Below are 288,358 nucleotides of genomic sequence, written 5' to 3' on the forward strand. Positions count from 1 at the left end.
AAAAGGTATAAATTGTGACATCAAAAATAAAAAACATGAGAGAGGTAAAAATGTAGAGCTTTATTATGCATTCTAACTTAAGTTATCAGCTTAAAATAGACTGTTACAGACATATTTTACATAAGTTTCATGGTAACCACAAAGCAAAACCCGATATAGGTACACAAAAGAGAAAGAGAAAGGAATCTAACCATACCGCTACAGAAAATCGTCAAACCACAAAGGAAGAGAGCAACAAAGGAAAGAAACAAAGGAATTACAAAACAGCCAGAAAATAATTAATAAAATGGCAATAGTAAGTCTATACCTATCAATAATTACTTTAAATGTAAATGGACTAAATGCTCCAATTAAAAGTCATGGAGCAGCTGAATGGATAAGAAAAGGACCCAACTATATGCTGCCTACAAGAGATTCACTTTGGCTTTAAAGACACACAGACTGAAAATGAAGGGATGGAAAAAGACATTCCATGCAAATGGAAACCGAAAGAAAGCAGGGGAACTTACACTCAAATCAGACTAAATAGACTATAAAACAAAGACTGTAAAAGACAAAGAAGGTAATTATATAATGATAAAGGGGTTAATCCAACAAGAGGATATAACATTTGTAAATACTTATGCACCCAACATAGGAGCACCAAAATATATAAAGCAAATATTAACAGACCTGAAGGGAGAAGCGGAGAGCAACATGATAACAGTAGGGGATTTTAATATCCCACTTACATCAATGGATAGATCATCCAGACAGAAAATCAGTGAGGAAATATTGGACTTAAATTACATGTTAGACCAGATGGACTTAACAGACATTTGCAGAACATTCCATCCCAAAACAACAGAATACACATTTTTTTCAAGTGCACATGGAACATTCTCCAGGATAGATCATAGGTTAGGCCACAAAACAAGTCTTAATAAATTTAAGAAGACTGAAATCGTATTAAGCATCTTTTCTGATCACAATGGTATGAAATTAAAAATCAATTACAAGAAAAAAACTAGAAAATTCACAAATATGTGGAGGCTAAACAAAACTCTACTAACAATCAATGGGTCAAAGAAGAAATGAAAAGAGAAATCAAAAATTATCTGGAGACAAATGAAAATGCAAACACAACACACCAAAACTTATAGCATACAACAAAAGCAGTTCAAAGAGGGAAGTTTATAGTGATAGATGCCTAAATTAAGAAATAAAAGAAAGATCTCAAATAAAAACCTAACTACACTTAAAGGAACTAAAAAAAGAAGAAATGAAGCCCAAAGTTAGTAGAATGAAGGAAATAACAAAGATCAGAGTGGAAATCAATGAAATAAAGACTAAAAAGACAATAGAAGAGATCAATGAAATTAAGAGCTGGTTTTTGAAAAAATAAACAAAATCGACAAAACTTTAGTTAGACTCACCAAGAAAAAAAGAGAAAGAACTCAAATAAAATCAGAAATGAAAGGGGAGATTTTACAACTGATACCACAGAAATACAAAGGCTCATAAGAGACTACTATGAACAACTATGCCAACAAATTGGACAATCTAGAAGAAATGGAAAAATTCAAGAAACATACAACCTATCAAGACTGAATCATGAAGAAATAGGAAATCTGAACAGACCAATTACTAGTAAGTAGATTGAATCAGTAATCAAAAACCTCCCAAAAAATAAAAGTCTAGGACCAGATGGTTTCACTGGTAAATTCTACCAAACATTTAAAGAATACCAATCCTTCTCAAACTTTTCCAAAAGGTATAAGAGGAGAGAACACTTCTAAACTCATTTTACCAGGCCAGCATACCCTGATTTCAAAACCAGACAAGGACAGTACAAGAAAAAAAAAATACAGGCCAGTATCCTTGATGAATATAGATGCAAAATCCTCAACAAAATATCAGCAAGCTGAATTCACCAATACATTAAAAGGATCATGCACCATGAACAAGTGGGATTTACCCTTGGGATGCAAGGGTTCAACATCCACAAATCAATATGACACATCACATTAACAAAATGAAGGACAAAAATCATATCATCATCTCACTAGATGCAGACAAACCATCTGACATACTCGACATTCACCCATGACGAAACTTCTCAACAAAGCAAGTGTAGAGGGAACCTACCTTAACATTAAAAAATCCATATATAACATGCCCACAGCTAATATCATACCCAACAGCAAAAAACTGAAAGTTTTTCTTCTAAAATCAGGAACAAGATAAGGATGCCCACTCACCACTTTTATTCAACATAGTACTAGAAGTCCTAGCCAGATCAATTAGGCAAGAAAAAGAAATAAGAGGCATCTACATTAGCAAGGAAGAAGTAAAACTGTCTTTATTTGCAGATGACATGATATTATATATAGAAAACCCTAAAGACTCCACCAAAAAACTGTTAGAATTAATAAACAAATACAGTAAAGTTGCAGGATACAAAAATCAATTTACAAAAATCTGTTGCATTTCTATACACTAATAGTGAACTATCAGAAATAAAAATTAAGAAAACAATCCCATTTACAGTTGCATCAAAAAGAGTAAAATACCTGGGAATAAATTTAACCAAAGAGGTAAAAGACCCGTACACTGAAAACCTGAAGACTTTGATGAAAGAAATTGAAGAAGACATAAATAAGTGCAAAAATATGCCGTCCTCATGGATTGGAAGAATTAATATTGTTAAAATGTCCATACTACCCCAAACAATCTACAGATTCAATGCAATCCCTATTAAAATTACAATAGCATTTTTCACAGAAATAGAATAAACAGTCCTAAACTTCATATGAAACCACAAAAACCTGAAATAGTCAAGTCAATCTCAAGAAAGAATAGAGATGAAGGCTTCACACTTCCTGATTTCAAACTATATTACAAAGCTATAGTAATCAAAACAGTATGATATTTGCAAGAAACAGACACATAGATTAATGGAACAGAATAGAGAGCCCCAAAACAAACCCACACATATATGGTCAATTTGCTACAAAAAAGGAGCCAAGAAGATACAATGGAGAAAGGATAGTCTATTCAATAAATAAATAAATAGTGTTGGGAAAATTGGATAGCCACATGCAAAAGAATGAAACTGGACCACTATCTTACACCATACACAAAAATCAACTCAAAATGGATTAAAGACTTGACCATAAAATCTGAAACTATAAAAATCCTAGAAGAAAACATGGGTGGTAAGCTTCTTGACTTCAGGCTTGGCGATGATTTCTTGAATTTGACATCAAAAGCAAAAGCAACAAAAGCAAAATTAAACAAGTGAGACAACATCAAACTAAAAAGCTTCCGCACAGCAAAGGAAACCATCATTAAAATGAAAAGGCAGGGCTGGCCCTGTGGCTTAGTGGTTAAGTGCGTGCGCTCCGCTATTAGCACACGGGTTCGGATTCGGATCGGATCCCGGGCGTGCACTGATGCACCACTTCTCCGGCCATGCTGAGGTCGCGTCCCACATACAGCAACTAGAAGGATGTGCAACTATGACATACAACTGTCTGCTGGGGCTTTGGGGGGGGAAAAAAGGAGGAGGATTGGCAATGGATGTTAGCTCAGAGCCGGTCTTCCTCAGCAAAAAGAGGAGAATTAGCATGGATGTTAGCTCAGGGCTGATCTTTCTCACAAAAATAAATAAATAAATAAAAATGAAAAGGCAATGTATGGAATGGGAGAAAATATTTGCAAATCATGTATCTGACAAGGGATTAACATCCAAAAATATACATAGATCTCAAAAAACTCAATAATGAAAAAACCCACAATCAGATTAAAATACAGGCAGAGGATACGAATAGACATTTTTTCAAAGAAGACATAGAGATGGCCAACAGAGACATGTAAATGTGATCAACATTAAGCATCAGGGAAATACAAATCAAAATCACAATGAGACATCACCTCACACCTGTTAGAATGGCTATTTTCAAAATTACAAGAGGTAACAAGTGCTGGCATGGATGTGAAGAAGAGGGAATGTTTGTTCACTGTTGATGGGAAGGTAAGTTGGTGCAGCCTCTATGGAAAACAGTAGGGAGGTTCCTCGAGAAATTAAAAATAGAACTATCATATGATCCAGCAATTCCACTTCTGGTTATTTATCCAAAGGAAACTAAATTGCTATCTCAAAAAGATATATGCACCCCCATGTTCATTGCAGCATTATTTACAATAGCCAAGATGTGGAAACAACCTAAGTTTCCATCAATAGATGAATCAATTAATGAAATGTGGTGATACACACACCAGAATATTATTCAGCCCTAAAAAAGAAAAAAATCCTGCCATCTGCAACAACACAGATGGACTGTGAGGGCATTATGCTAAGTGAAATAAGTCAGACAGAGAAAGACAAATGCTGTATGATCTCAGTTATATGCAGAATCTGAAAAAAACAAACAAACTGAACTCATAGATACAAAGAACAGACTCGCGGTTGCCAGGGGTGAGTGTTCGGGGGGCAGGCAAAACAGGTGAAAGTGGTCAAAAGGTAGAAACTTCCAGTTTTAAGATAAAGAAGCCCTGGGGATATAATGTACAGCATGGTGACTACAGTTAACAATACTATATTATATATTTGAAAGTTGCTAACAGAGTAGATCTCATCACAAGGAAAAAAAATTGTAACCATGTGAGGTGATGAATGTTAAGTAGAATTGTGGTAATCATCTCTCAATATACACATATATCAAATTATTATGTTGTAAACCTTGGACTAATACAATGTTATATATCGATTATATCTCAATAAAACTGGAAAAATAAAAAATATTGTTTAAAAAGAGTACTAATAAAAGTTCTAAGTGACTTTATATGACCTTGGGATGGAAAAAGTCTTTCTAAGCATTACATGAAGTAGGAAAATGATAGCGCCAAGACATAAAATTTTATAATTTCAGTATTTAGAAAACAATAAGTAAAATTAAAAAGAAAACAACAAACTAGAAAAAATACATATATGTGGCTTACCAAGATTTACATTACTACCTTACTCCAATGCGAAAATAGACTTAGGATATAATAGGACACTCACTAATGCAAAAACACCTCTGTAATCTTTAGCTTTCCTCCTAAAAAATGGGAATAATGATAACGCATGTAAGGAGCTGAATATTGGCCCTGCACTTGAAGTTCTAATAAAAATGGTTTTATTTATTACTGAGTGTGCATGTGTGTTTGTGTGTGAGCACACGCACACGAGTGCCTCTACACAAACCAAGTCTCCCACTTTGCCCAGAACTGATCACTTTTAAAACTGAAAGTTTCATATCCCAGCAAACTCCTCAGTCAGCAAATTTGGATGGTTGGTCACCCTAATACACGCATACACAGCAAAGGACCTGGAAGATGTACACCAAGGTTTTAATAGTACTTAATTCAGGGAAGGAAGTGTTATGGATGCCTTTTATTTTCTTTGTTATGCTAGTTGTGAATATTCTAATTTTTTTCCCATAAATGTTTGTGCTGGTCTTATGATAAGAAAAAAACCACACGTTCTAATTTGACATTTAAAAAAAATTGAATACAACTTCTAGAACTATTAATAGCTGTGGAATAATTTCCAAAATATAGAGTGGGTCAAATATTAGCAGTTCCTACAATATGAGAAAATCTAGCCCCAAGACACGACCTGGTAGCAATTTGTCAGCACTAAAGAAATGTCACCTGTGCGTGCTTTCTACACTTTTGTGTCTTGACAATTAGCATGGCTAATAAAGGCAATAAGTGGCTAATAAAAGGCAAGTTATACAGTTACACTAGCATGCAATGTTTTTAGTGCTGTCAGTAAAAATTGGAGATTCTCCATGTTTCTGTTCCATTTAATACAGTGACATGTGTGACATCATCATTTGAAAGGCTATGACTTATGCGTTAAAACTTGGTCCACTGGTTGCTAGGATTACGCGATTATGTGATGAACTTGATAACATAAACATAGATTTTGTGACTTATACTTAAATTGAGAGGTTTTATTCTTATTATTTAATTTCCTTAAAATTTGAAGTGTTTCTAACTTAAATACCTACCTTGAAGTATCTTTTTTTTTGCAGGGGCGGGGGAGTCCAAAAACTTTCATGAGAAAAAAAAAGATAGTTTCACTATTCTTTTAGTACCCAGGGAGCAGCAAGTTGCATGGAAGACAGATGTGGCACGGAAGGACAAAGCGTGGGGCAGCCTCTTCTTGTGACTAGGAAAATCTTCCCAGTCTACACAGCGGTTCATCAGCACCAGTGGGATTGTCTCACATTTCTTTATTTAGTGCCAGCTGTTAATGACTTGACTAAAGTCTTTCCAGTTACTGAATTTTTGAATACTTCCACATGAGATTTAGAATGTCCGAGTTGTTAAGAGAAAAAAAGTATTTTTGGAACACTGAAAACACACAAGATAGCCTCTGATTCCCTAAGTCTGCTTCTTAGAGCTAAAGGCAAAACACACACACACAGACACACACACACACACACACCCAGAGCTTCGGGCCAGGACCTCATGGAAAAAGATGTAACACTGTGACTCGGCCCTATTCAGAAACCCAGGCCCCCTAAACAGCTCATCTACCGTACAAGACACAATTTAGTCATAATTCCAGATGGTTCGAAATCCCATCATTCGAATTGAACACAATTTTCAGCCTTTTACACTTACTGCCTCAGCCCCCTCTATAGAGAACTGTCCGCCTTTATCACCGGTGGCCTTAATTATGGAGCCCAAATCAAGATCTGGGATTACATTACTGCTCTATCAACTCCCCTCTGGCTTTGCCCAAGACAAAGGGTCTCTTTTCAGCAACCGCAGCTAATCAAAAACAAATTGAGCTTGGGGCTTCACTGCTCTCAAAACAAAACAAAAACAAAAGCCAGGCTGCACTAGAAAATACTCTTCCTACATCGCCAAGAATGCATCTCCCATGTTGTTCCTCCTCTCTCACCCAAACCCCAGTCCTCCCCACATGCAAACCGAAAAAGAAGGGAGTAGGTAGATTCTTTGAAGAATTCATGGAAAACTTACTTTCTGTCCACTATGATAATTTTTAGAGAAGCTACATGAGGTGTGTATGGAATATCCCCCTAGAGAAGATGCAGCCTTGTTTTCATAGAACTGTAGCAGAAAGTCCTTGAAGAGACACACGGGCTGGCCGCAAGCAGAGATCTATGAACTGGTGGTAGAAAGTCTGGTGGGAAATAAGCAGGCATGGGGAACAATGGGCCTGCAAAATCTGTACCCGAAACGAAGTGCTGGGGCTCATGCCAACTCAAGGACCCAAGATTGAGTAACATGCGTGCCAATGGGTGTGGGCAGTTGACCTCCTGGTTGAAAAGGCTGTCATCAGGCAGCTCATTAATTCACACAGAGCCCACCTCCACATTCTCCCATTGCCCAAATGTTGGGAGCAGCATCAATACCCTTTTGGACCTTGTGGTACATAATCTTTCTTCCCTCACTCCCTCCACTCCATTAGCCAGTCCCAGATATTTGCTTTCTCCTCATTATGCAGCCGTAAACCTCAGTGCCTCCTGCAGTAAATTCCTCCCAATCCTCCTTCCTCTGAATCCTCCTATTTTACCTTACATCTAGAAACAAAAGTCATACTTCCTCAGTACGTTTTTGTTATGCTACCCTCGTCCACAGAAGCTATCAGGCTCTAAATTGATTAAATTGTATGTATTGCTGTGATTAAATAAAACTGATTATGGATTATAGGGGATCTTGACTATACACTCCCTTCCCCCATCATCCAACAACCTTCATCTCCAATTACAAACAGCAGCACCCACCCTCCGTCTCATCCCCTATTAACTACACCTCCCACAGGCCATTGAGCACAAAGTAAGTGGATGGTGACAATACCCCTGAGCTGTTTGATTCTCAGCCACAGGGAGCTCATGGTAGCACAGAAGAAAATCCATTTTCAACTCAGACTCCAAGCAGAAAGCGATTGCACCCACTGAACTGTTTAAAACAACTGCAGAGTAAGTTAATTGGACAAAGAGATCCTCGTTGCCGAAAGAGAATAAAGCCTGCCAAGAGTATCCAAATACAGTTTAATCTAGGTAAAGAGGTGCAACATCAATTTAAAGAGTCTAGCCAACATTTGCAGAATGCATTGGGAGAAGCAAAATCTTCCCTAAAAATCAATTCATAAAGATTCATCACTTAGACATTGTACTGGGAGCAGTGACATAAGCAAAGACTAGTTATTTTCTGAGCTTAGTTATAGAGACTTTGATGCAAAAAAAAAAAAGTCACAGCACAGCTGGTGTAGAACAAAGGCCAGGAAAAGAATATTCCAGACAAGAGTCTCTAGCCCATTCTGGTTAATGCTGTCACAGGTTCATGAATAACAAAGAACTGAAGATTGTTATCACAACCCACTGCATGTCCCTTAGAGCTTTGGGGGAGAGATCTGGAAAAATTTGTAGTTAATTGCATATAGCTGTCCTTTCTGACTGAACTCATACTCTTTCTCAATAAATGCTTTTGCTGGATTTGCAAGACACCTGCCTCCCTCCTAGAAGGACTGGGCAGATCCTTCCTATCTTTCACTGACTCTTTCTAGAGGCCTCTGATTATTCAACTAGTACATTTTATTTAAGATCACAGAAATCTCTCTGAGCTTATCCCATTTATTTCTATCTCTGTATAGAGAGATAGCACTAGTTATGTATATTCTCATATTTCTTAGTGCTTATATATGTATTCACATTTATTTGGCCCCCTATTCCAAGTAAAAGACAATACCAGACACTATGGGAACAGAGAGTAGATATAGCACATTATTCTTGTCCTCAAAGGGCTAAGAATCTAGTAAGATGAAAGAAACAAGACACGAAATCAAGAGTTAAATAATGAAGAAGCAATTAAGAGAGAGCTCAAGACTGGCAGTAACTGCTGGGGAATCAGAGGGAGAAATCCCACTGGAGGAGGTATTGTTCTGCAGTTTCTTCCTTACATGCAAGAGGTAGTATTGGTTTTTCTTAGTGAGTCTTGCTGGATGTTTTGGGTCTAGCCCCTTCAGCTACCTGAAAAGTGGGAGTTTGGGTGCTGGGTCTGAAGTTGTGACGTTCCATCCCAAAAACCTGGGAGGGGTGTTGAGAAAAAAGTCACTTGACCACTAGAGATCCAAGAACCAGCATCTTTGAGAGGAATTTAAATCAGAATCCTGCAGAACATTCTATCAGAAATTCAATCCAAAGAGGTTAGGACTGGAGAAAAAGAGTAGAGATGCAGAGAAAATACAGGTGCAAGGGTGGCTAGAAGCCAAGAAAGGCAGGGTAAGTGAAAAGATTTGAACCAGGGGATGGGCACAGAGTCTGGGAACATTCCGCAAGTCAAAGAAAATAGTTACAGTAGCTTTTCTTAAACTCAATTGCTTGAGTTGTAGTGGGATGAGTCATAAGAGGGGCTCACAAAGATAGACACCACCTCCCACCTGATCCGACTCTTTCTTACCAGGAAGGGAGGGATGGCACTTCCCCAGGTTTACCCAAGGCAGACCCTAATGTTCCCTAGAATATTTCTGAGGTGGGAGAGGGGTTCCTTCATCTACCTCTCTGACCCAGATACTTTTCAGGGGCTGATTTTAACGTCATTGGATCCAAGAACCTCTTCTAACACACTTAGGGGTCCAAGGTGGAGAAGAAAGTCTTGAATATTGGTGATCTAGTTGAGCACTAATGGAATGCATGGGATGTGAAGACCTTGAAGACAGCATCTCGTTACCTTGGAGAGCCAGAAGTTGTGGTTTTCCAGCAGCTGTCTTGGGCAGAACGTACGTTGTGTCTGGAGGCGAGCCCAGACTCACAAATCTCCCCCAACTCCCCCTCCCAGCTCCCCAGGGCCCAGCACTAGTTATAGAACTCCTTATATGTATATGGCGACAGCTTCCTTAATACTAACCAGCTGTTGGGGTCACAGTGGTGCCAGGGATGGCAGAGGACCAGCAGGAGCGGAACAATGATGAATACGAAAAGGATTGTCTGGCCACTGAGCTATGGTGAGTCATTACAACTGAATTCTGTTGTGAATATGTAGAGCATGTGTCTTGTTTAGTAAGAGGTGCTATTCTGGAGTTCACATTTAAGTATCAATTGACACAATCCATATGGCTGATAGTCTGTATACAGTGGGCAGATGGAACCAGACTTAGAAGGTCTTGAACAATCGGTTGTTTGGTCTGACAACAGAATCACCTGTGAAATTAAGACTACAGATCATTGGGCCTCCTCCTAGATCTACTGAATTGGAATATTCAGAAGTGGAACTTCAGCACACATACTTGTTAAAACTCCACACGTGATTCGGAGGCATAGTCAAGGTGGTGAACTACTGTTCTAGAACAATGCTTTACAAAAATGGGATACAAAATGAGGACTAAATTCTGATATTATGTGGTCAGTTAAACTGTGGAAATGTTATGGGGCAGGTAATCTGTGGAGATGTTATACGCTTAGATAATCTGTGAACATATTTAAAGTTAGATATTGATAATGTTTTAAATGTTTTAAAATATATAATCAATTAGAGATAACCTTGTTCTGGTCAGCTTGATCTAGTCAGATACAACTCTTATTCCTAAGAAGTTCATTCACTGAAGTAAATAAGGTTGCGCCAATAGGATTTGAGTCACATTCTGAGTAGACTTGAGTAAACAGGCCAATGGCTATGGGAACAAGAAGAGCAACGAGTGGGAACAAGGCTCTACTCTGATAGCAATGGGAGGGAACAGACAGGAGGAGGCGTGGTGGACACAGAAGAAAGCAGAGCCCTTTGAAAAGTGGGACCACTGCAGGAAACATGTCAGTTAAGAGAGTCAATTTCTTCTGGATGATTTCCCCAAAGGGAAAACAAGGGAAAAATGATATCTCGGTGAAATCAATCCAGGGTATAAGGAGATTATTAACATCATCTCCTTTGCAGCCACATACATCCCCACCCATGAAAATGGGAGCTTGGGTGGAAGAAGAGACGATGGGTAGTCTGTTGTTGCCACTACTTACTTCTTTGACCACAATTTCCAATCAGTAGGTCACATTTCACATGACAGTTCCTGGTTTTCAGTGCTCAATTTGATCAAGAGGAGAGTGGGTTCCAATAATCTGAATTCTTCTAACTAAATCAGTCAATCAATCCATGAACATGCCACTAGCTGGCAGCATAGTGTAATGTCATGGCAGATATAAGGACACTGAAAAGTCTTGTTGGATCACATTTAACATTTTGAATGGGCCAAGTGGTCAGCCGGGCTGAAGTCATGGCACAGGCAAAGGACACGGGCTCAGCTTCCCTTGGTTGCGATGTAGAGTCACCTCCACCTCCATATTCTCTCTCCTGTACCCTTCAACTTCCATGATTGCCTCCTCACTTCAGGGAGGGGTCATTATACATAAGCTATCACCCTGTTAGTCAGAGCTATAGCATCACAAAGTTTGGGGGCCAAAGGACTTCCTGTGAGTATACTTTGGTATCCCAGATATCTATTGACCAAGTTCTCCAGAAAACAGAACCAATAGGATGTATGTGTGTGTCTATATACCTATTACATATATATATTTGGATACGGATATACATGGAGAGAGAGAGGGAGATGTATTCTAAGGAATTGGTTCACACAATTGTGGAGGCTGGCAAGATCAAAATCTGCAGAGTAGGCTGACAGGCTGGAAGCCCAAGGAAGAGTCAATGTTGCAGTTCACGTCCAAAGGCTGTCTGCTGGCAGAAGTCCCTCTTGTTTGGGGGAAGTCGGTCTTTTGTTCTACTCAGACCTTCAGTTGCTTAGATGAGGCCTACCCACGTTATGGAGAACAATCTGCTTTACTCAAAGTCCACTGATTTAAATGTTAATCTCATTCAAAAACACCCTTACAGACAAACCCAGAAAAATGTTTGACTGAATATCTGGGCACTACAGCCCAGCCAAAGTTGACACAAAATTAACTAACCAAGTGCAGAGTGGGCACCCTAATCAGCCTAGAAGACCACCACTCCTCAAGCATCAGAGAGTATCAGGTACAAATAGTCAGTACCAGGGGTGTCTTCCTTCCTCCAGGCAATTGATGAGCAGCTAAAAGAACTAGGTTTAGATGGATTGCAAACCAATAAGAGCACTAATCTGGCAGGATGGTATTCGTTTCCTCTGGAAATCACAGTGTTGGAAAGAATGAGCAAGACTAATAGTGCCATTTGAAAAAAGTCCTTGTTCCCAGTGCGTGTTAGCATAGGGTCCTGAATGAGGCTAGAGGGACATGTGTCTTGTTCTCAGTGTATTGGAGCAAAGCGTAGGCTGTATAAGGATGAGGGGAGGGGTGGACTCTCACACAGTTCAAACCCCACTCTGCTGGGATATTTGCATTTAAATGCTTTGAAAGCTGTATCTTAGGCTTTTGCTTTCTGTTTGTTTTCCCAGAAATTAAAACATCTCTGGAAAAACTCTTAGTCATATTATGGACCACATCCATCTTTATGAGTTTCACAGGAGTACACACAAATGAGACAGTCTATCTCGTAGAAGAATTTGGCAAAAGAACACCATTGTGACTCAGTTCAGTGTAGGTAAGATTACCACTGTCTCTGCATTGAAAAGCAATCCACACAGAGCCAGTAAGATCAACAGTGAGCCACTGTAAGGGGCCTTGTCACACCCTGGACGCTTTGGAGTTAGAAGTTCCAAGTTTGGTCCCACTGAGTGAACCAAACCAGCTATTTACAGGACTTACATGACTTGAAAGAAATTAGACCAGGCCAAAGAGAAATGAGCAAGTGACAACGTAACAGATCCCCCATCTGCTGCCTCTCCAATAGATTGCAAACTCCTGAGGGCCCCATCTCTGTCTTGTTCCCTGCTGTGTCTCCAGAATCTGGCACATATCGACCTGTGCTCAGTAAATATTTGTTGACTGACTGAGTGATTAGCTAATTAAAGGCCCAAGCAATCTTCCTCAAGTATTGACACATCATCATAGTGGTCAAAAAGGAATGGGATTTTTTTTTTTTGGTAGGAAAATCGGAATGTTCTCAGCGGGATTAATTTTGAAGTGAATGTATTTATAAAATGGCCACCATCTCTGCTTGCACCTTTGTAAAATGAGACTGGGAATGGCATCTTTACTTAGCACCCATCCACTGCTTGGGGACACATTTGATAGGTAAATATGATGGGGTGGACAGCACCCAAACTATTCATTCACAACAGCCCTTTCTCTTCCTAGCAGAGGGACAGAAAGTCCTGGAAGATCTTACCAGGCTGCTCAACCTGCCTGGATTTTAACTCCTTGGCAACAGAGACTGCATATCTTATCCTCAGCATCTAGCATATTGCCTGACATCCACAGAGTGTGCTCAGACAATGGTTATCTAGTGCTTATGTTCTCGATTCTTTCTTGCCAAGCAAGGAGATTGGAGCATGGGGGAATTTCAGGAAGCCTGTGATAACAGAAGGCTGGTAAAGTGAGCAAAGATTATTACAATGTAATATCAGAAAGAATTAAGAGGCGTGGCGGAAGATACTGACAAGTAGAATAACATCTGAAGAGAATAACTAGAATATTGAGTAGGTGGAGGTAGTAAGAAGACAAAATGGAAGAAAGATAGCTACACCACCAGTGAGTACTTATCCTGCCAGATGTGGAACAGATGATGACATATAAAAAGATGCAAAGCAAGAGACTGGGTCTTTAGGGAAATTCAAAGAACGTGGAAGGTAGAGTTCCCTAAAGAGCTTACATACTATACTTTTTCATTAACGACAACCTGGACCAAGTGTCATAGCAAAAAATAATAATTTACTAATCAGGCATTATTATCAGCTTAGATAACTTATATGTATATTTACCTTTAAATAATACCTATAATATATACATTAGATATAAATGTTATATTTTACATATAAATATTATATATTTACAACTACATTTCTCTTTAATAAACTGCTGAGTCATAGATGAAAACCCTACAAGTATCTTTAAATTTTGCATTTGTCATCTTAAAACAGGAATTGAGGCATTAGTACTTTCAAATGAATAAGCCCTCAAGTCACCATTTGGAATGCTGCTGAAACATATCCAGCTCTTCTCAAAAACCATTCATCACATTACAACTGTAAGTGGACCCATAATTAATGCCTGTACTTTCATTCTTGTAGAGCAGTGAATCTTGATCATTTTGGGCACATGAATGCTTCGAGTAACTGATGAATGGTATGGACCATTCTCCCAAGGAAAAAGTCTATACAATTTATTTTATTTCATTGTAGATGGTTTTTGTTCACATAGACAAAATACATAAAAGATGTGTACTTATGTTTTTCATGGAAAAATTAATGTGTACTTCCTGAAATAAAAATCGAACTAAATTAAACTTTACAAGTAATAAAGAAAAATAAAATTTTAACTCTGCTAACATTTCAATGAGATGTCAAATTTTGTTTGCCTTGAATAGGAAGATAAAATTTTAATGAGGCCTTTGTCACGTGACATGGATGTCAGAGCAATGTTCATTTATTCAATTTTGACAGCCATTTAAGTGCTGAAAATTCCAATACACAAAACTCTGAGGTGTTCAATAAAATCAGACTTCTATAGCGCAGTGTCAGAAGAGCCTAGGCTTGTGGCAAGATTGACTAGAACCCCCCAATTCTTCTAATTGAGTTAATGCCCCATCATTTCCTTTGTCTATGAAGTGACCTTCGCTTGTATCCTTGATGTTGTCCTCAAAGATGTAGGAATTGTTTTTTTTTATTTTATTGAGGTCACATGGGTTTACAACATTGTGTAAATTTCAGGTGTACATTATATTTCAGTTTCTGTATAGACTGCATCGAGTTCACCACCAAAAGTCTAGTTTCCATCCGTCATCACACATATGCGCCCCTTTACCCTTTTCACCCTCCACCCACCTTCTTCCCCTCTGGTAACCACCAATCTGTTCTTCTTATCTATGTGTTTGTTTATCTTCCACATATGAGTGAAATCATAGAGTATTTGTCTTTCTCTGTCTGACTTACTTCACTAAGCATAATACCCTCGAGGTCCATCCATGTTGTCACAAAGGAGATGAGTCACATCTCCTAAGAGACCTTAGGACTTATGCTGTTAGGAGCTGGTGACTTTCTCATCCTTTGACTCGATAATGCCCTCATCCTCTTTCTCCCAGCCCTGAAGTCCCATTCCCTTCCCTACTTGAGTCCTTGCCTATTCCCACCCATCAACAACCTTCTCCACGCTACTTAACTATGACCCTTTGGAACGGCCAAGAATGACTCCAATCCCACTGCCGCCAAGGAGAAGGACAACAAACCAAGTGTGGTCTGAACCATTTCCCCCAGAAGCACCATTAACATCATGGTTGGGTTTTGTGGTATACTGTTTCATTATGAGCAAACGGGCAGCCTGGCCTTTTGACAACCACATTTGTTCCTATCAAAAAATATGTTCCAAGTTTTATACAACCCATAAACACTGGCTTTGGGGGCACAATCTGTTCAGAGCCCAGGCACTGCTTGCATATGCTATTACACTTGCGCTAGACATGCATTTCACCCTCATTAGTTTTAATAGAGCAAAGATCCAGATGTATTTTATTCCTATGGGAATAAATATATGACTTATGCCTAGCTATATCCCCATTGTCAGTTACAGTAGTTAATGCTAAAAGAAATAAAAATGGAAGGTAAAAGCTTCTAACCACTTCTGTTTTTACCACTGCCAGCCAGACCTCTATTTTCTTAATATTTTGTTCTAAGAGCAGAGTGGAAAGCTACCATTTTCACTGTTATTCCACAGAGCCATCTTGGGCCAACAAAGCTAACCGGGAAGCTGAGAACATAATGGGATGTCTCAGATTAGAGAGCTAGCTTCTCTCCAGACTGTATCTTCCCAATTTGGTAAAAATTGAGACTTACTGTGCTACATCTCAATGATTTCTTGATTAGCTTTGGCTCTGTGTCCTCAGAGGCTAAGATCTCCATGGAACATTAAATCAGACATGGAGAGAATGTCCTTGGATGGGTACACGCTCTTAGAATGCAACTTCCTGTGCATTTTAAAGAAATCGCATTACTATTATCTTCACTCCTAGTTACTAGTTATTGAGAATGAAGCTGTCCTTTTAAATCTACTGGGTAATGTGTGTTTAACTGAAGACATATAGGCTGCTGTCTTGCTTCTCACATTATAATAATCTAGTGGGCCCACCAAAAGCACAAACCTTCATCACAGCTAGCTCTCTGTATTTGTGGTGGCAAACCTCCAGAACAGTGTTGTTTGGCAAAAACAGGAGTGTTTTTAGCAACAAAATCCAAGACAATTGTACGCTATAATCTGAAACCAGCATATCCTGGGCCAATTAACTGAGCATCTGTCACATCTGGCCCCAAACCATTAACTCACAATCTTGATTATCTTCATGTATGAAACAAAGGAATCACCCAGGCTAGGTGAACTTTACTTTACTTTACTTTATCTTATTTTTTTCACATAAGTCACAGATCCAAATCTGTTTGCAAATGTTCTTTGGCTGTTGGAGGCCCTCTGGATACTTTAGAATTTTTTTTTAGTTTCTTGTGAAATTTGTTTTTGAAAAACCTACTTGAATATTTAAAGTTTATATACCTAATATAAGAAATTATATGTATCAGATGGCATGATTTTGAATGAAACTAAAAGAAACTCCAACTCAAAATGACTTTAAATCAATAAAGAGTATTTAGGACTCACATCACTGAAAAGTCGAGAAGAGAGGCAGACGTCAGATGTGGTTCAGTCAGAACTCTGGCTTCATTTATCTGCACTTCTGTCAGTTCCTCCTCCATGATGGCTGCCAGCAGCAATTAGAGTTATGTACCTCCTCTTTCCTGGTCGGAAGGAGACGCTTCTCATCTCTAGTTATATAAACCCGGACCAATCATCGTGGCTATTAGAATGCCAGGCACTGATTGGTTGATGCTTGGGGCACCAACATGATCCCTACCAATCATGTGGCCAGAAAGGTGGCACGGGCTGTTTGGCTTATGCCAATCAGAGCCAACCACCATAGAGTTGGTGGGGGTCCATCCCACCTGAACCACCTGGATGCTCTGCAATGGGGGGAAGGAGGAAAGACAAGGAGGGGATATTCACCATAGAAATGGTAAAGAGAGGTGATGGATGCTACATAAGCTACTATTGAGTGTCAACTGCACCATTGTCTTTAGAAAAGAACTTTTTCTTTTTAGAATTGCAATAATGAAACATTACAGATATTTTTTAAAGTGGCATATAACTCTTTTAGAGCAGAAAGAGAAAGATAGAAATAGGACAGTATTTATCTACCCAAAAGAACAATTTTATCAATATTATAATGGTTAGGAATCCAAGCATTCTGGAAACTGAGTCCTTGGCTTTAAATTATATCTCCATCACTTACTAGCTGCATGACTTTGGGTAAGTCAGTCCGCATCTGTGTCTCAGTCAATAAGGATAACAATAGTGCCTACATCATTAGGACCAAATGAAATCACACATCAAATAAATCTTGTAGCAATTATGAGCACTTCATAGTGTTACCCATCCATTAGAATGTGGCTTCTATGTGGCCAGGGACCTCTTCCACCTTATTTACTGCTGTAACCTCAGTGGCAGGCATATAATAGATGGTTGATAAACACTTGTGGGAGGAATGAGTGAATTTCCTTTCCTCCATCTCTAACTCTCAAGCTAGAGTAAGGAAGAGGAAAGAGTTAAGGAAACTAGAGGCCAGCACAGCTGGAGCAAGTTCTTGGTTGAAGGCCAGCTCTGAAATCCAGGAGGAATGGGGTTTGGAGTTGTGGATCTGCTTTGAAAGCTGTTGGAACAGAGCAGCTGACAGCGTCTGGAAGAGACGAGGTGGAAGTGTTTGTTAAATCCCACAGCATGGGCATTTTTTCTTTTTCTTTTTGAGCCTGAGAAACAAGGGATGAGGTTGGATCATCTGGGTTCAGTAACATAATCTTAAAATAAAATGAAAAATCTAGGAGTTTCTCTGTGGGACAAGAGAGAACAAGACGATTCAAAGGAAAAAGACAATAGAGGATTTAATCCAAAGCATCTAAAAGCAAATATTGTTTTCAGGGATTTTCAGAGATTCTCTACAAAGGGAGAAAGAAATTGATGACTACAGGAGAAAGGGATAAAATCGTGGAGATGTTTCAAATATAGAGACCGCACACACATCTCTGAAGTATACCTACAGGAATCCCTCACATGCTCAATTTTCAGCTGGTCCTCCCCACCCCCAAGCCTTCCTTATCTCCTGGGCTTCTGCCAGGATGTGGCAGAATATTGACTGCAAAAATGGGTTCTGCTCAGTGAGACGAAACAAACCAAACTAAACTCCCCTCCCAAGATAAAGCAAATGAATATTCACTTTAGAATATGCAGAGAAACAATATAAAAGAGAAATCATATGCAAGATATAACAAATAAGCAATTTTGCGTTTTTGTTCTAAATAGACTTTTTAACTTAGAATAGTTTTAGATTTACAGAAAACTTGCAAAAAAAAAAAAGTACAGGTAGTTTCTATATTTATGCTGTGCCCAGTGTTCCCTGTTGTTAAGATCTCACATTAGTACTAGACATTTGTCACAACTAATGAACCAATATTGGTACACTATTATTACCCAAAGCTCATACCTTATTCAGATGTTTTTAGTTTTTACCTAGTCCTTTGTTTGCTCCAGGATCCCATCCAGGATGCCACATTATATTTAGTCTTCATGTCTTCTTAGGCTCCTCTAAACTGTGACAATCTTTCAGACTTCACTTATTTTGGGTGACACTGACACTTTGGAGGAATACTGGTCAGATATTTTGTAGAATGTGCCTCAACTTGGGTTTGTCTGATGTTTTCTCTTGATTCAACTGGGATTATAGTTTTGCAGAGGAAGACCACAGAGGTAAAGGGCCATTCCCATCACGTCATATCAAGGGCACATTATCACCATGACTTACCACTGATAATGTTAATCTTCCACACATCTGCCTCCTCTCCATACTATACTCTTTGGAAGAAGGTCACTGTGTACAGTCCACATTTAAGGGATAGGGAGTTATGCTCTACCTTGTTAAGAGGTCAGTGTCCACAAAAATTTTAAAAAGTTCTTCTATGTGGGAATTTGTCCCTTCTTGCCACTTTATTTATTTATTCAATCATTTATTTATAACAGTATGGACTTGTGTTAGCTTGCTAGGGCTGCCGTAACAAAATACCAGACTGGGTGGCTTAAACAACACAAATTTATCATTTCACAGTTCTAGAGGCTGGAAGTCTAAGATCAAGGTAATAGTAAGGTTGGTTTCTGGGGAGGACTTTCTCCTTGGCTTGCAGATGGCTGCCTTCTCGCTGTGTCCTCACTTGGCTTTTCCTCTGTGTGCGTGTGGAGAGAGAGAGAGAGATCTCTGGTGTCTCTTCCTCTTCTTATAAGGACACTAGTCCTATTAGATTAGGGTCCCACTCTTATGACCTCATTTAGCCTTAATTCCTTCATTACCTGCTTAAAGGCCCTGTCTCCAAATGTATTAACATTGGGTGTTAGGGCTTTAATATATGAATTTTGAGGAGGACGCAATTCAGGCTGTAACAGGGCTCATGATTATTTATTTGATACTTTGGATTTTAATCCAATACTATATTATTTATTTTGTTGTTCAAGTAGCCTTTGGGAGCTCTTTCAGTTGATTCTCGCGTCCCCTTGACTTACTCTCATCAGCTCGTTTTTTGAGCACTCCCTCATCTTCTGCACTACAAGATGCTCCAGGCTAATCTTGTATATTACCTGTCCCAGCTCTAGAATTAGCCATTTCTCCAAGGGACCCTGGTTCATTTCCTTGGAGAATGGTATTAGAAACCAAGATCTGCTTCCTGGGTTTGCTTGTTGCTTCTGGGTAGTGTTGCCTCTAGGCTCTCTCAGCAATAGCACTTGTTTTAGTGCTCTTATTTTGACTTTTCAAAGAGTCTGATGATAGTGTCTTGTCCCAAACCTAGAAAATAAAAATGGAATAATAGAAAAAGTAAGTTCTTGGGAATCAGAGAGACATTCTGTGACTTATCCTCAGGTTTCACCACTTTCCAGACATGTAACCTCCTGCGAGTTACTTAACCCGGTAAAGTTTAGGTTTCCTCATTTTTAAAATGGGAATAATTAAAAATATATTAAAAGAGATTGTGTATATAAAGGGCAAAGTGAAGCATCAAGCTCATGACTGATAGATGTTAGTAACCCCTTAGTTTAAAGGGGTCACCCATTCTTTCTGAATTTTGGACATGCTGAGCAAGAGATAATTGCTTTGGTAAATATTTTTCTCCAAATGCAAAATCTAAGGCAAGGATCAGTTGCCTTATTTATTTATTCTGTCTTGTATTTCAAACCAACTTTTGGACAACTCTACATGGATGTATGGATATTACCTCAAACTCAAAATATCTGAAGCTAAATTCTTTTCCCTAAACCAAGGCCCACATTAGAATTTTATATTTCTAATAGGAGCACCATAATTCACTCGAATTATCCAGATTCAAATTCTGATAATGCCAATAGATAGTTCAGATATACCTTCCTGCTAAGTACAATTTTAAAATATTGACAAAGTATATTTTTCAATAGTCTTAAAGGTATTGCAGCATTTATAAGGAACTAAGAAATTGTAGGGCCAATGTTTAAGAGAAGAAGGAAATTCAGAGTTGGTAGCCAATATCTGGAACTATTTCTCCCTTGTAGAATCTTCTATTTTTCTAGTGAAATGGAAAACTGAGAGGTAGGGATGAGAAGGGCTTCTGGGGCTAAGGGAACAAAAATTGTAATCTGTGGTCTTACAAGGAAGTTGTTCAATTGTAAACACCCAGAACCTAGAGTTGAGATCCCCAAAGTCTACACTCTAAGACTAAGGATAAACTGGAAGTAGATTGGCCCTTCCAGGGACTGAAACCCAGCTTTGAGTCATCTCAATCCCTGAAAATTTATTAAAGTGAGTGAGTAGTATTATTGCTCATAGAAGTCTACCAGAAATAAGTGTAAACTCTGTCTGGATGAAGATAGTATTATTCTAGGCATCAAATTACTTTTATACTTTTTTGTATGTAATATCTAGCATTTAATTTTTAATAAATGTTCTTATGGGAGAGGCACACAAAGAGACAAGATAATGTGATCAAAAGACAAGAGAAACAATAGACAATATAAACAGACCCCTCCCCATAATTCGTGATAAAATTAACAGAAACAAATTTTAAAATAACTCTGAAAATGTTCAAAAAAATAAAAAACAAGATTGAAAACTTTGGCAGAGAACTGGAAACTATAAAAATAAAATAACTTATTGCAATTCTATAACTTAAGGATACGCTAACCAAAATTTAGAACTTGATAGACTGATTTAGCAGTACATTAGTCACAATTATAGAGATAATCAGTGAACTGGAGGATAAATCAGAAGAAAAATATGAAGATAAAACATGTAGAACTAAACAGATGGAAATGTTAAAATATAATAACAATGAGAAGATCAAACATACACGAATTGGAGTCTCAAAAGGAGATGAGAAAGACAATGGGAAAGAAACAGTATTTGAAGAGATAATAGCTGAGGATTTTTTTTAAAGATGAGAGATATTAACCCACAGATTCAAGAAGTTCTATACCTCAAGAAGTTTTAATAAAAGCCAAATCACAGCTACACACATCATATTAAAAGCAGTAAAAACAAAATTTTTAACTGCCCATCCCCACTGCATTGACCATCCTAATTCTGACTTTTCTTTTTTCACATGTAGACTAATATAATTGTGTACTATTCTCTATTTTTCCCTCATTTACATAACTGTCAAATTAATATTCATAAAACATCATTTATTACTCAAAAAATAGAATAATTGGTAACCTCTTTACAACCTGCTATTGCCTGAAGAAGTATTAATTGAGAAGACTCAACCAAGACGGCAGGGCACAGTGCTCAAGAGTATGACAATCTCCAAGCTAAGTTCTGGCAAATAGTGAATAATTGAGGTCCCTGGTGAAGGGCAGGCACATGTGGATAATTGAAAGGAAAAGATAACATCATTCCATTAGCAGTCCATAACCAGTTAGAAATGTAAGAAATAATCATGACTTATATTGCTTTTATTGCTTTATATTGCTTTTTTATATGCTTTATATTGTTTTTAACACTTATATTGCTTTTCATATGGGATCTCCTATAGATTTATATATTTTAACTCATTTAGTCCTCACAAGTACATGTGATATACTGTTAGTATCTGCATTTCACAGATGGGGAAACAGAGGCATACTGCTGGTAAGTAACTCACCCAGGGTCTTACAGGTAACAGGCAAAGCTGGGCTATGAACCCAGATGTCCACGTTCTTAATGCCTAGATGATACTGCCTCTCCATGTGTGAGCAGCACTAGTTTCCAAGCAGAATCATACTATGACTGAGATGACAGCAGGAATTTAGAGTTCAAGAGAGAAATGTTAACTATGCTTAGGGCTAATCTCCCACCTCCCAAAAGTGAGCTGCAAATGAGTGAGATCACACCGTGACTAAGGGCTAGACAGCAATTCTAACATTACTATAAAAAGAATTATAACTTAGTTCCCTTCTCTCCCTGGGATTACCATTACTTCCCTGACTTGGAATGAGAAGTAGTGGCAAAAGTTGTCCAGGGATTTTATAGGATGTTACTCTAACATTTACTTTGAACAAATCCTCCTCACAAACCAGTTGAAAAATGGGCTAAGCTGATCCATTTGCTTTAATTTTCCCCTTCCAGTCACGCTACTTGGCATCTTTCTTTTTCCTTTACGAGAGTATTTTAACTTTCATCTGCTGCTTTTAATTTAACTTGTCATATTTCTATTTTTTGTGCATGTGCCCAGAGGCCTTTGGGGAAAGGACACATTTTTTAATAAGTCAAAAAAATAAAAACCAGAAAGGTCAACTTAAGTCAATTAGTCACGTTTTAAGCAACCTAAGTAGAAGACAAATTCTCTTCTAACCTTCAAATTGTTCTCTTGAAGACGGCTAACCCTGGAAAGAGTCTAGTACATCCCTGCACAGAGAGAATTAGAGTGATCAAGGCCAAAGGCGTGGATAACTTACTGTCATGGTAAGTAAGAAGCCTTTTTCCGTAAGTGATACAGATGACAAAATACACTGATTCCCTAGGAGGCATATGGCATTTTATAGGAGCACTGAATGTCTTAACTTGATTCTGTGTGCACAGATGAATTCTGCTAAAATTGAACTTTTCGAAGTCAGTGGCCCCAGACAAGCCATAGGGTCCTTTGTTTTCCAGATCTGAGTGAGCAGGATTTCAACCACATCTGTTTTTTTAAAGTTGTATCATGAATAGTCCATTTATTCTTCGGCTTGTCATTTGGATATATTCTTCCTTGAGGAAAAATGTCTCCTAAAAGCTTCCCCATCTTACCCTCACTCCCATTAGTCTCTAACCACACCCTGTTAGTTATGCTCCTGGCACTTATCAGTTGATCCATTTATATTCTTATCAGGTTGCTAGCTTGACACCTATCTCCTCACTAGATCATAGGCTCCAAGAAAGGAGGAAGGATATCTCTTTAGCTCACAGTTGCATCTCCAGTGCTGGCACGGCACCTAAGACATAGCTGGTGCACATATTTGTTGAATGGTTAAAAAGAATGAATAAACAAATGACAAGATCAAGTAGGCAAGTGAGATTGAGCATGCCATAGTCCTTGCATGGATGACATGGAAATCTGATTTGGATTTTGCAGTTAGTTGGGAAAATATAAAATATTGTTTTTGTGGGCAAATTCCTTCCTTCCATCCTCTTTGTGTCTCTTCTTTTTTTGTTTTTTGCCTAATGATTTGCAAAGCTGTAACAAGGAAATAAAGATGGTGATAAATGTGGGAGAGATCAACTCACTATTTAGAAACTTTTTAATGAAAAAAAGTCATCTGAATTGTTATGAGGCTAAATCATTTTTTATGAGAAAATCCCACACACTTGAATAGGATCACAGACACTAGAGGGCAGTCCTAGACACCCTTGTGGTGTCTTCCAAAGGCCGAACAAACAGCAAAGTAGCCGGGGGTTTAAAACACCCATATCAACAAATCAGCTACTCCAGCCTTCACCTCCTCGTGCAATTGGAGGACTTCCTCCTTGACTTCCTCACCTATTTGTAGGAGACCTTTGGTGTCTCATCTGAGTCCTTCAGCCTCCCCCAAGAGCTGAATAAAGGAGTGTCTGGCTGTTTCAGAAGGTCATAGCTGCTGCCTCCCCCAGGAACCTACAGCCATTGCTGCTGCCCTTGTCCTGGGTCCACAGAGGGGCCTGCAGCACTGTATTCACAGAAGCCTCTACTTTTGAGCCTTGGTGCAATGGGTTGAATGTTTGTGTCCCCCTAAAATTCATATGTTGAAATCCTAACCCTCAATGTGATGGCAATAGGAGGTGGGACCTTTGGGAGGTAATTAGGTCATGAGGGGGGAGCCCCCATGAAGGGGATTAGTGACCTTATAACGTGGACCCCAGAGAACTCTCTTACCCACTTTCCACCATGTGGCCATGTGGCCATGTGAGGACCCATCAAGAAGGCAGCAGTCTGCGACTCAGGAGAGGGCTCTCACCAGAACCCAACCAAGCTGGCCCTCTGATCTCAGACCTTCAGTCTCCAGAACTGTGAGAAACAAATTTCTGTTTTTCGTAAGCCACCCACTCTACGGCATTTTGTTATGGCAGCCTGGATGGAGTAAGACACCTAGCATGTGCACAGGTGGGCGCAATGCCTTGATCCCCAGTTTAAGTGACCCTCTTTCCCAAAGACCAGAGTGGTGCTGCCCTGAACCCTAAATTCCTTATCAAAATTTAATAATAATTTTAAAAAGCCCCTTGAATCTATTCCCACAGCCTCCTTTGGCACTGGACTCACACATAAGCTCTTGAAGAATCAGACTCCCCAATTGCCAGAATCCAAATTTACAACTAAGACGTTGTAAGTTTTTTCCTCTGGAATTTTGCTTTAGTCCCTTTGGCCAATAGGTACCTTAAAGGCCCATCCTGCCAACCTATCAGATATGTGTAGGTTTTTCAGGATTCTGGAGTGAACTAATTGAAATCTTTACATCCTTCAAGATCCTGAGTATAAGTTCAGGTGTATCTAGGGCTTTGCTTCTCAGGAAGATTTACCCCCAAATGTCAAGGCTTTGGAAGAATGTTATTTTCCTTAGTTACCTTCCCTTTAGAGGAAGAATTGTTTTATTTATTTTTATTTTTGCTTAAAGCAGAGCTGTATTTAAAAGGCTCCTTCTAAAAAGAGATCAAGTTGGAGTCTGGTTTTGACTAGTGGGAATTTTCCCTTAGCTAAACTAACTGTTGGCTGTGCTTGAATGTCTGCCAACACACGGGCCACGGCTGCAGCACTTTTAACTTAAAAGTGGCTAATAAAATCATGAAGGGAAATCATAAAAGAGAATTACAAACAAAATCATCAAAAAGAAGAAAAAAAGATTTTGCCATGATGAGATTCACCCTCCAGGGACCAGAATAAAAATTTGCAGACATAAGCTGATGCTAGCAGAGACACGGATGGATTTAAAAGTTGTTTCCCTTTCAGTAAGTTTAATCAGTTTCTACTAATCAGTTGTTTCTAATAATGCAGAAAATCTGAGTACATTTGGGCCAGAGAAAAACCCAAATCACCTCAATTACCCAAAATACAAGAAGAGGTTGAAAAACTGCCTTCCATTTCTGGTGCATTCATTTTGAAAGCTGATGGAACCTTCAAAAACACATTGGTTCGACATTGGCTTATTTTGTAAATAGTTCAATTAACATATTGACAATGTGGTTGTATTAATGAAATAATCATGTCAGGACTCTCATATCCTTTGATTTGAAGGCAGAATCATATTTTATCATATAAAGAAACCGATTTAAACATAGTCAGGCATAATAATTGGTTATTACTTCACGAATGTATTTGGTCTTCTGTTAAAAAGTATGCACTAATGGGTCAATGTTACAGCATCTCTATTTTTAATATTTGTATTATGGCTTTGTATATGGCTACAACCCAGAGATGATTTTTTTCCTGTGGTACTCTTTACTTGTTTATTTTTGGAAAGTTTGGGCCAAATCTGTTCCATCTTCGACCTTTGGGTTCTTTTCTTTTTTTCCTAGGGAAACAAGTACGTATGCCTTTCCCAGTATTAAACATACGCACATACTCACGTACATGATAAACAATTCCCGGACTCGCTTTTCTGACAAATAAATCAGTGCCAGTAGATCTTTAAAACGTCAAACTTCTCATTCAGCAGGAGATCTGTCACTGTCCATGCATTGCTTTGACAGCACCCCAGATCTTGCTGATTGGCATGGTTTCCCATGTGTCAGAATAGTGAAATATGCAAGACACCTACGCAGACCGATCCCGTGCCACCAATTACTACAGCTTTTTTCTTTTTTTCTCGATGCTTGGGAGATTTACTATTCTCCCAGGCTTTGCTTCCCAGGGAGGTCAAAGAGCTTCAAGTTAATTTGCTTTCCCTCCACTCTTTGAACATCAAGGTGCCACCAAACCGTCTTCCAAGACCCCTTCGAAAAGTACACAACTGCTTGATGCCACCTCTCAAGCTCTACTCACCAGCATGCCCAAAGGGTCAGCCCAGAATAGCTTATTATTTCTAGATAGAAATAGCTTATTCTATTCTAATAGCTTATTATTTCTAGTGTGTTTTAGAAGAAAGGAACAAGTATATATAACCAATTATGTGCCAAGAAGTAGAATTTTCTTTCCCTAACTACCCTATCTTGAGTAAAAGGATAAGGAATATACTGGAAATATCACACAGCAAGGGAGTACAAAAAAAAAAATACCCTGGTGATGTTCTGCCCTACACAGATCAAAGCATTTTATAATATATAGCTACTTCTGCCCAGTAAGTCGGCCTGTGGGCCAAGTGCACATCTAGGATTATGCTATTTCTTTCTACCTATTTAGCTGTTCCATTTCAACCTAAGGCTTGCCCGCAGTTTGACAAATTTCTAAATTTCAGCATGCTAGTATCAGGATATAATCAAGTTGAGGTTATTCCCTAGCCTCCATGTCAGGACTGCTCTGACCACGCCCATGTGTATGTTGCATGTGAATTACTCATTGAAATTTACTATATGGAACATCCCTTTTTTGCCCAGAGCAGCAGACACCCTGTCCAACACAAATGGACTTTTGGACCAAGAAAAAAGTCTTCTACCATGTACTCTTAAGTCCTTGTCTGGGAGAGGACTATGCGGTTAGGAAATTATCCAGACGTGATGATTTGCCAGGTAATCCTCCCATAGTTTATTAATTGTTAGTATTTTCACAGGGATAAGATAAGCAAAGATAAAGACATAAAATTTAAACCAGTCTACCAAGTGGGTGCTGATGTAAGAGAGATGAGAAGTCCAGCTTTTCAGTGGGATCAGAGATTTTCTGTGGATACACTCCCAAATCCACCGCCAGACTAACCACTGCCCTGAAGTGCTGTTTGTGCTTCCAGCATCTCTGGGGCTCCCACGTTGGTAACGCACATTCAACAAGTCCAACATCTAAGTCACCATCGACCTCTGATCCTGCTCTTCTGGCCCCACTGCTATTCTTCTCTACTAAGTCAGTACCTTCATCTTGGACTCTTTCCTCCACTTTCACTCTGCCATCAATCTTTGGACCCTTTTCCTTCTCCTCGTGTTCATGGCCTTCCCTTCCGTCTATTAATCACGCCCAGGTCCTCATCACCCAAAGCATTTGGGCAACAGCTTCTTTGCTTTCTCTTCTTTCTGACACTGTCTCCCTTCCCACTTCCCAAACACGCACATCCTTGTCACTAAACTTGTGAATCCCGGTAGGCATGTCATGTCTCTGCTCTAGAACTGACTCCCTTTGCCACCATAAATGTTCTTGTTATTAAGATCCTGTCTCAAGAGATCCATTCCTATTTCCCACAGCTCCCTAACCCACTCTCTTATTCTAAGCCCTTGCGCAACCATTTCATCAGCTTTTGTGTCTTGAATACTTTCCCTCAGCTTCTCTGCCCATGCTGCACAAATCTAAGCCTCCTGTTCAAATTCCTGCATGTCTACATCTGCCACCAAATCTCCTTAAAATACTTTGGAAACTACTTCCCCTGTCTCTACACTTCACTTCTATTTAACTCCAGCCCCATCCAGTTTAATGCTTAATTGCTGTGTTTTCCCATTAGTCCTGTTTCCCTGGAAACCGCATGTTATGTAAAGGGATCTATACCACGCTTCTCTTCTCTTCTCTCCACCTACTCAGTCTTCACTCACTCCGCCAAGCAGAGGACACAGAAAGAGATCAATAATACCCATGAATTGGAACTGAAGTTTGAACTCCTGTAGATTCCAACCTACACCTCCTACCCCTGCTGATGGTAAAGTGTAAAGTCCAACATTCCTCACTTTGCCAGTCTTCATCACAATTACACAGGGTCACAAAGATTTAGGACCAAGTCATTTAACATGCCCCACGTGCCTTTGAGAAAGACCTAAATAAAATCTCGAGGATTTCTTTCTTTATTAGTTACTTCTGCAGGGAGGTGGGGCGAAGGAGAGGATTGTTGGATGTAAACTTTAACTCTCAGTCACAGATAAGCAAACGCATAGACCCTGAGGTGACTTCAGGCTGCAAAGATCACGGCTTTGTCTGGCCTCGTATTTGGGAGAAACTGGAGCAAACTCGCGCCACACGCGGGGGGGCATTGCTTCCAAAAGCAATGGCTTGAATTGGCATGTGCGAGTCTCAGACCGTCCTTGAGATGCGACTGCAATAGAAAGCAGGGCGGCCAAAACAGGCGCCTGGCGCCGGCCGCCAGCAGGGGCGAGGGCGGCCCGGGAGTCACCGGGTCCGGCCCGCAGCCCGCGGATCCGCCGCTAGGAGGCGCCGCGAGCGCGCCGGGTCCCCGCCCGCTGCCAGAGGAGGGCTCGGATCCCCTCGGCCAGCCCCTGAGCCGGCCGGGGGAGCAGGCGGGGAGCAGACCGCAGGGGACGCGCGGCGGAGCGCCCGGGGCTGTCACCGCGGACGCGTCGCGCGCACCGACCCGGGACCCGGGCATCTGGGGACCGCTGGCCGCCACCCCCGCAATTTCCCCCGCCGGGGTCCTCGGCTCCGGCTCCCCGGCGCACCCGCCGGGGCGCAGGGCGATGTCTGCCGGGGCCCGCCGCGGTCCCCGGGGCAGCCGGGCGCAGCCGCGCGCGCCCCTCTGGTGCTTCGCCGCCGCGCTGGGGATGCTGTGGTCCCCCGCCTCGCAGGCGTTCAACCTGGACGTGGACAAGCTCACGGTGTACAGCGGCCCCGAGGGCAGCTATTTCGGCTACGCGGTGGACTTCCACATACCTACCGCTCGCACGTAAGTCCCCGGGCACCCGGAGTTCGCGCGCGGGGGCGAACCCTGCCGCAGGTTGGGTCCCTGCCCCTCTGCCGGGGGACCCGCGCCTGTCCCCGCAGCCCGATGGAAGGCGATTCCTGAGATTCCATCCTGCTGCCGACTTCTGGGGTCCCGTCCGGCTTCCCGCCACCAGCCTCTTCTCTCCCCTTCCATGCTAGATGTACCTGGTGAACTTTGCGTTAGAGACGTGCCACTGGCATATAGTATACGCAAGTCCTGGGGACTTTCCGGTGCAAAGACTCGAGCATCATACAAAGGGGAAAACGGGACAGAACAGACTCAAGCCAGTGAAAACAACGACCACAACACGGTCTGTTTATACATAGCCTGTAACAATTTAAGTGTCTGGGCGCAAGTGCTGTCTGCTACAAGCAGCTGGTCTCTGTCCTTGCCTTTTTTTTTTTCCCCTCTACTCTCCGCTCACTGTATACATAGCTCCACCTAGAGAAGAATTAGGACTATTTGCACCCTCTTCCAAAGCAGGTTTCAGATGCCCCGTAGGTTTCCAAGAGGAAATCAAGTTTGACAGTCGGTCTCCATCATAAATGCGGTTCTGCTCCCACCTCCACCCTAGTCGCAGTGTGGGCATGCTGCTGCAGAGACTGCATCGCATGCGCACACGTTTATGATTCCTTGGGAGTGATTTTCTCCAACCCTTTCGCAGAGCGAGTGTCTTGGTGGGGGCGCCCAAGGCCAACACCAGCCAGCCAGACATCATGGAAGGGGGAGCCGTCTATTACTGTCCGTGGCCGGCCGAGGGGTCTGCGCAGTGCAAACAGATACCGTTTGACACCACGAGTAAGTGATATTTGTCATTCTCCGCTCTGGGTCCTGGTTTCAAAGAACCAGAGCCATCCTCGAGTGGACTCCTCACTCTCTTTGTACTCCTTTGGCCTGTCTGATGGGTCTGTGTTGTGGGCTGTGCAGGTCCCTAGAGAAATCATCTTTTCTAAGCCTGAGTGAAGGGGAAGAGGGAACAATATTGTGACATTGAGTATTTCAATGCATCCTAGTAAATTCTGTTTCCTTACTGTCCTGAGATGAGCATTTTTGGGGTGAATGGATGCTTTGGAGAAATACACATGTTACACCCTAACCTTCATTATGGAGAGAATTTGGTTGCTTTCCAAGGACAAATCTGGGAAAAGACAGATCTTTAGCATTTCCAGTGCCCAAACTCCGGAGGCAAGACTCAGCTACAGACCCAGACATCACTCCATGTTGCTGTTTAATTCTTTACAGAAAGAAAGAATTTTCTTTCAAAATATTGGACATTGGAGGCAAACTAGTACAGGCAGAGTGTGGTTGGATTACATTCATTTCCAAAATCCCTAGACAGATGTTTCTTATTTAATTAAAGGGAAAATACATTTTAAACAATTCAGGCTGGTTATGTTTCCTCTGGTGTTTTTTCTTTGGGTCCTGAGAAAATAATTTATACATAATGCTTCCAAAAACATTAACACTGAATGTTTTAATTTGTACCTTCAAAACTTTATGAATTTGAAAGGTATACATTATCAGAAAGCAAATACCTCTTTTCAGAATAATGTGAACATGTCAACTCAAATAATGTTCTTTGATGAACAATCATTTCAAATACCTTTTTTGCCACACAACTATTTTATGACACCATTCTTCATTATTTGTTACATTAGTGTGCATTTAGAATTTATATACAAATCCATTTTCACAGAATTTTGATTAAGTTGAATGGGTGGTATTCACCTGTTACTTGAACTGATTTGTATTTTTTTAATTTTAAAGAAGAACATAATTTCAATTCTATGAATATGGAAATCATTTCAAAGAAAAAAAATCCTATGCAAGCATGACCTTGAATTATGACCAAATTAGGAAAATATTTTATAAAAACATTTTAAAATTATGTTTTTCATATATATCTATATATGGTCACAATAGTTCATTTACCATTTTAGTAAATACTTCTGTTATTTCATACCAACTTTTATGAGCTTTTCCTTTTAAGTTTGACTGTTAGAAACTGGAAAAATTAAGCCGCTTGATATTAATTTGTAAAAGAAATCTTTCAATTAGTTGTTTAATCAGGACTTTATATGCTTCTAATTACTGACCTCTAGCTTGAGAATAAATTTCCTAAATCAGAAGAATTAAGCATAAAATTAAGGGCATTTTAATAATCCACATCAAAGTCATTTGTATTTTACAAAATATTTTAAACTTAAGCCTTGATAAATAAAAACATAAATCATTGGTATTATTTGAATTTAAGTTAAAGGAAATAAACATTTACATTTTAAGACATGTTTGATGTATTTTTATCAAGAAACAATGTATAGTCCTAGACATGAATTTAATAACCTTCTAGAACATTTCCATAACATATCAAATCAGGATCTGGTTAGTATATTTTTTCCTTTGAGAAAGAAAGAATCAACGTCTGCCCAGATAAATTACACCTGAATACCTCTGTCCGTGCTAATCCCAGTAGATGCCATGGTTCAATAGGTGAAAACCAGAAAATATAGACATCAGTATGAATTTCTAAAAACTGACCACTCCCAACCAAAAATTTCCATTTTGAATTATAATAGGTAACTTTTTCCAAACGTTCATTCTAAAGCAACTATTTAGAGCTTTGAATTCAGTTTCCCATAGAGAACTAAAGGTGAAAGATTGTGCTTGGTTTCCAGACTAGCCCACAGGAATGCACTTAACTCTTATTGTAGCTGAATTATATTTGCACTGAAACAGTAGGGGACAAACTGGTACAATTTTGGCAATTAAATAAATAGGAAAATAATAAGAATGTTGAGAAAAGATCAGAATTACTTGGAGAAAGAGCAGGGAGCAGATGGCGTCTTCTGTGCAGGTTCTGAGGAGGATCTCTGGATGTCTCGAAGCACTCTAGAGACTAAGTGCTACACTATGTCTTATTGGACGTCTAAATGTATGGGGGTTTTTTAATAGGCAGACGCACTCATCCTACTATTATACTTAGCAACCATAATTGCAGTAATTTGAGATTCAGAAATGGAAAAAAGTGAGAGAAAGAAACAGGGAGGGAAATAGATGTTTCTGAAACAATTGAGCAAGAAATGAAAAAAAAGCAAAGCAGAGGAGGCCACACAACGTTTGTGAGAAATGAATGATGGAATGAACAAAGCAGCGACCTGTGAAAGCCTAGGGGGAGTTTCACTGAGAGAGAAGATAAGAATCCTTGAGAAAAGAAAGTTCCCCATGTTAGCCATCAGGGGGTACTGTGGGCCCAGGAACCTTGGTTGCTTCTGGGAACGGCCTGAGAGTGGGTGGGAGAAAAGCAATCAGAGGACCATGGCTCAGGTTCTGGCTACTGAGTGGGTGCCAGCGCACTACACAGCGTTTCTACCAATCACTTTGTCCACGCGTCCTGAGACGATGGGACTGCCAGTGGCTGCCATTTGCTGCAAAGCTGTGAAAGAGAGGAAGGGACAGCAGGAGCTAGTATAGCTATTTCCAGTTTGAGCATCGGTTCTGTGGGCTGGGTGTGATCTTGGAACCAAAGATGAAAGGCAGAAACAAAGGCATTGCTGACTCTGGGTCTTGCAGTCAACTTTACCAGATGCATTACACTTATTGATCACCTACTATGTACCAGTCACATATGTACATTGTTTCTAATCCAGAAAACAAAACAACCATGTCAAACTGATTTTGTGAATCAGGAAACTGACATGAAAGGTGTTACAAAAGATACATCCAAGACCACACAATGGTAAGCAGTAGATGCTGGGTGGGAAGAGAGGTCAGCCTGCTCCAAAGCTTGTCTCGTCACCCTGCCTCCCGTCCAGGAATGGAGAGAGGGCTGGTCCTAATGGGGTGCTAATTCAAGCTCAGAGCCTATGGAGCTGAGGCACGGCTTGCCTCCCTCCCTGTCCCCCATTCCCCAACCCCAACATTACCTTCACAGTTAAAATGATCCTCCATAGCAGATCTGAAAGGGAAAAGCAGTTTTGGGTAGAGGGCTGAAGAGACCAGAGGTTATGGAAGGAGCCTTTGTCTTGGAGGCAATGATGGGTTGGAGATGCCCCTGATTTGCTATAGCTCCCCCACAGCATGTCCCCTCAGTGTAATCCCAGATCAGCTGCCTCCTGTCTTACTCTCTGCCTATTGGCAGCAACCTATGGTTTCCCTACCAAGAGGAAGAAAATTTCTCTGCTTGACAAAGTAGTGGCTCTGAGCGCTGGACACCCACAGACTGATGTTCACATAATAGAGTGTGATGCGTCAGGCATACATATATATTATGTTGCAAATATTCTTCTCAAGACACTCTTTCGCACTGTCTGCTTTTACTATTACATCTGAATTCAAGACATTCTAAGTCAATTTGACCTTTTAATGATGTTGATTCAACTTGTTCAGGCCCCCGGGGTGTCTACAATTTAGGACTGCTGGGGTAAGTAACCTACTAAACTTTTCTCTGCTAGACATTGAAGGAGACTGGCCTATAATTTAGTCTCTGAATCTGGTTGTGATCTTGAACCTCAGTTTATTTAAGGTCATCTGCCTTTTTTTTTTTCTAAACTGCCTTTTAGTTTGAAATTTTTTTCCTTAAATAATCATTTCTCTTATTTTTACCTTATCCTATAACTTGGGGTTTTTTATTACTTCTCATCATAAACGCAAAAACAGAGGAAGCTAGGAATAGCCTTGCACTTCAAATGCATGAATACTATTAAAATCTGTGGTCCTTTCAAGTACAGAGAAATGAAACTCTAGAAAGGCATATGGCGGTGGGGGAGGTGTAAAGTGCAAAGAGTAGATAATTTTCCTGCTCTGTACAAAATCAAGTGGTTCCAAGAAAGCACTTCTCTCATCTCCCTTCTGTCTTTCCCTCTTACTTCAGTGGAATAGAATTCCTCCATCACCAAATTGTTTTCTTTCACTTTTGCCTCAGAAACTTGTTAAACTATGCCCCATGTCTTAAACAACTTAAAACATCGCATCTGCCAAATTCATGCCTCTGGTTTCTAAATCTGCTCCAAGGTTCATTTCTTCTTTTTCCTACATTTTCCAAACCCACGTGTGGATTAAATAAGAACTGCCAGATCACAGCCCTCCTGCTAAAAGGGGATGAATGAAACTGACACCTTATCCTTGGATTGAGGAAAGGGCAAATTGCAATAATCATAACAAAAGCATAGTACGCAAATATTTGTTTTAAATGCTCAAATGAAACATTTTGAGGAGAAAGATAATGGTGTGCGCTAATTAATGATGATAACCATCATAGCACTAATAGTACTGCAGAGGCAATACAGCTGGGAACCACTTGCAATGAAGGACCCACGTAAAGAGTGAATAGGAAGATGTGGGGGGTGCCACTGAGATTTGGAAGTCATCTGAGAAAGGCTACCAGAATTTGCCTGGCCTTAATTTAGTATCTTTGTGTTTTTTTTAAAAAAAAAAAGAAAAAGAAAACACTTAAAATGGTTAAGATATTTCAAAGCTCTGGGATAGTCAGATTTTTGTTGGAATTGCATTTTAGCTTGGAGACGGGAAGCCTTTGTTTTGGGGGGTCTGTTTTATTTTGCGTTGAATGAGCCCACAATAGGAAGCAGCTTCAAGCATCTGGTGCTGTGACTGGTACAGGCTTGCTTTTTGATAGGATTGGGTGTGCCCTTTTTCTCATGTGAGGGTTGGGAAACATATTGGTCACATAAGTCTTGCTTTTCTAACTTCCTCAGAAAGAAATCAGTTTTCGTTCAGGAACAAAGGAAAAAATGTAAGTCAGAGCTACCCGAGTAAATGACAGAGGAAATAACACAAACGTGACAGAACTCAGGGACAGTGGAAATCTGGGCTCTGGGAAGTTCAATTGAAAGTGAAAAAAGGGAGAAGAAAGCCTGAAGACAGCCTGCTGCTTTTAAGAGTTAATAATGCCATAATTAGGGTGAGTCTTGCTACTCAGAAGAAAATATATACATATATTAGGGCAGAAAGCTTACTCTGCTAAGTGCTGAGCCCACTGAATCATCAAGGGTGGCTTAGCTGGCTGGTTTGCTTCTTCTAGGATGCCTGATATGCTGGCCTGACAGATGCAAGCAACATCCCTAAGCTTCTCCCAACTGGCTCAGACCTCCATGTGACAGAATGCAATGGAGTCCTGATATGAGAAGGGAGGAGGCAGCGGTCCCTACAGCTCATAGCAACCAAGGAAGCAATTAGAAAAAGGAAGTCCTTGAAACTGCAACTAGAAATGGGAAACAGATCTGCTCTACAGCTAGTTGAGTATATGAGCATTAGGTGCCTGTTGCTTAATCTGCAAAATTCTTTCAAGAAGCTAGAAGTCTGTGTGGTGGAACAGGCTTCCAGGCTCTTGGCAGGAACAGTCCATGCAGCACTGCAGTATTCTGGGAGAAATGTAGGAAACTATCTTGAAATTATTCTGAAAGCAGAAAAACGCGCTTCGACATTTCAGCTGGCCGGTTGAAATGTGTGCGTTCAGACTTTACCTGTGGTGTGGAAGGCATAGAACTCAACCTCAGCTATGCAGAAAGACCAGTTCCTGGATCTCTGATATTTAGTGTATCACCCCAACGGTCTGCCAAACAGAAACTTTTCACATCCGCAAACACTGGTGAAAGTGATCACTTACCCTTTAAATTGTTTTAGTAAAAAGGAGGCATAGATATAAAAAATAAGTCTTTTTAGAAATGGTTGCCAGGCATTGGGAGTGGGAAGGAGAGATGGACTCCAAAGGAGCAGAACAAGGGAGTTTTCGGGGGTGAGCAGAACAAGGGAGTTTTGGGGGGTGATGGAACTTTCTGTGTGTTGATTGCAGTAGTGGATACGTGACTGTGTGCAGTTGTCAAAACCCACTGAATTTACATCACTAAGAGTACATCTTGGTGTTCTGTACATCACATGAGTTTTATTGCATGTGGATAAAAAAAGTGAGAAAAAAATCATTATGGAGAATGCTAGAGAGTTACATATTCGATATGATGATTCAATTTGGTTTTGTGGCCATTGCTGTAGGCCTGTGGGCATTCAGCTCTTAGACTATGCGAAGGTCTGATGTAATGATAACTGGAAGTATAAGGACAAATATTCTCTCTGAAAAGCTTAGCCTACTGCCCCTAGGTCGGGTGAACAATTAGTCAGATCATCAATTAGGACCTTCTTTATCATGCTTTAAATAAAGGATAATATGTTCAGAACGTGTTTGGTAAGAGAACTGTGAATGAAAACATGTTGAGTGAGAATAAATCTTTGCAACAAAGCGTCGCACTTGTGTAATTCTCATAACCTTACTGAAATTCAGGCATGGGACCCCTCATTGATAGTCATTAAGCTAGGAGATCTCACTTCAAACACATGATTGTAGTTATCAAAATTAGTATAACTGCACTGCGGGGCGTGTACCTATTAACGTTAGGTCAGTTTTATTCTTTAGCTCTGATATTTGACACATGGACATCGATTTGTATATGATATTACAAAAGCCTCTGTATTAATCTGTCCTGACTTCCAGGCCATGTAGAGATTAAAGAGAAGGGCACACACCATTGCTACATGAATAAGTTTATGCAAGCACCCTAGATGGCCCACATTATGCACAGCATCCCACCCCAGGTGTCACAGATAGGAAGCCAACTCCCCCGGCCAGGTTATGGCTTCAGATTCGTCACACTTATGTCCTATGATTTGCCCAGATGTCTCCAGCTAAGCCACTGCCTCTTGCCACACTGCTTACACAATTTAACTCTTTAGCACAATATATCACAGCACAGCTTATCTCTCAGATGTGTCCCCGCTTGCCCTGGGCCCATGTCCTGGTGCCTCTTTCTTAACCACCCAGAACATCTTATCTTCTAGTAATGATTTTCTGGAACTTCTGGCTTCTCTCTTCCTACAATTCCCAATGGGAAATGTGTTTTAGAAATTAATTCTAAAGTCGTTGCAAATCCTTTTTTAGAAGAAAGGAGGCATAACACTAAAAAATAATGTCTTCAAATATCCTGAATATGGATAGTCAAGTGAATTATGGCGTATTCACACAATTAAGTATTATTAACCATAAAAAAATAGTCTACCAAGACTCAGTATTAATGTGGGAAAATGCTTTTGTTTTAATGTTAAGTGAAAAACATAAAATTCAAAATTATATCTACAACCTGCGGAAGAATACAAGAAGAGATGTGTAATGAGAGGCGGTCTTTGGGAAATGTGATTAAAACTGGATTTTTTCTTCTTTTTTTTAACGCATTTTTTTTTTTGATTTTCAAAACCATGAACAAGTATTTATTTATGATCAGGAAAAATGATAAAAATAAACATGCAAAAATTTCTAAATGAAATTATTGTGTTCACTGAAGTATTATGAAGATTAACAATAAAAGACCACAATTAAGGCTTTGTATTGGCCAATGGCAATCTTAGTTGCTCCCTCTTCTGTCTTGGGTGTAGATGGTAGTGTCATTTAGAAATATATTTATTTACATATAGGTGCTCATGCTTCAAAATACTGAAAACCAAAGGTATTTTCAGTAACAATTATATGTGTAAAAATGAGAAGATGCAGTGTATCACCTATCTTCATTCTAGGTTGTCTCTAAATCAGTAGAAATATAGACTTGATGGTCTAACATGGCAGTTTCTAGAAACTTGTAGAATAAGAGAGATGTTTGTGAGTAGAACTGCTTTTGGGTATTCCCGGGTAAGCTGAGCAGGCTGGAAGAAATTAATTCACAATCCATTGATAAGTTAGTTCACTAAACTTGTTATAAGAGGCCATTGGCAAAAATCTGAGTAACCATAGATCCAGATAATCCTCTGGACTTTCGAATGTGGACGGTGTTTGATAGAGTCAAAACATCCAGGTAAACTCACGCAGCAGTATGACATTTCACAAGGTGAATTGGTGCTTAGTTCTGGATCTATTATGTGCGATAATCAGATATTTTTCCTTGAAAACATTACATACGTGCCAGGGATGAGTCATAAAATCTATTTGGAATATTACCTCTGGGCTACACCGTTCTACCCATTCCCAAGCCAGGTTTGTAAATATTCTCTAGAGCTAAGATGTATCTGTTTACACGAGTTAAGAGTTTGTCAACATACTTGTCAATAATATTGGTTGAGGAGAAAAGCATGAGAAGTTGGTGGGGGGATACGAGGGGACTGCAAAGTGAAGGCTGCAGCAGCATTTCCCAAAATCTCTTTTGTGGTGCACATGGGAAAACAGTTTCCATGTCAAATAAGTTTGGAAATGGCTGCCTTCATTCTTCTTCTTCGTTACTCCAGTTTCTCTGGAGAAACAGAACCAATAGGATAGAGAGAGAGAGGAAGAGATTTATTCTAAGGAACTGGCTCATGCAATTAAGGAGGCTGAAAAGTCCCATGATCTGCCATTTGTAGGCTGGAGACACAGGAAAGCCAGTGGTATGACTGAGCCTGAGCCTGAAGACCCAAGAACCAAGAGCGCCAATGGCAGGAGAAGATAGATGTCCCAGCTCAACCAGTCAGGCAGGAAGGGCTGAATTCCTCCTTCCTCTCCCTTTTTTGTTCTATTCAGGCCCTCAACAGATTGCATGATGTCCACCCACTTGGGGAGGTAAACTGCTTTACTGAGACCACCAATTCAAATGCTCATGTCATCCAGAAACACCTCACAGACACACCTAGAAATGTTTAGTCAAATATCTGGGCACCCCGTGTTCCAGTCAAGTTGACACATAAAATTAACCATCACACCTGCTATGAGACTCACGATGCATATTCTCCTAGAAAAGGCACTGAGAATTTGCAAACTAAAGATCCATTGGATTCATAGGATAGAACGTTTATGGGCAGTTATTTCCCCTCACGTTTCTTAGGCCAAACCATGCCCAGGTATCGCTATAGTAACCAATGACCCCAAATCTCTGACTTAAAACAACCAAGGTTTATTGCTCCCTCACACTATATGTTTAAGATGAGTTGGTAGGGAGGCTCTGCTTATTCAGTCATCCGAGGACTCAGACTCAGGGAGATTCTTTATTAACACGTGCCTTCAAGATCAATCTAGCCAGAGGGGGCATGTGGCAAACTGCAGACTGTCTGTTGAAGCTTCCACCCTGAATTAACATTTATTACTTCTCCTCGCATCTGGTAGGCCAAAGCATGCCAAGGAGGTTCGCCGTGCCAACTTATTTAAATATCTAACACTTTTATTTATCCATATCTATCAAAATTGTATCTACAACCTTTAAAAGAATACTAGAAAGGAAATGCAGTCAAAGAGCTTGTCTTTGGAAATGTTACTAAAATAGGTTTTCCTTCTATTTCTAATGGACATATTTTGCAGGACGTATTTTTGGGACCCTGTAATACCATGGTTCTTTGGGGCCACAGTCCCAATCCCCACGCCGATGGTAGGGAGCAGACACATGACGAGGAAATGAAGGAGTTTCAACAGATGTGGAGATAAGTGAGACTTTAATACCAATAATTAGTCCTCAACCTCTTCCACCTGGTCTCCTTTCTCTACCACAAATATCGTCTGGGAGAATTGAATGCCCTTTGTCCTTTCGGTCGGGTTCCTTGGGTGACGTGTTATTAAATCATTTTCCCCCTCAAAGCACCCTTTGGTTAATGTTAACCCATATAACTCCACTGTTCCCTTTAGGTAAAATGTTATCTAAAGGCAACAGTGGAGTTGAAAATAAAGCTTGTTGTTAGCAAACAGTAAAATTAAATTTCAGTGCCACAAGAATGTTAGTGACTTACTACAAGCAAACCCTGTTCTGGACACTGGGCGTGTGGCCATGAACAAAGCCAGAGGCTTTACCCTTGTGGTGAATAGCCATTGACAAGTTGAGAAAAAGTAAGGTAAGGACAAGGGGACAGAGCATAGCATGTGTGCGTGTGTGCATGCTCAGGTAGGCGTTTATTTTAGATCGGCTGGGGTATTAGTATCCTGTTGCTGCTGTAACAAACTACCACACACTTAGTGGCTTTAAACAACACAAACTGATTATCTTACAATTCTGGAGGCCAAAGGCTGAAGCAGGTCTCACAGGGCTAAAATCAAGGTGTTGGCAGAAGGTGTGTTCCTTCTGGAGGTTCTCAGGGAGAATCTGTTTCCTGGCCTTTTCCAGCTTCTAGAGGCTGCCCACATTCCTCGGTTCATGGCCTCCCTCCATTTTCAAAGCCAGCAATGTCAGACTGAGTCCTTCTCACACTGCCAAGTCTCTGGTTCTCCTTTTATGCCTCCTTCTTCCACTTTAAAGTATCTTTGTTATTACCTTAGGCCCACCCACATAATCCTGGATAATCTCCCCTATTGGACAGAGTGATAGAAAGTGAGACAAGAGGGCCAGGTATAGGCAAGATTGTATAGTGCCTTAAAGGCCAGGGTCAGGGCTTTGGATTTTATTCTAAGAGTGATGAGCAGCCAGTGGTGGCTTTGAGTAGACCTGTAACATATTTGAATCATATTTGTAAAAGGATCAGTTTAATAGACTACTGGCAAGCAAGAACAGAAGCAAGGAGACTAGATAAGAGACGTTCACATTGCCCGGTGAAAGAGAAGCATGGTTTGGGTTGAGTGATAGCAGTCAGGGTTGAAAAGTGGTTGGATTTGGGATTTATTTGGAAGTGCAGTTGGTAGGATTTCATCATGGGTCAGATGAAGGGTACAGAAGAGAGAGAGAATTTTGACCTGAGTAACTGGAGGAATGGGACTGAGACGGGGAACAGTGGGGAAGGAGCACATATTGGAGAAAATATCAAGAGTTGAGTCCAGATATGTGAAATTTGAGATGCTTTATTAGACTTCCAAGTGATGTCAAAAAGCATCTGGATAAACAAACCCAGAGCTCAGGCAAGAGGGTGGGAGATTTACATTTGGCAGTCATAAGTTTGTAGATGATGTTTAAGGCCATGACTTAGGGAATGCGTGTGGATGAAGAGGAGAGGAGAGAAGAAGCGAAGTGAAGCAAAGAGAAAAGAGAAGGGAAGGGGAAAGATCAAGGTTGAGATTGAGTCCTGGAGCATCCTGACATTAAGAGACATACTGGAGAATGGAGAAGGATGTGTAAAAATCACTCAGAAGGAGTTGGCAGTTAGGTAAAAGAAGTCGTGAAGCCAATGAAGAAAGTCTTATGAGGTGGGGTGAAATGAGGAATGAAATTTGAACATTTGATTTGGCAACAGAAAGTTATTAATGACTGAAAAAAGCAGTTGCCGTGGAGTGTGTCAGGAGAGAAGGGAAGAAGACCAACAGGAGACAGCAAGTCTGTGTAGCCATTTTTTTCCCCAAGGAGTTCTGTTAGAAATGGAACCACAGAAATGTAACGGTCAAGAAGGTATTATAGCCTGTTTGTAGTCGAATAGGAATTATCCAGTTGAGAAGGAAACGTTGATGACTGAAAGAGAAAGGGTGGATGCAGGAACAAATTCCTGAGTAGATGCAAAGGGGTGGGTGGAATTCTTACACAGATGGAGGAATTGGCCTTAGAGGGAGGCAAAGGCAGTTCATCCTTAGTGACAAGAGAAGGCAGAGTAGGATATAACTGAGGGTAGGTTGATGGGTTTGGGGACAGGAGGAAGAAAAAGACCTTTTTTCATTCCTTGCATTTTCTCAGTGAAATGAGAAGCAAGGTTATCAAACTGAGAGTGAGGAGTTAGATGGAGAAGGTTGGGAGAAGGAGAAAAAGTGACTACTAGTAGCAAAGGGGCAGAGAGAATGGAGTACTGAAGTCACAGGATTACCAGGCAGTGCACAAGGACCACGTGAATTTATAAATCTGAATTTATTTGTGGAAGGAATACATTTTTGCCTCTGCTCACCCTATAGTATGGTCCTACCTGTTTGGGGTAGAATTTAAGATCTCCCAGAGAACAATTCCATCGTGGGTGTTAATCTTTCATAAGGATACATTGCAGACACAGAAGGTTTGAATTCTGACGTGTCTGTTTTGTGCAACATTGGGAATGGTGATTCTTTTTTTTTTTTTTTAACCACAAAATGAACCATTTTGTTAAAGGATGATTGGGACCCTTTTTATTGCAACATCCTCTGGCTATAGGGATGAGATCCTGAGGAAAATACAACCACACAACAGGAGCTATTGTAAATACATTTTCAAGTGCTATTGGGAGTTTATACAGCCTTCATCCTGAAACCCAATCATATCCTGTATTTAAAAGCATTTCTTTGAGGTCATATTGAAGAGATTTATGTCATTTAGTCTGCTTCCTGAGATTCCCATGCTGAGAGGTTTTCATTACTCCTTGAAGCAAATAAATTATTGGGCACTAAACAGAAGCATGCTGTGCTTCTGCCAATGAGAAGGTGACATATAAGCCATACTGAGAGTTCTCATTTCCCCAGCTGTATCTATGACCAAGATATTTGATCCCAGTTAATTATTCCAAGTGTGAGAAAACCTAGAGATGAGGGAAAGTATGAAAAATTCAAGCTGAAAGAGAATCATTATGGTTGGGAATGACAAGAGATGATGCTGGCAAGGTAAGGGTGGTGTCAGCCTGGTTTTAAGAATTTTTGCATTTTAGAAAGAACTCTGGCTTCAGGATAGAGAATGAATTTGAAGGTGACAAGCCTGGAGGAAGGGAAACCAGTTAGGAGGCCATTGCAGAAACTGAGGCTAAAGAAATGGTGGTTACAACCAGGGAAGTGGCAACAGGGGTGGAAAGAAGTCAACGGACTCGAGAGAGCTTTAGAAGGATGAAGTAACAGGAACTGATTACTGAATGGAATTTGGGAGTGCAGGATTGGTGATTGTCAAGGATGCATTCCAAGCTCCTGGCTTGGTTAATGGGACTGCCATTATACTAGGTATAAATAGTATAGACAGACATACTCTTGATCTCGCAATATTCAAGTCCGATGGATGAGAAGATTAGCAGCTGGCAATTCTAATCTAGGGATAAGTGCTGTAACAGCAGAAGGTGAAGAAGGTTCCAGGTGTGCAGAAAAAGGGCTCCTGCCCGCAACTGAAGGGGGCGCTTTTTGTGAATCAGGGAAAGCTTTTCAGAGGGGGCATCATTAAAGATCAGAGCTGAAGAGTGCTGTTTGTGTGTGTGTGTGTGCGCGTGCATGCGTGTATGTGTGTGCTAGTGTGTGTCTATCTCAGGGGTGGGTGACATGAGAGAGAAAACTGTTCTAGCCAGTGTAGATGAGGTGGAGTGATTGTAGCAGATGAGGTCACAGTTGATGTCTCAATCTATACATTCCAACTGGAATCAGCTCTGCCTTTCAGATTTTTGTGTCATATTAGGCGAAGTTTTGGGGTTTTTTTGTATTTAATCTGATCTGCCACAGATGGCTTATCATTTCCTTTTGGAGAGATGATTCTTTCATTTCTTGACATTTGCTTCTCTAGCTGCATCATATAACTTAGCAGAACACTCACCCAAAAACTCACTTGCATCATGCCAACAAAAGTCCATATGTATTTCCAGAACAAACCTTACATACAACCTGAGTCAACTTACATATGAAAAACATTTCAAATGATGTTGTATGATGTAGAAAACTCATTCATATTTACTACTAAACAAATGTCTGAAGAACACTGGCTAGGCACCGTTGGTTATTAAAAACAGGAAGTTGGAAACATGATCTCTGTTCTCAAGAAGACGATATAGATGTGGAAATAATTGTAGAAAATTTATATTCTCATCTAGATCAGGAAAACTATATAATAATAAGATTGTAATGCAAGATTTACTATTATATCCCACACATGTATTTATGAATTATTTTTAGAATTATGAATTATTATTAGAATTCCAAAGACATATGTTCGGCTCATTTAGCTTTATTAGTTATTTGGTTATATATGGAGCCAAACATTTAAATAGTGTTATGAAAAATTAATTTAAAATAAAAGTTTCATGATTTCCAGAAAAGAAATGTTTTAAACTAGAGGAATGAGCTAGAAGCCTCTTAAAGTTTGCATGGTTGGATGGGTTTACCAAACTTAACAGTGTCTGTGTCCAGGGAGTAGGATCCCAGTGGCCTTTCATTTACTACCTTATATAATTCTTTATACAAGATTTATTACTTTATATTGTTTGAATTTTTAAAGGCAATAATCTGAAAGAATTTCAGTTTAAAGAGTTTTTGGCCCTACATTTTAAAACAAGTTTTTAAGGAAGTGATTTGGATTACTTGGCAAACAAGGAGGAATGGAACTTCACAAGAGAAACATCATGTACGAAGTCTGGAGTGAGACTCAATAGGAGACAGAGAGGACGTTACCTGGATCAAAGGAAACACCATACCTGGAGATCAGGCGTGGGGTACAGGACCTACAGTGTGGAAGGCGGGGTATTTAAATGTGATCTACTAGGTAAAGACAGGAAAACTATTTAGCATGTGTGCACTTGTGCATGCATACACACACATATGTATATAATTTACATATATAACATAAATAATAAATCTCAGCTATATAGAATATTCATTTAATCAGAGTAGCACATTTCTATCCATCGACAGATGAATGAAGAAAGATGTGGTATGTATACACAATGGAATATTATTCTGCCATTAAAAAGGAGGAACCCCTGCTGTTTGCGACATGGACAGAACTTGAGGGCATTATGCTAAGTGAAATAAGTCAGACAGAGAAAGACAAATACTGCATGATCTCACTTGTATGTGAAATTTAAAAAAAAAAAAGCACATAGAAAAAGAGAACAGATTTGTGATTCCCAGAGGTGGTGGGTGGGGGAGGAGGAATTGGCTGAAGGTGGTCATAAGGTATAAACTTCCAGTTATAAGATAAATAAGTACTGAGGATGTAATGTGCAAAATGATGACTATAGTTAACACTGCTGTACGGTATATATAAAAGTTGTTAAGAGAGTAAATCCTAAGAGTTCTCATCATCAGGAAAAGTTTTTTTCCTTTTTTTTGTATCTATATGAGATAATGGATGTTAACTAAATTTATTGTGGTAAACATTTCACAATATATGTAAGTCAAATCATTATGCTGTGCACCTTAAACTTATACAGTGCTGTATGTCAATTATATCTCAATAAAACTGGGGAAAAAAAGAATAACACATTTCTTGAACATATGGAAAAATGAGTTGGTGTGATATTTCCATAAATACTTGAAAATTCACAGTAAGATGATCAAGAGTATGAAGGCTACAGAAGTGTTCTTTTATGGTTTTTAATAGTGGTTTTATGGTATTGGGAGTTATACATTTGGAAGTTTAATTTTCCAGGACATAAAAATCACCCAGCTTCTTTTCTTGGATTTGTTTCTTTGTAGACAAGGGGTTCTCCAGCCACAGCTGTTTTATTTTGAATTTTACATGCGCCTATTCCCTGTTCTCAGATACATAGTTTCAATTTAAGTGAAACTTTCACAGCATACATTGACTATGGGAAAGATTATAAACAAACGTTTAAAGATTTCTTTCCCCTCTTCCTGATTAAAAATGTCTGGACGGCTCCTGCAACAGCTTTAAGAAAATCCCTAAGGCGACACACTTAGAGTGATGACTGAAGGTTATAGGGGTACTTACTGTTTTCCAGTATGAGGTCAAGGACTTTGTAAATAGTTTTCAAAAATCACCCCGTCTGCCGAAACGTTTGGTCACACCTGTGTCAGCTTCAGCTCCTCTCTCCTATGCTGATCTCTCTTCACTTCTTGTAATTCCTGCTGTTTTACTAAGCGAAAAGATTAGAAAAATCTGCTTGCAGCCCATATGTGCACCATATCCTACATTCTCCCACTTCTGCTCTGAAATGAATATTCCCACAAAAAAGGAAGCAAAAGTTAGGAGGTTTGCCACCCACCAGGATTCGTACTGATTGCGCAGAGACCAGTTTAAGAGAGAGGGCTGCAAAGTCCAGAAATGTAGGACAAGGCAAATCAATTTTATTTCCCCCCCATCTAAATTTCCCAGAGTGGCCTACAGATCTTTTGATTTTATCTTCAGGTTTACTTTTTTCAGATCATAGATGTAGCGAGTTCACTGCAAAACTGCAAATACAGAAATATACGAAGATGAGATGTAAGAAGCCACCAAAATGTGTACACTCCCTGCCTTTAAGATAATCATCATTAACAGTTCAGTGTCTATACATACACACACCCCCATACACAGAACGTTGGATTTTTAAATGAAAGTAGGATTATACTGAACAATATCCTAGATAAACTTCTGAATGAGTAAGTGGGAGCTTGGTTGTTCATTCAGCAAACACTTATGGACAGTCTGCTATGTGCCAGTGGTCTAAAAGCAGAAAATAGATCCAACAGAGAACGCCTCTGTTCACAGGATTTATGTGTATTCTGGAGGGGATGGACAGTCAAGAAATATGCAAACTAACAAATAAGATCATCTCAGATAGTGGTAAATGCTATGAAGCAAATTATAGAGGGTAGTGGGAGAGTGAGGATGAAGAGTAGAATGAACTGGCTGCTTAAGGAAGGTGTCTCAGAGGAAGTGGCACTTGAGCTGAAACCTGAGTAGAGAGGAGGAGGCAGCCATGTGGAAAACTGTGGGAAGTGTATTTCAAACAGCAGGAAGGGTAAACATAGGAGAGAGACGGAGCTGGGCGTGTTCAAGGGACAGAAAGTCAGTGTGTCTGCAGCTTCATGCTCATGGGAAAGTGGGAGGAGTTGGGGTTGGAGAGGCAGGCAGCGGCCAGATCATGTTGGGCCCTTTCGGCCGTGTCAGGAGTTATTATTTCAGGGGTGGAATTACAAATTTCCGAGAAAACAGATGGATTGTTCAATAAGTGGTGTTGGGACAACCGGCTTTTCATATTGAAAATAAGTAAGACAGGGGCCGGCCCCGTGGCATAGTGGTTAAATTCGCGTGCTCTGCTTCCTGTGGCCTGGGGTTCACAGGTTCGAATCCTGGGAGCCGACCTACTCACTGTTCGTCAAGCCATGCTGTGGCGGCATCCCACATATAAAGTAGAGGAAGATGGGCACGGATGTTAGCCCAGGGCCAATGTTCCTCAGCAACAAGAGGAGGATGGAGATGTTAGCTCAAGGCTAATATTCCTCACCAAAAAAAAAAAAAAAAGTAAGATATCTAAGTCACATAAAGTGCAAGAATAAGTTCCAGATGGAGAACAATCCCCATAAACAAAGTCAAAAGACTAGCAAACATGGGGAGAAGATATTTGCAATATATATGTGGGAGAAAGAATCAACACCCAAAATATGTATCAAATTCTTACTAATCAATAAAACTAGTAACCAAACAAGAAAATGAACAAAGGATCTGAACTGGCAATTCACAGAAGAAAAAAGTCCATAAGCATAAAAAGATGATGAACCTTACTAATAATCAGGGAAATGCAAATGAAAACAAAACAAAGTGAAGTACCATTTCACTGTCATCAGACTGGCAAAATCTTACAAGTCCCACAATTATGAGAGCTGATGGTCCCTCTCTCACGTGTTGCTAGTGCACATGGAAATTGGAGCTACTTGGGAGATCATCGGCATAGCTGATAAAACAGACACGATAATTCTCTATGCCCAGCAATGTCATTTCCAGTCTGGTGCCAGAGAGAATCTTGTACGTATGCAGATGGAGATGGATATAAGGATGCGCAGGGCACGTGTTTGTTGCAGTGGAAAAACTGAAAGACCTAAATGTTCATATGTAAATGGAACGGGCAAATAAAATGTAGACAGCTATTCAATAAGATACAATACTATCCAGGAGTTAAAAAGAATGAGCTAGATCGATTATCGATCTATTTGTTCATCTATCTATCTACTATCTATCTATTGAAACATAAGTGTCTCTCGACAAACAAACTTGAATGTCAAACACAAGTACAGACTGCTATATACAGATAGTATAATATGATCTTTTTTCAGTTAAGAACACACAAAAGAATACTCAATGAGAAAATGTTGGAAAACTACAACTAAATCTGACCCACCACCTGTTTTTGTACGGCCACTAAGCTAAGAGTAGTTTTTACATTTTTAAATGGTTGGAAAATTTTTTTTAGAAGAAGAATATTTAATGACACATGAAAAAATCATATGAAATTTAAATTTCTGTGTCCGTAAATAAAGTTTTATTGGAACACAGCCAAGCCCATTCTTTTACATATTGTCTATGGCTGTTTTGGCTTCAAGGGCAAGGGTGAGTAGTTGCAACAAAGACTATAGAGAGTGCAGAGCCTAAAATGTTTATTATCGGTCCTTTACAGAAAAAATTTGCAGATGCCTGTTCTGTATGATTCATGGACATTATTTTTTAAATGGCCAAGAGTATACACGTCAGATTCATGATGGTGGCTACCTCTGGAGGAGGAGGAGAGGGGAATGCAAGTGGGGATCAATGTCAAAGGAGGCTGTAATGTTTGCAAATGGGAAAAAACTTAACAATTGTCGATTCTGCCTGGTGAGAATACAAGTGTTTGCTAATTATGTCCTTGTACCTTTCTGTACTTTTTTAAAGCCTCAGAAAAGCTAAAAAAGAAAAATGTATTTTGTAGACATTATTCTGTATCAGTGCATACAAATCTATCATATATGTTTTGATAGTTGGATAGTAGTCTATTTTATCGATAACAGAAATTTCTTTTTTTTTTTTCCTGGGAAAAATTCGCCCTGAGCCAACATCTGTTGCCAGATGGCAACATCTGTTGCTAATCTTTCTCTCTCTCTCTCTTTTTTTTTTCCTCCCCAAAACCCCAGTGCGTGGTTGTATATTCTAGTTGTAAGTCCTTCTGGTTCTTCTGTGTGAGCTGCTGCCACAGCATGGCTACCGACAGATGAGTGGTGTGGAACCAAACCTGGGCCGCCAAGGAGGAGCGTGCCTAACTTTAACCACTAGCCCATCAGGGCTGGCTCCAGAAATTTCTTTTTGAATTCTTTATTTATGGACATCTACGTTTTTTCAGTTGAGTTATTATCTTGAAAACAGAGTGAATATTATTATTTTTTGCCACAGTGGTAGGTGACAAGTATCAAGTTATTCTTGTTTTAATTTGAGGCTCAGCATCTCTCCATGAATTTACAGCATGTTTGATTTCTTCTTCCCTGCAATGCCTGTTCATGTCCTTTGAACTTATTTCTATTGAATTTTAGTCTTTTTCTTTTATTCATTTGGGAGCTCTTTTACATATTCAATATATTGATCCTTCCCTTGAAAAAAATTTCATCTGGATTTTCATGTATTTATTAACTTTGTTAATAGTCTTCTGCCACTTAGAAAGCTTTAAATCACATGCAGTCACTATAAAACTTTTTCCTAGCTTATGGCTTTGCTTTCTCCTGTTTGTCATATGCCAAGAAGAGAATTGCTTAGGCAGCTATTAATGGTCTTCGCCATCTCCCAGAACCATTGGCCCTTCCAAGAGTTCTCTTACAATGGGTACTTGGTACTTGGGGTAACCAGTGCCTTCCTTTTGCTCCGAAAGTGGTCCTATCCTAAATGCTTTGCCCCATGTCGTCAGTGCATTAGTGGGAGTTTGGTCAGGAAAACAGAAACCACTTTGAGTATTACAACTAGGAAGGAATTTCATAGACTGAGAGGCTTACGTGGCCACTGGAAAGATTGTGGGTATGAAGGTCACTGCCTGTAAATCTGGACGTTCAGGACTTGATCTCAGCTGCCTGCAGCACCAAAATAGGGTGATTGTCAAAGGATACTTGAGAGCTGCAGGAAGAACATCACATCTGTTGCCAGTGACGCCCACATATGTGCCTACAGCTGTCACCAGAAAATAATGGCTTCTCTGTCTTTTCCTCTTGCCATATCTCTCAGGAGCCTCTCAGTCAACCTGAATCCTGCTTGTAAGAGGGTCTGGAAAATGTATGTTCCAGGCTTTGAGCCCTTTTCCATACAGAGGAGAGCTTAGAAGGGCAGAAATCATGCTGAGTATTGGCAGATGTTACTTGGAGGTTGTTTTCAATAAAAATCAGATCAAATGAAATCAAAAACATCACAGGTTTATTGAGCGCCAGTGTGCAAGAGATAGTACTAAGCCCCGTGTTGGGTTGTTTTGGCATGAGAGAGTCGTGTTCAGGAAAGGAAGATAGGAAATTGAAAATCAATCCAAATATATTTTACTCATTTGAAATTTTATGAAATTACAATATTAGGTTTAAAGTCAGAGAATTTATAAAAATCATAAAACAGAATTTTAAAAAGATGATTTGTCCATCTAAAGATCAAGGAAAGGATAATACATGTAGATCAAAACAAATCTTGGTAAATCAAGACTTAAGACAGTGGATTCTTCTCTATTGTAATCCTTGGATTGAGTATGGAATTAGTGAATTCCATTCATTTGTATTCTTGGTCCAGAAGGAATTTGTTGCTGGAAAATAACCCACAGTTTACACTTTTCATGAAATTATTACACAGCTCAACCTTATAATAGCAGAAAAAAATGCCTCAGGAGACATAGGTATACTCACATCATTTTCTCTAGCAAAAGAAGGCCAATTTGGAACTGGCTTCTGTCTTTCCCCGTAATCCATTCCCCTCCTCACAGCAGCCTGCTTTTCTTAAGTCCTTTTGGGATCTCTTTTTAAGTATATTTGAATTTTTGAGGTGCTGGTCTTTTTTTCATGGCTTTTTAGTAGTTTAGAAATTTCAAAGCCACATAGTACTTTCTCCCTGTGCTTAATCAAAGCCACATTGACAGTCTTGTGAGGTGTCACTAATTTCATTGCTGACTACCACACATCACTAATAATAACATATCCTTGTGCATCTGTGAGGTCCTTTCCAATTCTTGGACTGAGGTTGAGTTTCTGGGTTTCTAACTAAGAGAGATTTTTAAAGGGTATGGACTTTCAGTTGTATTGCTAAAAGACTTCTTTTTACAACTTCTCAGCTTATAAAGCACTTTCACGTTCATCTCATGTGATCTTTATGACTTTGTCACCTGTGAAAGAGGAAAGGGAGAAGGGATTTTCAGCCTCATTTTGCAGAAGAAATCAAAACTCCAAAAGATTAAGTGAATTGCCCAAGATCACCTAGTTAATGGTGACAAGATCCTTCGTCTCTGAGTTCTACCATCTCCCAGAATGCCTAGATGCAAATAGAAATGTTTATATTTTCAATTTGTAATCTGTAAGATGCTCCAATTATTTGCCAGTTGTGTGCATTTTGGGTAAGGAATTCCAGAACTTGTTTTTTTAAAAAAGCCCAGAAACATCAAAGCCTAAGATTTTTAAGAAGGAAATTCATGATTGTCTACTAACATGTTAAAATGTAAATTTTAGGTTAAGATTGAGTATATATAACTTATTCTTTTTTTAAAAGTCCGTAATCATGTGTAAACTCAATTGAATGTTAATTACATGTATATTTTGGCCTCACTTAATAGGAGTTAAAAGTTCATTTTGTAATGCATTTATTATAGAGTCAAGGAAGAAAAATAAAATGCATACCAAAAGAAACATACACAAATAAGAAGCCCTAGTACAAATGTCTTTTCAAATTCATTTGCTATTACTGATAAAGCTTCAGTTAGGACCCTGTGGTTAGAACCACGCGGGAAATACATTGACTGCGGATCAAGAGTGAAAGAAAAGGTATCTGCTTTTTGTTAAGACCTGAAGTGTGTTATAATTGGGTTGAATTTCTACCCAGATGGCCCCCCTCACGCTGACATCTGCCAAGTGTATATAAAACTGTGTTGAGGTGTTATTTTCTGTGGCTGTGTGGACACACAAAAACCAAGGTCTTGGGATCCTTCATGCTGATTCCTGCTACCCCATGTCAAGACAGCCTGTGCTTCCCCAACCATGGAGGTTTCCACGTATTTCGCTATTGGGAAAGATTCGGAATTCTTTAGAGCACTTATAAATGTCTGCTGTTCAATCTGAAACAAATCAGTGACAAAAGTGTAGATTTGAGACATTGGAGTCCACATCAAGTTTATAGCACCGTTATCTCTGAAAATGTAGGTCTTAAAAAAAATGCTTGAGTTGTGACATGTCATGTTGAAATGTGTATTTTCATTTGATTGGTATTCTTCTAAGTGAAACGTTCAGCTTAGACTTAAACCAAAGAGAAATGCCCCTGTGTATGAAAATTGTTTCTCAAGTATTTTCAATGGATGAATTCATTATTACATATTTTAATTGGTTGCCATGTTTTACACGTTATTAACAATTCATGTCCTCCTTGTCAGACAACAGAAAGATCAGAGTTAATGGAACCAAGGAACCTATAGAGTTTAAATCGAATCAATGGTTTGGAGCAACCGTGAAAGCTCACAAAGGGAAGGTCGTGGTGAGTATGACTCATGTACTGGTAGGGTTGCTTTGGAATAATACGTACCCTAATGCTTTTGTGTGTGTGTGTGCTGAGGAAGATTCGCCCTGAGTTAACATCTGTTGCCAGTGTTCCTCTTTTCTTTTTTTGCTTGAGGAAGATTCACCCTGAGCTAACATCTGTGCCAATCTTCCTCTATTTGGCATGTGGGTCGCCACCACAGCGTGGCTGACGAGTGGTGTGGGTCCACGCCCAGGATCCAAACCCGCGAACCTGAACACTGAAGCAGAGTGTGCTGAACTTAACCACTATGCCACGGGGCTGCCCCCTGTACACTGAAATGCTTTAAAACTCGTGTTTACAAAAATCCTTTCATGTAAGAACATGTCAGATTTTCAAAATTAAGCTTATCAGCATTCTAAAAAAGAAATTTAGTGCTTAAAATTAAAGAATCTATTTTAGTATTTAAAGCTATAGGAAATAAAGTTTGTTTTCCAGAAGATCGGTTAGATATTTTCAAATATTTCAAAACAACTAAAAAGGATAGAAAAATAAAAGCTAAATCTTAAAGACGTAAATATTTTATTGCTTAAGATTGATTTAAAGGGCTGATTAAAAATTGACCAGAGAAAGGGGGCCAGCCTGGTGGCGTAGCGGTTAAGTTTGCGCACTCTGCTTCAGCGGCCTGGGGTTCGCAGGTTCCGATCCCGGGCGCGGACCAACGCACCCCTTGTCAAGCCATGCTGTGGTGGCATCCCATATAGAGTAGAGGAAGATGGGCATAGATGTTAGCCCAGGGCCAGTCTTCCTCAGCAAAAAGAGGAGCATTGGCAACAGATGTTAGCTCAGGGCTAATCTTCCTCACACACAAAAAAATTGACCAGAGAAATAGGACTACTACCGTTAGAATTCTTTAAAAGTTAATCTACTGTGGTGTCCTTGATGCTTTTTAGAACTAAGGGAAAGCTTTCTTTAAAAATATAACTACTAACTACATGGTTCTCTGAGTACATTAATACTTTCTAAAGTAAAAAATCTCACTCCCAAATAGAGATCTTTCAGCTTTAAAGGGCTAGGACTTTATGATGCTATTCTCTTATTGTTCTGAGCAATGATACATGTCTAAGTTATTGAGAAATAAATGACTGTATTAAGCTGATCTGGAAATTTCTTTAGTTTGGGGAATTTTTTTAACTGTTGGCTTTAATTTCCTTACAACAATAAAGAAATAACTTTGGCTTTTAGGATTTGCTTAAAGCTGTCTGAATTATGATTTAATAAGAACATGTATATGAAGGAAATGCCTTGCTTTATTTGGTCTGTTGTTAACCCCCTCCAAAGAGATTTTGACATAGAACAGGTAATGTATAAAATATAGATAGCCCTCTCTGGTTACAAATCCAGGATTTACAATACGCTCTCTGTAGAATTGTATTTGCCTTAATATAATTTTCACATTCCAGAATTGGTACAAACTCTTTATCCTTTTGTAGTGTGTGACTTACGTAAATTACTATTGAAAAGCTCATTCCATCTAATAACTATTTGGGGTTAAAAAAATCTTTTGGGTATTGTATTGATTTGTTTTTAAGTCTTGAAAATTTACCTATAACATAATTGTTGTGCATTTATTCAATATTTGTAGAAGCCTTCAGTATCATGGAAAATAAAATAATACACCATGTTCATAGTAAAAATAGTTCATTGAGGGGGCTGGCCCCGTGGTGTAGTGGTTAAGTTCACGGGCTCCGCTTTGGTGGCCCGGGGTTCACAGGTTCGGATCCCGGGTGCAGACCGACGCACCTCTTATCAAGCCATGCTGTGGTGGCGTCCCATATAAAGCAGAGGAAGATGCGCACAGATGTTAGCCCAGGGCCAGTCTTCCTCAGCAAAAAGAGGAGGATTGGCAACAGGTGTTAGCTCAGGGCTAATCTTCCTCAAAAAAAAACATAGTTCATTGAGGGGCATGAACTAACTACATGGTTCTCTGAGTACATTAATACTTTTTAAAATAAAAAATATTTGCATTTTGAAAATTATGTGATAGGAAATAGGATAGTATAAAGTATATTTATTGTTGCTTGAGTTAATTTTTGCTGGCAAAATATCTATTAGGCAAACTAATTTAGAGGCAGTTCCCTCTTTTCACCATAATATATTCCTAGAAACAGCATCGTGAGGCAGAATGTCATAAATTATGTCTTATTTTCTCCAGACGAACTTTCCTAAAATTAGAAGGTGAAGATGAGGCATCATATACGTTTCTGATGTGATGAATTATATTTCATAAAAGCAAAGTGATAACAACTAATTCATAATAATTTTGTATAGTAAAATTATGTTTCAACTTCTACCTAGTGGGCATGCATTTAATTTAAGTCATCATATATTTATTTGGCAAATTTTATATGCAAAGCTCCATGTTAAGTGTTGTAGGCAAACACATTCTAAAAGAGGCTCCAGTGTATGAGCAGATGTTTGTGAAGTATGCACCATTATGTAATTTACCACGCTATAGGTTGGCTGGAAATAAGCATGGAACATATCATTCCTAGCCCTTTGGGTTTTTGCCTTCATAGAATTGAGAAGGCATTTATGGAATGAATTGATAACTCACCTCTCTCAAAAAAGTTGTCTGAGTTCCTTGGAGTTTATCTCAGTAAATTTCTTCATAACATGCAGAGTCTTTCAAAGTCTTGAGTTACCTCACATCCAGCATTTAATGCCTTGGAAATGCTTGTAGCTCATACACATGTTCTCTTTTAATGACTGTCTGATCATCTCCTATAAAATTGCTAAAACAGGCATAAGATGCTGTCTTCTACCTTTGGTTTTACCCTGAGTAAAAGCCATTACGTGAAAAATAAAGCCACGAACACTGTGATAAGGGGGTAGCATGTCCAAATGAAAGTTATTGTTTAAAAGTTATGAGATACACCCTCACTGATAAACTAGGGGAGTCCATAAAACAGAGGTTTACAAACTTGTCTGCATCCTTTGATTTGAAAGTGGTTTCTTTTAAAGCAACAGTTAGACAAAGAAAGGAATTAGTTCTCATTCTCAGCCATCACACTGATTCATTCACTATTTAAATGATCATTTGCTTTTATGTAGACGCAATTTTTTTAAAAAAATATGAGTTTTTTGCTTTTAGAAAATATTACATTTGCCAGATTACACTTATTTAATTTAAAATCTTGTGGGAGGAAAACTCATTCCTTTGTATAAGTGTAATTTATTCTGGTCCTACAAGGCATTAGCGTTAAAAAATTGGCTTTGAAAGTTTAACTCTGACCGCTTATGTACTCATTAGCATGCTGGAGGCCAATTAATTTGCTTCATAATTTAACCTGGTTTGTCACAAATTCAGATACATTAATCAACAAGTCAAATCAAATCATAGTGAGAGGAACCTACATCAAAAAAAATATTTGTTGTCTTTGACGTTTCACAGGCCTGTGCTCCTTTATATCACTGGCGAACTCTTAAACCAACACCAGAAAAGGACCCGGTTGGCACTTGCTATGTAGCAATTCAGAATTTCAGTGCGTATGCTGAGTACTCTCCTTGTCGGAACAGTAAGTTACTTTTATTCCTTGAAACTGAAATATAGCTCAAGAGCCTTTCTGTTATGGAACACCATTGATAAAGAAAAAGAGATAGGAGGTAAAGACTATTGACAGCCTTACGGGATGTCTTGCTGTGACATGAGGGCCAAGAAATGGAATTCTGCTGATCTTCTCCCTGGTTTTAGAAAATTTCTGGTTTTAGATATTTCCAGTAGAATCAATTGATTCTATTAATCTGTTAATCGCAGAAACGAGACAGTTAGCAAGCTTGGAACTGGGGACACATTCGACGTCAGCTTTCTGTCCAGCCTATGTTCTCGATTGCTGTTGCTTTCTTTGGCAACTGTGTGCTCGGATTATCTGCATGACACACGTTTCTTCTTCAGGTGCTTAATCCCCAATTTTCAAAAAGACTGTACACTTAGAGTCCACATCTCATCTGCTGTTTCTAGGAATCTTCCAGCGAAGCATCCTTTAAAGCAAGCCTGAGAGTGCCATCTTTGGGGCACTGCTGTTTAATCACGTCTTCTTGGTGGAATACTCAAGAACTTTGGGACAATGGTAGTGACCGGTTGATCTACTCAGAGTCCTTTTGTGAACTCTTCCAATTATCTATGTGTCATGTAGATCTTTGGGATTTGTCAGGAAGCAACCAATGGAATTGCATTCTTTTTTTTTTTTTTTTAAAGATTTTATTTATTCATTTTTTTTCCCCCCAAAGCCCCAGCAGATAGTTGTATGTCATAGGTTCACATCCTTCTAGTTGCTGTACGTGGGACTCGGCCTCGCGCTGGACGGAGAAGTGGTGCCTTGGGGCGCGCCCGGGATCCGAACCCGGGCCGCCAGCATCAGAGTGCGCGCACTTAACCGCTAAGCCACAGGGCCGGCTCTGTGGCTTAGCGGTTAAGTGCATTCTTATTCTTGATAATTTGCAAGACCACACTGAGGAAAGAAATGTCATTAGAAAGAACATTCTGGTGACTGATTTCAGAATATTGAATTTTTTCAAACTCAGTCTCAAATTAGATTCCCAAAACTATAAGTAAATTTTCCCCATTTGGTGTGAATATTTTTAAAATTCAAGATTAATTTAGGCAAGGTAATGAGCAAATATCAGACATACAACAATGAAGATAAAGAATGGATTAGTGATATTAGCGGGTTGACAAAGAAGCCACTGAGATTTAGAGATCGAAAGGGCCGGAAGTGGAACAATTTAACGCTGATGGTTTTTTGTGGGGATTTGGGCAAGGAGAAGATTGTGACTTTCTATTTAAAAATACTAAAACAAATCAGCCACTTCTTCATGTGATGACATATGTCAGCTAAATGAATAGTCTTTGAAATAAGGATTTTATTTTAAATAGCTTTAAAGCAAGACTTCCTTATAGATAATGAGACTTACTTATATATTCATTCTACATGTGTTTCTTGAACACATTGAGCACTAATTATTCTATGTTTAGGGAATAAAGCACAAAACAAAGAAAAACAAATCCCTGCCTTCAAGGAACTTACATTCTAGTGGGGGAGACATACAATAAGCATGTAAATAAAGAAGTTCAGATCCAGCAATTCCACTTCTGGGAATATATCCAAAGGAAATGAAATCATTATCTTGAAGAGATATCTGCACCCCTATGTTCATAGCAGCATCATTCACAATAGCCAAGATATGGAAACAACCTAAGTGTTCATTGATGGATGAGTGGATAAAGAAAATGTGGTATATATACACAGTGGAATGTTATTCAGCCATAAAAAAGGAAGAAATCCTGCCATTTGCGACAACATGGGTGGACCTTGGGGGCATTATGTTAAGTGAAATAAGTCAGACAGAGAAAGACAAGTACTGTATGATCTCAATTATATGTAGAATCTAAAACAACAACTTCAACAAAACCAAACTCATAGATACAGAGAACACACTGGTACTTGGCAGAGGAGGGGGGTGAGGGGTGGGAGAGATGGGTGAAGGTGGTCAAGGGTACAAAGTTCCAGTTAGTATAAGATACATAAGTCCTGGGGATGTATGTACAGCATGGTGACTAGAGTTAACAACGTTGTGTTGTATATTTGTAAGTTGCTGAGAGAGTCCATCTTAAAAGCTTTCATCACAAGAAAAAAGAAAAATTTGGAACTATGTGTGGTGATGGAATGTTAACTAAACTTACTGCGGTGATCATTTCACAATATATACGTATATCAATTATTATGTTGTACACCTTGGACTAATACAATGTTATATGTCAATTACATCTCAATAATTTTTTTAAAAAAAGAATAAATAAGTTCCTAATATAATGTCAGATAGTGAAAAGTGCTACAAAGAAAAATATAGCAAGGCAAGAGAGTAGGGAGTGACATGGCCTGGATAGGGAGAGGGATTTTAGACAGGACAATGGGAAGGGCTTCTCTTAGCAAATATCTGTTGGATTTGGGAAGTGGGGAACTTCCCAAGCATGGGCAACAGTCAATAAGAGGCATGTTTTGTGTATGTTGCACTCAAGGTACTGTACTCCTGGGTTCAGTAAGAGGTCATTATTATGATGCTAAAGATAAAAATGAGGTAGAGAGATAACAAATAAAATTCTAATTCACTCAGAAAAATTAATGGTAGAGCTGAGATAACACGAACTTGTTTCATCAATCCTATGCATGTCATATTTCTCATGATTTGCTAAAGGTACTTCCGCATAACAGTAAACTATTGTAGCGAAAATGATGAGCTCATCCTTTACATGCCTCTTGCCTTGACGATATATCATATTCTTCCAACGAACATCGAGGATGATTGTTTATAAAACTTGTCACTGCTTCTTGTTTTGACTTTTTGCCTGACTGCCCGTGTGATGGACGAGCTCAGAGTAAAATTCAGCACGTGACATTTAGACTTGCGGGGTAAGAGTTGCAGCGTGAGTTCGAACCGTTATCTGCAAGTATAAATGATAGTAGGCTTGCGTCTCGAGTTACACGGGCACATTATAAAGCCAATTTATTTACTGTTTATTTTCATAAATAAAAGAATCGCTTGACAAAGGTGAAAGTGCAGTTTATGTTGAGTTGCAGAATAGCTAAATAAATTGACAGGAATTCTTTCAACTCTAGGACACATTCATAGTTTTCACCTCCTTGAGGTCTCTCTCTCTCTCTCACTACGAGTACTTCTTCCTCCTCAAATCCACCCAAGGAGCAGACTTCCTGTCTTCCCTCAGGAGGTCACAGTTCATTAACACAAAGCCAGCTTATTCACGAGCATATGGTCAATATCACAGAAGAGGAAGATCAGCAATATTATTTTTAAAAGAGAATTTAAGGAACCCTCTCCTATTCGTTCCACACCACAAACCCACTCCACGGATACTTTGAGCAATAAGGGAGCTAATCTGCTCAATCATATCAATGACATACCTGAAGCTCTCGTGATCATTCACAACTCAGGTGGGGATGGCTTACACACGCCTTTCCTTTCTACTTTGGAAGCCAGCAAATAGTAGTGAGGGATCAGCATGATTTCCTGGAATCATGAGTTCACTCTGGGACATAATTACAAAGTTTACAGATGCTCTGAAGTTCCGGGAAGAAAGATTCATTCAGCTCTCATTATAATTCTAAGAGGAAAAATTACTTTGCAGAGGAAAGAACCCCATATTCTCTTATAATCACCTCTTAACATAAACATTTGAACTTGGTTATTTTCTCAATGAATTTTATGAAAAATTGGTATTTTCTCTTAATTTTTTCAGTTTCCTGTTTTGATGCAATATAACTTCAAAGAATGGTCATATTTCTTCCTTTTTGAGTAGTTTACAGTATCAAAAATAAAAAGTTAGAGTCTATTTTAAAAGATTTGTACATTAAAAAATACATTTCTTAAATATACTCAAGATTGCACATATATGTTCACATAATCATATATCATGTATTCGTATATATTTCTGGATGCATACAAATATTTACACACATGAACTTCTAGAAAATGGTATTCAGACATTTGAGGTTATACAGATGAGCTTTTAGGGAACTTTATAGCATTCGTAATTATAAACCACAAAATATAAAATAAGGAATAAATTTCGTTAAAATACAATGTGTTGTGCACTTCAAAATTTAAGAGGGTAGATCTCATGTTAAGTGTTTTTACTACAAAAAAGCAAATTAAAAAAAAGCAAGAGGCCCAAGAAACTTTTGGAGGTGATAGAAATGCTTATTACCTTGACTGTGGTTGTGGTATCATGGGTATATGCATATGTCTAAACTCATCAAAAGGTATACATTAAAATGTGCAATTTTTTGGATATTATGTATACTCAACAAAGCTGAAAAAAAGAACTTAGCTTGAAAAAACACAAAGCATTAATTGACATTTGAATTTAAAACAGATTTTATTATCTACAAAAAAATACAGTACATGAGGTAGAAAAGTATTTCAAATATAAAAGGAGCATCTGGAAAGATGAATGATTACAATGTTGGAATTAGCTAAGTATTAACCAAAGGAAAGAAAAAACAGAAGACATTCTAGGAAAAGTGCGAAAGGCCAGATCCATTTCAGAAAGCTTCTGGAACAAGCATATGCCCAGCTTATAAATTTTTCCCATGATGACGTACATTTACTTTCCTGCCCTCTTAGTTTAGTTTCCATTCAGGAATATCCCTGATAAGAAAGGAGTAATTATTTGCATGTTCACATCTGGCTGTATAATGATCGAGATCTGAACTACTGAACTACATTTTGGTATTTATTTTTTTCCACTTTTATTGAGAAATAATTGACATACATCACTGTATAAATTTAAGGTGTACGGCGTGATGGTTTGATTTTGGTTTCAGTTTAACTACTTTAGAAGTTGTAGAAACTCTTCAAGTACAAGTTACAAGTAGTAAATTCCTGATCCTAGTGTTTTAGAAACTTTTTATAACAATATCCCGGGAATCCTCATGTTGGCCTGCCTGTAGTTTAAAAAACTGTATGATGAGGTCCTACTGGACATTCAGTTAGTGAATTTTAGTGGATAGAGTACAAAATCAGCCATTACTAGAGAGTTTTCTCTTTTGTGACCACTAGCATTGCAATCTCCCTGTGAAATTTGTTGTGACCGGAAATACAATTTCCAAATTTACCTACCTAATGATAAGAGAATAATTTAAAATTAATTTTCTGTTAGGGATCATAAAAATTGGAATCCTTGTTGGTGCCCTGAGCAGAAAGCATCCACCCAGGTGACCGTGTTTAGCTCTTCCTTTCTCTAGACGTTACCTTCAGGAATGACATATCTGCCTTCACTCAGAATGCACAGGCAATGCAGAAACACATTAATGCCACTTGGAGAACTTGGAATATAGTTGAGAGATGGAGATTTTATTTCTTCAAACAAACATGAGTAGTAAAACCCAGTATAATAACTCCAAGGGCTGTTATTCCTAATGATTTTACTATAGAATCACAGTGATATTTGGGACAAGAAAAATAGATTGAAATATGTTTAATAAATTACTTGGAACGAGTACAGTGGTAGTGGTTAAGTTCTTGTGCTCTGCTTCGGCTGCCCAGGGTTCGCACGTTCGGATTCCTCAGCAAACAGAGGAAGATGGCAATGGATGTTGGCTCATGGCCAATCTTCCTCATCAAAAACAAAACAAACAAAAAAACACTTGCATTCTTCTCCTTAGTAGACATGTATTACAGAAACAAACACATATTGATCATTTTAAATTTAGAAGCCTATAGAGGGGCCGGCCTCGTGGCACAAGCGGTTGGGTGTGTGCGCTCCGCTGCGGCGGCCCGGGGTTCCTGGGTTTGGATCCCGGGTGTGCACTGATGCACCGCTTGGCAAGCCACACTGTGGCGGCGTCCCATATAAAGTGGAGGAAGATGGGCATGGATGTTAGCCCAGGGCCAGTCTTCCTCAGCAAAAAAGAGGAGGATTGGCAGATGTTAGCACATGGCTGATCTTCCTCACAAAAATAAAAAAAGAAGCCTATAGAGACAACAATAGAATATTCTGAATTGGTTATTAAACTGTATCTTGGGAATGATGGCGTTATAACATTTGTATATTTTGATCATTCTAGGCAATGCTGATCCTGAAGGTCAGGGTTACTGCCAAGCAGGATTTAGTCTGGATTTTTATAAGGTGAATTCCTTTGGTCTTGCAGCTTCTAATATCTATTTTATCTACTTTTTTTCCCCCCTCTGCCTCTCATTCTCCCCCCACACTCCCCGTAACCAATGAAAGCAAAACAACTTTTGCATATGTATCTAGCCCGTTTTGGCAATTTCTTTAATTTTTTAATTTGCTCTTTGTTATTAATCTGTGTACATAACAACCTATTAAGTAGTACAAAAATACATATGATGAAAAGCAGCAGTCTTTCTTCCCACCTCTGTGGCAACCGTTTTTAAATGAAAAAAAATCTCAAAAACTTAGTAAAGAAGTGTGCTTCTGAAAAGATCACAAGAATCTATACATTGTTTTATCTCTTAGCTGTAATTGACCTGGTAGATTTCACACTAGCGTTAAAACTCACATATCCTTTCACAAAATTAGAAACAGAGATGTCTAGTACGAACGTAAGAGGCAAAAATTCCACAGTTTTGAAGATAGTATAGAAAAATGTCGTCAACGATAGTATAGAAAAATGTCGTCAACATATGAAGTTTAACTCTCTATCATTGTCTTTTTTATCATTGTCTTTTTTTGTTTCCACTGAAAGTTAAGGATGCAGGGTACAGAGGGTGGGGTTGTAAATAGAAAAGAAAATTTATATTTCTAGTCTGGAGTTTTTGCTCTCTCTCCTGGGAAGGAGTGGATGTGCAGATGTATGGAAAAAATAGGCATGACTGTGGCCTTGAGATAAATAGGAACTGAATTTTCTTTTTATCACCCAAAGCTCAAAAGACCATGTCTGCTAAATTGCATAGCCTTCAACATGGAGATATTTTGCTTATCTGAGGCAGTGCCCTAAAGCTGAATTTATGTATTCTCAGAAGAGAAAATTCAACTTACCTAATTGAGTCAAAATTATTTAATATAACGTACTAAATAATTGAAAGCAAAAAAGGAAAGAAAATGACCTACAGGACTCAGATATAAGGGCCTCTTTAAAAATTGCTTTTTTATGTATAACGAATTGTTAGGGCAGTACTTATTAACAATGATTTATCACCCCTTAAAAAAAACCTCAATTTTTGTTTTCTAATTGTTGTTACTGTTTCTGTTTTGTAGAACGGAGACCTTATAGTAGGAGGACCTGGGAGTTTTTATTGGCAAGGTATGTTCTGTTAGCAGAGAAGAAATGTTACAAACAAGGAGATGAAGCGGAAGTAACATCAAATGCTCACTTTTTACTATGTTAATTTTATATCCATATTCATAGTTTTTCAAATGAATGAAGCATCATTTCAAATTGTACTTTGTTATGTAAATGATATTTTAAAATACTGTTGCAGTTTAATTCATTTATTCACCAAATATTTATTGAGGCTATGGCAGGTTTTGTGCTAGATGCTGGGGATACAATGATGAGTGAAAACAGACGTTGTTCCTACCCTCACGGAGGTTAATAGCTGGGGGAAGATGCAGGTGTTAGTGGAACACTCATACAAGTACCTGAGAGACTCCTGGTGTGATATTCTCTATGAAGGAAAGGTGTGTCGTGGGGGGGCCGTGAGAGGACGGAAGGCTTCTCCAGAGTGGCTGTCTGCAGGTGTGTTTTGTCCTCTGCACACTGGCTGACAGAGAGCTGAATACAACCTGTGTTCTGTTTAGGGAGCCCTGAACCGAGGTGCAGTAGAGCACCTGCCAGAGGGGATGACATCTTCTAATTCTCATAAAGGTGTTCCACAGGCCAGCAGCAGCCCTAAGGTCAACTAATTTGGAAGCCAGCGACCCTGAACTGAGATCTGAACCTTGAGTAGGGTTACCTAGGCGAAGAGATGGGCGACTGTGTGAAAATGTCCTATGGCATAAAAAAGTGCAGTGAAGTGAGAATGGCCAGAGTTAAGTGAGGAGGGAAGAGCTGTGGGATGGTTTGAAGTGGCCCCACCCCCCATGTGGGCTTGCAGGCCAAGATAAGCAGTTTTATCTTTATTCTAAATCAATGAGAAACCCCTAGCGGATTGTAGAAGTTTACATGGATGGGCTTAGCTGGAGTAAGAATGTGTTGTTTGTCCTGAGAATAATGGGAAACCATTGGCGAGTTTTAAGCGTGGGATGCTCTGATCAAATTTGTGTTTTGAAAAGATCATTCTGGCTGCAGTATGGAAAATGGGTTGGAAGTTGGCCAAAGTGAAGTCTTGGCAAGCTGGTTATAATGTTATAACCTAGTTTTAAGTTTATAAGATAAACTAGCTGTAAGAGTCAGCTGAAGATGTTTGCTTCTTCGAGGGGTGATGGTACAGATTGGCAAAGAGGAGAAATTTGAGAGATGCTTTGGAAGCAAAGTAAACAGCCTAGTTGATGGATTGTATATATGGGGTTGAGGGAAGGGAGGATGACAACAAGGATGTGTTTCCGACTTTTGCAACTGAATGGTTATAAGTGGGTCCCACTCACTGAGATGGAGAACTCTGGAAGAGAACAGAGTTGGAGAGGGAAGATGATAAGTTTTTAGGTTATGTTGAGTGTGAAAATGTTTGAGATATCCAAGAGTTTTGACCTAAGTAGTTAGGTGTATGGGCTTAAGCTCAGAAAAGATAGCGAGGCTGAAATAAAACTTGCATCACTTGCGTATTGGTGATAACTGAAGCCATGGGTGTAGACAGGACACTGGAATCTTACTGAGAATACAGACTGAATTTGGGCTGTAAAGTTTAGGATAAAGATAGAATAGAATCTGAGAGAGATGAATAGTTGAGTGAGGATTTTTTTTAATGGAAGAGACCTGAACATATTTAAAAGCCAATGGGAAAGATACGGGAGAGATGGATTTGTAAGATTTTATATGAAATTACTGTTAAGCTTAATTCATACATATACAACTATGAACATCAAATAATTAACATTTCAGCATTTAAAAATTGTTTTGCGATCTGAAAAACAATGTATTTTATGCAGTGGTTGGATATAAAATAAAAATCACGTGTGTTTAAAAAGATTATCTTCTATGCACTTGATTAATTTCACATAATTCTTTCCTTTCCTTAAATTGAAAAATGTCTGATAGAGATGATTTGCTGACAATTAGCCATGTCAAGGGGATATAGAAGCATTTGTCTGAGCTAGATAATTTAAAATTTTGTTCAGTCTGAAGATTATAATGTTTATAGAAGCAGCTAAAGGAAACCAGCAAAGGCGGTATGTATGTGAGAGGGAGGAAGGGAAGATTTAGCTTTAACTCAGAGAAAATTGACAAATTCTACAGATATTGTTCATAAATTCATGTGTAAATAACCGGTGTCTTAACGTAAGACCAGTCATTTCAGGCACAGTCGCTTGGAAATATTTATGGCCTGGTTTGACAGTTTTTATTCTTTCTGGACTTCAGACAGAAAGACTGTGGGAATTATGTGTGAATTCCCAAAGAATAATTTAGCTTTAAAATTAATATTAAATATTAGTCTCTTGAAAGCATTCCTTCAGTTTTCCCCCATAGAGCATGAGATCACACTTTTTCCTTAGAGGTCCATAATAAATATGGGAATACATAAAAATTGTAGCGGGAAATTGCTGGCCATCTTTTGATTCTTGTCCATTCCAATACAATCATATTTCAAGACTTCTGATGATGACCTCATTTGAGAGAGATTAGCCAAAGTTCTTATCACATCCATGTTGGTGGCCGTAGATTTCTTTTTTGCTAAAATTCTGGATCTTACTGGACCTCACTACTTTCCATTGTCATAATTTTATGCTTTTTGTATACCTTTTTAGCATAACAAGTAAATGACTCAAAGATTATGTAATTCCTTCCTTTAACATAGTTTCACAATCTATTAATTAAGTGATTTAGACATAATACATCTGTATTTTGTGAGAACACAAGAAGTCGTATTAGAATGTCCAAGGAGATCTTGGTTGTAATGCCAAATATCCTAACAGCAAAACCACATGACTTTAGAGAATGCACTCAAGTGCTTTGAGCCTCAGTTTCCCCACCTGTAAGAAGTTATATTTTGGCTAGATGATCTCAAAGCTAGATGATGTTTCTCTTAGCTAGAATATTCTAGAATAGAATGGAAAGCTCTAGCCAGATGTAACCAATTTTACCTTGCAATTTAGTGGCAGGCAGGAAAATTTCTCATCGAAAATGCAAGTAATTCCATGATCGTTTTCAAGGAGTACGTGCTGTTCAGATGTTCTGTGTCTGCCGAGGGAGGGCCTGCCTCTTGCATTCATTTGGTTAATGTATTAATTTGTTTGAACACAGGTCAGGTGATCACTGCCAGTATTGCCGATATCATTGCAAATTACTCATTCAAGGATATTCTCAGGAAATTGGCTGGAGAAAAACAGACAGAAGTGGCTCCGGCTTCCTACGATGACAGTTACCTTGGTGAGATCTGTGCTCAAGACATTTGTGGTTTTTCGAGAGACAAACATATTAAATGTAGATGCAAATTTTATTCTTCACTTACTGATATTATTTGGTATCTTATGCAAATTTTCTTTTCTTGTTAGCTTAGAGTGGACTCTTAACCTTCTTTTCTTTTCCTTTAATTCAGCCATGAAGTATAGCTAACATGATTTGACAGCTATTTTATAGGCTCCATAACAGTCTCTTGCACATAAATTAATTTGCCATTAGTAGACCCTATGTTATAGTGGGGCTGCCCAATACTACAGGGGCAACATGCTAGAAGCTCTTTCCAGTTTCTAGAGCAACAGCAAGAGACTTGCCAGTTGCTAAAATGTTCTCAAAATTTATTGTGTGCAAACCACACAATGTCGTTTCACCGCTATCATTTCCCATCTTTGGTATCCTGTTGGCATTTTGATTATTTAATGAATTTTAAAAAATTGTAGTTATGTTTGTCACCTCACCGCACTTTAAAGCTAAGTGAAATTTGTGGAAAACCATCATTAAAGGAATTAGGAAGTGTCCTTGTTGGTGATCAGAAATAGCAAAACCTGAGCACAAAAGATACCTTTCAGAGTGTCATGTCTGATTATAGTGAATCATCTACTCTTAGAATGCAACAGCCGCCATTTACACTTTAAGGTGGGTTATGAAGCATTCCTGCTTTAAAAAGGGACCTCAGAATCTGATTGTGTTGCCATGCTCAGAAATAGATCTATTATGCTTCTAGGATTTAGTTTAAAAGTGTTCATTTTGGTTTGATTAATTTTTCCCTTTATAGAACCCTAAATTTTTTGATACAATGTGTTGAGATTTCTACACAAAGCAATAGTATGGTAGTTCTTTCATTTTTCTGGATACATAGCTCATCTGTAATGCCTTCAAACACGTGATTAGTTTGTTTCTTTTCTTTAAAACAGGATATTCAGTTGCTGCTGGGGAATTTACTGGAGACTCTCAGCAAGGTGAGAGACATTATTGAATTTAAGTCATTTATAAAGCATGGGAGAAAGGTAAAATGACCCAAAAAGTCCTTTTACAAATGTAATTTTCTTTGCTACACAAAATGTATATAAATGGAATCCCAGAATGTATATGATAATATTTTGTAGAAAAAGAATACACTTTGGCATGGATTTTTATTTTTAGGTCTCAAAGAATTTCATAAGAATGAACATCAATCTTTATGAAATATAGTTAAGCAATAATAAATTAGTCCAATAGTCCCATGAATGAATGAAAAAAATACAGATGATTAAATGACTTAGACAAAAGCCATACTGTTAGTGACAGATCAAATTTGAGAAATCAAGATCCCTCATCTTTAATTTCTGGGATCTCATATTGGACATGTCCAGACTAAACTCCCCACCTGACTCCAACCCAACATCTCCACGTTATTGCCTTTTTCCCTTTGGGCATGCCCAAACCCAAAATAACAGAACAAACTAATCTTATTCTCATATGTGCCCCTCACCTTCTGTCTTCTGTGGTTTCAATCTTCTTATTCTATATCTATTCTCATCATCCAGTGGCCAAATGCTACTTTTTTTTTTAAGGCCAATTTCAAATATCATCCTTCCGGCAATCCTTCTTTAGCTTCCTTCTGTAAACTTCTATATCATCTCATTTATCTCTCTCGTAAGGCATTTATCATTCACTTATTCATCAGTTACTTTTTTGAGCATCTACTACGCACCAGGCTATGTGTTAAATGTTGAGCACACAGAGGTGAATAAATGGTCCTTAATCTCAGAGTTTTCAGTCTAGTGGGGCCAACAGACATTAAACAATGAACACAAAATACCTGATTAAAAATTGTAGTAAGTGCTAGAATAAAGTTCTAAGCATAGAACTAATCCCGTTCATGAGAACTCGACCCTCATGACCTAATCACCTCCCAGAGGCCCCACCTTCTAATACCATCACACTGAGGGTTAGGTTTCAACATATGAATTTCAGGACACAAACATTCAGTCCATAGCAATACCTATCATATACAAGACAATAAATGGTTGCTTTTACTTTGCTAGTAATATTTATCGAATGACATCAATCAATATTTGCCATTTTCCATCTTGTTTCATGTGAACATTAACTACTTTTCACTAATGTGTTTTAACTAATTCACAGTGAATTAACAGTAAATGAAATAAGGCCATCTCTAGGAATCTTCACAGCTCTTTAAATGGTTTCACGTTGACAAGACATACAAAGCAGAAATTCATAAAGAATAAAACATTCTTTATGCAGTTGGGTAGAGGTTGAAAACAGGTTTTTTTTCCTTTAAAAAAACATTTTTCTTTTAAATACAAGCTAATTCTTAAAGGTCCTCTCTTTCCATCATTTTTTTCTTCAATATATTAAAAGACAGTCTGTTGTGGTGGTTAAAAGCATGGGCATTGGAGCTAGACCACTTGGATTTAAACCCCGATTTTGCCACTTACTAGCTCTGTGACCTGGTTACCTAACATCTCAGTACCTCCATTTCTTTATTCCTAAAAGAAGGATGATGATGATGGTGGTGGTGATGATAGCATCATCTACATCATAGGATTCTTGTGAGGATTAAACAAGTTATTCCTATATATTCATGAAACCGTACGATGCATGATACATAATAAGTACTATTTAAATATTAGCTGTAATAAGAAAGAAGCTTTGGATTAGGGGCCATAAGAGATAAAATTGAATAACTTGTACCTTAAAAAATTCAAATCTTACAATCACTCGGTGATTTAGCAAAGGAAACTATAAAATATGCCAAATGATTTTTAAACGTGACCTTAGGACTGTAGTTGGAAAGCTCTCTAGAAAAGCATTTACTTCTGACCCAAGGAAATTAACAATGATGCATGACAGCAGGTCATAGGGAAAGATGGTAGAAAATCATAGTGGTTTTCCATAGAATCTCAGAAATGTCTAGAAAATGGGTCCAAGTTTTAAATGATTTATGGATATCTAAAGTAACGGCTCTCTCAGAGATCATGATTCATTCATCAGACCACACCAAGTCTAAACTGCCCATGTTCACTATTTACTTAATTAGACTAGAAGGAGTGGGAATTCTATGGAAAAACAGGAAGCAACTACATGTCCTCGAGATGAGATCTCTGTAATATGGAATCCTTGGACTCTGGGTGCTACGTGGATGGATTTCATGGGATTTGAACCCCTAGAAATTATATGCAAGGTTTTATATGTTGTGAATTTTTCTGATGAGACGATCCATAACTTTCATCTACTTTTCAAATGTGTTCATGACTCAAAAAAGGTTAAGATCTTCCGTTCTCATTTTAAAGTCAGATATGGTGAGCTAAAATCCAAGAAAGGGATCTAGCCCTAACCAATTCTGGGAAGGTCATTTGATGTGGTGGAAAGAATGTTGGCTTTGCTGTCAGTTCTTGAGTTCTACTAGGCACCAACTATGTACTGTGACCAAACCTTTCTAAGCCTCAGTTTCTCCACATATCAAGAGGGGATATGAATGCCTACTTTTGAGAGGTTAAGTGAGGGAAATATTATAAAGAAGATGGCACATTGTCCAGTGGGTAGAAGACATTCAATAAACGCTAGCCTCCTTTCTGCTTCTTGCTAGCGGGGTTGACGTCCAAGTCATATATTTTGAGGCCAGGGATCTAAAATTTCCTGAACATATTATTGATATTAAGAGACCTCTGAAGGTTTTGCCATGAGTTATTGGAATGGATCTAAGAAAAGTCTCTCATTTTTCCTCCCAACTGAATATTTTTGTAGTTGAGTGACAGTTCTCCTAATTTGCCCTAAACTCCAAGCAATTTAACTGTCTTGATTGTTTTTAAATGATTATGAACATTTTTAATCAACATTACATCTAATAATTCCCTAGTGTTGTGGCCATATGAGGTTGCAGATTCCAAAGTTACTGAATGTGATCATTGATTTCTTTTTTTTTTAAACAAAATTCTGAATGTTTGTGGGATGCGAGAAGTAGTGGTTGCCAAGTATCTCAAATGGCATAATACCCCTTAATCTTTCCTGGTTGACAAGCCTGATGTTGAAATCAGTCAACTCCGTTATATGTGATTGTGGTCTGTTTTTAGGTGCCAGGAGAATTTAATTCATAATAAAGATTATTGAAAACTGAGTAGTGCGCTACCAGTTCAGATAGCTTTCCTGGAAATCTGTCCAGATAGCTTAGTTTTTCTGAGCCCTGTTTTATTCTTCAAGAACATGCTTCACCTTCCCTCCTGTTGCTATAGTTAAACTATTCATGCTCCTGTCTAAAGATAACCATCCCCTCTTGTAACTCAGGGACGGGACTTTAGGAATTCTTGATCCTGTGTCTCACATTATCAATTTTTCCTACCAACATACAAGCATACTCTTATTTCTCCCATCTTAAAAAAAAAATCTCTTATCCCACTTGCACGTCCATCTACCACCTGTATATCTCTTCTTCAAAAGAGCTGTCACTCTTTTCTGCCTGTATCTCTGTCTGTCAGTTCCTTGGCTCCCCTTCTCTTAAACTCATCACTATTAGGCTGGACCCCTACCACTCTACTGAAACTGCTCTTGCCAAGCAAACCAGTGGCCTCCGTGCAGCTCATCTTCCTAGACTGTCAGGAGCATTTGACAGAGTTGATCGCTCCCTCTTCATTTCTTCACTTGGCTTATCAAACACTGGCAACCCTGTCTCCATCTGTCTTATTGTTTTCCTTTTAATTTCCCTCTACTCATTGAAATGTCCCAGGGCTAAATACTTGGACTCTTTCTTGACTCTTTGAGTTCTTTCTTGGTCATTTCATCCAGTCTCATGTATTTCTCCAGCTTTTATACTGAATTCCAGGTTCATGTATTTCTCCAGCTTACACTGAATTCCAGGTTCATGGATACATGTATAGATACAGGTAGAGTTACATCCATACGTGTATCCATGAACCTGGAATTCAGTGTAAGATCTAGAACCTCTACTCAACACTCAACATATCTATTTAAATAGCGATCCCAAACTTAATATGCTCGTAACTGAACTCCTGACCTTCCCACTGAAACATGCTCTACCCTCCATCATCCCCATCTCAATAAGTGACAATGCCATCCTCCCGGTTGCTTAAGCCAAAAACCTTGGAAGTCAGCCTTGGACGGGGCTATGTCTCTCACATCCCATCCATATGCAATCCACGAGCAAATCCTGCTAACTAAACTCAAAATACAGCCAGAATAGGACCACCTCTCACCTCCTCCACAGCTTCTCCTCTGATCCGAGTCCCCACCTGCATTGTTGCAGTAGCTTCCTAACTGGTCCCTGCTTTCAGCCTTGCCCGCTTGTAGTCGACCCTAAATCCAGGAGCCAAAGTGGTCCTTTAGAAACAGAAGTCAGATCGTGTAACTTCTTTGCTCCCATTGACTTCCCAACTCCTTCAGTCTAAAATTCATCTTCACAATGATCTGAGAGACTCTATTCATGCGGCTGCTAAGTACTTTGACCTCATCTCCTACTCCTTTACTCCTCACTCCTTCTCCTCCAGCCACCCTGGCCTCCTTGCTGTTCTATGAATACTCCAGACACACCTCTACCTCAGGACCTTTGCACTTTCTGTTCCCTCTGACTAGAACATCCTTCTCCCAGATCTCCATAATGTTTACTTCCTCACTTTCTTCAGTCTTTGCTCAAGGGTCACCTTCTTGCTAAGTCCTTCACTGCTACCCTAATAAATCACAAGTCCTTCCCCATCCCAACTCCAGCACTCCCTCTACCATTTTACTGCTTAGTTTTTCTCCAGGATACGTATCCCCTTCTAATATACCATTTAATTGACTCTATTTCTTAAATTGATGGCCTCTTCCAACTAGAGTATAAATTCCGTGAGAGCAGGGAATTTAGTCTGTTTCGTTCACTGCTGTATCCTATGGTTGCCTATAAATAATTAATTGAATGAGTGAACTTGCGACTGAAAAGTCCAACATTTAACCCCAAATGAATCTTCTCTGATTATTAATGCCATCAGCGTGAGCACCCAGCTCTGCTAGAGCTCAGCACACCAGATAGAGTTCACGCTGGAATTTGTGCTATCCCTTTAGGGGCAGGATTGGGGGAAGGGAAATTTGAATGGAAGGGGACTCTCTTCCAAGCTCTTCTTTAAATTAAACTACATTTTTAACCCCAGTGAATCAAAGGAGAGTTTAGACTTTTAAAAATGCAAGCTGGAAAAATCTTTGGTAATCAGTGATTCCAACTCCCACCTATTGCAAATGACTGGGAAAAAAATTAGGTTCAATGACTCATCCCAGGTACGTGGCAGACCCAAGGACTAAAATCACTACTTTCTGAATCTAAAGCCCAATCATTGTGCATTGGAATATGCTGCCACCTTCCCCCAGAGTTGCTTTTTCTATCTGTGTTATTGAAGCTTCCTTCCTGGGGTGTACCCTTGGCCGCCAGGTTGCCACCTAATTCTGCTGCCAACAAACAGTTCCGGGGGTCAGACTTATATCATTTACGATATGTGGCTTTTCCTTAGGTAAACAAAATCACTTTAAAACGTTAGTGTGACAGGAGCTCTTACTTTTTACACCAGTACAAAAGATGTTACCACAGTGAAATCTGGAGAAATCGAAGGAAAAGTTGAACCAACAAATCGCACACAGACCTGAGAAGCCAGGCTTATATTCTAGAGGCAGAAACACCTGGAGACTGGTGATGGCGACTGGTGAATCTCAAAGGATGACTTTCTGTCTTCTGTTTCCTATTTTCTGTAGCAGAAGCAAGAGCTAAGGCAAAACCGTGACTTCAGACTGCCAGCTGTCCGCGTGATGGTCACTCATTCAAAAAGCACTCTCTCTAACTGATTTGTTGTACAGCTTTAAAGTATATTTGCAATTCCCCTTCTAAATGACTATTTTTATCAGCAGAATTGGTTGCTGGAGTTCCACGAGGAGCACAGAATTTTGGATACGTGAGTACTAAGAATGCAGCATAGGATATTTTCTTATATATGCCAAGAAATGTTTTGTTTCGTACAACTTTTACATCTTTTAAAATGCCCTTTAATAGTGAGCCCCTACTAATCCCTGCTTGTTTGCTTACTAAAAAGGCAGCTAGTTTTTTTCTGAGCTATGTGCAGGATCAGCTGCATGATTTGTGGAACCCAGTGCAAAATGAAAATGCAGGGCCCCTTATTCAAAATTGTTAAGAATTTCCAGACAGTGATAGCTGGGCATTAAACCAAGGGTAGGGCCCATGTGAGCGTGGGGCCTTGTGTCACTGCACAGGTCACACACCCGTGAAGCCAGCCCTGTCCTTGTACATAATCTAGGAATAACTGCAGAGGATCCCATTGTTGAGATGATCGGCATTTTAATATGTCTCATATGGTAGAAATAAGATTAATTGCTATTTCATTAGTGTGTTAGTTTCCTAGGGCTGCCATAGCATTACCACAAACTGGGTGGCTTAAAACAACATAAATTTATTCTCTCACAGTTCAAGAGGCCAGAAGTCTGAAATCAAGGTGTTGGCAGGGTCATGCTCCCTCTAGCTTGCCTAGGGGAGCATTCTTCTTACCTCTTCCAGCCTCAAGTGGCCCCTGCCTTTCCTTGGTGTGTGGCAGCACAGCTCCAGTCTCTGCCTCGGTCTTCGTATGGACTGCTTCCACCTGTTTCTATGTGTGTCCTCTCCTTTTCTTATAAGGACACCAGTCATTGTATATAGGGCCTACTCTAAATCCAGGATGATTTCATCTCAAGATCCTTAACTTATTTCATCTGCAAAGATCCTATTTCCAAATAAGGTCATCTTCTGAGTTCTGGGTAGACATGAACTTTGGAGGGATACTGTTCAAACCCATTATAACTAGTTAGCACCAAAATAGGAAAAGAAAATAGACTTTATGAAAAGAAAAACTTAGATTTTAAATAATGTTGTGTTTTTTTTTAAAGTCTAGTACACTTGTAATATTTATATACTTTGGGTTGGCTGAAGAGAATTAAAAGGAATATTTTTTGCTATATGGATAGCATTTTAAAATTTCTTTTTTTTTTTTCAGAAAGCCATAATCATATACACAGAAATGAATTTAGACAAAAAAATCCTGATTAGATCAATTAACTGATCATCAGATTAATTGCTCTCAACAGTCTTGAATTCAAATTTTATTTCTCTACTTCACATGAATAAGCATACATTTTTGTCTGAAAGGATCTCAGACTTAACCATAAATAAGAAGTTCAATTGGATTTTTTTTTAAGATCGTTCTTATGTGCTTACGTTTTTGTTTTACATATAGCTAACCATTTATCACTCTTCACGAAAATTTAAAAATGATTCAAATCGTAATTTAAAAAAATGTTCTCCACTTCCATGTCAGTGATGTAACCTGTCTAATTTCTATGATTTCAGGTTTCAATCATTAACTCTACAGATATGACCTTTATTCATAATTTCACTGGTGAACAGGTAAAGACATTTTAATATCAAATAATGAATGTCACTCTGTATTAATAGTATATTGTAACATTCATGTAATTTATTTGTTCATAAAATAAATATTTATTTATTAAATAATGTAACCATGCATCAGGCAGACAAGATCCTAGCTCTCATGCTCTCATGCAGCAGTGCAGGGGCAGGAGAGACAGTTGGGGAGTCAACAGTGAATTAACAAGCAAATAAATGCCCATGATAATTTCAGATAGTGATAAGTGATATGAAGGCAGAATATGCTCCTCAAAATGCCACTAACGGCTGGGATCTGAGAGCAATGGTGTTATATTGTGGCGCTGTATGTAATGTGCCTGGTGGTGTTTTCTGGGTACCCACCTTCCCTCTGGGAAGACACAGGCTTCTCGTAGGTCCCACTGTATTGGGCAGAGTCAGTGGGCCTGGGCTCTGCCTCCCTTCCTCACTGCCTGGAGCCCTCCCCTGACCCCAACATTATATGGAGGTTGACAAGCTGTCTGGTTCTGGTCCGTTTGTCCCAGGGGGCTAGATACTGCTCCTTACCCACTGTGGCTGGCTGAGGTCTTATTATGAATGGGTCAATTGCCTGAAAACAGGCTGCTGTCATCCTCCTGACCTAACATGGCCTGAGGTCACACTTCATCCACCACCCTGGGTTTTCCTGGGTATTGTGACCTGTTGGAATTTGCCACATTTCTTTAAATAATGAATGTGGTATTGCCATCTAAGGGAGCCGATCATGAGTTGAATTAGTTTCTCTGGGCAACCAATTTTCTCTCCTAACCTCCAACCCAGGTTACTGAGCTTCTAGCAAGCCTCACATTTGAATCTGGCCAAGTTACATCTTGGCCTTCAGAATCATGGTTTAAGATCCTGAAATGCTCAACTTTTAGGTAGAGATATAAATTTGGAACAATACATTTGTCAAGCAATTTTGATTACTTGAGTTTTTTAATGAACACAGAGCATTTTTGACATTTTCCTCCCAAAATTTGGGGCTTTAGTCTACCCATTACTCTGCAATCTTCAACAAAGGATTTAACAACATCTCTCATGATACTCATGTTAAATATGGAGAAATAAGGGTGGGATGATAGTGAAGTTGGATGGATTTATCAATTTTGAACAACTCTTTCCAAGCAGTGATAATTAATGCCCTAATGAAAATTTGGCAAGACTTCTCCTTTGCCCAGATCTGTTTTACATTTTTTTTTTAAAGATTTTGTTTTTTTCCCCCCAAAGCCCCAGTAGATAGTTGTATGTCATAGTTGCACATCCTTCTAGTTGCTGTATGTGGGACGCGGCCTCAGCATGGCCGGAGAAGCGGTGCGTTGGTGCGCACCCAGGATCCGAACCCGGGCCACCAACAGCGGAGTGCGCGCACTTAACTGCTAAGCCACAGAGCCGGCCCCTGTTTTACATTTTTATCATTAGAAGCTCTTTAAATATTGTTAAATTTGGCCTTTCTATAACGTCTCATCCTCAATACCACCTAGTTCTACAATCTTGAACCTCAGAACTTAATACACAAATGATGAAATTCCCCTGACTGAAAGCCACACAATGCCACGCCAGGAATAAGAATGTCACTGTATATATTTGGAATAGAGAAAAGAGGTTGGAGGACAGAGTTGTTGAGTTATTGCACAACATAGTTAACTCATGCATTCATTCCCTCTGCAAAAAGTATTTGGCACCTGGCACCTGTGTCTTGGTCTGTTTGGGCTACTATAACTAAAATACCATAGACTGGGTGGCTAAAACAACAAACATTTATATGTCATGGTTCTGAAGGCTGGGAAGTCCAAGATCAAGGCTTAGGCAGATTCGGTATCTGGTGGGAGCCCACTTTCTGGTTCATAGATGGCCATCTTCTCATTGTGTCCTCACATGGTGGAAGGGACAAGGGAGCTCTCTGGGGTCTCTTTCATAAAGGCACTAATCTCATTCATGAGGGCTCCACCCTCATGACCTAATCACCTCCCAAAGGCCCCACCTCCTAACACCATCACATTGAGGATCAGGTTTCAACATATGAATTTGTGGGGGGGGACACACAAACATTCAGTCTATAGCATCGTTATATGTTTGGAATAGAGAAAAGAAGTGGGAAAATTAATTTATTGTGTAACACTTGTTAATTCATGTATTCATTCCCTCTGCAAAGAGTATCTGGCACCTGGCACCTACTTTGAGCTAGACTGGTCAGGCAGTGCAGATAGAAGAATGAACAACACAAACCAGTCTCTGCCCTCGGTGGAGCACATCTTGTAGTGGATTGTAGGCTGATGAAATTAGTAGATGATGGGAATCTAAGTCAGCTAAAGCATTGGATGGCAGAATATGGAAACAAAAACTCTTGGCAAGCCGAAACTATGAGCCAAATCTAAAAAGATTATAAATCTTGAAAACATAGGTTGAAACACAAAAACTTAAGAGCTAGAATGTGGGGAGATTATACACACTAGTTACACTCAGAAAAGACTTAGGAAGCCTAGTTGACAATAAATTCAATGTGAATTGATACTGAAACATGGTCTACTCCCTAATTAAAACCCTTTTTATGCTTCAATAATATAAAGAACCCAAAGCAGAGAGTGTGCATCCTACTCACAACTCTTCTCCTGTCAGTGCACTCATGGGGTATTATTTTTTCTTTGATATTACATGGGATATCTCTGAGAAAGAGGGACCAAGATGGTGAACCAGCTGAAAATATTTCCACATGAGATTCACATGGAAATAGAATTAGATTTATTCTGTGAGTTTCAAAATTGCAGAACTAGGTAGGATTAAGGACTAGGAGTTACAGAGGGGCCAATTTTAGCGAAGAACATTCTAATAATTGTGTCCACAGATTGAATTGGCTGATTGTTGAACATCTCCAGAGGATGTCCAAGCTGATGTTAGGGGTGTTGAGGGGAAAATTATGCACTAGGTAAGAGGTTAGACTAAATGACTCCAAGACTCTGTCCATGTCCAAGAGTCTATGAATTTAAATGCAAAAATGTGCTGCAATGAGATAATCTTTCAGGGAAAATTGAGAGATGACTAAGAAAAAGATTTTTTGAAACAAAATATGTCATATTATGGTTTTCCTTTGCAGATGGCATCTTATTTTGGATATACAGTTGCAGTATCAGATGTTAACAACGATGGGTAAGTTTATAAGAACTTCCTCACTCACCATATGTTATATTCATCCATAAAGATGTTATATTTTTACCTTCGTGAAATACATCCTTCCATATTTCCTCAAATAGAGGCTCTCTTGTTTTAACTATTTTTTGTTCAGGGCAGGAGGATACATCTACTAAAGAATTATCTGTCATCCTATTTTACGTCTTTACTGAGACTTTCTACATCTGCCACTTCACGAAAAGGCCTATTTTTACTTAGTTTCATCTTTAATTTTATGAACTGAGTAGTCCTTGGCCATTCAAAATCCATAGCCATTGAAGAATTTGCTCTCCTGTCTCTCATCACTCCTTAGTATGTGATACATTCATAAAACGTTTGCACATAAGTAAATATTTTTTTCTCCTGACGTTGCTTTAACTAACATACTAGTAGCACCAATGGAGAAGATAAAATAATAATGTTATTTTTTTAGATTATGGCAAGTAAATTACAATTGAGGTGGATCAAACAACATGGTAAATTACGGTTAAGTCATTACTTCAAAAATAAGTTATTATTAAACATCTCTTTGATTCACTAAAAGCACCTGACAGATAAAACTAAGAAAACCAATAAATTGAGATAAACTGATTATCCATCCAATAAATGTTGTTGGAGCACCAACTATGTGCCAGGCATTGTTCTTCATGCCCAGAATATAGTGATGAATAAGGCAGAATAGGTCTCTGCTCTCAAAGAGCTCACAGTTTTGTAGAAAGCAAATATCTGAAGAATCATGACTATGATCTAGGGTCTGGGCTAAGCACTTTAGATACATCACTGATAGACATTCTCTATGACCTTCGTATAGCTAGAAACATATTTTATATATTATGTGGTGGCATATAATTGGAGATAAATTTAGTAACTTTTGTACCTTTTGTAAAATATCTTTTTATTATTCTTTCATTCAACATATACTTCTTGAGCATCTACTATACACTAGCACTGTTCTAGGTGCTGGGATATAGCAGAGAACAAAATAGCAACCTCCACCCTCATAAAGGTTATACCAGAGTTGGGAGTGGGAGCTACAGACAAAAAATAAATCAGTCGAGTAAAAAGTATGTTAGATGGTGATGAGCACTATGTAGGAAAAAAAATAGAAGGGCTGAAAGCAATCAAGATGTCCTTCAGTAGGTGAATGGATAAATAAACTGGGGACCACCAGACAATGGAGTGCTTTTCAGTGCTAAAAAGAAATGAGCTGTCAAGTCATGAAAAGACATGGAGGAACCTTAAATGCATATTACTAAGTTAAAAAAGCCAGTCTGAAAAGTCTACATACTGTACGATTCCAACTGTATGACGTTCTAGAAAAGGCAAAACTGTGGAGACAGTAAAGGATCGGTGGTTGCCCTGGGTGAGGGGAGAGGGAAAGATGAATAGGTAGAACACAGAAGATTTTTAGGGCAGTGAAACTACTCTGTCTGATACTACAGTGGTATATCTATGTCATTACATTTGTCCAAACCCACAGAATGCGTAGAATGTACAACACCAAGAATGAACCCTATTGTAAACTATGGACTTTGGGTAATTATGATACGTCAGTGTGGGTTCATCGATTGTAACAAATGAACCACTCTAGTTGGGGGTGTTGATAGTGGGGGAGGCTGTGCATGTAGATGTGGAGAGGGGTATATGGTAACTCTCTGTACTTTCTGCTCCATTTTTGCTTTAAACCTAAAACTGCTCTAAAAAATAAAGTCTAGCAACTATGACATACAACTATCTACTGGGGCTTTGGGGGAAAAAAAGGAGGAGGATTGGCAATAGATGTTAGCTCAGAGCCGGTCTTCCTCAGCAAAAAGAGGAGGATTAGCATGGATGTTAGCTCAGGGCTGATCTTCCTCACACACACACAAAAAAAAGTCTATTAATTAAACTTCTGAAAACAAAAATAGAAAGGGGATAGGGAATATTGGGAGGGATGCGATTTTAAATCAGGAAGATAGGAAAGGCCTTGGTGTTAAGGTTATAGTTGAGGAAAGACCTGAAGGAGGTGAGGGAGCAAACCATGATATATGAGGAAGAGTGTTCAAATTCCCAGAGGCAGGAGCTGCTGGTGTATTCAAGGAACATCCAGAAGGCTTGGAGAGGTAACAACAGGCACAGAATCATGAAGGTTTGTGAGCACCTGCATTTACTTCAAACTGCTTTGCACGGTGCCACACGGACTCTGCCATGGATAGAATGAGTCTGTTCCGAGAAGGACACATCACCTTATGAGCCACTGGAGGATTCTAAGCTAGGGAATGGCCTGCCCTGACTTTGGTTTTAGCAGGCGTGCTCTGTCTGTTGGGTCTCAATGGCCGTGAGGCCTTCTGGGAGCCGATTGCCACCAGCCAGGTGAGGCAGGACAGAGGCTTGGACCAGAGCAATAGCAGTGGCGGGAAGCAGAAGTGGCTGCACTCTGGATATATTCTGAAAGTATATTTGAATTTCAATCTTATCCTGGAAGCAGATAATTTAAAAATAAATTGCTTTCATCTTCTGCTGTCTGCGTTGTGCAAAGAAAGTAACAATTAGGACCACCATTCACACTTTCCAACCTGGGTGAACTGTATTTGTTATCACAGCCTTTTAGGAATTTAGAAAGAAAATGGCTAAAGAAGAACTTGGGTCCAAAACATGGTAAGTTGTCCAGATTTAGGAAGGCCATTCACAAAAAATCCCACGGTGGCCTTTGGGATATGCATAGACACATGTCTCTCAACAGATGGTGACACAGTTAGCACCAGGGCTTCTCCCCTGGGAGCCACACAGCATTTTATAGGGCACAGATCAACTCTATGCGTTCCTTTCTGTAGTTCACTCCGTTTTGAGTCTTTTCAGCTTTCCCCCAGTTTCATGATATGCCCTATAGGGCGCTGTCTCCTTCCTGGAAACACATTCACTCTAGTCTATAGCAAAGTTTTGTGACAACATGTATAGTACATTTTTTTGCCATGTTAAGAAAAAAAACTTATGAGGAGGACCTCATTGGTTTCCTGCTGATCAAAACAACATGATAGTAGCAAACACAGAAATTTTCCAGTGATAATTTGTTCTTTCTTGATGTTCTTAAAATTTGCAATGCACACTATTTCTTTTTTATTAGGCAATATGTTCTGAATTCTTTAGACTGCATTGAAAAATTCATCTGTTATCTTAATATTGCCATTCTTAAAGATAAAGTGCCGATAGATTCTTAGTCTGTATGTAATTTGCTGCTTTTGATTATTTAGGTGCTATGTAAATTCAAGGTCCTCTTATAAATGAGTACACTATGGAAGCCATCGAGAACTTTTCATCCCAACTGAAGATAGACAACTCACGTGAAGTCTGATTACAATAGTGAAGATATAATTTGCCATCGTCTTAGTAGCACCTGTGTTTCTAGAAAAATCACTTGGTATTGTTGGCTTGTTGGCTTTCAAATAGACACAAATAGGGAAAACATGGTGTTTTGTGTTTCTAGGTTTATCTTTGATCCCGATGGGGGCCTGAAAACCACTGATAACAGTGACAGCTGGTGTCCTCACCTCTCTGGATGGGTGTTCATCCCCAGGGAAGGCACAAAACAACTCATCAGGGCAGAGACACAAACCTTCAGTGCCTCAGAAATCTTAGCAGAACAAGAAAAGAAAGACAGTACATCATACATGTGTCAGTGATTTTTCCTAAGCTCCCATGATGCCTCCACATCAGGACCCATGTGGGCTAGTTTTGAGAAAGAATGCTTCTGTCATTCTCAATTTCTGACAAGATTTCCAGAAGAGAACCTAAAGCTGCATGGGATTTTGCAGCAAACACAAATCCCTATCTCAAATCAAGTTTCCCTGGATATTACGTATTTGGTCTCCCGAGTTTGTTAGCAGTTTCAAACGCAGAAATCTCTATTCTCCCCAAAACTATCATAGAATCTAATATTGCTATGAAGCAACAAAATTTTATCATGCATGGTTAGCAGACTATGTTTTTTTCCCTCTCAAAGTGTCTTCATGTGTAATTTGTCTACTAATATAGGACGATCCATACTACAATCCAGTGAAGCTATCTGAAATTCACCATGGGGAAACTGAGGCACAAAAGTCAAGTGAATTGCCGGATATCACATGTTAATTAGGGGAAGGTCTTGATTAGTTCTCAGACCTGCTGACTTACCCGACAATTTTTTTTTACTATATACAGATAACTTTTTACTAAGCTCTATAAAATACCTAGTAGGGAAAATATATATATATAATTTCAGTCTTCAAAGGTTTATAATCTGTAAGTATTAGGCATTTTCAATCTAATAAGTGAGTAAACACCTGGCATGCCTCTCACTTACTTTAAAAGCTGGGAAATGGGATTAGTATATTTGTCACTGAAGAAATCCAATAAGCTTTTTATTTTTATTTTTTAAAATAAAAATTAAGATGTACAACATGATGTTTTGATATATATATACATATACATAGTGTATATGATATACACATATATTACATATATGTAATGATCACTACATTCAAGCTAATTAATACATCCATATATGTGATTCATCTATATCCACGCAACTATGCAATCCATCCATCACAGAGTTAGTTACTGTGTGTGTGTGTGTGTGTGCTTGTGTGTGTGTTGAAAGCACCTGAGATCTACGCTCTTGGCAAATTTCCAGTATACAATACAGTATTATTAACTGTAGTCACCATGCTGTACACTAGATCTCTACGAATTATGCATCCTACACAACTACAACTTGGTACCCTTTGACCAACATCTCCCCATTTCCCCCACCTCCCCACCCCTGGTAACCACCATTCTACTGTCTACGAATTCAACCTTCTTAGATTCCACACATATGTATACACATAGAGATCTATCTGTCTGTCTGTATCTGTATATATACATGTAAAAACATATAGATATAGTCTGTATACTGTCTATATACATGTACATATAAAATACATATAGATTCCAATAACCTTAAATGAGGATTGTGATAGAAGAATAGCGTATATATATCTTTAAGTGTTTTACTCTATTTTGGCTATTGATAAGAATCTACATTCCTATTGACTAAGTGTGTGTTTTATTAATTTCCTTCATTTTTATAAGCAGCCTCTTCCACTTTACAAAAATATAAAATCACAATGTAAAAGTTATTTTCACCCAAAGAACTTTAAGATTGTCTTTAATGATGCTAAAAACAACTGACTGTGAGAAAAAATTCGGTTATAGTTTTCAGTGTCATGGTATATAAGAAAAATAAGTTTACTTCATTATATTAGAAATAGCCACGCTTGTCTGCTGTGTTTTACTGAGTCATTAGTTATGATTCATAAATAATTGTACAGAGTCTATAACTCCTACAATTTTTTTTAAATTCACAAAGCTCTTTCTAGCTTTCCCAGTATTTATCAGTGATTAAGGAATTATCAGTGAGCATTAATCACCCAGCAGAGTTCAGTACTAGAATTGAGATTTAATTCTCACTTTTTACCCAAATTCCTAATTTTCCAATAGCCTTTATTTTTTAAGGCCTGCAACTTTTAAACCCTGGATCTGTGTGGGTGTTGTGCAGTGATTCAGAATGGGAGGAAGAACATCACTTGGCTAGTCGATTGTTCATGATTTAGAATTTGGGACTCCCCACGTTTTGTGGGGTTGAACCAGACTTTTCTTTCTCCAGCCAAGAGATAATAAGTGCTGTTGTCCATGAGGCTTCCTAGTGAGCATTCTTTGACAACATATGTCATCTTCTCTATCCTCTATGCAACAAAAGCAAGGTCCCTACAAGTGCTCCAATATCTCACCATCAGGGAGAAAAAGACTGTCATTAATTTTTGTGGCCAAATAAGCAAATTGGTGGGGATTTTCCCCAATATTTTTTTGTTTTAAAAAATCTCCAGATATTACGAGCAGACTCCAAAAGTTTAGACCAAACAGTCGCGTGCATGCTGGTTGGTGGTTGATATTGTCAAGCTTGTGACTGTTTTGAAAATATAAACAAGCTGGTGAAATTAACTTCAGTTTAGTTATCTTAAGATAGCCAGAGCCACAGACTCTGTCCGTGTAAACTCTGTGAGGAATTTCTGGACAAACTTCACAACAAATGGAGATGGTATTTTTCATCTTGAGTCTAAGCAAGCAAATCTGTATTTTTCTTATGGCTTTTGAAACTTATAGTAGTTATGCTATTTCAGAAATTCACAGAATTATAATTAAGTCCATTGGGTTGTTCCTAGCCTCTGCAGGGCCAAAAGGAGCTAAATTTAAAGAGATTCTTAGCAGTTAACTTGAGAGCATTTTAAAGAAAATTTATTTGAAAGGAAGTAGCTTTGGGTAATTGTGTTTTTGTGTTAGATTTAGTCCAAGTATGTTCTCTCATACAGTTTATGTCATTATGATTAAGTAGAAAATCTTGAAAACTAAAACATAAAGTTGTAAATTAAATTGACTTCTATAATATAATTGATAAAGCTGTATTAGTTCTTGCCTATCATAAAACAATTAAATTGATTAGATATAAACTCTAGTATGTTGTCTCCTAATCGGCATGCTTTTAATAAATAACTGCATTCTGAAAATTAGTCATAGGCATTAGCATACAATATGTACTACTGGGAAAAAAAGAAACGTAGAAAAGTTTACGTGTTAAATCAACACAATTAACACTATTTGGTTACAGAAAGCTCGAATTCAGATTCTTCATATTCTCATCAGTGGGTTCTCTCACCCTCTCTCTCGTTATCACTATATTTATGCTTTGCTTTTCAGGAAAATATGATGCTTCTGTCTCAAACAACATGTGAAGGATAGGAAATTGAGCCTTGCATTGTATTATATTATTAGAGTGGATTTAGACATTAAAAAAGAGACACAAAGAGGGGGTCGGCCCCATGCCCTAGTGGTTAAGTTCAGCGTGTTCTGTCTGCTTCAGCGGCCTGGGTTTAGTTCCCGGGTATGGATCTACACCACTCATTGGTGGCCATGCTGTGGTGGTGACCCACATACAAAACATAGGATGATTGGCACAGATGTTAGCTCAGGGTGAATCTTCCTTAGCAAAAAAATTAATTTTTTTATAAATAAAAATATTTTAAAAAGAGAGACACAAATAAAAGCTGTGTGAATGCTACACAGAGATTCAAAGAAAACTGTACTTAAACATTAGATATTTCAGATAAAATGAAATTTAGTGTATGTATCCTTACTTTTATTAAATGCCTTTACATAGTAACTTAGATCTCATCCACACCACTAACATGACCCAAACAGAGAAGATGGATTTTAGTGAAACTGTTACATAACTACTTATCAGAAAGTCACTGAAAAATATCTTTACTAATAAATATTGTAAAACTTTAAACTGGAATTGGGTATATTTTAAAAAAGGATTTGACGAATAAATTTTGAAATAGCCTAATAGCACACATAGCCTACTGCAGTGACTTTTCAATGATTTTTTTGCCTTTTGGTCCTTAATAAAAAAAATACATTTGACATTGCAACCCAATACACACACACACAACTGAAACAAAAGTTTCATGGAACAAAATTTACCCTTATTATGTGTAGCACATTCACTCTGATATTTTCTATTGTATTCTATTGTGTTTTTAAAAATTGCTTGTCAAGACCCATTAAATTGATTTCACAATCCACTAATGGGTTGCAAATCAAGATTTAAAACACCATTCTAAACAATAAGACTCTTAAGTGGCTCTTATGTTGCTAATATAAAATCAGATTGACACTAAGTACAAAATATTCTACAAGGCACATTGTACCAATTGACTCTAAGACAGTTATTGTCTCTCAACTGTGTGAGAACACAATTATAAATTAAAAACAAATGCCTTTCTCTTTCTTTTGGTGTTTGGAACATTTTAGAAGACTTACACTTAAATATCTAGGGAAACATATTTCTAATAAAATAAATCAATGCTGTCATAATACTCCAAGAATCCAAAGAGTCCATGGATGTGCTATCTTTCACAATGATAAGTCAAATAATTTCCTATTTCTAGAACTCAGTGTTGGCAGTGAGAAATGTAGTGAGGCCAATTGTGTCAGTCCCATGTTGTGTTCATCCCTCAGGGACCAATTATACAGCTTCGTTCCTTCTTTATAGAATGAGAAAGTGGTCCCGCTCAATCTCTACAATAGAGAACCAGTGATTTTATATATCTAAACTACAAGGCGGCAACACACACAACTGAGTGCTTAACAAATGCCTCTTTGTACTGGCAATAATAATAACAGAAAGAGAGGCAACCAGGTTCCTGCAAAGGAAGGCCAGGGGTTCAAACAGCCCCAATCCTTGCTCCTCTCGGCCTGGAACACAGTGGGGTGGCAAGCAGTGGGATTTTTTTTTTTAAGTAAGTGTATTTGGAACATTTTTAAGAAAACATTTTACCTAAGTATAGCAATCCAACTTATGTTTTGGAATCTGAGACCAAAATAGCCATTCCTCAGATCTGTCTATCACAGCCTCCACTTCCTTCTTACAAGTTGGCCAAGTAACAGCTCAAGGGCTTTTCTGTGTGTCATGTCTCCTGCTGCAGGAGACAAGTAAGAGCTGATTCTAGAAGCGGCTCGAAGCCCCAGACTATCCCAAAGTTTCATCTTGTTTCTGGCTCCTACAAGATGGGAAAGGAAGAAGGGGAATGCATTTTGCTTTTTCAGCAAGAACTCTTTCTGTTTACATTGCTATAATGTAAAAATACTGCATATTCCCTTCAACAGCTAGCCCAATGCCTTCATAATACCTATCATTTATTAAATATTATTATATAACCTGTGTGTACGTGTGTGTGTGTACATTTGGAGAGAAAGAGACACACAAAGAGAAACAGAGAGAGATCTTAAGTGATGTATCCAATGAAGTAGCCTATTTCTATATTCACATTTTTGAGATAATATAACTTGTTCAGTATGACACAGCTAGTTACTAAAAGAGGCAGATTTTAAATCTAGATCAGAATGACATCGAAACTCATGCTTTTCCTGTATCATCTGGACTCAATTTACTTTTGCAATTATCTTTTTTTTTTTTTTTTTTGGTAGGCTTTATTTTTTTAGAGCAGTTTGGGTTTACAGAAAAGTTGAGCAGGAAGTATACAGAGTTTCCATACACTGCCTTTCCCCTCCACCTTCGGATTCCACTCTTATTAATGTCTTGCACTGGTGTGGTACGTGTTGCAATTGATGAACCCATGTTGATACATTATTAACTAAAGTGCATAGTTTACGTTAGGGTTCACTCTTTGTGTTGCACGGTTCTATGGGTTTTGCCAAATGCATAATGCCATGTATCCAACTACAGTATCATATAGAATAGTTTCATTGCCCTAAAAATGTCCTCTGCTCCACCTGTTCATCCCTTGCGCTTCCCTCACCCCTGTCAACTACTGATCTTTTTCCTGTCTCTATAGTTTTGCCTTTTCCAGAATGTTATAAACTTGGAATCATACAGTATGTAGCGTTTTGACACTGGCTTCTTTCACTTAGTAATGTGTTTCAAGTTCCTCCATGTCGTTTTTTGTCTTGATAGCTCATTTCTTTTTATTGCTGAATAATGTTTTGTTATATGATGTATCACAGTTTGTTTATCCCCATTCATCTACTGAAGGATATTTTGATTGCTTACAATTTTTGGCAATTGCAAGTTTTTGTGTGGACATAAGTTTTCAACTCATTTGGGAAACTACCTAGGAGTGTGATTATGGGATCATACTCAACCCATGTTTAGCTTTGTAAGAAATTGCCAGACTGTCTTCCAAAGTGGCTATACCATTTTGCATTCCAACCAGCAGTGAATGAGAGAGTTCCTGTTACTCCACATCCCTTCCAGCATTTAGCGCTATCAGTGTTCTGGATTTTAGCCATTTTAATAGGTGTGTAGTGATATCGCATTGTTGTTTTAATTTCCAATTGCATAATAATATATGACATTGAGCATCTTTTCATGTGCTTATTTGCCATCTGTATATCTTCTTTGATGAGGTATCTGTTCAGATCTTTTGCCCAATTTTTAATTGGGTTGTTTGTTTTCTTATTGTTCTTATCATATATTATATACACATAATATTGATTATATATAGTGTTGTATAATATATATTAATATTATATTTTATGTTATTGTTATATGTTATTATTATTGCTATTTCATGTTATTGAATTTTAAGAATTCTTTGTATATTTTACTTTTCCAATTAAAATCATTGGCATCCCTCTAGCATGGAGCCCACCTGGACCACTCACTCTTCCCTGACTCTACTCAGGGACACTCACCTTGGCTCACAGCACCGCCACCAGGAAGGCCTGCCTCTAGATCCACCTGTCAGAATCCCACCTAGGTCCAATGCCCTCTCTTCCATGAGTCTTCCTTAACTCTCTCGAAGTGCCAGCTCTCTCTCCTGTCTGGAATCCCCAGCATTTAGTTTGGATTACTCATATACTTTTTCCCACTCTGCCTTGTTTATAGTTATATGAGTAGCAATTTGACCTCATTTGTCAATTAATTAGGAACAGAGTTGACCCAATAGTCATTATATTCTTTAAATTACTTATCACAACATCTTAAATATAGTCAGTACATGGATGTCTCTTGAATCATACTGATAAATAGACAGAAGATGAACACATAGGGAAGGCAAGAAAGTTGGAGAGGTAACTTTGGCCTATTACCTAATCTACGTAGGCATACAAATCAAATACAGATTTGTATTTCTGCCTGAGGTCATTCTTCAGATTATTGTATCTCCCAGGACAGGTGCATCTTCAGACAAATTTTAGAAGCCGTCATTAGTATAGATCAAATTATGAATTTTGGTTGGTATGACTTTGCTTAAAATTCTTAAAAATAATACATGCATATGTTGTTGTTGTTTTGTGAGGAAGATCAGCCCTGAGCTAACATCCGTGCTAATCCTCCTTTTTTTGCTGAGGAAGACCAGCGCTGAGCTAACATCCATTGCCTAATCCTCCTCCTTTTTTTTTTCCACAAAGCCCCCCAGTAGATAGTTGTATGTCATAGTTGCACATCCTTCTAGTTGCTGTATGTGAGACTCGGCCTCAGCATGGCCGGAGAAGCAGTGCGTCAGTTAGCGCCGGGGGTTCCGAACCCGGGCCGCCAGCAGCGGAGCGCGAGCACTCAACCACCAAGCCACGGGGCTGGCCCCCATGCATATGTTTTTTAAAAAGTCAAATAGCTTAGAAGGCTTTGTTCTACTTTTTTTCGTGCCCATCTGGCTCTTTCTGTGAAGAAAATACCTTTAAACACTTTTATATTTTGTTCTCTTCGTCGCTATGTCTTTATCTCTAAATAATTTGCAGAGGTGTTGTTTTCTTGAATTTTTTTCAACCTTAAAAATTATCTATTAGTTTCCTGCTATAATATCTATGTTTATAAAGAATATCTATAAATTCTCATTTGGAATGAAAATTTTGTTTCCTTTTTTTCTAGCCAGTACTATAACCCTTCTGGCCTCTGTTTTACGTAAGTGGAGGTAACCAGAAGAGAGAGGAGGGCAAAATTTATTTTAAACTTATTATTGCAAGAAAACTTTGTAATTTAAATGTATAGTTATATAAATTGTAGACAGGCTCTAATCCACTTTTAGAAAAACCTGTTTAGGTCTTTTTGGTATGTTTTACTTGGGTAACTACAGTTTCTGGAAATGCAGCTGAAAAGGGTGAAATATCTGTGGTTTTCTTAAAGTAGTCATTTTTAACATAGTTAAAAAGCTCCATGTGATAATTTAACAACTCTTATTTCCTTCCAGCATTCTATTCCAGAGACATAATAAAGCAATGAAAGAAATATGATGCCTGTAAAATGTCCCTTCGAGAAGGAAAAATACCAATGGAAATGTACTAATCTAGTTGATTAAAAACGTACCAAAAAGAATCTCACGTCTGCCGGTGCGCTGACCCCGCTCTTTGTTTCCTACAGAATGGATGACATATTGATTGGGGCACCTCTCTTTATGGAACGCGAATTTGAGAGCAACCCTAAAGAAGTAGGACAAGTTTACCTGTATTTGCAAGTGAGCTCTCTTGTCTTCAGAGACCCACAGGTCCTCGCAGGCACTGAGGTTTTCGGGAGATTCGGTAGTGCTGTGGCACATTTAGGAGATCTGAACCAAGATGGATACAATGGTAATTCACAAATGCATGGAAGTCGTTTATGTGTCATGATTTCTTGTAACTGTTACATGAAGGAAACAATGGACATCCTAAAGTATTCACAGTGGCTTGTGTGGTACAGTTATTATTATTGGTTTTTAATAAACCATCAAAAATCTCAGAGCAATTTAAAGTTTATATGTTTTGGCTAATATAGCTGTTACATGGAAATTTTTTCACGTTGATTTAGGGTGTCATATAATAGCTGTAAATAAAGGCAGCAATTATTTTTAAAGTTGGTATTTGGATTTAGTGACTTGAAGAGAACTAGAGAATCTTCTATATGTACAGAATCAAGACAAATAAATACATGTTGATATATTAGCAAGTATATTGCCTTTTGATTAACCCATATGGGTTATATATAGGTTATGCTGAATTTTAATTAGTCTGTAAACTTCAGCTGAAACGCATTTCAATGTTTGCAATATAAAGTAGTGTTAAATTCTTACTTTAGAATTGTGGTTCTTTAAGTTAGGAATTTATGAATGCCTTCTAAGTACAGAAAAACAGGCAAGCTTACACAAAGTTTTGCATCCATTTTCATTGGATTTTGGATTCATTGGATTCATCCATTTTAAATTAAGAATCAAGGAATAGTGGGTTTCTTGAAGTTTGGGGAAGTAATTTGTTCCAACAAAATAGCCTAGGGAGTGTTTGCATCAGATCAGTATTCATTAGTACCTTTGGCAAGTGGTATTGTACTTTTACGATTTCTTTGAAAAAACACATCTCAGCAATGTATGGTTAGTAATTTTTAAAGTACCATAAAAAAAATGCATATTAAAAGCTCATGGTTCCAGGAAAATTGAAAAAAAATACAAGTTCATTTTTAACTGATTTGCTGCTTTCAAAAACTGCTCTCTTCCTGAGCACCCAAGTGAAATAAATCATGCTAAATTATCCATGGAGTCATCTTTTCATCATATGTTTTTCTATTTGTCTTTTCTCTCAAATCCTTAATGATATTTTTAAGAGAGAAAAGAAGCAGTTTTAACAACATAAAAGGGATTCTGCCTTTATGAGCCTTAGTGTCCTTGGGTATAAAGTGGGTAAAATAGTGCCAAACTGGGGTGAAACCAGGGGACAGATGTAAACTCATTGACTTAGAAGAAGTGAAGGAAGTGCCCCTTTTCACCTACCATATGACAATATCTTTATTTTCCACAACAATCTGAGTTTTTAGATTGTTTAGCTGTTAAATGAAAGTGGATTTATGATCCTCATTATCTGGTCAAAATCACATAGTGGTCATGTGATCAAAATTCACACTTTATTCAGTCCTATCTGACTTACCTAGGAACAAAGAGAAATGAATGAATGACAAAATGAGGACAGATACTGTTGTCCACTGGAGTGGACTATTACGTTATTGTGTTTTTGGCAATCTTTTTCATGTGAAACTGAGTATTTATGTGTATTGTTTAGAACAATCCTGATGAACACCATGTGTGGAAGGTGTTTTTCATTCAGTGCTGTATTTAAGTGAGAGTCAGGCCATAGAGCTCTCTCTAGATTTCCCAGTGTCCTCAACTATAAAATGGGTCTTGCCTACCACCTGAGATGATGTAATCATTAAATGATATAATCTCTGTGAAAAAGGTTATTTCTTTTAAGAAGAAATTCTCAGGTACCCTGCCAAGGTACCTCGCCCAGTCTACCCACTGGTGATCTGAGCCAGCTCTCACTGTCACTCACTGAGTTTCCATGTAGACCATCCTCTGGCTGCTCTTTAAATGGGCCAAGCTCCCTCCACCTTTGGGCCTCGGCTCTTCCCTCTGATTTCACATGGTCGGTTCTGTCTTGTCCCTAGATTTAAGTATCAATATCAGCCTTAGAGACACCTTGACTGACCTCCTAATCTAAAGTAACAATCCAGTCACTCTCCATCACGTCAGTACTTTTAAGATGTTCTATGTAGCATTTGTTGCTTTTCATCTTTTCTTGATTATTTGTTATCCAAATTGTGTATTTTCTGCACTAGAATGTCAACTTTCTAGAAGCAGTGTCTGGTTCACTGTTGTACCCACTGCATCTGACACCTGGTAGTCACTTGATAAATATTTGTTTGATGGATAAAAGAGAAAAAATCATTTACCATTACTGTAGGACCGCAAAATTTTTACACAAAACTTAATAACCCCTTTGGATTTCACGATAATGCTCTTTGATTGTATATAATTCTATTTCTAAAACACTTCTTTATTTTAAAAATATGTTTATGTGTCTCTGTTTGCAGACATTGCCATCGGTGCGCCCTTTGCAGGCAAGGATCAAAGAGGCAAAGTACTCATTTACAACGGGAACAAGGATGGCTTAAACACCAAGGCTTCCCAAATCCTGCAAGGGGTGTGGGCCTCACAGGCTGTTCCTTCCGGATTCGGCTTTACTTTAAGAGGAGATTCAGACATTGACAAGAATGATTACCCAGGTAAGGTTTTCTTTCTTTCCCCAAGAGACAGAGTCCACTTCCTAGAAAGAGCCCATCCTCTGGAAAATGCATCATGTGCAGGCAGTTCTTTCACAAAGCCAATGGCAAAGTTAATGATGGCACAGGTTTTTTGTGTATGATTCCAGAGTGACTTTCACGAGAATTTAAAGGCAGACAAAACAAACACTCCCTTTCCTGGCAAGAGACAATATTAGAAAGGCAAGATGGCTTTAAAAAAACTGCATTGAACATAAAACTTGTCAACTGTGCAGCAAAAGTTTTTATTGGAAAACCCTCAGTAATCTGGTCTCCACTGACAAAAGCTCGCATCAGATACCTTTCTAAGCAATTTATTTTAACCCCATAATGCCCTTCTGAGCTCATAGTACCTATTAATTAATTTATGAACCTCAACATTTCTGTTGGAAAGCTCACATTTTTAGAGCATAAATGTTTTCCAGTCATATTTTGTGGTTTTCCAAAGATAGATTGAATATTTTAAAGTGAAGCAGAAAGAACTGGTTTATGATAGAGATCATAAACTATTCGTGATTACCTAATTCATACTGAGGACTCATGGAGTTCCATACAGCACAGAGAGATAATTAATGTTTTGTGCGTGCTGTATGAAAATATGGATTTGTCTTAAAGGATTGTTTCAGTAAGGAAGATTTTAGCAGAGAACATTAGACTTCTTGGTTTTATGGTTCAATTTTCACTTTTACGTTGGTTATTTTAAGATGGTTTCAATAAATCCTTAGAAATCATTAATAGTCAACTGACAGCTTTAACTATTTATTAAAACCTTGTCTCTTTCTACCACCCCTCCCCTAAGTGGATGTTTTCCACATGTAGGACTTTTATTATTTCTGGTTTGGGGCAGCATTCCAATCAACTGGCTGCCTAAATATACATCACTAATTTCAGTCCGTTGGCTTTGTCTTCCCATCTGGGATTAGGGAAAAAGAATACTGCAACATACTCTTATAAATTTGCCAGAAATCTTTCATGGCGCTAATATAGACGTTGCAGTGGACTCAAAGTGGATTTAGCATCATATCGTATAAGAATACTTCCTACCCGTGGCAATTTCAAGACTATCTAAAATTTATTTTCTTAGGTTATATTATACTAGTGTAATCAATGATGGTTAGGGTTTTTTTGGGGGGGGAGGGTCTCATACATAATATATTCTATTTTAAATAATCCAGAAATTAGGTCCTTTATGTGATTCCTTCCCAAAATATGTCAGGGTGATTAATGAAATTCAACTCCTGGGTTGCAATTTCAGATAAACAGTTAATTTAGAAAGTTATTGCTATGCATTATGCTTGCCATAGTCTTCCCTTAGTACCAAGAAACCTTACAGACAGAATGGCTGTGCCTCCACAAGGTAGAGGAAATAAGGATGTATTGATCGCATAGCCAGTCCATCAACTTCTATTGAAGTCTCCTAAATAAGGTCCAAGAAGGAGAGAAACAGGAAGCACCTTTTCTCTCAACGAATATTCCCTCCAGGGAGGAGGGGAAAAAGGATTTGAACAGGGAAAAGAAAAGCTAAAGTAAGTACAATGTTAGTAATGGGTCATCTCTTAATTATGTCTTTGCATCTCTTCTTGAGAATCAGAAAAAGGTCATTTGAAGCCATTCCCTAGTCAATCACTTTATTTACTGAGGCTGATTCAGTTTCTAGTAACTAATGATGTTAATGCACTATACCTATCTGTCTGTAAAGTAAATATTCTTTACTAAGACAGGACTGTTAATGCCACTTCATTGAATTTTTATCCCTCAAGATAGTCTTGAGGCTTTCAGAGTTTATCTGTACATCTTAGCAGACCTGGGTTCTGGTCCCAGTTCTGCCTCTCAAATGAGAATATAGATGTTTTGTGATTCGTGATCCTGTAACATATTCCCTGATCCTCATCTTCTTGCAAAAAGAATGCCACTGAAAGAAGTCTTTTTATCTTGACACGAAGTTCCCAAGGACCTATCGAGGGAAAACTTCCTTACAGGCAGGCGATGAGGTTCTGTTAACTAGTATAGCAGATTTGAAATCTGCAGGCATAATTCAGGAATTAGACATGTAACTTTCCTCATTTTTCTATAAATGAATTCCATTTAGCTCTCAAGCCTCCATTTCCATCATGGTGGAAAACGTTAACCGGCAGTCACTTCTAGATTCACAGACTTAATCTCATTTGGGTACATGTTCTTTCAGATTTAAGACTCTCTCCTTCCTGCCTCTGTGGCCACTCTCCCGAGGAGTGGAGTAGCAGGGGGTGTGCCTTCTGTCTGGGGATTGAAAAAGAGGCATCTGGCCCAAGAACGTCATCTGTTGTTATTGGCCTCTGGCTGAAGGATAGCTCAGTCTCTCATGGTCTTTGCTCAAGCTTCTGTGGTTAATTCCATGGTCTGTGTAGTGACCACTGCTCAAAAGTTCCATGTGTCCTGGATCCTCATCCTATTTTGGCCTCTTCTGGTCCACTTTCAGCAAGCAGTGCCACCAATGGGACTCAGATACTCTCAGGTTGGGTCTTCAGGTTTCTGAGATTGCCCTTAGGTTTATACAGCTAGATTATTCGTTTAACCATTGCCAATTTCCACCTAGGCACCATGTTACTCCAGCGCCTAATGGGGTTGCCGTCTTCTTGGACTTTGGCTGAGAAGTAGCAAAAGCCCTCTCTTCCCCTAAAAGGTTATTGGGTGGCATGCTTTCCAAACCCCACAGTTCATTTTATAAACTCTATGTTCTAGTCCTCGATGGTCTGTCTTAGGATTTTCCAAACCAGTCCTTTCTGGAACTTAAAAAGAAATACAATTTTCTTTTTTTTCTCTGGGATCCTGCTTTTTCAAATCAAAAGAACCCCGCCTTCAGACTGTTGTGCCTTCTGTGAGTTTCAAAATCCATTCAACAAATTGACTTCTGTCTAGGATGTATCTATCTGGTCATCCTCTATAAGCAGTGGTTCTCAATCTTGGCTGCACGTTAGAATCACCTGGGGAACTTGAAAAAATGCATATGATCAGGTCACCCTCCAGACCAATTAAGTCAGAATCTCTGGGGGTGGAACTCAAATTATGATAATGTGTTTAAGTGACCTGGGTGATTCCAGTGTACGAGCGAGCTGGGAACCAATGATCTAGAGCAAGGTTTCCCCACTTTAATGAACATGTGGATCACCTGGGCACCCTGTTCAAATGCAGATCCTGATTCAGTAGGTCATGTGGGTGAGAAAGAGTCTTCATTTCCAGCAAGTTCCCAGGTAATACCATTGCTGCTCTTCTTCAAACCACATCTTGAGTGGTGAACTCTGAAACAGTGTGCACGCCAGCCACTTCTTCAGCCTCTTAATAAAGGCTGAATGCATGGCACCTCTCAGGTATTCTGATTTACTGAGTCTGGGATGGGGTTCAGGGACTTGTGTTTTTACCCAGGACCCTACTTTGAGAAACACTGCTCTAGAGTCTTTGTGCTAGGTTCCCAGGCCTACAGTAGGCAGACGTGCAGTTTTCTCTTCTGGCAAGAACCTGTTAGCTAAGCTGTGGCATTTCATTTACTCTTTACCAGGTTGTCAAACCAACCCGAGGCCCTTTTCCTTTTCTCCAGATTGCCTCTGTGTGGTGACCGCCATTGGAACGCTCGGGCATCCCACATGCTGTGGCCTCATAGGGGAATATTAAGGAAGGCCCATTGAAAATATTTAACTGTTCATGCACTCTTCTACATTTCCTGGAAGTTACCTGTGCATTTAAAATGATACCTCACTGACTTTCATTTAAAATATATTATCGCATTTGCTGGGAATTAACATACTTTAGCCTGGCTTAAGCCATAAAAGGAGATATTTATATTAAGGCTACAGGAATATCTCAAGGGTACCTAAAGACAGGGACTCTGCCAGGTCTCTGGAAGGGCTGACTGGGATCCAAAATTGTCAGGACTTTCTTTCTCTCTCTTACTCTGGTCTCTGCTTCTCTCTCTTAATCTCTCTCTCTCTCTCTGTCTCCCTCCCTCTCTCTCTCTCTCCCTCTCTCTCTCCCTCTCTCTCTCTCTCTCTCTCTCTCTCCAGACCATATTTCTCTGGGCACATAGTACTGTTTCTACTCCACAGCTCCAGAGTTTGCATGTAGCAGTTGTACTCACTCAAAGAGACTGTCTGCAATTTATCTCAGTCCCAAGTCCTGGGGAAGGGAATCCGATAGGCTCTGAGGTGACATTTTCCAAAAAAGTACCAGTTGACTTGTGGACTGTGCAAGTATTCCAATAGGTATCCACTATGGCTCCCCTGTAAAACAAAACAAAACAAACAAAAATGGCCCTAGGAAATAAGAATTCAATAAGAAATGAAGAAAATAAAAGAAAAAAATTATTTTAGAAATGAAATAATAAATTCGATGAATAAAATCAGTTTTCAGGGGGCCAGCCCAGTGGCATAGTGGTTAAGTTCACACACTTGCTTCGGTGGCCCGGGGTTCACAGGTTTGGATCCTGGGTACAGACTTATGCACCGCTCATCAGGCCATGCTGTGGTGGCATCCCATATATAAAATAGAGGAAGATGAGCATAGATGTTAGCTCAGGGCCCAATCTTCCTCACCAAAAAAAAAAAAAAAAAGATTTCCAAATTGCTCAACAATATTTTTGTTTGTTCCTTTAGTTTCAATGTCTAAAAGAAAAATAAGTAAGAAATTCATTCAATCAAAAAATATGTATTAGCCTTTATTATGTACTAGACATTGTGCTGGGGCTGGGGGACAGTGACGAACGAGGCAGACACAGTCACTGCCTTTCCAAAGCTAACATCTGAGAGGAGAAAGACGGACAGGTAAACAATTGCAGCAAAGTGTGAGCAGCACTGTAATGGGCGAAGTAGAGCTTGCAATGGGGGCCCATGAGGAGGATGCCCATCCCCATCTACAGAAATAGGGGAAGACTCCCATATGAAGGGACCTCTAAGTTGACTTCACTTGAAGGCTGAGTAACAGATAGCCACGGAGTGGAACAAGCAGAAGGAACAGCAGATGTGAAGGCCCAGAGCTAGTAAGAACGCATGGCTACTGGAACCACTAAAAGCCGTTCTGCATCACTGGTATATAAATAGGATGTGAGGCTGGAGAGGTAAGCTGGAGCCAGATGGAGAAGCCATTCTTGGGGTTTATGCTGAGGGGAATGGGAAGGCACTCTGGAAGTGGCACTCTGGCTCTGGGGTGGAGAATGGACTGGTAGGATTCCCTATTGATGCAGGTTAGTTAGAGATGACAGTGGCCTGAACCCATATAGAGGGGTGTAGGAAAGTGGAGGGAGGCAAGAGTTTTTCGGGAGATGGGATCAACAGGACTTAGTGACTGTTGTGTGGGGAGCAGGGGTGAAGGAGAGGAAGGATTTTGAATGACTTCCGGTGTTCCGGATTTGGCAGCTAGCTGGATGGTGGTGCATACACTGAAACAGGGAATGCTGAGGAGAAGCAGAACTGTGGGACAAATGATGATTTTTAAGCATCCTGAGTCTGAGATGCCTTGGCCTATGCAGGGGCGATGCAGGGTAGCATGGGGGGTGGGTGGGTAGGATGCTCCAGGAAATGAGAGGCACAAGGCTCAGCCAGGCGCTCCAGGCACTGAGAGGTCGGGCTCTGAGGTGGTGGCGTGCTGGACGCCAGCACAAGGAGTGATTCGGATTCAGGCAGGTTTCCTCATCAGTGATTCAGGATCTGGAGTCCTTGCCCAAAGCTTTGCGAACCCGCTTGTCACCCACTCAGGGTCTTTTTCTCAATCTACCTAATGATAAGCTCAAGGAATGAAGGACATGGCGGGTGCCTTTACACTGATGGACAGATAATTCTTTTTGTATGTTGGATGTTGTGTTGGCTTTCTCTAGGATATCCTACAATATAAGAATTTGCAAGTTTATGAAATATTTAAGTCTTTAAATACAAGTCTTTTTTGGAATAGAATAATATAATATTGGAAAGAGATTCAAGTGTGGTTGCTGATGATTATGCTTGTGAATTTTAAAAGTATATTATGAGAAAAATATTGTTGGCCTTTAGGAATCTGATAATTATTTGGTCTTAATCAAAGGAATTATCTGAAGAAAATATACAAGCTCTATGGCTCCACATATAGGCACCTGCAATTCCCCCTGACATACTTCCAGAACCCGAGCTAATTCCATGATCGGGGCTGCTGCAAATGATGTACAGGTTGTGCCCAGCCACAGGACAAGTGGGGGCAGATTTGTATACCAAGGGGTTCCCTCCACTCAGGAGGGAAAGGGGTATTTTTTTTTTTTTTGGTGAGGAAGATTCGCCCAGAACTAACATCCATTGCCAATCTTCCTCTTTTTGCTTGAGGAAGATTGTTCCTGAGCCAACATCTGTGCCAATCCTCTTCTGCTTTGTATGTGGGACACCACCACAGCATGGCTTGATAAGCAGTGTGTAGGTCCGCACCGGGGATCTGAACCTGCAAACCCCGGACTGCCAAAGCAGAGGGCGCGCACTTAACCACTATGCCACTGGGCTGGCCCCAGGGGTATCTTTTTAAATGCACACACAGGCATGATGTGGGCTCTCAATGGCCCTATTCTGGGAACTCCATTCTAAATAGATGAGGAACAAAATTCCAAACCCTGTCACTTCACCTACCCAGTCACCTGCAGAATTCATGAGAAAACAAATGCAAAGCAAACAGATTTGAAATTCTGAATCAAAACGAGTCAAACTATTTGGAATTGTTATGGAATGGAACACACTTGAAAAGCCATGCTTACCAAAAGAGGTGGTTTCTGATGGAGTGAAGATGGGTTGTTTTTCCCATTCCTGAAGTGAACACTTCTCCCTCATTTTAGGTGCCCAAATGCTTAGCAGCTACATCTGATAGCACTCTTGTTACCTGCCATCCACCCATTTCTGGGCCAGCTGCTATGAAACCTACTATGATAGTGGCGGGACATGCACGTGGCCCTGTTTGTTAGATAGCAGCAAGTACTCTTTACATGTTCTTGACACAACCCATCTGACACAACCCATCTGCCTTTTACAGGAAGAAAGAGTCAGGTTGATTTTGATGTTTGATATGTATATTTGTTCCATCCCCAGACTGGCTAGAAGTCAGTTCACACAGGACCTGAAATAATCAAAAGCGCAGACATACAAAAGGTAGTTTGACTTGTATTTACTCTTTGTCACATGACCTATTCTGCAAGTTACAGATGTTCTGTATTTGAGCAGGACCAGACAGTCTTCTTGCCTTAGGGGAAAAGAATGCTAGCAAGGAGCAGACAGGAAGCCAATTAATTGCCAACATTATTGCAATTATAGCAACTGTTAACAACTAAGAATTAAGAGTCCAAAGCATTCCAGCCATTGCATAGAAAATACAGTTCATATCCATTGGAATATTCTTTTTGAATCTTTCTCATACACACATACATACCCTCACACTTACATATATGTATATATAAAAATGTGTGTATATTTTTTGTATGTACATGTATGTGCACAGCAAGAGAGTGTATAGGGTAAGACTGGATGACACTCCATTCTTTCTTTTTGGGAAATATCAAACCAATATGAAATAACCATATTAAAGTTAGCGGAGTGGCTGTGTTAAGGGGAAGAGAAATCATACTGCCCGGGTTCAGATTCCCATCCATCTGATGAGCTGTGTGACACTGGACAAGTTATTTGATTTCTTTGAGCTTCCCTTTCCTTATGTGGTATTATGGGGCTAATAATACCTACTTCACTGGGTTGCATGTGCTTGCACTTGCTAGATTGGTAGAGGATTTTTACAGAATGTTGTGAAATGGCTTAGAATAGGAAGGGAAATCCATTTGGTTAACGTGAACGGAATCAAAGCTGCTTTACTTCACAGACTTATTGGGCCACATACGATGTTGAAAAACTGCATTCTAGGATTCTGGAGATGGACAGTGTAGGTTTAAAACTCGACTCCACTGCTTTCTAGCTGGATAAGAGTGAAACAATTTCTTAACCTCTCTGAACTCCAATTTCTTTATCTATAAAATTAGACAATAACATGTTGGTATAAAGATGAAATGAGGTTGTTTATATAATATGAAATGAGATGATGCATTTAAGCTAAAAGGAGATTATATGGAAGATTGTTTAATAAATGGCAGCTCTTTAATCAAGTTTTAAGACAAGACTCTATATTTTGGAGGTATTCTTTTTCTTATGCCCACTAGTTGATATTATTTTCTTTTGCTTATTCTGTTTCCATGGTTCCCAATCTTAATTTGCAGTACTACACTTGCTTCCCCTGCCCCAGACAAATAGGAAAATGAGAATATGAATGTAGCTATTGAGACTCTGCTGGGGTGAGAACCACTCATAAAATTCCTGTTGCTGGACCCTCACTAGAAGCTTCCCCTAATATCATGAGGTTGCTGCCCTGCTATGATGTAATTCTACCACTCACCCCATCCTACCTCCACCCCTCAGTGGGAGATGAGGCATAAGGGACTTCTTCCACATCTCACTACTGTGATTTACTGGGTGCCAGGAATGAAAAATGGTCTTCCCTTTGGGCCCCTTAGCCATTTAAGGATATTTAATTTCATATAAATTAGGCCCTAACTTGGGTGATGACAATGGCAATTAAAGGAAGGAACTGAGGAAATAATGTAAATGAAAAATAGACAAGACTTGGTAATGACTGGCTGTGATGGAAGGTAGAGGAGGTGGGGGTGAGTGAGGAAGAGGTGGTGTTAAAGATGACTCTGGAATTTTGACCTATTGTACCCAAGAAAAGTGTGGTATAATGGACAGACATTTCGTTATAGAAATATAGAGATTCTACTATAGAAATAATGTTTGGAATAATTTTCCTAACATCTAGTTTAACCACTCAGTAATGTTTTAGACTTCTTACAATAAATATTGTCATCAGCACACATATATAAATAGGAGTCATAAATATTTTCCTTTCTGGCACCAAAATTCTTTTTCCTACTCAAAATACAGATGTGTTCAGGTTTCTATATTGGTGCTCATTGGAAAACTAGGGTTGACTAGAGGAGTATCTTGTATACATTAATTGAGTGAAAGCATTTCAGAGAAGAAACAGCTGTGATAGTCAAGAATCCCTAAAATTCAGTGATCTCGTCTAATCCCATTAAACATGATTGTATAACAAGGACATCTGCTAAATGCATAGCCCAGACGTTGAAGGGTGGCGGAGGGGAAGTGCAGGTTTTGTTGAGGAGCAAAAATCTTACAGGCTATAAAAACTGGAGAAAAACATGGCTGAATGCCAAGACTATCATTGTCTCGTTCAGGCCCCTAATATACGATGATTATATCACGAAGCCATCTCAGACAATTATACCCAATGAAATAAAATGACCCATCATCTCTTTTAATGAGTATTCTGTGTGTGTGTGTGTGTATGTGTGTGTGAGCAAAAACGAGCAAAAGAAAACCTACACATGAGAAGAAATAAAAGGGTGGTTTTAACCAAAGGGAATAATGCATTTTAATCAAACCTTGGGCTCCTCGAAATAGATTTGAAGTTTAGTTGAACTAAGTTCAACTCTTATAGTCAAAGTTTATTTTTACTTCTCAAACTGCTACTCGAGTTTTTATGAAAAGCAAAACGCTATGTTCTTATTGAACAAGATTTTCATAATTTCATTGTAAACACATTAGAAATTAGAATATACATTTCTTGTAAAAATATCTTATGAATTTAGATTAAATTGAATTAATCACGTCAACTGAAAGAGTTCTCGGACTTGAATCCCACAGTGACATAAAGTAAATGAAAAAATAAGTGGAGAGAGGAAAGACTTCAATTCTAGAACCCATCCTCCCAAGACAATGTGACTTGAGTAATTCAACCTCTCTGGGCCTTACTTTCCTCATCTGAAAGTGGTGTGGATATATGGAATGTTTCTCCAAGGGTCTTTTAAATTCTGAACTTCTCTGATTCTGTAATCCAAGATCTAGACTTACCGCCTCCCAGATTTCTCTGTAATATTGACTAAATTATTAAGGCTCTATCTCTGAAAAAAAAAAAATAGTGAAAGTATACAAGACTTGTTTCTTAATTTTTTCTTGAAAATAATTTCAGACTGACAGAAAAGTTGCAAAAATAGTACAGAGAGTCCGATGAGCCTTCACCCTGCTTCCCCTAATATTAACATCTTATATAACCATCGTACAATTAGCTATTCACTAATCTATAGACCTAGTAGAAATTCTAATCGAATTTCGCCATTTGTCCCACTAGTGTTCTTTTTCTAGTCCAACACCCAATCCAGGATCCCACATTGCATTTGGTTGTCATGTCTCCTAGTCTCCTCCAATCTGTGACAGCCCCTGGATCTTGCTTTGCTGTCATGACTTTGACACTTTTGAAGAGTACTGGCTAGACATTTTGAAGAATGTCCCTGCACTTAGATCTGTCTGATGTTTGCTCATGATTAGATGGAGGTTATGTATTTTTGGCAAGAATACCACACAGGTGATGCTGGGCCCTTCTCAGTGCATCGTAGCAGGAGGTCCATGATGCCTATTGTCTTTCTGCATATTGATCACTTGCTTGTGGTGATATTGACCAGGTTTCCCACTGTAAAGCTACTATTTTTCCCCTTTTATAATAAGTGTCTTTGGAGAGTTACTATGAGACTATGCAAATATCCTGTTTCTCATCATACTTTTGCCCACTAATCTTAGCATCCACTGATGATTCTCATCTATAACAATTATTACTGCCTAATTGCTATTTTCTATTTTCATCTTTCTTTCTATATTTATTAATTGCAATTCTAATGTAAGAAAAACATGTCTCTTCTACCTATTTATTTATTTACTCAATTTTTTTATATCTGTATGGATTTGTGCATATCTATTTTATTTTATGGGCTATCATCCATTACATATTTATTTATTTTTGTTGGTTAAATTTTCCCATATTTGGCCCTTAGGAACACCTTCCAGTTGGTTCCTATGTTCTTTTAATATTCCCCATCCTTTTATGAGCATTTCGTTACTTTCTGTTACCACCACAAGATACTCCAGGCTCATCTTGTATTTTTCCCTGCCCCATCCCTGGAATCAACCGTTCTTCAAAGAGCTGAAGTTCCCTTTATTGAAGAATGGTATTTAGAAACTACCATCTGGATAATAGGCATTCTCATGGCTGCAAGTATCAAGATAAGACTTGTAATGCACAAAATTCTACAGATTGCTGTGTTCCCATATATTATAGCTACATTCCAAACCATCAAGATTACTTGAAATTAACAAATTAAATTTTTTTCAAACCATATTTTGTATGTCAATATTTTTGCATTTTAGTTGTCAACAACAGGTATTTGGGCAACGTTAATATTATTCAGCTAATGCTGAGAGCAGCTACCAATTTTCTTCACTTTTAAAGATGATGATAGAATATTCATTGGTTATGTGATATTCAAGAGATTGTGCTTTTGGAAATACAATTTATTCAACAAATACTTATTGAGTCCTTTCATGTACCTGACACTATTCTAGATTTTGAGGATACAACACTGAATTAAATAAAGATCCTGCTCTCATGGGCCTGAATTCAAATTCTAGCTGTAACACTGGCCGACTGTGTGAGCTTGACACATTACTCAACCTCTCAGGCCTCAGTCCTCATTGGTAAAATGGGTATAACAGCATCTAATAACAGTTCCCCCTTTAAAGGAGTGTTTTGGATGTTAAGTTAGATAATATGTATAAAGCAGTTAGCACTGTGAATAGCACCTAATAGCAGTCACCAAATATTAGTTATAAATGACATGTTGATACTATTTTGACATAATCCATATCCTTAAGAAACAGTGCAATCATAGAAATAAGGCATCCAACAATCAACTGTAGTACAAGGCAGCACATGAGAAGAGTTCTGAGAAGGTTATTAAAAAAATAATGAGTGAGCTAAAAAGAGAAAGTACTTCTGCTAAGGTGATCTAAAAAAGCTTCATGGGAGAAGTAATGGTTAAGTAGGATCTTAAGATAGAGGTATGATTATAAGTGGTTATATGGAGAAGGCATTCCAGAAGAGGAACACAGCATCGGCAAAGACTCAGACATAAGGAAAGGCAATTTTGGAAGTGATTTGGTCTGAATTGATGGGAGCATAAATGGAGTCAACAAGAGGTAGATTTGGGACAGATAATAAAGGGCTTTGAATAACATTAAATAATTGATACTTTATTAGGAAAATAATGGAAAAATGTTGTATATTTCAAAATGACACTTTAAGTACTTCAGTCTTGAGCAATGAGCAGAATGAGTCATAATAAAGAAGAAACTTGAAGTCAAAAGCCATTGAATTATCCCAGGTAAGGCCGGTGCATGGAACCAGGTGAGAGCAGCACTCAGGCCAGTGCAGCCTGGAGGTGTGTGGGGATAAACAGCCTCGGGGCCGCCTTCAGCTCCTGCTGAGGGATGAGACCTGGAGGATAAGTATCCAGCCTCCCATCCTTCAGGCAGACAGTTTGGGAGCCATTCTGCCCACTTCTCAAGAGATCCCACTGTCTATACCTTCAGCCTTGAAATGTACCTTTATATTCAGAGATGTGATAAATGTTTAACAACCAGATCTCCGGGGGAAAAAGCCCAATCTGTAGCATTTACCAGTTTCCATGGTGTAAATATTCCCACCTTGGTTGACTTCAAGCTACAGTTGACTTTTATGTGATAAGAGTTACACGATTGCTGTAGGTACAGTTGAGATGAACCTGACATATCTACCTGCTACTGCCCAGCCATTCATAAATACACTGACCTTCTGTTTTTGTGATAGCATTCCAATGGGAAATCTGCATATGTGATTTTCTATTTCGATTCAGAAATTCACAGATCCAGGTTGACAATGACTGTTGTCTATACTCACAACTGCATTTATGAAAGAACAAAACAAAGAATAGCAACAGTCATTTTCAAGTCCAATAACATAATATGTTGACCTTTTATTCCATCCTTAAATTAAGACATCAAAGTTTGGATTCTATCATGTCTCTAAAACAGATATTTCTATTTTGTTTATTCTGGTGTGAAGATCAGTGAGAACCTTCATCTGCTTCGTTTCTGGCTCATCTTTGAAGAGTCAGCCAATATTGAAAAATTGTGTCTTATATCCAAAGCTGGTTATCAGTGATTTTAAAAATTAGATTAGAACTCCATTACACACCTGAACTGCATCCCTCCACACACTTGAACTAGCTTCTAAGATAAAACTTTTCACAAATAAGATTAAATCTTTCATAAATAATTAACCCTAGAGTTTGTCCTAGACAGATTCAAATTATATCCTACTTGTAGGAAGTAAATATAAGTCACCAGATAAAAGAAATGTAACCATATGGCTATTACCTTTATATGTTACATATCACCTGCCAGTTTAAGTTTTTTGTAAAACAGACTTTATTTTTTAAAGCATTTTTAGGTTCAAAGCAAAATTGAGCAGAAAGTACAGAGAGATCCCGTATACTTCCCGCCCCCAACACATGCAAAGCCTCCCCCATTATCAGCATCCCTCATGAGAGTGGTACCTTTATTACAGTCGACAAACTTAGATTGACACATCATAATCACCCAAAGTCCATAGTTTACATTAGGGTTCACTCTTGGTGTTGTACATTCTGTGGGTTTGGACAAATGTATAATGACACATATTCATCATTATAGTATCAGAGTAGTTTCACTGCCCCAAAAATCCTCTGTGCTCCGCCTATTCATCCCTCCCTCTCCCATAACACCTGGCAGCCACTGATCTTTTTACTGTCTCCATAGTTTTGCCTTTTCCAGAACGTCATATAGTTGGAATCATACAGAATGTACCTTTTCAGACTGGCTTCTTTCACTTGGTAGTATGCAGTTGAGTTTCCTCCATGTTTTTTCATGGCTTGATAGCTCAGTTCTTTTTGGTGCTGAATAATATTCCATTGTCTGGATATACCACAGTTTATTTATCATTCACCTACTGAAGGGCATCTTGGTTGCTTTCAAGTTTGGGCAATTATGAATAAGACTGCTACAAACATTTGTGTGCAGGTTTTTGGTGTGGACATACATTTTCGACGCCTTTGGGTTAATACCAAGGAGTGAGATTCCTGGATTGTATGGCAAGAATATGTTTAGTTTTGTAAGAAACCACCAAACTGTCTTCCAAAGCGGCTGTACCATTTGCGTTCCCACAAGCAGTGAATGAGAGGTCCTGTTGCTTAACAACATCGGCAGCATTTGGTATTGTCAGCGTTTTGGATTTGGGCTACCCTATTAGGTGTGTGGTGTTAGCTCATTGTTGTTTTAATTTACATTTCCCTGTTGACATATAATTTGGAGCATCTTTTCATGTGCTTATTTGCCATCAACATATCTTCTTCAGTGAGGTGTCTGTTAAGGTCTTTGGTTCATCTTCTTAGTGGGGTTATTTGTTTTCTTATTATTGAGTTTTAAGAGTTTTTTGTGTATTTTGGATAATATCCTTTATCAGATGTGCCTTTTGCAAATATTTTTCCTAGTCTCTGGCTTGTCTTCCCATTTTCCTGACATTGTCCTTCACAGAGCAGAAGTTTTTAATTTTAAAGAAGTCAGCTTATCAATTATTTCTTTCATGGATCGTGCCTTTGGTGTTGTATCTAAAAAGTCATTGCCATACCCAAGATCATCCAGGTTTTCTCCTATGTTGTATTCTAAGAGAATTTATAGTTCTGTGTTTTATATTTATGTCTGTGATCCAGTTAATTTTTGTGAAGAGTATAAGGTCTATATCTAGGTTTATTTTTTTGCATGTGGATTTTCAGTTGTTCCAGCACTTTTGTTAAAAAGACTACCTTTGTTCCATTGTATTGCCTTTGCTCCTGTGTCAAAGATCAGTTGACTATATTGCTACATGTATTTTAACACTCTGTTGTTAGGCACATATGTGTTACGGATCATGTCTTCTTGGAGAATTTACCCCTTTATCATTATGTAATGCCCGTCTTGATCCCTGATAACTCTCCTTCCTCTGCAGTCTGCTCTGTCTGAAATTAACATAGCTACTCCTGCTTTCTTTTGATTAGTCTTAGCATGTATATCTTTCTCCATCCATTTGCTTTTAATCTCTATGTGGCATTATATTTAAAGTGGGTTTCTTGTAGATAACGTACAGTTGGGTATTTTTTTATCTAGTCTGACAATCTCTATCTTTTAATTGGTATAATTAGACCACTGACATTCAAAGTGATTATTGATATAATTAGATTAAGATCTACCATGTGTGTTACTATTTTCTCCTTGTTGCTCTTGTTCTTTGTTCCTATTTTTGTCTTCCACTCTTTTTCTGCCTTTTGAGGTTTTAATTGAGCATTTATATGATTCCGTTTTATCTCCTTTCTTAGCAAATCAGTTATACTTCTCTTTTTACTTTTTTTTAGTGATTGCCCTAGAGTTTGCAATATACATTTACATTTACAACTAATCCGAGTCCATTTCAAATCTCATTATACCACATCACAGGTAGTGAGAGTATCTTATAATAACAAAATAATTTTAATTCCTCCCTCCTGTCCCTTATATCATTGCTGTCATTCATTTTATTTATACATAGTATATATGTATATACATCATATATATGTATAATTATATATATAATTACATTAATATCTAACATTAATATATAAATTATATATAAATATACATAAGCATACATAGTTGAATATAGTGTTGCTATTATTATTTTGAACTGTTACGTGTTAGATTGGTAGATCTGAGTTTCTGACCTATATCGTTTTCCTCCTCTCTAAAGAACTTCTTTCTACATTTCTTGCAAGGCAGGCTTATTGTCAATAAATTCCTTCAATTTTTGTTTGTCTGAGAAAGTCTTTGTTTCTCCTTCAATTTTGAAGGATAATTTTGCAGAGTAAAGAATTCTAGGTTGGTGGTTTTTTCTCTCAACACTTTAAATATTTCACTCCACTCTCTTCTTGCTTGCATGGTTTCTGGGGAGAAGTCAGATGTAATTCTTATCCTTGCTCCTCTATGGGTAAGGTGTTTTTTGCCTCTTGCTTCTTTCAGGATTTCTTCTTTACCTTTGATTTTCTGTAGTTTGAAAGTGATATGTCTAGGTGTAGTTTTTTTGGCATATATCCTGCTTGCTGTTCTCTGAGCTTCCTGGAATTGTGGTTTGGTGTGTGACATAAATTTGGAGAAAGTCTTCATGATTATTTTTTAGATATTTCTTTTTCTTCTCTCTCTTTCTTCCTCTTCTGGTATTACTGTTACACCTTTTGTAGTTGTCTCACAATTCTTGGATGTTCTGTTCTGGTTTTTTTTTTTTTCAGTCTTTTTTCTCTTTGCTTGTCAGTTTTAGAGGTTTCTGTTGAGATATTCTCAAGCTCAGAGATTCTTTCCTCAGTCTTGTTCAGTCTATTCATAAGCCCATCAAAGGCATTCTTCATTTCTGTTACAATGTTTTTGATGTCTATCATTTCTTTTTGGTTCTTTCTTAGAATTTCCATCTCTCTGCTTACATTACCCTCTATTTCTTACATGCTGTCTACTTTATCCACTAGAGGCCTCAGCGTATTAATCATAGTTGTTTCAAATTCCTGGTCTGATAATTTCAACATCCCTGTCATGTCTGAGTCTGGTTCTGATGCTTGCTGTGTCCCTTTCAACTATGTTTTTTGCCTTTTAGTATGTTTTATAACATTTTTTTGATAGCTGGGCATGATGTACTGGGTAAAGGGAACTGTTGTAAATAGGCCTTTAGAAATTGGCAGCAGGTATTGAGGGAGAGGAAGTGTTTTATAGTCCTGTAATTAGGTCCCAGTCTTTAGTGAGCCTATGCCCCTGGACTGTGAACTTCCCATGTGCTTCTTACTTCCCCCCACCACCCCCCACCCACCTTCCACAGATAGGAGAGGATGGCTAGAGCTGGCTGGAGTTGGGTATTTCCTTCCCCAGGTCAGTTAGACTCTGACAACACCCCAAGAGTTTAGGCTCTGGTTAACTCATTTCTCCTGAAGGCAGACCTTGTTAAGAACAGAATACTCAGGCGTATTTCAAAATGGTTCCTTTTCCCCTCTCCCTGCCAGGAGCACAAGGGGAATTTTCTGTTATATTGTCTTGAGAACCTGCTAGAGATCCAGGAGTTAAAACTCACAAAAATGTCTCCCTCCCCACCCCCAAGGGACTGGATCCCCTGGAGTTTTTGCCTCAGCCTTGTCCACACTGAGCCTCCTACGATTCACAAATTATGGTTCAGGTTTCCCTGTCCTCGCACTGGTTGCCATGGAGGTTGCTGCTCTGATAAGTTGTGATTCTCTATATTTGCCTGTCAGTCTCTCCAATTTAGGGGCAGCATTTTGCCCCGTGACCTCACTTCTCATGGAGCTAAGAAGAATTGTTGATTTTTCAGTTTGTTAAGCTCTGTACCTGTTGTTAGGGTGGAGTGGCAACTTCCAAGATTTTTACATGCTAGACGAGAAACCAGAAGTCTATCAGTTTAAGTTTGAACTAACTCCCTTCCAAACATTCAACTGTAGAAGCTGGCTTCTTTCTGAAACCCAAAGCACCAGTAAATATGACAGGATATCATTTATACTTGATCTTCGTTGTAAATATATAGTTAATAAAAACTTGCTGGCTTGCCATGGTTCCTTTGGGGGGGGGTGAGAGGATGTGGAGGAGTGGGACAAGTTTTCCTGTACTTAGAACCTCTATATTATTTCTGACCTCTTACTGCGTGTTCTTTCTATAAGTCATTTTTAATTTGTTAATATACGATTTAAAAGCCATATTTTAGTGTAATTCACTTGAAGCATCCCTTCTGTCCTTGCACACCCTGGACATTTTCCCGGGAGTTCACTTCCTACATAGGAACTCAGTTCAAATGTCACTTCCTCAGGAAGCCTTCCCTGACTGTTGTCCTTTCTCTAAAAATACTTATCTCAGATTGAAATTGCACATTCGTGTGATTATTTGATAAATGCCTCTTTCGCCTCACTAGGCTGGACACTTTATTAGTTGACGGCAAGCACTGGATCTGGTTTTGCTCACTATGGAATCCCCAGTGCCCCAAGCAGTGGTTGGCACTTGGCATCTAGTAAATACTTGTTGGATGAATGGATGAATGGATGAATGGAAATAAACGAATGAATGAGTAAACAAACCAGTTTCCTCATAGCCACACGCCTTGGCACATAAACTATTGCTCTCCTCTCTCTTTACCTGGCCACTATCTTCCAACTCTACTTAAATCCAGTGAACTATTTTACTCCTGTGCAGAATAAGAATGGAAATGTAAGTAGAGATGATGATGCTCTTTTAAATACTTTGGCATCCTCTCCTGGGCTCACGGGAGGCTCCACTCATTCTTGACACGCGGCACCCTTGAGCCTAGTTCTGTATTCACTGGGCATTTAAATGCCAATTTCTCTTCAAATTGCTGGACCAGGAGAGCCCATAGCCAGGGTAATAGAACCCTAACAGCATCAAACTAGGAGTCACGGGGCCCATTTTCTCATTTCTTCACATTATTTATCAGCTTTTTAGTCTTGGACATACCACTTACATCTTTGAACCTTAGCTTCCCCAGCCATAAAAGGAAAGTCATCAGCCCAATTTCCCACCCCGCAGGATTGTTCTGAAGGTGATTTGCAAACTGTAAAGCAGTCTAAACAGTTGTTGTTATTTCTTAACACTACCAGCCAAATGGAGGTGGGAGGGACTGGAAACAAGCTCTAATACTGAAATCCAGGCTCTTTGCACCAGACCTGGGCCTGGGCCTTCAGGCAATGACTCGGGTAACTTACGCCTGAAGCCTATGAGACGAGGGAGGAAAGATTTTCACAATAACTAACACAGCAGCAAACTCCTCCTCCATGCTTCCTGTTTGCAAACATTGCTCATGTGATGCTTTTCTTTCTATATGGCCATCATCTTATATTTTCTCACTGACATTTTGCTCTGTTGACATTATTAATAGACGGTTTCCTAAAAACTACCAACCCTAACAGAAATTCATCAGAGCATGAGTGTACAACAGAAAGGTTGGGGGCTGGCCAGTCTTCAGACTTGATTGTGAAGTAGGTGAAGCTCATTTGGGGAATGCTCAGCCCCTCTCATCCCCAGCCTCCTTTTCTCTCTGTTCCTGGGGCCTTCTCTACACCAGCTGCAGAAACTTACACTATTTTCTCAAACATGCAGTGGGGAAGGATGTAATGTCGTTATTCTCATCAGGATATAAGTGATCCAGGGGAAGTAGGTGGCACCCAGAGACTCTGATTCAGTGGGTGCTGGCCTGCATTTTGCACAAGTGCCCTTGGAGAGTTGACTGATAGATTCTAAGTGCCTCAAGGGCAAGAACCACGTCCACTTGCTCTCTGCTGAATCCTTGGCAGCCAGGACAGGACTTGGCTCATGATGGGTTTGTGGGTGCTTGATAATGAGTTGTTGACCGAGGGTGCCCAGTATGAGGAACCACTGCATAAATATTCTTCCCTTCCTCTCCTGCCTCCCTTGCAACTCTATAAATGTGTATCGTAGAGTATCAGTTTGCCGGGCTGCCATAACAAAGTACCACACACTGGGTGGCTCAAACAGAAATTTATTGTCTCACAGTTCTGGAGGCTACAAATCCAAGATTAAGGTGTGTACGGAGTTGGTTTCTTCTGAGGTCTCTCTCCTTGGCTTGTAGGTGGCTGTTTTCCCTGTGTCTTCTCATGGTCTTCCCTCTGTGTGTATCTGTATCCTAATCTCCTCTTCTTATAGGACACAAATCACATTATATTAGGGTCCACCCTAATGTCCTCATTTTAGTGTAATTACCACTTTAAAGACCCTATCTCCAATAGAGTTGCCTTCTGAGGTACTGGGGGTTAGGACTTCAACATGTGAATTTGAGGGGACACAGTTCAGCCCATAACACTTAGCAAACTTATATAGTCCCCTAAGGTTTTAATCATAGGATGTTATCTGTCAGGCTGGATGTGGGGGAAGTGTCTTGCAAGATACGAGGCTCTTCTGGAGACTGTGAAATCCTTCCCAATAGGCAGCCACTTATAAATGGGACCACTCCTAAAGAAACAAACTTTTCTCCAGAACTTTTAGCAACTGACCAGACAGCACACATGTTGTAAGTGTGGCTACAACAATGATAACGTGACATGGAATGCAACACGTGAAGCATCAAGCAATAGTAGAGAGAAAGGGGTGATTCTTGCAGCCATAGGATGCTAATAGCATATAGAAAACTATTTTCATAAGGCAGACTCATCATTTGATATTTCACTCATTTTTTTGTGGGATTTTTTTTTAAAGGAAAATAAACCCTCTGTAAATCAGAATGTTGCAACCTAATACGATGGTTCAACTCATAAATGTTTTTCTTCAGAGTTCATTTGGAAGCATTTCAGACAGATTGTTAGGATTATTACTTTCTGGGATAAAATCATGGTTTTTTTTCAAACATTTCTTCCTCAACTCATAACCTTCTTCTCAGTAATATTTTGCATGTTGCAATAAAACATCAAGGAAGAAAGGGAGCCTCTGTCTATTTTTAGATTAACGCATTTGCCAAACTCAAGGAGACTTATCTAAGTGCCTGCTTCCCACAGACATGAGCTGTTTTTCCAGTGCCAAACGCTTAAGCCAATTTCATAACCCACTTACAAGTCAACATTGCCATATTTACACACCATCTTTAACCCATCATTTTACGCATTGTCTTTAATCCTGTCACTTCTCTTAAGATCCTCCTTATACAAAGGTGAGCAGACCCTGAGTGAGTCCAGGTGAACAACCATACTTGACAACCCTCATTTGTCTCTAAAACACTTGTATGCTGTGGGAAGGGGCTTAGCAGAGATGGAGCCAGGACAGTGATAAGTGACTGGAAGAGATACTGTGAGCTGTGAGTATCAGCAATGCCAAGACGGGATCCAGAGGTCTGTGGATGATGAGCTCAGGGAGCTGAATCACGGAGGTGAGCAGGTCTGATGTCCAGGTCTGGTTATGCCAGGGAGAAAGCCAGAAACTGGCTATCCCATAAGAGAGACAAAATGAAACCCAAACCCTGCAGGAGCATAGCTGACTCAAGAGACAAAGAAGAGTCCTGGATTGTTATCAGAGCAGAGAAAGCGCAGTCGTGCGACCCCAGTGAATTCTACTGAGCTCTTGGCTTTCTCATCTGGAAGAAGGCTTCACCTTCACCTGGAAGACTTCACCAGAGATTTGGCAATGAATAGCAACTTGTCCAGAGTCATTAGGAAGCCAGTGGAAAAGTGAACTGGAATTTAGAATTCTTAAATTTTTACACTCCATTCAGTAATTTCCACTTGAAATAAAACACTGCATTTAAAAGAGGGCTTCAGAGATGTTAGAGAGATTCAACGATAGACAATTTACAAATTGAAATTGGCCTATAGGTACACAAAAATCTGTACACCAATGTTCATAGTGACTTTCCAAAAACCAGAAACAACTTAAATGTCCCTCAGCCAGGGATGGATAAACAAACCGTGGGCCATGCACACCATGAAATACTACTCAGCAATAAAAAGGAGTGCACTGCTGACACATGCAACATCATGGATGACTCTCAAATGCACTAAACTGAGTGAAAGCAGCCAGATCCAAAAGGCTACATACTGAATGCCTCCATTTATGTGACATTCTGGAAACAGATTAGTAGATGCAGGGAGCTGGGGTGGGGGCTGGCTTGACTACAAAGTGGCATGGGGGACATTTTTGGGTGGTGGAATTGTTCTATATCTTGATTGTGGTGGTGGTTATACGACCACATGGATTTATCAAAGCTCTTGAAACAGGATACTAAAAAGGATGAAATTTACTCTGTGTAAAATATACCTTAATTTTTAAAAATTTTAAGAGGAGAAAAAATAGCCTGTAAATATGCTCCTGGGAGGCACTGCGGTAAAAATAGGTAACAGCTAGACTTTCTGGGTTTAAAACTTTACTGTGCCACTTACTGTATTTAGCTTCTTTGTACCTCATTTTAAAATGGGAATAATTAAAGTATCTACTTCATGATATTGTTGTAACAAAGGAATTAATATATTTAAACTGTTTAGTGTTAGCTTTTGTTCAATACTTTGCACCATATCCTCAGGATAAATTCTTAGAAATGCAAATGCTGGGTCAAAGGTTTGCATTGTCATGTTTTTTAATTCCAAAATAAAAAAGGAGGTGTCAGATGGTATTTTCAGCAACAGACTTCAACATTAGTGTTTCTCAAGAAGGTGAGAGAGTCAGAAGTGGAGAGTAAGAAGGTGACAGGTAAGAAGGTAGAAGAAGGCTCACAGCTTATGAAATGTGGGCACCTCGGGGGCCACAGAGACTTGCCCCATGAATGACTCTGGGTGACTGTTTAATCTAATACTGTCACCACTCTTCCTCTTGTCTTCCTTTCTCCTAGGAAGTTTCCATTTTCTCTCTCCTCTCTGCACCCTGCCCACCTAAGCCCTAACTTCAAATCCACACTCAAAACAAAGCTGATGTTTTCACATAGAACTTCTTCCAACTCTAAAATTTCCTTCATAGATTAATGAAATCAGACTCTATAGCCCAAGTACCACTCTAGAAGCTTGGCTCTTTGCTTCATCCTCATTCAAAAATAACAATTTGGGGGAAATAAAATACAAAACGGAGGTGTAATACATCTCCTATTTTTAAGGTTATTTTTTCTTGCCAACTGATCCTGCCTTCATGCTAATGCCCCTTTTTGAATCCTTAAAAGTACTCAGTTGTTCCATCAAAGGCCAAAAGGAAAATAAACTCTGTTTCTCAGGCAATGTGAGGTGATAACAAAGGACCCCAGCGTTTGGAGAACAGTTTTTGATTAAGGGGAAAGAACCAGTTTAGTCACCAGATATTTCTCCAAGAAAAAAAAACAAATGGCTAGTTGTCTTTGTATAAAGAAAGACAAAGGTTTTTGTGTGTTTGTTTTCAGAATCTCCTTTTAAGAAGTTTCTATAAGAAAAGAAATGTTAGATAATGATATAAGACTTATGTCAAAGTGAGGGAGCAAGTTTGCAGTCATGAATCCAAATATCAGCACCAAAATTTCTTTGTCTTCAGATCATCGTTTAAATTCCTAAGCATGATGTAATTATGCAAGATTTTTTAAAAATAGTGTGTCTATATACATATATGTATATGTACATATATGTGTCATTACATATATGTATCATTACAGTATATAACATTATATACATATATATATATATGGAAACCACATAGTGATCAAAGCAAATCACATATTTTGGAAGGACAGATTGGTTAGAAACACAAATCAGCGGATGAATTCTCCTCCCCTAGAGAAATCTGATAATTTAAGGTCCTGAGCATAAATACTTCTGGCGTTTTCCAGCAGGCACAATACCAAGGTGGTGTCTCAAAAGACAAACATACTTTGGTGGTAGATAACTGTTTTCTTGGCCTCTGAACAATTGTGGCCACATTCTTGTGAAGAAAATTGTGGCCTATTTTGCCGGTTGTTTTATTTTTCCAGAGTAGGAAAATTCCCACCCTAAGGCAGAGGAATCAAAGTTTTTAAAGGAAAAGTCCTCTTGCTCATGACCATCATGAGGATGTCTCTCAACTTCTCATCTATAAAGACAATCTAGTCATGATGCAGCCTCTAGATTACTTTCTAGAATTTTCTAGAATCTGGAGTCTCTGTGTGTTTGTGTGTGTGTTTCTTTCTCAACACTTTACAAGTACAGGTGCAAAAACCCAGCAGAATTTAAGTGCAGTTTGCATTAGCCTGTCTTAATAACTGTCTTATTTCCTTATCTGTCTCATCTCTTGTATAGTACCTTGTTGTTACTTTTCCCTGTTTTATAGGCATTTATAAAGTCCCGGCCCTGTATCTGGTACTGTGGATGAAAGGATTGTTTTTTTCTTCAGTTATTTCAACCCATACTATTCCATAAAATATTTGTGATTTAGGAACCTGAAGAAAGATTCCTGCCCTGGAAGGGCTTACAGTCCTATTTTCTTTACCATTTCCAGAGAATCAATTCTTAAAGTGCATCTGTTATTTATAAAATGTCTAATCTTAGTATATAAATATTTCACCTTATTTGGAGCCCAAAACAAAGCACATATTTCTCTTGAATCAGTTTTCCTAACAGAACTCTCCTGTCTGATGTCGTGTCAACAGATATGGATCAGGCCGAGGGCCACCTGTGCCACACTTGTCTAAATATTGGAGCCCGTGATTACACAGGAAGAACAGAGTTCATGTTTCTTCAAATCGGCAGCTCTTTTTCCTCTGCCATAGCAAAAATGCACTGATATGCTGGAAGAGATGAATGTAACAGAAAAAATAAATATGAAAATAGTTGAAAAAGTTGAAATTCTGATATAATTTTAAAAATTGGCAGACTTAGAAACTTTGGCTTCTAGCTTCAAAGATTTAAACCCTTGGAAAAAACTGTTTTATTCCATGAGCCATAGTTGGCCAAATTGTAGCCCTTTTCTTAATGTGTTCTTTCATCTCACAAATACAGAGTAAGCTCCTTAGATGACCTTCATTTGACTTATGTGAACACGAGCATACACGTCTTTTTAAATATGGAGCTTTGGAGCCCAATTCTGAGCCTATTTTCTGAGTCTGATTCTGAATCTATAAAACATGAGACATTTCAACTGTGGTTTTAACCCTGAAGATTTTTGAGTCCATTTTTAAAAAAAAAAAAAAAACATTTTTAACAAGAATTATTGTGTCTTAGGTTGGGTTCTTCCAGAGCAGACATTAAGACAAGGATTAGAAAACAAGCAGTTTATTGAGAAGTGGTCCAAAGAAACATTGCTAAGGGAATAGGGAAGAGAGACGTGGAAAGGAAAGATGCAATAAAAGATGATTATCAAGCAGGTTGACACTATGGGTAACTATAGCTGGGGAAATCTTGGAGACAGGGAAGAACATGCTTAAGCTGTGTTAGCTATCGTCCCTAGTTATCATCCAGTTCCCATCCCTCGTTGGCTGAGGGCTCTGGCCAGGGCACTTCCAGCCCTCCAAGGAGAATCATAGTAGCTTACAGTCTGACGCTGTTCCTGTGAACGGGAAAGGTGAGTACCGAGGGACTGTGGCTACAAATCATTTTCCTGTGCGAACTCCATTAAACCAGTTAAATTCCTTGATCGCTTTTCCATATGACGTGGCCAAATCAGTCCCCCCCCCTTTTATTTTTTCATTTTCACTTCTGTTCTACTAGAATTAACCGATTATAGTTTCAACTGTTGTAAGTTTTCTTCCGTGGCCGTTATTTCCACCAAGTTCAGTTTACTCACGTCTACATCTAAATTTCACTCTGCAGATTTAGCCATCGTCATTTTTATTTTTGTTTGATTGCATCCACCAAGAATAACCATTATACATTAGATTAAGAAAAACGGAGTTTTACCTATTTATTAGCCAGTCACTGAGATCATTGCGAGCATTGTCCCTCAAATAGTCTACGATTGCTCTACTGCCCAGCACTGCCTTATCCCAGCTCCACCTCTTCCTAGTTGCGTGAACTTTAGTGAATTTATAGGTTAGCAACCTTATGCCTCAATTTACTCATCTGCACAATTCTGCTAATAATAGAGACTTCCTAACTTCTTGTTAGGAATCAATTAAGGGTAAATCACTTAGAAGAATTCCTGGCCTAGAGTAAGCGTTCAGTATGTGCTATTTATTATTATCATTGTTGTTGTTATTTAAGATCATTATAGTGTTATGTCAATTATTTCATATACTACTGAATGCTTTTGCCAAAAGTATACTCACCATCAACAGTATTCATAAAGAGCAAATGGTCGTGTCAAAATGACAGTCAAAATGTCCCACCTCGTGGGTCATAATAGTTGCCTCATAGGGTTGTTGCTGGTAGAGAAATAATAAAACAGTATGTGTAATGAGTTTGGTACACAGTAGGCGCTAAGCACATGCTTTTTCCATTTTGCTTTCCATGAGATGTGTGCCTTGAGCCTGGAGGATAGGAGAAATGGTGTTACGATGAATTTCTTACGCATTCCAGAAAGTTGGCCTTCCTAAGTCCAAAAAGGTTTGAGATCTACTGATTTATGTGTCATGTTGAGTTAGTTGTAGTGAAGTTCCAATATCTTTCCAAAATGTCTTGAGAAAGGTGCGATTTGCTATTCTTGTTTTTGTGACTCACTCTGCCATCAGCATTTCAGGTTGCTCTAGGTGCTATTTATGATTATGAGTTTAGATTGTTTCTATGAAGTTATGCTTGTGCTTTGTCCTTTTTAGATCTAATCGTGGGTGCATTTGGAACAGGAAAAGTAGCTGTTTACAGGTATGTGGTTGGTGGTGTGCAAACGTTCTTCTGATTGTTTCTCATGCGTTTCCTTTTGTTTTTAGTTTTGCCTTAAAGAGTGTATCCCAACTATTTATTTTGGGGAACGTTTAGATGCTCTTTTTAAAGTCTGGATGAATTTCTGCTCTCGATTTTTTCCCCTTCTTTCATCCCTCTTTCCTTTTGTTCTCATACCTCATGACCACATTTCCAGCCCCCACTATCATAATGTTAAATAAGATGTGAATCTTAGCAGAACTTATACAATGATGCACTTTTTAGATGTTATTATATTTGAATTCTTTTCTTTGCTTTGAAAATGCATTAATATGTGCTTATAGAGAAGGGGTGTGGGGTGGGAGAATGTTAGTGTTTACCAGCACTAGGTTAGGGAATAGAACATGCCAGGAGTGGGTACCCTCCAAAAGCAAGTATTGAACAACAGTTCAAACATGACAGGTCTGGATTCTGAGCCTCAGATTTTCCATCTGTAAAATGGGGGTAATAATACTTACTTTATAAGGTTATTTTTTAAAAGGATTAAGTGAGAATCTCCATGTAAAGTACATGAAGCAGTAAATAACTGGTAGGCCATTGATGCTAAAAAATTTTAGGTTCTTCTTTCTTCGTACAAAAAGTTTTATAGGAATTCAAGACACTAGGTCAGGATATTGAAATAAAAGGCAGAGACCTAGGTCAACTCCCAGAGAGATTCTAAAGTTGGGTTTCCTCAAGAAAGTAAGATTTTCTTCTTCATCAGTCCTACCACATACCACAAACCATACTGGTTTGGACTAGCCACTCTCCACTTCAGGTTATAGAGAATCAGATGATTGAAACTCTCAAAGTATCTGAAGGGGGGGTGTGTTTGTGGTGGCCATGAAGATGCACCACTCAGAGCTGATGGTGTGAAACTGACTCACAGTCCAGCTGCTACGCTCTGAACCCACCACCATGTTGGCGCCATGGCCATGTTTTCCATGAGCTGCTCCCAGCCAATTACTAGAGACAAGGGAATACAAATAAAGGCCCATTTCTGTGAGACGTGGAGCTCCTATAATGGGCAACTTTGGCTCAGGGACTCCCCAGTCCCCTGGCTGGAGCTTCCGTACTGGATCCTTTTTCCTTCCCTTACTCCTTCACGGGAGGGATCAGACCTGCATCACAGTCTGACAGCAGACTCCCAGCCTCCTCCCTCCCTCCCTTTTTCCCTCATAGGTGTTTGCCCTAATAAATGTCTTGCATGTCTAATCTTGTCTTATGGTCTGCTTTTCCAAGGACTGGAGCTAATACAATCTTGAAAACAAAGCTGTGTAACAGACTACCGATAAATAGCGTAAAGGAGTTTAGGAAAATTCCAGGTGGGCCCCATTGTGGTAATCGTGAAGTTGTTTAAAGTAGTGCCCTAACAACATGCTGCCCCAAGGCGCAGCCCTCCCTCCTGTCAGAGGAAAACTTACACCTGGCAGCATCATTGCACCTGCCATCTGGAGACTTGGCTCCCTGCTATCAGAGCTTGGAACCAAGCTTTAAAAATTGCCCTGTTCCCTTTCCCTATGACTTACTTTCTGCTCTGGTTAACCTCACCTGGGTGGTTGGAATTGCGTTTACTCCACATTAGTCCCTCTCCTCAAACTTGGCTGCACATTAGCATCACCTGGAGGATTTGTTTAACGTTCCAGTGCCTGGCCCTCACCACAGAGCTCCTGACTCTCTTCATCTGTGGTGGGGCCTTGGCATATTACCTATTGTAAAGGTCCCTGGGTGCTTATATTGTGCAGTCAGGGTTGAGAACCGTTCTCCGTGTAAAGTACAGAATGATTCTGTCAACTTATTCTCATGTATTCAGTTAAATCTGCAAAGCTTGGCTAGAAAATTATCAATCAAAATAAAAAATCATCAGCCAATAAGGTGAGAAAATTTGCAAAACTCAAATACAGATGCAAGTGACTGTAGGATGGTGTATTTCCTCAAATATGAATATAGATATACTAGCAGATCCCAGAGCAGCATTTCATAGCAATATCGCCAAAATACGCTGAGCCTGCTCCATAAACAAAGCAGGTTTGTGAAGGTGGCTTTGCTTGACGGGCCCACAGCACCCTTTATTTGTATTCGTGAACTACCAGATGTGTCTTGAGGTAACTGGTCGAGTCTGGTGCCCACCTATTCATGCAGTGAGGAACATTCTTGGCACAAAGGCTGGGAATGTTGGCAGTGGTGTGTAGAAGTGGAGTGGGCTTCTGCCTGTTGCTCGTGTGGCTCATTAAAACCCTGTGTTTTCTCCCCGCAGAGCAAGGCCGGTTGTGACTGTAGATGCCCAGCTTCTGCTGCACCCGATGATTATCAATCTTGAAAATAAAACTTGCCAGATTCCAGAGTCTATGACTTCTGTGGCCTGGTGAGTTAACCTAGTGCTTCCCAAACTCTGCTGCGGATTCACATCACCTGGGGATCTTGTGAAAATGCAACTTCTGGGTCTGTAAGTCTGGGGTGGGGCCTGAGACTCTGCATTTCCAAATTAAGCTCCAAGAGGATGCTGCTGTTGCAGGTCTGTGTACCAAATTTGAGTAGGAAGGAGTTAGTCTTTCAAAAAAAAACAGAAAGTATTTATGAGGCAGTGCCAATCATTTGCTGTCAACTTATCACATGAAGACTGCTTCTCCAATCTACTGGCTCCAGGTAAAGTGAGAAGCATAAAAATCATTTGGGAAAATTCCCAATGAAACAAGTCTTGGAGATCTCTTAGATTCTTGGCATACTAAAATAAATATTAACCAAACTGAAAATCTAATAAAATACCTTGACTTTTGCATTTGCGTATGCTGATGGATACCACTTTTCAGACATATATAATGTCCTTTTCTTTCAATAGTCAAGTTTGGATTAAATTACTCGGTTTCCTGTGTTGAAAACAGATGTCAGTTTTGTAACTTAGTATGTACAATTAGGCAGAAGGTAAACATAAAAATAGAGATTTTTGTGTCTTAAACTATATTTTTGTGGCCATGATCTCATCATCAGGAATAGCGGTAGAATTATGGTTCCTTTGCCTGGGCCATAGGAGAATATGGCTTATACAGCTAGTGAAAGTGTTTCTTCCGAAATCTCGCCAGTCCATCCAAAGGGATGACGAAATAGGACTTGATTGTAACAAAATTCGAGAAGATGCCACTTTGTTTCTCAATATGAAGGTCCTTAAGGCTCAGAAGTCTGTTGTATTGCATAATGCCAGCAGGGTATATCCTCTGAAAAATCAACAAATGCTTGGAGTGTTTGGGATTTGCCCTCATTTTCCAGAAGACATGGTCTAACTCAGACAGTATGTTCGGTTCCTGAGAATGTCAGAATGCAGATCACACCAGTCCTCACCCAAAGAAGTTATTTCCAGCCAGTTTCAGAATGTTGTTGATGGCCTTTTGACAGGAGTTCATGCCAGAGTCAAAGCCTTTGAGGATGGAGCGGGGGGGATGAGGAGGACCCTGAAAAATTCTTTGAAAAACATTCTTTGCTGGGATCTCCCTGTTTGAGGAGCTGCCCTCTCTTTTAACTGGCTTTTGAAAGTAGCTGGGAAATGCCCTGAGCACATTTTTAAATGGTTTAAAACCATAAAATGTTATAATGAAAACCTGATCTGAGAAAATATGGGAAAGAGCCAGCATCTTTCCTTAGCCTGGCATGATTAAATGAACATGAAATGAGCTGTGAGAGCTACTGGAGGATGAGGATCAAAACTTCAGTATTTCCCCAAAGAGTCCTATATTGACACATTCATAACTGAGTGGATTTCTAGATTGAATTCTTTCAAGCATATGTGTGTGGCTTACTCTGGTATAAAATGTTGTTTTGAACTAGACCATTTTTTTGAAGAATTTTTAGTTTTTTTGAATATTTTTATAAAACAAGTATTTTTAACAGATTATGAGATCTGGTTTTATGGAAAGAATATTACTTTTTACAAGAAAATGTCTTTCTTTTTCATGACCCTTTTTCTTGTTGCATTACATCAGATTATTAAGATAAAGTGCAATTTGTTATATGGGCAAATGTATATATGTCTTCACAATTATTTATTTAATTCTGTTGCATACATTTTCTGAAAGATGTTTCATTTTCACATGCAAAAAGTTTGAATAGGTGGTTCAGAGTATTAGAAGATGAAAAGTTAACAGCTGGTTCAGTACAGAAGGTGTTTCTCTGATACTTTTTAAAATTATTCTATTTAGCTCAGTTTTTCCAAAATGATTGAAAGGCATTTGTTAGTTTTCTTTCTGTAATTTTTGTCTATGTTTGGTATAACCTTGTATTGTACATCTGAAAACCATTAAGTAAACTCTAGAAAATACTTCTTTACTTCCATTGATGTGAACTTCTGTATCTTTCAAATAGCTGTGTAGTTTTATAAAGTATCTGCTACTGGCATTTCTAAATTTGAAAAAGAAAAATAAAGCCAGCCCAATAAATATTAATATAATTGTTATTAACCAATTAGAAAAGTAAAAACTATTTAAACATTTTCATTTTATAAATGTAAAAGTCTGTAACTATCCACTTTTAAAATCTGGAAAAACCTTTTCGGATATGCCTAACTTTGCGTAAAATCTGCTGTTTGCTATCATTGAAATAGGATTGAATTGGTTAGATGGGAAAATGAGTTGCTTTGTACTTTTAAATCCCATTTCACATTTATCTCGTTCTTTCTCCATCACGCATGGCTATGAATACTGTTACATCCCAGAATCATTATTCCACCCATTATTGCATTGGGGTGGGACTAGCGTCAGAGGATTTGCAATGTATTGTCCTGCCTTCTGACATATCAGAAGCACTATAGGCAAACAGTTTCATTTAGAATTTATGTGATGAGGGGTCTGAGTTGATTTAATGTTTTTTTTTTCCCAATCAGACCAATTCATATTGATTACAACTATAAATTCTAGTTTGAAATTTTACTTCTAATTTATTAATAGTTCACAGCTTTCCCTCACAACTCAAGTGTACTCTATAATTAGGTGTAGACCTGTGAGTGACCTAATTCTCTGATATATAAAACACATCATGTATATGTGTGTGTGTGTATGTTATATTATATTATATATGTTTTTTTAAATTCAAAATGAATATTTCAGTCCACTACTATAAAATTTCATGGTTTTCTTTTTAGATGAGAACAAGACTCTTGCAAAGTTTTAACTTGGCAATTCTTTTCTGCTAAAGACGTCTATAAACTGGCAGGTTTAGGTTGAAGTGCTGTTATCAATAATTCAGTAAGTTGTAGTGGTTATGTTAAACTTGTATGAAAAAGATAAAGTCATCCAGTTAATGATAACAGAAAGGGGAAACTAAGAAAGAAAAATAGAATTACACTGACATATAATTCATAAATCCTGAGTAACCCTTCAGCTGATAGTATCATTTTCCAATCAAATGCCTTCTCACAAAGAGGAAATAATGTTCACATTTATAGCTTTCATTTGTTCCTTTTTCAGAAACTTTATTGCTTTTAAATTGTGTTTAAACAAAATACTGTATCTAAAATTATTTTAGTTTATATATGTTGATAATTTCATCACAAATAGGAATTTGTTTTATAAAAGCTAATGAGCTTTGTCTGTGATTTTAAGGCATGATCAAGTACCTCCAAAAAAGTTAGATACAGAAAAAAATTCCAATTTTGAAAGCCAGACCTGCTACAAAATTTAAAGATGTGATTAGCTATTCGTCTTTTTTGAATAATTCTAATTGGAGTAGAAGTGGGCTGGAATCTGTGATTTCTCTGGGGAAGTGGTACAAATACTTGCAATAGCAGAAACATCTCAGGAAACTTTTGGCTTAATGGCATGTGGCAAATTATTTACCCTGAAGGGAGACATTGACTGAGGTCACAGTAGATAGATGAATCCCAGATGTGACACATTTTCATTATGTTTGACACAGGAAGCTGACGCATAATTAAAGCATGATTAGGGATTACTCACTCCTTTTGAATTCTGTAGAAATGTTCGCATCATACTAGAGTACTTTACTAGTAAAAACATTCAGACTGTCATTAAATCATACTTAAGTATTTTCTTCTATTTTTACTTTCTTAGAAATGTGAAAAGCCCCAACCCTAATGCTGGCTGCTAGGGCCTGATATTTTTAGGAGGGAGGTGAACACGTTCAGCCAAGTCAGGCAGAGACAACTGGTCATTTTTCATTCCCTCCACGGCCACAGTATAGGCTGAAATGTAGCTCATCTTACAGCCATGGCACACATCTCCCTGGGCTAGTTTAGGGCACGTTCAAGGCAAAACTATTAAATGTCTCTTGTGCGCATCTACTCTCTTTTATTGTCTTTAAACGCCATATCATTGTGCCTACCTAGCCTGAGACAGCCACTCTAAGCTCCTGATGTTCCTTCTCTCTCCTTTCCCTCTTCTAGTGTCTCTGCCCTAAATTGTACCCCGCTCCTAGCAAGTTACCCCTGAGTTCCCGTCTCCTTCCAAGCAGAGTGGGGCTGCGGGTGAATTACACCATCATGCTCCATGCCTCTTTGGGTTAAATCCAAATTCTTTAACATGACTTGCAAAGCCTTGTTCTCTATTGATCGACCAGCCAGCCTGGCCTCCTACCGCTTCCCCATCTTCCTCTAACACACCAACCACAGTGAATTTCTTCAGTTTCCTTAAATGAGGTCACGTTCTTGCTTATCTCCAGGCTCTACCACTAGCTGTTCTCCTGCTGTACTGCCTAATTCTTCACTCTCTGGCGCATGGAAGATATTCAAGTGTATTTATTGAATAAAGCAGCATTGATTAAATTAGTTACCTCTAGTAATATTTACAAGTATTACCTTCCTATGTAATAATGTCACCTATCTTAATTGTATTGGTGTTGTGGCCAACTGGTGGCCAAAAAATATATATATATTTTTTGATATATATATTGATAAATACATATATATTTAGTTAGTTGTGTGTGTGTATAATAAGAGAAATATAAAGGAAAAAAGATGTATTCATTTTGTCTGGGGTGAGGTAGAAGATTTCTACTTCAGATTCAAAACTTCATTAACCAATAAATTATTGACTATTATTTCCATAGCTTTTCTTTAAGAGTATGTGCGTCTGCAGCAGGCCAGAGCATTTCAAACACAATAGGTGAGCGTGTTTTCATTTTTACACACCTATAATGTACTAAGAAAAGTTAGCAGTGAGCATTTCTCTGCACAGAAATTTCTCTGCACCGCTTATAAAACTTTTAAAGAGCCTTTTATTAATATCAAGATTTCTATTTTATATATGGAAACATCTACATACAGATTACTTGAATAATTGGTATTAATATTACCTGTAAAAACAGATATAATTATCGAAAAAAATGATGGTCTGTGTAAAACCATTACAAAACTTTTTTAGCTTGGGGAGTATTTTGTAAAGTTTTTTTCAGCTCATGTATTGTTTTTGATTCCAACTGAAAAATGTTTTCTGAATAAGCAAGTTGAAATAGAAATTCGTATCTCTGAGAAAGCACTGCATTCACTGAATACTTTTCCTTTCCTGATTGTATTTACTTTATTTTTGTTCTTTAGGCCTGACTGCGGAGGTGCAGTTAGATTCCCTGAAACAGAAAGGAGCCATTAAACGCACGCTCTTCCTTGCTAACCATCAGTCCCATCTTGTCTTCCCTCTTGTGATCAAGCAGCAGAATTCCCTCCAATGCCAGGATTTTGTTGTTTACCTTCGAGTAAGTGTTTCAGAATCATATTTCTGGCCTCTAACATTCAAATCCAAATTCCAACCATTTTTCTCCATTTAACCGCCATAGGCATCCACATAGATCCATATCAATTTTCATTTTATAGGAGGAAACGTGAAGGCCACACACTCCCCTCTTGGGCCTTACTTCAGCTAACCTAATGATGTATTGCTATTAATTCCTGAGGATTCTTTTTGTTTTCAATACAATCTTGCTAATAGTACTAACTCAGGTGGTTTTCATTTCTAACTGCCTCCCCATCCAAAAAACATAAAAGTTAAACAATTTATTTGAATTTTTATCCCACGTGAGTATGTTTGGCCAGATTTTATCAATGTGCATTTTAGAGCCAAGTCAAAAACATTTAGGCATTCAAAGCCTTTATTAAAAGTAATTTCTACTTATGTTTTTAAATGCATTTTTACAATAACTCCAAAATCTACCATGAAATAAGAAAGCCAAAATATTTATAACAATTATTCTGTCTTCTTACCAGTTGTGAGGTTAACACTCTTGCTCATTTTGTCTCCTCATTGAAGGGACTTAGTGAGGAGAAACCTGATGAAGGCAAAGTTCAGAAACAAAGTTCTCTAGAATGAAGAGCTGGGCTCGTGGCCCTTGCGTCTCATTATAACCACAACTGGTACACAGCTGAAGGGTGGCATGCCCACTACACAGTCTAAGGTGTTCCTGTGTGCTCAGGGCTTGCTGCTGGTGCACCCTCTTCACCCCCAGGGAGAATCTGTTTCTTTTTCTAAGGGAACTTCAAATGTGCTGAAGGTATTTTGAAGTTCATGTAAGTGAGGGCACGAGAGATGCACAATAGAATACTACTCAGCCATAAAAAAGATGAAATCATACCATTTGCGACAACATGGATAAACCTTGAAGGTATTACGCTAAGCAAAATAAGTCACACAGAGAAAGACAATACTGTATGATTTCACACATATGTGGAAGATAAAAAAACAAACACATAGATACAGAGAACAGATCGGTGGTTACCAGAGGGGAAAGGGGTGGGGGAGGGTAAAAGGGGTAAAGGGGCACATATGTGTGGTGACGGATGGAAACTAGACTTTTGGTAGTGAACACGATGCAGTCTATACAGAAGCTGCAATATAATGATGTACACCTGAAATTTACATAATATTATAAAGCAATCTGACCTCAATGGAATAAAAAGATAAAAAGAGATGATAAGAGAAGAAGAAAATCAAGATGTTTTCTTTCTCTGAGCCCAAGAGGACTCATAAATTCTGCCAACCTCATGAAAATAAAAATCCCAATTCATGAAACTCAATGACATTTATTGCATGTAAAAGTATAATTTTTTACCTTGCAATTTGACCACTCTGTGTGAGTTGTTGAAGATTTGGAGAACCTGAGGATTACCTCCAGAAGCATATATTTCAATGAAGCCACTGCTCTAAATGATTTCGTCTCTGAACATATGTTAATTAAGCTGGCTACTATATACTATATACTATATACATCCATCAGCAAGTGCCTCAGCCTGCTGTGGTGATAATTGCTTCATCACTCACTCTCAGTGGCCTGCCTTTCACAGACCAACATCTTACAGCTATTTAATGGAGCCTTTCTTGAGTTTGTGATTATTTTCCCTAGGATGAAACTGAATTCCGAGATAAATTGTCTCCCATCAACATTAGTTTGAATTACAGTTTGGATGAATCCACCTTTACAGAAGGCCTGGATGTGAAACCAATATTGAACCACTACAGGGAAAATGTCGTGACCGAACAGGTAGGTTCTTGATGGTCTTTGAAGGTATATTCTCAGTCAGGCCCTGGGCATTGCTCCTGTGACCTGAAGATGAAATCCAGCTCCTTTTGTTATCCTTTTAACATTTGGACGATTGTCCTAACAGGTTTCCTGAAACACTGCATCATTGTGTTTTCGGAAACCCTTCCCCTCGTGCAACGGTGATTTAATTTGTTCAAAATGTGGCTGTAATGGAAGCAATACAGCCTGTAATCCTCAAAACATTGCCAGAGTAGCATTCCTTACAGACATTTCAGAATGATTTGGAATGGGGCTATTAGGGAAACTAGCCTATATTGGGAAGTCGCTACCTAACATAGGGTTTCTAGCTGAGTAGAATCATGCATAGTGAAATGAAAGCTTTGGTTTAATTTGTGGAATCGTTCATAATCTTCGAGAAAAAAAATGTGATTCAGGTTTTCCAAGATTATTCCTGATACACGTTTGCACAACACAGGCTCACATCCTGGTGGACTGTGGAGAAGACAACATGTGCATTCCTGACCTGAAGCTGTCAGCTAGACCGTAAGTTTAAATAAATAAACTTGCACATTTTATCTAATGGAATACAGGTGTTTATTTAAGGCTTCTCTGGAGAAAGTACACACTTCCAACTACTACAGAAAAATACGCTGCGTGAAATTCTTGAGCTTGGCTACACTTTGGGTTAGCCTGTGGTTTGGGTCAGTTCTTTGTCATTGGTGTCAAGTGACACACCCTAAGAGTTTGCCTGGGCCATTTCATCTTTCAGCAAAAGTGGAAAAAAAGTGTTTTTGTTCAAAGTAAACTTATCTGTGGGGTGGTTCAGGTTGTATTTACTTGCCTCAGCCCTGTGAGCAAAGGATTCAGACAGGCTGGTTCCATCTACACCTTAGCTGAACTAGTTTTTGCAGCACCGCATGACTCAAAGTCACCCTTAAAATTGTCAAAACAAAATCAATTTTAATTTACTGAAAAAGAATTTTAATGGCACTCTATGGAGTAAGGCAGAAGGTAGGTGTCACAAAATCAAAGAAGAATCAAAGAGCTTCCCAGTTGCCAGTAATGTAGAGTCACCAGTTCAGCACTAGTAATTGCATTGCATTATGTTACGGAAAGAGATGGGACTAAGATGTAAAACATCCTGTGGTGGAAAAAGCAGGTTTGTGCTCCTCCACTCCCCAGCCCCCAGGAACTGTCTCACTGCCGTGTTTGGAATCTTCTTGATAACCTCTCAAGGGCACTTTTTCCAAACTTCGCAATTTAGCCAATATCAAAAGCAATAGTGTTGAGTAGAGGTCAAAAGCAGAATAGGCATTTCCAAATGTTGGTTTAATTTGAAGTTTGGAGTGAAATAAATTTCCTCAAAACACCTCAAAATCCTCCCTCCCCTATTTGAGATCTGCTTGTGTCTGCGTATCTCTTCCCTCTTTGTGTCCACTTTGCATTACATGTCGCCCCTCTTGGTTTCTAAACTGTCTCTCTCCCTTTTTTCCCCACTGCTCACTTCCTGTTGAATGTTTTCAGTGATATGATGGAGCTGCTTCATTCTGGTTTGTGAGCCAATTGTTAAATTTTCTGGAATTTTTGCTGGCGGATTAAGTATGTTGGTAGCTTGAAATTGACCACAGTGGGAGGATTTACACCATTGGAAGCAGCCAACGCTGCAAATCGGTCATTTTTTTTTTTTTTTTGGAGAACTGGTTGTTAACATTTCCCAGTACACCACTGGATGTTTGCCTGGCCTTCCCATCCAGAGATGGTTCTCTTGACTCTTCCCACTACCCGCTCATGATGATCCGTCTTCTTTTTGTCCCAGTCTCGCATGTCCACATCTTCCTTCTTTTCCTCCCGGATAGGTCCTTAAATAAAATCTCCACCAATCCAGAGAAGTACGGTACCTAATGATTCTTTTTAAACTGCATTTTTAGAGATAAGCATCAGGTAATCATTGGAGATGAAAATCACCTTATGCTCATCATCAATGCAAGAAATGAAGGAGAAGGAGCCTATGAAGCGGAACTCTTGGTGATAATACCGGAAGAGGCAGATTATGTTGGGATTGAACGCAGCAACAAGGTAATGCCTGCAAATTATTTGAAGTAGTAAAGAGCTAGGTATATTTTTGAAGGCAAATCAGTGTTAAGTAGAGTCATCTCAGCTGAGACTTTCTTTCTAAATAAAAGAGAACAAAATGGCACCTTACTTTGTTAATCATAATTGCCACGAGCCAGGAAGGTGGATGGTCTTAAGCAGAATTAATATCTTTCTCGGCCATAGTGCAAAGGTAAATTGGACAAAGGTCGAGAGCTGAAGCAAGCAAGAGAAGACAACTGACAGAGGAGAAGCTTCCCCATGTGCTCTATCAGCTCAGTTCCCACGCTAACTCTCACCTCCCCTGGCTGTTTTCAGGCCTTTGTTTTCAGTTCCTTTACGTTTCAAGCAGGTCCCAGGAGGTCTGGTTTTCATTATTGCTTATAGAGGAGGGTCCGACCAATCCCAGCTGAGCCCTGATAACAGCCTAGACAGGCACTGGAAAGGAAACATGTTCATTTTTCCTTCTTTTTGGTCCACCTTTTTGGGCCCAGGACCAAGAAAAGCCAAGTCTTCGTCATTTGCCAGTCCTGCAATGCCACTATTTATTAAACTGACACTGATGTTGTTTATAGTCTTTCCTTAGCAGAACATGGATCTTCCCACTCAGAGTATCCCCAGATTCTGCTGCGTTTTTAATCACTTGGTCTAGAAAAGCGTTATAAATGCATTGTAGAGTAACGGAGGGAGTCCCTCGGTTTCAGAAACACACAGACTCACAATTAAGGGCAGAGACCAAGTTCAACATCCTTTCCTGGTCATCAATGCACTTCACACAGAACTAGGCACAGTGGGTGCTCCTTAAATATTTGCTGATGGATTTGTTCCTTTAACTACGATTTATTAAATGTCTGCTACTTGTCTGCTACTACATACTCGAAGGAGCTGGCACATTCTAATGATTAAATAATTTAATGAAAAATAATTCCTCTAAAGAGATGTTTACAACTGTTGTGGTGTTGGTATTTTAAAGGCATTTAAACAATGTAGGGAATACAAAATTCTCTATTCATACCTCTAGTCTCCTGGTGTATGTTTTGGTTGAATTATCTTCTCAGTAAAAAAATAAATCCAGGTGACTAATAATCAAGTATCTTTAACATAAAATCATTACAAGTTTTTGTTGAAGAAATTTATGGGAAAATATCACCTATGAATACTGGCGTGCAAATAATACGTAAACAAACAAAAAAAATGAAGCTCAAGTATGTTATTTTTTAAAATGTTCCAGGGATCCACTCATATTTTTATTTCAATTCCCTTTGTGTCACCCCACCCTTGACTCCATTAAACAAAGCATCTATTCTAAAATGTTCTTGCTTTAGCAAAGCATCCAGTGTACTGTTCAGGTTGTTACATGGAAAACATGGGAGAGCATTTGTCGTTTCTATCTTTGGCTGTAAACACGACGACGGACATTATCCGTAATCTCAAATGAGTCTTTAACTATTTTCCCCCCACCGGTTTCCCTTGGGCAGAGGCCGAGCTGGGTCTTTGAATGTTACACGATTAAGCCACATTCTAATTTCTTCTTTGTTTTTAAGCAGTTTGAGGTTTGTGTCCCTTTTTCTTTAAACCTCATTCAAGTTTTTTTTAAACAATTTTCTCTCAAGGAGATTATCTGATGGTAAATTTTGTTATTCTTTTGTTGAAAACCTTCATCTTTTCAAAAATGTAGATGCTGATCATCTCTCTCTGAAACCTTAATTGAGCCAGACTTACACTTCTCTATGGTGACTTTTCTTCTAAATTTTTCTAGGAATAAAGGCCTATGTGCTTTATCTTTTTATTATTATTGTTGTTGTAGTCAAATATATGTGACATCAAATTTACCATTTTAACCATTTTTAAGGGTACAGTTCAGTGGCATTAATTACATTCACATTGTTCTGAAACCATCACCACCATCCAGCATGGACCTTTCTCATCATCCCAAACTGAAACTCTGTACTTATTAAACACTAACTCCCTATTCCCGCTCCCCCAGCCTCTGATAACCACCGTTCTACTTTCTGTCTCGATGAATTTGTCTATTCTAAGGATCTCATGTACACTCCACTCCTCTGTCTCACACCCACCTCACATTCAGTGTGTCCATAACGAGACTTCCGTCTTCCACAATGATGCTCCTCCTCCTCTGCATAGCCTGTCTCAGAAAATGGCCCTGGTATCCGCCTAGTTTCTAAAGCCTAAATTAGCCCTAAATCTCTCCAGGCCATATCCTCTCTCCATCTAACTGCAACTGTCACTGCCTTCCTCCAGGCTGACATGATCTTTTTTCAAGATTGCTGCAACAGCCTCCTAATTCATCATCCCATCTCCCTACTTCCGGTCGCTTGCAGGCAGGGGAAGCCATCTTTCTAAAATGCATCTCGGACCACGTCTTTCTCTTGGTTAAAACACTCGCTAGCTCCCCAGTGCTTTTAGGATACAGTTCTAATCCCTGAGATGACTAACGAGGCCCTTAATTATATCACCCCTGCTTACCTCTTCAGCCTCATCGCTGGTCATTGATTCTTTCCTTTACTCCACACCCTGAACTCCAGTGGGATGGAATTTCTTTTCAGTTTCTGTAATACCCGTGCGATGTCTCACCACAGAGAGCTTGCACCTGCTGTTCCTTCTTTCTGACACACTAACTCTGCTTCCTCATCCCTTTTATCTAGCTACTTCTTTCTACTCATCCTTCAGACCTTGGCTTCATGATGATTGAGACTGCTAACATTTATTTTGCAATTGCTATGGGCCGGGGCACTGCTCTGAGCTCTTGCATGTATTTAATTTACTTTATCCTCATAACAGCCTTATAGAGAAATGTCAAGGCTCTCATGAGCCCCATTTTATCAATGAGGAGAAATTCAGTAACATGGCCAAAGTTACACAGCTATTACATAACAGAATCAAGATTCAAACCTATTAGGTTCGTGTTCTTAACCACTGATCTGCACTGCCCCCCATCAGCTTAGATGTCACTTCCTTCAGGAAGTCTTCTCTGATTGCTTAAATCTATGTGCACGTCCTCCTCTATCGCTGTGAATTTCTCCTATCGTAAAACGTCATCTGTACTAATTGTGTTTCCATTGCTTGTTACAGTTGCTTGTGATTACTTCTTACAATTGTTATAATAATTGGAAATTCAATGAGGGCAAGGGGTCTTTTTATCAATGCTGGTAAATAGCAGGTACACAGTAAATGTTTTCATTGAATGAATAATACTCTGAGAGCTATAAATGGATTATAACAAGGTTGGCCCTGGAACAGCTGAGGGAAATAACCTAGAAATATCTAGAAAAACAATCATTGTTTCACTCAGAGAGGAAATAAAGGTTAAAAAAAGAAACAGTGTGGGGGCATCTGGGAGAGAAAAAAGATCTTTGATTGATGTGGAAAAGCTATTTCTAGATAGCTGGAAAAAATGTACATATAACCTTTAACCTTTAGATAAGATAAAAATATTTACTATAGAAACTAAATCCTTGAATCGTATTCAGGGGACACATGGGCTTTTTTTTAAAGCTTTTGTTGGTTTCTTTTTTTTTCTGTTTTCAGGATTGAGTTAATAATTCCAATACAAAACATCTCTGTACAGTCAGAGTTGGTTAGGAATCCTTAAGAACCTGAATACATGCTAAAGCTATCTTTGAGAAGAGAGAATATTACCAGCTTTTTGAAAATATGTTTCTTAGCTCTATCAAGAAAACTAACACATCATTCAGTTTATGTGGAAAGAGCATGTATTAAATGGTGCCTCTGAATACCAGTGATTCACTCCTTTCTCCTTAGTTGGAACACCCTTTCAATGGGTGATTACAGGAGGGGACTTGATATTTAGTTGTGTCCTTGTCTGTTTCATTCCAGGCTCCTCTTAGGAAAGAGTGTGAGCTATTTCTGCTCTGTATCTCTCAACGCCATCAATCACTTTGTACCCGACACTGTTCTAGGCACTGGGAATAGAACAAAAACTCCTGCTCCCCTAAAGCGTATTTTCTCAAAGCATATGATTTACCTACAGCATTCTGTACCTAAATGTCCTTACCTGGAAAGAAAGGAACAGCAGATGATTTATGAGACTTTTACTTAAAAACTCACATTACTTCCTTAAGTGAAATTTCAAGAGAGCCGACAGTTGGATAAATGGTCCTTGTATTTGGAACCCTCTTCCATGGACCTCTCCTGAAGCAGAAATTCCCAAAAGATTGCTCCTTTGTGAAAGTCCTCATATTGCAAGCTTATCTTTGGGGATGAGGGTGGCAGGTAATAGATTAGTAGCACTTAAGTTGGCATGAAAGAATGGGTGAATGTAGGAGGCTATCACCAAAGCAGAGCAGGGCCACAGGACTTTAGGCTTTGAAGTATGGAAAGGGGCTCATGATGAAGAGGAGGGTGTGGATTTCTAGGCCACTGGGAGTAGCATGAAGACAAGAGGCCGAGCTGGAGCAAGGGGAAGAAGTTCCAAGATAAGCCTCCTTTACTTCTCCCTCTCGTCTGCTGTAACCTTGAGACCTCCTCCAGAACATCATTCTAGGCACCTCTTCAAGCTTGAGTTTTTATACACTCTAATCAGAATAGAATATAGGGGGAGGAAGGGACACAGGAAGCACTGGGTAAACATAAAAGTGTTCTCTTCCATTTAAATATTTAGAGGATTGAACTAAGATTGTGTAATCTCAAAATGGGACCATGGTGTGTAGCAATGTATCTTCAAAGCAATTCTCTTGCAAATGGTCATTGAGTCATATGATCGTCTGTACATGTTACTGTCATTTCATTTTTGCAAGAGTAAATTTGTTTAGCTTTGTTTGATTATCTGTGATCTTCATGGCCTGAAATTAACATTAACAATAGTGAACATAATTTCTAAAATGCTCGTATAAATACTATATGAAGCATTTTCTTCCTAAATGAAACACAATATATGCATTTACTAATCCAACATGTTTCTTTCTAAAATTAAACTCTAATCTTTACTCTCAAGTTTCTCTTCTGAGTTGATGGTCACAAATTAATTCTTGGGCACAGTTACCCACACAGGTGTTTGAAATCAAGAGAAGCTTCTCGGCCCACAGCATTGCTTTTGTGACAGCATGTAATTTATTCTGTCCCCTGAACTCCACGCTGTGTTCTTTCCCGTTGCAGGCACTGCGACCACTGAGCTGTGAGTATAAGATGGAAAATGTAACCAGAATGGTGGTGTGTGACCTTGGGAACCCTATGGTGGCTGGAACAAATGTAAGAGAAAACCAGAAGCACTTACTGATTTCCGTCTAATTTAATTTTAAAGAGAACTAGTCGAAAGCCCCCCAAATTAGCACTCAGCAACTGAGCACACAGCAACTAAAACAAATTAAGCAGGAAATTACCAGAGTCGTGGGATTTAGCATTTTAACATATACAGAGTGGATGATCTGAGGTTAAAAACAGAAAAAGTACTTTTATATGCTTTCTCTTTTGACATTACTCTCACACGTCTTTTAGTCTCAACAAATCTATGAAACTATTTCTTTACTACAGATTTTTTCCTTGAAATTTTTTCTATATTTTATTTATTTATACTCTTATTTATTTATTTTTTATTTATTTATATTATTATTTTTATAATATTTTATTCTTTTCTATATTTTCTGGAATTTCACTACAGATTTTTTCTTTGAATTCAGAAAGAATTATAATGTAAAAGATTTAAGAAATAACATAATTAAAGATTTTAGCAAAGATGTTTAAACTTTCATTTTCAGTATACCTCCCATATGAATATCATTCATAGTATTTTCATATTAAATATTACCATAATCCAGTTTTTTAGTCATCTTTACCAGGTCTATATTTTCTATACATCTTACTTGAAGAATTATACAGAAAATTGTTTGTAGCAAGAAAAAAAAAAGGTTAATAATGATCTGTAACATACTTATGAAAGAATAAGGAGTTCTTTTTCTTTCTTTGCTTCCAGATTTAAGAACTTTATATTCAGGATTATTTGTGGACAATAAATTTATTTTATTCAATTGCTGTTTAAGTATACACATAGTAACTTCTTGTAATAAATATCAGAGTGGAAATAATTATTTTATGAGGTCATAAATCAGAAAAACATATCCTGAAATCTGCAAATACTATATAATTAAATGTCACATAAACTAAACATACATATTCTTCTGTTTTAAATTAGATGTTTATGATTATCAATGAAATGGCCTGTTTGAAAAAAATTTCATAAACATTTATAATTGCATAGATTTGTATTAGAGCAGCTTCCCAAAGTGTATTCCAGAGTCCTAATCCCCTGAGATAAGCCTTTAGAAGAGAGTTCTGTAGTCACCGTTGAGTATCATATTCTCCTCTGGGATATAGGTGCACATTTGTATTTTAAAGGTGTTGAGAAGTCCTGCAGTAAATAAACCTTTTAACCCAGCATTTTACACATTTATTTGAGCATTTGAAGCTTTCTATCAAGTAATATCTATTCCCAGTTTGTACTTTAGGATGTTGTGCTAGAATAATATTTTTGCTTTTTTATACTTTAATAAACACTATTCCGTTGACCCTGAGTATTCAAAAAAATGTGCCAAGCTCTAGTCTGGTAAATTCACTTCTTGGGTTAAAAAAAAGCAAATATTTAAATGAAAGATAAACTTTAACATGTATTGATTGCCCTCTGTGTTTTAAAGCCATCACTGGGTGCGTTTTTATGTTATCTCATTTAATTTTCACAAAAACCCACAACCCAATGAGTCAGGTATTTCTCCCATGTTGTAGTTGAGGAAACAGACACAGAGAAGTCAAATGAATTGCCCAAAATCACACAGGTAATGGGGAACAGAACCAAGATTCCAACCAAGCCTGAACTCTGTTCTAGCCGGTCTGCAAAATTGTGACAAATACTTGGATAAAAACTCATGAATAACAGATGAGATTTTTAAACAAAGCCATGAAAGATAGAATGGGATGTCTATGCTGAGATATTAGAATATTTTTCATTAGAATCCTTTTGTCTAGAAGCTTTTAAATCCTTTTGCTAGTTTTCAAGAAAAATCCAACCACCTAATTTGATACGAAGAGGTCTACCTAAGGCCAAAGAGGAATGAATTGCCATGGCGGCAACGGTGTTAGTTTCTATAGGTGACCGGGAACTCATTCCTTTTTCAGTATTAAAAGTTAAATCTAGACCAGAAATGATCTAAGAGCATCAATAACTAAGGATAATCTTGGAACAAAAACTGGCCACCAGTGTCATTCAAAGTGGAGGGTAAAAATGGCAGTGTGGTCTTAACCACGAGTGTGTTTATGTGAAAAGATGTCAATCCATTTTACCGGCAAATAATCTTTAGAAGTCAGGGAAGTAAATTGTTTGTATTCGTTTATCTCTGAGGTCTATAGCAGAAGAAACTTAATAGCTTTCTTATCTCACCCTTTAATGCCCTTAAACACATCAAATTTTATTGCGTTCTGTTTTGTTATAAAACACTTTGATTTATTTACGTCTTCATTTTGTACTTTTAAAAGAATACTCTCAGTGGATTGTAGTAAAATTCCAAATATAAAAGCAGTCCTAAATATTAAAAAGCATCATAAATCACCAGGAATATTTATTCCAGTCCTAATATTTTTAAAAAATAGTTTTCAAGTGACTTTTTATTTTAATGTAAAACATTCGGGTAGTATTCGGAAGTGTTACTTCTGATTTGCAAGTAGTAATGTCATTTTCATATATTAGCTATAGTAATATAAAATATTTATGTGCCAATAAAATTCATAAAAACTTGCAATATCTCTCAAGCAGGAAAACAAGAAAATAATGGTTCAACACAGGCCCAGAGATCTGGTGTTTGGTTGTAGTTACAAACATATGTGTCTCTTACTAGTATGAAATTGTCACACCTTTGTTGTAACTTCATCCCATGCTGAGTTGTTCTATAATGAAGACCAACATTAGGCAGGATTCATCACGATATTGTAAGATCGCCATCCCTGGAAATGTGCAGACAACAGCACACTCTTTCTCATCATTCTTTCAACCATTTTTATTGCATCCTTCTATATGCCTAAGCTAGAGTAACTAAGCTAGAGTCTGACCATATCAAGATGAAATTATACAATCTCCATTCAATAAGAAACTCAAAATTAGTAATACCATAGGTTGAGTGATGGGAGAGTAGCAAAGAAGGAGACAGCAAATAGAGAGAAAATTTCTGCCTGACCCAACCTGAGTGATTGGAGAATGTGTTGCGGGGGATACCTCTTGTCCTGACCTTTGAAGCATGAGTTGGAGTTCTCCAGGTAGAAAATGCAGGAAAAGTCCTAAACGGTTTCCAAAGAAGAGAGAAGAGCACGTACAAAGTCCCAGAGGTCGGACAGAAAATTGCACATTTGGAATTATGAAGGAATTCCAAGGCGGGGTCATAAGGATGCATAGGCTTAATAATTAGGCATACCTGGGTTTCAATCCCAGCATGCCATTCTTCAGCTGTGATACCTTGGGCAAGTCACATTGAAATGGGAGAACACCTATTTGCAGGAATGTTTGGAGCGATGCAATGATGTGATGTATGCAGAGCCACTAGTGCAGTACCTAGTTGTAGCACATTCCAAAAGGGCTAGTGAAGTGATGTTGATGATTTATGATAAAAATGATAATTTATTATTAGTTCATATTATTGCTGGTTCCTATGAACATGAATTTTTAATTACTGGTTTGATTCTCATAGTATAGTGGCTGTGAGTACAGGTTCTGGAGTCAGCTCGCAGGGATTCCAGTTCCAACTCTGCAGTTTATTTGCTCTGCACCTGGAGCAAGGCACTTAATCTCTCGAACCCTCAGACCGCTGCTGGACTGTAAAATGTCCAGAAGCACAGTACCTACCTCACAGAGTACTTGTCGTGATTACGTGAGACCCTGCGTGTAAGGCTTGGTACAGTGCGTGGGAGAATACGTAATATAATTATATATCTTAGCTCTTCTTCGTACTTCCTTATTCATATTATCATTGGATTTATTATTCCCCAAGTTTGAAAAATTTGTTTTCAAATTAAAAATAATAAAAGCAGTTTTAAAGCTTTGGAAAATAGTGAAAGGTGGAAAAATAATCCATACACTCATAGCCTTAACGTTGGTTGTTGTTACCTGCTGTCAAGTCAGCTCCGACTCCTGGCGACCCTATGAATGAGTGATGTCCACAACGTCCTGACCTCCACAGCCCTACTCAGCTCCTGTAGACTCGTGCCTATGGCTTTCTGTATGAGTCAATCCATTTCATAACTATAGCATAGTATTCTGGTGTATTTTCTTACAGTATACCCTCATTCCCGTACAGTCATTTTTCCATTTATAAGCTTTTAAGACTATAGCTGAAACACATCGCACACACAACTTTGTAACCTTTTTTCTTTATTGATCATCATCACGTCAGAAGCATTTTCCTCCTTGTTGCATAGGCTTCACAGCCATAATTTCAATGACTACGTAAATGTCCATCAAACAGAAGCATCATAGTTTTCTAAATCAATCTCCTCTCGTACATTTAGGTTGTTTTTAATTTATCACACAAGAAAGGGAGCAGGAGAAGAGTCGGTATGCAGCTATATGAGGAGAAGGAACCAAAAAGTATGGGCATTGGAATCATCTGGGCCCTGCAGTCTCGGTTGCGTGACTTCGTCTCAGTTCTCAGCCACCCGGGGTGGAAACAGAGAAACGGGCAATGATCTGGGGTGGGGTTTTGCAGGAATGACTTAAAAAAAAAGTTATGCTGTATATAAGTTCCCTCCTATGTAATAACTTAGTGTCTTTTGTGATTCTTTTTTTTTTTAGTATTCTCTGGGCCTCCGATTCACAGTTCCACGTCTTGAGAAAACCAACATGAGCATTAACTTCGATCTCCAAATCAGAAGGTTAGACTTTTAAATGCCTAACACTCAGTGTTAAAGAGATCCATAGTGAAATGAATGCCACTCGTCAGGCTCCTTCACCTTAAAACTCTTCTGAAATTAGAACCCAAACTTTCCCAGCCCATATTTTTCTTTGCTTTTCTCAGTTATTTCAGTTTTTTCAATATTTTTGGTTTTGAAAAAGAGATTGCATTCTGTAGGCCAAGTTATGAGAATAAAATTTTGTCCTGGGCACCCTCCCACCCCCCTTCACATCCATTCTGCCTCATTCTAACACACAAGCCTTCTCCCATCTATACCCACACCCCCTCCACACCTCTGCCGTGCTCTCAGCTGGGGTCAGCTAATCCCTCAGGACAAAATTTCTACAAAAAAGCTTAGATTTTACATTTGCAATCTGGAAATCTCCTAACTTTTGAAGAATGAACGAGTCTCTAATGGTTTAAGTGTGAGCACGAATGAGAGCGTATATTCAGAAAGCAGGGCCTTCTCTGGCAGCTGTAAGTTGGGCCATATAGGTAGCTGCCCCTTTTTTCTAAGGCTGACCATGTTCAGGGATTCAAGTGTGACTTTACCTTCTCACCATCTATTCTGTTTGTTCCTTCGTGGCCAAAAATAATATTTCACGAGTGGGAAGACCCCTAGAGAGTAGTGTGCATGAGGACCAGGAATTTCCAATTTTGGACTTCAATGCATTAGCCAGTAATGGGATCGATTTAATGGCTCTAGACTCATATTAAAAGAAAAGGAAATTGAATGGAATATAATTTATCAGAGTCCTATTCATGAGGGGTTCCTTTCAGAAAAATGTAAATACGTGTAGGAAGACACCCTGGGAGGTGTATATATTATTTTGTCATCTGCAATTTAAAAAGTTTGAAAACCACCGATGTAAACAGCACATGCAGACCTTCCATAGTTATTTATAACTTGCCCAGCATGTTCTAATATGAAAATGACTCTTAAGTCAGTATCTACAATTTGGTTCTCAAATACTAGTGTGCAATGTGGCTAATCTCTGAACGTACCTTCTGTCCTGCAAATAGAAGGTGTCGTTAGAGTGTAATGACTTTTAGAATAATTATTTTGTGCAATGGATTATTTTTTAATAGTGACTTCAATTGGAAATTTAGGATTTTTAAAAAATATAAACTCTATAAGGGAGATTTTAAAAATCTGCAACCTGTGTCACAAACCACATCCCTGAACCTTTGTGCTAGATTTTTAGGGAGGAACATTTTCTAACTTACCCTAGGTGTCCTTTTCTGACCTTGATTAGGTCTTCTCTGAATTTAGCTTAAATAATTTCTGCTGAATCTTGGAGATTTTTTTTTATTTTACCCAATGAGTGATGGGTTGCAGATGGAATGAATTCTTCTGTAATATCTCTTCATTTACCAAAAGCTTATTAAATCACTTCTTTGTGTCTACATACATGGATATTTACCAAAAGGTTCTGGTAGTCCTAAATATTTTCATTTGTGAAATCTCCTGCTGATATTTGTAAGTTTTCAGAAAAAAACAAAAAACACTCTGTAGTGAAGGACCACCATCACTCTAGACAGTAACCTGAAGTTTCTATCTCTTGCCGTCATTGTCTGTGACATTGACCCTGCAGTGGCATGAAGCTTTGTGTCACTTGGGGAAAGATATAGTTCTCATAAAATATGCAGCCTTTATTTAGGAAGAAAGTCTGGTACAAAAGTGCAAAGCAAATTCCTTGGTGTTTCCTCCTTACTCTTGATTGCAGTTACGAATAATAGTATAGAGGCACCTTGTAGTTCATTCAAGGAGCAAAGGACACTAAACAATGTCCTAAATACCTTCCCCAAATCCCTCCTGTCGATCATCATTTAAATAATGAATTTGGCAATGAAATGCTGAATTTGATGGAAAATAGAAAAGGTCACATTTTAAACATCCTCCTTCATCTAAAAGAATGGGCCATGATTATATTTCCATCTCGTATGCTATAGAAACTCATGACTATTTTAACATTATCCCGAAAATTATAAAAATATAGAAATGCGGAAAGAACTGGAGAGGCTACAGGAACACACATAAAGCATCAAATTCCAAAAATATACGTTATGGGGACTGGCCCCATGGCCGAGTGGTTAAAGTTCCTCACGCTCGCTTCAGAGGCCCAGGTTCTCGGGTTCGGATACCGAGTGTGGACCTGCTCCACTCGTCAGCCATGCTGCGGAGGCGTCCCACGTGCAAAGTGGAGGCCGATTGGCACAGGTGTTGGCTCAGGGCTAATCTTCCTCAGGCAAAAAAAAAAAAAAAAAAAAGAGGAAGATTGCCAACAGATGTTAGTTCAGGGAGAGTCTTCCTCACCCCAAAATATGTGTATATATATATTTATAAAAAAATACATATATTTATAAAAATATATATATATACATTATGGAGATAAAAGTGTTTGAGAATACTTATAATACTGAAACACTAAAGTATTTGACAGGTGAGCATTTATCTGCATGCTTTGCTTGCAGACTCCAAAGACATAAAAAAGTATTTAATGGGTGGTTTGCATCCAGTTTAAATGTGTTTAAACCAAAAGTAAATTAAACCAAATGCTCTGAAGTCTAGAGCTTTTGACCACATTGACCACTGTTACCCACATTTAATGCCCTTTTCCACAAATAGAACCCAAAAGAAAAATGGGCTTTACAAATTAATAAACTTAAAATATTTTGTGTTACCCAATGTTTGCTTTAAATGGTCTCTCCATGCCCTGGCTCTGTGTGACATGTAAACATTTTCCTCCCCGTGTAGAGTGGGTCTCAGGTAGCGATTCCCACGTCCAAACAGGTCTTTGTGATCGTCATTGAAGTTGCTTCCTCTGTCGTGGTGAAATGAACATTGTATTGTCTTTGCTGACATTCCACAGACCACAGAAAGCATAGAGGGCGTGCTTTCTAGAAATAGAAAATAGGAAATAGGAAACAGTAAGGAAAAATAAAATTGCGCTGGAGGAGTAAGTTAAAAACGTGTTTATCCTTGGTGCACAACGTAGGGTATAGCCGTGGAGAGGAAATTCATCATTCGTTGCATAGAACTAGCACCAACGGTAAAAACACCTCAGCATCCAGGGCAGTGATGAATCGCTTGTTTGAATGTAGCAGAGGTATTAGGGAAGGAGGTTTCCTTCCAGAAAACAGGTCAAAGAAGCATCTAAGTTATATATTAAGCCCAGAGCCTTTCTCACCAGAAGATTTTGTCAACACCTCTGGTTGCACTACCAAGTGTCATGGCAAGCCTGGGTGACAGAGGATGATTTTGATCATCTGAGTCCACCATTGCTTTTGTTGCATTTCAAAACAGCCTCTGTAAGCGTCACATTAGACTCCTGTCCCAAGGCAATTTCAATGCTTGACATCTATTTACATTTTCAAGGTGTTGTGAGTAATAAAAATCATGTTATTTAAATCACTTGAAAACAAAATGCAATAGAATTATGGGATAACCTAAATGAAACTTTTTTTCCCTATCATTCTAATTTTCACCACTGCAAAACCGTAGTGCACCAGAAAATAGAACAAAGTCAGGGTAATTTGGGAAACAATTAGACTTAAATTTCCCGACTAAAGAGTTCTCCGTAATGCATTTGGAACCACAAAGTCTGCAACAAGTGGAATTACTTACTGACTTCTTAGTGGGAAGTAATTCAGAATCCCGCCTTTGGAAAAAAAAAAAAAAAAAACCCTTTAGTTGACTGATCCTCCCCAGATGTGATAGTAATAAAGTGGCCTGGAAACTGGGGTTCAAACTTTGGTGAACAGGTCCCTCCAGGCTCATCACAAGCTTAGCAGCAATACCCCATTAAAGGAAATGAGCCTGACATTTGCCTGTTTATATCTTTTGTGTGTGTTTGCAGTTTAAGTTGCTTATCAGTATATACAATCGGACAGGACTTTTCAAAAGCATGGTGGGAACAATTCTGTCTCCTCCTCCTTTGAAAGCAGACTTTTCTCATATCTTTTCCAGCTCCCACATTTGGAAAGCTTCAAAAGCTAGTCAGAACATATACCCCACTAGCACCGTCGCAGTGTTAGAGCCTGTCCGTTGAATCTGCATGAGATTCGATAATGAAAAAAGAGGAGGCTTTCTCTTCTTCGTGAGACCTAAATATAAACATGACCCGTTAGTGGTGGTGTGGTCATGTCTTAGTTTGCTAATAGCTGTGTAACCTTTGGGATATTAGGGTGACTTTGATGACAGCACAGTAGGACAATAAATGCCATTGACATCTGTATCCAAAGGTCACACCTCTTTTGGGACATGGTTCATTTTCCTCACAGCACTGGCTGCTTAACACATAACATTTTTTAAGTTAAATTTCATGTCTAATTACATTTGCTTGAGAGAAAGAAACAGCAAACGCAAAAATAGTTTTGCCACTGTTCAAAGAAATATTATTAAATACACACCTTCTATCTTGAGATTCTTGAATTACTTGACAAGCATCTGTGTCATCTCCTAATTGCCCAGCTTCCTGGGGTCTTGATTCTACTTGCCATTGGCCATGCTTCTAACTTATTCCCCGCACCCCACCCTAGTCAGCCAGTGAGCATGCAGTGAATGTTCACTTATTCTAATATTACTTAAGAAGTAAACTGTAAGGAAGATAAATTTGCTGCCAAAACAATGTATGGTATGATGCATTCCAGAGCCAAACGCAAATGCTTTTTCCATTATGGGCTGCTGTTGGATTATTCATGCCAGTTCTCCTCTTTATTAGCATGGAAAATCAGGAGTTGACTGTGTTGTCCTTTCCCATTTGATGGGCAATCAACGTGATGCACAGAAAAGTTAAGGAATGTGTCCAAGGTAGACGCTGGAAAATGAATGCATCTCACTGCCTTTATGGTTTAGCCATTGAGACAAAAAAGCGTTAGCTTCTCTTGATATCTATTGTATTTTCAGATAACGTATCTCCTCATGCAAAGCTATTACATTACTCTTGATCATAGAGGATCTCAGTATTTCTATTTACAAATGTTGTAATTTTGTAGAATGGATATGCCATTGTTTTCTCAATGATCATATTGGTAATGTGTGTTGCCCTTGTGATATACAGAATATTCTTTATGATCATATATTGTAATAACGTCTGAGGAAATATGTTTAAATCATATGTCACTGTGTTTTAGTTCCAACAAGGACAACCCTGACAGCAATTTTGTCAGCCTGCAAATCAACATCACGGCTGTAGCTCAAGTAGAAATAAGAGGGTAAGTAATAAACAAGACATTGTCATAGTTACACTATAATATAGCTTTCTGTATGTAAGAGTTATGATAAAATATTGGTGAAAACTATATGGAATTTTCCTAATATGTTAGAGATCACAGTTCACTTTGGTTATAGATTTTCATTCTTTTTTACCAATCATTAGCCTTCCATGGGAAAGGAGAGTAAACCTTGTATGATAATTAACTCTAAGGATATCAAAACGAGATCGTGTTATTCCCCAAACTGACAGTTCAGTAATCAAACTATAAAAACTAGTGATAAGAAGCCAGATAAAATAGACAACCAGATGATTGTGTGAAAGTCTCATTTCTCCAATAATTATTTAGGCATCATGAAAATTCAGCCTCACCATGCCATATCTTGAGTGTAATAAGAGGCTAACTCGTACACGTGAGGGTTGGTGGGATCTACATTTTGCATCTTTTTTCTTCTGTCCTATTCTTTGATGAGGGTGCCAATAAGCAATCAATTGAGAGACAGGAGGAAATTGGTCAAGGAAAAGGCTTGGAATAACTACCATCTGGGAAATCCATATGTGGAGGAAAAAAAGAAATCAGAAATGGACTGCATGTAGTTCTTATTTTGTACAAGTGTGGACTTCATTTATTTTTATAATAATTCTTGTTTCTTTACAACAATCAAGGACTTGGCTAAAAGTGTCAACTGGTGTTTGGGGCTGAATTGTCATTGGGGCTCAGCAATCCCAGTTCCCTTTCCTTTTCCATAGATCCTGAGTGGTTCGCACTCCTCCATGATGGCAACTATTGATTTCTGCACTCAGAGCCATTGTCACCATGATGCATTCTCTTACTGCTGCCCTCTTCTGCTCTCAATGCGGGGGTGTGGGGGGGTGTGTGTGGGGGGTCCGCCTGCTAAAGCTCCACCTAGTGGCTTAGAGAATAGTACTAATGCCTAACATTTATTGATATTTGCATGTGCTACCCCAACACGGTAGCACATCTTAATATGTACCAGTATCCTTGCAGTACAAGTGAGGGAACTTTGGCACAAGTTGTTGAGGGCTGCACAGCTAGGAAGTGGGGAGCTAACCCGTAAATACAAGTAGCCTGTCTCCAGGTGCATGTTTATAAATGATCATGCTATACAGCCTATGAGATAGAGTTCTTTGAACCTTATCAAATAAAATCTTACTTTATGTATGCTTCTATGATTTTTTTTCATTCAAATGAGTGTTCTTGACATTCATCCATTGACGTGCATGTGCCTATAGTTCGTTCATTTTAATTGCAGAAGAATATAACATGGTAAAGCTATACCATAACTTATTTATCCGTTCTACTCTTGAGGAACATTTACGGGTTTTCTTTTTCCTTTTTTACAAACTTTCTTGTATATATATATCTCCTGGCACACACGTGTAAGACTATCAGAAGGGTATATGCTTAGCAGTGGAATTTCAGGATCAGAGAGTATACAATTTAACTTTACTAAAGAATACCAAACTGTCTTTCAAAATAGTTATACCAAATTACAGTCCCACAAAAAGTAGATGAAAGTTTCTATGGCTCCACATTATTAACTGACTCTCAAAATGGTCCAGTGTTTAATTTGGGGCCAATCTGATAGATAAGAAATAGTATCGAACTGAAGGTTTAATTTGCTGTTCCCTGATTTCTAAATGAGACTGAGTAGCTTTTTGATGTGTTTCTTGACTCTATTTTTCCTATGCAGGGAAATTTCTGTTCATTTTTTTTGTACGTATTTCTACTAACAGGCTTGACTTTTTCTTATTAGTTCAGAGGAATTCTTTTATATTTTGCAGTTTAGATACTAATCCTTTATCAGTTACACATATTGCAAATATCTCTTCAAAAGACTATGGGGTTTGAGAGTTTTTTTAAAGTTAGGTTTGTTGAGGTAAAAATTACATAAAGTAAAACTCATCCTTTTTTAGGTGTCCAGTTTGAAGAGTGATGACACCATGAGAACATTGAATATAAAATGGTTCCATCACCCCAAGTAACTCCTTCCTGTTCCTTTGTAGTCAACCCTTCCACCACCCCCAGGCCCTGGTGACCCTGATCTATTTTCGATTGCTGTAGTTTTGTCTTTTCCAGAAAATCGTCTAAATATACAGAATGTAGCCTTGTGAGTCTGGGTTCTTTCTCTTAGCATAATGCATTTGAAAAACGTCCATGTTCTTGCATGTATCAGTAGTCTGTTTGTTTTCATTGCTGAGAAATACTCCACTGATGGATGTCCCATGAATTGTTCATCCACTCACACGTTGGTGAACATTTAGGCTGTTTCCAGTTTGGGGATATTAATAATAAACCTGTGGGGCCAGCCCTGTGGCTTGGTGGTTAAGTGCGCGCACTGCAATGCTGGTGGCCCGGGTTCGGATCCCGGGTGCGCATAGAGGCACCACTTCTCCGTCCATCCTGAGGCCGAGTCCCACATACAGCAACTAGAAGGATGTGCAGCTATGACATACAACTATCTACTGGGGCTTTGGGGGGAAAAAATTAAATAAATAAAATCTTTAAAAAAAAAAAGAATAATAAGAATAATAAACCTGTGGTAGGCATTCACATAAGGTCTTTGTTGGGACATTTATTTTCAAAAACGGAGTTACTAAGTTGGATAGCAACTGTACGTCTAACTTTACCGAACTGCCGAACTGTTTTCCAAAATGGCTGTTCCACTTCCATTTTGCATTCCCACCAGCGATGCTTGACAGTTCCAGCTGTGCTGCCTCCCTGCCAGCCTGTGCTTTAGGTTTGTTTCTTTCTTTCGTAGTTTTTAGCCATTCTAGTAAGTGTATCTCACTGAGGTTTTAATTAGAATTTTCTAATGACCAGTGATGTTGAGTATCTTTTCACTGCCGATTTGCTATCAGTATCTATTTTCTTTTTAGTGAAATGTCTCTTAAAATTTTGTCCATTTGTTGTTGGGTTGTTTGTCTTATTATCAAGTTGTAAAAGTTCCTTATATATTCTGAATGCAAAATCATTTATCAGATAAATGTCCTGCAAAGATTTTCTCCCAGTTTATGGTTTGGTTGTTATTTTCTTAACAGTGATGTTCAAAGAGCAAGAGTTTTTAACTTTGCTAAAATCCAACTTTTAAATATTTTATAGTTTGTGCTTTTCCTGCCCTATCTAAAAAAAATCTTTGCCTTATCCAAGGTCACAAGATTTTCTTCTATGTTTTCTTCTATAAGTTTTATACTTTATGTTTTGGTCTATGATTAATGTTGTTAATTTTTGTATGCAGTGTGAGGTAAGGGACAAGGTTCATTTTTGCATATGAATATCCAGTTGTTGCTCTGCCATTTTTTGAAAGATCATCCTTTCCCCCATTGAATTCGTTGAAACTCAATAGTCCATCTCTGAAGATCTATTTCTGGACCTCCTATTCTGTCGCATTGAGCTACGTGGATAATAAGTCTTGAAATGCAGTCATGTATCCTGAGACTTTGGTAAACTCACTTACAAATTCTAGTAGCTTTTTGTTGGTTGATTTCCTAGGATTTTTTACAAAATTATCATGTTATCTATGAATAAAGACAGCTTTCTTTCTTTCTTCCTTCCTTCCTTCCTTCCTTCCTTCCTTCCTCCCTCCCTCCCCCCCCTTCCTTCCTTCCTTCCTTCATCTGTATGTGCAAAAATTTAGCCAACTACAAAGGTAGAGGGAACAGTCCTTACAAGAGATTGCCCTCATTTCTGACACCAACTGCAGATTTGAGTGGCTCCCAAATCCAACCTCAGATTCAATAATTCACGTAGAAGGACTCACAGAACTCATTGAAAGCTATTATACTCATGAGTACAATTTATTACAGGGAAAAGAAGCAGATTAAAATCAGCAAAGGGCAGAAGTGCATAAATCGGAGTCTGGGGAAGTACCAAACACAGGGTTTCCGTTGTTCTCTTCTGTAGAGTCAGGATGTGTTACTTTCCTGGTATTGATGTGTAATAGTATGTGCAGAATATCACCAACCAGAGAAGTGGACCCAAGCCTCAATGTTCAGTTATCTGGGGTACTCCATTACATAGGTATGATTGATTGATTGATTGATTCATTGACCACTTAATTGATCTCAGTCTCCAGGTAAACTGATATGATGGGACCAAATCTCCACATGAATCACATGGTTGGTCTTCCTGGTGTGGGCAACCCCCACCCTAAATCATATTGTTGGAATATTCAGTATGAGCCAAGCCCCCCAGGCAAACAAGGATACTCCTTCCTTTCAAGCATAACATTTTGAGAGCTTAGAGGTTACCCTCCAGAAGCTGAGGGCAAAGGCCAGACCTCTTTTGGGGCAAAGTTAAATTGTTTACTATGTAGTTATGACTTTTATTTCTTTTTCTTCTCTTATTGCATAGACTAGCACTGACAGTACAAGACTGAATAGAAGCTGTGAGAGGAGACATCTTTGTCTTGTTCTTAGATCCTGCCTTGATCTTAAGGGGAAAATATTCAGTCTTTTGCCATTAAGTCTGAGGTTAGCTGCAAAGTTTTTACAGATGCCTTTATCAAGTCGAGGATGTTCTCTTTGTTTCTAGTTTTCTTGAGAATTTCTAACATGAATGTCTATTCAGTTTTGTCAAAGCTGTTTTCTGTGTCTCTGAAAATGATTAAATGCTTTCCCCTTTTTGTCCATTAAAGTGGTGACTTGATTTATTTTCTTTTCTGAATTTTAAACAAACTTGCATTCTGAGGAAGAAGCCCACTTAGTCATGATGATATCATTTTCATATATTGCAGGATTCAACTTGCTAAAATTTTGTTACTGACTTTTGCATATACATTCATGAGAAATATTGATTTGTACTTTTCCTTCAATATGTTTTTCTGATTTTGGTATCAGGGGTTGCTGGCTCCATAAAATAAGTTGGCAGTATTTCTCCATCTGCTCTATTTTCTGGAAGAATTTGTGTAGAATTAGTATTATTTCTTGCCTAAATATTTGGTAAAATTCACCAGTAAAGCCATCTGAGCCTGGAGTTTTGGGGGGGTTTTTTGTGTTTGTAGGCAGGTTTTTAACAATTCAATTTCATTCTTAGACATAAGGCTATTCATATCATCTAGTTCTACTTGAGTGGGCTTTGGTAGTTTGTCTTTCAAGGAATTTGTTTCATCTAAGTTGTTACATATTTTGGCATAAAGTTGTTCTTTATATTGTCTCATTTTCCTTTTAGCATCTATAGGACCTCTAGTGATGTCCCCTCATTATTCCCAATATTGGCAGTTTGTGTCTTCTCCCCACTTTGTTTTCCCCCTGATCAGTCTGGCTAGAGTTTAGTGATCTTTTCAAAGAACTAGTTCTTTATTTCAATGATTTTTCTTTCTTTTTTTCTCTGTTTATTTATTTACTTATTTGGTTGATTGTGTTGCTTTTGTTATTGTTTCCTATTCCATTGGTTTCTGCTTTTGTCATGATTATTTCCTTCCTTCTGCTCACTTTGGTTGGATTTTCTTTTCTTTTTCTAGTTCCTCTATGTAAAAATTAGATCATTGATTGGAGACCTCTCTTCTTTTCTAACATAAGCATTTAGTGCTGTAAATTTCCCTTTAACAACTGCTTTAGCTGCATATCAAGATGTTGATATGTTGGGTTTTCATTATGACTCAGCTCAAAATATTTTCTAATTTCCTTGGTGATTTCTTCTTTAACTCATGAGTTGACTCAGGGGAGGTGACTTGTTTGGTTTACAGATATTTGGAGCTAATCTAGATGTTTCATTTTTGTGCATTTCTAATTTAATTCCCCCATCCCTCTCTTGATGAGAAAAACTCTATTTAAAAAAATCAGAGAAGAAAACACAAGCATTATTTTTTACTATCTTATTTTTATATTGTTTTAAAATTTACAACTAGTGTATATGAAATTTTGTCTCCTTCTTTAAGTTTAGCTTATCTTTTTTTTGCTAACCAAAAATAAATTGAAATCGTTTCTTAATTCCAAAATAAATTTTAAATTGGGAATGGTTTTTATTCCATAAGACATAACTCAGTCCAAGGCAGCTAAGGGCTTAATGTAACTGTATTTATTCTCACATTTCCATGTTATGAGATTAATATTTTTAGATGTATCCTGCTATCACTTGTGACACTAATGTTTCTAAGTAAAAAAGAAGGACATTTTCTATTTGTTTTGCCAATAATCAAAACAGATGAATAAAATTAGATTTATCATGTGAGTGCAATTAATTTAATTGCTAGATTAATGTCCAACAATTGACCACAGTTTATTCTCTAAGATAGTGTTCAAGTTGTTTTTAGCCACTTCACAAAGTAAAACTCTTTCCTCCAAATACTCAGCAAAGATATTGGTTCCAATGTTTAATTCTTCAAGGGACAAACAGCTACTGTGTTGAAAATCTTCCATGTTCAGTCTTCAGGAAAATCTAATTTTGTTTTTGGCCAATGTGTTTACTCCAATGTATATTATCATGCAACTAATTCTCACAGTTCTTTTTTTAGTTTACTGTTGTTTCTATAATTTTAAAAATAAACTCAAATGAATTTATTTCTTTGAATGTGGAAAAGAATACTGAGAACTGTCCCACTTGATTCAAAGCCACATAATGTCAACACTCTCTTTAAACAGATTTACAGGTCATTTTTGGTACAAAGGATTACTTTAGCATAGGTCTGTAAGAAGTAAATTTGGCCATAAGAAGCAACACCACATATATTGAGGTCACGAAGAGTAATAAAATTGGGTCCTTTGTAAAATAATCAGGATTGAGTGGGTTTGTGTTAAGAGAAACTACAATCATGAATAACCATGGTCTACATAGATACTATCTACAGGTATAGCCAACATTGTTCCATACAATAAATGGTAGTCTTTGCTATTTGGGACTAATAGGGTTTGAAAATAGAGTTATGAAAATAGGTTCACACCATTGTGAACTGAATCATCAGATTTGAACTTCCTGATAGCATATAGGCTTTGACTTATCAAAAACCTAATTCCTTACTTCCCTTTAAACCCCTTCCTAATGTCCACTGTTACTGCTGAGTACCCAAATCTTATTCCTCGAGGGTCTCAGTGGAATAACACTCTATCCTCCATCTTAGAATGTGAGGACTATTCGATTTGGGTTATTAGATTACAGCACTGACTGTTCATCCTAGGCTAATTAGTTGTTTATATTCTTTATTCCTTCCTTGCTCTCTTCTTTCTTTCTAAAGAAAAATAAATAACTTTGAAAACAGTGATTGATGTTTCACTTATTTAGTTGGGATCTTTAGAGAGCCATTCTTTGCCCTGATTTCCCCAGATTTGAAAAGGTCTTAGAGGTAGATAACTGATTTTTGTGACCTATACTTTTTCAGTTTTTGCCCTGCCCCGTGATATGTTTCTTTATAGATTTCTGTTTGATTTTGTTATGGAAATGAGCCAGGAGGTTTATTTAAGTTGTGTTTACTGAAACCACTGCAGCTTAGTGGTCCCTGTGGTGCACTGTGTATTGAAAATAGAGTGAATGGTACTTTAGTAAACCTGAGTTCTAGTCTTCATCTGCAACTAACCTCCTACTTTTCTGGACATGTTTTCCTTTCACGTATAAAATGAGGGGTTTTGAACATATTGCCTCTACAGTACATGCCAAGGTCTAAATTTATGATTCTATGGTCCTAGAAGATTTATGACCAGTCCTACAGGATTGATGACCATAAGAACAAAATTTTTCAGGCAAAATGTGCATAGCTTCTGTTCTTTATTTGTTCTCTATGCAAAAAAAAAAAAAAAATCTATAGAGCCTCACAATGGATGTGGAGCATGGAATCAACTCTCTTGCCAAGCTGAGAGCAAAGCAAAGCTCTGGGTCATGAGATCTTCCAGACTCCTTGGGAATGGAACCCCAAGCTCTCTGGGCTTCCCTCTGAGGAAAGCAGCCTGCCATGTTCTGTATTGTTCTCCTCACTGAGCCCCCTCTGTATGATCTGAACATAATTTAATCAAATCAAGTCAGAAAGGGAGCATGGCAGAACAAACCAATCTCAGGGTAGAAGTATAGCCCAGGAAGCTGTTCCCTGCACTTTTTATTGAATAGTTGCACCTTAAGGATGAATGCAAAGAGCTTTACAATTTAGCAACATTTCTGTAGGTTGTCAGTTTAAAAAGTGTGCTTCTCCCACCCACCCCTAGAAGACAATGCAGCCAAATTAACTTTGACCAAAAGCATTTGAGATGCTTTCCAATCATTTGTGGTATACAACTCGAAGAGTTTATCATAATTTTCCAGGTGAGGGAATAGAAAGGCACAGGAATTAAATTACTTGCCTGGGGGGTCAGAATTTAACCCAATAAATTTTGCTTTCTGCGTTAGAAAGACATTACCCAGAGGGGAAGAGAAAGATAACATTTGAAGTTGCTAGAGGCTGTTTTAATTACTAGATGCCCTCAAAAGGGCATTTAAGATATCTGATTGCCACATAAGATGTTTTCTGTTGAAGTTACTTTTAGCTGAAGGTCTAGGAGTTCTTTTAAAGATACTCTTTACCTAAAAACTGCTAGAAAACATTGTTTTTTTGAGAATTATCCTTTTTAAGATTATATAAAAATAACAATTTGGTTTGTAATATGCTTTTAATATGGAATAATACCATGTACTGTATTTGATTCATCCAATGCTCGCTCTCTAGGTGTAAGTTGCAGGCAAAGATACTTATGTATCAAGTTAATATCCTACTCACCTTGAGATACCTATAAGACAGCTCTAGACCTCAAACAGGGTTCATTTTTTTTTGGCTTTAGGCCTGGCCTTGTGAGAGGTATGGCTGCATTAATGGAAAGCCCAAGAAATCTAAGAAGGAGGAATATACAAGTGGTCATGTTTCTACTCTGAAGTATTTAACTAGAAACTATATTTCTTCACAACTGGACCTTTAACACACACACAGAATTTTAGATTTTCACCCACAAAAAGTCCCATTTCTTGATATGGCTTAAAGCAGGAATTATATATCCTGTATATGCACGCACACACATACTCTTACACTTACACAGCATCTATAGATAAATGTATATATTTATATATATATATGTTAAATTATCCATCTCAACTCGGGAGCGCTCTCCACTCTGCCCCCTAGTGCCCAAGAGATGAGATGCTATAAAATAGTCCATCTCTGAGCTAGAAACCAGTAATCAAGAGCCTAAGGTAGATGTTTCAGACCCTTCCCTATTCCTTTAGTCATTTTGCTGAACATCACTTTCAATATTTTGTTCTTATAGGCAATATCTATTCAAATAAACTGAGAGCCACTTTTTTCTTCTGCTGTTAGTGTGCTGTACACTAGTGAAACATTCTTTACATGTGCCATCACCAGCAATTAAACTAACGTTCCGTGTTTCAGAGTATCCCACCCTCCGCAGATTGTTCTGCCCATTCATAACTGGGAACCAGAAGAGGAGCCCCATGAAGAGAAAGGAGTTGGACCGTTGGTGGAACATATTTATGAGGTAGCTGTTCTCTCTGTTGAAGTTGGGTTGGGGGGTGATTCTTATGCTCTTTACTGATAAACTCTTCGTAGCATTTTTTAAAACATCAGTCCAAGATCTGAGCTTTATATGCTGCCTAGATTCATGCTGTTATGCTATATATTGCAATGGGTGGTGGTGGGGTATCCTGTTAAGTAACCACTATATGGTCACTTCCTTTTTAGTGGTGAGAGCCATGATAGAGCGAGAAACTTTTTATCTTGGTTCTGTTCTTCTTTTTCAAATGTTCTCTATTTCTTCCATTTTTAATGTTTGGACAGCCTAAGCATAAAAACAACTAGCTCCCTAAACTTTATTTCACTTCTTTCTACATTTTCAGATATCCTTAAAACCCACTCACCTCTTAAACTGAAGGTCACCAGCCAGAAGGTACCAGACAGAAAAAGTTTTATGGATTATTCACTATTGTACAAAAAATAGATATATAGTATATAATATGGGTGGATGGTAGATAGATAAGAATAATTTTACTGTTCATTCAACTAACCCAAATTAGACATGAATAACTTATTCCGAGATTTGAAATAGTCCATTCATTAGTAAAATATTTTCCAGAAACAAAACAGCAGCTCATCAACAGCTCTGAAGATATTTTCCCACTTATAGCGTAAAATTGTGAATAGGGAAGAGCTTTGTTGACACATCTTCTGAAACATTTAAATTTTTTTGTTGTTCTCTCTCTTTTTTTTTTTTTTGGTGAGGAACATTAGCCCTGAGCTAACATCTGTTACCAATCCTCTTCTTTTTGCTGAGGAAGATTGGCCCTGGGCTAACATCTGTGCCTATCTTCCTCTACTTTCTATGTGGGACATCTGCCACAGCATGGCTTGATAAATGGTGTGTAGGTCCGTGCCTGGGATCTGAACTGGTGAACCCTGGGCTGCAGAAGCGGAGCGTGCGAACTTAACCACTATGCCACAGGGCCAGCCCTGAAACATTTAAATTTTTTACAGTTAGAAACCAAGATATAGTAGGGGCCGGCTCCGTGGCTTAGTGGTTAAGTGTGCACGCTCCACTACTGGCGGCCCGGGTTCGGATCCCAGGCACACATCGACGCACCACTTCTCCAGCCATGCTGAGGCCATGTCCCACATACAGCAACTAGAAGGATGTGCAACTATGACACGCAACTATCTACTGGGGCTTTGGGGAAAAAGAAAAGGAGGAGGATTGGCAATAGATGTTAGCTCAGAGCTGGTCTTCCTCAGCAAAAAGAGGAGGATTAGCATGGATGTTAGCTTAGGGCTGATCTTCCTCACAAAAAAAAAAAAAGAAAGAAACCAAGATATAGTAAAGGGTTAGTTTAATAGTAGTTCTTTTTTTTAAAAATAAATTAAATGCTATCAGTAGAGAGTAGTTATTCCTATTCATTTTCAAGGGGTCAGGAATGGAATTTTGGTAAAAACAATGTTCCATGCCATTTTCTGTTTGAGGTTCCTTCTCAATTAATGCCCTCTGTCACTTTCCTGTGTAACCCATGCCACTGACCTAATAATTGCCTATGGCTTTTATCTTAAGCTACAAGGGACATGAATAGCATTCTCTAAGGTTAACAATAAAGCCATTTCAAAATTGATGAGCTGTTTATGCATATGGGAAAGAAGCAACAACTCCTGTGCGGTGTCAACATGGAAACCTCTGTCATCTGCCAACCTGTGGTTCCGAATCAGAAGCCCCGTGCAAAGTTGGATCAAAGCTTTGCCTTAAGCTCTCTTGATAGCAAAAGGATAACACAGTCCTCAAGTCTGCTCAGATTAAGAACCTCACTGGAAAAAATGCTATCAAATAATTTATTAAACCTTGTGTGCACCAGTTTCTGCTTAAGAATGGTGAAACTTTAAAGTTTGAAAACATATTTAAACTCAGTCATTCTCAGGGCAGCCTTGCTTCCAATCTTAGCATAAACGGATCATAAAATTTTAGGGTAATGACCAGTAGTGCCATCGAATGTTTCTTACATGCTAATCTCGTGTCTCGAAATATACCGTCATCAACAGATGCCATGTTGCTGTGATAATGTGAATTAAATGAGCCATCCAATAAGCAAAACCAATTATAAATTGTTTTATTTATTGTGAATATTGTGAATATCTGACAATATTTATATATTGTCAGAAGTGTGAAAAAAAAGACAAAAAGTCTCTGCTAACTTCGAAGTGAATTTTCAAAGCCACAATAAATTTAAATACACTTGGTGTTTTTTGAAAGCTCTTTTGTGTCCTGTGAGTACAAAATTCATGTATTTAAAATGTTTATCTCTTTATGAGATGTGGCCTTCCTTTCCTCAAGATTCACTGATTAAAACCGAAGGAGCTCAGCTTTGAAATGCGCACTTGAAATGAACTGCGGTGAGCCCGGGCTGTCTTTGGCATTTGATGGATAGCCATTTTTCCAGAGGGTGAAAGAAGGGTATCCCATATGGTTGCAATTGACAAGTCAGTAGTCAGGAAACAGGCAGATTCAGTACAAAGAAACAATAACCAGGTTTTGAAAGCATATAATTAAAAATTGCATTTCTAGCGCTGCAAATAAATTAATATCAATTTAAGGTAAACATTACAAGCATCAGACATGGTGAATGTGGTCTTTGCTGAGGAAATCTGCTCTTAGAGCTTCCCAGATTGAAGAGCGCTCTCTAAGCACATCACCAGCACATCTTGCTTTTAGAGCTTCTCTACTTTTATAGACTCTATTTTCCTATTTCCAAGGTCATAGTCCAGATAACTGAAAACCGAAAATGCGTGCTTTTTAGAAAGGGTACAAAAGAGTATAAAGAGTTTCCTGGCATCTTCCTGCCTCGTGCTGTGCGTTACATGATGTGTTCCTTGCTTGTAGCTGCACAATATTGGACCGAGCAGCATCAGTGACACGCTTCTGGAGGTGGGCTGGCCATTCTCTGCCCGGGACGAATTTCTTCTCTACATTTTTCATATTCAAACTCTGGGACCTCTGCGATGTCAAACAAATCCTGATATCAACCCACAGGATATAAAGGTAGGAGCCTAGTCTAATGGGCAGCTTTGTTTATTTTTTATGGTAAGGAAAAAAAAGCAAAATATTTACAAGAATAAGTTACTTCAATGATAATTAATCAGACCTTTTCTTTTAGTGTTGTAGTTAAAATTCCAGACCTAACTTAAAATATCACTCCTAGAAAACTTACATTTCTCTTAGTTTTATTGCTCATGGTAAACCTGTCATTTATTTAGCCTCTTTTAATGTGTACTTTTTACATGTGGTTTGACCAGCAGCACAACCAAACCAAAATCATAAATAGACGTGTCGTGTTTTGGAGAATTCGTACAAAATGCTATTTTTAAAATCTTTTTGGTATATTGCCAAAAGACATCAGGATCTTTGCCAAAATGGGCTTTTCCAGATGTTGCCAATAGCAAGTGGTGAAATGTGATAATTTGCCAAGAGCCATCTCAATGCCCTGAGAGCTCCCAGATTGGAATTTTCTGGAACACATTCTTTAGTGCAGCTTATAGAGTAGCCTAGAGCAGTGCTTCTCAAATTCTTAAGGGTATCCGTATCACCTGGGGGTCTGTTAAGTTGCAGGTTCTGCAGTGGGACCTGAGATGCTGTCTCTCTGCAAACCCCCACCCCATAGCCACACTGCTGGTCTGCTGATCACACTTCAACTAATGAGGAGCTCAAGTGTCCAGGCAACTGATACCATCCAGATTAAGATCCAAATTTGGCTTAGGTTCCTTTTGGAAAGGAAAGAAATTAATTAGCATAAGCCCTTGCGAATGTCATATTTGAATTAAAAAAAAAGCCTTTGTTAATCAGATGTTGTGCTCAAAAAAGAATTTCAGTTAAGAATGAACATTCTCTTAGTAGCTACAAGGACACAGTGTCTCCATTAGAAATGGTGCAAAGGGCAGGCTTCATGAAATACCAGCTCAACCATCCAGGACACAGGTCTGCCTCAACTCTCAACTGGTGGCCCTGGGACATTGCTTGTTATGAAAGGCTTTCTTTTTCAACCCAACATGCCTTCTATTCAAAGAGAGGAAGACTAAAAGGGGGCTCAGTATTAAAGGATTTATGGGTCAACAAGCCTTCTTCTTTATGGGGAGATAATAAGTAAGGCCACTTGTATTCCACAAAATTATTTAAAATACTTCCTCCTTGGAATTTCTTTTTTCTATTTCCTCTCTCTTTGCTTTTCATTGAGATGATTTTAACATCTTCAAGGACAGTAGCTTATTATAAAATAACGTCTTCAAATGTTAATGTATAACATCTAAGTAATTAAAACTTTCACACATCCTGTTCTGTAGTCAACAGATACTCCACTTCAGTCATAGGTTCTCGGAGCACATGAGGATGCAGAAGGTTCCTAGCTCTCTTTGAGTGTGATGTTTAGTTTATATCTGACACTATTTATATATGTTTGTATATATTATGTAACTTGTTTAATGTGCACCATGTTGGTTGTGAGTTATTTTTTCTTTGTTGCAATTTAACAATCATTTACAGTGACTGGAATGGTACCAATAGATAACTTGCCTTAAATGTTGACAAATTCGTGCAAACTGGGTGGTGGTATATATGAAACACCTGTATTTCCTGCTACCCAGTTATTCTTTTTTTCTTTTTTTTTTTTGTGAGGAAGATCAGCCCTGAGCTAACATCCATGCTAATCCTCCTCTTTTTTTTTTTTTTTTTTGCTGAGGAAGACCGGCTCTGAGCTAACATCTATTTCCAATCCTCCGGCTTTTTTTCCCCCCCAAAGGCCCAGTAGATAGTTGTATGTCATAGTTGCACATCCTTCTAGTTGCTGTATGTGGGACGTGGCCTCAGCATGGCCGGAGAAGCAGTAGTGTCAGTGCATGCCCTGGATCCGAACCTGGGCTGCCAGTAACGGAGCGCACGCACTTAACTGCTAAGCCACGGGGCCGGCCCAGTTATTCTTTTTTTTTTTTTTTTTTTGGTGAGGAAGATCGGCCCTGAGCTAACATCTGCCAATCCTCCTCTTTTTCCTGAGGAAGACTGGCCCTGGGCTAACATCCAAGCCCATCTTCTTCTACTTTATATGGGATGCCGCCACAGCATGGCTTGACAAGCGGTGCATCAGTGCGCGCCTGGGATCCAAACCAGCAAACCCCAGGCCGCCACAGCGGAGCATGTGCACTTAACCGCTTGCACCACCGGGCCGGCCCCTACCCAGTTATTCTTTAAAGTATAGACATTGATTAGAAATCTGTCAGAGGCTAGCAATTTTTAAAACACAACTTAATTATGATTTTTTTTTGGTGAGAAAGACTGGCCCTGAGCTAACATCTGTTGCCAATCTTCCTCGGTAAAAAGCTAACATCTGTGCCAATCTTCCTCTATTTTGTACGGGGGATGCCGCCACAGCATGGCTTGACGAGCTGTGTGTCAGTCCGTGACCAGGATTCGAACCTGCGAACCCTGGGCCGCCAAAGCAGAGTGCACAAACTTAACCACTACACCAACAGGCCAGCCCAATTATGATTTTTTTACAAAACTCTCAGTCTGTGGAGACTGAATACAAGAAGCTTTGATTACAATATGGAGTACTAATAGCTCCCTAAAATAGTTATAACGATTCATGAATTCTTGAAATTCTGAATTCAAGAAAAACTTGAAATGTTTTTCCTTTTAGGATCTCAAAGTACTTTTACCTATATTTCATAAGTATGACCCAGGAGTCTAAAAGAGTTTTTTTCAATAAATAGATTTTAAAAATTGATTATCAGTATAGTTTATATCAGTGGCTATAAACAATTGAGAGTACTTAAAAATTATTTTCCTTTTAAGATATTAAATAATTTCTTGATGAAGTCACTATTAATTTATTTGGCAATTTATTTCTTCGTGGATAATGCAAAGCTAACCAGTCTGTTTTCTCTCTTAAATATGAAATTAGTGAAGAACAAATTACTTATTGTATCTTGTTATCTTCAACAGAATAGGTCTGGGAAATTTTAGAATTTAGTATCAACTTCAGATTGTAGCATCAAAGCTAATTATTGTTGTTTTTTTTAATTGGAGTATAAATAGTTTTAAATATCTATAGTTTTTTTTAACTTGATTCTTTAACTAAGAAGCAGAGAATGGGTAAGCTTAGTAAAAGGAATGGAGGGGGCAGAAATATATTTGTATAGGCAAAAATTAAATTCCAGTATTAAATCTTACCCACGGAGTGCACTAAGGTAAAATTCCTTGCTACAGTCATGTGTCACTTAACGACGGGGTACGTTCTGAGAAATGCCTCGTTAGGTGATTTTGTCATTTAGCAAACATCACAGAGTGTGTTTACACAAACCTTAGATGGGACAGCCTGCTACACACCTAGGCTCTGTGGTACTCATCTTATGGGACCACCGCCATATATGCAGTCCATCATTGACCGAAATGTCGTTGTGTGGCACATGGCTGTATTTGGTTCTACAATTTCTTTACAAATAGAGTGATAGGTAGTGAGTTCCTCTTAAAACTTCTGCATCTGTGGGTAGTCCATTTTCTACAAGTCCTTTCTGATGCTTCAGTCCCCGCTGGACTAGCCACCAAAATATCCCAGGCCAACCGCGGACCTGTCAGAGGGAGAACTACCACCTCAACTTCCTGAAGTTTCCTCTGGAGGATTTTCAGAGTTCCCCACCATGTTTTCCTCTCCAGCCATTCAGTTGATTTCCTTTGAGCAAAATCCCCCTCTTTTGTGTTCACATACACTTTTTTAGTCAATTTCTCTCTCCTGTATATTTTCTCATTTTTGCCCGATTAACCACTGAAAGTAACTCCCTCCTTCACTGCCTCTTTCCAACACTCACAAATTTCTAAGGAAATTTGTTTATGAAAAAGAAGCCATCCAGATTTCCTTAGAAACATTTTCTAGGCCACCCACTCCAAGGAACCAGTGCCACCAACACTAAAACCTTTGAAATTCCCCAGATATCCGTGCAGAATCTCCACAACGTTTCCACATAATTTCTCATTTCAGTCTAATTAAACCTACCGGCATTTGATGTTACTTAACATGATGATTTTTTTTCTATTTTTTTAAATTACTTATATAGCAACCATCCTGGCTTTATTTTTTATTGCAAATACATAGTTTTATGCATCAAAGCCGTACTGTGGATAAAGTAGGTTTATTTGTGGGCTGGCCTGAGAACTGAACCACCATTTAAAAAATTGTTTCTAAAGAGAAATGCATTCTGAGTGCCAAACATCTAGCCTAAAACCTTCTGAAATACAACCCATCTCTAAATTGAACTTACGTTCCGAATATGACTCTCCTCACATAAGCCTCACAGTCTGATTAGGCCTGAACGGGGTTCAGTTTTCACAATAGTAACTGGTATAGTTTGGTTATCCCACCAACTTACCCTAATGTCCCCAAGGTTTGAAGAGCAGACACTGACTGCCTTTGAAAGCCACTACCATGATTGTTCTGTAACCTGTGGCTGTTTTAGGAGAGTTTTAGGAGACAATGGGCATAAGTTCTCATCCACATCCATCTCACTTGTTGCCCAAATAAAGAGCATCAGAGACTAAATTGGAGGGCAGTTGCGGGGGGGAGGGGGAGGGGGGTGGCGGGGACAAGGATACTCTCAGATGCCACTAGAAGTCGGTGAGTTTTTATTTAAGTACTTGGCTTATATCAGGCTTCACGGGGATTCACTTAGCTGGCTTTGTCAACACTGTTCAAACATCCGAGTATGAAGGTAAATAGAAGCATGGCGAGATGACGGGGTTCAGGAAAAGGTAATTGGGCTGCACAGCCCCTCGAGGTGCCCAGCTAAAGCAGGCATGAGGATGTGGCAGGGCCCAGGTATTCACTCCTACTTTTGCCTCCCAATGAAATGGTTGTTGTCTTTGGTTTTCTGTTCCTCCCATGGTGGTTTCACTTCATCAAGTTCATTTCTCTGTCTTCTATAAATTTTGAGGCATAAGCAGATGGCCATGAAAGTTCTGCCTCCAGGCCTCATGATCCAGGTCAAAGATAGAGGATTTAATGACAATTTCTCCACATTCTACCATCTAAAACATTTTGAAACATTCAACTGTCTGCAGCATTCAGACAAATCCATTAAATCTAATTCATTCCAGATCCTTCTTGGAATAAAATTTTAGAGTTGAGTAAAGTATTTGTCAACTATTCTACAGGCAGTAAAATAATGATTTCAAACTACCAATTTTCTTATTTTGGGAACTTTATCCTGGGGTTTGGAGAGTCCTTCAAACAGGCTGTGATCTCTCGATAAGATGTTGTTGAAAAAATAAACACTATTAAGGAACCAAAGTTGCATAGCAAGTAAAGGATTTTTTTAAACTGGCAAGATTTTGTAATGAACAGCCAAGTATGAGATACTGGGAGAAAGGGCTATGGAATCTAAGACTGTACCCAAGAGAGGAAGACAAGTGAGATGCTCAAATTCAACCTGTTAAGGTCAGAATGCAACATTCTGGCCTAAGTTCAAGGTAGAAGAATCCTAGGTAGAAATGACCTAACAGAGACTAGACTAGAACGACAGTAACAAGAGAGAAAACCACTGTTGTGGAAAGAACTGTCTCGGGAGCCATGGAAAACAGGAGGTTACAACTGAGAACTCGTCTCCTGCACAAGACCACTCCCACAGGAAGTCCAAATTACAACCAGATCTTGCAGACATGGAAAGCAGAAACTCAGGAACCCTTCGTCAAGGATTATAGCCCTGCAGATCGTTGTTGGTTTTTTTTTTTTTCCAATGAGCCCACAGGCAGTGGCTTGGCTTGGCAAATTTGCATAGTTTTGTCTTATCCTTATGAGAATTTTCTTCCTTCATACCTACCTCCGTTTACTTACTACTTCTTATTAACTCAGAATTCAGGGACACTTGTTATGTCCTAGAATAACAGCTCCCAACTCCTCGCTCTCCTCTCTCTCTCTTTCTCATGGGAATGCTCCCTCTGATAGAGGAATTTCACTCACCTTTTAACTTTTACTTTTTACCTTGCCTATCAGTCCAATTTTCAGCCACCAAAGGGAATAAACTCTGGGGTCAATTTCTCTGCCTTATCTTCTCTTTAAGATGGTCTTCAGGTCCTCATGTGTATTTTAAAATGTAAAAACACATGTCGAACAACTAAGAAAAGCTTTAAAATCACCAGTGGAGTGAATTGATTCTTTTAGTTATGCTTTGCATGAACTTTTCAGAATGTAAGACAAAAAAAAAGTAGGGTTTTTCTTTGGGCTGGCCTGGTGGGGTAGCGGTTGGGTTCATGTGCTTCGCTTCAGTGGCCCAGGGTTCACAGGTTCGGATCCCGAGTGCGGACCAGCACACCACTTGTCAAGCCATGCTGTGGCGGTGTCCCATGTAAAGTAGAGGAAGATGGGCATGGATGTTAGCCCAGGGCCGATCTTCCTCAGCAAAAAGAGGAGGATTGGCAACAGATGTTAGCTCAGGGCTAATCTTCCTCACACACATAAAAAAAGTTGGGTTTTTCTCTCCCAACAAATCCTTAACATTTATGTTTTAAAGAAAATTACATGGTAGACTGACCTCCTGGGCTTGTCTCTACTTGGATTTAATTATAGACGAAGAGTTACTTGACAGAAGTCCACCATCTTGTGTACTAGGAATACCTGAAATCCAAAGACAATTTATAAACAAGAAAAAGAGTATGCATTATGTTTGTTTGGGTTCACAGAGCTCTTTTATTTCACTCAACTCTTTTCTTCAAAAGCTGCATTTTCAACTGTATTGTGCATTCCAGCTACACAGTATCCCTTTAATCCATCAATTTAAGCCTATACCCGAGTGAAGAGTTATGAAAATAGAAAACTCCTGTTGGGGTCAAAATCTGAGTAGCAGCTAGGAAAGGGCCATATTTACTAACAATTGTTTCCTTATTGCAGAAACGAACAATTTTCATATTTGTTCTGAAGATACTTTAGTGCTTACCACCAGCTTCTCATTGCACTTAGCAAATTATACCCTGAACTGATTATCTGTCTAACACGGGTGCTAAGAAGCCGGCCCCCCTCACCAATAATTATTCCAGATTCAGGAAAAACATGACCTATGGGTTCATGATTACTGTGAAACAGGCTCCAGATTTCATCTGGAAGATAGACTTCAACTGTTGTTTACATTTCTTGAATAACTTCTTCCTTGATTTTTGTTTTGGGGGTTTTGTTTTTGTTTTTGTATTTTGAAATAATTTCTGGAATGCCTTTTGAGAAAACTGGTTTGCAGGCTTGTTGAAGACTTTCTGATGATTCTGTTTAAGAGTGGCATTCCTCTATTTGTAAAACAATGTTACTAAAAGAAAGAAATGTATTTTATCAACTGCTGCTGTGAGATACATTCATTCTCTAGCTCAGAGCAAGTCCTGTGTTTTACTGAGAGACAAAAATATTTATGAATAATGGTATACCCGGGGCACCACAATAGGATGTGTTCTTTATCTGTACCCAAGCTGCATCCCATATAACCACACAGGAAGTCGAAGAGTTTTCTTCTCTTGGGCTATTATTTTACTACAACTGTTACTACTACCACCACCACTCATAATAATAATAATAATAGTAATAGGCTGTAACTGGGCATAAGGAAATGTTCCCTAGTTCTCTCCAGTTTGGTTACATACAGAGTTAACTCTGTAACATATCTCCCAGTGACCTATAAAAAAAAAGACAAAGAAAAGAAATTGCACGTAATAAACCTCAAATCAAAAACTACACACACACACACACACACACACACACAGAGTGTATGATAGAAAACATAAGGGAATCTTAGTGAGAGATTTCCACAATTCTGAATTTTCTGTCTAAACTCAAAATCTTATGCTATAAAGGCTTTTCTGTCAGATTCTCCATCGTTGAGTATCCTTGAGCAACTCATGGCTTACACTTCTCACTGTGCCAGGCCCTAACATAGTCCTCGAATATTCCAGAGTCCATAGGGCTGATGCTCACCTCACTTCCATGGACTTCTTCATCCCAGTGCTTTGAACACTAGCTACCCCGCCTCTGAAATACTCAATTCAACATCCAAGCCTCCAATTCAGTCTCCTAGTTTCATATTTTTCTCACTTCCTTTCTCCACTAGACCTTTTCTTCCTTGAAATGAAGACTTTCTCTGAGTTAGTTAACCCAGCCCACTCTCAAGACTGCCTTTGGCCATACTTTGTTTCCTGCCAAGCCTGCAGTTCAAGTTGCTGGAAACATTCTTTTACAAGCTCCCTTACTTAACCTCCCTTCTCCTCAATCCTTTCCAGTCCCTGCCCTGACAATCTTGACCGTGCACAGTCCCATATTTTGGCTTCTTGATCCCTTAGCCTGAGGGCATCATTACAGATTGAAGGTGGGAAGTGCTCACTGGCAGCCAGCATCTGGAGAAGTCCTGTCTGCCATCTGATGATCTCTCCCGCCATCCTCCTCACTGGCTTCTCTAAACCTTTGCTACTCTCCTTCTACCTCCTATCCAGTCTCGCTAGCATTATTATTGGCAAGTGACCTTAAAGCAAGAGAATCTTTAAATGATCCATTTCTCCATCCCAAATCCTCCCCCCAATACACACACCTTCTAATTGTCCCTCCCTCCTCCTCCTCTCCTCTCCGCCACCTTCAGAGGAAGGCCAGTTCTTAGTTCCAGCTCCAAATTTACCTTGACTACATCAAGTATCCCCCGTTTCCTGAATCTTCAACCTCTTCCTCTCTACTAGTTCCTTCCTTGGATCCTATAAACTTACTTCAATTTCCTCCACCTTCAACACAAACAATAAGCAAATAACTTGGCTCTGCATCCTCTTCCAAGAATGGGCCCCCTTTTCACTTCCATTTTCAGCCACCCTGTGCTTGCTATTCCTACTTCCTTGTTTCTCTTTTACTTTTAGCATAATTATAAAATGGTTTTGGTGGGGGGGGAGTTCATATTAAAAACTACTAAATGTCCGTCATAAGACTATATCAGGCAATATGTAAAAACATAAGGAAGAAAATTTTAAATTTCTGATAATGTCGCCACCCATTTACTGTTACATTTCCTATTTATTTATGCACTCACTTATTTTTCCATTTCACTCATAAACATTTCACTGTATATTGCCAATAATTAAGGGTACTCTTTAAAAATCCGTAGTACCATTACCATACCTAAAAAGAAATTAGCAAAACTTCCTTAATATCATCAAAAATCCACCGCTGGTAACATTTAGATGACTATTCTTCCAGATTTTTTTTCTATTTCTAGCTATACAATGTAAGTATGCATCCATTTTTAAAAAAATACAGTCTTATTAAATATACTATTTTGTAATCGGCCTTTCCCACTTACTAAGATTGTGTATCTTTCTAAATTACTATGTAGCTCTTTATCATCATTTTTAAAAACTGTCCAGCAGTCTTTTGTATAAATGTCATAATTTATTTAAGCGGTAAGCTATACATGCTCATGAAATTTTATGTACTATCTTTTTTCTCTCTTATAAAAAGCTGCTAATAACATTCATGTTTTATTTTGCATTTGTTTGTTTTAGTGCTTTCTCATTCGGGAGACAAGGCTGCCTCTCATCTCTGAGCCGTTGGAAATTAGTTAATATGAGAACAAGATAAAGATTTAATTTTATACTTTTTCAGTTAATTATCCATTTGTCCAAACCCATTCACTTTAGCTTCTGCAGTTCAATTTCCCCCATACCAATCCCCTCCCCTCTTCAAGAAAGAGCATCCATGTTTTTTTTCTTTTTTTATTGAGAGATAATTGACATATAACATTATATTAGTTTCAGGTGTACAACATAATGATTTGATATTTGTATATATTGTGAAATGATCACAATAAGTCTAGTTAACATCCTTAACCTCACATAGTTACAAATTTTTTTTCTTGTGATGAGAAGTTTTAAGATCTACTCTCTTATCAACTTTCAGATATATAATAAAGTATTATTAACTCTAGTCACCAGGCTGGACATTACATCCCCAGAACTTCTTTGTTTTATAACTGGAAAGTTGTACCTTTTGACTACCTTCACCCGTATTGCCCACCCCCACCCCCACTTCTGGCAACCACCCCCACTTCTGGCAACCACCAGTCTGTTCTCTGTATCTGTAAGTTCATTTTGGTTTGCTTTTTTTTTAGATTCCACATATAAGTAAGATCATATAGTATTTGTCTTTCTCTGTCTAACTTATTTCACTTAGCATAATGTCCTCAAGGTCCATCCATGTTGTTGCAAATAGCAAGATTCCTTTTTATGGCTAAATAATATTCCATTGTATATATATGCCATGTCTTCCTTATCCATTCATCTGTCAGTGGACACTTATGTTATTTCCATGTCTTGGCTACTGTAAATAATGCTGCTATGAACATGGAGGTGCAGATATCTTTTTAAATTAGTTTTGTTTTCTTCTGATAGATAACCAGAAATGGAATTGCTGGATCATATGTCTATAATTTCTTAAGTGACAGATTCGGTGAACACTTTTAGTCCTCACCTTTCTTTATTCCTCTGCAGGATTTAACATTCTTAGTCACTTATTTTTACAACTTTCTTTTCCTTGGACTTCTCTAGAATCACACTTCCTGGGTTGTCTCCTACATCTGATTTCCGCCATCTTACTTTTTCTCGCTGGATCTTCTTCCTTGCCTTGTTTTCTGACATTTCCTGGGATGTTATATGTGACGCTATGCTTCTCATTTTACATTTTCTCATTGGGCAACTCAAACTAGTCAGTGGGCAGTGACTGCACAGCTTGGAAAGCGCTGATGGGGAACAGAGACATCATGTGGAACATCAAACAGGTCAGGGAATCAGTCTGGTGCAGGTCAGGAGTGGAGAGCGGTTATGCATGCCAGAGAGCAGGATGCGAGGGGCTCTTGGTGAGAAATGAGGCTGGAAAAGCAGGCAGAGGCCAGCACATAGAGAACACATGTCTATGCCTGTCGTACAAAGAAGCCTGGACTCTATCTTTCTGTTTATCCAGTAGATTTTTCTAGGTTATTAGGACATACTGAGCACTATCACTTCATCTTTGTGGTGCCTCCTACATCCACAATGTAAGAATATCTTTTATCATTCCACAGAGATGAGCATACTATTATTGCTTCTATGACTGCAAAGAGAAACTGTGTAAAAGATGTGCTTGCGGGGCAGAGGAGCAGAAAATTAGGTTCTATAGTCAGGCAGTCTAAAATAAAGAATTTTACTGGGATATTATGGGTGATCTATTGGAATTCTCAAAATATTTATTTAGTGATCAGATGTAACCAGCATGGAGCCTGAGATAAAATCATAAGTTCTAGAACACTTGCAAAACAAACTCAGAGCTGAAAACAAGCTCCATTACAACACAAAGTTCATGCGGCATGCATGGAAAAGTCGTTTTCCTTAGAACACAGCTCTTTCCTGAGGGAGCGCTTCTTAGAGCTACAGGAGTGTAGGGTCAGACATGCTGGAGTCGGGTCCTTGACCACATCAGGCTGTTTCCCATGGTCAGTGCCTCACTTTTCTGCCATCTCAGGATCAATCTCACCACACACCATGTTCCTTGGTTTAACCAGCCCCAATATATAATGAGAGGAAAGTACCCGAAAATAATGACTCACGCTTGAAAAGTCACTTCCACATTTTCCATCTTTATGGGGAAATCACTTCTGCTTAACATCTTATCCTTACAAGATAAACTTTCCAGGATTGTGTTTCCCAGGCTTCATGGATTCCTGTCATTGGAGAATGGAAAGGCTTGCTCCCTGTCAGGGTGGTTCATTTGCTGTTGAACATGGTTCTGGTACATCAGAACATGTCTGAATTCTCATGTGAAACATATTCACTTGAGAAAAAGAAAACGCCTAGAGTTCAAGGCTAATGAAAAGGTCACAAGTGTTAATGTCGTTGATGTGGTATCTCTTGCTTTCGGTTTGCAGCCCGCCGCCCCCCCAGAAGACACCCCAGAGCTGAGCGCGTTTTTGCGAAACTCTACCATCCCTCATCTTGTCAGGAAGAGGGACGTGCCTGTGCCAGAGCTCCACAGACAGAGCCCTGCAAAGATACTGGTGAGTTATCTCAGTGTGCACAGAACTGAGAGAAAAGATGGCATTGGACAGAATTCCCCAATACAGATGGTTTTAACGTCAAGTATTGTTTTTCTGTCTCCTCCAATGGTCAGATACGCCTAACAGTTTTTGGCAGTACATATTGTGAGAAATAAAAAAACGTGTTTCTGTGGGGGCTAAGGAGTATTTGCAATATAACATTTTCACTCTTCTAAACTTGCCATGCAGACCACAGTAGAGAAATAACGGTGGAAACATAAAATGTGACCTTTGATGCATTTCAAGAATGTGAAGACTTCATTGTTAGCTGGTCCCCAGACATTGGGCTGGTAAGAGTTTGAAGTGAGCCTGGAGAAGCTCTGCCCATACAGTGGGTCCCCGGGTGGGTGCACCTCTCCTTGCATCTCACAGTCCTCTGTTTGTCCAGAAGAGACGAGAATGGTGTTTTCACATTTCCTGGGCGAAAACCTCTGCAGAGTCTTCGCACTGGGGTGGTGGCTCTAGCCTGAACTTAGTCAGCCCTTTGCAAAACTATAGACAGCACTCAAGAGTCAGCATTTTCCATTCAGTTCTTCCACTCATTCCAATGTGAATGTTAATGCCACTGAGCTGTACACTTAAAAACGGTTTTTTAAAAATGTATGTCTTAAACGTGCTTTGACATTCATTGATTTCATCTTGAATGTAATGAAAAATTTCGAATGTGGAAATGGACAGAAAAGTACAACAAGCAAGTCTAACTTAATCATTTAAACGTAAATCAAGAGAGGAATGTTTACTCTTATAGAAGTACCTGAAATTACATGGCAAAAAGCTATGGTAGTTGGCAGATTATGATTCAAGTCCCTGTAAATGTTTATAACACTGTAATGTTTTTAAAAATGTAAAAGTAGGGAATCAATATGCTACTGAGTTTAGGATAAATTAATACAATTCTGCATATTATCATTTTTAAAAAGCTTCGAAGAGGAACAATAGGACAGAAAACAATGATTTAAGTCCTGGGGATGTAATTAGTGTACAGCATGGTGACTATAGTTAATAATACCGTATTGCATATGTGAAAGTTGCTAAGTGAGTAAATCTTAAAAGTTCTCATCACAAGAAAAAAAAATTGTAGCTATGTGTGGTGACAGATATTAACTGCACTTATTGTGGTGATCATTTCATCACAATGTATACAAATATCGAATCATGTCATACACCCGAAACTAATATAATGTTGTATGTCAATTATACCTCAATAAAAAAATTTTAATAAATTAATTAATTTTTTGGAAAAAGAAAACAATGGTTGACATCTATAGAATTCTAATATGCAGTATCAATGGGAAAGCCCTTTGGAAAACGAATGTCCAAACAATTTGGAAAATCCATATTTGAATATGTTTTTCAGTTCCACTTTGGCGTATGCCTCGTATACACTGAGGCAGTGGAGATCAATAACTAAAATTCTTTTGAAAATTATATGGTCTTCTGTTGTAGGGTCAGATTTTTTCCCTCCTATTCTCTCTCATTAAAAATTTTTAATGCATGATGATTTTTAACTTCTGAACATCCTAGAAACTTATTACTTGCAATGAGAGTAAGGCAATCATTGATTTCCGTATCTGATTTTGTTAACTCGTGTTTTATTCCCTTTCTCTCTTGTTGGTTCAAAAATTGCAAATCCTACACCTCCCTGTGTCCTCGAGTCAAAACAGTTCTGGATAGAAAGTGATTATGCAAAGTTTATTCTAAAATCAAAAGCTAAATAAGACCTCCTACAGTTTTTGTTTAGTTAAAAACAACTTACTGACTCCCATTTCTGATTAGGAATTTGAAAGTGCAAAATGCCAGCTTCCTGTGTTGGATCATAATTTCCAATTTGCGTAGGAAAAATCTGTATCTGGAACACTGAAATATCATTTCTCCTCCACCTAAGAAAATCCTTGCCCTTCTCATCTGAGGTCAGTGTGACCTTCGCAGTTATCACCTCAGCTCCTCCTCTCCCATCTTTCTTCTCATCCCTTTCACTGCTCATCTTACAGAAACCTTATCTTTCTAACCCTTTTCAGCAATTGATTCTATTGACCACTTCCTGAAACCATCACATCCCTTGGCTTCCCCTAGAATCTTCTCTCCTGGTTCTCTTCCTACCGTTTGTCCTGCCCACTTCTTAGAGTTTTTCAAGGACTTCTCCTCTGCCCATCCTTCAATGCTCCTGTACCTCAGGAGTCCATTCTCAACCCCCTTCTCTTCCCTTTCATTGATTTTGCTCTTTCAGAGAAATTGTTTCCATGATCATAACTCCAGTCATGTCTAGGTGCCTCCTGCCATCTTAGCCCTCCCTTACTGCACTGTAGACTTGAAGAACTCATGTGTACGTTCATCTGGATGTCTGGTAACACCCCAGTCCCAACATGCCCAAAACTCTCTGTCTCCATGACCCCCAAAATGTGCTTCTTCTCTAGAATCCCCTGTCTCAGTAATGTCAGTACCTATCCACCAAGTCTAAGCCAAAAGAGCTCCCTCCATCCTTCCCTCTCCTTCATCCCAATCTCCAATTAGTCACCAAGTATCTATTCTACTTTCTAAACTTCTCTAAAATTCATCCTCCTCTCTCCGTTCCCACTGCCTCAGTTCAGAACCTTATCATTTCTCACCTGGAATTTTGCAAAAAGCCCTTATCATCCTCCTTGCCTCACACTCTCCTCTCTCCATTCTTTCTTCACATATCACCTGTCCCCTAAAATACAAGCCTGATCATATCCCTGGCTTAAAAAGCTTCACGGGCTCCCCTTCTGAATAAAATCTAAACTCTTTGGCACAAATAGGAAGATTCTTTACCACCTAGACTTTCTCTCTGTCGTTTCTCATTTCCGTCTGTCCACCTCACCCCCAAATACCCTTTTCTCCTCTTTCTTGAACATGCACTGGTCTTGTACAAGAGAACCATGTTTCCATATTCCATCCTTCTAAGTAACTCTCTCTCAGCCTTCAAGATTCATCCTAAGCATCACCTTCTCCAAGATCCTCCAACAGAGCTAACTGGGATCACCATCTCCAGGGAGTCTACAAGAATCACCTCTTTCTGACTCTCCTCTTTTGCCTCCAGATGGTGGGATTGGCAATACCTAGCCTGTCGATAATGGAGCGTAGGTAAACATGAGATTCCTCAAAGGTGACACAAACTGCAGAACTTTGAGAATTCCTGATCCTGCTGGAGGCACAAAACACCAAACACCTCAGTGCCCAACTCTAGTAGAACGAGAGCAGCCCACCGTCTGTATTTGGAAACCTCATATAGAAATCTGGCCTTACTGGAATTTATCAGATACACGTTACTGATTGTGCTGATTTTGGAGAATTCCAAGGTTCTGAAAAGGGTTTTCATGGTAATATGTTCCTCAGGTTACTGTAGTTTATCAGCTTCATTAAAGAAAAATGCCTCAGTCAACCACTGCACATAATATCTAATAAACTGATTTTTATTGAACATCCATAGGCCAGTGCCCAGTGCTTGAGATATAAAAAATGAATAAAGCATAGCCCACAAGGTAAATTCAAATCAGTGAGGGAGTACAATTCGAAAAATATTATCCTAGACGTGGGCACACAGAAAATGGATGTGAGGTGTCCATTTGTTTCCTACTGGGATCCAATCAGAAAATACCATTTGATAGAGAGAATGTCGTCATAATGAATACTTTCCAGGAACATGCATTTCAAATATTAAAAATTACCCATTGTGGGGCCGGCCCGGTGGCGCAAGCAGTTGGGTGTGTGCGCTCTGCTGCGGCAGCCCGGGGTTTGCCGGTTCGGATCCCAGGCGCACACCAATGCACCGCTTGTCAGGCCATGCTGTGGCGGCGTCCCATATAAAATAGAGGAAGATGGGTATGGATGTTAGCCCAGGGCCAGTCTTCCTCAGCAAAAGGAGGAGGATAGGCAGATGTTAGCTCAGGACCAATCTTCCTCACAAAAAAAAAAAAGAATTACCCATTGTAAGTTGAGCAACGCCAGGAACTAGTTTAAAAACAGCTTCATGGATGGAACTTACAGAAAACCTTGCTTTATAACCAGGAGGTAATATAGACAGAGAGAAGAATGTTATGGAACAAATGCTTGTGAATGGGTTAATTACATTGGGTCTTTGAGATAACATAGACTCAGGGACCTTCCTCCGAAGCCGTTTCAGGACGTGCTTAGTCCAGGGTTAGGTTACAGGAAATATCTTCCCAAGTTCTGAGAAAATGAAACAGAATAATTGGATCGCTGCTGCCAGAAGATTAAGTCCTTACAAAAGAGCTGAAATTTTATGTTGTATTTTATGTTCCATTTTATCTCCACATTACTGCTAAAGTTGATGCATCATTACTTAACAAACTGTGTTTTTTCTTGGTTGTTTCAATGTATTTGTTCTTTATTTAAATTAATAATTTATGGATTAGGCAATGACTTCTGAGGAAATATAAATAAACTGACTTCAATGTTGATTCTCGACGACACTTTAAAGACATTGGTTTGCCACCGCTGCTGTTGTTTTTTGCAGAATTGTACAAATATCGAGTGCCTACAAATCTCCTGTGTGGTGGGACGACTGGAAGGAGGAGAAAGTGTAGTCCTGAAGGTCAGGTCACGGTTATGGGCCAAGACATTTCTCCAGGTAATAAAAACACGGACGCACATACACACCTCTCCTCACAAGTTCAGCAGCAAGATTTTTCGCTTTTTTTTTTTTGCAAATGATTTTTAAATTTTTAACAATTTTCTATTTTTTATTTTTAAATGTTTTATATTTAATTTTTTAATATTTAAAAATATTTTAAGGGGCTGGCCTGGTGGCGTAGTGGTTAATTTTGCACGTTCTGCTTCAGTGGCCCAAGGTTTGCAAGTTCGGATCCCAGGCGCAGACTTACACACTACTCATCAAGCCATGCTGTGGCAGTGTCCCACATACAAAAAATAGAGGAAAATTGGCACAGATGCTAGCTCAGGGACAATCTTCCTCGAGCAAAAGGAGGAAGATTGGCAACAGATATTAGCTCAAGGCCAAACTTCCTCACCAAAAAAACAAAAGAAAATTAAAATTAAAATTTTTTTAGTTTTTGAGTTTTTAAAAAATTTTTTAAAAGAAATTTCTGTGGAGTTAAGCCAAGATTAGCAGGTCATCTTTCCCATCAGGTGAAGACAGTTTTTCTTCCCAGCTTTTCTGAGATATTATTGACATATAACACATGTAAGTTTAAGGTATATAATGGGATGTTTTGATACACGTATATATTGCAAAATGATTACCACAATAAGGTTAGCTAACACCTCCATCCCCTCACGTATTACTTTTTTGTCTTGGTGTGGTGATAACTTTTAAGAGCTACTCTCTTAACAACTTTCAAGTATCTAACACAGTATTGTTAACTGTAATCACCATGCTGTACATTATATCCCCAGAATTCATTTATCCTATAGCTGAAAGTTTGCACCTTTTGACCAACATCTCCCTATTTCCCTCATCCTCGAGCCCCTGGCAACCATCATTCGATTCTCTATGAGTTCGGCTTTTTTGGATTCCACGTATAAGTGAGTTCATATAGTATTTGTCTTTCTCTGTCTGATTTCTTTCACTTAGCATAATGCCCTCAAGGTCCATCGATGTTGTCACAAGAGGCAGGATTTCTTTCTTTTTTGTGGTTGAATAATAGTCCATTGTATGTACTGGTATGGGTATATATAATATAGAGGTATATAATGTACCATATATAATATATATATGGTATATATTTATATATATACTGTATTTTAGGTGAAGACAATTTAAATATCCCAAGTCCCTAAGACTTGCAGACAGTAACTTAGATTCAAACAAATCTGTTTTGCTCACTGCTATAGAATAGTATTTCCTCAGTAAATATTAGTTAATGAAGTGATGGTGAGCACAAGAACGCAGTTCAAGCCATATGCCCAGAAAAGTAAAAATAGAAATCAATTTAGAAGGGAAAAGGGAGATTGTCCTAGAAAGTTCCTCTTGTCTGGTGATCCCACAGCCTGAGCTCCAGCCAGGATGGCATCTCAGTGAACTTCCAGGTACGTGTGATGTGTAGATTCCTCTCTGCTCTGGCTTGTCTGCACTTTGGCATCCTACAGTGCCGTAGACAATTCCTTCAATTGTGTGTATTTTAAAGGCTTTAAATCTCTTTTATATTAAGCAGATTAATTTTTGCATTTGGAAAGAGCTATTTACTACTTAAATGATACTACTGTGTTGTGACTTTGTTGTTTTAGAAGAATTTAGGGAAAAAAAAACTAAATTAAACTCCTACAAGTCTCTACATTTGTGCTCTTATTTTAACTGCTAAAAAAATTCATTTGGTTCCTTGTGCCGTAGAAAATCAAATGGTAAAATCCTTTTGAGTCTAGCTAATAACTATAGAATTTTGCATCTCTAGATGTCCATGTTTTCTGATTCAAAATACTTCTGTAGTCTCATAAATCTTATTTAATTTTGTTTCTAAAATAAATAGGAGGAAAATTAAATTTATTTTTAAAAAGGTTATTGTGAAGCCTTATTCTATTTTTTTTTTTTTTTGAACCTAAGGCAGAGTTTCTTCAACCTCAGTGCTATTGATATTTTGGATCAGATAATTCCGTTATGGGGGCTGTCCTGTGCATTATGGGATGTTTAGCATCATCCCTGTCCTCTGCACTGGATGCCAGTAGCAACCCCCCTCCAGTTGTGACAACCAAAAATGTCTTCAGACATTGCCAGTGTCCCCTGGGAGCAAAATCAATGTCCCCTCAACTTTCAACCAGTGACCTAAGGAGAAGTGCAGTGCACAATTTATTTGACTTTTTTTTTTTAAGTTAAACCATTATTTATTCATTCACTCAACAAATATTTATGGAGTGCCAACTATGAGGCAGGCACCACTTCAGGGACCACTTGCACTCCATCAATTTGCTCAAGGTCACTCTGCTTTTTGGCTGTTATTTCTTATCTAAGAGTTAGGGATAGGAGTCTTACTAAATTCCGAAGTCCACACGGTCTAAATGACAACCATACATTCCTCCTATTACTTTGGGTATCACATCCTACTGAAATGAGGGAGAACAACTTTTTGGTAAAGCAGGACTAAAATCATTACAACGCTACAGTCAAGGGAAAAATGATTAGTTCATATGGCGTGTGTCAGCTCTAGGCGTAACATTATATTCCAGTAGAAGGCCCCTAGAGTGAAAATTACATCTTTGTTTTCCTTATAAAGAAGACAGTGAGTCTGGAAGAAGTCAGTAGCAATTGAGGGTCTTTGCAAACAATAAATATTTAGCACAAGTAGCGTCAGACCAGAACAATCTGCACGGACATTCTGAAGTCCTACCAGAGCAACGTGTCACTTCCAAAGATACAGAATAGAATGGCTCAAGTCACTGCATGCTCGCCCATAGCCATAGCCCAGATTTCTGTACATCCACAGTTTCTGCTTATTCCAGTCTTGAAAGCTGACTGCCAAAGAGGAGTGCATTATTGCAAACTCTCTCAAAGCATATACTATATATTGGAGGTCTTGAACAGTTTTGTCACGCAACCCAGAAGGAGGCAAACATTGTCTGCCTTCCTAATCCAGGCTAGAAAGTTTACAATTCTTGGTTGACATGATTTGCTGCATTATGTTTGTTTCTGGCCACATGGTGAACGTGCAAACTGATCATAAAAAGATTTTATTTAGATTAATCCTAAATGACCCCCGGTTTGTGATTCTTGCTTGAAACAGCAACCTCCTTTACCACTTACAGTTTTACAGTCACTGATTAAGTCTTGTCATCTCACAATGCTTTGTTTCTGGTTAATGTTCAGTATTTAAACATGGGCTATATAAAGTGGATATATGGTTCACAGTAACTCTTGATAAAGAATCAAGCAGTGGGAAGTGAGAGTAAGAGAGCTCATGATGTCACCAGCCACAATGATTATTTAACCAACTCAAAAGTCTCGCTCTCCATGCCATCCGTTACCAGCTCTGTAACTTTTATTAGTACGATGACCATAAGCAAATCATTGTGCAAAAGTACCTAATGGAGGCAGCCGGTGGGCTGCATACCATGGTTTAAATGATGTGGCCATGACAGAGGAATTGGGCATTTTCTGAGGATTAATAGCTAATGGGGGCAGTTTGAAGGTCCAAGATGTTGTCGAGGGATATTAACTCCAGCTGCTTTTTCAATCCTAAATTGCCTACAGTATGGCAGTGATTGCTATTACATGAGTAGATTGCTATATGGAAGAGGAGATTTTTTTTTAATGTAAGAATAATATAGTCATGATGTAAAGAGCACTTCTGAAAGCCTTTAACTTTGAACCTGGAATCAATAATATGACTCTGCTCTTAATTGTTTTTCACGAGCAAAATACTTACCTGTGTCATGCATTTGACCTACAACAACAGGACTAGTGTGTCTTTGGTGCCCACCCAGCCGATCAGAGCATAATAGCTCATATTTCCCACTCCTTGGAGCTCCAGAGCATCTTAGAAAAAATGAAAAAGGGTGGAAGAAACCTTGGTTTTGGAGAATCATTTAAAATAAAGAACAGATCCATCTATGAGTTGTATTGTTGACAGGCTATTTGCCTACCACTGAATTTGTTCAAGCACCAGACTGGCAATTCCATCGCTGAATTAGATAGCGGAGGTGAGAGCATGTCGGTAGCCTGTTATCATGAACTGCAGCTCTCACTTAATATCACTACCTTCTCTTGCAACTTCCTGAACTTCCTAATCTAGTTAATGGGGGAGGGAGTCCAATTCAATAATCGAAAGAATTACACCTTTTATAAGGTGCTACCAAATGGGTGGATGTTGATGGGGCGGGTCGTGGAGTAACCGGAACATCTAATGTCTTCATTCACTGTCCATTCGTGTGGTTGGTCAACCAGGATTGATGAAGCCCTCCCGTGCTTGCTGTTCTAGGCGCTGGGGAAGACATAAACACTGAAAACAATTGGATAGCTGCCAGTATAACTTTCAAAAGCTTGACATGGAGTATATTTGAATAAATATTTTTAATTTCAGAGAAAAAATGATCCCTATTCTCTTGCATCCCTGGTGTCCTTTGAAGTTAGGAAGATGCCTTATAAAGATCAGCCAGCAAAACTCCCAGAAGGAAGCATAGTGGTGAGTATCCTAAAAATATATAGGCACAAATAATTTCATTGAAATAATTATATTTTAAATCACTGTTCAGTTTGTGCTAGGCTTACGTGCTTATTACATTGACTTGAGAAAAGTTTTCCTCTCTACATCACAATTTTCTTATTTCAGTCTGGAAATTTCTTAGTGTCATTTGATCAGATTCTTAAACTTTCAACATAAATTTCTACCAAAAAAATCACAAGGTAGGACTAATACCATTTTTTAATCAAGGCATTTTGTTGGAAAGAAGTCCAGATAGCGATGATCGTTATAACGAAATTGTACTGATGGTTTAATTTTAAACGCAGTTCAATGAGTGATGTAGGGAGGGCGGATTCTCTTCCTTAGCAACAGCTGCCATAGACCAGTTGCGTGAACACGTACAGTTGTCTTTCCTGTACACATGAGCTTCATTTGATTGAAATGTTATTTTAAAAAATTGAAGCTATTACACATTAGTGACACCCAAGTATCTGTCACAGCACAACTGCTGACATCCTCAGCAACCTGGCAAGGCCACGCAGAGCAGAGGGGAGAATGGATGAGAGGGGAAGAGCTGGCACAATCACCAAAACTCCATCTTTCCAGTGAAAGTGATCACAGCAGCCAGGAGTCTGGGAAACAGTATTAAGGTTTACCCCTTCATCTCTTGGTCATTCCATTGATATTTACAACCCACGCTTGAACTCTGGTCCCCAGATCCTTGTTACTCATAGTGGGGTTTGCAGACCAGCAGCATCAGCATCACCTAAGAAATTGCTAGAAATTCAAAAACAGGCCCCACTCCAGTCCTGCTGACTCAGAATCTGTGTTTAATCAAAATCATTGAGGCATGATGTGGACAGTCAAGTTTGAGAAGCACTGCTTTGGATGGTATATAAGTTGATATTATTGTCATTTCTTATCAGCCTAAGTCTTAAAATATAATTGTAATATTTAGTCTTTCTAATCTAATCTACTTTTAGTGATTTAAATTAAATTAATCTATTGATTTGTGATTTTCAACCTTGAGAATGCGAAAAATCATCACTCATGTGACTTTAAAGATGCATACATGCTAAGACCTCACACCGAATATCAGGATTGAGTGTGTCTGGCGTGGGGCCCTGGCTCTGTGTTGTAAGTGACAATTCTGCAGTGAAACTAGGATTGAGAACCTCACACAGGCAGGCAGCACAGAGGAAAACCCACAGCTTTCGAAACAGATTCTCCTGGGCTTCCTCCTGGCTCCACCCTGCTGTAATTAGGATACCTTCAGGAGCTCGCTCTACTTTGCTGAGGCTGTTAAGCATATTCACCTGAAAGGATTATTAAGAAGATTAATAAAATTATGTATATAAAGCCCTAGCATTGTACCTGGACCAAGGTAAATCTCAAGTCTCAGTAATAGTAACCCTCCCAAAATGTCTCACCTTCCCTGGCTAGGTCAAGTGAGCCCAAATCGAAAATGTGGATAGATTTGCACAGTCAAAATATTTCAGTGAACTTTGGTGGCCTTCTAAAGCAAGCACTGCCACATCTTTCTTCTTTCAGCTTTCTTCTCTCTCTCACAAGATGTCTGCTGTCGTTTGGATTTATGTTCCTCTTAGAAAACAGAGGCTTTGGGTTTTTAATATAGAATGTTCCTCCAAAGAGGTTCAAAGGGTTGTGGCTCTAAGGGAGATAAATCTGGGCCCTTTTGTTTTCTCTGAGCATATGTTCCATAACAGAAACATATGTTACAGTCGATCCCATCAACTGTATTGCGTCTTTCTGTGCTGGCCACAGGTGACAGCCTGCTGTTCTCCACTCAACTCAAAAGATCCACAAAATCATCAATGTATGTTTCCCCCATCCCCGCCACCCTTGTTATTGCATTTTTTTTTTAAAGTCTTGTTACCTGATGTAGATGATTTACCACACTATTTCTGGAAATGTTATTGGAAAAATGTTTAGGAATGCAGGTGTTTTCAGGTCTCCCAATATTACCTAACTGAAGAAGATCTTGCCAGTAGGAAGTTAGCTATGCACTACAGGGCAACAATTTTTCTGTGGCTTGCTTTTGAAGAACTGTACTTGGAGCTGGCAGACATTTTTTATAGCGAGTTCTTCTCAAAGGTCTTGTCATTCTTATCTTGAAAAGAGCCCAGCAGAAGGGAATTGCTTTAAGGTGGTAGAATCCGTTGGAATAGGTAGTTTGTGACTCATCAAAGTTCCAATTTATACTCCGCCACTGGGGAAAGTCTCTCCGTTCCTTCTTTTGTAATGAGGCTCAATAATATTTGCTTGTCTTCCTAGGTCCTTGTGTGGGATGTCTAGTTTATTTGTGCTCTCTTTTCAACATTGTCATAATTCAACCATTTCTTGAGCCCTACATAAGCGTTACATATTGAAGAAAATAGCAATTCCCAACTGCTACTTGCATAGGGTCTACGTCTGTAACAAATGAACTTCTCATGCGACATGACACTTGTCATGTTCAGAGATGAGGATAAGGTTGCACAATGCAAAGGGATACAGCTGAACACGGAATCGTTATAGTGCAGCAGAAAAAAAAATTATTCAGTGATTTGAACACTGTTTTTTGCTTACCAATGAACTTTGGCATTTGCGTGTCATGCAACTAAAACGGAATTCCTTTATTTACATCTGGAAGAGAATATTATTGTCTAGTATAACTCCAAAGGTAGTTATTATAAAATATTTAATGAAAATTCTTATTTAAAATGCATACATAAACTGTGAATCCATTTGATTTTCAAAATTGTTAGTAAAACTTCAGGACCTTAAAATGGAATTCTCATATTAAACAATTGTTTCGAGTTCAAACTCGTGATAGGGATTACTTATCTCATAGGAGCTATTTAAATGTTGTTAACATGTGTGTTCAGCTAGTCCACTTTATGTTATTGTTTAGTTTTAAACGGCACTGTAGGTAGACTGTCTTGGTACATTTATTTAAAACATTCTTGTGACCTCACTGAAGTATGTTTACACAAGATTTTTTGATACATAAATACGGATGTCAACATTAATTACAAATATATTAGTTGCAAATACAAGGGAGCTTTTTCATTCTACCTTGGTATTTTGTCAAAATATACAAAAACATATCATAAATGTCAATGATAAAACGTAGGCGTATTAAAGACTTATTTATGGTCTTTCAACCCTAATAAAGAACAACAAGATTTATGACATAATGAAGGTAAGATTAAATGTTTCCCACTTAGCATCACTTTAAGAAAATATAAACTGCTTACAATTTATGGATCCGACATCCCAAAATTGCAGTTAATTAAGTGAATTGTTTAAATTTTATACTATTTCTTTAAATAGCTACAGGATCTTGATACACAAAAATGAATTAAAATGGTTTGTTGATTAGTTGGCACGTGATTGAATTTTTCTCCCTAAATTTTAAGTACTTCTGTTAGTCAACATTACCCTTCTTTCTTAAAGCAGTTCAAATATGTAATCACAAGCCCGTGTTCTTAAATTAATCCTTTAGTCCAAAATATACCCCATCTTCCGTCTTGCCCACCTTGATGAAGGACTCTTATGAAGAGGGACTTGAATAATTTGGCTATCACAACATTGTATGAGGTTATACAAAATATTCTGGAGCTGTGCAGTCCAATATGGTGGCTCCTCGCCACATGTGGATCGCGAGTGCCTGACATGTGGCTAGTGCAGTCCAATATGGTGGCTACTCGCCACATGTGGATAGCGAGTGCCTGACAAAGAACTGGACTAGTCATTGTATTTCATCTTAACTCATCTAAATGTAAACTTAAGACTGTAGACGTATAAAATATTTTTTCCATTAAACATAGCTTTGATAAGACTACGTTTCACTTTAACCATTAAAAATCTAGCATTTGTCACGTGCTGCAAGGGTAAAATACACACTGGATTTTGGAGACTTAGTAAAAATAAAAAAAGAATGTGAAATATCTTATGAATACTTTTATCTCAATTGCATGTTGAAATGACAATAGTTGGATATTTAGGGTTAAATAAAATATACTATTAAAATGAATGGCCCATGTTTCTTTTTACTCCTTGTTAATGTGGCTACTATAAAATTTTAAATTACACGCGTGGCTTGCATTATATTTCTGTTGGACAGCACTGGCCTAGAGCAGGATTATAGAAGGGTTCCAGCTTGCAGCTGATGATATTATCTACAGAGCTTCAAGGAACATGAAGTCTTTAATAAATCTCATTTGAAATGAATGAGAAATTTTTACTATGAATCAATGTTTAGTCATTAGAAACTCTAAAATTGAAGACCTATTTTCTCATTATTTGTTATCCAGTGGATAATCTAAGCTTCTTGTGGGCTTGTCAAAATGAGCTGCAAGACAAATATAAACATTAGGAAGAGCAAAGTTTTGGGATTTTTCAACATTTTATTTCTTGGCCAACTTTTCCCAAAACGATTCTGCAATTTCCACAGCACTAATACAAATTTAAATAAACTTCAGTCCCATAAAAATGATCAATTAAATCTTTTCCTTTTAAGCTTGGCTATGCAGTTCAAGTTTCTAGTTTATTTATGTAGAGCATCAAGTGTCAGGAAAAGCTTTGCTTTACCTGTTTCCACCTGCAGAGGAAATGCCCCATTGCCATTTCCAGACGTGAATATGTCACGTGACTCCCTGGTCAATGTGTTCTCAGAAAGACCTTTTTTTCCAAGACATGTATCCCTCTTCCAATGATGTGTTACATTTGACTCTTTACCACTTCTTTCCAGCAATATCCATCTAGCTCCTCTGCACTGAAAATCTGAAGACATGCTTGGGTCGTTATTGTTGGTTTTCTATATTTCCTCTATCCTTAGTGTAGTGACTTCTTGACTACGCAGTGAAAAGCCTGGATAAGTTTAGGAAAACACCAAGAGCGAAGGAAAGTCTCTGCAGCAGCACCCATTTTAGATTGAGAAGATTAGGCAGCCTTAGTGCCACATGGATGTCTTAAAGGCAGCAGGCAAGGATTGCAGAATGCAGGCGTAGGGGAAAGTCACTCTTGAGTTTGCCTTCCTTTAAAACTATTTATCTCCCTTCCTCTTAGTTAATTACATATGATGACATATAGGAAATGTAGATGACATGCATAATCTAACACTTTACAGTACTTAGAGAAAGAGTATGAAGTGGTATTTTTTAAATGAACGTAATGTTACTGGAAGCAGACTGACCGCAGTTTCGAGCATGAGAATTTCAGAATTTGGGGGACTGAAAAGGACAGTCGTGATCATCTACTCCTAGATTGTTGTAAGACTGCTGTCCGAATCTTCAAAAGCACATGTAAGTGAAAAGCCAGTAGATTTTGCAGCCATATCTATAAAGCTGTTTCCTGCTTCACGGGAACCTAATAAGCATATCACAGTCAATTTAATGTTTTATTTGTACTTTTCCATCACTGCTGCAAAAAAAACCCTTCAGATATCATTATTAGGTGTTTGTTAGTGACCTCCCCTGCTTGTTTTTACAGATAGGCCAGTTTTAGAGATAATTCACAAAAACCTGCAATAGCCAAGTGACGAAGGGACCCAGCAAAGTGCTCAGTGGGTATTCTCCCATTCCATTCCTTTTTATTAAACTAAAAATTTGAACAGCCTATGGCCCTTATTTCAGCTCCTTTACCCTTTTTTTTTTAACTTATAAAACTAGGACTGCTTCCTATGTTTAACATGAAACAGCAGAGGTGACTTAAGAATTAATTAGGTAAATCAGAAGATTGAGAAGCATCCGTAAATTACCTATTAATAAATTGTGGTGATCTCTAATATATGCACAAAACATAGACTGAAACTATGCTATTTCCTCAGTAGACTTAGAACTTAGGGGGAAGAAACATTTATAAGAAACCTCTGAATTGTTCATGGCTCCAGATTTCTCTCTCCTGGGTCATTGTAACTAGCCCGTGAATGCATGATCACTGCTGTCCCTTGTAGTTCCAAAATTCTGAAATTCTCCTTACGAAAACTGTGTCAGTCTGCTTCCGATAACATCAGGGTCATTTTAAAATACCACTTCATGCCCTTTCTCTGAGCACCTTAAGATGTTAGGATTGAGCCTTGATTTCAGACATGTTATCAGATGTAACTCACTAAAGGAAAGGGACATACAGAGAAGTGATCGAGAAGTGATCTAGTCCCTGACTTGCTCATGTAGCCGTATACAAGCAAAGGATCGTTTTAGAATAAATTACTTAGCTGCAGAATCCCGGTGGCATTGTGACAGCTTTGAGTCCTTGCAATGCATTTCTTCAGTATATGTACCATGTGTCCTGTCCTTAAACTGTGGCAAGCAGGGTGAGTATAATCCCACCGTGGTTAGGAAATGTGGCACTTCCTACTGATGTGTCCCATGAGATAGGGACAAAGCTGGCAAAGAAAGTTAACAGGCAGAGGAAGAAAGTATAATGGCGAGTAGGTTATGGTCAGCCTTTTTCTCATCAAGAGCATGAATCAAGTCCCTGGCACTGTTACCCGTGTGGAATGACTAGCAGTCTCAATATTAGTCTGGATATAAATGATATTTGAGGCCAGAGAAGCAAGTGAATTAAGTCACAGTATGTCCACTGCATAGGAGAAGTGAAACAAGAGGAGAGAGCAATAAAAACCCTGACAAACTGAGAAGAGTATAGGCAGGATGCTTAAATCTGGTTAAGAAGGCAGAAGCAAAGAAGTGAACATGGTCGGGGCCCAATACTGTGGGGTTGCAGGCTATGAAAACACCTGTGTTTACGGCCGTGGAAAGTTCCAGAGCCACCAACCTTCATCATGAGTTCATCCTCTCCCGACTGGTGGATTATAGGATGGTGGCCTAGGGTCCTTGAACGTTGTCAGGATTGGATTCATGATCTTTCCAGCAAATGTACTTAAAACGAGGCAGCTTGGACCAGTTTAGCTGAGGGAATGCTTACTTCTCTCTAAACCCAGATAGGCCTGCCTTGGTGAATACCATTTTGGATCCAAGAATATTTTTGTGTCTCTTTCCTTGTTTCTGCTTGGTTTGGTTTGGGGGTCTGCAGCTTCTTTGCTCTCTGGGTCTCCAGAGGCACAGGCCCTCAGCACATGGGCAATAGGAATGCTTCTTCTGCCCACATGGGGGGCAGGGGTGGTTCATAGACACTGAGCATGCAGTCCTGCGGAGAAGGTCTCATGCTCCTTCAAGTTCCCTTGCAACAGTGGGGAGTGAAATGAGTTCCAGGAGCAACTGAAAATTGGATTTAGGATTGAAGGCAGCATCAGGACAATTAGCATTCACTTGGCTCCCTGCTGTTACTTCCCGTAAAATGCAAGATGGTTGGCCTCACTCTCTGGGCTGTCCTTCATTGATGGAGCACAGAACCTAGGGATAAAGAGGTGGTGACGCTAATTAGTTGTATGAATTGCTTAACCACTCTGGAACTCAGTTTTCTCATCTGTATGATTGATTAGGTGATTCTAACCTTCTTACACATCCAACACTCCAATGTTGTTCAGAAGCTCACCTCTCAGTGAGGTTAGTTCAGTTCTATAGAGAAACATGTGTGGACAGACTTGGCCTTTTCTAGGGTCTATTTTTAGGTATTGTTGCCATAAAATGTCCAGCCCAATTTAAGGTCATTCATTTCCAACTTGTTGGTTCCTGGTCCACCTCAATTCTAGTCTAGGGTTTCTGTGCTGTTACAAGTCTGTTTGACTTAGGCTTTCAACCTGAGAGACCTGGGAATATGCTACTTTTTAAGACTCCATGTTCAAGTGCTGTATGCCCTCCAGTCTCCCCTAGGATGACTTCAGTTATTATATGGATCCTTTCAGAAGTATCCCCAATATTATATTGGTAATTACTGCTTTATTTCACCAAATAGTTTTCAAAGTAGAGTTCATTTGCTTTCTTTTTCATTTCAGATTAAGACATCAGTTATTTGGGCAACCCCAAATGTTTCCTTCTCCATCCCATTATGGGTAATAATACTAGCAATACTTCTTGGATTGTTGGTTTTGGCCATTTTGACTTTAGCTTTATGGAAGGTAAGTTTATTTATTTTCTTTTTCTTTTGAGTGGAGAGGCTGCTGAGGGAATTTAGAAGGATATACCTACGGATTTAAAAAGACAATGCTAGAGGCGTGATTTCAGCATTTTTAACAGTCTAAAGGACATAAAGGGAAAATTATGTCCTGTTTGCTTTGGCAAACTTAATATGCTTGTGTAGCTGACATTTAAGAAGACTGAGGGTGTTTAATGTTGCTTTCATCTTGAGATTTCTTGTAAATAAATATAGAGAGACTTAGACTTTATTAACTAAGACCTGTGATCTTTCCAGTGTGCTTGGAGTGATAATGTTATTATGAAAGCTTCTTTTTCTCGTTTAATTAACCAAGATCTTAAGCTTTTTATTGACATGGTTCTATCATCAATCCTTTGAGAATTTTCTTTATAAACATTACACAGATGCAATTAATATAGGTCAATTCTGATTTTTTTTACTTGCACCATCAATTAGATCAAGCATGTTATAATATTCTTGGACTTGTTTTTCAGTCTTGCTAATTAGTTTGTCTTCATTAGGAAGCCTTAACTTACTCTTTCATGTATGTTACTGAAGTTTCTTCTAAAAGTCTACAATAGGGGTTAATTTCTGGCCCCAAAACCAACATGACTGCCAAATTTCACAGAGCTTTCTGTTCCAAAATAGAAACAGTGTCACAATTACATGACTATAAGAGTAATTAATCCAGTCACATCTTAGTTAACCGCTATTGTTATGGTTCTCCAAAATCATAGCATATTTTTATTTTAAAACAATGCACAGCATGCTTAATAAACTGAGAAAACCTTGCTTTGTGAGTTAAATAATGGTTTTCCTGATCATTATCAGCTGTGTTGTGCCATCCTAAGCCCACATAGTCTACTGCATAGTCTACGTTTAGAAATAGACTTTTATGTTATTCTGTTATTTACAGTAACTTTATTTCCATAAAGGATGGAATCATATGTGCCAATTGACAGAATATTGCACTAATCCTATGAAAGAAAGATAACTGGATAGCTGTAAGCCAGTTGTAACCCAGCGAATTCGCCTTCCAACGTAAGAATAAATAAGAATTGAGGCGCCATGTTTTTAGGAAAAGATATCTTCTCCTAGACCAAATATTAATTTGAAATTCAGGAGGATGAAGATTCTGGGATCACCTGTGCCCTGAGTTTCTAGTTGCTCTTTGGGAAGTCACTAAGATGTTCTGGGATTGAAATAAATGACCAATCTAATTTTCCTGTGTATGCTGTATGTTCCACCAAGTGCAGAGGGATATGCAAGTATCCTCTCCTCACTTCTTCCTATAAGCCACCCCAAGGAAGCCTACAGTACACTTCAGGAGAGAATCTCCCTTCCCTGGTCAGCAGTTAGCACTACTGCTGGGTCCAGGAAACATGCAGAAAGGCAGAGACTGAACACTTGGGCCATCTTGCTGTAATCCCAGGAAAATATACAAGGTCCATAAGTGGTTTATATAAAATAGAGACATTCTCCCACTACCACGACATGGCAGGAGGAATGACCCAGACAGTCTGCCCTATGCAGTGAATTCCTCTCTGCAGGTAAAGAACAGTCTATTTTCACCTCCTAATTTGGAAAATTGGGCAGATTATATTCAGAGAGCTCCTTAGCAAATATATAATATGAAAATTCTTAGAATGAGAGGTCTCACAAATTCCCAGAACGATTTGATTTTATAGCCGGTTTTTCTTTTTTGTAGTGCGGATTCTTTGACAGAGCAAGACCCCCCCAAGATGATATGAATGACAGAGAACAACTGACAAATGAGAAAACCCCTGATGCATGAAAAGGAAAATCAGAGACCCAAAAACTCAAACACTGGTCCTGTTCAAAGAAAAGGAGGAGCATAAGGATTAAATAAGGGTTTTCCTATACCTGTCAGTGTCCCAGGAAATGGAAGGCCCGTGAAAACATCACCTCATCTCCGCTATGCTTTGGAGAAGTTTCCATGAAGCTGAGTGACCCTTTTGGGAAAGGAAACATCCTCAACACTGTAGAAGCAATCAGCGATCATGGAAGATTTCTTTTGCTCGAGTCCTGAGTTTGGCAGACACTTCGAAATGGGTATGGGAACTGAGGTTGCTTGCCAGGTCAATCCAGCTTAAGTCACAAAGACAAAAAGTCTGAATTACGACAGAATTTAGAAGGTGAACTAGGACCGAACCTTCCAACACTACTGTATCCAATGGAATATTTGACACCTCCCTATGGAAAAGAAACATTTCTAATGACATTGTGGCTCAGGGAGACAAGCGTATGTTGTTGGTACTGTGAAAGTACTTTTGAAATGACAAAGATAATCGTGTAAGTGAGGATGACAATTTATTTATTTATTTTCCATTTCTCTAGGCTGATATTCTGGTCATCTAGAGGATTTGGAAATTAAGATTTGGTTAGCTGGTTTTCGAAATCACTCACTAACTTTCCTTCTGAGATAACCATTTTGTGCAGAATAGATCATTTAACAGAGCTTCTTCAGGATTTCAACAGTGTTAAGGAAAAGCGAATTGGTATTAGAAGAAAATTTCACTTAATACCTTGCTGCCTTCTACCTGAAATTACTTTTATTCACACTTTCCAGGGACTCACGTCTGCCTGATTTAGCTTTGCAAGAAGTTGCATTCATATTTCCTTTTATTAAAAAAACAAATCTTTCCATTGACTTAATTAGCAATACATAAATTTCAAGGTACTCTCGACCCTGTGTGGTGTTTAAAAGTAATGGTAAAATTTCTAGAGTTCATTAATAAAAAGACAATTTAACAATTTGGGTAAACATATTATTTTTAATATCTGTAAGAAGCAGCACCAATGTTTAGCTTGGCTTTAAATACCCGTTTTTTCTACTATACCTCAAACTTATATATACTGAGAAGATATGTTAAATAGGAAGGAAACAAAATTATGCAGATGTGAGATGAAACTAGAAAACAGAGTCCTAAAGATTTTATTTAGAATTCCCTATTCCAACTTTACTATTCATTTTTACTGCTAATCTTTATAGTACTTAACTTTGGAAAATAATCTTGATTTAAGCTGTCTTCCCATCATCTTGAATTTAACCATCCCAAACACTTGATGTTTAAAACTCTTGTAAATAATCCATAATCATGTGTAATACTATCATTTTTGAAGTAAAATTGACCAGCCGAATTCATATAGTCTGAAAAGTTTTGTATCCTTTTTATGACAATGAAAAATTACTATGAAGAAATGCTGAGCAGATTTTATATTTATGTGCAATATTTTATAGACCTATGTATCTAAAGCATGTTTACACTGGCATTAGTTATTTTTAATTAATATCCTGAATATTAAGTATGATAGAACAAGCAGACCAAAATCCTTAAGTTTACAAAGCAGTTGGAAAGTTTGTATCCCAATTTCAACAATCACACTTTATTTGAAAGATGAGCCAAACTCATAGACACTAAATTTTCTGTCATGCCTTAACCTGGAGACGAGCCATTTGGCAACAGCTGCAGAACTTCATTGGAAACCAAATGAAATGTGGAAGAATACACTGATGCAGTTCTAGTCTTCCTGCTTGTGAATTAAATCCTGTCACGGTAGCAGTTTCCAGTCTGTCAGAAACTGAAGTCTGGCTCCCAGGGTGTGTGGCTGACTGTGGGTGAGAATTGCGCATGCCTCGAAGAGTTTACGAGTCCCACACCAGCCTGTGGGGTCTTAGGTGTCAGTCGTCTAAGGTTATACTGGTTATACAGGGAGGTGGCCGTGTATATGATATGCCAGGCAGGTCTCTCTACCCCCAAATAATGCCCTAATTCTTGTCGTCGTGCCTGGTTGTTGGCCAGTAGAGATTACCTCCTCAGGATTTTTGGTCATAAAATGTCCCTGAGAAAGTGCACCCGATGCCTTTTAAGCTAACATTTATGAAGGAACTTGGAACTCTCAGTGCTAGATAAGTAAAGGACCCTGTGAGCCAGATCATACAGACACCTGGCTCTAGAGATGCCAGGAGCAAGACTGGCACCCAGAACAGAACAAGAGATGAGGGCTTCAAAGGCAAACTATGCCTTCCTCGCAATCTCAGCCAAGAGTGGTCCCCCTCTAGAGGGATGAGCACTGCTACCTACAGGCTTTCATAGATGGTCATCACGCACACAGTGGCCCTCTCTGCCACTTCGGATGTGGAAGCAAATAGAGGAAGGGGAACAGCTGAGGTCAGGTGACCCTCCCATATCAGTTCTTGAGTAACCCTCTGGATGGAGAATATTCTAACAACGCACTGAGTGGATCTGCTTCTCTTCATAGCATTACCAATCACTTTCATAATTCATAATATGCCAAGCTTCTCTTAGAGTCTGTCTATATTTTAGATATCCCTCCTGAAATTCTCACAGCTGGTTTTTAAGATGTGGAAAAAATGAGCAAATCAAGTTTTATAAACTTGGAGATTTTTATACAGTAAATAAACAACATGAACTAGTCGCCACTGAAATCCCACTCTTTGAACTCAACTCTTTTCTAGTTTTATTTAAATACATGTAGAGATCTGTGAAGATTTTCATGTACCTATTTACCTTGTCACTAATAAAATTAAAAATTAAAGACACGATGACGTGTTTGTAGTTTGTTTCACAAGCAGTGTAAACAATGGCAGACATCAAAGGCTTCTGTCTTTACACCTTGATTCTTTATTATAAAAATGTTTAATATTGGAAGAAGTTTGAAAGAGCAAAAATATGACACTCCTTTGGGAGGATGAAAATGTGCTCGACTTAGATTGTGATCATGTTTGCACAACTCCGTGAATATACTAAAAAACATTGAATTGTACCCTTTAATTGGGTGCATTTTATAGTATGTGAATTAAATCTCAATAAAGATGTTTAAAATTTTTTAAGTCTTTTCTAATACCTCCAGCCTTGTAAAACTGATTTTTTTCTCTACGTGGCCTTTCAAATTTTGTCCGAATGTAAATTTTAGGTCCTTTGTGAAGCCTTCCCTTGCGTCTTCGACCAACTCGAAGGCTCCTCCTGTCTTCCAATGGCATTTTGTGAAGTACTACACTTTTTTCTTTTGTTTACATCTTCCGACTGGACTGACTTTTAATGAGAACGGGAACCATATCTTTTGACCTTTGTGTCTCCTACACCTAGCACCAACGACTGGTATACAGCCGGTGCTCAAAAACATTTCTAGAATGAATGAATGAATATACATATGTGCACAGTAATAATCATGGGGAACATGTACTTTTGTAATCTGATTCCGTTTCGAAGCTTCAGGGTACATACATGTTTACATCCTCCTATTTATAGTGTTCATACAATGTTATTATAATAGTTACCCAATGTTCTATTCAATTAGTGGACCATCATTTGTTTAACCATCTCCTTCTTATTGGGAATAATTGTTCACAGATTCGTATTTTAGAATAACATTAAATTGAATACTTTCATACATAAAGCTTCTTTTTGGTTATTTCAATGAATGAACTTCACAAGAGTGAGCTTGCTTGGTCAAAACGTGTGAAGATTTTTGTCGTTCTTGATAACATTGTATCTTAAGAGCACTCAATCAATTGGCATCAACCTAAATATACCATTTCCTTCATAATTCTCAGTATTTTAAAACATTTTGGTAATTGTTTTCAAATATTACTTTATTCTGATTTGTATTTCACTAGAATTCAGAAGATTTAATGTACACATTTAATTTTGAGTTCTAATATTTATAAACTAGTCAATATAGGCCAATTTATTGGTCACACTCCATAAGATAATTAAATACTTGCCACTTCTCTGTCTGGCATTCATGAATCCCAGTGAGAAGAACTCAGTGGCTGGATGCTTTCCCTATGGCCTACAGCAGGCAGTAGGAGGAATCCTTCACTTTGTGTTGTATACTGCTCACACTTTAAAGTCTAGACATATCTAAAGGCTAAGGTTGGTCCAGAGGTGCCTATGTATCCCAGATGAAAACATGCAAAACCAAATGTAAGATTCAGTAATACTGGTGCTGAAGAAAAAGCACCATCCCAGTACAAACCAGTCTGAGTAGAGCAAGGCTTCCCCAAGGCACACACAGAAAGATCCATTCTGGGCCACCCCACTAATTAAAGCCTGCACGTGCTCCTAGTGAAGGAAAAAGAACTCTTACTATGTCTTTTATGGTAGTAAAATGCTTTGTAGTTAGATGTGTGCAGTGAGAGCTCAGTCTTCTCAAAAAATTCTATTGATATCTTTGTCACTTCCAGCCATTTTATATGTAGACACTTAAATATATCAATACTTTCTAAACATTGAGTTGAGATTTGGGTGCTTAGAGTGGGCAAAATGAGATAAGGATCACTCCTTGCAGAATTCTCTGACAAGGGAGAATTCCCTTATGAGTTGCACACTTCCTTGGTGAAATTTGCACCATACTCACAGATTATCCCTATAGAACACAGCATCCTGGTGCCCTCAGGAAGAGCTAAACCATGAAAACCCATAGTTGATATCCATGAATGCAAAGTCAGTACCTCCCTAGAGTCTAATGTTCTTTTCCCCAAATACAGCAGATTTTCTCCTTCAGAACTCTGATGACATTAAAAGGTTGATTTCTTTAGCATGAGAAGTTTAAAGTATTGAAACTTTAGACTCATTTGGGAGCTGAGTAAAACCATAACCCCCCAGTGATGTTTAAGTCAATGGCGAGGGCCGGCCCCGTGGCTTGGTGGTTAAGTGTGCGCGCTCCGCTGCTGGCGACCCGGGTTCGGATCCCGGGCTCGCACCGACGCGCTGCTTCTCTGGCCATGCTGAGGCCGCGTCCCACATACAGCAACTAGAAGGATGTGCAACTATGACACACAACTATCTACTGGGGCTTTGGGGGGAAAAAATAAATAAATAAAATCTTTTAAGTCAATGGCGAGTTCAGGATGGCCAGCGTGCATAAGGTACAACTTCGCCTGCAGTGTTAAACTCTCCCCCACTCCACCCCCAAAATACCATCTGCCTGACACACTGCCTTTTGGAATTGTTTATGAGCAAGTTCTCTGTTATTTATGATTGTTGGCCAAAATCCATGCGGAAATGTAGCCTGATACTAGTGCCTCTTGACAATAAAAGTCTTGGATTTAACTCCTATCGGCACCATGATATGACACAGTAGGAATGTTCTTACTATGTCTGTGTTGTTGCTTATTTTGACTGTGTACTCTGTTGTACAAAAAAACCAAGTCATTAGCAAATTGCCCTGCTACCCAGACTTTCGGTGGGATTTTTTTTAAGCAGTAATAGTGGACCTCCCTAGTTTTAAAATTTTAAATTTCAGCTTTCATTCATTTAACTGACTGAAGGGGATGAGCATATTTGATGATTTTTATTTCCATAAGAATGTTTGATTTTTAAAAACTCCGTATTTCTTCTCTGAGTTAGTTTCCTAGGGCTGCCATAACAAAGTACCACAAACTGGGTGGCTTAAAACAACAGAAGTTTACTGTCACAAAATTGTCAGGGTCGGAAGTCTGAAATCAAGGTGGCAGCAAGGGCACGCTCCCTCTGAAGGCGCTAGGGAAGGAATGGTTTCCATGCCTTTCTCGTAGCTTCTGGTAGTCTCAGGCATTCCTTGGCTTATAAATGAATCACTACAATCCTCCCTCTTGACATGGTCTTCTCCCTGCATATCTCACATCGTCTTCCCTCTCTGAGTATCTGTGTCCATGTTTCCTCTTTTTACAAGAACATTGGGCATGTTGGATTAGGGTCCACCCTAATGACTTCATTTTAACTTGATTCTGTCTATAAAAACCCAATCTCCAAATCCAGTCACATTCTGAGATACTAGGGGATTAAGACTTCAACATATCTTTTTGGGAGGATGCAATTCAACTCATAACATCCTCCTTCAAAGGTTTCTATCGTATAGGACAGTTTTAACAAGTGAATCCAAGAATTACAAAGCACATGTGGATTAAGGATAGGCTGAAGAGTTTAAAGAAAGTATGTTTATATCAGTCTTTTGATGTCTGCTCACTCAGACGTCATGTATACTAGTGTTGCCGAATACATAATAGATTTATAAATATTTGTATGTTTTCCCCTTGCTTACTGCCTTCATGCACATATTAGAAGATTAAGACAATTCCATTTTTCATGTAATTTATTCATCCACTCTGCTCTGAAATTTCCTACCACCACCACCCACATCCTCATTCTCCACTTTTCTTTTCCCTTGAAATAATCATCTTATCCTCATGGACAATGCAAATAAATGTGAGTTTTGCAATAGCAGAGTGTGGATTCCTCACTGGTTGGAAACTGAAGAGTGCTGATCCCTGAGTTGATGGGAAGCTAGCTGAAGGAAGTCTCTATCTTGGGGATGTAGGACTTGATCCCCAGCTCTACTGTTCAACACATGGAAGGCATTGCTTAAATCTGCAATGACCCAGAGCTGAGAACAACAGCTACCTCAACAGATGATGGAACCAAGAAAATAAAACAAAGATAGTTAGCATTCACTGGGCACATGTGTGTGGCACTGGGCCACACACTTGGTGGTGGATGGAGTTTATTAAAAAGAGAAGGCATTTCCTTCGGTGCCACAGTTGGACAATATTCCTATCCACAGACATCTGTCTGGTATCACAGATTGGCCAATAGGCGAGAGTCGGAGCCCACTAAGTGAACCTTCTCTCTTTTTCTGCTCTTTCTGCCATTTTCTTTCCCAGTCTTTATAGGAGAATTTCCATCAATTTTCTTGTGGGGAAGGCTCCCACTCCAGGTAGAGGGCATTGACTATTTGGCCAGTGGCCTCTCACCCCACACTCAACTTGGGGAGTTTGTCCAAGCTGATGAGCTCTAGATATCAGCTGCACTGGCTGTTATTTCATTACTGGGAGGAAAGCAACAAGAATAGAAGCCTCAAACATTCCATGTGAGGAACAGTTGAGAGACCTGAGGTTGTTTAACCTGGAGGAGAGAACGTCCAGGGTAAATCATTAGCTGACTGTAAATATCTGAAGGACTATTATGAGAGGAGGAAGTAGAAGTAGGAAGGAGTTGGGATGGAATAATAAAAGTAATAATGACAATAATAAAAATTGAAGTTCATTAGGCATCCGCTGTGGATCAAGTCCTCTGCTAAGTGCTTTACATGCATTTTTCATTTAATCTTCACAACCATCATATGAGGCAGAGTCTAGGATTATTCCCATTTTACAGATGAATTGAGGTCTAGAGAGAATAAGCAGGTTGATGGTTTACACCCTAGTTGGTGGAAGAACTGAGATTCAAACCCAGAGGCCAGGACCATACAACCCGCCATTTCCAACGACTTGAGCATATCTACTGCATTCCATGCTGAAAGTAGAGAAGGAACCACTTAAGAAAATGGGGTTAAAATGGTTTTTCGTGACCTTGGTGATCCCTTTTAAATTCTCCCAGAACAAGAGAATAAAAATAATAAGGATTTCTGAGTACAAAAGTAAAAAGCTGAATCCTTCGTGAGTTTACAGAGTTGAGAATTGGAACCACAGAACTTTTGTCCTCAACTCTCTTTAGGTTCATGCACATGACAAAACATTCTCAACATCCTTCCTCACCTAAAAAGTTAAAAATATGCGATTTTAATTTTCAGAATATATAGATAGAGAAACTCATTCTTTAGGTCATTTGCCAAGATCGAAGCTGATTCCCAAAGCCACGGGGATTTCATAGTTTGAGTAGTTTTCCTCATACCAAAAAGCTATTACTTAGAAGCCTAGATGGCAAAATAAACTTAATTTGTCAGATCAAAAAATATAGACTTGTCAGTTTCGTTTTAGGAAACTGACTTCATATAATGTCCTGCCAAAGCCTCAAACAATTGCTATCTAATGATCTCATGGCTTAGGAGATTAATCTGATATTTTGTTTTCATCCTTTGGAAACCAGAGATAATGAAGGATTAAGCCCAGGCAAATAGAATTCCAATTTAATCCTCGACCTAGGAGGTCTGCTACCTGCGTTAGCATCAATGTCTGTTTACGTTTAATTCAGGTTAAGAGACGTTGAAATGCTATACATTATTTTTTAATCAAGATGTTAGCGGTACAATTAGAAGAGTGAATCTCTCCTAACTCACTCCCTTGTTGGATAGAGAGGGGGGAAGAAGTAATATATATAATAATATAAGTAGCTTGTCTGAGAGCAAGACAAGTTTACGAGGGCCCGAATCCAGAGTCCACTCACAACCACTACGCTATGCCATTCCTCTGGAGGATGAAGGTGCAGGACAAGTAAGGGAAGGATAACACACCCTGAAATCTCACCCGCACTATACCTTATGTGAAGGGAGCTGCATCCCACTGATGGGGCCATGGCCAGGCATTCCCACTGGTAGAAGGGGCCCATGGTGACCTGGGAGCAGGGAAGATCTTTCTCCCAACCCTCTACTCCCCCAACCCCCCACCGAGTCACATGTCAGGTCTTGAGATAATCGTGGAATAATTCTCCCTGATATGCACTAGAGGAGATTTCCCATGCAAAAAAAGGAAAAATACCCCTTGGGCTACACATCATGATTTAATTACAGTGAATTATTATATATGGGATAATATATACCTATTATATGTATATATATACATATTACGTGCACTGAGCATTTCAAAAATTTGCATGGGCAAGTATAATAGGTAGATATGGATGGGACTGTAAACAAGGTAACCAACTTGTTAGCAACCCTTCACATGCTTTGAAGTGTTGTCACCTTCAAAGGAACCTTCTTTCCAACTGTTCCTATCATGACAGTATTACCACAAGGCTGAAATTACCCAATGAATTGTTAAAAATCCCTGCTTTGGACTTCAGACCCTTCTCCAGTCACATAAACATATATACTCATAAGATACATACCACAAACAGACACGTGACATTTTGTGTTTTGTTTTTATTTCTACTAGCTAAGTACAAGCACATGTAGATTAGTTAAAATAACATTCTCTTGATCACACACAGATAAGCTATGGGACTCCTCACTCTAAGATAGAATATAGGTTCCGGCTATTTGGATTTTGCCCACAAATAGCTCTCAATGTAAAATTAGAGTCCATTCTGTGCTTGGTAATTGGGAAATCTGCATTTTCAAGAAGTAACAACTAATTCAACAGTCCCATCATGGTGACCACAGCGCTTCTCTGGTGTCATGTCCTGGACACTCCCCGTCACAGTCTTGTCCCCTCGTAGAGGTCACAGCCATTACACTCATCAAGGCGTTGAGTATCAAAGAAAAGGGCTCAGAACCTCATCATCATTTCCTCCCTTAGTCTGTATTGACTCAGGGCCTGAGTCTTTTACGTCATTTTGGATTCCTCTCCTTCCTCACGTCCAATCAGTTATGTCCCCCCAAAGTTTCTGTTTCTTGAAGTCATCCTGTTGTCACCACCTGAATGAGCCCTTGCATAAGTTATTGCCTTAGCCGCCTAACCAGCCACCTCACACCCACACACACACATCTCTCTCCATTCTTAATACTTTTATCTGTGAGAGAATGGTTAAAAGTAAATTGTCCTTTTTAGTTTAGAACCAAGATTTTCCTTTGACATAAATTATCGTACTTTTTTTAAATCTAGTCCTTTTGACCCAACTCTAAGTATTCTTTTTTCCTCATCATACCATTACCCTTATATGTCTATCCAAGAGACGGGAGAAAAATTACACTCTACCGAGAATTTATCACCAAAGTTGCAATCAGTGTCTCCTGCTTTTGAGTTCACATGATAAAAAAAAATTCTCCTTTAGTTGTGTTTTACTCAAGACAAAAATTATGAGGAGGGAGAAGGAGTGAAGGGTTACATCTGGACAGAGTTAAGTTCTGTGGCTGGAGAAGCAGCTGGGATGATGTAACGTGGCAGCTTCCCTCACGCAGCCATCTTGCTTTAGCTTGAATATGCGTGGGTTTCGGAATGGTGTGGGATTTATTTGGAGAGAAAGAATACAGCGTGTTTTTAGAGAGAAAATGTAAGTTTGTTCATGCTCCTAAACCACATTTTGCCCTAAATTTATTGACCGGGAAGATACTGTTGACTAAAATTGGGAGGTCTTGGGGAAACCCTGCATCTGGCACAGCAGATTATTATTGGGTGCTATTAGAGTTTTTGATAAGATTTTGCAGAGTGTCTTCTTTAAGTGGTTGAAAAACTTAAGGTCTTTATTTATCTGCTCCTCTTTGATGCCTGCTCTTGCCTTATTTACTTCAGGACTAGCAACCTGATAATCCAAACTGAAGTCGTCGAGGGATGGTGACTAATGGCCTTGATGGTTGCCAGCAATAGTGTTCCTCAAATATCCGTGACTTTGTTGGAATCATCTGAGAACTTGTCATCCCTTGTCCTCCTCTCTTATCTGTCTACCTGCACCGTTTGATTAACGATAAAGAATAATTCTGGCACGTAAAATTGTTTTGAAATGGAAAAGTTTCCATTTGAGTATAAAACAGTATTTGATCTATGCTAAAACAAGACCAATTATGCAAATTGCTGCCCCAAGTTGCTTAGAGGAAGCAAAAATTGCCAAAATGTTTTAACTCTTCTTCAGGTTTGATGAGAGAGAATCGTTTAGAGAAGCTCTTTATTTACAAAGGAGTTAGGTTTCAAGAGGCGGTTTGTAAGTGGATTTGTTAATAAACTCGAAGACGGCAGTTCCTGAGACGTTTCCTCCAAAATAGAGAGTGAATAGGCCCTTTGCATCTCGAAAACTGGGCATAAACTTCTCCCACTTACTGAGAAATACTCTCTCAGGAATCATCTCTCATTCCATGACTTTCCTTCATGACATAACCTCCCCAAAGAGCTGTCAATAGCTGCCATCTCCTACTCCCCCGGACTTCCCTGGGCCGCCCGTGATCTCCTTGAAGCCAAATCCAATGGCCATCTCCAGTTCTCAGCAGTATTCAGCTCAGCTGAACCACTCTGCCCTTTTTGGAAATCTTCTCTTCTCCTGACTTTTGAATCACATCCACCTTTCTTCTTTCTCACTGGCCATGCTTCCTTGGCCTCTTTTGTGTTCTCCTTCTCCACTGCTCAACTTCTAAATCTTGGAGCTTTGTAGCACTCCAACTAGGCTCTCCAATTGATATATTTACACCATCTCTAGATTACCTCTGCCATCCTAGAGATTTAGATACCATCTCTATGATAATGACTCTAATTCTTTACCTTTAATCATGCCCAACGTGCTCATCTATCGTCCACCTGCCTATTCAACATCTCCACTTGGTCATCTGATAGGAATCTCAAATGTAGTGCATTCATAGTATGTTATGAAATTATCTTGTTTGTTTTATGTTTATTTCTTTATTACCTGTCTTCTGCCACCTACCCAAATAGCAAGGACTGGGTCTATTTTTTTCACCACTGTATCCTCACACATAGATCAAAATTTAGCGTATACTAGAGGTTCAATATTTAACTTAATGAATAAATCTTTTTGTTAAAAAGAACAGCTTTAAAAAGACAAATATTGTATGATTTCACTGATATGTGGTACCTAGAATAGTCAAATTCATAAAGACAGAAAGTAGAATGGTGGTTGCCAGGGGTTGTGGGAGGGGGAAAGGGGGAGTTAGTGTTTAATGAGGACAGAGTTCCAGTTGGAGATGATGAAAAAGTTCTGGAGATGGATGGTGGTGATGGTTGCACCACAATGTGAATGTACTAAACTGCACACTTAAAAATGGTTAAAAATGGTAAATTGTATGTTATATATATTTTATCACAATAAAAAGAAACAGCTCCATCAATATTGAAAATTAGTTGAGGCAAATAAATCTCTTCCCTGATGACATTCACAAATGTCACAGCAAACTCTTTAATAGCTGAAACATTCGCAGTTTCACCACCTCATCACCCAAATAGAACTTGATCCTTGGACACGTCCATGGCTTGCACAAAATTTATATCCGCAGGACTTTCACTGTGTATAATCTTGAAGTTCTTCAACAAATTGCTAGCCTTCTCCTGAAAAGTGTTAGGTTAATAGGCATCTATTTTGTATGCTGAATCCTACAGCCAATCAAAATTTTTTCTATTTTGTCAATCACTTTTCTTCTTTTCTTGCTAATTTTGAACATGCAAGTGTGTGGACTTTTCACATATTGTGGGATTCTCTCTTTCTCCTCAGAATCTTTCCTCCTCCCAAATAATTCATCAACTATGTATGTGCAGCTTCTGTACTTTTCTCACCATTTTCTTGTGTTTTATTTCTCTAACATCCTCCCATCATGATTGTATGCCTTTCCTCACTAATGTTTTCAACAGTCTCATAGCTTTTGCACTTATTGGCCGGGTTGAGATTAATAATGTCCCAAAACAAGTGACAATGAAGCACGAGCACAGTAAATACAACTGGACTAATGATCAAAATGAGGCTAATGCCATCTATCGACGCAGGGGATGAATCAATATATATTCTAGAAGGACAAACTGTGGCCTGGGAGCCACAATACGGCCTGTGGACATGACTTTCATTATTTGTTTGGGATTTATTTGGCCCACAAATTACTTTTTTTTTTAACTTGATTCCTATATGCAAAGCTTTGGAGCTGCACATAAATACCCAGATATGTGGCCTTGTTTGAAAAACTAGAAGATCAGCAACGAGTCCACATTCTGCAGCAACAAGCAGCCGGCCCTGGGAGGCAGAGCCCCTTCACACGCACATGGGCTCTCTAGTCAACCACCATCCCCACTCAGCCCCCTTCACTAGTTATGGCCCTGACCCTGGCAGCCGCTTAAATTGCTGAGTCCTGCGCATATGAAGGGAGAACAGCCTTACATCTAAGATGAAGCCTCCTAAGAGAGGTTTCTGCACAGAGAGAAAATTCTGCTCTTTGATGTTGAATAATCCAGTCACAAATATGCCTCAATTTGTAAAGCCACTGATGTGTACTAAATCAGGTTGGTGAGTTTTAAGAAATAGATTAGTTAAATATGGATAAACTACTAGAAAACCAAATGAAATTTTTTAGCGAAGACAAATCATTAAAAAAAATTTTATTGCGCTTTACAAATGACCTCTTGGTAATATTTAGAACTTTTAATAGCTATTGTTTTCAAATGATGAAGAGAAAAGTTTCATTATGCTAAGCAATATTATAATGTGGAGCACACACAGACAGAGGTAAGACTTGCTAAAGCAAAATTCCATAATGGAGTATGGTCTTCCTGATATCATGTTGACACTAACGGTCAGATAGATTCAGGCAGACCACATGTCTATTCAGAGCTACAATCAGTGGTGTTGGGAGCGGGAGTGATTTAACTCAGATCTTCATAAAGATGAAAAAGTGAGTGGCTGGGTATGACTGAACGCACACTGTGATGATAATATACGCAATAAGACATATATATATATGAACTATAAAAGACGTGGAGTTATTTCTATCATTTTCCTATGCCCCCTCACTAAAATCTTGGTGACAGAATTAGAAAATCCAATTTAAACTGGCTTATGCAAAAAAGGAATTTATTGACTCATGTAACAGAAATATTCAAGAGCAGCTTGATCCGGGGATCCAAGCTGTCTCCCTCTCAGGTCTGAGCTTCTTCCTCACGTTGCCCAAAGCACTGTTTGGGCACTGAATGTACAATGGTAAACAAGATGTTCCCTTCCCTCATGGGGTTTAGTCTCATGGATGAAAAGACCATACATAAACTGACCAGTGAGTAATATTTAAGTGCTTAATTATTATCAATCTATTTTCATGGAGGCTTCATTTTTCTCCAAACTGGTGTGAAAAATAATGGCCGTGTCTTGGAAATCTATTGGTCTCTGTTTTTGTAATTGGACTCTGTGTCTACCTCCCTCTAGGTGGTCAGAACTCTGAAGAGAGGAGATGGGCTTGGCTATAAAACACAGTGGATAAGAAATGGCACTTCCTGCCAAGAGTCCCAGCTAAAACATATGTCATGGCACAGAAACTGGGTGGCCGTTACTCTCCATGGAACATCCTTAAATGACAACACCTCGCCGACCGACCCATGCTCCCTACCCCTGCCAGAGCAACAGTTCAAGGGTATTCACATTTTAATCGCTTCATGTTTGACATCATCTTGGTTAAATTGGTAGGAAGGTCAAAACTGCTAAGAACAAATTCAAGAGGAGAAACGGGACAGTTTCCATGAGTCGATGGAATGAAAGATAAGGAGATAATCACAATTGTGCAGGATGGACTCTCCCTCTTTAAATGTTATCTGTCTATAATTAATATACCATTACATAGGAGCTTTAAGTTTTTAATTCAGTCTTTCTGTTGTATCATCTTGACCAAAGCTATGCCATAGTGTCCTTACTTGTAGGAGGTGGGTAAAAATGCGGCAATCCTTCGCACAGCTATAATGAGGTTATTTTTAAAGGAGTTGTAGGGCCTGGGGCAAGTCTTAGTACACAGGTCAAAGGGTTTTGTATACAATCACTAAAAATTCTTTCAATGCTTCTGTAGCTCAATCTGCATTTTATCCTTGTTATCTCATGAGAATCATAGGTCCCTTAAAAACATGACCTTGAAAAAATCCTTTTAATTATGTGTTGACAGCAGCACTATCTACTCCCTCCTTTTCCAGTTTCTTTCCTCCCCCGATAGAAATAACACAGATATTCACCCTGGAAGATAATTTTGTGCTACAACACATGGCCACAAACTTTAAATCTCAACTGAGCGCCTCATATTGCTGAAACTGTTCACTCTCACCCAAAATGAACATGATAATAAGAGTGGCCATCAATTATAGACTTTATTTAATATGTTTCCTTAAAACTCACAGATTTTTGACTGGATTGCTAACAGAGCCTACCATAGGTGTCAGCCTTAGATGCCATCCTTCTATCTAAAATGTAGTCTTTGTAGTTTCACATTTCCATTCGTTTCATTTCCATTGCTGTATTAATCAAAGTCCCAGTAGGACGCTTACAGAACCTTGAAAGGACTGAACTGAAGAATGTTAAAAGGAGAATTATTTACAGAGGACAAATCTGTGGCTGGACAGGGAAGAAATAAGAGGAGTAAATATTCTGACCTCTCTTTCATCTCATCTTCTGATCTCCCACAAATACTTCTCGTGGTCCAGCCCCAGACAGACACCAGAGGGCAGACAACCCAGGGCAATGCAGGCCTTAGCAGAGAGCCTCCTGGGGCACAAAGTGTATGCAATGGACTGTGGGACGTGGGATGGAAGCCATCCACAGCCAACAACGTTGACTTGCCCTCTCCCACCATGTAGGGTGCCCACCCAGCCAACAGCAGAGACCAAGCTAAGCCTCTGAGATAGCAACACTCCTGAGAGGGACCAGCCAGCCCGATGGTAGATCATTTACATCAACTGTCTCTTTCATGGAGTGGGTAGATTTCTGTCCACACTACACACAAAAATAAATTCCAAACAGATTAAAGAGAAAACAAAGGCTATATCAGTATTAAAATAAACATACTTTTATTAATAACCTCAGGATAGAGAAGGTTCCTTCAAAAAAGACATGAAATGCAGAAGCCTTGAAGAGATGGATGAGTTTTATTCAAAAACGTTAACCTTGCTCATTACAAAAGACAGCACAAAGCTGAAAACGAGCAGCAGATAGGAAAATATTTGCAACAAATAACAATAAGAACAACTGCTTCGTAGGGTGCTTTTTATTACGTGCCAGACACTACTGTTCTATTGTGTCCTAATTCATTGAATCCTAGGGCAATGTGAGGTGGGTACTATTATTATTATTCCCATTTTTCTGACAAGGAAACTGAAGTATAGAGAGGTTGAGTAACCTGGCCAAGATTGTCACGGACTAATTGCCCTAAGGAGCTAAAGGGAGTTTTCGGAAACACTTAACTGTTTCTCTAAATGGTTCTTTTTTTTTCCTTTTTTGTTATGTTAAGAGACCCAATCACCAACCACCCTGAACCAGTTCACAAGAGCCACCTGTGTAGATGGGCCCAAAAGTGCCCAAGAGATGACCTTTGCCTCATTTTTAAAGCTAAGATCTCCTCTCCAGGAGGAGCTTAGGCCTTATTACCACAACCTGTGATGTATGTGGAAGCATGTTCTCCAGCTGCTCCTGTGGAAGCAGATACCCACCTCTCTCTTTTGAATATTCATTCCCCATCCAAAATAAAAGGACCCTGCTGTCCTGTGCACAGGGAGAGCCACAACTTTGGAAATGATTCCGCATGGTCTCCTGTTTGCTGCAAATAAACCCTACTTTGTGTGACAACTACTTCTGGTGGAGAGTCTGATTTTAACTCGCCAGGAAGCAAACCCACTTTGGTTCGGTAACAAGATTACACAGCTAGTAAGTGGCACACCCAAGATTTAAATCTAGGCAGGCTGGCTTCAGGAGCTGTGCTCTTAATCTCTACCCTAGGGTGTCTCTCATTCTTTTTAATGCTACCTGAAATAAACGCTGAATTTATACCCAGAATACATAAAAGAATCCCAAAATCAATAAGAAAAAAATAAAGAACCCCAGGAGGGCTGGCCCAGTGGCGTAGTGGTTAAGTGCTCCGCTTCAGCAGCCCAGGGTTCACAGGTTCAGATCCCGGGCATGAACCTACGCACCACACATCAAGCCATGTTCTGGTGGCATCCCGTACATAAAATAGAGGAAGATGGGCACAGATGTTAGCTCAGGGCCAATCTTCCTCAGCAAAAAGACGAAGATTGGCAACGGATGTTAGGTCACGGCCAATGTCCCTCACCAAAAAAATAAAAATAAAAAAATAAAGAACTCCATAGAAAAATGGGCAAAGGCTCTTAATAGATAATTCACAGAAGAGAAAATTTAAATGACAAATAAACATACAAAACTTCACTGGTAATGAAAGAAATGCAAATTTTTTAAATGAGATGTCATTTTTTTCACCAATTACATTAGCAAAAATGAAAAGATTGTTATCATGTATCGGCAAGGAAACAGGTATTCTCATAGGCTGGGTTGGAATACACATTGGTAGAGTTCTTTTGGCAGTATATAATAAAATGCTAAACATATCCTAACTGATGGTTCAGCAATGCCCATTGCTTGATATGTATTCTGGAGAAATATGTTCATGTGTCTGCTGAGATATCGCTGTAATATCATTTATGATAGTAAAATTTTGGAAAGTACCTAAATGTCAATTAGTATTGATAGTTTTAAACCCAGTAGTTAGGAAACCTGAGAGGAAGTACCGCATGGTGGTGAAGCTTGCAGACTCTACAGGCAGAGAGGCAGTTCTCACATCCTAATTGCACCACTTATTATTTGTGTAAACAGCAAGCCCTGAACCTCTCTGTGCCCCAAAGTATTCATCTGAAAGTGGAACCTAACAACAGCTCCCACTTCATGGTGAGAATTAAATAAGGTGGTACATGGGAAGTTCTCCGAACAGCATCTGACACAGGCAAACTGCTCAATAAATGTAGCTGTTATTACAAGCAACAACGTGGAAAGAGCTCCTAGACACACGGTTTTAAAACATGCATAGACATGCACTCATGCACACACACAATAACATTGCAATTATGTATATATACATGTCTGCATAAATATAGATGAACATAAGCAATCACTTAAAAGTGATTTTTATAGTTGTCTGTAATCCTTTTTGGAACAAGGTGAAGTTAAAAAAATAAATTATTTTTCAAACTTACATAGAAAAAAGACGGGGAGAAAATACATCAAAAGGTTCACATGGCTTTTGTGGCTTTTGATGGCTTTTGAATGGAGAAATGGTGAGTTGATTTTGCTTATTTGTTCTTTTTCTTTTCAGATTTTCCTTCAGGCTTATTTATATACATATTACCATAATATTTAAACAGCCATGGTTTTAAACAAATACATTGATAACATATATTAGTAGAAATGATGACATTGAAAATAAAGACGTTTTCTCAGCACTGACAGTTTTCATGGTATAAGATGAGCTTCAGCAGACTTTCCTTCTCTACCTTTTCAAAAAGGAGCAAGAGAGTCTGAAGACAAGTAGAGAAATGACTCCTGGTCAAGAGGTCATGTGAATAAAGGTGAAAGGATTTGGAATCACTTGAATTGGAAGGAAGAAGAGATTACGTAGCAAAGGTCCCAAACTCACAGCCTCTCTTGATCAACACAGCCTTGAGACACATGTTTTGTTTGACCTTGATAGTTAACACAGTTGTGAATGTGGAAGCCTTTACCTGGGCACACATGCTCCATTTTCTCATGTCCCATCATTTCTAATTGTCTTAAATCCTTTTGCAATGCCCAATTGAACTCTCACTACATAACCAAAAAAGAACTGAAAGTACTTCAAGAGACTTTGATTAAGTACAAAGAAATAGTACACAGTTTTAAATCAAAGAGAGCTTACACAGGCCCACTTCTGGCAACTTTTAACATAGGATTTTTAACTATCTGTCTCAGATGATTTTTGTATAAACATTCATCAAGATCAGGCATTAAAATACCATTGAGAGTCCTGGACTATAACGGTTCTCCAACTTCAGAGTGTGTTAGCATCACCCAGAGTGCTTGTCAAAAATGCAGATTTCTGGAGCCACTCCACCCGACTCCATCCCTGAGATTCTGATCCATTAGATGATACTAAGTCAGGGAAGCCTTCAACTACATTTCAAGAACCAACATTGTGGTAGATACCTTTAGGGGTGCCTGTTAAGCCCACAACTCCCTTCCTCATGGGATGGGCCTGCAGTGGCCCACAGTTTGTATATAGTGGCCCCGCCTTCTGGCCACAGTGGGTTGGCACAGGGGAGGATATCTGCCTCAAGTTGGCCTATTGGAGTCTCTGTCCTGAGGACTTGGACTTGGAATTCAGCAATGCTCATAATCTCTACTAATTATCAAACTGGAAGAATGGGGGAACATGCAAGCTTAGGGGTGGCTACCTTCTGCCTTATGTCTGCAGAAGCAAAAAAAAGCTAATCCTTTAAGGAAATAAAGCAGCAGTGCTGAGAAAAACTAACTTGAGAGATCATGCAGTCCAGTATTAGAGTACTATAATGGCTGTAACAAACATCCCCAAATTTCAGTGACTTAACACAATAGAATTTTACTCTTGCTCACATAACAGTCTACCATGGGATTTCCTGGTCAGTGTGTGCCCAGGACCAGGCTCCTTCCATCTCATGGCTCTGCCCTCCCCTGAGTCCCTGGAATCTTTTCCAGTTAGCCAGTGGATGGGATAAGAAACATATAGGAAGTTTTTATGGGCTGGGCCTGGGAGCGGCAGATACATTCTATTGGCCAGAAGTCAGCCACATGGCCCTACTCAACTACAAGGGATGCTGGGAAATATAATCTAGCTACGTACACAAAAGAAAACGGGAAATGGAATTTGGTGAACACATAGCAGTTTCTGCCACAAGCTCCAAAAGGAGAGAAGTTAAAAGAACACTTGCCAGGCTACTATCAAGAAAAAATAAAAATAAAAAATAAGTGTTGGTGAGGATGCGATGAAATTGGAAACTTTGTGCACTGCTGGTGGGAAGGTAAAACAGTGCGGCCATTGTGGAAAACAGAATGGTGGTTCCAGGAAAAGTTAAACATGGAATTCCATGTGGTCCAGGAATTCCATATATCCAAAAGAACTGAAAGCATGGAATCAAACAGATACTTGTACACCAATGTTCATAGCTGCAGTATTCACAAGAGCCAAAAGGTGAAAACAACCCAAGTGTCCATCAACAGATGAATAGGTAAACAAAATGTGGTATATCCGTACAACGGAATACTATTCAGCCTTAAAAAGGAAGGAAATTCTGATACATGCTACATCATCACAAGAGGACAAACATTGTATGATTCCACTAATATGAAATATCTAAAGTAGTCAAATTTATAGAGATAGAAAGTGGAATAGTGGTTACCAGGGGCTGGAGGGAGGGAGGATGTCCCTAGGCCAGAGTTCATTCCTGAGCCACAGACATGAAGACAAAACAAAAATGTTTACAACTAGAATCCACCCATCCAATTTGAACACATCATCACTCTCCCCTCTCCCAAACCCACTCTCCCCTGCTCCTCCTCTCCATTCTCTGTCTCAGCCAATAGTTCTGCTTTCAGTTGCTAAAACATCCAAGAGGTCATTCTGGATTCTTCTCTTGCTCCATCACTATCATCAAAAACATCTGTTAAATCAGAAGCATCTTATCCATCCTTTATGTCACTGTTCTAGTCCAGGCCTGCTTTATTTTTCACATTCATTGCTACAACGACTTCCTAATCACCTTCACTACCTTTAATCGCTTTTCATCCTTTTTCCACCCTCTTGCCAAACCACTCATTCCAAAGTACTAATCTGATCTTGTGTCGCCTGCCTGACACCCCAACTCCTTTGCCCACCTCTCAGAGGTTCTGCCTCACTGTCAAATGGTGGCATATGATGTTCTTCATAACAGTGAAATTGCCCTTTTTCCTCTTGCACATCCCCTTTCCCATAAGCACCCAACCTTCTCCCCATACTGGGTTATTTATCATGCTTCCATGACTTTGTGATGCCATTCCCCCTGGCTGGAGCACCTTTCTCATCCCTCTCCTTCGCTCAGCCTACTTCCACTTCTCTGTCGAGAGTCAGTTCAGACATCACCACCTCCTGAAAGCCTTTTGTGACTCCTCATCCGCATCTCTAACCTGGGTTCATTGGCCCCCTATGTTTTCTCACAGCACCACAGGTGGGCATTCTATGTTTATTTCTCCATCCAGTCATCAGCCCTTAAGTCAGGGACTCTGCCTTTGTCCCTGGGCCACCAGAGCCCATCTCTGTGTCTCACATGTCTAGACACTCAACAAATGTCTTGTGGTCGCTACTAAGGGGAGACTGATTACTTCCTGGCATGTGTAACAAGGACAAACTGTCAGTCAAAAAACAAAACAAAATCAACCAAATACCAGGTACGGTATCCATTGATGCGTTCATTGCATATTCAATCTCATTTCAATTTCAGAAGATTGGTTTTCTGACTATTGATCATCAAGCAAGATATTCTCCTGTACTAGAAGAGTTAAACTAAAAGTATCATTTTTTTTCTGGTCCCTGAGGGCTGATTGTATTCAAGAATGCAGACACAGAAAATAATAAAACACAATTGGAAGCTAATGAAGTACTCATTTTTACTCACCCTGGCCATGCTTCTACATGGGAACAATTCCGTTTACATCGCTAGAAGGAAAATCTGGGTTTCATTTTATAAACTCAGAGCAGAAATAAGGTGCCTGAAGACATCCTGATGCTCTAGCTGCATCTTAGAGAACTGCCACATATTGACATTTCCCGATGTCACCACCACTCACGTATGTGTCGTTTTCTAGCGAAGGAGAAACTCTACTCTGTCTATGATCTGACAGGTCACCTCCGAAAGCTGAGTTTAGGGCTGATTTGCTCCTAATTCCCAGAAGAACATATTCATGCTATTTCTATTTATAGGTTAAATCCAGTCACCACAAAAATGAACAATAACAAAAGGTCGTTACACCCAAGGGGAGCATGTACTTAAAGGAAAACCATTGATCACTGGGAGAGCGCAGACCGCAGAAGATTTAACCCAAGTCTTGCTTCAGTGGAATTTGACCTGTGTAACCATTTCCCTTCCTCACATAACAGTTGTACAGCAGGCCTCCGCGGGCTTAATCCAAACCTTGCTTGCTGCTTTTCCTGATCCATTTCTGGCAGATGGTATTTTGTGGGACTGGATTGAGTTAAGAGAGCTAGACAGTTTCAGTGGCTAGAAACATGGATGTATGAACGAAGACATGGCAAATTCAAGTGCTCTCACTTCAAGAAAGGATGGGAATGGGACCCATATAAGGAACTTTGGTAAAATCCCTCTCCTCTTGGCCCTAAAAATACTAAAAGAATTTCATGGTATGAATAAACAACACCTCATTCCTTTTGTAGACGAACATTTCACACAGTGTTCTAGTCACCTACATTCATGCTTGCAATCCATCATTTCCCACATGCTTATTTTAAGAGTAATAGATCAGCTTCGGTATCCCAATTTTATGAAGGTGGAAATTTCCTTTTGCAGGAATCGTGTTGTACTGAGCATAAGTCAGAAGGACAACAGAGTTCAAAATCATCTCATTCTTTTTCTGGCCCTCCCTCACCACTATCCTTGCCCTCCACTATGATCATTCTCCAGAATTTCTAGAACCTCCACTGTTACCAAAATAGTCCAAACTTGTACAGAGACTCCTAGAGGATCAGGCCAGCATGGAGACCCAGAGACTCTGCAAGCATCCTCAAATCTTGAGACCATCCCCCAACTCGAGGATTTAAAACATACCAGGAGAACACACACTAAAAGAACACACCAATCCAGGGCATGCTGATCTGCTCAGGTCGCCAGTATCCTCAGCATCTCCTGGGACTGCAGATGGTTATGATTGCTTTCCTCATTCCAGAGGGACAAGGTCAGGGCCATGGGAAAATTACAGAAAGTAAGACAGTTGAGGGTCAACTTGCCAGACATCAAAATATGCTATCATGCCACGTTAACCAAAAGAGTATAGAACTCATGCTGGAATAGAAAGATAGACCAATGGAAAAGAGTGAAGAGTCCAGGAACTGGAGGCAAATACACACACACACACACACACACACACACTGAACACACACATACACAAACACACACACTTAAATTTATTTATGATGCAAATATTTTAAGTTGGAGATTCATGAAGAAAAGACTGTTACCCAATACTGTTGTAACAACAGACTACCAGTCTGGGAGAAAATGAAGATTGATCTCTATCTTACATTCTATATCCAAATAAATTCTGAATAGATTGAGATTTAAATGTAAAAAAAAAAAATCGCATAAAAATATTCTAAGAAAATTGGGTAGAATATTTTTTATAATCCTACCATGAGGGATGTCTTTCTAAGTATGAAAAAACTAGGAAATTGCAAACAAAAAGGTTTATGGATTTTAAACTTCTCTATGGTTAAAAAAAAAAAAGCATACAACATAATGTAAGTCTATAGGTAAATAACAAGTTAGGGGAAATATTTGCAATGCATCTTTTTAAAGGTGAATATAGAAAGGAATTTTACAAATCAATAAGAGAAAGAATAATTCTCCACTAAAAAAAGGGGCAAAAAAGAAAGAGGCAATTCACAAAGGTAGACCTGCAGATACCATGAAAAGCTGTTAGAGATCAAAGAGAGTCATATTAAAGAACAATGATATATCATATTTCACATATGGGCTTGGCAAAGACTAAAAAGAGTGATCCTACTCAGGGTTAGATGGGCAGAGGGAAATAAGGCCCTTTTATCCACTGCTTGTGGGAGTGGAAACTGATCCCCTTTCAAGAGCACAATCTAACACTGGGTATCTAAATTCAAAATACACATATCTTTTGACCAGCAATTCCACTTCTGGGAATCTATCCCGGAGACACAGTCAGCCAGGTATGGGAAGAGGAAGGCGCACAACACTGTGAGGTGTGTACTAGGGGGCATAGGTACACAATAGGCCCTGGGGACCAGGAAGGACAGAGAGGAGGATTCCAGCAGATTTCCAAAAGGAAGAGATACTGGAGGAACGGAAGAGGATGGAAGGACAGAGGTAAGGCCAAGAGAGAACGTTGTGCAACTGCGGATGTGAGCAGTGCCCTGGAGCTGGGGCCAGGATGCAGCGGGAAGGGGGCAGGGAAGGAGTAGGAGGAGAAACAGTGAAAAGAATACGAATGATGGCCACTAATGATGCCACTTTCTGGAAGAGGAAACTGAGGTTTGGTTACACAGCTCAGGCTAACACAGCTGGTCACATAAGCTATAAAGATAGAGCTGGAATTTGAGCCCAGGTCCGTGTGACTGTGGAGCCCAGGTGATGGTCAGGAATTTGGGCTCTATCCTGATGGCCAGGGGCTGCTGCGGAAGGCGTGTGGAAGAGTGAGGTTTGCCTCTTGGGAAGTTTTCTCTGGGGGCACTGTGGAGAGATTAGAGGCAGCCCAAGAGGAAAGGGAGAAACCAGTTAGTGGTGGATTGCAAAAAGATGGGTGAGGAAAGATGAAAGGGGAGTTGGAAGATGCTCAGGAGATAAAATCCAGAGGACTTGAGGACCTGTTGAGTGAACGTTGGTGGGAGGCAGAGGAGGAGTCCAGAGCGACTCCTGATTTCTACCTGACCTTACAGGATGAGCTAGTGCTAGTATCCAAACACTTCCTATTTGCTTCCTGAACCCACCTCATGTCCACGTTTTTGCTCTTATCCTCCCCCCACCCCACCCCCATGAAACATCATCCACAATTGTCTTCAAGGTGAAATCCCTTCCATCCTTCAAAGTCTATCTCCAATGCCACCTCCTCTCTCATGGAGTCGTCACAGAATTTTCCCTTCACCTCAGTTGTAGTGTGAGTCTCTGGCATTTTGTTCTTATCTCCTATTTGCCTTTCTCTGCCTGATAGTTAATCAATTATGCAGATATCTTGTTTTTCTCTCTTGTCAGCCTCCTGATGGCAAGAGCCACGTGGCCGCATCATACCCCTTTCCACATTTTTTGCAGTGCGCAGCAGAGTCTCCTGTGTATGGTAGATATTTAAATAGTTGAAATAAGGAAAACAAATAGCTCTCCCCCCCTTTCCTCTCAGATTTTGCCTTCTCAGCTTTTAGCAAAGAAATAGCTTAAACGTTTCTTGTTCCAGAAGAAACCAAAAGAGTTGGAAGGAAGTTTTGGAATGCCTGCAGGAGATTTTCTTAATCCTTAACTGGCTGATAACACCGCAGGAAACTGTCTTAAGGAAAACACAGTGATGAAACAGTGGGGTCCTATTACCACTTCCTTGCTATACTGAACAGAACATTTGGAGAGTAATTTCCAGTGGAATGTCTTCCAAATGTATATAAATAGTCATGGTCAGCTTGGTGAAAGTGTGTGTTTCCATGATGAACTGATAAGCTAAGCAAGATAAAAGAGGTCAAGTGGACAAGATGGATTGCATGGGACGTTTATAGCATAGTTTGAGCATTTTGCTGGAAAGCAAGTGCGTAAGAGCTCAGACACTCCACGGGTCTGCCTCATTTTAGGGACCACAGCACACAACTTTAATCTCAAAAAAAATTATAAATAAATAAGAGGAGGATTGTTTACAGAACAAAAATATTCCAAACTCTGCAGTAGGTCAGGCACACAGATATTTATGCAAGAAATACGGCTGATCCTTGGTAAAAAGCGTCAACTCAATACCCTCCACCAGGTAATGCTCTGGTTATTGCAGTGAGACAATGGGGCCCCTCCTGGAGTTGTCTTTCCTTTCGACTACTCCATACACAAACCAGAATTTCCCAAAAATGTGACGCCTGGAACACTAACCCCATAAAATTTTCTACCAAGGGGGTGCCATGGTCAAATACATTTAGGAAATGCTTAACTTAATAACGTCTCTTGGAGAATTACAATACATCTTGGCATCGTGGAGGCTCTGAAAAGCCCTATAAATAAACTTTCACTTTCTTTAATCACATGTTTTCCCTGCTTATTTGGTCATAGGACCTTCTGAGAGGAGCAAAGTAAGACCTTGTAACAGCAGATTGAAATAGTGTTCCCCAAAGCCCCATTGAGAACCTCAAGACCTTACTATCTCTGGTTTTCCTTCCTTCTTCTGAACTTCACCTCCTCCCTTCAAAATTCAACAGCCTTGTTGCTCATTTTTTCAGAACCCAGAGAGGAGACTAGAACACGTGAAGAGATCATTTAATTCATTTAAAGTTGCTAATGGGTAATGATTTTTTTATTACCTCTCCCTGGGAACATTTATCTTTTTGCTGAGGGCTTCTGAAATATAATGGCTAAAATCAAAGGTATAGTGCAAACATCAAGAATCTCATGCCTCAAAATCACAGAAGAAAAGTCACTTCTCTCATGCGTAAGGTCACCACTAGGAAAGTGAAGGGAAATTCCTCTCTCTCCCTGCCAAAGCAACTGCAGCAACAACAAAATATCACACTCCCTTCCTTCGTAAACTGGGCGCTAAGATTCACCCCTCTTCTTTACCTGGCTCACTCCTTCTCATGCTCTAGAATCAAAATAAGCATTGCTTCCTCCTCCCTGACCCCCAGACCAGAATACAAAATCAGCTGTGCCATTTCCTAAAACCCAGGACTGCCCCCTCCCCTGCCCCTATGGCATTTATCACTCTGTGAGCAACAGCTGCTTACCTCCATGTCTCAACCATCACATTTTAAAGTGCGTGGAGCTAAAAGTTCTGTCTGCCTTATCGACTTCTGTATGCCCAGAACCTGGTCTAGGACAGGGTACATAGCAGAAAATCAATAACCTAAAGAATAGAGAAATTTGTTTGTTTTTAATCCTATGGGATTGATAACTGCATTTTCAAGAAGAAATTTAAAAGAAGATGAATGTACGGAAATGGATATGTTGGTGAGAGCCCAATGACCCCATTCAGCCGTACACATTAATTGAGCATTGCTCCATAAGGCATTATAGGAGAAACTGTAGGAAAATAAAAGACATTTAAGATTCAATTCCTACCTTCAAGGAACTTAAAATAATGAAGTGACAATCATTACCCTTCCATTTGCCTGCACCATGGCTGATGCAGAGAGCATTTCTGAGATCTGAGAGCATCCTGAATACAGTGTGGGTTGGACAATTCCCTCTCAATCTGCTACTTACGAACACAAATACTTACTAGATCAAAAGTTTCACCCTGCCCCCCCAGAGCCAACAGCTTATAATCAGGTAGTTTTCTGCAAGGAGGGTTACCCAGAAGATAGCTAAATGAATTAGTGTGTTTCTGCTACTAAATACTGTGTAGGCACTAGCACAGCAGGCCGAGGTGGAAGGGACGAGGCTTGAGGGGGGCTGAGGAAGTCGGGGGAGGGGGCTCTGTGCAGCTTTGCTGGTGTGTGTGATATCAGCCAAACGGAGAAAGAACATCTGTGTCCTGTCAGAGTCTCCCGAAGATTTTCTCTGTCTAACTGCAGTGTGAGCAAATTAAGATTGATAAATTGTGTGGCTCTTTCTGGCTTTCAAGTTCCCAGATGCTCTGCTAAATTAATGGACGCTCTATCTCCACTCAATCTGACACCAAAACAGAACCTGGAAAACACACCAGACCCCACTCCCAATCGGTCTGAGCGCACCCAGGGCAGCACTGCTTCTTTCAGCCGGGATTCCAGGGCACAAACTCTTGTATTTAGTTGATGTGTGTGTGTGTGTGTGTGCGCACGCATGTGTGTACACATAGTGCACGCAGGCGTTTTCAAACTAGAACTTATCTTCACTCTAGGGCATGGTTCCACAGTCTTGACCAACAAATGTACATCTGTTAACGCAAATTGCTCAACTTGCCCAAAGTTCCTTAAACACCAAACTGTCCACTGCAGAATAATTCCAGGAAAGATGAGATCATTTGTGGCATTTGCAAACTATTGTTCTATGCACATATAACGTATTGTTAATAATAATACCTGAGCTTGTTCTGTTCTTATTCTCCTGCACTCGGTTCGCTAACCTCATTCTCTACATGGCTGACAGCATCCCTAACAAAGGAAAAGCATCCTAGGAAGACATCAAACCAAAAAAGAAGAAATGTCCTACAAATTCAGACCACCAGACTGTTCTGATAAAGACCACTGGATTGTCTACTTCTATATTCTACTCCTGGTAAGGGCACTGTGGGGAATTAGATAGAATTTGTTCTCTATGACATCGTCCTCAGAAGTCTAAAATGTTCCTAAACATCCCTAAATTCCTTGTCGAGGGTTGGGAAAAATGACTTAAAACAATATTTTGTGCCCAAGCTCTTCTTAGCAAAGCGTACCTGGAGACAGGCCCCAAGTCAGAGGCCTCCCGTGTGGGAACCACATTGGTTTCCTCAGCTGCGTGTTATTTGATTTTCAAAGTTCTCCCATGTCCAGAGCCCAATGATCATATCAGCAAGCCAGCTTCCACTCATTCATTCATTCATCCGTTCCGTTCGACAAGTGTTTATGGAGACTTACTATTCCATGTGCTGGGATACATTGGCAAATAATAGACCTGTGGTTCTCAAAATGTGGTGCTGGGGCCAGGAGCATCAGTAGTACCTGGGAACTTGGTAGAAATGCAAATTCTTGGGTCACACTTCACTGAACCACAACTCTGGGGGTGGGGCCCCAGCAATCTGTTTTTTAACAAGTCCTCCAGGAGATTCTGATGCACGTTCTAGTTGGAGAACTGCTGGCATAGACTAAGCCCCCACCCTCACAGAATGTACCTTCTCATCGAGGAGACGGGCAATAAATAAATAACAAATGTGTGATATAATGTCAGGTAATGATCAATGCTTTTTTGTTTTAAGTAAATCGAAGAGACAAGGAGACAGTAATGGGGTGCTATTTCAGAGGGGGCAGTCAGGGAAGGAAAGGCCCCCCTTCTGAGCAGTGAATGAAGTGAGGGAATGAGACATGTGCATGGCTGGCTTGGCGTCATAGAGCTGCATTCTGTTCCTTACAGAGCTTCCAGATAAATATCAGACCACACTGGAGAGAAGCTTGTCTTACCATTCCAGAATACCTATGGGAATTTGAATCCTGCAGAAAAGTAGGAATCTAGCACCTGCTCCAAACCTCCGACTAAGTTTCAAAATCAGAAGATACCAAAATAGCTAAGAGACTCAAGGATTTCAGTTATGATTTGAAAGAGACATAAGAAAGAACTTCTTGACAGCAAAGATTATGAAAGTACAGAATAGGCTGCCAAAGAAGACGGAGGAATGCTTTCTTGAAGGAAAGACTATTCTCCAACACTCGTGGTTCAAGTGTGTTTCTGGTGGGAGGCAAGCTTGAAACAGATGAATCTTTGGGGTCACATTTATCCCCGAGATCATAAACATCTGCTACATCACTTTTTCCAATGCTTTATATGAAAATTCTTGAACACACAGAAGAATAGAATGATGATCACACATAGACCCAAACAATCCAAAATTGTTAACATTCTGCCATATTTGTTTTATCTAGGTAGATTGATAGATAGATAAGTAGACAATAAATAGATATTGCAAGTGATTGGAAAATTACAGATATCATGACACTTTACCCCAGCTATATGATCATGCATCTCCTAAAAATAAAGACATTTTCCTACATAATCATAATATTATAACTCCTAAGAAAATTATTGATAATTTTCTAATATCTATCGGTATCTAGTATATATTCAAGTTTCCCCAACTGTTCAAAGATGTTTTTTAATTACTTATTTAGATGATAATTGAATATGCTTGCCTTGTTTGAGTAGAGATTTGGGTTCCATTTGGTTTTTAATATAGACACAGATGCCTACATTGAAATTATACCAAAATTTAATATAATGATGATTACAAACTCAATGGTTACGACTAATAAACAATTTACAGAGAAATGTTAGAAAAGTAAGTAAGAACCCCATAAAAAGAGATTGAGCCTGTTATGGATTGAATGTTAGTGTCTCCCCAAAATTCATATGTTGAAATCCTAACCCCCAGTGTGATGGTATTAGAGAGTGGGGCCTTTGGGAGATAATTAGGTCATAAAGGTGGAACCCTCATGATATGATTACTACATTTACAAGAAGAAAAACAAGAGAGCTTGCTTCTTCTTTCTCTCTCTCTCTCTCGACCATATGAGGATATAGCAAGAAATCAGCCAGCCATAAACCAGGAAGCAGGCCCTCACCAGACACCAGATCTGCCTGCACCTTGATCTTGGCCTTCTAGCCTCCAGAAGTGTGAGAAATAAAAGTTTGCTGTTTAAGCCACCCAGTCTGTGATCACTTGTTCTAGCAGCCTGAAGTGACTAAGACAGAGCCTGAATACATTCATTCGTTTATTCAGCAAACACGCCTGCCATTGAACATGCGGTGATGTGCAAGACAGACACTATCCTTGAATTTGAGGGTCGGCTCAGCCGGTAGAGGAGGAGTCAGAAGCGAGGAGAAATGGTTACCACATAATGGGAGTCCCTTCATTGGCTAGGGACCCACTGATCACCTACCTCTTTCCTCTTACTGCCATCCTTGAAAAATCCCCTTTTTACATATAATTATGGGATTTTAAATTTGCAGTGGATCCACTCATTGTTTATGGGGGCCCTTTGTCTTAGGGAGGTAACCTGGGCTGCTGGGATCAGAGTGCCAAGCAGATGAGTGCTGGATGACCCTGGTCAGTGGACCAAGAGGTGCTGGATGACCAGTCAAGGTCATCTTTGATAGAGACACAAATAGAAGAGCCAGGCAAATGCCAGGTCAGGGAGTATTCGGGCCGTGATGAATGATTCTTTGGCTTCTTTAGCATGTGTGTGGAGGAGGGAAGGAGGGCCATCTCTCCTGCATTCCTTTTTTAAGGAGTTTGTTTAAAAACTGACATATAAGAGGCATAAAGCTTTACTCTCAGTGACAAAAGTAATCTGTAATCCCATAATCATTGAAGAGAATGCTAGAAATGTAAGAGAACATGAGGTCTGTTCATTCAACAAACATTTATGGAACATCTATTAGACACAGGAATCTGTTAGACAATTTAGGAGACTCAGACAATTAGATTCTGGCACTGCCCTTCAGAAGGTTACAGAGCAGTGAAAATATCAGTGACTTCCCTGAGGACATATAGCTGTTTTGTGGTGGCACAGTTACATTTAAAGTATGGATTTCTAAATTTACCAACAAAAGCTGTCTCCACCAGCCCATACTGGCCTTGGTGAGATTTAATATTACATGAATTCTTTGTTAGTATCATTACATGTAAGTTTCAGTAGGGCAGAAACTTAGGTTTTTTCCCATATTGCCTCCCCCACACAGTGGTGAACACATGTGCTATTATGTCTGGTACATAATAGGTACATGATACATTTTTTAACCAAATGAATATGCACAGCTGAGGTCATGCAATACGGCATAATGTCTCCTCACATTTTGTACTAGATACTTTTCATTTGCATTTAACTTACTTTGCCTCCCACGCTTTGCCAAGACCAAGAGGTAAAAGGGGTGATGACGATGATTTAAATAGCTAAGGGGGCCGGCCCCGTGGCTTAGTGGTTAAGTGCGCGCGCTCCGCTACTGGCGGCCTGGGTTTCGATCCCGGGCGCGCACTGATGCACCGCTTCTCCGGCCATGCTGAGGCCGCGTCCCACATATAGCAACTAGAAGGATGTGCAACTATGACATACAGCTATCTACTGGGGCTTTGGGGGGAAAAAAAAGGAGGAGGATTGGCAATAGATGTTAGCTCAGAGCCGGTCTTCCTCAGCAAAAAGAGGAGGATTAGCACGGATGTTAGCTCAGGGCTGATCTTCCCCATAAATAAATAAATAAATAAATAAATAAATAAATAAATAGCTAAGGATATTTTGTTTTTCTCAGATCTGATCTCACTTTTCAGATGCAACTTTATTCTAATTTTAATCTTAAATAATGAAAACCACACAGGCAGAAGCTATTTGATCCTACTCTTTGGGAAAAAAATCAACACTATTGCAAATTATTGGTGTAACTTCGACAAGAATCCATTGATCCTCTTCTGACTTTGTTAAAGCAAGAAGAACCACATCATAGATTTTTCCATGACTTGACAAGAAACAGAAGCTATATCTTGATAACTTAAATAGTTCATGTATCACTTGGACAGTAGCTTAATTGGCATTTAACCCAAAGTAATAGTCACACTAGCAAATACAATTTAGAGACATAATTTCCATTGTTGCTGAAAGCCTTTGTCAACTTCTCTAGCTGTTCCTCAACAGAAAGTGGGCTTAATTTTGAACTCCCATTAAATTTCCCAAGACACTGAATGGTGTTTCAGTCTTCTCTCAGTTAGGAATATGCCAGTCATTTGGGATAAACAGTTAATAATTACCAAGATTTTGGAATTCTTCACAGTCTGTGAGGTAATTTTTATAATAAGTTTAATGACCATGCAGACACCTTCCATCAACGTTCTTAATCCTTCCCAGTAATTGGAGTTTGCTTTTTTATTCTATTTGCAATTATTCAAACACTCTATGGAGAGGTTATGGCATCTTTCTGCAAAGGTGGGACGTCTACCAACAAAGGCCAAAATCTTATACCTGGTGTTTCTCAGGCTCAGTGAGAAACTCAGCTGAGTTTCTGCTCCCGGTTAGGAATCCGTAGAGCTGCCTCCCGTGGTGCCATTTTATTAACTTGCTTCAGGAAACAATGCAGTGAACAACGAGACTTTTCCCCTGTCTGCCGATCAGCTGCGGTATGAAGGGAATGATCCCTTGGCTTCGATTTCATGGGGGCTCATCCTTTCCTCAGCCTCTTAACACAGGTCATTACATATAATATTTTCTATTTACTTTTGTGAAGAGTGTGAAAGGATCAGAAGGGGTTGGTGAGAGTCAAGCCTCTCTCTCAAGTGCTAGATGAGGTCCTCTAAGGCCTGGTTCTCTAAGGCCTAGTTCTCTTTCCACCCTCCACTTCTGACCTGGCAACATAAGCCACTGGCTTTGCTGTCCCAGTGTTAAAGTCTCACGGATCAGTTGCCTCTCAGAGTCACAAGGTTTTTAAGAAGCAAAGGAGGGGCCAGGACTTGGGGAAAGACACGATCAGAAAGGTGTAGGAGAGTCTCACTTTCCCTCCTTTGCCCAACACCCCCAAGCCCACTTGTAACTTCTACTGATACCTCCAGCCCCTCCCAGCCTAAGAGGCATTTTACTCAAACTCTGAACACCAGCCCTTCCCTCTTCTGCAATGGCTGCACAAGCTGGGCCCTCTCATGGCTCAAGGTAAGGGGCCCTCATCAGGGGAAGAATGGCCAGCACACCTGTTACTCTCTAACTCTCCCTGTGCTGAGTGCCACAGAGGCCTGCAGGCTTGGGTTCATGCAAGAGGAAGCAGCAGGTCTGCACTCCCGGGAGCCATGCACGGATAGAACCAGGCACATGGCCTGACCAGAGTAGCTGGGGCAGGTAACGAGAGGAGTCACAGAGAAGAAAATTCAGTGCTCCCAGGATGCCTTTCTGTGTCTCCCACAGCAATGCCTCGAGTGGGTTATATTCAAGTGATTGTGAATTGTCTGGTTTGTAGTCAATGCTGGAAAATTCCACAGAAGCGGTAGAGTAGACACCAAAGACACTAGTCTCACGCTCTGGTTCCTTGTCTGGAGAAGCCGCTTAAAATCACCTAGTGGCTCCTTACCTAGCAAGTGTGGCCTCCTCATCTGACCCCTGTGAGCCCACTCTCCAGCCTGGGCTCACAGCCCTCTCCTCCTTGTTCTGGAAGCTCTGAACTGTTTGCAGTTCCTTGTCTACTCCAGGCCAGGGGTAGGCAAATTTTATCTATAAAGGTCCAAATAGCAAATATTACAGACTCTATCATAACTACTCAACTCTGCCATTGGAACATGAGAGCAGCCCAGACAATACACAAAGGAGTGACCATAGCAGTGTCACCATGAAACTTTATCAATAAAAACAAATTTGCCATGATTCAGCAACCCCTGCTCTGAGCCATGTCTCACCGCTGGGCCTTTGCTCTCACAGTTCCCTTCACTTGGAATCTCCTTCCCACTCATATGTTTCCTTATAAACTTCTACTTAATCTTGAAGACAGAACTCACAGCACCACTTCCTCAGCTGCATAGGCCACACCTTGACCTGGACAGGCACAGTCTAGTGTCCTCTCTGAGCATCCGACTCAGGGGCCCTTGGGAACTCACTGTACGACAGCTGCCATGGCAATCATCTTCCCATGAGCACATCCCAAGAGCACCTTCCCTCATACCTATACCCTGGGCCTCTCACCTCCTGACCTGGGACCTCCTGGGACCTGTTAGTTCTGGGGTGTGAGATGCCATGGGACTCCCCAAATGCCCACATGTGCCCAATCCAGATATGCGGGCGAATTGCCCCACGTGGAGAACTTGCGATCAATGGGAAATGGTGCATAAACTCTTCTCCTCTCTGACGTGTAGTTTTTCATGTGGCCTATCTGAAGATGGACCCATAAAATCCAGCAACCCTTTATGCTGGATACCAAGCAGTGTCCAGCTCAACAATGCACCCCTCAATCGTTCTCTGCTTTATTCCCCTTCCGCTTCACTCCTGCTTCCCTGGGACCGAACTCCAAGTAAAACATCAGCACGGAATATTGTACCTAAGGCTCTCTTTTCTAGGAAACCTGAACTAAAACACGGTGAAATGCATCTGTGTGCGCACGTGCACACATACACGCACACACTCACACACACATCTAGCTAGGCAGTGAGTAGAGGAAATCACTTCACTTCAGCTCATCAGAGTCACACTGAATAAATGCGTTCCGTGCTCACTTCAAAATTGGAAAGATACAGAGAAGATTAGCACAACCCGTGTGCAAGGACGACATACAAATCCCTGAAGGATATTTTTAAATTTTACGCTACCTGAATTTTACTTCAACAAAGATAAACAAACAAACAAGCGAATAAATAAGTGCCTCCTTGACACTAGAAGCTGAGCTGTGAGTTACACATGTGAAGCAGTCCCTCAGCTGTAAATTTGACACGGCACCCTAACCGTCGTTTGAATGGACAGTGATAGCCAAGAGCAATCTTCACTCTCTATAACTTTTGCTCTAGAATAGAAAACAAGAAAAGGGAAAGAGAAGCCCCCAAAGTCAGTACGACAGGAGAAAGGGAACTGTTTCAGACAGGAAACATCTCCGAAAATAATTTGATATAATAAATAGAAGAAAATTACAATAATTGTTTAGAATGCAGAGAAAAGCTCAAAAGGAGAGAGAGGGAAAGAGAGATGACAGATATGACAATGTTCCAACCTAAGAATTACAGTAGTTTGTGAAAGAGAAACCAGAACATTTGAGATAGAATCAATAACTTAAGCAAATTTTCCTGAGCTAGGGGAAAGAACCTAGCATGTAGATCAGAAGAACATTCCAAAGAACATCAATGAAAATAAATCAACAATTAGATATCCTTTTGAAAAAAGCAGATTATAGGAATGTCTCAGTCAATGTGTTGACAGGAACAACAACGCTGGAGGTAGTTGACTACGGGAGGGTACAGGAGAATCTCGTAGAAGTCAATGATGGCAGCATAGCGGGACTTCATGGGAAAAATAACCATCATCAGGAGTTTCTCTCTGTCTCTCTTCTCCATGTCACTTTCTCTCCATGACTCCTCCATCCAAATTTCTCTACAAACTGGCTTCTCTGCTTACTTATTTGCTTATACTTGGCTCGTAATGGCTGCCCCCAAATGAAAGAGTGGCACTTGAGTCTACAGTAGTCCCCACTTACCTGCGGTGTCACTTTCCCTGGGTTCATTTACCCGCAGTCAACCACAGTCCAAAAATATTAAATAGAAAATTCCAGAAATAAACAATTCATAAGTTTTAAATTGCACACCATTCTGCGTAGTGTGATGAAATCTCACACTATCCCGCCCGGCATGTGAATCATCCCTTTGTCCAGTGTATCCACGCTGCATACACTACCCGCCCAGTAGTCACTTAATAGTCGGCTGTTATCAGATCCACTGTCTCGGTATCAGTATCGCAGTGCTTGTGTTCAAGTCACTCTTATTTTACTGAATAACTGCCCCACAGCACATGAGTAGTGATGCTGGCAATTCAGAGATGCCAAAGAGAAGCTGTAAAGTGCTTCCTTTAAGTGAAAAGGTGAGAAAGTTCTTGACGGAATAAGGAAAGAAAAAAATCTTCTGCCAAGGTTGCTAAGATCTATGGTAATGTTTATTATAGTATATTGTTACAATTGTTCCGTTTTATTGTTAGTTATTGTTGTTAATCTCTTACTGTGCCTAATTTATAATTTAAACTTTGTGATAGGTGTGTATGTACAGGAAAAAACAGTGTATATAGGGTTCGGTACTATTGACGGTTTCAGGCATCCACTGGGGGTCTTGGAAGGTGTACCCCGTGGATAAGGGGGGATGACTGTATGTTATCTTTGAGCTTAACTTCCTACAAGTAACAAACTCAGTCTCTGTTCCCCACTTACAACTTTCTGGATAAGATTATTGATGGTCCAGCTTTGGATAGTTGTCCTCCATGGCCCAATTAACTGTGCCGGAAAGGACAGGATCATATAGAAATTAGCACCGTTCCATCTGGGCTAAGGGTGGGGCAAGTTCTCTACGAAGGGGTTCTGAGATTGGAGGAAATTATTGAAATCTCTAGCCCAGCAGATCAACAAAAACTTGTATTAGCACCCAGGCAGGAAAAATATTTATTGACAATGGAATAAAAACTAGTATGGTCTTCAATGACCCTGAAACATTCAATACCAGAAGACAAAGAAGCACAGTCAATTGGGTTTTGAGTGGGGAAAGGTTGTGATTCAAGAATTTTATATTCAACCAATATAAATATATTCTTTGCAACATTCTCATATCTGCATAAGATTTTTAAAAACTACCATCCAGAAGCTACCTCATTACAGCTGGGACAAGATGCCTTCCTCACAGATCCTGGACCAACGCACTTGCCCCGGCTACCATGTCTAGCAGCACAGGCCAAGGCCACTTCTACCCAGCAGCCAAACCCTCCTGACACCAAGGTGGCACTGGATGGGACAGGACGGCTCATTCTATCACCGGAGTCTGGCGAACTTATCAGATTCCTACATGTGTCAAAAGAGGTGAGTTAGGGCCTGGAATTGGGTAAAACTGGACTTTCTGCTATTACCTATACTGGGAACTTGGGCTCCAGCTCCAAGATTAAGGCACACTGTTTTATACACAAAGCTATAAATATGCTCCCTGGTTACCAAAGACATAAATCACTATTAATAATTCAAGTACGGATAAGTCAGAGACTGAATATGCAGTATTTTTACTCTAAGATTTCTGTGTATTGACAATAATAACCCATATCCAGTTGATTAATGATGAGCACATCAAGTGGAGATAGGTGCTGACAAAACTACTTTGTCACTGTTATTGACAAGGAAAGGAAATGTCTGGGTTTACTACAGAGACAAGATACAGCATTCTGGTTAAATCATTAACAGATTAAAAAATAAACAGTAAGTAAACCACTAACAAACTAAAGCCTGAGACAATAATAACAGCCATCTTATTTAGTACTCAACTGTATACACACTCAGTGTGAAATATTTTCTTTGTATTACATTCTTGTGATCTTTACATAAGCCAAGTGAAATATATTTTATTATTCCCATTTCACAGATGATGAAGTTGAAGCTCACAGAGATTAAAGAACTTATACACAGTTGCATGACCAGTACCAAGCTGAGGTCCACACGCAAATGTGTCTGATTCCAAAGCTTGTGTTTGTACTGCTTTTAGCTCATCCTCTCCTGAAATTCACGGAGTTACTAGGAAAGCCTGGCCAGGAAGGATTCTTTTGCACCGGGTCAGTTCGTCTGAAAATGGTAAACCAGTTTTCAACTTCCAAAGAGCTAACAAAACAAAATAAAACAGAAACTTCAAAATATGATATAGGTGGATACACAAAGCAGATATACTGAAACAGTCGAGAACAGATAAGTGTCCTTCCTATCAAAAAGTATTCTGAAATTTAAAGTCAGTCTGGTGGCCAGCCCAGTGGCATAATGGTTAAAGTTCCACATGCTCCACTTCGGCGGCCCAGGGTTTGTGGGTTTGGATCCCGGATGTGGACCTACACACTGCTCATCAAGCTGTGCTGTGGTGGCGTCCCGTATACAAAATAGAGGAAGACTGGGGCCAGCTCCGTGGCGCAGCGGTTAAGTTCGCGCGCTCCTCCTCGGCGGCCCAGGGTTCTCAGGTTCGGATCCCAGGTGTGGACTGACACACCACTTGTCAAGCCATGCTGTGGCAGCATCCCATATAAAGTAGAGGAAGATGGGCACGGATGTTAGCCCAGGGCCAGTCTTCCTGAGAAAAAAGAGGAGGATTGGCAACAGATGTTAGCTCAGGGCTGGTCTTCCTCACACACAAAAAAGAGGAAAATTGGCTCAGATGTTAGTTCAGGGACCATCTTCCTCAAGCAAAAAGAGGAAGATTGGCAACAGATGTTAGCTCAGGGTCAATCTTCCTCACCAAAAAAAAAAAAGTCAGTCTGAATTTTTTCTTAAGATGTCAGAGGAAGGATATTCCAAAGAATGAACTAGAAGTATTGCTGCGAATTTTGCCCATCTGATAAAAATCCCAGGTTGAAACAATAAGTTTCAGAAACTTTTCTTTGAAAGAGTATACTCAACTTGTCCTTAAATCGTCCTTTGTTTTCTTACATAGTTTATAGTAACCGAATCAAAGATGAATGAGTTATGTAGTCATTTAAATTACGTTTATGAACTATTTGCAGCCTAGGAAATGCCTATATTATGACGTTACATGAAAAAACCAGGATACAAATTTTATGCAGTATAAACTTTGCTATATAAAAAACGCATAGGCCCCGTGGCATAGCGGTTAAGTGTGCGCCCACTGCTGCTGGCGGCCCAGGTTCGGATTCCGGAGGCGCACCGACGCACCGCTTGTCAGGCCATGCTGTGGAGGCGTCCCATATAAAGCGGAGGAATATGGGCACAGATGTTAGTCCAGGGCTAGTCTTCCTCAGCAAAAAAAAAATGAGGAGGATTGGCATGGATGTTAGCTCAGGGCTAATCTTCCTCACAAAAAAAAATGCATAGGAAAAAATCTATAAGGAAATACACCAAAATGTTAAGAGTTTGGAGGTTTTATTGGACAAGGTGTGAGTAATAATTTTCCTTCTTGTTACTTCTCTTTATTTTCCACACTTTCTAGAATGTGTACATTTTTATCATCAGAAATATAAACTTTATTTTTTAAGAATTGTCACCTAGCGCACAACTTTGTCAGTGTCATTGGCTCAGTGGAAAGAGCATTAGAGTTAGGAGACCTGAATGTTCTAAGGAGAAAATCAGCTCCACCACCCAGGGCTGCCCAACACTGAAAGTCATCCAGCTCCACGTACCTAAGTCTCTTCGTGTGCACAATGGGAGAGTTGGAACAACGATCTTCAAGGTTCCTTCCAATTCCACAAAAGATAGTACTGCTATTATGAATATTCCATTGAGTTAACTGTGGTGGCCATGAGAATTCATCGTGCAAAGTTCCAACTGCAGGAAGTGTAACTGACCAAGAGGTCCAGTTGCATGCTCTGAAATCCGTCATCACGTCTGCATCAAGGGTATGCTTCCCACAGGCTGCTCCCAGCCAATGACTGAGCACAGCAGGGCACACCTGTGAGGCACAAGACTCTCTTGGACATGGAACCTGGCTTTGGCTCAAGGACTCCCCAGTGGCCTTCCTTGAACCACATGGCAGTCTTGTACCTTTCCACCCAACCTTCCTTCCCTCTCTCCTTCACTTGGTGAGACTTGCATTATGGTATGATGGCTCTCCATCCTCTCCCAGTTTCCTCTGCATTGTTTCTCACACAGATGTTTCCCCTAAAGAAATCTTTGCACATTAATCTCATCTTGGCATCTGATTCTCAGAGGACCCAGAATAATGAGCATATTGGTAGGTCCACAAACTGCACCTGTGCGTAGAAAGTCTGAACAGGAGGCTGCCGAGGTGACACAGCTCTTCAGAGGACTATACGCCTGGTTTGTACATTCTGTCTTATTGTTATTGGGTTTTTCCTCCTTTTAAAAAAAATGTAAGTTACAGTCCAAAAAAAGTAGTATTCTATTGCTTGTAGACCAAAAAAAATTTTCTTTCATAAAGCCTCTCCTGGGTTTATTTTAAACTTGCTCTTGCTTCTTCCTCGCTATCAACCATATGTATCTCTTCAGCAACTTCTGACTCCCTACTTCAGATCAGATAATAAAGTTCATTCTTCATTTCTGTCATCTACAACATTAGAGGAATCTTCCTCTGAGATTTAAAGTATTATTAATCACTTTCATCCCAGTGTGACCCCCTTAGGATGGCTAAGGGACCATTTCTTGCTAATATCCTCTATTTTTAGTACAGTGGCTTCAGCTTTTCACGGTTTTTTGTCAGTCTTTGTCCATCTTAATAACTTCTTTGGAAATGTCAGCCATTCAGCATTCCCTAACTCTTCTGCCCACCTCTTCCAGGGTGAGGATATTGGAATCCAAAGGTCTTCCTGCCGAGCTGTTTAGAATCTCTTTTGAAAGCTAAATGAGGCAGCCTCACAAATTGAAATTCAGAATCTCCAAATCAACATTTCAGAAAATGTTACGCTTTGGTAATTAGAAGGAAAAATAAGCAATTCTCCAGGGAAGTAGAGTCTTTTCTTTGATGAGCTAAGCCATTCCGGGACTCCTTGGGAGACATTTCCTCCTCTGGGTGAGGGGCAGCAGGTCCTGAGGAGAGTCACCACCTAGGATGCGGTCAGTGCCCGCTTCTGTCCCCTGAGCAATGGGTTTTGTGTCTGCGGGCCTTGCACAGGGAGAGTTTCATCTTCTCAATGGCGTAAGATTTGGCTCCAGTTCACGGATTCTCGTGGTGGTTGCTGCTCCTGTGCCAAAAGCCTTGCAGAGTGATGCTTAAAAAGATTAGGGAGGAGAGAGCCCCCTGCATGTGCACAGATCATGCCATTTGTGACGAAAGGTGCTTTGATGTTGACCCTTTCTCTCCCTTAGCCAAGACTTCAGAGCTCTCTCCAAACTCACTCTACACCAGAAATCCTCAGATTGCAGCAGCCGAGATGCAGGACGGCCCTGCCAAGTTCCCCAGAGAAAGAGCTGGTCCAGTCTTGGAGGTGTAGGAGTGGGTCTCACCCCACTGGATCTAACCATCTGACCCCTGGGTCCCAGGGCACCGAATCAGCTCAGGATCAAGTGTCTCTATTCCCTTGTTTGACCAAAATGACTAAAATAGAAGGCTTGACTCAGCGAAGAAATAACAGATTTTTTTTCTACCTCTTGTTCCTGTTTCTATTTTATTGTCCTCAGGGATTGTAGAAAAAGCAAACATTATCTATAACGATTTCCTCTTCTCAGAGGCCACATGCATGAGGCTTTAAGTCCCCAAAGAATTTGTAGTCTTTCTCTAATATCCTCTTGTCAGTTATTTATTGTGACATTTCCAAAACAAACAACCAGAGAACCGAAACATGGTCTTGGATGGAGAGGCTTAAGGACACGCGGTTATTAGTTTTAGGCAGTAGGCAGGATTCCTGCCTGAGGAACCAAGGAGCCCAATTCTTCAGCCTGCTGGATCCTGTTGGGTTTCTCCAGTCATCTGTGAATGCTTCGACAATACACACTACCTCCCGCTCTCCTCCCTACTAAGAGGAGGCCACTTTGCAACAGAGAAACTCCGATTTCTAAACGTAAATCTCTTGCTAATACCCACATTCCTCACACACTATTCAGACAAGATTTGGGGTTTTCTTAGTAAATTTAGTCTGAAACTTCAACACTTGTTGTTAATCAAGTTTAATCCCAGGTTACAAATTGCCTCACTAAGAAGGAAGGAATTCTTTCCCCATTGCTACAGGCACAACTCTCTTCCTTCCAAAAGTATTCTTTCTAAATCTAAACTCTATTGCAAATCTCCTAAAATGGAAGAAATCAAGTGGTGGGTGTCAGAGGAGGGGAAATCCTAGAGTTAGTAGCTAAAAGTGTAATGAAACATACCAAGGCTTTTAGGACTCTGAAAATATCATGAATTTAGCAAAAGAATGGTAAAGGAGAAAGAATAAACTCCTAACCAAGTTTGGGGATTTTGGAACCATTCCATATTATGGATGGTCCCTCCAAAAGAACTCTCTTTAAATACATTTACCTCACTCATGTACATCTCCAGAGAATATTTCCAAAATGATTTGCTGCTTTACAGGTGAACTAAAAGCAATACTCATCCCTGAGAGATTAGCGTTAAGCTAAATTCTTTAACCTGGACAATCCAATGAAATTGGACAGTCCAGTGGTATAAGTTAGTGTGAAATTATTCTGTTAATAACTCAATTTTTTTTTAATCTTAACTGACAGTAAATGTAAATGAGTAAGAAAATATTTCATGTAATTTTCTTGAGAAATTGGGTTGGCGATACAGTAACAGTAAACACACTCGAGGGCGGTGTTAGAGCTGACCCTTGGGCATCTTTGTTAATGACCTGGAAGATGGAGAGTGGAGAAAGTAAACAAAATTTGAAGGAAACCTGGAGAGAAACAAAAAGGAATTTGAGGTGTAAAATTTTAACTCAAGAAAAATTCTACTTCAAGCAGAAAATTACCCAAAGCGCAGAACTCTAAAAGTATGGATGAGACTGGAATAGAGTAAAGAAATCTGGGGAGGGTGTGGGAAATATGTGACTGAATTCATGCTGTGTAATTGGGAAACCAAAAACTAATGCTCTTTAATGATCAATGAAACTGTTCCTCCTAAGAAAAGATGATTTTCCTATACCTTCCAAGTTGATTAACTTTCTCCTCCAATTTTATAAAATAGAATAACTAAATTCCAGTGACCTGAGGAAAATAGAAGTTTGGGCTGTATTTAGTATGATGGATATTGGGACCAAGATTCTCACTTGCTTTAGGGATGATAACCCGCATGATACCAGAATGCTGTAGTTATGTTTCAGAGTTCATGATGTTTGTACATTTACATGGTTTGCTTGAATCCATGCATAATGACAATGACCTAAAGAAAAAAATTTTTTTAACTCAATTTACATGCTTTGACTAAAATGGCAGTGGGGAAGAATGGAGTGAAAGTAACATCATAACTCAGGTGGAAATCCTTGCATATGAAAGGTCTTAGCACTCCTAGATGGCAGGAGATAAGGTGAGGAGGACATTTCAGTGGCATTTAGAGGGAACGAGAGAACCCTGCTCACAAGAGTGACTGCATTATGAAAAAAGATTTCCAGATGAATAGTTTAAGCCACTTGATGCTGCTCCTGTAATGCCAAAACCGACAGTCCCCTAAAGATGTTAAAAGTATCTTAGAATAACTGTGAAGAATGAGCAAGTGCTACATTTGTGGAACTGACTACAGTCTTCTTCAGTGCTGGAAAATGCAGAATTAATCAAGCTGAAAGTATTTAATGGGAATTACTATGGGCCCAGGACTGTTGGGGACACTTTAAACGCACTAAAGAAGTATATAATAGAATTATCATTATTAAAAAAGCCTTTTTTTAATTGGAAATCAAGATTTGAAAACAATTAATGGGTAAGAGAAGCCAACGCAAAACTCATTGAGTTATTGGGATAGTCATGAAGTCCAAGAGAAATTCATAGGAGAGTGAGAGCAGAAACATTCATGCAGGCTTCCTGGAAGATGGAGTCCTGAAGGCTAAGTAAGATGTGAACAGGCAGGAGAGAAGGAAAAGGACATTCCACAAAATAAATTAAAATAAAATACGGCAGTAAACAAGGCCTCAGGGGAATTTCCTGCATACAGTGAGGACATTGTCTCTATCAGATCTGAGAAGATGTGATGTGGAGAACAGGCATGACATATTTTTGAAAGGCTGGTGTGGGGTCAGATGAGGAAGGACATTAGAGCGAGGTAGGGATATGTGAGTTTCATAACAAGAAAATAAGGAGCCACTTAGTTTCTAAGCAGAGTCAGGCCAACTAGCTAGTAAGACTCATGCCGAAATCAAAGCACGGGTAATGAGTCTAGATTAAAAAGTGGTGGTTATGGCAACATAGAGAGGGGAAGAGAAGAGGAACATTTCAAACAAAAGATGAGAGAGACATTTCAAGCACAGTCCTCAGGACTTGGTGACTAACCGTCTACCACAAATCTCCCAGGGGGCGGTCCTAGCCACCAGGAGTCAGCTGAGATTGTCTCAGCAGGACACCATGTGTAACTCATTTTCTCAAAATACTCTTTGCAAGGGGTAGATGTAGAGAGGAATCTGTACTCTGTCAACTCAAAAGGCAATGTCTAAGTACTTGGAATGAAGACCACAGTATATGTTTCAAAGAAGGAAACAACTGTGGCTTAAACCTGAAGACCACATATTGAAAAGAAGATGGAATGTGGTGCAATGTACCCTATTATACGAGCCAGAAGTCTCTAAATGTCCACACTGAGGTCCCCCTGAACTCAACATCGCTGGTTCCGAAGGAGAAGCAATGAGACAAATGAGTGATAGGGTGTCTTCCTCAAGGAAAAAAAAATGTTGCATAGGGAAGAAGGATGGCTGGTACTGTAATATTCCTGCCCTTCTCCAATCCAGCCCCCGTACCCAAATTCACTGGAATCTCAGGATCCAGGATTTACAATGGCAACCCCCACCATAGTCTCTATACCATTCCTAAGCCTTTCTATACGGGAGACTCTTCTAGAGTTCGAACTTTCTGTCTTACACTTCAGCTCTACTCCCATATTCAGGATGAAGAGAAAGCAGCTTAACGCTCTATCTCGTCTGCCTGTAACCAATGACAGCAAGTCAAGAGGGAAGGCTGGTCAGGACACCTCACTGGTTTTAAGATTACCTCTTGTCTCTGCTTTCTTGGCTTCCTGATCGTCTGTTCTACCATATTAAGCAGAAAGCAATAAATGTTATTTTAACTGCAGTCAGAGAAGAAGCAATCACTGAAGACAATGGCAGTGCAGATTTTCCTCAACTCCAAGCCCCTGGTTTTGCAATGACTGCGAGGTCTCTGGGAGTATAATTTCTCGTTTAATCAAAGTTCACCAGACTGCTCTGAATACACTTCCCTACAGTCCTTATTTTTATTACTTATGTTAAAAGTCCACTGTGTCAGTAAAAAGACATCTAAATGTATAGACTAAATATATAACAATTCGTTACGGCAAACCAAACCAAAGAAAACAATACAAATGGCATTCATGTAGGAAATCATCTCTGCAAATATGTGCTTAATAGAGAGTTCATAATAAAATGCCAATGCAGGCATCATTCAATCATCCCTGTGAATTGTTCTTTTCAAGTATCATCTGTGGACCTTTTAACCTTAGGCTGGCTTACGTCACCCTGTAGCCTGTCTGGGTCTCTTTCCCTCATGCTCAGTTGCTATGTGCTCAAAGCTAACACAATTATCAGATTGAACTAAGCAAACATAATTTTGAAGACCAACGTTGAAAAGCAATTAAATAGTGGATAATTTGTTCTTTGCTACTTCTCTACTCCTTCTGCCTGAGATGTCCTTCCCCTTGCTCTCCAGCAAACGCAGCAAACCCCTGCTTATCTCCCAGAATTCATATCAAGCTTGACTGCTTTGGAAACGCTTTTATTGCTCCCACCCCACTCCCCTTCCACTAAGAAGAACACATCAGGACTCGCTCCTGTGGTCCACCATAGACCTTTCTGTCCACTCACATGACAATACCTGTTCCTGGGTCTCTTCTATTCTGCCCTTGCCTCCCTCATTCAGAAAACAGATAAGGTCCCAACTTTTGCAAGGAATCTTGACAATCATTTAAGTGCCCTACCTCTTCATTGTGCCCTTTTCACTTCTCTTTTGACTCTCTGATTGTTCTATTAATCATTCTGCTAGTGTGTCCACATCGTGTTATCTCTCTTTACAGCAAACCTCCATTACACCGGAGATTGGTGAGGTGTGGATTTGTTTATATGCCAGAGCTAGGGAGTTGGAAAAGGAAAGGTGAGGTAGAAGAAAAGAGAAAATCAGCTCAGAGGAGAGTAGTTTCCCTACCATTTCTGCAACAGATACTTTACCTAAAGATGCTCAAATGGATTAATGATCTCCTGCATCTTATTATCCATCATTAATGCGATGTGAGTTCCCTGTCCCTTGGTATATCTGCTATTGCCTCATGCTTAAGAAAAAGGCTCCCATTGTTTATTAAGAGAGTGGTGATTTCCCCTGAAAGAGCTTCCATTTTAAGACCAGACATTAGAAGCAAACATCTTCAGATAAAGGAAAAAAAAAATGAGTTCCGAGCATGCAAGGAGAAGAGACATGTATGTAGAGGACAAAGATGAACGTCATTGGCAAAGGTTAACAAATTACTATAGAAGAGATGTACTATATGCTGAGAATTGTCCTGGGTGCTGGAGATACAACAGTAAACCTGAAAAAAATCCTGCCTTTATGAAGCTTGAGGGAAAAGGTAATTTTAAAACAATTAGTAACATAATAGTTATGATTTCTTTGAGGAAAATAAAGCAAGATGAGATAGAGTCTGAAAAGAGGGCAGATGGCTATTTTACATAAGATGTTAAGGAACACTTTCTGAGAAGGTGACATTTGAGCAGAGATCTAAATAATGAGAAGGTGAAGGAAACACTCAAGTCAGATGTGGGGAAAGGACACGCCCAGAAGATGAAAATATAAAGGCCATGGTGGAGAAATCCACTTAGTGTATTCAACAAAGAACAAGAAGGCCAGTGGGCCAGAGCAGAGTGAACAAAGAAAAGATTGGTAGGGCCAGCCCAGTGGCATAGCGATTAAGTGGGTGCACTCCGCTTTGGCAGCCCGGGGTTCGCAGGATCAGATCCCGGGTGCACACCGACACACCACTTGTCAAGCCATGCTGTGGTGGTGTCCCGTATAAAGTGGAGGAAAATGGGCACGGATGTTAGCCCGGGGCCAATCTTCCTCAGCAAAAACAGGAGGATTGGCATTGGATGTTAGCTCAGGGCTAATCTTCCTCACAAAAAGAAAAGAAAAGAAAAGAGTGGTAAGAGTGAAGCCAGAGACAGACTTCTGACTTCTAGGATGACAGAGTGAGCAAGTCAACAAATCTTTGCCCCAAAAGCAAATGTGAGAATGGACAAAACTGTCAAAAATAAGCATTTCCAGAATTCTGAACTTTAACCAAAGCCATATAACAAATTGAGAAGCATTTATTTGTGAAAACTATTAAACTTTGGAGTAGTACAGTGGAGTTATTGGCTGAGGCTGCTCTCATCTCTCTTTACTCCCCACCCCCCACCAAACTCTTTAGATGCAACCAGGAAAGGCTAAGCCATGGGAACCAGCAGCTTTACTGTTGCCTTCAGAGTGGATTTACTTGACCCAGAGCATTGCCAGTTAAAGTGGTTATCTCAATGGCAAGTGAAAGGAAGAGCCAGCCACTCCAGTCAACTGAGGCTGATGTACTGTTTGGGAAAAGCAATAGACAGGCAGACTAGCTGGGAATTTAAGACAGAGTTCCAAGAGGAGACACTGCTCCAAGTGGCTTGGTAACTTTTCCATATATCCCATGTTGACTGGAAGCAGTTTGCATGTACAGCAGAGACCAGAACAAGCCCAAACAACTCACACATTCCTGGCTAACAGATCCTGTGCACAAGCAGAGAGGATGCATAAAAGAGCCTGAAGGAAAAAGAAGAAAGCCCAGGTATATTTGAAAATGGCCTAAATTTTGAATTTGCTTTACATTCCCCAGGTAGATCCATCAGCATAGAGTGGAAGTTTCACAGGCTTGAAGTGTTGGAACACTACCACTGACATGTCTTCAGCTGAACAATAAGCTATGCAAACACAGGAACAACTCCTCAGAAACCAGACTTTGAAATAAATTGGGAAAAAAATCAAGGAGAGACAGAATTAATAGATTCAGTCAAGAAAAATTACTAAGAAACAACAAAAACAATCCTCAGAAAGAACAAAAGTCACAATTAGTAGTTGCTACAATATACTATCAAAAATGTCAAGTATTCAACAAAAAATTATGAGACATACAAAGAAACAAGAAAGCATGACCCATACTTGGAAAAAAGGAGTAGTCAAAAGAAATTGTCTTGGAGTGCTCCCTGATGTTAGATTTAGCAGGGAAAGAGTTCAAAGCAGTTGTTATAAATATGTTCAAAGAACTAAAGAAAATCGTGTTTAAAGAATTAAAGGAAAGTATGTTGACAATGACTCTGTGCATAGGAAATCTAAACAAAGATATAGAAATTATAAGAAAGAATCAAATGGGAATTGTGAAGTTGAAAAGTAGAATTACTGGAACAAAAACAAAAGTTCACTACAGGGTCTCAGTAGCATATTTAAGATAGCAAAAGAAATGATCAATGAACTTGAAGATTGAGTAATAGAAATTACCCCATCTGAAGGAAAAGGAAAAAAAAGATTAAAGATAAATATACAGAGGCCCAGAGAATTGTGGGAAAATATCTAGGGTATCACAGTACATGTAATGGGAGTCCAAAAAGGAGAAAAGAGAGAGAAAGGGGCAAAAAAATATGTATATATTTGAAGAAACAACGGCTGAAGACTTCACAAATTTGATGAAAAACATTAATCTATAGGTTCAAGAAGTATAAACACAAAGAGATACACACCTGTACCTATCATAATCAAACTGTTGAAAAACAAAAACAAAGAGAAAATCTTGAAAACAGCAAAAGAAAAACAACTTATATACAAGAGAACAACAACTATTAATGACTGGTTTCTCAATATACGCACATGTAAAGAGAAACAGGAGACCTCTGGATCCAGGTAAAAGCTTTTTATTTACAAAGCAGCTGACATCAATTTCCCAATTTCCCACAAGACAATGCAATGAGCACCAGGTATTACCTGCACTTGCAATAAGATTTATACCTCAGGAGAGGAATCCCCAAAATTATGAAATTCAGAGCTAATAGTGCACATATGTACCTTTGAGAAAGAGAGAGAAGAGCCTTTACTCAAGAATATAAGCAAATCCTCTCTGAGGGAATGAGGAGAAGTTTGCATTACCCTTTGGAATATAAACAATAATAGTCTTCAGAGGAGATGTCTCCAAATCTCTCCAGAAGCTTCTACCTTACATTCCAAAGCTTGTTGCCCTCAATTATCTTTTAACCTAAATTCCAGTGCTCTTTATTCAGAAAGCCCTAAACAAGCAGAAACATGAAAATATCCATGGAGCATCATCTTTTGACAGCCAGAACACAGTGAAACAACATATTCAAATTGTTGAAATTAAAAAAAGTCAACCAAAAATTCTATATCCAGCAAAACTGCTATTCAAAACTATAGGGGAAATAAAGAAAATCCCAGATAAACAAAGACTGAGAGAATTCATTGTTAGCAGTTATCCCTTGCAAGAAATACCAAAGGAAATACTTCAGGCAACAAAAAATGACACCAAATGATAAGTTGAATCCACAAGAAGAAATGAAGTATGCTGGAAATGGTCAATATATGAGTAGATCTAAAAGACTCTATAAATATATTTCTCTTCATTATATCTCTTAATTTCTTTAAAAGGGATAAGATTGTAAAAGCAATAATTATGACACTGTTTTGTGCTTATAACAAATATAAATGTGATATATATGATAATAGTGGCACAAGGAGGGGATAATGGAGTTATATTGAAAGCAATGTTTCTAAATTTTATTAGAATTAAGTTAGTGTCATTCTGCAATAAATTGTGATACTTTTTGAAATGCATGTTGTAATCCCTGGAGCAACCACTAAGAAAATAACTAAAAATTATATGGTAAAAAAATCAACAAATGATTTGAAATGGCATGCTAAAAATATTTATTTACATTTTTTAAAAAGTCAGTAAAGAAAGAAGTGGAACAAAAAGACAGGCAACAAATAGAAAACAAACACCAAAAAGTCACTCAGAAATCTACCTATATCAATAATTATATTAAATGGCAATGGATCAGATGCCTTATTCAAAAGACAGAGATTGTCAAAATGGATAAAAGAGCAGGAGCAACCTATGTGCTATCTCCAGGAAACACATGTGTGTTCATTGACATAAAGACATCCAAAATAAAAGTATAGAAAAAAAGATATACCATGCAAAAAGTGACCATAAGAGAATTGGAATGGCTATATTAATACCAGGTAAAAAATATTTACAGAGACAAAGAAGGAGCTTTGTGATAATAAAGGGGTCAATTCATCAAAAAGATATAACAATTATTGATGTATATGCACCTAACAATAGAGCCCCAAAATACAGGAAGCATAAACTGACATAAATGAAAGGAGACACAATTCAACAATAATATCTGGAGATTTCAATACTTTGTTATTGGTAATTGGTAGAGTCATTAGACACAAAATCAGTAAGGATATAGATGATGTGAGCAACACTATCAATCAAATCAACACTTATAGAACAATCTAGCCAACAATTACAGAAATTGTGTCAGTGCACATGAAACATTCTCCAGGATAGACCTATGTTGGGCCACAAAACAAATCTTAATTAATTTAAAAATATTCAAATCAGGGGCCAGCCCAGTGGCACAAGCATTTAAGTGCATGTGCTCCGCTGCGGCGGCCCGGGGTTCGCCGGTTTGGATCCCGGGCATGCACCAATGCACCACTTGGCAAGCCATGTTGTGGCGGCATCCCATATAAAGTGGAGGAAGATGGGCACGGATGTCAGTCCAGGGCCAGTCTTCCTCAGCAAAAAAAAAAGAGGAGGATTGGCAGATGTTAGCACAGGGCTGATCTTCCTCACAAAAAAAATGTATATATATTCAAATCATACAAAGTATGTTTTCTGACCACAACAGATGAGAGATCCACAATAGAAGTAAACTTTGGAAATCCCCAAATATTTGGAAATTAAACACTATGCTCCTAAATAACCCACAGACCAAAGAAGAAAACACAAGGAAACTTTTAAAATATTTTCAACTGAATGAAAATGAAAACATAACATCTCAAAATGTATGGGATGCAGCTAAAGTAGTACTTAAAGAGAAATTTATAACTTTAATGCCTATAGTGGAAAAGTAAAAAGGTCTCAAATCAAAACCTTAGCTTTCACTTTATAAAACCAGAAAAAGAGGAGCAAACAACCCAAAGCAAGCTGAAGGAAGGAAATAATGATTACAGGGGAAATCAATGAAGACAAAAACAGAAAAATAATAGGCAAAATTAATAAAACAATAAGTTGATTCTTTGAAAAGATTAACCAAGTTGACAAAACCTTAAGCTACATTAACTAAGAAAATAACAGAGAAGACACAAATTACCACAATCAGGAAGGAAAGAGGGGACATCACTGCCAACCCTATAAAAATGAGAGGATTATAAGAGAATACTATCACAGCTTTATGCCAACAAATTAGACAACTTAGATAAAATAGACACATTCCTAGAAAGACACAAACTGACTCAAGAAGAAATAAAAAAATCTGAATAGGCCTATGGCAAGTAAATAATTTGAAATAGCAATTTTAATTCTTCCTACAAACAAAAGCCCAGGACCAGATGGCTTTGCTGATAAAGTCTCTCAAATATTTAAAGAAAAAGATAATGCCAATCCTTCATAAACTCTTTCACAAAATAGAGGAGAGAAAACTACCAACTCATTCTACGAGGTAAGCATTACCTTGATACCAAAGCCACAAAAAGACAACACAAGAAAAAAAATGCAAACCAACATCCCTAATGAATATAGACACAGAAATCCTTAACAAAATATTAGCAAAGTGGGGGCCAGCCCTGTGGCACAAGCGGTTAAGTGCGTGCGCTCCACTTCTGTGGCCCAGGGTTTGCAGGTTCGGATCCTGGGCACACACAAACTCACCGCTTGTCAAGCCATGCTGTGGCAGCATCCCATATAAAGTGGAGGAAGATGAGCATGGGTGTTAGCTCAGGGCCAATCTTCCTCAGCAAAAAAGAAAGAGGAGGATTGGCATCGGATGTTAGCTCAGGGCTGATCTTCCTCACAAAAAATATATATATATTAGCAAAGTGAATTCAGCTACATATAGGAAGGATTATACACCATGATCGAGTGAGATTTATCCCAGGAATGTAAGGTTAGTTTAACATTCAAAAATCAATTAATGTAATATATCACATTAATAAAGGACAAAATTCACACAGTCATCTCAATAGATACAGAAAAAGCACTAAAATAGCTATAATCAGAAAGAAAATATCAAGTATTGTCAAGAATGTGGAGAAACCGGAACCCTCATACACTGCTGATGGGAATGTAAAATAGTACAGCCTCTTTAAAAATCAGTTTAACAGTTTCTTAAAAAGATAACCATCAGCTCCCCATAGAACCACTATCAGGAATGTACCTAAGAAAAATGAAAATGTGTAGCCACACAAAGGCTTCTATGTGAATGTTCATAGTAGCATTATTCATAATAGCCAAAAACTGGAAACAATCCATAGGCCCACCATGAGGTGAACGGATACACATAATGTGGTATATTCATACAATGGGATATTATGCAGCAATAAAAAGGAATGAAATGGTGACATATGCTACAACCTGAATGAATCTCAAAAACATGATGCTAACTGAAAGAAGCCAAATGCAAAAGACTGCATATTGTATGACTCCATTTATAAGAAATATTCAGAAAAGGTAAATTCATAGAGATAGAAAGTAGATCTGTTCTTGACTAGCGCCCGGAGGTAGGAGTAGGGATTGACAGCAAATGGTGTCAGAATAATTTTTTGAGGTGATAAGAATGTTCTAAAACCGGATTGTGGTGATGGTTGCAAAGATAATAAATTTATTAAAACTCAAAACATCAAAATTTTTTAAAAAGTGAAGTCAGAGCGAGAAGCAGGGGCCAGATTAGGTGAGATTATGTAAGTCCCGGTAAGCAATTTGAATTTAAGTGGGGTGGAGAGCCATGGGGCAGTCTTAAGAAAGGGAATTACATAATCTAGTTTCCTGGGGGGGGGTGTTGTTTTGTTTTGTTTTGTTTTTTTAATTTCTCGTGCTGTTATGCAGAGAATGGACGGTAGGTGTACAAGAGTAAAAACAGTGAGACCAGTTATAAGGACTCTTGCTCGTTCAGGCAAGAAATAATGGCAGCTTGGATGAGCATATGAGCAGTGGGGATGTCCCTAATGAATTTAAACTCAAGAGAATGGAATCATTGCCGTTTAGTTCAGATAAATAAACCAGGAGACCAAAGGATGAAAAATATCAATTGTTCCCATCTCTGGACACACACGGACAGTAAAAAAGAAGAAAAGTCACACAGATGACTCCCAAAGAGAAAGCTAGAAGAATAGATGACTTACTCTGAATTTCCGGGTTCAGCAGCTTCTAAGGTACGAACTTAGAGTAAACAAGAGAACAGAATGATTTCTAATCATGCAGCAGCCAGACTGGTATTCAAAATGTTATTTACATTTTAAGAACAATTTTTTTCTCCAAGCATCTTATGTTTGTTTGTCCTAAAGATATCATCATCATCAAAACTCTGGGGGTCTGTCTGTAGTTAGTCGCATCTTTGAGTAGGACACGTGTGCCTGTTGGTTATGTGGACATTATGAGCCATCAATGGAGCCAAAAAATCTGGAAAAGCAGAACAGAAGCAGCTAATGACAGATGCCAACTTTCTATTCCAGTGCTGGCGTTCAGAAGTCTTGATACTTCTACGTGTATCTGAGTCTGCTGCTTGTTTTAATTACGTTCCTCCAATTCTAAGTGATGCATGATATCAAGCATGACCAAGAATGGAAATATTTCTTTGAGGAATTTTTGAAATGATTGCTGCAAGGAAAAGACCTTTAAGAAAACACAGAATCTTTCCAAACACAGAAGAGATTCCTGTAACTAAGACCATTCCGGAAATGGAGGAGTTTTAATGTTGTGGCCTATTTGCCCCGCTCCTATTAGTCATGAGGATACATCCCTAAAAGGACAGAAAGCAGAGAGAAGGCAAGAAAACGGAGCAGAAAACAGGACCTGGGAAGCAGTGAGTAGGCCCCCAGAAGTATTTTTCATGTCTTGATTTGTGAGAGGAAAGAGCTGTTTATTCAAAATGCTGCTTCAGGGGACAGGAAAACAGAGAGGAGAACACCGACCCAGTGACCTCCAAGAGTCGTTGGCTATAGCTCAGCCTCCCAGCCTCATCTGCAGGAAGCCAGCCATCCAGACTCCGAACTTCCAGTCCTAATCAGGAGAGGTGATGGGGCAGGCCTCGAGTGAGAAAGTCATGAGAATGCTATTAGCCACATTCAAAGTTCAGGGCAACTGTTTCCTCCCGGCGCAATCTGAGAGCAGCAGGCAGAAGCTCTGAGGCTGAGGGGCCAGGGCTGCTGCTTCAAGGGCTGAGAGGCAGAGAATGTTGCTTTTCTCCCCAGGGGAATTTGATGACAGTGGGTGGTCAGCTTTGGCTCAGAGTCCTGGATTAACAGGAAATCCTCATTTCTTCTGGATCACTGACTCACTGTGTCTTGGTATCACTAGCCACACAGGAACCTTACACAGTCTCTGAGTCCATCCTTCAGCCCTTAGGTAAGACCACCTTGACCAGTCTATGATGTTAGCGTGACATGAGAGCTTCCATGAACTGTGCTATATTGCCCCCTGCTGACCAGCCTGGAGACCCACCCAGGAAATTGACTGACACACATAAGCTGTCCTGGCCTTAGTATGATGAGATGTCCAGTCATTGCCAGTAGGACATGTGTTTCGTTAGACTTTTCCTGTGGTTGAGACTATTTTGCCTATATCCATTGGTGTTCTTTTTTCAATACCCATGAGACTGGCCCAGGAAAACCATGCTGGGTTATGTGGTACAAGCTATATCTGGGAACTAAGGATATATCTCACCTAACCATGCCTTTATCTATAGCAAGAATCAAAGACCGTAAGGATTAACAAAACCTTAAAGGGCATTGAATTCCAACACATATCCAGTATTCAAATCCCCTCTACACTTTCTCTGGCAAGTCTCCATTCAACTCGCATTCAAATATCTCCTGAGTCAGAGGCAGTCTTTTTCCTTTTGGGGCAGGTGCTTCTGCCTAATGAGTCTTAATGTTAAGCTGAAGTCAGTTTCCCTATGACTTTCACTTGACTTTAAGTTCTACGGTGTAGAAACCACATCCTTCTTATTAGGATTGTATTTCACCAGATTTCTCCATTTCACCCATGAGAGTATCATGAACAATCTCATCAAATGCCTTGTTGAAACTAAAAACACTGTATCGTTCCCTGAGCTAGAAACCTACAAACACTGCCACTGAAAGAAATTAGCTCAACATATGCCAACTTAAGTACTTTTTGGATTTTATAAGATGTGATTAAGTTATCTTAGGGAACTGACGCTGTTGACCACTAATTTCTTTGAGAACTCACAGGTCATTCTTTTGTGTGTGCGTGTGTGTGTGTGTAAGACTGGCCCTGAGTTATCATCTGTTGCCAATCTTCCTCTTTTTGCTTGAGTAAGATCGTCCCTGAGCTAACATCTGTGCCCATCTTCCTCTGTTTTTTGTATCTGGGATGCCACCACAGCATGGTTTGATGAGCAGTGTGTAGGTCCGCGCCAAGGATCCAGACCCACGAACCCTGGGCCGCTGAAGCAGAGCACACGAACTTAACCATTATGCCACCAGGCCGGCCCCACACAAGTCACTCTTTTAATAATCCACTCTAAAATCTTACCCAGAGCTGACATAAAGCTCATTGGCTATAGTCTCAGGATATTTGAGAATGATGAATAGTTCCTAACACAGACCTCAAAAATCATCATTCTATCGAGGAGCCCAACATTTCCACCATTAGAGTCATTCCTTTGGTGTAATTTGGTGTAAATTCTCTGGAAAGCAATCTGGAAATATATAGCAAGAGTATTGCACACTATTCTTGTTCCCAGGTCAGGACACAAAGACATTTGCTCGAGTCAACCTCTTCAGGGCTCCAAATTGAAAAGATGTTTTGAAAAACAAGGTGTTTTTTTCCAAAGATTTTTTTTTTTTAAATCTGATGATATGATCCAAATTGTATCTACCTCAAATTGTATACAATCTTAATTCTGTTTAAAAAGAAACAATCATTACATGCTGATAAATTATTTCTGGATAATAAAATAACTGCTTGCTTTTACTTTTCTATATTTTTCAATTTTCTGCTTTTAATATCACATTTTGTTACCTTCTTAAGTCATTTCTGAACGTTCCAGTACTTTAGGATTTTACACATGCCGCTATATCAAAGGAGACTGGAGTCCAACAGCACCTCTTGTTAAAAACCATATGAAAGAGCTAAAAGTTGAAAGTGTTTGCTCCTGTGAAGTGGTTTGGGGAGGAAAAAATGAAGATAGCAGGACGGGACCACTGTTTTGTTACAAGCCTTTTAACATTATTCTAGCTTTCAAACTATGCATATGTTACATCTATGAACAATAAATTTAATGGTGAATTAAAGTTATTTTAAAAAATAAAGCAATATGTTTGGTGGAAATCATTTTTAAAAAGTAAAGAAAGAAAGAAAGAAAAACTCTCCAAGGATATTGGCATTTTCAGAAAGCATCAAGAGAGAAAAGGAGATTTTCATTTAAGGAATAATTTTTGAGCACCTACAGTATGCTAGGCATTCTACCAGAAACTTCCTTGGATGGAAATAGTAGTAAAGCCCTGTTCATGCCCTCAAGGACCTTACATGTAGTCAGAGGAAGGTGAGAATAAGTACACAAAATAAACAATGTACAAGTTAGCACATGGTAGTATCATAGATGACACACTGTTAACAATGTTTATAGGGTTCAAAAAAAAAGGAAGAAGCATATCGGAAGGAGTCAGAAAATTTTATGGGGGAATCACATTGCAAGTTGAAGATACCTATAACTTTGGCAGGAAGAGAAGTGGGATAGAGGACCCTCCTCCATTCAGTCTGAAGCACCGCGTGAGCAAAGGCATGGAGACAAGAAAAAACGGAGCTCATATGGGGAACGACCTTGGTCATTGGAGTGAGAGTGCTCTGCACCAGAAAAAGTAGGGCTGAAAACGTACCACACTTGCTGGGTCCAGGAAATAATGGGAGATGGTAAATGTTTTTGAGCCAGAGAGTAGTATAATCTCGTGCTTTAGAAAGATTAGTCTAGCAACCTCTACAGGAAAAACGAAGAGGTGACATCAGGGACTAACTAGAATGGATTAAGCAAGAAGTGAAAAAAGGCTTGAACCTGCAGAGAGGCAGTGTCTTAGCTCCTTTGATGGGAGGAGTGTCAAAGAACGTGCAGATATGTTTCAAAACTGCCCCAACGTCTTTCTGTTTAGTTTCTCCTTTCTAAATCTTCTTCCTCTCTTTGATTTCCCTGTCCATTTCCATTTCCTCCTCTCTTCCTTTCCTCCAGGGCAGAGGATTCCTCTAACTTCCGTAAGCCAAACAAGCCCTTCAATCATTCCATGCACATTCCTTTTGTTCCTATGAGGAGCCAAATATAAGACATATCCCTTCCCTCAGAGAGCTTAAATGAGTTCCCGGAATCCTTCCCTCAACCAGGAGGCAATCTGATGGCAGTCTGGATGCCAGGCCACTGGGTGTAAGCTTCAGACCCAATTCATTATTTCATAGACCCCGTTTTGAATAATACATTTTTTCAGAATAGGAACAATGAGTTCATATAACTCCATTGAGTATCTCTTAAGAATTTCAAGTGTAAAGGGTATGTTAAGTGGCTTTGGGGAAAAAATAATAAAATCACAGAAAAGGCATTGGATCTCCTTATAACTATTGTTTTATTAAGGAAATTACAGTAAAGAAGGCTTCCTTCGTTAAACACAAAATTATGATCTTCCTTAACTTTAAACAAGTATAAACTGAATGGCTTCATAGATTCCAGACCTAATCCATCATCTGATCTACATGACTCACTCCCGTTGACATTAGGATCCCTCACAAAATGAAGGATTGTTAAATGCTCACGTAGAAAACGACATAAAAAGATGCATGCAAAGAAATGATAAAGAAAATTCTTCTCAGCTAAATGAATACAGGGAAATGTTTGCCTTCATGAGGTCAGCTACAAACGTTATAATACAATTTAGCAGGAGTGAAAAGTAGCTAAGGAAATTCACAGTTAATCTCAAAATGTCCTTCCAGCCCTAACAGTGGGTGGTTCTCCAGTAGCTCAGTGCTGAGCCTGATGATAACCAGAGGAGTATTCCAAACATTGCTTTGGTATGAAGCACCAATTGAGCCTCCTGTTAAATGGAACTCTTCTCCCTGCTCTACGTGTTTCCATGTGGAGGGACCGCCATCAAAGGAACCGTCTTGGTCTCTTGCCCCATCCTTCTCTCATTCTTTTCCACAGTAGAAGGATGCTTAATTATGTGTGACAGACATTGGTCCACACTTCTCAACCGGGCGGAGCTCATCTACAAAAAGACTATAAAGGGATTCCATCTCTTTTCTTCTCTCTATCCCTCACTCACTTCTTCCCTGAAGGAAGTATCTGATCAGCGAATTTGGAAGAAGGAACTAAGGATCCACCCCAGGCCCTTCACTTCCTCTCTAGAGCCTTGTGTTCTGACCTGGTCTCTGCTGAGGGGAAGCAGTCTGCCCTGTGTAGGAGGTCTATGGTTGTGGAGCTATGCCACTAGCTCTGTAAAAAAGTACACTTCATTCCAGAGGAAGCCCATTTGGCTAAACACCCAAACCAGCTTCTCCCAACAACTTCCCCCAACACCCAAGGGGAATTATTTTCTATACAGCCACCCTGACTGCTGAGTCCATCTTGCAATTGCTTCTAAAGTCAGGGAAGAGAGAAGTGCTCGTTATTGACTCTCTGAAGTCCCAATGCACAGACAGTAGAAGCATTTTATAAATAAATGTTTTTCTATAAAGTTTATAGATTTTTATAAATAAATATTCATGACTGCAGTTGAGAAGCCAAAGCAGCTCTTACAGAGACGTGCCCCCAAAAGTCTTCATAGTAAAAGCTCGCCAAGGATGTCTCTGTTTGTTTGTTTGAATGTTAATTCAGACCAACAACTCGTTGACCATCTACTGTATACAGCATCCTGGCAACTGGGAGCTGTGTGTGGTGAAGAGGAGAGGATTATACAGAGATAAGCAAGAAGTCCACAAACTACTAGAAGGAGAGACACACGCACAAATAACTTAGATACAAAGCAAACAGTGATAAATGATGTAATAAAGTTACAGACAAAATGCTATGAGATTTTCAACAAATGGTGCTGGGGCGGCTGGAGAGCTACATGCAAAAGAATGAAGTTGGACTCCTATGTCACACCATATGCAAAAATTAACTCAAAATGGATCATCTAAAACTATGTAAAACTCTTAGAAGAAAACATAAATGTAAATCTTTGTGACCTTGGATAAGGCAATGGTTTCTTTTTTCTTTATCGTGGGAAAATAGACATAAAATAAAATTTATCATTTTAACCATTTTAAGGGGTAAAATTCAGTGGCATTTGGTACATTCATAATGCTATGCAACCATCATTACTATCTAGTTCTGGAACATTTTCATCAGGCAATGGCTTCTTAAATATGATACCCAACATACAAGCAACCACAGAAAAAATAGATAAATCGGACTTTTTCAAAATTGAAAACTTTTGTGCATCAAAGGCCACTATCAAAAGAGTGAAAAGACAGCCCACAAGATGGGAGAAAATATTTACAAATCATATATCTGATAAGGGTGTAGTATTCAGAATATGTAAAAAAACTATTAAAACTCAACAATAAAAAGGTAACAATTTTTATATGGGAAAGGACTTGAATAGACATTTTTCCAAAGAAGATATACAAATGGCCAAAGAGCACATAAAAGTATACTCACATTGTCAGGGGAATGCAAATCAAAACCACAATGAGATACTACTTCACGCCCACTAGGATGGCCATATCAAAAAGACAGACAATAACAAGTGTTGGCGAGGATATGGAGATATTGGAACCCTCATGCATTGTGATGGGGATGTAAAATGCTACAGCCATAATGGGAAACAGGGTGGCAGTTCCTCAAAACGTTAAACATAGAGTTACTATATGATCCAGCAATTCCACTCCTAAGTATAGACTTAAGAGAACTGAAAACATATGTCTACACAAAAACTTGTATGTGAATGTTCACCCCAGCATTATACATAATAGCCAAAAAGTGGAAACAATCCAAATGTCCATCAAGTGATGAATGGATAAACAAAATGTAGTACCTCCATATAATGGAATATTATTCAGCCATAAAAGAAATGAAGTAGTGATTCAAGCTACAATAGGGATTAATCTTGAGAACATCAATGCTAAGTGAAATACGCCAGACACAAAAAGCTTCATGTTGTTTGAATTCATTTATGTGAAGTGTCCAGAATAGACAGATTGATAGAGACAAAAAGTAAATTGGTGATTGCAAGGGGACAGAGGAGAGTGGAATGGTGAGTGACTGCCAATGGGTACAGGGTTTCTTTTGAGGGGGGTGAAAATGCTTTAGAGGTAGATAGTGACAACGGTTGCATAGCTTTTGACTATACTATTGACTATACCGTTGACTACTGTTGACTATACTAAAAACTGCTGAACCGTGCACTTTAAAAGGGTGAATTTTATGGATGTGGCTTGTATCCCAATTTGAAAATTAATTATTTTTAAAAGTTATGAGAGAACAAAAGAGGTGGGCAAAGAGAAATTAAATGGAGTAAAATGAAAAGTTTTCCAATATCCACATACCAAAAGCAAAAATAGCATAAAATAAAACCAAACACATTATAGTGATTATGCTGAGATTCATCACCAGTAAACTGCTTATATTTGGAACTTTATTTTTATATTAGCTATTTTTCTTCTCAAAAGATCCTTTGCAAATGAGTTAGTCTTTATAGGCCCAGGCATATACCAATATATCTCAATCTACCGATATGAACAACTATCATTTAGGCAATTGAAACAACATATGCTCAGGGCTGGCATCGTGGCCTAGTGGTTAAGTTTGGTATGCTTCACTTTGGTGGCCCGGGTTTGGATCCCAGGTGCAGACCTACAATACTTGTCAGCCACCATGCTGTGACAGTGACCCATACACAAAATAGAGGAAGAATGGCAACAGATGTTAGCTCAGAGCGAATCTTCCTCAGCCAAAAGAAAAATTATATGTTCTCATAACATAAAGATAATTTACAGAATATAATACAGAGCCACGTTGACTCTATCACACTTTAGATAACAATAATTTATATCCCAAAATTATATAGTACTTTATGCCTTGCAAAGTGCCTTTACACACATCTCCTTGAGTTCTTACCATAACTGCCAGATAGGTAGGACTAGTATCAATATTCCCATTTTACAGATGAGAAGATTAAATCAGGAAAGTTACAGTGTTTTGCCCAGTGTCATACAGCTGAATGACAGAGCCACAAATGTAAGTCAAGGCTTCTAACTCCTAGACTGATGCTTTCAGCAGGGCTCCCTCCTTCAGCTAGATGGCATGTCCTGGGATGAGCTCTCTCCATAACCTATTTGGTCTGGTCATTTCCGGATTGGCTGACCAGGAAAGCAGTCACACTGGACTCACACAGCACAGGTTGACCACACTACAGGTGGCAATCAATGCTTCCGTCTGTCTGTGGTCAAATTCCCTTACAATGCCCTGTACACAGTCCAACCTGATATCAAAAGGCCTGAAGTGGTCCAGCCAGAGGAAGGGAACTCAGTGATGAGAGGGGAAAGCATGGGCTACTTTGGACCCTGGGAAACAACACTCTCTGGGCATCCCTGTTTTGTAACCACAAAAATGCCACGACAATAAAATATCTTCAGAAGAAGATGCAAAAGAAAGGAAAACAATTACATCAACTCAGTGACAGTGTATTGAGAGAAAGTGTGAAAAATTCAATCGTTTTGTTTCCTTAAATTATTCAGATGAATTCCTCAAGTATCTTGAAATTTCTCGCAAGTTTCTTTTCAAATCTCCAAATCTATGCGGTCGAGTGCATTTTTACTTTGCATCCAGATAGTTTAACTTCATGTAAATTCAGTCAAGGTAAAAAGGAAATTTTCTCAAATAAATTCTTTGAAACGTACATAAGAAAATGTTTACTGTATAAAACAGCTTGGTGAAATATTTCATTTTCTGCTATACTTTTAGAGAAAAAGAGACAAAGATGTTCTTTCCCAGCTGGCCACTTTAGAGAGGTGACAGCCCTGATAACAGAATCAACTATAAAATATTCAACTGCATTTGAGCAGACTAAGCCCAGCTACCATGTTGTTCATAAGAGTAGAAGAAAGTATGTAATGACCGAACTTTTGAAACACTTACTAGATTTACTAGAGATTACTAAGGATTGGAGAGCAGTTTATGCAAGCCCCATAGTTCTTGAAGGGTCAAGAAACAGGAGACTGAAGATTAGAAAAGTAATAGCAGTGGGGGAAGAAGTCTTGACACATATGTGCAAGTAGTTGATAGGAAAACACAGCTTAACTTTAAATAATGTAGAATAAAGCAACGGAAACAAATGTTGACCAACCTACTAGAATACACAGGTAGTCTATCAAATGACTTCACGCAACAGATAATTCCCAAAAAGTTTCTTGAAAACTAAATAATAATTTTAAAACAATACAAGGTTATGAAAACCATAGGACACAAAAGTATACATAAAGTACGTTCTAAATTTTGTAATTATATATATATATAAATACTGAAAGGGAGTATACTAAAATTTTTGTAATGCTTATCTCTGGAAATTGAGATTGCCTGTGATATTTATTCTTTTCTTGTTATTTTCTGAATTTTTGGAATGTCCTACAGGAATTATATGCTATTACAAAAAATACATGCAATTAATATTATAAAAAAGAAAATAGCTGGGCCGGCCCCATGGCTTAGCAGTTGGGTGCGTGCGCTCCGCTGCTGGCGGCCCAGGTTCGGGTCCCGGGCGTGCACCGACGCACCCGCGGTGCACGCCCCGCTTCTCCGGCCGTGCTGGGGCCGCATCCCACATGCAGCAACTAGAGGGATGTGCAGCTATGACATACGACTATCTACTGGGGCTTTGGGGGGGGAAAAATAAATAAATAAAATCTTTACAAAAAGAAAATAGCATTGTGGGTTCTTGCTATTTAATTGAACCCACAATCAATACATTTACAAAGCTAACAATCTTTTTTTGTGGAACATATCAGATTTTCTAGTGCCTGTGTCTAGTGAGTTTAAAGTTTGACTTCATTTCCAGATATATTTCGTAAAGCAGGGAAAGTGTCTACAGTGAGGATGCAATGGGTACTGGGTTTGTAACTCTTTCTTTATGGTTATCAAGGATTGAGGAAGAGGGGCACCTAAACACTTCACCTAAATGATTATTCATTTTATTTTATTATTATTTATTATTATTATTATTTTTGCTGAGGAAGATTCACCCCGAACTAACATCTGTGCCAATCTTCCTCTATTTTGTATGTGAGCCACCACCACCGCATGGCTGCTGACAAGTGGTATAGGTCCGTGCCCAGGAACCGAACCCGGGCCACCTAACCAGACAGTGCCAAACTTAACCACTAGGCCAGGGGGCCAGCCCCTGATTATTCATTTTATTAAATATTCGATGTACTTATATAGATGTATTTCTATATACTACTCAAAAATGCAATGTTAGGATGATTTAAATAACAGGGAACATTTAAAACTTTTAACAAGATGACAAAATTTCATCAATAGTCCCCAGAATCTCTTGAAGGAATTTGACTTATTGGAATCATTCAGTTTATAATTGAAGGATCCCCGCAATTCCAACTCGATCCAGCTTACTCAAGATTCAGTGATTTGCATCTTCTTCATTCAAGGCACAGAACCATGGGGAAAAAAATCATTGAGCTCCTTTTGCAATGTCAACCCGTCCAGACACAGCAAAAGGGTCACCAGACCAAATTAGATCAGAAAAGTGAGCAGCACATATTTTCAAAGATTTTTGAAGAGTCTCTAAATTTTAAATCAAAGATGAGTAATGGGACGCATAAAACCTGCACAGCACCTTCGCATGATAGCAAGTATTTTTTTAAATAAGGACTTCGTTAACTAGAATCAAGTATTTGTAGTTTGATTACTGTCACCGAGAAAAACTTACTCACCTGACCTGGTCTAAAAGCAAAATGGCAGACCTTCTGTGCCCCCCCAGGAGAAGGCAGTCCCATTCTCTAGTGAACAGATGGCTCACTGAGGGCCGGGAGCCGGGTCCTTTGGTGCACATGAAGATGACTTCAGTCCCACTTCACAAGAAGGAGGTTACAAGGCTACTCTCCGCTCCGGGAGACCGGCAGAGAGATTTTCCTGTTGATTTATATAAGGTTATGCTCTCAAAACAAGACATGAGGCAGCTGTTTGGGAGAAAGCCCTATCTAAAGCGCGTCCCTTATGCACAGTGTTGGTGTTGGCACTGTGAGGAATAAAAGACGAGTCCAGTCCAGGCCAGTTATCATAACAAGCAGAAAATCGGGGACTGGAAACCAGGCCAGTAAGAAAGGCAAATCCTTTGATTTCTGTCCACCCTTCCCCTGGCTGTCACAAAATCTCATAAAAGTAACTCATCTTGGGTTGTGGATCCTCCCTGACAGTGTATCTGGTCCCTATGAAAGATGATACTTTGGGATTTTCCAACCCTTCAAGAGTGTCTTTTTTTCTTACATTTTCCAGATTTTTGCTCTGCTCTGCTCCATGGCATACCTGCTCATGTCTGAATGTTCTCCCTGCCCCTTTTGGTTCCTCTAAAATAAATATGACTTGCCCTAACCCTATCCTACTTCTTCCTTCCAGGATGTGGCTGGCTGCCATAAAGTCAAGGGTTGAGATCAAAGGAAAGTTGCTCCCACGCAAGAGAAAACATAGAATGTCAGCTGTACTCTCTCCCGCTCTGCAAAACCATGTGACTCAGAAGAAGGGGGCAGCGAAAATTTGGGGATGCTTCCCACCTCTTAATGGTCTGACTAAATGAGGCTGGCTGCCAACAGAGGGAAGGAAACCATTTTCCATTGAGATTTATAATTAGAGTCTAGTGTAGCCTACTGGAAAATCACTAAAACGCTGGGTGTGTCTCTCCCTCTCAGCGATTTCTCTGTTCCCTTTTGATAAACAAAAACTTAGAAATTCAACCTCACAGGATGCCCTCATCACACCTCTGTAGCAAAACGAGAAGAAATAAAGCCACTCCAAAATAGTCTTTCCCAAAGCCACTGAAATACTCAATCTTGTGTTTAACCACTAGAAAAAGTTTTCTTATCTACACGAGTTCCACCCTCTCACCTCACCGTGAGATCTCTTCTAAATCATGTGTCTTAATTTTAGGAGCTGGGAGACCAAGTCCCTTACAGGCAAATTTGCATTAGAATAGTTTTCTCTGTCCTACATCAAAGGCAAACATTTATTTCCCTCCAGGCTTCTTCTGTTTATACAAATCTTGAGAGAGAGAGAGACGAGAGACTGAATCAATACACAAAAAATTTGAACAAAGATGACTCATGTCCATTCAAAACTAATCCACATTTAGGAAGCCACGACACACATTCTCTGGGAGAGATAGTGTCCAAACCAAGTACACATTTGAGGGAATGAAATAAAACCTACCCATGCTTCCTGCCCAATTTGGAAGACCAACTTCTCCAAGTAATCTTTCCATCTCTTATTGACTTACTTCAGTCAATTTTCAGTTGTGTTCCTAAATAAACATTTTGGGGAAATAAAATTATTAATCCTCATTGAAAAATAAGTAACAGTAACTGCTTCAAATATATGATTCATCTCAGTTAAATAACTTAATGATATCTTGGTCTTTTCAATGGTTTAATTGACAACTACAATACTCAGTGTAACAGGGATATGGTTAATGCTGTAGTTGCTGTTACATACATGTGAAAGGATGTTTTATTTTCAGCTAAGTATCTCAAACTGCTTCTATATTGAACAATGATATTTAATTGGAGTTGAAAATATAGCTTTACCCTAACAGAATGCATAAAATATTGACAACATTGATCCCCACTTTCCCTAGAGCTTGAACATAACAATCAAAATTTCATATTCACTTCCAACTAGAGCTAAATATTTTACCACGTTCCATCATGAGGTGGTAAATCTTCCTTTCATTCCAAAAGGAATGGCTTTTGTCCATGAACCAGGCTTATCCTACAGAATCAAAATTTTTGTTTTTTAGACATGGTTTGTCTTAAGCAACTCAAGGGCTTCATATTTTTATCCCTAAGTCAATCCTGGTTTATATAAGGACCTGATAAGTGTTTTATAATTGGTTGGTAGCCTTTAGGACATCATAATTAGACAATTGCCAAAAACAAGTGGTACATCTGTTGTCTTTTTAAAAAACTTACTTCAGTAAATATTTTTAAAAATTAAAAATAATCAGCTAACTGACAATATATTTCGTAAATAGCCACCACTTAATTCATCTTAAAATGTGGAAAAAACCAACAATTTTTAAACAAAAAATTTTTCAAAGACTTGGTGAATTTAGTTCATGAACAGGAACGCTTCTCCTTATCACTTAATTGACGCACTATGCTTATTTCATGTTTCTTTAAACATTTTTTTGTTTTGATAAAATACACATAGAATTTAACATTTATCCATTTTAAGCGTATAATTCAGTGACATCTAGTACATTCACATTGTTAGGCAACCATCACCACTATCTAGTTCCAGAACATTTTTATCGCCCGAAAAGGAAACTCCATACCATTAAACAGTAACTCCCTATTCCTCCCACCCCCAGGCCCTGGCAACCACTAATCTGCTTTCTGTCTCTTCGGACTTGCCTCTCTCTCGGACTTTTCATATAAATGGAATCATATAGTATGTGGCCTTTTGTGTCTGGCCTCCTTCATTTAGCATAATGTGCCTATTTCAGTCTTGACAGTGAACATCAATATCATTTTTGCCCTCGCCGTGAAGTTCTAGATTTGACTTCCTCTATTAATTAGAGAGTCTCTCCTCCGATTCCTTTTATGTCATCCAGAATTTAAAGTTTTTTTCTTTGACAGGGCTTCAAATCATATCAGAGCCAAGAAGATTGGCTTCACTCAAGGTTTGGAAGCATTTGACTTCAGGATTCCATTTGCAATACTACACTGGTTTCAGGCTTAGATCTGTCAGAAAGCTCTCCAGCTGCAAGTTGCAAAAAACTCAACTAACGGTACATTAAATAATAAGAGATTTACTATCCCACATAATAAAAAAATCCAAAGGCAGGGTGATTACAGGCTAATCAGCATTTCAGAGATATCTTCAAGGGAACTTTCTGCTCTGCCCCCCTCAGCTTGTTGGAACCTCCACCCCACCCTTGTCCTCCCACCAAAGGTGGCAAGATGGCTGCAGCAGCTTCCAGAGTCACCTCGTCACAGAAGCTTGTCCAGAGAACAAAAAGATAGTTATTCTTCTTGTATTGATTTTTTGTAGGGCAGAAGAACTTGCTCAAAATCTTCCCAGCAGATTCTCTCTCATGTCTCATTGACTAGTTATGCCACGAGCCCAAACCTAAACCTATGGTGGTCAAGGGCAGTGGACCTGCCACGTCAACATTCACTCCCGGGACTGGGGAGGACCCTCCAAGCACATTGCTCCCAAATACCTCAACATACTGGAGTTCTGTTAGTGACGAAGGCTAGGGAAATGATGAACTGATAGGCTACCTACAGTGTCTGCTATGGCATTCGTGTTGGTTTTAAATCAATCACTTTTCCGACTTAATAATCTGAATGGTTCCTTAAGGTTGGACAGACATCAGACCTGAGTAACTTGGTTGACCAGGCATTCATTAAAAGGGATTGTTATCACTGAACCCACAAAACTCACATTTTACTTAGCCTGATAGCTGGTTAACAGAAAATAATAGGCAGTTAGCTATGCAAGAACATGAATTTGCCAGAAACAAGACTAGAATTGCTATGCCATAGCTATATATGGTGAAGAAGGCATCACCTCAAGGAGAGACTTTGAAAAGTTTCCAGATTTCCTTTCTATAACACTGTTGCAGCACGTTCCCCGGATTATTTACTCACAATTCAGGGGCTACTTTGCCAGGTTCTATGCGATTGATCAGCAGTTGGATCAATTTCTTCACCACTCAATTCACTACTTTTGTCAGGGTCTAGACCAAACCCACCCATTAGTGTCCTGTAGATAGAGCCGTAACTGAACCAGTAAATCTAGAGGCCCATTAATCATGGTGATGGCTGGAGAGGGAGAAGAGCAGAGATCACTCACCACTCAAAGAAAAAAACAAAGCACAATCCAGCATGGGAGGTGTCCTCTTCCTCCTCATCCTGTGGGAAGAGGAAAACCTTATGAAACTTGAGGAACTCTTTAGCCAAGAGAATAATGAGGCATAAATCCTGCCGATAGTGAGAAGCCTGGCTCAGGAAGTAACGCCATTAACCAAAGGATCCTCCCGTGCTAGGAGCAGTGATTAATGGTCTCCATGTGACACTGCCTTATGCCTTGGAAAGGGTTTGCACGGTTGGTGTTCACTCTTAGGGAGAGTGATTTGCAGAAATTGGAAACTGCTTTTGGTGACCACTGTCATTGTCTTGCCAGTTTGCTTTGCACAGCAGCTAGCTCAGGGAGAAGGAAGAAAGTTGTTTATAACCTTTCTCTCCTGACGTGAGAACCTGAGAGTGTTATCTATGCCGTTGGCCTATGCTGACTTCACTCTAAAACTGGAGGATGGGTTGTTAATGTTAGAATTTATGGAGTGCTTATCAACATACTTCAGCCTGCAGATGGCTCCGGGCAAAGAGCTTCATTCTTATCGGAGACAATTCTCATCGGCCGTCATGTGTTGGTAGTGGATATTAACATGGGCAGAGCACCATTGTCACACACTTGGAATGAGAACAACAAAAATCTTGTAGAGTGCCCCTTGGAAACTGAGCTTCTGTCACCTCTTCAGATGTCTGTCACGTCTCTTTGCCACTAAGTTCTAATCTCACATATTTCCCAGCACACAGGAGAATTAAACAGGAAGACTAGTAACTCTTTAGGACTCACAGAACCTTCCACAGAACCTCACAGAACTCACAGAATCTGACAAATGCCGGAATTTTTTTTTTTTTCCAAGTCTACAATAGAGAAGTAGAGAAAGGGGAAGAATTCTACTGGTTATTCAGTAACCAACTGGGGCACAAATAGACAAGCAATTTGGTTAGCCAAAGAAGAAGTTGTCAACTTCTCCAGTTACAGTCTCAGTGAACACATTTTCTACATTTTGTTACTTGTTCCTCAATAATTCCTTTAAAGTAGTTATCAAAAAACTGTCCAATTATTCCAACGTTATTGTCGTAGTTAAAACATTTTTGGAAATGAGCATGCAGCATTGCTTGCACGTAAGAAAATTATGCTCATTACTTTACACTTATCCTTCATTTAAGGAATCAAATAGAATGCTCTATCTTATACACTCATTTTATTCACTAGTCTTGTTTTTGAATGACATTGTTCCAAAAGAATACCTTTGAAAGGCCAATATTTGATCCATAAAGAACATTCGATTAGCGTAGTCTTTGAGGGCTCTTTTCAAATGAGAGTTCCAAAGGTGTTCTCATCCATAGGAGGAGCGTAGAAATAAAGATACCATGTTCATTTGTGAATATATTTGTTGAGAGAAAATTAATTTCATTGCTATGTTATGATGTCATTTAGTTATATGAAGAGGCTAATTGCTACTAAAATCTCTTTCTGACTGCCACCGACTGTCCCCCACTGTTAGAAACAAACTAAAGTCAAATATTTCTATGTGTTGACAATGTCGATGTAATCATTCTACTAGTATAATTTTTTCCCAGCTTCTTGCCTGGGAACTTCCTTACATTAATAACAAGACACTTAAAAGTGCTAGGTAGAAATAGTGTAAAGATAGCTGAACCAGAGAAAGAAGCTGTTAGGAACACCACAAAAAGTCCATTGGTTTTAAGCATTTGCGTAAAGGTGCAGTATAGGTCTGCTTAAGAGCTTGGAGTCTAGAAGTCAGGCGAGGATTCAAGTCCCGACTGTGCCACCACTAAATGGATAAACTTTGCCAAGTCACTAAGTGTTTCTAAGCGTGAGTTTCCTCGTCTACAAAATGAAGATAATAGCAAGTGGTACTACCTACCTCAGTTTGTGAGGACCACATGGGATAATGCACCGAAAGGCCCTCGCATCATTCTAGGCACATGAACGCTCAGGAAATCTGTTATTTTTCTCGTGGTCCACATCAAGCTGAAATTCTGAAAGGAACATCCTTCTGGTAGGTGACTATTTTCCTTGCTTGCCTATACTACACTAAGTTGAGTTATAAAATCAAAACTTAAGAAATTTGGAAAGAGATTTTTAAATCCTGCTTAAGATTCAGTCTATCTTTTCCTCCTAGAAATTCCCTCTCAACCAACTGAAGTAGTTGCCAGCACAAAACAGCACTTTCTTTGCATGTGAGGCACCATGTGTCATATCCGTTAAATCCAGAAGTCAGTCTAGTTTAGAACATGGACTTGCCGAACATCTAAAGATGAATCTGCAGGGTCATCTAATTCATCATAGGGGAATAGAAACATCAATTACTATTGGTGACTGGCTGCCTCGATACTACAGAGATCACATAACACTGAAATAGTATGACATTAAAATCTACTGTTTGTGTTGAAATTACCATAGGAATATACATGGAATATGTGTTGCAAAAGAAAAGCAAGAGAGGACATTGTCTTCTCTTAAGCCAAAGGAATAACCATAGTTTGCATTCACTGTAAGCCCCAGATGTGGATATATGGGTTAGGATATGGGTTTGGCTGCTGTAAGAGAGAGATCCAAAGCAACTATGGCTTTAAAAAGCTAGTAGGTTCTTTCTTTCTCACATAAAAGTCTGGGAAGTCAATCCAGGGCCAGAATGGGGGCCGCACAATCATCAAGGGTCCAAGCTATTCTTCTCTTGTTCTGCCATCCTCAAAACCCAGTTTCCATCTCTTGGTTCAAGTTGGTTGCTCTATCATGTCTGCATTCCAGCTTGCAGAACAGAGGGCAAGAGAAGGTTATGCCCTTAAGGGAAAAACCAGGAGGTACAAAGGGGGAAGTTGCTCATCTCACTTCCGTTTATAAACCACTGGCCTGTGTTGGTCACCTGACCACACCTAGCTACAAAGTCTTGAGCTCAGCCTATAAGTCATTCGTATGAAAAAAGAGGAGAATCAATATTAGAAGGCAACGAGCAGTCTCTGCCATAGTAGGGTGCATTTATTTAGTTCAGGTGAGTTGGAAATTAACCATTCTTTAATGACACCATGAGTCATTGGTTCACATGCTGCTGCAACTTATTAAGTCCTATATAGAAAAGTAGTAGGCATCACTGTTCCTGCACATTCCATAGTTTATTAAGTAGGCATTAAACTGGAAGTCATCTCTTACTCTGGGATAGCCTAGTTGCTGCATATCCAGGTTGCCTCTTCACTTTTAGATGCTCTCTCTGCATACACTTTAACCAGAGCTTCATTTCCTCTGTCTTCTAAGTATCAGGTGTTTCCAGGGGCTATTACAGGAAAGTCAGCTTTGACTGGGACAGCCCTCTGGGGTCCATCTCCATTTTTCATAGCCATCACTGGGTCTTCAGGAAACATTCTCATCACTGAATCATCCAAACATCCAAACCCTTCAGCCTTTAAAATCAGTATTGAAAATTAAATCAAGTCGAGTAACAGGAACAGAATGCCATACCAAACACACGTGAAGTTTAGCACTCATTCTAAAAATATATATAATCTCGTTTTGTTTTTTGTTAAAACTCCTTTATTTTTTTTAAACTTTGACACCATTACGGCCAAATATTGCTGAAACCACAGTGCTCTGGCAAGGCTCTCATGTGAGGCCCCCACTCCTTTTTACCCTGCTCAATTGCTACGTTTCAGGCTACGACTTGCCCTGGTTTCTATCTCATTTACTGCCGCGTTCGCAGCTCATCTCAAGAGTTTGGAACCTGTTGACCCTGAATTTGGAAAGAAGGGAGAGTTGTTTCTGAAGGCTGAGTGCAGAGCCCGTTGCTGCTCTAGTACCTGTGAGTAACTCCGCACCTGCTCTCCGTGTGTGTAGGCAATTTTGTATGGTGTCAACCAGGATTCAGCACAACCACACCAAGCTGAAATGGACAAGGGGCTAAAGCACATTGTTCTCTTCCCAGGGGAAAAAAAAGGCTGAAATAGTTTCAATAATCTTTCTCTGTGCCAATCTCCTTAAAAAAAAAAAAGATTCACATCTAAATAGCAGAGGTAAGAGATGAATGGCTTTGTAGGGGAGATGTAGGGACGGGGGAGGGAGACTGGACAGAAGATAGAGAGCTGGGGGTGTGCGACCTAATATACAAGAAGGACCGCCTTTTCCAATAGTTATTTAGATAAGGTTGATTTCAAATATAGAAACATTTCCAGGGAGGATTGACCCCACGTTGACCTCTATTTTTTACACCTTGTGTCTACCCTTTGATCACCCAAGGAAATCCAGATCTCCCATAGACTTCAGTGGAGGGCTCCCTGCATTCACATCGAAATAACTACAGCAATAATAACATACCTTAGCGCTACACCCCTGTGGTGCTAGAAAGAGGAAAAAGGAAGGCGTGGCGCTAGCCCAGATGCTCACACTCAAATGGGGTACAAGAAAACGCGTAACATAGTCTTTTAAATCCAATTTAACTTGCATTTTATCCTATTACATAGTCCAGAAGGGGAGGTGGGGGATCTGAGAATACCGTTGTTACCCTTCCCACAATCTCCCCCTCCCCCAGCTTTTGCTCTGTTGTGTGTGTCTGTGTGTGTTTGTGCACACATGCAAATGTGCATGCGTGCTCTCGTGCATGCGTGCTCTCGTGCATGCGTGCTGTGCGTTGGGGAGGAGCGTGGCTAATCCCTGCCTGTCAGGAGAAAAGCCTCTTTCTCCTTAGACTCCAGTCTCTTCTTGCCCTCCTCCAGATCCCTCTGTCCTTCCCCCCACCCCTCCCTCCCCTCCACATCCCACTTCTTGTTCTGGTGAAGTGGGTCCTTCAGCTCTACGAGCTCCCTGCTGAAGGGGTGTCAATCTGGGCAAGTGAAGGAGGGACAAAGGGGAAGGAGACTTCCCAGTGGTCTGCCCTCAGGAAACGGCATCTGCATCTGAAAAGATGTCTTTTCACAGCTCCCAGGGTAACAATCCTGCGGACAGCTCCTTTATGCTATTATGTTAAAAGAGTATCTGTCCCATTACTATTATTACCACTACTATTATTGCTCCTACAACTACTGACGACTGTCATTATCAATTACTTTCCTATCCTGTTCCAGTCACCATGCTAAGTACTATACTTCCATTATCTCCTTTAATTCTCACAAATGTCTATAAGTAGGTTCTGTTCTTACTCCTGTTATTCATAGGATGATACTAACTGATGGTTGGAGGACTGAACTAAGTTGCATAAGGTCACACAGCTGATAAGGGGCAGAGCTGGGAGATGACAAATCTGAGTGAATCTGAAGACTGAGGCTTCCCAATACCTTGTAGGAAAAGAAGCCAGTTAGCCTTCGGCTCCACAGACAAGATGTGTGTAATTGTTTCGTTGTGGTTGGCTTTAAGGACAGCCAATTTCCCTTGCTTGAAACTCCGCCTTGTCACCTATTGTGCTCTGATGACATCCAAACTCTTTCATCTCGCTTACAAAGGCCTTCATGCTTGACCCCTTCTTCCTTCTCCAGGCTCATCTCTCAACACTCCCTGTCCCGTCCTCTGCACTCCCGCTGAGTTGGGGCAAAATCTTCCTAGAAATCCGCTCATTGTGGGGACTCGCTGAACTGCTGGCTTTGCAGTTCCACGTGTGTTCAGGGTAATCCTCTGCCCTCTCATCAAACAGACTGTAAACTCCTAGAAAGCAAAGAACATGCTTTCAGCCAATAAACTCATCACTTACTACTCTGAGGGCGCAAGGGGAGGGGAACGTGCGATGAGGTACTCAGACCCTTCCGAGTAAGAATCTAATACCGTCAGTGATGGAGGGGGTTGCTAAGGCCCCTAACCCAGACTTGGAAGACCCGGGAGGGCCTCCCTGAAGAAGGAATGAGTAAGCAGAGACTCTTAGGATGAATTAGAGTTGGTCAGGTCACGCACAGCAGGGGCTGGGGGACGGGGGCCAGTGCTCCAGGCTGAGGAACAGTACACAGCAAAAGTGGAGGCCAGAAAGAGCTTGGCTGGCTGCAGAAACTGAAAGAAGTTCTGTGGGGCTGGAATTACCAGGGGAGACCCGTGGAGTAGGGGATCAGTGAGGCTGGAAAGGTAAGCAAGGGCTGAGTGCGAAAATTCTCAAGCCAGAGTACGCACTTCATCCAGGAGGCAATGGGCCACTTTACTTATTAGAATGTCTTAAGCAGGGGAGTGACGTGACCAGACGGGCATTTTTGAACCATCACCGTGTTCTCTATTTCTTTTGCATTTCCCTACAAGCTATCGAATACAGTTTCTGTACATGGACTTAAAGACACAGGTGCCTAATGTAGCTACATTTCCCAAGGAAGATTAAATTTGTAATTTTTTTTCCCTCAGCTCTAGGTAGAAAGAGGCCAGAAAGTGGGATCCATCACTACTGAAGAAATCCTCTCCAATAGTCAGGAAGGGCTGCCAGAAGTCCAGGCATCCGCCCTTAGGAGACCACATGGTATGGGAAGGCCCTGGAAGGCCCAGGGTAAAATAGTGACCTTACTGTAGGCGGTCCTTAATCAGCCTTTTGAGTAGGGGTACGGGAAAAGTGGGGAGAGCTCAGGGTCCCAAAGGAGGGTGATATGTTACTAACAGCCAACACTTATATAGGATTTATTATGTACCGGGCACTGTCCTAAGAACCCTACATATACATTAGCTCAGTTAATCCTAACAACGACACTGTGACAGAGGGGTCTTTATTAACCCCATTCTCCAGATAAAGAAACTGATGCACGGAGAGGTTAAATAACTGCCCAAGCCACCCAGCTGATAAGCAGCAGTGCTGGGATTCTAGCCTTATACTTCCAGAGCCGACTATCCCCCATATACCCCCAGCCCAGCTTGTGGCCTGGGCCACAGCTCCATGGGAACTGGAGATGTTGCTACCCCTCACCCCATCTCAGATCCAGCCCTCCCAGCCCAGTCACAGCTCTGACGTTGGTCCCCCCACGTGGTTGCAGTAGAAGATCTCTAATTCCCTGGTCTCTCTGTGATTCCAGAAGTGGGGCTGGGGTCCCAGCTCTGGCAACAACGTGCATCTTGAACTGGAGAAGAGAAGCACTCCCCAGTTTTATTGATAAATCACTCACATGGCTTGTTCACCTCTCACTCCAGGTTCTCTGTGCAAACATCACCTCCTCCTGGAAGCCTTTCCTGATTGCTTATCTAAAATACACACACACACACACACACACACACACGTACTTTACTCTTTATTCCCTGACTCTGCTTTATTTTATTTCACAGCACCTATCACTAACTGAACTTACATGATCTATTTATTTGTTTAATTGGTTACTTGGTTATTGTCTGTCTCTCTTACTGGAATATTATGTATATATATATATAATTTACATATTATATATAAATAATATATATAATATATAGATTATTACATATAAATAATTATATATATAAATATAAATTCCCTGATGGCAGGGACTTGGTCTTTCACTACTGTAGTGCCAGCTCCTAGAACATTGTCAAGAAATATCTTTTTAATTAAGTAAGTAACTAAAGGTGAGCAAAATCCTTAATGACCAACTTCCCAGCCTCATCTCTGCAGGGACAACTTTTCGCCATGGAATCATGAGTCCCCCCCTTTCTCACCTCCACCACTTCTACAAGCTCTACTGTGCAAAAAAAAACAAAAATTGTGTGGAGTTCCTCCTACTCCGTTCCTCCTCGCCCTCTATTCCTATGAGTTGGCGCTGGCGTCCTCAGACTTGCTTTTTTGTCTGTAGGGAGAGGGGAGCCGGGTCTGCTTTAGCAGGGCTGTTTCTGTGATATTCCACATATCACGGCGGATCTGACTCCTAACCCTTGGCAGACCTCCCCCCTTGAAGAAGTGAGCTACGGCATTCCAGCACACGACGTGGGGCGGTGAACTCCGTCATCTGGAGTTCTGTTCAGCTCATTGTTGGGAGTTTGTCTGACGCTCAGTTGAGAGATTTGGAGAGGACACAAATGAGTACAAACCCCAAGGGGAAGGTGTTCTTCTGACCTCAGCGAGAACTGAAACAGACCTGTGCAGGATCTGCCTGCAGCGAGGCTCCCCATCCTGTGGTGACAGAAAGGCCACCTTCCCAGGCAGAAGAGGACTCTCTTGCTTCGCCCTGCTGCCAACTTCAAATCCACCTCTCTGTCAACTGTCATCTCAGGTTCTCCATCCCAAACAAAATCACAGAAGGCAAAACAGGGTGAGAAATGTTGGCCCATTGGACTTTGGCCGCAAAAGGACATCCAGTGCCAAGTTCTAGAATAAGGGAGGTGTGCTTTTCAAATTGTCATTTTTCTCATTCTGGACTCTCCTATGACAAATTTGGCTCACTTAAAATGGAAAAACAACAAGGCATCATCTTCATGTAAATATTGGAACAAAACAGGTGCTCCCCACAAGAAAAGAGTCTCAATGGAAGAGTCCTACTAGGAGATGTTTCTTCAAGAATAGTCAACATGTGGGGGTGGGCCCAGTGTCGTAGTGGTTAAGTTCGTGTGCTCCGCTGCTGCTCCCGGGGGTTCGCAGGTTCAGATCGCTGGCGCGGACCTACACACCACTCATCAAGCCATGCTGTGGTGGCATCCCACATACAAAACAGAGGAAGATTGGCAATAGATGTTAGCTCAGGGCCAATCTTCCTCCAAAAGAAACAGAATAGTCAGCATGTGAGCATTCAGAAATCAGAAGAAATATTCAGTACCAAATCTGAATAATATTTATACCCCATGCTTTTACCAGGTTGATATGAATCACTGAACATTTCATGTAAATAAAATGTTAATTAAGATAAACTTTTATTTCTATGTCAAATGTTTGAGGCCAGAATTAACTAAATTATCTGTTCAGATTATCACTTCAAATTCTTATTGTGTACTCGAAGAAAGTATTTTATTTGATTACTGATATTTCAAAAATGTTTCAAGTCACTTAAGACATTTGGACCTGTTGCCTTACAATTTTATTTTTCTTCAACCACAAAATTCCGTTTTTCCCCATAATAAGCTTTTCATCACCAACAATATTTACTGAGTACATCTGTGTAGAGCAGCGTGCTAAGTGTTTTCATCTTTGATGACAACTGTTCAAGTCAACGTGTCACGGAAGCCTCAAATTGTCATAAAAATCCCCTTACGCATTGGATTCTCTTGGTTCATGTCTCAAAATATTTTCTTTTACTTTATTTTATTACGCGCCTTTGAAACACTGGATTTTCTCTAAAGCTTTAGCGTGTCACTAGTCTGAAATCTTTTTTCCATTTCCACAGCTTTTTTGAATAATGCAATAGGGACCACATTAAGAAATATTTAAATCGTCAACACCCTTTCAAAATTTATATCTTCAAAATGGAATGAATATAAAGTAATCATACTCTTTCAAATCCAAAATATATGAATATAAAAGTTTCCTCGTATTACAGCTTGGAAATATCAACATTCCATAAAAATATTTTTGTCTCAAGATTTTATACAACTGGGATTTATTTAGATAGAGCAATAACTTTCACCTTTTCTTCTAAACTCATAGCAAGGTAGGCATAGTTTCTATGTCTAGACAAAACACAATAATCATCTTGTTCAATCCCAGACTTTTTTCACTTTGAACATCATTTGCCAGTAAGATGTGAAATGAGAAAGGTTGCAAACTCAAATGGACCATTCTGAGGGTTTCAATCTATCTTTCATTTTGCAATCAGTTGTTGCAAATATCGGACGTCTGATTCACTGCCACACTAATTTCTGACACACACCCAATGCCAGCTGCTCACAGCTGATTTTGGTAAGCGTATCGATGAGCTTTGTACACACAGAATCAAGAAGGATATGTAGAACTATGAATGACTGCCTAACCACATTTTAGATGTGACCTTTTTAAAACTCTGATCTGTAAAGTTTTTTTAAACTATGATGATTCTAGACCAATCCATTTCAAGCTTTGAGGGGAGGGAGTTATTTTAAATGAGAAAAACGAAAACTAAGGAAGATGAAATAGACAAAATAAAACAGGAGATTTTTGCTTGCCATGTTTAAAGCAAGTTTTATTTTATCCTCTTGTACCACTTAAATTTCTTGAATCATGTGTGTGTGTTCCCAGATAAAAAAGAACTAGAAGGGCCGGCCCCGTGGCGTTAAGTTCATGTGCTCCACTTTGGCGGCCCAATTTGCAGGTTTGGATCCCAGGTGCACCACTCATCAGCCAAGCTGTGGCGGCAACCCACATACAAAGTAGAGGAATATTGGCACAGATGTTAGCTCAGAGGTAATCTTCCTCCAGCAAAAAACGAGGAAGATTGGCAACAGATGTTAGCTCAGGGCAAATCTTCCTCACCAAAAAAAAAAGAACTAGAATTTTTTTAATCTACCATTTATCTTAATTGTTTTGCTCAAGGGTTAGCAAAACAGAGCACACGTGTCAAAAATGGTCAATGAGAGGATGCTACTGGTGCAACCAAGGCCAGCACCACCTTCATTGTGAGGTCTAAGTGTTTCACTGGAAACCTCCCTTGGGACCCCTTGTTCACACCCCTCTGTTCTCAAAGCCCTCCATCCCTTCCACCCCTCAGTTTCTGGTCAAGATCTCCTTCTTGCTCTCAGCTGTCAACTAATCCCTGTAAAGGTGTTCAATGTACGTTTAAAGCAATGGTTAACTCCAGAACTCTCTTTAAATGGCTATAAGTAGGGGTGCTCTGGTTAAGGCAACAAATCAGGCCCTTCTGTGGCCTCCTGTTGTATGAATCAGAGGCATGGCAAAGAGAGGCAATGAACTCGTATGTGTGTGTCAAAACGGAACAGGGATGGTAAATAGAGTTCCTCAACTATGATTGGTTATTCATTCAATCAATCAACAACATGCTAGCGTCAGGCTAGGAGGCAAGGCTACCAAAAAAAAATTGAGACAAGGTCTGGTCCTAGAGAAGTTCATATGCTTGTGTGGAAGGTAGGCACATAAATCATTGCGGTTCCTGGTGATAAATGGCTAAAAGGGAGGCATGTACAAAATGCCACGGAATCCCGGAAGAGACGATGTCCTTGAAGGATTCTAAACAGGGAAGCTATGTAGTCATAAATACCTCTCTGGCAGCCCCATGGACGACTAGAAACCAGAGACCAGAGGGGATGCTCTGACATAGCCCAGACCAGAGCAGATGAGGATGGGAGGTAAGGCAGGGGCAGCGGGAACAGGCAGCAAGGGGCCCAATCCTCCGAGGGAGTAAGTTATCTCAGTAACAGATCAGATAATATTCATCCTATACAGAGAATGAGAGAAAGAGAGAGTGCGTGTCACCCTCTAGTGGTTAACCTCCCAAATGGGAGAATTCGCATTGTAATGTGTGCATGTTTGTATATTGTTTACCACCATTCTAAAAGATGATTCCGTTGAAGGTGCTGTTAATCTTCAAGTCTGTTACTGAAAAAGCATGGAAAAAACGTTCTTTTAATACAGCCTTATATCTGAAGTCTGTGTTCTGATCTCTGGCCATAAACATACAACGGCATTCATTTAGAACCACCATTGTCTGGTGTTTTGCCTTCTCCTAATGCAGCCAAATGGCCTGGAAACATGGAGGGATATCTGGTTTATTTTTGTAGTAATTAAATAAAACAATAAAAGAGAATTTTTGAGTTTTCTGGACTCAATCCTGAGTGCACTGGATGGATGAAAAATAGAATTAGATTACCAATTGGCAAAGAAGCAGCGACCTCTAAGATCCAAAGGACATGAGGAGTTGTTTTTGGCTTAAGAAATTATTTTGATGCAGAAAATGGTTTAATCTGACAACTCCCCTCCAAGATTGTCATCAAGTTTAGGTAAAGGGAGAAGAGAAAAATCACGTAGAACATGGGCATGAATAATTGGGAATGTTGCCTCTCATTGTCTGAAATGTGGCTTTAGCCCTTGCAGGGAAGCCAGAGTCCTTGACTAGGAAGAGATCCTCAAGGGATGTACGGGAGTACTTTGCAAACTAGGGGACCAAAAAATCTGAACAGAAATCCCGTGAAGATCTGACACAAATTTTCAGAAAATATGGAGACAGGGGTGTGTGTTAAACAACGTGGGATGCAATCAGTGAAATCTAGACTGTGGAAAACTCTTTAGAACAAGCAACTAAGTTTTTCAGTAAATAAATATCAAGAGGAGGAAAAAGAAATGAAGGAAGGAATCCATAGATTAAAAGATAGTTAAGAGACATACCAACAATTGCAAATTACTCATCTTATTTTGGATCATGAGTCAAACAATCCACAAAAATGTTCTCAGACAATTGTGAAAATTTGAACCCACACTGGTTATTTTATGTTATTAAGGAATGACTGTTGATTACATTTGAAGTGTGATCATGGTATTGTGGTTATGTTTAAAAGAAAGAATCCTTTTCTTTTAGAGTGATATCCTGCCGTGATAAGATTTGCTTCAAGTAATTTGGGGGAGGAGTGTGTAGGCGGATGGGTATATATGATTCAAGATGGGCCATGAATTAATAATTGTTAAAATTGAATGATAGGAACATTAAAGTTCATTATTCTATTCTCTCTATTTTTGAAATGTTCAATAAGAAAAAGTGAAAAAAAGAAAAACCCAAGGAGATTGACGGACAGTGTTAGGGAGGATAATGAGCAGCTGGAGTTCTCAAACACAGTAGGAGGAGGAATTGTTGCCACTTCTTTGAAGAGCTATTTGGCACTTTGAAGAAAAGCGGACTAAGTGCACACTTATGACTCTACCATTCCACTCCTAGTTATTTAGAAAGCGGACACTCAGAGAGGCTGAATTACCCTCTAAATAGCTTTGTAACTCCCAGTCTATTGCCTTCTAATATTTTTAAATCATTGACTTTTATAAGAAATAATACAAACTACATTTTTTTCTTTTTTGCTGAGGAAGATTGGCCGTGAGCTAACATCTGTTGCCAATCTTCCTCTATTTTGTATATGGGATGCCACCACAGCATGGCTGACAAGTGGCATATGTCCATGCCTGGGATCCGAACCCATGAACCTGGGCTGCCAAAGCAGAGCATGCCAAACTTAACCACTAGGCCACAGGGCGGGCCCCTAAACTACGTTTAATGAGAACATGTGAAGCCGCACTAGATGCAATGACTGTAGATATCATTTTTTATGTTTTGTTGTTGTTACGAAATATTTAAGCAGCATAAAATATACAGGTGTATAGGAATATCTCACACACAAACCAGAAGGCATGCTGTCTATAATAGTGGGAAATTGAAAGTGATATAAATATGCATCAATGGGAGAATGGCTTAAACAAAGTGTGGAGAATTCACTCAATGTGCAAATGTAAAAATGAATAAACGAGGCATCAACGTGGACAGTGTTCCAAAACAAAACGTTGAATGAAAAACGCGAGTTGTAGAAGGATGAAGTCAGTGTGATAGATGACAAAGACACGAATGGAAAAATTGAACTCTAAAGACTAGGGAGAAGGGCAGTGAATGCAAGTGGGAATAACACATAGGCTGTTCAGGTGTACCTGCGATCTTCTTTCTTAAGCTGAGTGATAGGTGCACGTATGTTTGTTATGTCATTATCTATAACGATGATAATGAACATGATGCCTATTAGCCAGCTCCAGTGATGGACCCCAGGGGGTGGCAGGAAAGAGGCTGCAGTCAGCCAGCTCGTCACATTCATTCTTTCATCAAATATAGTTTATCTTATTTCTTATAGTGTCAGTGATTTTTTAAAAATTGAAAGACAGTTTTCTGGGAGTAAAAATTCAATTTGCTGAGTAAGACTTCTCTGGACTTTGTTGTTTTATGTGTAAAAAGAATAATACGGGATTTGTGAGGAGATTCATCTACCCATCTCAATTGTAAGATCTGGAGAGAAAATATTAGCAGAATACTTTCAGATTCTCAGATGAGAGGTATTAAAGGTAAATGCACAAGGAATGGATATTTTCACAATATCTCTGTTTACTCAGGGCACAGAATTTTAAAAGGTTTTAAAAAAATGAGACTTAGAATCTTAGTTGTAACCTGCCTAGAACCAGGTTAAGAGATCTGAGTTTCCCTCCAGCCCCCTGTTCTCTGCCTGTTGCAAGTTTCTGATTAGTGTTCCAGAAAGCAACGATTCCAAAATCTGACCTAAAAGACAGTGTAGCAGCGCCCTCTACTGAACCCTAGATAATTTTACACAGAAACTTGGGAAACGTCCTAAGGTACAGAAACAGTAGGCTGAAGTCAAGCATGAAATACAAGCACAATGCCTCAGAAGACTTTTTACAGTTAACGTATTTATCTTCTTCTTTAACACTAATTGAAATAGTAAAGTGGAACAGATAACATATCAATGCTGTAAAAGTTGTGTTTCAAACGGTGAGGTTTTGTTTTGTTTTTACAGACACTACTATACTATTATTTACAAAAAGTCCTAAAATATCTTTTCCTTCAGAATTGTGTGGCGTAAAGTGGGACTTAGAGTGTTAGGCAGGGATGAGCTGGAAAATGCTTAATAATCAGCCTCGGGAAGGGGGGAGAGGCCCTGGTTTGGAGCGTTTGCCTATTCCTGTGGTGTAAACTCTCCCACCATGGCCGACTTCAACATGGCGCCTCTGAACGTGGAGCTGACCGGCTCCTGGAAGTTGCCACAAGGGCTCAGGCCCCAGGACACCACCTGGTCCTGACTTCACCACTGAGTGGGCACTGAACCAGCAAATCACATCACCTCTCCAAACATTAATTGTTCCATGTCTGAAAAGGATAATAAGTCAGCACTAAGATGTTTTTCAGCTCAAATTATATATTTCTAAAGAAACAAACATTTTATTGGGTAAATGAAGACAGGGAGGGCAACAGCAGCATCTCTCCTTAAAGCTCTCTGTGAAGAAGGGTGGTGGTAATTTCCCAGCAGCCCCTCCTCTCCTGTGCCTGAGCCAAGTTTGGAAATATCCTCCGTCCCTGCCCAGGGAGGGTAGCAGAGGATGCTGATGTTGCTGATTTTGTTACTAATAAGTGTGAGGAAGGAGTCATGTTCCAAGTTGGAAAAGGGAAGAGGAGTCATTTGGTAAGGAAAATTCAAGTTCTTCCTTGCAAGACTGTCTTAATCCTTTTATTTACTGAGCTAATCAATAGGGACATCAAAATGCTAAAGGCACAGTCCCAGCCCTCACAGAACTGAAGTGGAATCTGGGCTGGTCATGTGTCTCATTGCAAAATGACGTCTTCAATAGTGGGATCAGAAAAGTACCTGTGAAGAGAAGGGAAATCATAGCAGTGATGGCTCAGAGAATGGAGTTCACACTCAGCTTTGTGTCTGGCTCTACCTGTCTTGACGAGGAGGAATAGTCAGGAAGAAGGCGTGGCCCTCAGGGTTCTCATAAAGTGGGAAGAAAGGTGTTAGCAGCGTGTCCTAGAGACTGAGGGAAGAGTCCTTAGCAACGTGGTCTGAAAGCCTTCCAGGTGATCCTAATGTGCAGCCATAGGTGAGACCATAATCTATTAATCCATTCTATTTTTGCTTGTTTGATTGTTCCCAGTTTGAGGTTATTACAAATAATCTTCTATGAACATTCTTGAACATGCCTTGTGTTGCTCATATGTACATATTTTGCCTGGGCCTATCCCTAGGAGTAGAATTGCTGGATGACAGATGGAGTGACCATATATTTTAGTTATCCAAACTGGGAGACTTTTGAGAGTAAAAGTTGATATTAAAAATAATTAAAATGTATTTACTGACCAACAAATTGGTTTAATAAATTGATAGAATTATAAAAAGATTTTGATTCAAAACTGATTTTCAAAAATAGAATCCCTTCTAAAATATTAAAATAACATATATCTGTATACATGAAAGTAAAATTCTAAAACATTCATGTTGATAATCTGAATATATTTTTTAAAAAACAAAATAACTATACTTAGTACATATTCACATATAAGAGTTTTAGCCACATCTAGTAATTTTTTCTGAAGAATATATATTTTGGGGCCGGCCCCGTGGCTTAGCAGTTAAGCACGTGCGCTCCGATGCTGGAGCCCAGGGTTCGGATCCCGGGCACGCACCGACGCACCGCTTCTCCGGCCATGCTGAGGCCGCGTCATACAGCAACTAGAAGGATGTGCAGCTACGACATACAACTATCTACTGGGGCCTTGGGGGAAATAAATAAATAAAATTAAAAAAAAAAAGAATATATATTTTAATATGGTCCTATTTTTTGTAAAACTGCTTGCAAAATTTCATCAAAGTTGCATATTATTCTAAGTAAATTTGGTGGCTGACACCTTCAACGGACTTTTCTCCATACAATGTATTTTTAATACAGATGCTCTCTACAGGTTCTGAGGTACCTTGTAAGCTCAGAGCAAAGTCTGCTAAATGAAGGATAATCTCAATTCTAGTTTTCGTCATATTGAAATGTGTAACTATTTATGCTCAATATTTTCCACAGATACTGTCTTTTTGTCTCTATTAAGAATAATTTTCTTTAGCAAATATTTTTATAAGCAAAACTTATAAAGTTGTCTATTTAAAATTTTTTCAAACATTTTGCCACATGTATTTGTAGCAAAATTAGAGGCCGTCTCAATTCCATTCATTTCTGATTAGAATATAAATATATCCAATTAAAATTAAGAACTCTGTCAAACATGGTGATATGGTTCAAAGTACAATTTCAAAATTAAACCTGGTACAGTATTTGAATTCTCATCATTTAATTTGTTCAATCTCCCACCACCAGTTGCCTTTATAGAGATAAATTTCAATGCCTTTCTGATTACAAGCTTGGTTTTGAGTAATTCAAGCTGGTGAAATTTCAAAAGCTGCAGTTTTTTAGTGCTCAACTTTTTAACATTTTGATTAAGATTTTCAATAGATTCTAAACAAAATTCAACCTAAAATATAGTGGATCATTTTTCAATACCATTGTATGACATTAGGTATGTTAACAGAGTAATATTCAAATGCTCAAATATTTCTAAAACCTGATTAATAGTAGATAGCAATAAAAAAAGGTTTTATATATATGAAATTTAGACAAGTATAGTTTCTATTTAGGCTGGTAGAAAAGCACATTTTTTATTGTGGTAAAATACACATAACCAAATTTACCATTTTTACTACACAATTCAGTGGCATTAAGTACATTTATAATGTTGTGCAGACATCACCAGTTTCCAAAGCTTTTCATCATCCCAAACAGAAACTCTGTACTCGTTAAACAGTGACTCTCCAATCTCCCCTCCACGCTATGCCTGGTAACCTCCATTCTACTTTCTGTCTCTATGAATTTGCCTGCAATCAGTACCTCATATAAGTGGAATCATACAATATTTGTCCTTTTGTGTTTGGTTTATTTATTAGTTTAATGCTAAACTAATGTTTCCACAGTTCATCCATGTTGTAGCATGTATCAGAATTTCATTCCTTTTTTAGGCTGAATAATATTCCGTTGTGTGTATATATCACACTTCGTTCTTCTATTCATCCATTGATGAACATTTGAATTGTTTCTACCTTTTGCTATTATGAATAATGCTGCTATGAACATTGGTATACAAGTATCTGTTTGAGTCCTTCTTTCAGTTCTTTTGGGTTTTTACCTAGAAGTGAAATTGCTAGATCATATGGTAATTCTGTATTTAATTTTTTTGAGGAATTGCCATACTGTTTTCCATAGCAACTGCACCATTTTACATTCCCACCAGCAGTGCAGAAGGATTACAATTTCTCCACATCCTCATCAATACTTGTTATCTTCCATTTTATTTTTTTTATAATAGGCATCCTAGTGAGTGTGAACTGGTATCTCGTTGTGGTTTTTATTTGCATCTCTCTAATGACTAGTGATGTTGAGCATCTTTTCATGTGCTTATTGGCCATTTATATGTCTTCTTTGGAGAAATGTCTGTATGTCTTTTGCCCATTTTTGAATTGAGTTGTTTGGTTTTTTGTTGTTAAGTGTTAGGAGTTCTTTGTATAGTCTGCATATTAATCCCTTGTCAGATATATGATTTGCAAATATTTTCTTCCATTCTGTGGGTTGTCTTTTCAGTCTTTTGGTAGTGTCCTTTGATGCACAAAAAATAGGACATTTTTTTTCCCAGTAACTTTATTGAGATAATAATGGTTTATAACATTGTGAAAATTCAGGTGTACATTATTTTTTATCATTTTCTGTGTAGACTTCATCATGGTCATCCTAAGTAGTCAGAGGTGAAGGGGGGTGGGATGTGGGTTAAAGGGGTAAAAGGACATTTTTTGACACATTAACAAACTATTTGTGCTCCACAACAAATTCCAAGTACATTTCTACTCCATAGGTTTCTTAACCTAATAAGAATATTGCTTTTACCTCAATGCAATGCTCTACCAAAATTCGTATTTGTATCATCATCACAAAAAAATGATCTTTAGTGTTGAATCTTTTAAGTGAATCTATTATAGCACTGACTATCATGTTACACATTTTCCCTTCACTAGAATAAATTTTAAAAGCTTTACTTTGACTCCATAAATTAAAGATAAAAATTCAGCCATTATTGAAGTGCTTTTCTATTTGAGGCATCAAAGACACTGCTAAAAAACTGTTATTACTTAACTGAAAAGTTCTTGTTCTGCTAATGGCATGAACACAGTGACAGCTATCACTTCACTTTTTGTGTTTGCACAGGAAAATTTGAAATCCAAAAATGAGCAAAATTAATTTGCAATCGTCATTTCATCTTGATGAAAAGTCATGCTTCTTGGGGTGATATGTAAACTCACCTTTTGGGGCTGCTTGCAGCCTTCTTCAAATAGCTACTACCTTAATGTATGTGCGGACATTTCTTTGGTCCATCTGTGTCTCCTGGTTTTCATGTGCTCACTGATAGCACTTTGCTCCAAGATGAATAGTTCATGGCAACAAATATTTTTGAAAATAATACATATATCTTCACCTTCCTTGAGAAACTTAAAGAATACTTAATTTTTTATTAAATACTGCATTACCATTCATTTGAGCTCATTACTCCCAAGAGAATTTATTGTGAAATAAAAAAGCATTACCAAATGGCGACATAAATAAATGAACAATTGTAGATTTACACCATACAATACATAACAAAACCACTGTAGTAAGACTACAAGGTTTAGACTACTCTTGATTTGCTCTTTAGCAGAACAGCTCAGCCTCTATTTTCTGCACATATTTCAAATACATCTAAACTAGAGTTTGTCACCTTTCCCACTAACCATACAAGCTGGGAGCTTCCTGGCTTCATGCTTCTTGCAAGCCAGTGCATAGGGCCCAGGGCACAATTGGCTGGTGTTATACCAAATGGCCAGCAGGGGCAGCCGTGTCAAGAACTTCTTTCACTACAATTCAAGACTAGGAAAAGATAGCTATCCTTTGACTCTCGTGTCCCAGAATATTTATTTTTAAATCAGTCAGCACTCTGCATGCTATCCATCAAAGGGAAATTTTAGTTATGTGGCAAGAGGAGAGAGTTGAGGAAAGAAAAGTATGTTATCTCTGGTTGCCTTTAAGATTTAATAGTGTGTTACAGTATGCACTCTACTGCATATGTGTCCCACACTACTGGACAAGATCCTGGCAGAAGCTAGAAGAATAAAGTAGAAGTCTGCCAACATTTCCTGCCTTATTTTAATGCAACTCTTAATGACAAAATTTTATTTAAGTAAGAAAAAGTCTAAAGCATCATGGTGGAGTGAGCTCTTCCCTTAGTCTCTCTCCCCTAAGATACAATGAAAAGGACATTCATAAACCAGCAGAGGACATTCACACAACACAATGGACATCTGAGAGATCCCCACAGCCATATGTCTGAAGGTGGAGGTGCTGGATCCCCTTGGGAGACAGTGGAGGGAGGTAAGGAGATCTTCTCTCCCTCCTCCAGTGGCAGTGATCCAGGGCTGGAGTTCAGGACCTTGCCCATGGCTGGTGCACAACACTGAGAAGAGAAGGGGAAAGAGGGAGCCCTCTGCAGGAATGCTTGCACTCTCAGAGTTGCCTCCCAGACTGTGGGAACACTCCATACCGAGGCAGCTAAGTAATTGCGGGGGCACCCACACCAAGCCAAGCAGGCCAAGCTGGCAGACAGTGAGTGCAGAGCAGGGGCACGCTAGATAGCACATGCAAAATAAAATGCCCCTTCTCCCTCTCCCGCCTGGCATACAAGCTCAGCCAGTTGGCCAGCACAGGGGATCTCTGCCAGAGTGCCTGCACATACCTATGTAAAGCAGCAGCAGCAGCCAGTGGGCAAATACAGACAGGCCCTGTCAACAGAGCTTCCAACAGACAGGCACATCTGCCGCAGAGAACTCAGAAGACACAGCTCCTGCCCCCACCCCCACAGTGGTGGCAGGTGGAATCTGTGACCAGATACTACCACTATGTGATGGCACAAATTGACCCCACCAAATAGAATGAAGAGATATATTAAAACTCCAGACTAGAAGGAAAGTTACAAGTACCCAGAAGTCAATCCTGAAGTTACAGAAATTTACAGTCTAAATGACAGAGAATTCAAAACAGTTATCATAAAGTAACTCAGTGAGTTACAAGAAAACTCAGGAAGATAGTTTAATGATCTCAGGAATAAAATTAATGAACAGAGGAAATTCTTCACAAAAGAGATTGAAACTATAAAATAAAATCAGAAATATTGGAGATGAAAAACACAATGAATGAGATAAAGGAAAACCTGGAGTCCTTAAAAAATAGAGCTGATATTATGGAGGACAGAATCAGTAATTTAGAGGACAGAAATGTAGAAATGCTGCAGATAGAGGAGGAGATCTAAGACTAAAAAGAAATGAAGAAATTCTCCAAGAAATATCCAAAATATCCAACTCAATTAGGAAATGCAACATAAGGATTATAGGTATTCCAGAAGGAGAAGACGAGGAGAAAGGAGCAGAGAGCTTGTTCAAAGAAATAATAGCTGAGAACTTCCCAGACCTGGGGAAGGAGCTGGAATTACGTGTAAATGAAGCTAATAAAACTCCTAATTACATCAATGTAAAAAGACCTTCTCCAAGGCATATATTAGTAAAACTGGTAAAAGTCAATGACAAAGAAAAAATATTAAGGGCAGCAAGGCAGAAGAAACTAACCTACAAAGGAACCCATATCAGGCTTTCAGCGGATTTCTCAGCAGAAACCTAACAGGCTAGGAGAGAGTGGAATAATGTATTCAAGATGCTGAAAGACAAAAACTTTCAGCCAAGAATACTCTATTCAGTGAAATTATCCTTCAGATACAATGGAGAAATAAAAACTTACCCAGAAAAACAAAAACTGAGGGAGTTCATCACCACAAGACCCCTCCCAACAAGAAATGATCAAGAAGACCCTCATACCTGAAAAAAAAAAAAAAAAGAAAGGGGTTACAAAACCTTGAGCAAGGAGATAAATAGACAGACAAACTCACAAAAATGCGGCTCTGTATCAGAACAGGTTAGCAAACACTTAATTATAACATTAAAGATAAAGGGAAGGAAAGCATCAAAAATAACTATAATCACTTGAGTTTAATCATGAACTCACAACACAAAACAGAATAAGTTGTGACAACAATAACTTAGATGGGGAAGAGGAAAGGGATGGAACCTGCTTAGACTAAGGAAATAAGAGGCTATCAGAAAATGGTCTATCTCATCTACAAGATCTTTTATATAAACCTCATGGTAACCACTAAACAAAAAATCAGAACAGAGACACAAATGATAAATAAAGAGAAAACTGAGAAAACCATCATAGAGAAACACCAAACTGAACTGCCAGTCAGATATACATGGGATGAGAAACAAGGGAAATACAGAACAACTGGAAAACAGGTGATAAAATGGCAATATTAAACCCTCATATATCAATTATCACTCTAAATGTAAATGAATTGAATTCTCTAATCAAAAGACATAGAGTTGCTGGATGGATTAAAAAACAAGACTCAACAATATGCTGCCTCCAGGAAATGCATCTCAGCTCTAAAGACAAACACAGGCTCAGAGTGAAAGGATGGAAGATGATACTCCAAGCTAATGGCAAACAAAAGAAAGCAGGTGTTGCCATAATTATATCAGACAAAGTAGACTTCAAGATGAAAAAGGCCATGAGAGACAAAGAGGGGCAGTATATAATGATAAAAGGGACACTCCACCAAGAGGACATAACACTTATAAATATATATACACCTAACACAGGAGCACCAAAGTATATCCAGCAACTACTAACAGACCTAAAAGGAGATATTAACAGCAACACAATAATAGTAGGCGACCTCAACACCCCACTTACATCAATGGATAGATCATCCAGACAGAAAGTCAACCAGGAAATAGTGGAATTAAATGAAAAACTAGACCAAATGGACTTAATAGATATATATAGAACACTCCATCCAAAAACAGCAGAATATACATTCTTCTCAAGGGCACATGGAACATTCTCAAAGATAGATCATATGTTGAGAAACAAGGCAAGCCTTAATAAATTTAAGAAGATTGAAATCATAGCAAGCATCTTTTCCAACCACAATGCTATGAAACTAGAAATCAACCACAGAAAAAAGCTGGGAAAGTCACAATTTCTGGAGACTAAACAACATGCTACTGAATAACCAATGAATCAATGAAAAACTTAAAAGAGAAATCAAAAAATTCCTGGACACAAATGAAAATGAAAATACATCATAGCAACTCATATGGGACGCAGCAAAAGTGGTCCTAAGAGGGAAATTCATAGCAATACAGGCCTACTTTAACAAAGAATAAAAATCTCAAATAAGTAATCTTAACCTACACCTAACAGAACCAGAAAAAGAAGAACAAACATAGCCCAAAGTCAGCAAATGGAGGGAAATAATAAAAATAAGGGTGGAAATAAATGAAATAGAAACCAAAGAAAACAGTAGAAAGGATCAATGAAACTAATAGCTGGTTCTTTAAGAAGATAAACAAAATTGACAAACCTTTAGGCAGACTCACTACAGAAAAGAGAGAGAAGGCTCAAATAAATAAAATTAGAAATGAAAGAAGAGAAATTACAATGGATACCACAGAAGTACAAAGGATTATAAGAGAATACTATGAAAAACTATATGCCAACGAATTGGACAATCTAGAAGAAATGAATAAATTCTTAGACGAATACAACCTTCCAAAACTGAATCAAGAAGAAATAGAGAATCTGAATAGACCAATCACAAGTAAAGAGATTGAAACAGTAATCAAAAATCTCCCAAAAAACAAAAGTCCAGGACCAGATGATTTCTCAGGAGAACTCTACTAAAAATTAAAAGAAGTTTAATACCTATCCTTCTCAAACTATTCTAAAAAGTTGAAGAAGATGGAACAATTTCTAACACATTTTATGAGGCCAACATCACCCTGATCCCAAAGCCAGACAAGGACAATACAAAGAAGGAAAATTACAGGCCAATATTGCTGATGAAAATAGATGCAAAAATCTTCAACAAAATATTGGCAAATCAAATACAGCAATACATTAAAAGGATCATACACCATGATCAAGTGGGATTTATAACAGGGACACAGGGATGGTTCAACATCTGTAGATCAATCAATATGATACACCACATTAACAAAATGAGGAATAAAAACCACATTATCATCTCAATAGATGCAGAGAAAGCATTTGACAAGATCCAACACCCGTTTATGATAAAAACTCTGAATAAATGGGTATAGAAGGAAAGTACTTCAACATAGTAAAGGCCATATATGATAAACCCACAGCCAATATCACACTCAATGGGGAAAATTTGAAAGTCATCCCTCTGAGAAGAGGAACAAGATGAGGGTACCCACTCTCACCACTCTTATTCAACATAGTACTGGAGGTTTGGGCCAGAGCAATTAGGCAAGAAAAAGAAATAAAAGGTGCCCAAATTGGCAAGGAAGAAGTGAAACTCTCACTTTTTGCAGATGACATGATTCTATATGTAGAAAACCCTAAAGAATCTGTCAGATAACTATTAGAAATAATAAACAACTACATCAAAGTTGCAGGATACAAAATCAACTTGCAAAACTCAGTTGCATTTCTATACTCTAATAATGAACTAACAGAAAGAGAACTCAAGAATACAATCCCATTTACAATCGGAACAAAAAGAATAATATATCTAGGACTAAATTTAAACAAGGAAGTGAAAGACCTATACAATGAAAACTATAAGACATTATTGAAAGAAATCAATGATGACATAAAGAAATGGAATGGTATTCCATGCACATGGATTGGAAGAATAAACGTAGTTAAAATGTCCATACTACCTAAAGCAATCTACAGATTCAATGCAATCCCAATCAGAATCCCAATGACATTCTTCATGGAAATAGAGCAAATAATCCTAAAATTCATATGGGGCAACAAACAACCCCGAATAGCTAAAGCAGTCCTGAGAAAAAAGAACAAAGCTGGAAGCATCACAATTTCTGACTTCAAAATATACTACAAAACTATAGCAATCAAAACATCATGGTACTGGTACAAAAACAGACACACAGATCAATGGAACAGAATTGAAAGCCCAGAAATAAAACCACACGCATACGGACAGCTAATCTTTGACAGAGGAGCCAAGAATGTACAATGGAGAAAGGAAGTTCTCTTTAATAAATGGTGTTGGGAAAACTGGATAGCCATATGGAAAGGAATGAAAATAAACTATTATCTTTCACAATACACAAAAATTAACTCAAAATGGATTAAAGAGTTTAAGATAAGAGGTGAAACCATAAAACTCCTAGAAGAAAATATAGGCAGTATACTCTTTGACATCAGCCTTAGAAACATCTTTTCAAATACCATGTCTACTCAGGCAAGGGAAAGAAAAGAAAAAATAAACAAATGGGACTTCATTCAGCAAGGCAAAGGACACCAGGAACAAAACGAAAAGACAACCCACCAACTAGGAGAAAATATTTCAAATCATATATCCAAGGAGGTGATAATCTCCAAAATATATAAAGAACTCACACAACTCAACAACAACAAAAACCTGATCAAAAAATGGGCAGAGGAGGGCCGGCCCCGTGGCTTAGCGGTTAAGTGCTCGCGCTCCGCTGCTGGCGACCCGGGTTCGGATCCCGGGCGAGCACCGACGCACCGCTTCTCCGGCCATGCTGAGGCTGCATCCCACATACAGCAACTAGAATGGATGTGCAACTACGACATACAGCTATCTACTGGGGCTTTGGGGGAAAAATAAATAAATAAAATCTTTAAAAAAAAAAAAAAAATGGGCAGAGGATATGAACAGACATTTTTCCAAAGAAGATATACAGATGGCCAATAGGCACATGAAAAGATGTTCAACATCACTAATCATCAGGGAAATGCAAATCAAAACTACAATGAGATATCACCTTAGACCCATTAGAATGGGTATAATCACCAAGACAAAAAATAACAAATGTTGGTGAGGATGTGGAGAAAAGGGAACCCTCATACACGGCTGGTGGGAATGCAAACTGGTGCAGCCACTATGGAAAACAGTATGGAGATTCCTCAAAAAAATCAAAAATAGAAATACCATGGGATCCAGCTATCCCACTACTGGATATTTATCCAAAGAACTTAAAAGCAACAATTCTAACAGATTTACCCTACCCCTGCAATGTGTTCATTGCAGCATTATTCCCAATAGCAAAGACATGGAAGCAACCCAAGTACCCATGGTCTGATGAATGGATAAAGAAGATGTCATGATATATACAACGGAATACTACTCAGCCATAAAAAAAAAAAACACAAAATCATCCCATTTGCAACAACATGGATGGACCTTGAGGGTATTATGTTAAGTGAAATAAGCCAGACAAAGAAAGACAAACACTGCATGATTTCACTCATATGTGGAAGATAAACAAACACATGGACAAAGAGAACAGATTAGTGGTTACCAGAGGGGAAGGGGGTTGGTGGGTGGGCATACGGGGTAAAAGGGCACATATGTATGGTGATTGACTAATAATAATGTACAACTGAAATTTCACCATGTTATAAACTATTATGACCTCAATAAAATTTTTTGAAAAAGTCTAGGACAAATGCTAAACTAAAAAGCTTTCTGCAAAAGTATGCATAAGCCAAAACTGTTGGGGGAAAACCAGGACATGGTCACCTAATCAGAAGGAATGACCATTTTCAGCTTCAGAAGATACTGGCAGTTTCCCAAAATAATTGTTGGCTATTATGTCCCCATCAACAGCATACAAGAGACACAATTACTCCACCTCCTTACCATTTGACACCATTTGTCTTTTTAATTTTGAAAATTTGGTATCTATACAATAGCACCACAGTGTGGTTTTAATTTTAATTCTCCTGATTAATAATGAGATGAATACATGCTTATTGACCGTTTTGATCTGCTCTTTTTTGAGATGCCTTCTCCAGGCCATTTGTCTACTCAGTTGTGTGTATATTTGTATTTTTCTTACTGATTTGTAGTAGTTCTTAATATATTTTATATATAAACCACTCATCAGTTACATGTGTTGTAAATATCTTATACTACTCTCAGGTTGCTTTTTGACCTCCAAATGGTTTCTTTTGGTGAATGAAAGTCCTTAGTTTTAATGTAACCAATTTCCTGTTTGTGAAATCTTTCCTTATTCGAAGGTTGTGAAGGCATTAATCCTATGTTATTGTCTTAAAGCTTTTTTAAAAATCTGCTATATTAAGGTATACAATCTCACTGGAATTGATTTGGGGATATAGTAAGAGATAGGGATAATGCTTTATTTTTTCCAATATTGATATCCACTTGATTGAGCATCATTTTTTCCTACTGAATTTTAGTGGAGATTCTGTCATGAGTCAGATAACTATATATTTAGGTCTGTTTCTGGACTCTGTGTTCTATTTCACTAATCTGCTTGACTTTCCCTATGCCACCCCCATCTCAATACTATAACCTTATAATAAATTGGTTTCTGGTGGTATGAGTGTTTATTTATGTACTTTTTAAAGACTGGCTTGGCAGTTCTAGGCTCTTTGCATATCCATATAAATTTTACAATCAGTTTGCCAATTTTCACCAAAAACAAACTCCACTTGGATTTTTGTTGGGTTGTAATGCATCTATGGATCAATTTGGGATGAACTGACAAAATATTGAGTCTTCAAGCCACGAGTGTGACATATTCCTCTATTTCTTCAGATCCTCTTTAGTTTCTCTCAGCAATACTTTGTAGTTTTCAGTGCAGACATCTTGCACATCTTTCAGATTTATTTCTATATATTTTACATTTTTCTGTTATTGTAAATTCTATTTTAAAATTTCATTTTCTAATTGTTTATTGCTAGCGTATAGAAATGCAGTTGATATTTATATTCAGCACTTGTATCCAGCAACCTTGTTATATTCAGTTAATGGTTTGTTTATAGATTCTTTTAGATTTTCTTATACATACAATCATGTAATATATGAATAATGACAGTTTACTTTTTTATACCTTATATATACCTTGTTGCATTGGCCATGACCTCCAGTACAATGTTGAATGGAAATGGTGTTAGTGGATAGGCCACCAGAGGGGGAAGGTATTCACTATTTCACCATTAAGTATAATGTTAGCTTTTCATAGATACTCTTTACCAGATTAAGGATGTCCCCTTCGACTCTTATTTTACTGAGTTTTTTTAAATCGTAAATTTTATCAACTGCTTTTTCTGTCCATATTAAGGTAATCATATGGCTTTTCTTCTAAATTCTGTTAATTTGGTGAATTACATAGATTGATTTTTGAATTTTATGCTAATTTTGCAATCCAGGAATCAGCCCACTTGGTCAGGATTTATTATCCTTTTTTATATAATTGGATTCAATCTCCTAGAATTTTGTTTTGGGTTTTTTGCTTGTCTGTTCATGAAAGGGATTAGTCTATAATTGTGTTTTCTTCTAATGTCTTTGTCATATTTTGTATTAAGTTTCTACTAGCCTCATTAAAAAGAAAGGTGAAAATCATACCCTCTTTTTCTCTTCTCTGAGAGTGTTTGTGTAAGATTAGGATTACTTCTTCTTAAAAGTTTAGAATAAGTCTCTAATAAAATCATATGGCTTGAATTTTTCCTTTTTGTAAGGTTTTAAATAATAGATTCTAATTACTTAAAATATATAATACTATTTAGCTTTTCTATTGCTTATTCCATCAGTTTGCGTAAACTGTGTTTTTCAAGGTATTTGTCTGACTCATCTTATTTGTTGAATTTATAAGTAGAAAGTTGTTCATAATGTTCTCTTAGCATCTTTTTTATTATTTATAAGACCTATGGTGATGTTCCTTTTTATTTCTGATATTGGCTGTGACTTCTCTCTCTTTCTCTCTCCCATTTTTGTCTTGATCTGTCTTGCTAGAGATTAATACATTTTATTACGCCTTTTTTTTATTTTAGTACAGGTCTGCTGGTAATAAATTCTCTCTGAAAGTATCTCTATTTTGTAACAGTTTGAGAAGGATATTTTTACTGAATTAGAGCTCTAGGTTTTCGGTTATTTTCTTTGATCGCTAAGAAGGTGTCATTCCATTGAATTACGGCTTCCATTGTTTCCTCTTTGAGGTCACTTGTCAGTCTTATTGTTGCTTCTTTGAGGGTATTATGTTTTATCACCCTCCAGCTGCTTTTTGGAATTTCCCTTTGGCTTTGTTTTTTCGGCAGCTTTACTATGTGGTGCCTACACATGGTTTCCTTTATGTTTACCCTGATTGGTGATCATGCCTCTTGAGCTTGAGGTCTTTTTTCAATAGAAACAGGAATTTTTTTTTTTCTTTCTTTTAAATTGTTCGGGTTTTAAGGGTGATAATTCAAACTTTTTTTTCATATATAAGTTCAGGAAGAAATTCAGAATGTATACAGTAATTAGAGACATGGAGATCAAAATATTAACTTTACTCCTAGTAAGTTTGGAGTTGAGGTAAAAAAAAACTAACCTCAGTTTACAAGCAATTCTCTAATATTTCACCTTAAGTCTAGACCTCTAGACGCCTTTCCCAAGGGAGAATTTTCATCTGCAGAGCAGGCATCTTTTTTGTGAATGGCTGCCTAACACTTATTGGACCATAATAGTGAAGAAAGAAGGAAACGATCCTGTAATTTAGAAGGTAGATCTTGTGTGCTTACCTCATGGAAAACTGAAGCAGAAACCAATAAACTTTCTCTGTGGGCAAGTAAGCCAGAGAAAAAGGAAGGAGCTAAGTTATGCTCTGTTCCTTCTTCCAGTCTTATCAATAAGATAAGTCACTTCCACCCTCAGGTGAAGGGGCAGAGATAGTTCCTCCCATATTTTTCTCTCCTGAGGAATCAAGTTAAAATTCCCCCCACTCCATAGGAATAAAAAGCCTGAGATAAGCATTTTCCTTAAAGTAAATAATGTGGACATTAAGAAGCGTTTTTTTCTGTCTGATTCCCAACCCAAAAGTTTAGTGGATTTTTCAGTGTATGCCTTAGATTATCTACAAGTTCCTAAAGACTTGATCCAAAATCCTTCAGCTTGTGAAACTCTTACACAAAAGTAAATATAAATATATTCAAATTTCAGGGAAAAAAAGGAACTCGTGGTTGGGAAGAGAGCACAAAGTGATAAATTATGTGAGTTAGTCAAAAAAAGGAATCATGGTAAGAAAGAATGACTGAGCTGAATTGTGAAGAACAAAATAAGGATTCAAAATCCCAGTGGTGGAAACAGAGGGGCAACAAGGTGAACTTGGGCAATTCATAACTTTTTACTGCTTTATACTTCTTATCAATACAGTGAGAGTAGATTAAATAGTCCCTAAGATTTCTTCTAGCTCTAATAGTCCAAGTTCCAGAATTGATTAATAAACCACAATATGCCCTAGATTTCTATGAATTATATATTCCCTCTGTGGATGCTATTATGGACTGAATTGTGTCCCCTCAAATTCATATGTTGAAGTTTCCCCTGCCCCCGTACCTCACGATGTGACTGTATTTGGAGATAGGACCTTAAACATGATAATTAAGTTAAAATGAGGCAGTTAGGGTGGGCCCTAATCCAATATGATTGGTGTCCTCATAAGAAGAAGAGATTAGAATTTACAAAGAGATACCAGGGGTGCGCAGCACAGAGGGACAACCCTGTAAAGAGGCAGTGAAATGGCGGCCACCTGCATGCCAAAAAGAGAGGCCTCAGTGGAACTCAACTGTGCTGGCGCCTTGATCTTGGACTACCAGCCTCTAGAACTATGAGAAAATAAATTCCTGTTGTTTAAGCCACCCAGTCTGTGGTATTTTGTTATGGCAGCCTGAGCAGACTAATACAGAGGAAGACCCTGATAAGAATCTCATTAAACCAGGCTGCCTTGAGGCTAGTCTTAGCAGGATGACACAGTAGTAAGGAGCATATCTAACTTCAAAGTTCCTGGAAAAGTAGGATAAACCTTTCCTGAATGTCTCAGGAGGAGACAGCAAACAAGAAATTACACTGTACAACAGCCACAAAAACTTCCTCAAAATTCTGTTAATTCCTTTCTCTCCCTAGAGTTCCACACCTCATGGCAACTGCTTACCATCTCTCCTTTCCTTTCTCTCCCTCTCTCAAAATACAAACTGAAAAGCTCCTCCAAACTCTTCTTGTAAGATATTTTATCCTCACTGAATCTCTGTGCATTTTCTTATGTATCTAAATTTGAACTCTGATAGACTTTTCCCAATCCTCTATACCTATCTTTCCACCAGCATAACAAAAACACATTAGTGAACCCAAACAGTTCTTACATCCTCTCTCCTTAAAAGCCAGGAAAGGCTGGAGAATTTCCAACAGGTATAAATTAATATCTTTAATGTGGTTTCTGTTCCATTTAGGAAAATTCAATATTGTTTGGAAAGTGAAAATTTCAAAAAACCAGATTTGGGGAATGGCAGC

General features: G+C 39.0%; 1 protein-coding gene and 1 pseudogene across 2 annotated transcripts; both read left to right on the forward strand.

Moving 5' to 3' along the window:
• The first annotated feature begins 29,046 nt into the window (after positions 1 to 29,046).
• ITGA8 (integrin subunit alpha 8) lies at positions 29,047 to 192,330 on the forward strand. 2 transcript variants are annotated; one of them, XM_087420790.1, is made up of 30 exons: positions 29,047 to 29,417; positions 30,121 to 30,254; positions 52,590 to 52,690; positions 56,127 to 56,250; positions 62,317 to 62,378; positions 63,471 to 63,516; positions 66,613 to 66,738; positions 67,683 to 67,727; positions 73,654 to 73,700; positions 75,143 to 75,199; positions 78,309 to 78,361; positions 90,315 to 90,520; positions 92,787 to 92,978; positions 119,253 to 119,298; positions 121,592 to 121,699; positions 126,385 to 126,440; positions 126,872 to 127,026; positions 128,668 to 128,805; positions 129,281 to 129,348; positions 130,734 to 130,881; positions 136,033 to 136,125; positions 140,702 to 140,781; positions 145,938 to 146,018; positions 155,380 to 155,485; positions 158,360 to 158,518; positions 170,422 to 170,550; positions 175,085 to 175,198; positions 179,598 to 179,699; positions 187,603 to 187,725; positions 189,451 to 192,330. In XM_087420790.1, exons 1-30 carry the CDS (start codon positions 29,212 to 29,214, stop codon positions 189,535 to 189,537), a joined length of 3,192 nt encoding a protein of 1,063 aa, XP_087276916.1. In that variant the 5' UTR covers positions 29,047 to 29,211; the 3' UTR covers positions 189,538 to 192,330. The 2 variants fall into 2 exon arrangements, with proteins under 2 accessions (XP_087276916.1, XP_004425395.2); XM_004425338.3 differs by having other exon boundaries at positions 73,657 to 73,700.
• A 31,642-nt stretch (positions 192,331 to 223,972) lies between these two features.
• LOC147912976 (U6 spliceosomal RNA) lies at positions 223,973 to 224,073 on the forward strand (annotated as a pseudogene).
• The last annotated feature ends 64,285 nt before the right edge of the window (positions 224,074 to 288,358 follow it).

The sequence above is a fragment of the Ceratotherium simum genome, chromosome 32, assembly GCF_057802395.1.
Source record: "Ceratotherium simum simum isolate JZ-2026a chromosome 32, ASM5780239v1, whole genome shotgun sequence".
NCBI lineage: Eukaryota > Metazoa > Chordata > Mammalia > Perissodactyla > Rhinocerotidae > Ceratotherium > Ceratotherium simum.

What these genes read in the sequence shown, in the direction of transcription:
- ITGA8 (XM_087420790.1), top strand. Translation starts at nt 29,212, where the DNA reads ATGTCTGCCGGGGCCCGCCGCGGTCCCCGGGGCAGCCGGGCGCAGCCG. An exon ending in GATACCGTTTGACACCACGA is followed by an intron (nt 30,255 to 52,589) that starts GTAAGTGATATT and finishes CCTCCTTGTCAG; the next exon opens with ACAACAGAAAGATCAGAGTT. An exon ending in TGACTTTAGCTTTATGGAAG is followed by an intron (nt 187,726 to 189,450) that starts GTAAGTTTATTT and finishes TCTTTTTTGTAG; the next exon opens with TGCGGATTCTTTGACAGAGC.